At 43.9% G+C, this 279,275-nt stretch overlaps 2 protein-coding genes across 3 annotated transcripts; both read right to left on the minus strand.

Moving 5' to 3' along the window:
• Window positions 1-12,090: 12,090 nt before the first annotated feature.
• Window positions 12,091-128,353, minus strand: LPGAT1 (lysophosphatidylglycerol acyltransferase 1). 2 transcript variants are annotated; one of them, XM_083175867.1, is made up of 9 exons: window positions 128,044-128,353; window positions 111,044-111,309; window positions 46,866-46,984; window positions 45,079-45,174; window positions 42,038-42,311; window positions 30,026-30,152; window positions 27,862-27,968; window positions 25,466-25,568; window positions 12,091-18,863 (listed from the first exon to the last, which is right to left on the minus strand). In XM_083175867.1, exons 2-9 carry the CDS (start codon window positions 111,279-111,281, stop codon window positions 18,824-18,826), a joined length of 1,104 nt encoding a protein of 367 aa, XP_083031993.1. In that variant the 5' UTR covers window positions 111,282-111,309; window positions 128,044-128,353; the 3' UTR covers window positions 12,091-18,823. The 2 variants fall into 2 exon arrangements, with proteins under 2 accessions (XP_083031993.1, XP_083031992.1); XM_083175866.1 differs by having other exon boundaries at window positions 12,091-25,568; window positions 128,044-128,348.
• Window positions 128,354-202,488: 74,135 nt separating this feature from the next.
• INTS7 (integrator complex subunit 7) lies at window positions 202,489-266,458 on the minus strand. The gene is made up of 20 exons (XM_083175868.1): window positions 266,277-266,458; window positions 262,101-262,230; window positions 261,175-261,321; window positions 259,965-260,102; window positions 258,484-258,530; window positions 256,904-257,103; window positions 253,827-253,949; window positions 253,240-253,357; window positions 249,879-250,013; window positions 245,816-245,913; window positions 242,382-242,621; window positions 239,674-239,811; window positions 237,288-237,494; window positions 235,766-235,960; window positions 235,449-235,552; window positions 234,675-234,743; window positions 233,466-233,598; window positions 225,962-226,060; window positions 215,134-215,319; window positions 202,489-202,879 (listed from the first exon to the last, which is right to left on the minus strand). The coding sequence occupies exons 1-20, from the start codon at window positions 266,374-266,376 to the stop codon at window positions 202,619-202,621; spliced, it is 2,868 nt and encodes a 955-aa protein (XP_083031994.1). The 5' UTR covers window positions 266,377-266,458; the 3' UTR covers window positions 202,489-202,618.
• Between the last annotated feature and the right edge of the window lie 12,817 nt (window positions 266,459-279,275).

Below are 279,275 nucleotides of genomic sequence, written 5' to 3' on the forward strand. Positions count from 1 at the left end.
AGCAGGGCGCTGCCTGGCTGTATTCAGAGCACTGCAGGTCCCAGCTTTTTGAAATACCCCTTTCACAGCAATAAATGCTGGGCTGGCCCCTTTTGGGTACTTGTGTATTTTGGCGGCGCCCCCGATTTCCATTGCGCAATGTTTTAATCGCATCGCATGCCATGCACCCGATGCAACGCGATTTTTGCCCCCTATACGATGAAAGATTGTATAAGCACCCTAAAGGGTGCTTTTACGCACCGTAATGGGTGCTTGCAATGTTAAATGCACCCCCACGCCACCCCCCCCCCCCCACTATAAACGTGAACCTGAAGCGTGGCGAGCGCTGCAAGCCCGCGAGGGGCGGCGGTACGCGTCCTCCGACCTTTTCATACACCCACTATCCACATCGGCGTGGAGTTGAGAATAGAAAGTGTGGCGAGCGCAGCGAGCCACCGAGCCCGAAGCGTGGCGAGCGCAGCGAGCCCCGCGAGGGGACGTGGATACCTTCACAGGTATCGGAGTCCCCTCGCGGCCTTCACAGGTATCCACGTCCGCTCGCCTCGCTGCGCTCGCCACACTTTCTATTCTCAACTCCACGCCGACGTGGATAGTGGGGGTATGAAAAGGTCAGAGGACGCGTACCGCCGCCCCTCGCGGGCTCGCCACGCTTCGGGTTCACGTTTATAGTGGGGGGGTGCATTTAACATTGTAAGCACCTATTAGGGTGCTTATACAATGTTTAATCGCATCGCATTGTATGCCATATACAATGTCATACAATTTAAAAATTGTATGGCATTGCGCAATATCGCGTCGCATCGCATACCATCGTATGCCTTATGGTATGCGATGCGATGGGCGCCGCCAAACTACACAAGTGCCCCCTTTTGCACCAGCATAGTCACCTGCATTTTCTGATGCGAGGGGGAGAGAAACACTCCCCCCTCCCCTTTAACCAACTGGCTAGATCTTCAGAACCAACTGACCCATTTACATTAAACCAGTATCATATTGAAGAACTTTTGCGTGGTCTTCAAATGATTTTGGTCTCGTGAAACTGGGCCGTTTGGTTCCAGAGAAATCTGCCCTCAAAGAACATGAACAGCCATGAAATTACATTACAAAATAATAATTGATTTACCCACAATATCTCTGGAACCAATTAACCCATATGGACCAGCCTGGTATCAGATTGAAGGCCCAGTGATTTGGGTTTGGCGGAGGGCAACCTCGAGCTTCTGTAATGCCAGAGGGGGAACTGGCAGCCAATGGAACCGGGTGGGGTCGGAAATAGCAGGTCCCATGTTATCCTATGGGGATCCTATATGTTCCAGCTTTGCCCGGCGGTATCTCCGGTTTCCGGGGGGCTAGCGACGCGGGGCTGAGTTCGTTGGAAAGCCCTGGCCCTCATCTACAAAGTGGGCCTGGAGCTCCATCAGGCCCATTGTTAATCTGGCCCTGAGCGGTCTACAGATATTTACAGGTAATCCTTCCAAATAAATGTTTTTGGGGAATATGCCAAATATATTTAATAATAAATGGGCCACTGTGTCTCGCTCCATAGCCTCAACAAAGGAAATAATTGGGAGTAGAAAGGCTGAGCCTGTAGAGGAAGACAAAATTCATACAGCACTTGGAGTGCAAATAAAAGAGTATGTGTGATGTGTATTCAGGAGGGGGACTGTCCGGGGAACCTGGAAGTGCTAAGGTTACTATATGTGCTAAAAAGTCAACGGATTAGATGAATTGTTAAATATATTGAGTTAGGTGCAAATATTTGTGAAAAGACAAGGCTAATTATTTATAATGGAAGTCGTAATAAAATATAGAGTGTATAATTATATTCTTCAATTACTTTGTAGGTTGACCATAATATATAGTAAAGTTGAGATCGCATACACCGAGCCGATTCGGGCTGATTTCAACTAATTGAGCCGTCAAATCGGGTCAGTTTGAGGTCCCCTCAGGTCTGATGCACATTGGACTGGAGTCGCTGGTCAGACCTACTGGCTGTACAACCACCCGACCTCGGACCTCCATCCCGGCGGCGGGCCGGGCGGGGAACAGGGTCGCAAGTCATCACAACATATTGACATGGATGGTATGCGTCCATGCCGCCCGGGAAAGTCCACGGTGGCTCGCGGTTTATTGGATGGCTGTACACTGCTGCGAGACATCACCGCAGTGTATGGCCACCTTCAAACAGATTCTTCTGGCCAGATTATTGGACTAAAAGACAAATGTAGGGCACACACCAGAACGATCATGGTCGTAAGCAAATCGTAAGACGATTATATGATGGTCGCACAATCGGTGTGGAGCACACAATCTGCACACAGCAGTAGGGATCGTTGACAAATCCTGACTGCAGAAACGCGCATTGGATCTAAAACATACCCAATTTACATACAAGCAGTTGAGATTGTATCAAAATTCTGGTGTAAACCCAGCAAAAAGCAGCAGATCTGACTATGAGGCTCCAACCTGAATGATCAATGAAGTTTTTGTCCTATCCCTGCAGCTATTTATTAATTGGCTGCAAACTACAATACTAGTTAAATGACCAGATACATTGTTGACGCAAATACAATCAGTGCCTTATCCAGTCTTTGCATTTCAAAGACAAAGAAGAAACACAACATAAAGAATAGTAATGATAATACTTGATTGTGTATCAGACAATCTCAAAGAAGGAGATAAAAACAAACATTATTTCTAGTAGGCAAGTTCTTCTTTATGTCACTTTGACTGGAAGGTTAATTAGAGGGTTTCAATTCTTCTATGGCTCTTGCATGTCTGTGTATGCTCAGTCCATGAAGCCTTGCGTCTGTAGCCAGATTCCTCACAGCAGCACTGAGAATTGTTATTTACACTGGCCCAGGTAACCAGGCTGCACCATTGTCATAATTTACTAAAGAAATTACGGATGATCGGCAGTCACAATACAGATTCCGGCATCATGATGGAGGGAATCCTCCCTGCAGCCTTACGTTAACACCCCCCCCCACACACACACACACACACACACACACACACACACACACAATCCGACAGTCTTAACACTAACCCCCCCCCCCTCCTATGTGACCCTAAGTACCCCTCTTTCTTGGCCCAACACTTGCACTCTCCAGCAGGTGTTGGCTGTCCATGAGACTTGCACACTCTTCCTGTATTGTTAATGGAAGTAAGAGGAACTCTTTGACTGTAAAAGGAAATATACCTATTTTAAGACCCGCATATCCCTTTATCATAGCATATAAACTGCCAGCCTGCATCATGGTGTCTCTGGTCTGGCTGTCCCCAATGCTGTGGCCACACGGGCTGCCGGGACCTGGTGGGGTGCTAGCATCAGCTTGTTGGGAGGGACAGCACGGTGGAGAGAGCGGGAGCCATGCTGCATACTATCAGTTCCGAGATAGTAGAAATAGACTGCTGCACTAAAGTGCTGAAAAATGACAATCTATTGAGGTGATGTATGGGCACTTTCAAGATACAATTTTATGATGGGAAAAATCTGCCGATCATATGTATCATATTCATATGTATAAGAATAGGAAAACTTTTGTTATTGGTGCTTGGTAGGAAAGTCCTATTCCCAATCAGCAGGATATATACTGGCCATAACACAGCATGACAAGGCACTTTGCTTCATGCTGTGACCACCCTGGTGTCATCACCTTGCAGTGTACAGAACTCTATAGGTGCGTATAAGCGGCCACATAGCCCTTCTTTCGATCTAGCAGATCGAAGCAGATAAAGACTTGCCTCACAGTGTATTTGTGCATTTGATCCAGATTCTCGGAGGGCCATCAATCAGGATCAAATCTGGATTGAATGCGGCTGTACATGTGCGATTCAAGGTCACTTTTTATTCGATTTGGACTATATAGTCCAAATTGAATAGAAAGTGATCCTAAATTGTACAATGTACACAGCATATGTGGTAGATTTACTAAGATCGTAGATCTATTGAATATGGGATGTTGCCCATATCAACCAATCAGATTCTACTTATTTATTTAGCACATTCTAGAAGAGAATATAATCTGATTGGTTGCTATGGCAACATCCCATCTTCTCCCAACTTTTAAATTTACCCCTATGATGCACATTGTATCAATGTAGCATGGGGCAGCACGGACAGTGTAAGTTTCTGCTTTGGGGGGGGGGGAATTATTCCCACCTTACCCTGGTTTATAGAATTTACATTGCTCGTCTTTGCGCTGATGTATTTCTTTATACATGCACAAACAATCCTGTAGATGGCAGCATTGCCAAATACTATTGCCGTAATGTACATGTATTCTCCAGGTTTGTCACAGCCAAGTTAATGGGTGGAATTAAGAATTTTTGCACGGTAAATCAGGTATGTATTTCTAAACATGTATTTTAACCACATTTCTTATCCATATAAAATGCACAAATATTCATACTAAAGCATATAGCTAGAATAAAACCGGTTTGTGGGCACAAGTCCCCGGCCCTAAAGAGAAATCCTCCAAAGACACAATCCATCAACCAGCAGGGGTGCCACCCGACATCGCGAGGCCTTATACCAGGGCTCGACAAATTTCTTTAAAAACTAGGAGCCAGGATGAAAATGTAGGAGCCAGATATACTAATAACAGGGACAGTGCATTACATGTACACATGCCATAATGGCCATTACATATACCACATGTCGTAATGTCCATTACACAATATGCCACACACTTTAATGCCTAATATGTATAATACCACATGCAGTAATTACATATTATGCCACATAAGTTCCGCTTACCTACATGCTCTTTGATATGGCTTTCATGCTTGATGCCAGGGGTTAACATGCTCTGCCAGGGGTAAATTCTTGTTGCTATGGGTGCCACTATAGGAGCTCCCCAGCCTTGCCATCCCCAGGGCAGGCCTCAGTAGTGTCAGAGATAATGCCCCCAGTAATGTCATGCTGCCAGCAGTGATATAGACAAAAATGGCCCCAGCAGTACCATGGATATAATGCCCCCAGCAGTGCCATGCATATAATCCAAATAATACTCACTGCCCTGGCAGGCCTCTTCTGCTACTGCCTCCTTACTTATCTGAGGGGAGAAGCAGAGATCAAGCTTCTCCCTCCAATGGATGACCCCGGCTGCCATTACAAATATGGTGCCAACTCATTGAGCCGGCTGTGCATCCCCCATGCCCAAGACTGCTCGGATGGGGCACCCTACGGCCAGCCAGAGCCAATGCCTGACTAGCCCCTATTAAGCCGCTCTCAGCAGAGGTGTTCAGCGGCATGTCAGTGCAGCGGGGGGGGGGGCACTTGGAAGAGCTGACAGTCGCTGACACACCACTGTTTCCCCTCTCCCTCCACTGAGAGCGGCTGTCAGCAATTCCTCCGTTGCACTGAAACATCAGTGACCTCATCGGCGTGACAGCGGTCCGGGGAAGGCACATTAGTAACTTAAGAAACGGGCAGGATGCGGCGAACACAACAAGGCTTGTGTGCGGGCCCTGCGGGGGTGGCCGGGCTGCTGCCTGCTGGGGCTTTTGCGGAGGAGGCCGGGCTGCTGTGGTGGGCTGTGTGCGGGGAGGCCGGGCTGCGACGACCAGAATCTGCTTCCTCCATAAAAAAAATCTAGCGCCCCAGGATTTGTCGAGCCCTGCCTTATACTAAAATGTGGAAGTGACGTTGCCAGACGAACAAGACAACACAAACCACAAAGCATCCCGCTTACAATACTCCAAAAAGCACAGAGACAAGCCTCAAAACTTCTGGAACAAAGTCATTTGGAGTGACGAGACCAAACTTTGGCCACAACCATAAATGTTACATTTGGAGAGGAGTTAACAAGGCCTATGATTAAAGGTACACCATTCCTACTGTGAAACACAGGAGGTGGATCACTGATGTTTTGGGGATGTGTGAGCTACAAAGGCACTGGAAACTTGCTCAAAATTGATGGATGAATGCAGCATGTGATCAGAAAATACTGGAGGAAAATTTGCACTCATCAGCCCGGAAGCTGCGCATGGGATGTAAGTGGACGTTCTAACATGACAATGATCCAAAACACAAGGCCAAGTCTACCTGTCATTGGCTACAGCAGAATAAAGTGAAGGTTCTGGAGTGGCCATCTCAGTCTCCTGACCTCAATATCATTCAGCCACTCTGGGGAGATCTCAGTCGTGCAGTTCATGATGTATAAAAGGCCAGGCTTATGGGTCAAACTCATATTTTCGCCAAAAGATTTGTATAAAATGTATCATAAATTACTAATTTTCCATATGCATTAATATAATATAATTAGTATTGAAAATATTTTCTCCAAAAGATTTGAATAAAATGTGAGTTTGACCCATAAACCTGGCCTTTTATACATCATGTATCTATTGGTCCCGAGTTAGTGCTTTAAAATAATTCTGTATCACGTCCATAATTTGTGTTACAATATAAAACAGGGGTGTCAAACTCAAATTCATCGGGGGTTTGGTCACCCTCAAAGGGCCGGTTGTATCTGTAGGACTATGTGTCCACTCTTTATTATCATAAATTATTGTCACTGCATACAATTATTGTATACTCAGCAGTAGCATTTCCCTCCTGCTATTGCTGTGAACTGCAGTGCATTAGGGCACACGCTGCCTGCACAGGGGTCAGCACTCAGTCTTAGGGCATATGTCCTGCTTATTATCATGGGACACAGCAATTAATGATGGGCTGCAATGTGCCAGTGCACACACACACACACACACACACACATACATAGGCAGAGAGTTTGACACTTACCCGCTCTGATGCGTCCACTCCAGTCTGAGCTGCTCCACCACCAAGGACACAGCTGCGCTCTTACACAGACACATTTCCCCTCCCTCCTGTGAGTAGCGCTCCTCGCACTATCTATCCAGGAGTGGGGGGGCAGCGTGCTTAAGGTCACTGTGCAGTGCACACTCAGCAGTAAGTGACCTGGAGCGCACAGCAGCACCAGTCACCACGACGGACCTGCTCTTTCCTCTCTCTGGCTCCTATACAGCAGGTGGGAGCGGAGGAGGGGTTGACGACCGGCGGCACTGCACTAGAGGGCAGACGTTCTCTGGCTTGTAGGCTGCCGCGCATGCGCTGAAGAGACGGCTTTCTTGTTGAAAAAAAAACAACCCGAGAATAAAAGGTGAAGGCTGGCGGCGGCTGCGCGGGCCACATGAAGAGGTCTGGCGGGCCGGATTTGGCCCGCGGGCCTTGTGTTTGACACCCCTGATATAAAAGCTTTGAAATGGGTCTAGGAATACGTCTGTTCATTAAATTATAATGACATTGATTTAGGTTCTCATGGTCTTATGCAGAGGCCATTTTTTCTAAAATACACTTTTTTGCATTTGAATTCACTATTATACGTTCAGGTGAAAAGTCCTTTATTAATGCCGCAATAAAGTGATAATTTTCACATAAAAATTGTGATTCATAAAACATTGTCCCCTTACTTATAAGAAAACCTCACTTTTATAGAAAATATGTTGTTACTTACCTTAGCATCAGCTTCCAAATGAAGGATATAATTGTTTGAAAGAGTCTTGTTTTCTCATCAATTAGAACTGGACAAGACAACCAGGAAACAACCTGTCCAAGTAGAGTCAGCCTTTTGCCTCAAGGGAATGAATGATCTACAGCAGGCTTGTCCAACCCGCGGCCCGCATGTGGCCCAGGTCGGGTAGTAATGCGGCCCAGTGCATTTTAAGAAATTCTAAGTATAATATAGGGCAGGGTTCGCCAACCCGTTGCTCGCGAGCGACAGGTAGCTCGCCGGGTGTTTTCAAGTAGCTCGGCATGTTTAAGTGACCTCCTGCCGCGTAGACTGAGGTTCCTTGCTTGGCGGCAGGAGGTCAGGAAGTGATTTAACGCCGCGTTTGTAGCCCTGACTTTGCGGCAGTGACCTCCTGCAGCGTAGCGGTTGGCGGCAGGAGGTCTCAGAGTGCCGCGTGACCTCCTGACGTCCCCAGCGTATGAATTTGCGCAATTTCTATAGACGCCACAGCCTCTGCTCAAGAGTCAGTCCTGCGCCACAGCCTCTGCTCTGCGTTAGGTAAAAATTTCGTTTTCACTGCTTGAGGTACACACCTTGATGATTATTAATTAATGAGCATCAAGGTGTGGGGCATATGTTTAATGGGCATCATTTGAGTGGCATATGTTTAATGACTCATTAAACATATGCTACACACATGATGCCCATTAAACATATGCCCCACACCTTGATGCTCATTAATAATCATCAAGGTGTGTGGGTCATATGCCACACACATGATGCCCATTATAAAAATGGCCCACACCTTGATGCTCATTAATAATGAGCTTCACGCTGTGGGGCATTTGTATAATGGGCATCATGTGTGTGGCATCATGTGTGTGACATATGCCCCACACACCTTGATGATTATTAATTAATGAGCATCAAGGTGTGGGGCATATGTTTAATGGGCATCATTTGTGTGGCATATGTTTAATGAGCATCAATGTGTGGGGCATATGTATAAAGGAGCTTCACGCTGTGGGGCATTTGTATAATGGAGCTTCACATTGTGGGGCATATGTATAATGGAGCATCACGGTGTGGCATATGTATAATGGTGCATCACGGTGTGGGACATAGATAATGGTGCATGACAGTGTGTGTGGTATATGTATAATGGAGCTTAATGTGGGGCATATGTATAATGGAGCATCACGGTGGGGCATATGTATAATGGTGCATCACGGTGTGGGGCATTTGTATAATGGAGTATCATGCTGTGGGGCATATGTATAATGGGCATCATGGGTGTGGCATATGTATAATGAGCATCCAGGTGTGGGGTATATGTATAATGGAGCATCACGGTGCAGGGCATATTTATAATGGGCATCACAGTATGCGGCATAGGTATAATGGGCATCACAGACTGCACTATTGGGGTCATGTGTATCTGGCACTGTACTATTGGGGGCATATGTGTATCACACCACCATTTTCCATGGCCGCACCCCATGTGGCTACAGCTCTTAGAGAGCTGACCATGCCCTCATATTGGATGATCAGGTATCGTTACTGTTATTTTATTTTATGTGCGGCCCAAACCAAATTTTCAACTTCTAATGTGGCCCAGGGAAGGTGAAAGGTTGGACACCCCTGATCTACAGTATATACAGTACTTAATCCACACATACCAATAAAGAAATTGGGTAGGAAATATTTCTTTGGGTAGGAATAACCAAACCAGCCAGAGACTCAGGGCTCTGACTGTTGTTATTCAAGGTTAATTTGGAATGTGTGGCTACCTGGCAGCATGGTGGCTAGAATTTAAATCTCTCCTTACTATGGTCAGGAGTTCAGTTCCAGACCAAGAACTTATGCACTAAGTTTATATGTTTTCTCCCTTGTGTGGGTTTCCAACAAGTTCTCTGGTTTCCTTCCACACTCCAAAAACTCCCTATAGGCTATTTGGATTCTGTCAAAAAATATAGAGTCGACTTTGCCGTATTCAATGCCACTCACCGCAGCTGGCGAGAGGGTTAAACAGTGAGGATCAGCGATCCTCGCTGTTTAACCCCCTCGCCGGCTGCTCACCCTAATTAACGTTTCGGGGCAATCCTTGGTGTCACAAGATGGCAAGGATTCCCCAAACAGCGAGATCCGAAGCTAATCCGCTGCATTTAGCCGCGGGTTTCGCTGCTTCTGCGACTGCATACGCTGATTCCCCCTCGCTCAAAAACCGGAGCGAGGGGGAATAGGCGTATGAGGGGGAGGTCAGTTGAATACTGACAGTGCGAGCGGTGACAGCGAGCAAGAAGCCCTGCTCACAGTCACCGCTCGCCCACAGCATTGAATATACCTTTCTGAGTGAATGACAAATATTCTCTGCACAGAGCTGTGTAAGATGGTTGCACTACAGAAATAAATGATAATTTAAAAGTCAGCCTTAAAAATGCTAATAGGAAGAAGTTAAATTTATGAGAGCCACAAGCTACCCCAGTACTGCAAAACAAGTGCAAGCTTACAGCATTCATTTATACGGTGAGATAGGCTAGAAAAATGAGCATTAGAATATGGCAGCTATAGACAATGCCACCTTTTATCCAGTTACCGGTGATACAGTTCTCATTAAGGGGCCCATTTATCATTCAATATTTGTGGCTAAATCCCAGAGTTAGCCGCAAATATAAAGTATGACCTGAATGTATCAGGAGGGGCTGCAGCAGGAACCTCCGATCCCTCCTGCACCACTGCCAGCCGCACCCCATAGGTTACTATGGGGAAAGCAAAGCTGCCCAATGTATCATTGGGCAGCATCTCTTCACTGGGCTACCACCATTCTGAGACGGTAGCCCATTGTAGACTATGGGCTATGGTCACACATGCAGACCCCCCCCCCCCCAAGATTGGATCGCATATTACAGTGTCTTGTAGGACGTGCAGGCAACCTAATGTCCATAAATGCATTACATCTGAATCTGTTGCTAGGGCAGTGTTATCGAATGTAAATCACCGGTTGTATTGATCGGTATCACAATAAAAATATGTATAGTAGAAAAGAATAGGTCAACCCCAAATGGTCGACAGGTAAAAAGGTAGATTGCTTAAGATCAAGCTCAACAGGTTCAAAAGATCAACATGACTATGGTCGAAAAGCTTTTGTTTGTTTTTTGAAGGGTTTCATCATTTTCCATCCAAGTTAAACTACTACTGGGACCAGTAACCTGTGCTAAGCACAGCGCAAGGCTCCTTCCTTGAAGCGAAGCGAGCAGAGAAAGCCAAAAAGTGGTACATATTTCCACTTATTTCTCAAATATGGTGAAACATACAAAAAAAACTTGTGTCAACTATTTTCATGTCAACCTTTCTCCGGTCAACCTTTTTTGAATGTAGACTAGTTGGGGTTTAACCAAAACGGACCCTAGCTGATCTGCAATGCCACAGGGGCCCAATTGAAATAGGCTACAGCACACATGCTTGCCAAACTTCCAGTAGGGAGATGTGGGAGGCATGGTACCATAAATTGTATAATCATAGCCCAATTCCCAGCAACTCAATACCATGAGCGTGAAGGCATTGCTTCCTCACATCACTGTTCTCGTGGCTCTGTGTGGAATTTTTATATGATCACCATGCTTACGTGGGTTTCCTCTAAGTTACACAATTCAAAAATATACCGGGGGCACAGTTGGACAGCTTACAGGGGAAACACCCAGTGAGGCTCCAGACTGTGACCTTGAATTATATTATCATACATAGGTTACCTTATACTGCACAGGACTAGGGCATATTTTCTACAGTATATTCCTGTATCAAGGAGTCTATACCTCTAATGGTTAAGCAATCCAATATACAGGCTGATCACACCCCTACACTTGGGCCCTGCCCACTTCATTCCCCCAGTGGGCTCTTTATGCCCCAGACACCGATTGGTAGGTTAACTGACTCCATACAAAATAATTGACCCTAGCGTGTAAGTGTGTTTATGTACATAGGCAGCCTACATGAGTCAAGTGGTTTTGATAAGTCTGAGCAGCTTGAGGTGAATGCAATAAAAAACCAATATAGCCATCAAGTTGCTTAAAGCTGCCCATACACCTGAGCGATGGGCATACGATCTGAACAATTTAGATGGGTCATGCGATGGATCATGCACGGTCCCGTGGGTCATGAGGTTGGCCCTCAGATCAGACATGCTGCTTTTAAAGCACATAAGTTCGCTCGTTTGACCGCACTTACGACCTGCATTCGACCAGGTCTTATGCAGGTCATCCTCATGCAGACCTTAAATACAGAATACTGTGCCACAAAAGTTGGGTAAGTCTAGTCTACTCTCTAGGTAGTCTGGGAGATATCCCAGAAATTCAGATATCCCAAAAATGAACGGAGAGTAGGTAAGCATGGAGTACACTCTTTTTTGAGCTCTGAAACAAGAATTATCCCAGCAAAATAATTCTTACCCTAAAACTCCACATTGTAATAGAAAAAGTACCATAATATTCCATTCCATTATCCACATAACATGTTTTTAGGAGGGTATGCATTCCAAGAACATCTAAAAATGCAGGAAGCTTAGGTTAGTTAGGTAAAATTTCAGTAAATGAAGACACAAAGTAAACATTAATTACGAGTCCTGAGAAGTAAAAATTTATTGTTTTCTATCAGATCAGAATGAAGATATGGTCATACTCGCTCTCACATCTGACATTTCCTAAAGCCAAAAATGTAACCCCCTTTAAAAATACATATTTTTGTACCAGGAATAATAAACATTTGAAATACAAACTGGTGTTATCTAGCAGGAATTAAAAACAACGGCTTTGTGTACAGATCTACAGAGGGCTGGTCAGCACAGAATATTTGTTTACATACAAGGCTTTGTCAGACTGGCCTCAGATACACACCAAATCACATTTAGAATTTGTAAAAGAACAATGTGACACAAAATAACAAAGAAATGTTTGAACTTTGGTTTACATTTAAATCATAAGATCCAATCACATACCTCCCAACCATTTATAAGTGCAAAATTAGACCTAAAGCCCCACCCTAAAACCACTCAAACACACCTATTTCTGAGGCCACTCCCATTCTCTGGTACGATTAGAGCTATGTAGTCTCAAATATTGCCATGATGCTTTATAAGGAAGGAACCATACATTTATTGGATTCCAACTTCAAACATTTATTCCGTTTAGGGCCACTAGTCACAACAACAGATCCACTTCAAGTCTATGCAATGAATTCAAGAGATCTGTCATTTTGTGGGTAATTAATATAAACAAATCGGCCACAGAATGTTCTCATAAGTTAGTTCCCATTAACCTGGTCTTTTAGAATTGTTTACATGAGACATTACCTATACACAGTTTGCACATAATTGTAGATCATTAAATATATTACAGGTCATTAATGTACATAGTGTCTGCTGAGTGCATGTGAACAAATGAATCAAAGAACATGAGCATTTCATGGCTTTGACATCGCACAACTAAAATTCAGCCTGTGGCTCACCAGGCATTACTGGGATACTCCGTTTAGGCAAGGTAGTCAAAGTATTTTGCTAATATTCTGCTTAAATATGTTACATTTGAAACATTTATTCATATATGGGAGAATCCAGCTGACCAGTATCAAAATCGTTATTTAATCCGAGCTTTCATATCCTCCTCTCAACTATTTACTAAAAATAAGAGAAAACAATAGATTAGGAAAATCAATTTATCATCAAACTAGTGGTGGAGATCATCTTAATTATTTTCAGAGGAACACAAAATATAACCAACACAACCCATGGTATGTTGAAATCCTGTTAATGACATTTGGAAAGGACAATATTCTCTCATCATCTAAAAAGTTGTGGAATGGAATTTGGACGACTGTTTGGTATATGTCATAGGTCACAGATAATGTACAGGGGGTCCCATAATGATGGGACACATGTTATTTTAATGTACAAGAGCGTGGGCACCCACCCATCTTTAAAATGTATTGTAGTTTAAAGTGAATTTGGAAGTTAATGTTGGTCCCCTTTCCAGGACAGTGATCCTACAGATGAGTGAACCTCAACCACATGCAGACTAGTCCGTCTGTAGACCAACACAAGCTTACATGGAAATGTTCTCTTTGAGGTAGAGACCATTTAGGAGATGTGACAAACACAGATTATGATGGCCAATTTTGTATCTTTAGACTGGTCATAAAATAAGGGACATATCGTAGGGATAGATCCAGTGGCACATCAATAGAGGGGGAAGCCTATGTGCACTCTCTATCCGGGCCACCTCATCTCTAGCTGGGAGTGCAAAAGACTCTCTAGGCAATAGGATCACTACAAGTCCATAGCACTATCCCAGAGTCTAGTGCACATGAGTAGGTCCATGTGAAAATGGTACAGCGGCCATTTTTTCCAGTGATTACCTACTGTGCATGTGTGAAACCCAAGAAAATGACAGCGCTACCAACTCTGGTTTTCAGAGGGTATTTCCCAATAAAAAAAAAAAAAAAAGTACTGTGTGGGCCCTCTTGGACCATAGTTTACGCCACAAGATAATTAATTCTAAAGCAGCCCTGCTAATCTTCCAAAGGACGAAACTTGTTCTAATCCGTGGACCTTCAATCAGGGAAGGGTCCATGGTCTTACAGTATACAGGAGGCCTGACTAACCTGTGGCTCTCCTTAATTGCAAAACTATGACAGGGCATGCTGGGAGTTTCACAAAAGGTCTGGTATAGAGGATATACCATGAATTGACCAAGTAGGGCTACATTACATACCCTGTACTGTTTGCAATGTCTTTCAATAATTCTGAAAACAGATTACATTAGAACATACCAATCAGATTATTTCTATCTTTTTCTAGGATGCAATAGGTAACATCACCCCTTTTCATTTTTGGAACCTTTCGTAAATTTACCTCTGAGGGGGGGAGGGAGGGTATCCAAATAGGTCTGAAAATGTTGTGATCGTGAAAAACAGGCCTTTTTTTTTAGGTTTTCACGAATAGTTTAAAAATCAGACTATCCAATTGTTACGGCTGAAAACCCTGCCTTTTTCACGCAAAAATACATAGAGCACTGTATTTCCGTGGCCGCGATTGCTGTAACAAAAGCTTGCAGGTCACAGATTTGGCTTCACCTCCTTGAGGCAGGTAAACCAAGTCCCCTAATAAACACTGGCATCAGAGCAAACCAGATAGCCCCAGTGATACAATTACCAATGCTAAATAATTATTATATTACCAATAAGCAGCAATTGTGAAGTTAGGAAAGAAGTGTTTATCCATCAGATCAGGCAGCAAGAGGAACATCTTTGTCTCTGCTGTGGAAATATAAATGATGTGGATCGGTGGCACAGAGAGAGGGTGGGGGCTAATGCTGTCAGAGTAAATTATCAGAGAATCAACTTTTTGATCTGTATAACAGTGGACCAAAAGTTGTGGGAGGAGCTTTAAGTGTCCAAAGTGGATTGGGCAGGTAATGCTTTACATTTGATCAAGAGAAGCATTTTAACACTGACTATATTAGTTCACAACTAAATGTTTAAAATGGAGGTCCAATCTACATGCAAGCAATGACTAAAGTTTAAAAAATATCTTCCTAAAACAGGGAGAAATTATAAATCTGTTAATATAGCTGTATAGCAGCTTAACTTGGGTTTTCCACAATTTCTTCATCATACGGGTGGGCGTTTTCCTGCTCTTAATGTGCTTTCAACCATGGACATCTGCTGAATGTACAATCAATCATGTAGGAGCTGACGAACATTTCACCTCATCAGAACTCATAACATCAACACTGACTCTTTTCAGGTGTAGTCTTCAAAAAGAGTATCTAGCCAACTATAATCCTCCTAGACAAGGATTCCAGCCAATATACTAGCATGGAGTAAAAAGACTAAATGTGAGAGATAGAGAAGGAGTACTCATTTTGTAAATTGGGTCCATATTGTTTGTTTTAGTGGAAAGCAACCAAAAACTTTTAAAACTGGAAAAAAAAAAATTCAACAGTTGGACTTCGAAATGTATATATTTTTGGGTTTTATATAATACAACTAACATTTCAGTGTTTAAAAAAAAAAGAAAAACTTAAAAAGGACATACAAAGGTAATCCAATTGTGACCAGCCCTTTACAAAATGTATAGTCACTAAAGTTTACATTCAGTCACTCATCACACATTACATGCAGGTACAAAAACAAATAACGCTTAAAAAGTCAACAAAATGGTTGCAGTAAATTTGTTAAACATATGCATTTAATGTCAATTCAAAAAGAAACCCAACATAAACGCTGCTAAAAATCTTCACAAACCAAAATCTTAATAAAATATAAAAATTAAGTTGATACGATAAGACACTCCACTCCCAGATGAAAAATGTGCGTGAATCAAGGTTATGTCACATACAGTTCTGCATGGAAAAACTAAACAGTATCAATGGCTTTGTTGAGGTCTAGACCTTTAACGTAGTAAGACACACAATGTTGGGAGGGGGAAGGGAATTTGTTTGTTGTTCAGTATAACAGGATCTTAATTTGGCCTAAGGTTAATTACTCACAGCAGCCATTTTGCGGGCTTCATGAAATTAACATTCACATGAAGCCATCGGCATCACTGGGACCACTGACGAGCTTAGTAGAGGCAGACATTTTGTTGGTGGGATTAAGAAATATTCACATCTGATCATTAGGAAAAAGTGATACCAAGAAGTTGAAAGTTCTATTCAAACCTCTACTCATATAAGTATTGGTTCAATCTACCAGATGCCCCTGCTCTGTGCAGATTAAAAGGAACATTGTAAAAAACAACAAAAAAAAAAAAAAACCTAACACTTTATTCTGGTACATTACCATTACATTTACATTTTATTGTTAAATTTGGACACGTATGCAGCTTTGGTCCCCTGTGTTTCAATGTCGTACACCGAATAGTGCTTTATTTAGAAGCATACTTCAACACTAAAATATTAAAAACAAATAGCAATAAATAGTTCAGTTTTGAAATATGGAAGAAGTTATCCTACAATATTCTTAATCAGTGCAAACAGCATGAAAAAAAAAATACAATTGTGTGCAATGTTTACAAGAACCATACAAAATTATATTACACAAACTGTGATGGCCATGAGAGACACTTTAGTGCATAACTCCTATATTTCTGTACAGTATACGGTTTTATTTATCGCCTAAAAGCTAAGAAATTAGCTTACAGTATTTTGAGACAAATGGTACCTGGTAGATAGACAGTAAAAAGGTAGACAGTCAACAGGACATTATGTCAATAAGGTTGAAAAGGATGACAGGTTTAAAATGACAACATTAAAATGGTTGGCACATGGTGTTGCATGGTTTTTCGTATTAGGCAATAGACAGAGGGCTAAAATAAAAAAAAAGTTGTGTTAACCATTTGCATGTCAGGATTTTAAACCTCTCATCCTTTTAATCCAGGGCAGGCCAAACCAGTCCTCAAGATCTACCAACAGTTAATGTTTTCTAGACCACCAGGCTGGTACACTGGTGTAGTCATTAATACTGGTCACCTTTTCAAATCTGTGCTGGATTCATTCCTACTGGACGCAATCTACATATCTTGACAACATGAACGACTGGTAGATTTTAAAGATCAGTGTGGCCACACTGGTTTTAACCCCATAGATATGTCCACCATTTGGTATGAACCCTATTACTATCAATCAATCCACACCCTGGGCAAATGGGCAAATGCAAAGATTTATTTTTATTCCAAAATAGTGCTTCAGATTTCTGGGGGGAGGGAAATATATATATATATATATATATATATATATATATATATATAAATAAAATTTCTGCAGGTAAAACATATTCTTATGCTGCTGAAGATGTAGTTACCAAGTTTTACTAGAACTGTCTACAATTCATGATTCATGACAAAACACACAATTGCAAATTAACCCCAGTCACTTCAAGAGTGAAGGCTGGACCTCTCTTCTTGATCTCCAGGTCTTGTTGTAGTCGATAGTTTAATAAATCAAAATTCAAGGTGGGAGGGAAAAAAAATGATTATCCAGCTAATTTCTGACCAATTTGTGTGTATTCAATTAAGACAGATTTTTCAAAATTGGATGATTTTCACCATAGGGTTTAAAGATTTGATATTTAAAAAGCAAAAACCAGCACATTTGTGTTCGAACATGTATTTTCCAATTCTAAATGCTGGGATTTGGCTCTAACCCCCTACCCACAACATTATTTTGCTTTAAATCCTACAGTGTTTTTTTATTTTAAAAACAGACACTTCATTAAACTAAGCCCCATGCGTTTATCAGTTTTGATTCTATCAACTGATCAAAGGGGGTATTGAATCCTGGACAATATTTCTAACCAACGTAAATATTGTCCCTTTTTGACAAGAAAATGTTGAATTTACATTAGGCCTATTCAAAATCAGGTCCGTTGTTCCGATGGTCGGAAAAGATTTAGACAGTCGGAAAGCCCATGGATAGACGAAAATGGACAATAGCAAAAAACTGCAGTGCACTGCCCAATCCAGCACCCGTTTTCAACAATGCAGATTCTACTTTTTAAAACTTTGAATCTGCATAGGCGAGTGCCGGATGAAAACTGAGTTGAATACTGATATTTCGGCCTTTCAAAAATATCGGCCAGGATTGAATGCCACCCTTAATCATTTTATCTTATAGTGCACTTTTCATCTATATAGCCTCAGCAAACATTTTATGGTATGAAGCAATATTTAAGACCATGAAGGTCTATAAGAACTAATGAACTCACTGGAAATAAGGCATAAAAGAGCCTCATTCCTCAGTGATATCAATAGCACCTAGTAGAAAGATAGTCTGAATATTCACAAAATGGCTGCCTTTACTTTGTGTAGTCCTGCAGAGCAGTAAATTAGGTTTTTATTAACTAATCTCAATGTTGATTTCTAAACACCTTTTACAACATTTTTAAACAAAATGATTTAAATGACGGGGAATTCTAAAGCCACAGAATCTGCAATACACTTTAGCATGGTTAGAATTAGGTTTAATTTTCCAAAAGTGCACTAGTAAAAGGGTAAATAAATACTTGCTATAGGTAGAAGTACAAATGTATAGTACCATTTTATTAAACAATTTTCATAACCTCAGAAAAACATAGTCCATCTTGAAATACCTTTCAAATTAGTTATATATTTGCATGTATTAAAAAGGTTGTTAAGGGATCAATCCATTCTCTTTGCAGAACAGTAGATTAACTCTATCTCAAAATTATATTTTAACCATCAACATTTACTTCGTCTTAATACTCAAATGAAGAGAACAGATTATGTAAACCTCTCATATCCTTCAAAGTGTTCTTCTTAATAGCAGCATATGTTAATGACAAAGACTCAATGTTTCTTCTACACTAAGGAGTCTGGGAAAAAAAAGAGAAAGAGAAACTGAATTGTAATACTGAATACATTCTAAGAGGCTGCATTTAGAATGTACTGTTTAGTGCAATGCTGTAAAATCTATTAGAAGTCTATTTTCAGAATGCCCAGATTATTGGCAGGTTCAAATCTGCTTGATGTCCTCGATGTGCTGCTGTGAACCACCTCCAATTTTTACACCCTACAGAGGTGCGTATTATACTTTCATTGTTAGAGCATATCATAACATGCAACTATAATAACTCTGCCACATTCAGTGGAACACCATGCAGAATTGAATCAATTAATGAGACTATGACCCATGGGGGTAGAATGATCAAATGTTTGTTTTTTGTTTGTTTTTTAAAGCCGCTGATCAAAGGCAGCTTTAAACCAACAGTTTGAAAATGTCAAGATTCAATGCTAAAACAGCCTGGTTTAGAATGGATTTCTACTGCAGATTTAATCTAGCCCATAGTATTTGATAATACAGCCATATATTTTATGTTTGAAGATTTTTAATAATTTTCTATTTCACGCAACCCGTTATAATGGGCACATAGCATTATCATACCTCCCAACTTCTGTGTTGGGGAAATAGGGACACTCGCGTGCGGCTTCCAAAAAGGGGGTGGGGCGTATGCAAATGAGGGTGTGGCTTATGCTAATTAGACGCAACCTCATTTTCATAAGAGAATAGACGCTGTGCGCATGCGCACAGCGTCTATTCTATTAGATTGGTCGGTCTCCCAACTGCCACCCCCGCAGCGGCACAGGACCCGAAAATCGGGACTGTCCCGCTGTAATCGTGACAGTTGGGAGGTATGCATTATCACCTCATTGGTTGCAATTTTGTTTCCCTACTGTATATTGGGGATTCCCATCTTCACCCACAAGGAAGCTTAATGTTAATTAATTGCGTAACCCAGTCCTAACCCACATATGCATCCGTATGTAATAGCCTCGACGGCCGTATGGAATGCCGGCTGAACTCTGAGGTTTTCTTTTAAAGGGGCAATAATTTACAAGGCATGGTTTTGCAGAATAAGTTACTGCCCTTTTAAAAAACCTCAGAGTTCAGCCAGCATCCGGCACAGCCGCCGAACTTGGAGGTTATTACATTTGGCCGATGGTTTCTCCAATAATTTTTAACTTTTAAACATGAATATTGTAACAAAGGGGTTCTGCTGTCTTATGGTTGAACTGTAGCACTTGTGCGTTCTGATTTAATTAGAAGGGAAAAGGGGAGGAGGAGGGTTAGGGTCCGCACACAGATTGAGTATACCCTTTGTTGTTTGATTATATAGGGTGTAAAAGAGGAAGAGGCTGCCGTATTTATCAGAATAATATGGCGGGGGTGCTATCCAGGCAATTTCGCACAGAACTGGTTTGGGAAAAGAGAAAAGGATTTGCACGGTGGATGCACACCAAAGTGCGTTCTGATTTATCCTGAACCCACCTGCCTGTGCAAATCAGTGTTAAGCTTTCACCAACTTGAAAAGTATTAAGATAAATTTAAGTGATGCCAGCTCTTGTTCATGATATTAACCACAAGTGCACCCTTGCTGCCACTTCACCTGGATGAACAAGTATCTGACTTTAGCTGGATACACACTTTAAGATCATCTTTCCAATCTGACTGGTTGGATGAAAATCTGGGAGCAAATGACACTTGACCGTATGCTCACAAGCATGGAAACCAGGCAAAAATGGTCATTCAGACAAATTGGTTAAAGCCGTTTGATTTAACAGATTTATGCAAATGTTTTTGTCCATCATTTTCCAGCTATTGGAAGCAAATGGTTGATTGTCATTTGTTCCCAGACATTTCCAGATATTTGTTACAACCAGACAGATTGGAAAGATAATCTTATAGTATGTATAAGCCAATAGTGTGCATATAGCTTTAGAATGTAGACCAGTGGTTCCCAACCCTGGTCCTCAAGTAACCCCAACAGTGCACGTTTTGCAGGTCTCCACACAGAATCACAGGTGAGATAATTAGCTCCACCTGTGGATCTTTTAAAATGTGCCTGAATAATGAGTGCACCTGCCGGGTGACCTGGAAAACGTGCACTGTTGGGGGTACTTGAGGACCAGGGTTGGGAACCACTGATGTAGACTGTTAATGGGATAATTAAAATAATCTTTAAACTACATTTTTCTTACATTTACAGAATAATATGATCAAATTTTGATTGTGCCCAACTTGCTGAAATCACAGTGTGCCTGCAGGGTAATAAAGGAGTCCAAGCGGAATAGACATTTCTTAAAGTAATAACTTACATTTAGGTTGAATGTATGTAGCAAAATCTGCTTAATTTAATTACCCTTTAAACCTAGTGGCTGACAATTCTGAAGATGTGGAGGCTGTAAAAACCGATGCATAGTAAATTTAAACTAAACCGTTAATTTGAATTATGTATAAAAATGATGTATAGATTGTAACGTAAAAATGTGACATGCATCACAGACTGAAGGAAAGTAGTAAAAATATAGGTGTGTTTCTAAATTTTATCCACACAAATCCTATAATTCTAAATGTTATGTTAGAAACAAACCTGTAAATCATACACAATGTTTATAGCTGAAAACCAGCACTGATAAGTGTAGTATTTCATCCAAAAGGCAGCAGAAACAAATTCTATATATAATATAAATAATAAATTCCCTTTAACAATAATCTTATAGAAAAAAACCTGCTAACTACAAAATCATCGAGTTAAAATGCCAGATCCTTGTTTTCAGCACAAACTTAAAGCATGCCACACACTGACTGATTTACTAACTTGCAATTGTTTGAAATGATTGCTGATCAGATGTAAGCCTCATGTTTAATTAATTTGTTATAGCCACAATTTTGATCATACAGCAAGCAGCAACACAGATTGTTTTAATTTTGATTGTACAATAGAACAAGTGCTGCCTCACTGCAAAGTACAATTGTTTTCAACTCAAAATCCACCAAGATCTGCCCAAATTGATTCAAACAAACTTAACTGCTAACCAAATTGCTATGTATGTGGCAATCTGTCACATTCACAGTTAATTCACAGGCAAGTTGTAAAAGCCTCACACGTGGACCACCACAATTCTTAAGACCCACATACACTACTGTGTTTTGGGCCAATTTCACCTGTTTCCGATGGAACGGGGGGAGAATTCAGCCCAAATTTGGCGTGTGCGATGTCCCCTCAGGTCCGATCAGACCTGAGTCGGAGGTCCTTCCAGTGGCGGGGAACAGGGGTTGCATGTGATCCATCACATGTGAAAGGACTGCATGCAATGTTTTGCATGCGACCCTGCTGCTCAGGAAGGTTCCGGGCTGATCGCGGGGGATCGGCTGGCCATACACAGCAGTAGAGTATGGCCAGCTTAGAGGCAAGCAGGCTATAGTACACATATAATAAAAAATATGGGCCAAATGTGTCAAATAAATATACATATTTTGACTGGTGATGATGCATATGAATGCAATAGTCTCACGTGTCACAGTTTAGTTCCAATTTACCCCAAAATTTCAAGTCACCATATAACAGATACAGGTCTTTTGTTAAGAGGGTGAGGGCCAGATGTATCAAGCTCTAAAACGTGATAAAGTGGAGAGTGATAAACAACCAGCACCTTGCTACCGTATTACAGGCTGGATTTGAAAAATGACAGGTTGGAGCTGATTGGCTGGTTGTTATCACTCTCAACTGTATCATGGTTTAAAGCTGGATACATCTAGCCCTGGATGCAACGTATCTAAATAGGATACATAACATGGGATCACCAATTGATTACATTTCATAACAGTTTGCCAAATCCCCATAATATGATCTGACAGAGCTGTAACAAAATCGTTCCATCCAAATAACACATGCCGTATGTATATATAAAACTTCCCTTTTGTAGATCCACATTAGACAAACCAGTTTTGTTTTAGCTACAAAACTGTTTACTTTATCACTCGCTAGCAGTATAGTGCTGTCAATCTTCATTGCGGCCATTCTTACCCAGGGTCTAGCAATGTAACATCAGAGGGTCATAGGTACAATTACCATCAGGTTTGTTTAATCATTTTATACATAGACCCTTTTTCATTTTACCAAAACAAAAGAAATGTACAGAAATGTCCTGATGCATGAGAGTTGGACAGGATAGTGAATGCATAAAACTAGAAAATGGTATAGAATACAAGTTTTATACAAAACAATATATATATTTTTTATTTTAAAGGACAACCCAGAATTTTTTTTTCCTTGTTATGAAAATCTAGGTGGGTTTAAACCTACACCCATACTGCTTGCTATTACAATTCAAGAAATTGCATGATCATGTTAAATTGCATTATAAAGGCAGATGTTAGCTTTTTTTTTAATGTAAAGTCTGATAACATGTAAAAGAAACAACCACATTCAATGGAAAATGAGAAAACTTGTTATAACCATTTCTAGGTTAATATACTTTTGAGGACTATCGAGATCTGGCCATAGCCCATTTTCTTAATACAGGGAGTTCAAAAAGTCCATCGACAGTGAACGCCATCTTGGCTTCAGAACACCTTTGCAGATGTGGAAGGCCAGAGAACAACAAAACACTTGAAGTAGATTTACTTTACTTAAAATCTCATTTATTTCAGGTACATGGGTGTTGAAGAACAATTATGTTCGTATTACTTAGCACACATTCCCTGAGAGGAGACTTGCTTAACACAAAGTTACTGCGGAGGAACTTTTTGAACTCCTTACATATTTTCCGAGCTGAATCCGGATATCACTTTGAAAACCACTGTTCTAGAAGATGCCAATCAAAATCTAATCACAAAGGAGAACTCTAAAACAAAAATGATTGTAGACGCTCTCCTTCGGTCATTAAGACCATGATCTTGCAATAATGGAATCTTCACTTCTACCCATCCTGTATAGGAGTATTCTCTGCAGAACAGACACATTCTAGGCAGAAGGATAACAAGCAATTTGTAAAATTTCCTGTGCCGTCTGCTTTTTGTCAGAGTATCTACAAATTATTCTAAAAACTGTTTTTTTTTTTTGGTTTTTGTTTTTGCCTTGACCCAGATATATTGTTCTGTTTCAGCAAGAAAATTAAGTTAGCACTAAATTAAAGGTAGCAGGTACACAGCAATGTATTCAAAATGGCTTCCTCCCCACCATTTCATCTTATAATCACAATGAAATGTAACCGGTTACCATGGTTATAAATACACTGACATACAATGATGGCCTCTCGGGCAGTGAATGGGTAAAAAGATTTTGGCACCAATTTTTTTTTTCTTTCTTCTCTGCTTTCACTGATGAAAACAGCCTCTGAAATACAAATTATCCTCTACATGGTATTACTATAACGGATCAGCAGAGTAAAAGACATCTGTATATTGTGCTATGAAAACTGGACTTCGTAATGCCCTTAAACACCAGAGATCAGCACCCGTTTGCTGTGCTCCTGTGACGGATTCAAGGGATTGAATGAAAGAATATTGGACACATATGGTCAGAGTCCCTTCTGGATTGGCAATACAACAGTATCCCTCTGGCCACATCCCATTGCTTGTCAAATATATGTAGTGCCATAGAGAATTACACTAATATAACAAGACATTTCAGCTGAGGAACCTCCCTGATAAAATATCAGATGTGGGATCTAAAAGCTTTAGCACTTATTTGGAACAAATACAGTCCACAGAATAATAACGGTTGGAAAAAAAAGTGCAAATATAGAAGAAAAAAAAACAAAAAGAAAAAAAACACTACACTGATAAAATTCACATACAAAATGGTGCGTAGTCGTACTAACAAAAAAAAAAAAAAAACATTTGTTAACTTTACAGGTAAATAGACATCCTCAGAGGTGAGGAGACTTGTACAAGTAAACCAGGTGCATTGTGGTAAACATAAAACAAGAATGACCCATCTCGATCTTCGTTATGTTGGATACATGATTTTGTAATGCCATGAAGGACACCGAACAGGACAGAACAGACACCTAATTCCTATGTAATCTCACCAGAATCTTTGTGACAACCCTTTCCATGGGCGTTGCAGTTAATTTAAAAAAACAACTATCAACACATTTCACAGTCTTGTTTTGTGGGCGGTAACATGGGCAAACTCCCAATCACACAAATAAAAAATAAAAAAGAAGAAGAAAAAAAGATCTGCAGATCGCTGCGACCTACAATTATGAGATTGCAGAGGTGTATTCCATTAGCTTGTTTGTATTATTAGGAAACGTTGACGCGTCCAGTCATGAATAAACCCTTCATCTTTGAAAAAAAAGATCGAGAAGGACTCATGCCCATTTGCTAAAAAACCATTAGCAGGTCACCGACACTGATCCATAATATCACGTGAATTTAAAACAGCCCCAATTAGAGCTTAAAATGCAAAAAAAAAAAAAATCATAATAAAATAAAATTATATAGATTTATAAAAAAAAAAAAAAAAATTCAACTAGTTTCTTGACTGTGATGTTATTCACATTCACACAGATAACATGATGCTCTTCCACAAGAGCTTGAAATTGCCTACATTTTAATCCTCCGGTCCCCTTGAGCTTTTAAAATAGGCATTGATAAAAATAGTGAAGAACGCAGTACCACATGTACCCTGACAAAAACGCCAGCAACTGTACAAGGACGAGCCAGATGTTGTCGAGGGTCATCGCCCTTGGCGTGGCTTTCTTCTGTCCGTGCGGGGGAGGAAAAGCACCTGGAGATAGAGGCAAAATACAGAAGCGTTATATAGTGAAAGCAGTAATTGTTAGCAGAACTAAAATACATGAAATTGCGGTCTATCAATTCACAAATACCTGCTGAAAAGACTGAAAGATATTGCTATAAAATGTAGGCGCAATCAAATAATTATTTACAGTAGATATCCCAGTGATAAATAATATACCGCAGCTCCTAAAGAATACCACTGACATTTTCTAGAACCAAAAAAAAACAAAAAGAAACACATGTGGTAAATTTAATGGGAATTATATCAAAGATGGGATGTTGCCCATAGGAACCAATCAGATTCTATTATCGTCTAGAAGGTGCTAAATAAACAAAACATAGAAACTGATTTGCTATGGGCAGCATTTCATCTTCGATGGCACTCCCACCTTAGTAAATTTACCCCAATATCTTTCAAGAGAGCAAAAATGATCAACGTAATAGACCAGGGGTGGCCAACCGGTCAGAGGTAAAGAGCCGAAAATATCGGTAGTCAAGCCAAAGAGCCGACATCATGCGCGAGCCGAAGGCGCATGCGCCAAAAAAAGGGGCGTAGCCTATTTTGACCCCTTGGGTGGGTGTGATACAAATATGCCTCCAATAGTGCAGTGCCATATATACATATGCCCCCAATAGTGCCAGATACACATATGCCCCCAACGGTGCCAGGTATGCACCACACAGTGCCGGGTATGCCCCCACAGTGCCAAAAAGCTGGTATGCCCCCACAGTGCCACAAACTGCTATGCCCCCACAGTGCAAATTTCCCAGCAGCAGCACTCACCGTTGTTGCTGCTGCTGCCAGGCGGGGAGAGGACAGTCTGCAGTCCTCCTGTCATGTCACCGATGGGAGGAGAGCACAGCACACCGCACGTCTCCTTCCCCCTCACTTCCCTGTGACTGGGCCGCCCACCAATCAAAGCTCACTGGCCGGCTCCTGATTGGCTGCTGTCCCACGAGCTCTGATTGGCGGACGGCCCAGTCACAAGGATGCACAGTAAGGGGTAGGAGAGATGCGCAATGCGTGCTCTCCTCCCCTCAGAAGGAGAAGGGATTCAGGGAACCGGCAGCAGGGGGGACTGGGACAGACGGTGGGCGGTAGGCAGCAGTGGGAGCAGGAGCCGCACTTTACAAGGGGAAGAGCCGCATGAGGCTCAAGAGCCACAGGTTGGCCACCACTGTAATAGACCATTAATACCTTAAAGTATTATTGTATATGAAGTGGATAAATTGTGCTCTTTTTAAAAGATAATTAGTTTATTTTATAATTAGACAATATTTCCCCATCAAACTTATAGGAAGCAGTAACATCAGCGGAAACAATTCACTTGGTATTAAATGAAACAAAAGCAGCACATTGGCGTAATAGGTAACTTTACTGCCTCACAGCAATGGGGTCACACATTTGTATTTACTCTTGTTGCTGTGTGAATTTCCTCCTGCACTACAAAAACACACTGCACTGGTAGGTTAACTGGCTTCTGCCAAAACATTAGCCCTTGTGTGTTTACATGATAGGGAATGTAGAATTTGAAGCACCACAGGGGCAGGAAGGGATGTAAATCACTGAAACATGCTCGGTGAAGTTTATAGAATGGAATGCCCATGACCATAGTAGCCACTAATTGCCTCAGCCACGCCCATTGTACTACAGTACATGACGGACTGCAGCACTTTACAGCACACATCGCAGTGTACCCCAGTATGCACACCTTTATGACTGACATGAATAGCACATCTTTATTTACAGGTTTTATTTTCTTGATGCCACTACTTAGGACATGGGCTATAACACCTGACTGGGGATTAGTCATATAACAGTACATGTTAAAAAATTAACAATCTGCAAACTAAAAACTGAATAAAACATCAATGCATAACTTAAGAAAGAAAAGGCTAAATCAGTCATTCTCACTGGGGGTAGGAGTGTAGAGTATACAGTCATTGATTAATTAATTAAAAGGAGCTCAATATATTCAAGTGTACTAATAAGGTCCACAATTGTTTGGGTTTAACATTTTATTCCAGGAATGGAGAACCTTTCAGCTCACCAGCTGTTGCTGAACTACAAATCCCAGCATGCACGGCTACAGTTTTGCTATTTGGCCATGCCTAAACTGTAGCAAAGCATTCTGGGATGTGTAGTTCAACAACAGCTAGAGGGTCGAAGGTTCCCCATTCCTGTTTTATTTGATTAAAACTAGAATTGCTCTAACTCACTGGGAATGGTTTGCTGAACTGTTAACCTAGGACCTCATAAGTTAGTGTATATACAGTAGTACCTGTTTCATAGAAGTGTGACAATAGCTCCTCTTTTTCCACAAAGCGCTGATATAACCAATCTGTTAATGCTTCTGTTTCCATGGGAACATCTTTGATGGGATAAATTCTGATTGAAAAGAAAAAATAAAGTATTCTATCATTTCTCTGGGCAATGTGGCATAAGTATTGGCCAATTACGAATCAACAAGTTTGGTGAAATGTAAGACCATAAAAAGTCATTAGTCAGAATACATTGTTAAATACTCTAAGTCAGGGGTTCCAAATCTTTTTCTAATCACGGCACCCTAGAGTATCAGAATTTTTCCAAGGCACCCCTAGGCCCCAAAAAATATATATCAAATGAACTAGATTGTGTTTATATGTGCTTCTTAGGTTCAGTTATGTGGTAAAGGGCAGGATTTGGTTCTGATTGGACACATTTTATGATTGGCAGCCACCAGCACTGGTTTTGTCCAGAAATAATTGATCATAAATATTTTGAATTGGTCCTGGACCACCAACCCGAGGCACCCCTGCAAGTGTCCCGAGGCACCCCAGGGAGCCCAGGCGCACAGTTTGGGAACCACTGCTCTAAGTACATAAAACAGATTATTTTAGATGTAAAAAAAATTCACCTCAATGACCAACAAATACATTTTTCAATAATAATTATTAGTAACATAAATTAATACATGAATACGACCATTTTGTAATTTTCAAGATGGTGGCCATGTATGTTTCAAGGCAAATGGAAACATTGTTTTTTTGATGGCTTATACAATAACATTTACAGAAATGTATTGTATTACTACTCTCCACAAAAATCCAACAAAATTACAGAGTGCACCTGACTAAGCCACTTTTTTTGGTTAAAAAGAATCCTCTATGTGCACCCTTCTTACTGAAGTGAGGCTAGTCCAGTATTGGAGTATCCACACAGCTGTGAGAGGTGGACTGCGCTTTAATCATTTGATTTTTTTTCTGGTCTTGCTGAAAATTCTGGGTGCCACACAGAGGGGACACCAGAGCTGGAAGAGATCATTTTGATATCAACTTCAGAGACACACTATTTGGGCAACTCCTTTATTGGTTTAGGACAGGGATGGGGAACCTTGTTCATGTGGTTGAACTACACATCCCAGCATGCACTGCTACAGTTTTGCTATTTGGCTATACTAAAAAAAAAACAACAGTTGCAGGGCATGCTGGGATGTGTAGTTCAACAACAGCTGGAGGGCCGAAGGTTCCTCATCCCTGGTTTAGGATATAGTAAGAAAGGGGGTGGTGCCCCTGTAGTGTGTGCTGATCCACAGACTCTGGGCGCATGTGGCTTTGAACTTTTGTATTTTTTAAATAGCCGTATAAAAAGGAAATGAGTAAAAATATATTAATCCAGTGTCTACACATACTCTATGTAGTGTTCATTCTGGCACCCGCTATCTTTAAAAACCCATGCAGTTCCTCTTCCCTGCCTGGAGTGTCGCTGTCTGCTGTAGTGCTTTTAGCACAGTGTGGTCTGTCTATCAGCACTGATATGCAAACCAGACCTGTGCTAGAAACACCACAGCAGACAGCGACACCCCAGGCAGGGAAAGAGGAACTGCATGGGTTTTTAAAAATGGCGGGTGCTAGAACGAACACTACGCTATGGGAGGGGTCCTTAACCTATTTTGCTCTGGGACCCCATCAGACAATAAAAATAATTACAGGACCCCAGCAAGTTACTGCAGAAGGTCATCACATGTGTAGTCATCATTCAGCATTGTGGAGGCGCAAAATGATGGGAGGAGTATAAAATAACAGACAATTCAACAGATTTTCAGACTCGTATCACTGACTGATATTAGAGAAGTCATTAGCCTGATAGTCAGCAACATGGAGTTGCAACCTCATGCTGAAAAGGCCGGGACCCACGCTATGGCAGTTAGGGAAACATTTTTTTTAGGCTACCTTGGATGCAACTCGTTTTTTAATTGGGAAGGTAGTCATGACCTACAAAACAAATACAAAATTTCATAAGAAAAACAATGGTGTTCTGTGTTTTAATGTATTGTTTGATAGCTATAGATAGGTACACATTCCCGTACATGTAGAGAAAATTTATTTTTATTAGCAATTTTTTAATGCATTTGAGCTGCTGATTCATGTTCATTTTTATAGCACAAAAACAGGAACCATTTTTACCTATAGTATACATGTGTGACAGTAGGTGGCCGATAGCCCAGAATCCAGGTTTGTATGTCCATAGGATCTGCATTGGGGTATCCAATTGTGGTGTCTATTATCCATTGTAAGCCTTTGGGTTTCCGACCTTAAAAAAAAAAAAAAAAAGCTTTCAAAATAACGAAAACATCAAAAAGATTAATTTATTGATTAAGTCAAATAAAATCAGTTAAGACATTCAGTGTATTTTATATCCTGTATCTCATAAGCTCTAGGAAATTATCATGATCTTGTACCCAGTGCTAAAACTGATGCATCCATTCTATATTTTTGATATATGCAACAACTCCATGCATAAAAGTATGCAGATATGACCAAGTTGTTATTGAGACCAAACCCCAACATGGGGAGGAAATGTGATCTAAGTGACTGACTGTAGGAGTGGTTGATGGGGTTGTTTGGAATATGTCAGAATACATGGACATCAGACTTTACAGAAAATGGTGCGCAAAGTAAACATCCAGTGAGCAGAGAGACTGTGGGTGAAGACACCTTTTTAAAAAGTCAGAGAAGAATAGCCAGACTGGTTTAGACAAGATGGCCACAGGAAATAACTATGTATTAGAACAGAGCTTCCCAACCTAGGGTACGCGGTGGACTGTTTGGGGGTACGTGAAAGTAATATTTGCAATGGCAGAAAAAGCCTCCGGTTGCCGTGGAGACAAAACTCTTAGAGGTCACTTACAGTTCTGGACAATTGGGCTCCACCTGCAGCGCCATCATTAGCAGTCGCCTTGACCGTCACTGCCAGCTTGAACTACAAGCCGAGGTAACCACTACCAGCTACAGAGCACGTGGCTCAAATATCCATCAGCGATATACAGCACAACACACCAGTTGACTGATCCATTGTCGAAGTGTGGAACGAAATTCCATTCACATTGAGTTCTAAGGAGGATGCCAGGCTGCCCAGTGCTTGTTAGAAGCAAGTCCTTTATAAAGTAAATCTCCTAACACTTTTGGGACACTAGCATGTTTTTATCTTAATTGCTGAATTTATTGATTATTTAGCTAAACCAAGAAAAGACCATCTTTTACTGTTTTTGTTATCAGTATGGGCTGTGACTGGGCCATTCCTATACTTTTATTTCTTTTTCCGAAGCCATTCGCTGACCTAGATGGGTGCTCTGTACAGTGGTGTAATTACAATTTGAGCTCCCCCTCCCACTAAAATATGTGCACCTACCCCCTTACTGCTGCATCTGCCGCCTGGTCCATTCTCTTGTCTGCGGTCCCACGCGTGCAAAATGGCCGCCGCCTTACAGCAGACCATTATTCAGGATGCAGGAGGAGGTTGCCGTGAGGGGGGAGGCCATTTTGCAAAAGACATTCCAACTGGAGCCGGAGGAGCGCCTGGACTGCACACAACAGGAAGCTCTGCTGGGCCCGGCGGCAGCAACAGGTAATTGGTGGTGGTGGCCCCATTAACAATAGCATCTGCAGACCTCGCGGCGCCCAAACTTACCTAGCGCCTCCAAGCCACTGCAGGGTCTGGGGAGCTATTGTTACGCCATTGGCTCTGTATGGTTATTCTCTCTTTATTTCAGGCTTTGCATCACAATATCCTGCACTATCAATAAGAGTATAGAAACCTTTTCTATCCACTGACCATGTGCAACTACTGGAATGCAGAAGATTTCATTTTTCTTTGTTATAGCAAATAATCTGGCATGCCAAAATCGTTAGTAAACACAAAAAAATAAGTCACTAATTCAGTGGCATTTATCTGAGCATTCCAGAAATATAAAAAGTGGCCAATATTTAGTTAAGAAAACAAACAAAAAAGGAAGAGAAAAGGAAGAAAAAAAAGGTACTCTTTACCTAGAAGGTCGTGGGCATCGTTAGTAAAAAATCGCGGGCATCACATGCACTAAAAAATCGCATGCGATGCGACCGACGCGATGCCCGCGATTTCCCATAGGGAACAATGTTATATGTCCCAATTGACCCGATTTTCATGTTCAATGTCTCAATTGACCCGATTTTTCCATAGGAAACAATGTTAAATGGCCCACAGAGGCCAAATAGGCACCATGAAGTGTGAAATGGACCCCACAATTGTTAACGCCACCCCACGATCAACGTGAACCCGAAGCGTGGCGAGCGCAGAGAGCCCGCGAGGGGCGGCGGTACGCGTCCTACGACCTTTTCATACCCCCACTATCCACATCGGCGTAAAGTTGAGAATAGAAAGTGTGGTGAGCGCAGCGAGCCACCGAGGGGACGCGGACAGCTGTGAAGCCCGCGAGGGGACGCGTATACCTGTGAAGGTGTCCGCGTCCCCTTGCGGGGCTCGCTGCGCTCGCCACGCTTCGGGCTCGCCACACTTTCTATTCTCAACTCCACGCCGACGTGGATAGTGGGGGTATGAAAAGGTCGTAGGACGCGTACCGCTGCGCTCGCCACGCTTCGGGTTGACGTTGATCGTGGGGTGGCGTTAACAATTGTGGGGGCCATTTCACACTTCAGGGTGCCTATTTGGTCTCTGTGGCCCATTTAACATTGTTTCCTATGGAAAAATCAGGTCAATTGAGACATTGAACAGGAAAATCGGGTCAATTGGGACATTTAACATTGTTCCCTATGGGAAATCGCGGGCATCGCGTCGCACCCGATTTTTTAGTGCATGCGATGCCTGCGATGGGCGCCCTTCTAGGTAAAGAGTACCGAAAAAAAAAAATGTATAACATTTTCAGAGAAGAGGAAAAGACACCCCAAAAGGGCACAGGGGCATCCAATACAAAACAAAGCCATAACATACAACCAGAAACCCAACACACTAGAATAAACAATCTCTCAAAGGTGCAGCATCCACTAAACTGTGCAGACCTGCATAGTCTACCTGGCCATATTATTGGCCTAATATTAGCGTGTTTTATTAACATTCTACAAATGTCTGGTTTTCATTCCCTTCCCAACTACCTGTGCCGTGTCCCTGAGTTAGGCAAACGTCTGGGTGCAAGGAGAATCCCAATGTTTTTTTCTGGAATCTCTTCAAAGCTAATTTTGAGCTATTTAAGTACTGAACAAGTAACCTAAATCTAAAATGTTTATCCCTGATCATAAATATTTAATTGATGAGGGACAGCAGGATGCAGTTTGATTCTGGCACTGCAACTCTTCAGTAAATTAGCAGACAATGGAAACCCAAATGTTTACGTTAAAGCAACATTTAATCCCCATTCAGGATTTCTCATCACCAGGCTACATCCGCTTTACAAGCAAAAGATGAAGCAGCGCTGATATGCTTATACAGATACGTGAGATTGCCTGTATAATACACACATTTATTAAACACACAATGTATTAAAATTATAATAAACAGTTATAAAATAAATGGAAGTTTAAAATGAGACTCTCCTGCTTGTAGACCATTCAAATTGATTATTGGCTGGTTAAATGTCCCTTACAAGTTCACTGTTTTGAAGCAATTTAGAAAATGTCTTGGTGAATAAAGGTGAAAGGGTAAAAAGCATGTGTGATAAAGGGGGAATTACAGGTGTATATGGTGGGGAGGGGGGGGGGGGGGGGGGGGAGTACATGTTTAGCAGCTTGGCCCTCCTTTCGGTCAAGCAGATAGACTTGCCTGCACATTCTACTTCTGCTTTCATCCGAATTAGTCACAATTGCACCAAGTGTACACAGCATTAGTATCATGTGATCTCCTCCAGGCTCTGTATTGGTTACTTAGCATACCTATATCAACAACCTAGAAGAACCAGAGAGCAAATCAGATGCAAGATGATTGCAGGCCCTCTAAACTATGTATCCTGTATGTTGGCGGCTGCCCAGATAAGTATATTAACCCAGTTGGCACTGGAATTCTTATAAATACTGTTTAGTGAGAATATAGGCATTGTACTATATAGCTGCTGAAATCAGACCCCAGCTAGACTTTGGTGGCCGGGCCACAGCCTCTACATTAGCCGACGGTCATCGGAACAAAAGTCTAGTACAGTTGATTTTTCGCTCTTCTATGAAGGATAGAACTCCGTATTGGCAGACCTGCAACACTCCTGTGAAGTGCTCACTTTGAAAGAACATGAAAAAAAAAAACATTGCTTTTTCCAACATATTACCAGTGAGAAATGTATTTTACAGGGACTTGTTAATGGCTGGGGTAATTTACATCAATAAATATATAGCTAGCAACTACCTCACCTCACTTGAGCTCCTATCATTTTAAAACTGTAAATGCAATAGTTTATTTAATATGTCAGCATGAAAAATTCCCAGGAGTCGGGCAATTCCCTGGGCCCTTAATATTTAATGCAAGTGCCTAATTTCTGCATGAGCGACTGCAATACTCATCTGACCAGCTGCAGAGCTCCAGGTTCTTGTGTTACCACTGGATAGTGCTACATACGTATCATTTGCAGGTGATCCTGTACCTAGATCTTGCCACGCTCATTACGGAATTCATTTTTCTAGTTTTCACTTGTGCAATGAATTCTCATGTAAATTTACTGCATAGGAAAACAAAGCAGCTAATTTAGTTTTTATGCAAAAAATCTCATGAGAACAAATCTGTTAGGGGGAGGAAGAGACTGGTTTGCAATGGGTGCGCAATAAAAGTTTCTTGCAGAATAAAACCGGACTACTGCTAAAGACCATTGTAACACTACTGTGTGCATGCAATGTCACCAGTGATAGAATTATGGGTACTTGTGTACTAGCACGGCGCCCACCATAATTAGTCGCCCGATTTTTTATCGCATGCCATACACCCGATGGCATGCGATGCGATTTTGACCCATATACGATATTAAATTGTATAAGCACCCTAATGGGTGCTTACAATGCTTAAATGCACCCCCACGCCACCCCCAAGTATAAACATGAACCTGAAGCGTGGCGAGCGCAGCGAGCCCGCGAGGGGCGGCGGTACGCGTCCTACGACCTTTTCATACCCCCACTATCCACGTCGGCATGGAGTTGATTTTATAAAGTGTGGCGAGCGCAGCGTGCCCCGCGATGGGATGCGGATAGCTGTGAAGCCCGAGAGGGGACGAGTAGATCTGTGCAGGTATCCGCGTCCGCTCACCACGCTTCGGGCTCGGTGGCTCGATGCGCTCGCCACACTTTATAAAATCAACTCCACGCCGACGTGGATAGTGGGGGTATGAAAAGGTCGTAGGACGTGTACCGCTGCGCTCGCCACGCTTCGGGTTCACGTTTATATTTGGGGGTGGCGTGGGGGTGCATTTAAGCATTGTAAGCACCCATTAGGGTGCTTTTACAATTTTTAATCGGATCCCATCGCATTGTATGCCATATACAATGGCATACAATTTTAAAATTGTATGCCATTGTAGAACATCGGCCGATATCGCGTCGCATCGCATGCGATATGGTCTGCGATGCGATGGGCGCCGTGCTAGTACACAAGTACCGAATTATGTGTCTGCCTTTATGGTTAGGCTAGTTGTAATCGGCAGCCTCTCTTGTGGTATTTCACACATTTGCTGGAGCTACAACAACGACCAACGTCGGCACTAACTGGCAGTATCACCATACATACAACATTTGGAAATAAAACAAAAAATGTTCTTTAGGTGTAGTTTGTATATATTAATACTAATTATCTACTACGCGAGAGTAGGCCGGCTTGGGGACAACGGTTAGGGAAATCTGACCGCAAAGTGAGGACCATAAATTATTGGTGAAACTAGCTAGATGCATTCTGGACTGAGCAATTACTATAAATCTATTTAATATACTGTCTGGACACAGCTCACTAAATATAAACATTCATTAATGCAATTTATTGATTTTTTTTTAATTGAACACAAATATGCTCTTGTTTACAGTCATAGGATCTCTGCTTCTCTCGCCGTTCCGGTTTTTCTTATTTGAAGCGGTCTGCCACTTATTACAAAATGATTTGCCTTGATTATAGAGGACACTTAGGGCCTTATTCTAATGCGCTTGCTTCCCCACCCATTCTCATAGGGGAGCAATGATTTGCTAATGCGCATTTCTGGGCATCTACATACGCTGGGTGCGAGAGGGCACGGTGAACTGCTCATGGGTTCATGAAATCATGGGTTCAATTCCCACCATGGCCCTAACTGTGCGGCGTTTGTATATTCTCCCCATGCTTGCGTGGGTTTTCTCCAGGTACTCCGGTTCCCTCCCACCAAAATATGCTGGTAGGTTAATACAGCATAATACAGCACAATTACTACCCTCAGACTTGCAGATTTTTGGAAATCCACAACTCTGGTGCAAGACTGCGAACTAAGCAACGAGCACCACTCGCACTTAAAAAAAAGGATTTGACCCCAGTGTCTACTGGATTGTAATAAAAAATATCGACTATAGCAATCGGTCATAGACCATACATTCAAATCAGCTGACTTTCTAGGGGGTTAAATACTTTTGCATGTCACTACATAACAATTGTTCCAACTGCCACCACTACAGATGGGGCTGTCGTGTTGTGTTCTAATCAAAACCAGACAATCAGTTCAATAATGATATCAACACCTCTTGAGCGGGTGCTTACAAACATGGCAGTATCATCCTATTTGATAGAATACATAAGATAAAAAGAGTAAAATGACTTACAATAGGACAGTATTCAATTATCGCGCCAAAATATTATTGGGTGTGAAAAATGGATGTTTATGCATAATTTTACTATCCAATTTGAACGTACAAAAAGGAAGAAAAAAATAACCAAAACTACACTGTTTCAGTGCAACCTGCTCAAGTCTGAGCAAAAAAATCCCTGATAAAGTCACCGCATGCACCAGCTTATACAGGCTAATTGAACAGCCCCACGGTGAGTCAACCCCCCCCCACCCACCCCCACCCATCATTGATCCAGGGTAACTGAATACAGGCTTTACGCATTAGTCTATTGTTTTTTCCCCACAGATAAACTAAACCCATAGGAAAAAAAAAAACTATGATAAAGGTCTCAGCATAGGATACGGACCATATGGTCGAAAGTAATTCGATTCGTATGGTCAAAAGTGTCTAGGTCAACCCCAAAACGTTGACATGTACAAAGTCGATACAAACAAATGGTTGACATGAGTTTTTCACTTTTTTTGTGTCAATATTTATACCGAAGCACGTGGACTACCAATTGGTGGACCATTTCACTTGCCATGCTTCGGGCCCGGTGCCTTGCTTCACATACTTTACAATCCATGTGGATTACTACTGGAAATGGTAAAGTATAAAATAAAATGTAAAAAACTCATGTCTGGAATATTACCATGTCGACATTCTATTAGTGTCGACCTATAGACCATTTAAACAAAAGTAGTTGACCTAATGCATAGACATTAACCCATAGTCCAGATTGATAAGAAGCAAGTAAAGCGCAACGGAATATGCTGCGCTATATAAGAAACTGTGGTACTTGTTTCCTAGCACGGCGCCCATCGCATCGCAGACCATAAGGCATACGATGGTATGCGATGCGATGTTACGCGATGGCAGGCGATGTTATACAAATATGCGATTTAAAATTGTATAAGAACCCTAATGAGTTTTTCAATGTTAAAAGTGCTCCCTATAAGATAATTAACCGTGATGGGTCCTTAGTATGTTAAAAGCACCCCCAACGGCACCCCCACTATCAATGCCAACCCGAAGGGTGGCGAGCGCAGCGAGACCGCGAGGGGCGGCGGTACGCGTCCTCCGACCTTTTCCTACCCCCACTATCCACGTCGGCGTGGAGTTGATTTTATATAGTGTGGCGAGCGCAGCGAGCTACCGAGCCAGAAGCGTGGCGAGCCCAGCGAGGGGACGCGGAATACATGTAAAGTAATACGTGTGCGATCGCCACACTATATAAAATCAACTCCACGTCGACGTGGATAGTGGGGGTATGAAAAGGTCGGAGGACGCGTACCGCTGCTCTCGCCACACTTCGGGTTGGCGTTCATAGTGGGGCTGCATTTAACATTGTAAGCCCCCACTAGGGTGCTTATACAATTAAAAATCATATAGGAGGCTTATACAATTTAAAATCGCATTGGTGTGCATCGGGTGTATGGCATGCGATGCGATTATATGTCGTACGACTTAATTTCGTGGGCGCCGTGCTAGGAGACAAGTACCGAAACTGTAAATAAATGGACCCATATGTTGAGGCTGAATGTATAGAGTACACAATAAGACATTGTTCACAGGTAAGGAGATGGCAGAACCTCATAATTCTCCATTCTTTTCTTTAAAAAAATTTAAACTCAAAACTTTATTAGTTTGGGAACTGGGAAAGGAGTGTCCAGTCACTGTGTTAATGCAGCAACCTATTACTGCATGGCAACAGTGTAAGGATATAAATTCCTAGCCAAGCCTAAGCAGCTGTGTGTGATCATATGATAATCTTATAAAGACCTGCTGTGAGGCGGCGAGTATTGCACCGGTGTTCTAGAGGGCGTTCTGCAAATGACCTCATCGTCCTTTAACACAGCATGGGAGAAATCTAGGAGAGATGGACACGTCTGGGTACACACTAGTTGTTTTAAAGATTTTTAACATTTCAATACAATAAATGAATAAGCAACACATTACACATGCCTTATTGACAGCACTAGTCCCGGCTTAGTTTCTGTAGCCATGTTTTGGGCTGAACCAATATATAGGCAAAATATCCAATCCACCAAGCCTAAATGGATGCATGTATAGAGTACAACAAACAAATCAAATTTTATAGCAATTAACGGTTGAAAAAAAAAAAAAAACTGGGTGCAAATATATCTTTATATACAGATGTAGCCACGCTCCTAGTCGCCGGAATACCAGCGCTGCTCCGGTTTGTCACGTAAACTTTACACGCGTGGTATGGAAGCAGTAAGCTGCTATATCGGCACTCAATGCGTTGCTATGAACCGCAGGAGCAAATTAGATGAGCGAGCATTGCAACGGGATTGCACCAATCAAAACGGGAGTCGCATGTGGCAATTGGTGCGGGATGGATGACTGTGGGTACATCTGTATTCACAGCCTTCCTGCTTCCAATAGGGAGGAGAAATACTGTGCAATATGGAAAAGGGAGGAGAGACCAGAATTGGCCTATATGGTGCACAAAAAAAAATGGTATTATAAATATAACTTTCTTTTTAATTTAAAAATTAGTATTACAAAAAAACAAAAATATAGATATACAATGTGCCATATTTAATGCGGCTGGCGAGGGGATTTAACGGCGAGGATCGCTGAAAACAACCGATCCTCGCTGTTTAACCCCTGAACCAACTGCTTAACCTATTCTATGCACCAGGGGATTCCCCCAAACAGCGAGGCTCGCGGCTAATGCAGGGAGCCCACTGCATTTAACCGGGAGCCTCGCAGTTTTAGCGGCCGCACACGCAGTTTCCCCTTCGCCACAAAAACCTAGCGACGTGGAAATGGAATGTGCAGGGGAGGGTCAGTTGAATACTGACCCTGCGAGCTGTGACAGCGAGCAGTCAGCACTGCTCGCTGTCACAGCTTGCAAAAATCATTGAATACACCCCAGAGTGGGCAAGCAGAATGAAAATGTTACTGAAATGATCTGTGCACGTTAAATCCACTCAAATATCTCTATAGCAAATGCAGCAGATTTCTACAGGAGAAAATACTGTACACCCACACAATAAAACAAAGCATATGCAGGGAGCACAAAGGTGTTACACCTAACATTATACATAGCTTCAGAACAAAACATGTGTTAATATAATTTCAGGAGCTGACACTATATCAAGTGTCACTAATGCCATATAAACAACTGATAATACTGACATTATTAAGAAGGGGTGTGGATTTGTGCACAGACAATGTCTAGGTAGATAGTCAATAGATTGACACCAAAAAGTCGACATGCTCTAGGTCAACATCGAGGGTTTCATTGAAGTCAACACATGAAAAGGTCGACATGAGGGTATTACTTATTTTTATGTTGGTGTCAATGTGAACACCTGAGCACGTGGTGGCTCACTTCTTTTCGGGTCCGATGCCTCGCTTACACATCAACTATTGCCATTTCCGCCTTTTGTTTGTGTTGACAGTTTGTCAATGTCAGATAGATAGATTTCAGTCAGGCACCCATATACACCTGCGGATGTAACCATATATCTGCAAGATATATCTATATCTGCCATGCTGCACAGCTGATGTGATATATCTGTGCGCAACGGGCTTCACTGATATATCGGAGGTACGCAACATCTGATGGCACAAGGGTATATATGGTTTGTCCCTGTATGTACAAAAGTGTGTATACAGCCTTAGGTGTCTGATGAACTTATTTAATCTCCGTCAAACCAATCAGGATTTATTGCTTATATCTGAACAGGAATCATCAGAGTTTAAAAATGACTGCATATGAAGCATGAATCTCCAGCTCCTCACAAAGCAGCAATGTACCCAGATCTGAAGCCAAAGCAATAGAGGGGGACCGAGTTGTCCAAGCCTGTCATTGTCTTATTGCCTGCAATTACAGCTAACAGATCAGCCACGCAGTTAATGCCACACAACGCCTGCGCTCACACAGAGCAGCCACTGTCTGTAGGAGATCCAGGGCCTCGGTTTCCCCAGGTAGCAACTATTTGTCACCCAGCAACCAGGTTGAGCGTTTTAAAACAATTCCGCAAACTATGACAGAAGTAGAAAACAATCAAAGATCACATTTTACAAATGATTGCCTGCAACACAACACCACAGGGGAAGAACAGATTTATGAGTGCTGCAAAGCCGAAAGGTGATGGCCTGGGGGCGGGACACATCAAAGAGAACATTTTATAACAATGTGGTTCATCTATTGCTATAACTGCTGTTAACGGTTTCTAAATAACAAACATTTATGCAAAAATATCACCAATGTGGTCTCAGGCAATTATTACACTTCGTGGACATTGCAGATAGGCATTACAGTGCAACCCTCATTCTACCACCAGGGGGAGCTGCCTTTTTCACAGCAAATGGAAGGATTCCTTGCCTTCCCTATACATGGGTTCGCCCTTTTTAGCAGCAATTTTTATTTTTATAAACTAGAAGCATTGTCCTTATATCCTGTGGGGACGTACATCCATTTTTTTTGTCAGTTATGGGAAAAAATGCCCACCTTCAGTTGTCCACCTTAACTTGTAGATACTTTTGTAAAATTCATTTATATCTTAATTTCCTTTGTGCTATTATACAAGGCAGCTCTGTGGTGCTTTGTGCTTTGTGTCGCAGCTTGGCATAATTAATATTTAAGATGAAAGAAAAAAGTGTCTAGGAAGGGCCAAGCCAATAAGAATTCACCCTCAGACACCAGAAATTAAGAGGTAAAAAAGGAGGTAATGAAGATGTAATGATGGGTGCTCATTTCTTAACGACTTCATGAAAAGAAGACAAAAATCCGTGGCTGGCGTTGACCTTTGTCACACATCCCCTTCAATGAAGGTACTGCTGAACACTATTTTGCATTTCTCTGATAGGCAAACATCCGCCTCAACATGGCTACTGATCAATGTAAAAGAAGAACCCACTGCAACGCTATATATAATAAAAATGATTCCTGATAAAAAGAGGTCATAAGGCTGCAATGCAATAACAGTTGGACCAATCTCTGACCACTCCCACCAGTGTCAGTGATCACAGGAGCAATTGAGGTGTAAAGCAGCCCATACACGCTGCTTTGTGGGCGTGCTGTACTAGCACGGATCACATTGCATTGCATGTGCATCCGTTGTGCATGCAATGCGATGCAATGTGATGAAACCCAAGTAAAAAAAGTATGTGCTTGCAATGCAATGTGATACGTGCTAGTACAGTACGGAAAGCACGCCCACAAAGCAGCGTGTATGGGCTGCTTTAACAGAGACCGACAATTCTTGAAGGGAAATGGAGAAGCGATGACAAAGTGTTGGTGGGGAGGGGGCGCGAGGAAGAGTGGTGGAGACCGAGAAAATAAATAAACACAAGGATACACTGACCATTACAGCTAGTTTACTATTATGGTCTACACACTTGGTGCTCCACTCTTACCCACTAGAGCTGCATCCCCTCCAGCCGGCGTCCCATTTTCTTGCTGCGCCAACAAGGTCTTCAAGATAACTTCTGTGGCTCCCAGTCTCGGAAGGGTAACATGCGTAAGAAACGGCAAGTTATTTTTCTTGGCATATAACTGGCTTGTTTCCCTTCGTTTCCTAAGGAAACCACCCTCTGGAAATAAAATAATCCACTTTCGATCTCGACTCCTGTAGTATTTTTCTAGGTGGTCCTTCAGAAGAATCAGCTGCTGGTCACGATAAGCTTTGCCCTGCGGTACAAAAGAAAGTATAGATTTGGCACACTTTCTATTATTATTTTGTTAAACCATGAATATTCAGCCGTTAATGTAATGCAAACCAATTCAACAAATAAAATGCAAAGGAACCCCAAAGCACACTGGGTAAAGTCATACTGGAAGTTTAAAAATAACTCTAGTTATAATCTATAATGCAAACATATTTCCCCATCCATATCATTGTAAAAATTATTGAAAACCTACTTATTTTCCAAGATAACTTTTAAGGGGGGTCTGGATTCCAAAAGAGTCAGGTATGGAAAATGTTTGTGCGCACCTATTTCAGAAGGCTTTTGTTACTGGACTCCAAAGCTGCTATATGTAAACTAATTGTCCCATTTATCACGCTCAATAGTACAGATTTCATGCTACCAATCTATCTGTGAGTATAAGCAGAGAGAACAGTTGGTGCTTCTACAAAAGCAGTGCAGAGCTAGGAAGAGTCATATACCTGCCACACATTAACGGAGGATCGGACAAGTGCAGATGTTGCCCATAGCACTCCTTATGGGGCCTACACATGGGGAGATGTGCTGGGAGAGCATTCTGAGCGATACTAGAAGGCCCAGCATTGCTCAGCACAGCAGAGCGATATGCCACGGAGTAATTTGTCAGGGTCCTGACCCCGGGCATTACCAAGATTTATCCAGCATACTCGACCGGCGATAGCAATGCGCGAGGCTGTGCATCGCTATCATTATGCCCCTACACACAGAGCGATGTAGGGACATTTTCTAAGTGATCTAGTGAGATCGCTTAGAAAATGCCCAGAAATCGCTACGTGTGTGTAGGCCCCATTGGTGGGCATTTTATACATTCACATATGCCCTCTCTGGTAGCTATGGATAAAAAGGGATACGGTCGTATTATCGACCACACTTACGTCAACAGTCATTAGGTCAACAACGTTGGGTCGACATGCAGGAAGTTCGACAGGGGACAAGGTCGACATAGCGTTATGTCAACAGGTCGCAAGGTCGACATGGGTGTTTTCACTGTTTATTGAGCCGACATGTGCCGACAGGCGGTATTTCATGCCCTACCATCCACTAGGACGTGGCGGGAGAATAAAATAGTGCCCGAAGCATTGCGCTGCGGTTGACTTCAAACAGTGTCCATGTTGACTGTGTTGACATTCGGGTAAAAAAAAGTGGAAAAAAAACATGTTGACCTCACGACCTGTCGACATAACACATGTCGACCTAGTCCCCTGTTGACCTAGACACCTGTCGACCTTCATCCATGTCGACCGCCCTGCATGTCGACCCAACGGTGTCAACCTAATGACTGTTGACCTAAGTGTGGTCGATAATACGATCCACACCCGGATAAAAAGCATGCACAGATGCTACCTGCTCAAATGTCTTTAAGGAAACCATTGTTTAATTCCAAAATAAGATCAAAGTATACTATGTACTACTACCACCACCACTTGACCTTGAAACACATTTGCTGCATCCAGAGTCCTGCTCACTTGGTAATGGTGTATCACCCTCCTTTCCTTAAAAAAAAACATGTAATCTGCAAAAAGCATTTATGGAGACGCAGCAGAACTAGCATCCACAGTCGTGTTTGACAAAAATAGAAAAAGGTAAAAAAAAAATCCCATTTTATATTGTCCCAGTTATTACAGATATAACATTTAATACAAAGTTGTTCTTTACCCTTAAAATAGAAATGTGATCAGCAGTAATTAGTACGCATAGCTGTGCTCACGTTTGTATCTAGCATTCAGCCTCGTATTTGGAGCAGCATTGATAACCCTAATGTCCTTCATGGTCAGGAAATATAGTCATTTAGCAAACCCCCCCCCCAGTTTCAGGCCAGATCGTTTCCCAAATATGGTGCAAAAATAAATGGTGTGGAATTTTTTTGCTAGTTTGTCCCATTTGCAAATCCTTATTAGGCAGAGTTTATAATTTATCAATTAATCAGAGATAACTACATGTTGCTCTACCGCTGGGAACACACTTACAGATTCGCACGGCGGTTAACTAAATCGGTGGTGCCACGGAAGAACAATATAGTGTATACACACTGACCGGCTCACGAAAATCGGTCAAACCGCCAAGTGCTCCGCCCCACCCTGCACTTCGCTCCGTACATGCAGTCGTTGACTACATTTTCAGATTGAGCAGGTACAGATGACAGGAGGGGGGTGGCAACGATGTGTAGGAGCGCGCATTGTTAATGATATTGAGCACACACATGGACAGATGTTCACTATGTATCATTAGATATTTCGGTGTTGTGCATACCATTAACGATATATCGCGCATTGTGCACGCAGCTTATGATGTAGTTAGTTCTGAGAACTTGCAAGGCAATGTCACAACAGCAATACGTGGAAAATTCCGTGAGTAATGTGTAGAGGTGAATGATTAGCAGAATGGTTGTAAATAGGATTCTCCTCTTTTTTGAATAGGTGTGTACTTAAATGGCTGTTAATTGAACATCTTACAAACATTACAAAGTATGAGAGGTTGCAAACAGACCAAGATCCACCAGGTTGCACCATAAGGGAGGGCTAATGTGACCCAGAGAAAGATAAAACTCTAAGCACCTCACAATTTCCATTTACATGAAGGGAGTTTGTATTAAACACTGGCACAGGGATAGAGAGAGCTTTTCATAAACTTCTAACCCCAATCCCAAGCAACAAATGTGTTTTATGAAGCAGAGCCGTATGCATAATTTCATATTAGTTAAAAATACAGTTGCACAATGAATTGGGACTCACCTGTCGGATGAAAAAGTCTCCGTGTACAAGGGACACTATACCAAAATTTGTATATTTGAATATATGGTCCATTAACCACATCATTTGCCGAACCACCTACAAGAAAAGGGTAACAAACTTTACAAACATGTTCACTTTACATCTGCATTATAAACATGAAAATTTAGGACACAACTTCAGAAATCTGATAGCTTTTGATACAAATTAATTTCTGGAGTCTCCTGTTATACTGGCCCACAGCACCTGACATTTATATGTGTAGTCTTACAGACTCCATGGCCTACACGGACTCTGCAACATTAGGAACCTTATGGCTTATACTTCTGCTTATAAGAGCTATATATTGTGCGGTCTTTCAGCAGATTGTGGAGTGTGTATGGACTGCACGATATATCAATCTGTCACATCTGTCATTGGCTGAGTACACAGGTCATTTAGTGTGTACCCAGCTCAAGAGCCCCTTTACCATTTATATTGTGTAATTGTATGTTGTTCCTTTTATGATGTGATTCCTGCAGAACACAGCTGTAAAAAAAACAGTACTTTAGGAAAAGTATACAGTAATATATTTAGGTTCAGGGTAATTCCACAAACACCTGACATTTATATGTGTAGTCCTATAGACTCTATGGCCTACACTGGAAGGGAAGATCACCAAGTAACGGCTTTCATACTTCGGCCGGGTCATGCGAGCCAACTTCTTAGAAACCACAATAATGCTCGTAAGCGGGTCAAGAAAAAAGGGGACATCAACGTACACTAACATGCAAATGAAGGACTTGAAAGAAACAAGAGACAGAATGGCATGGCGAACATTGATCCATCGGGTGTCCAAAGGTCAATCTCAACTAAACAGATAATCATCATCAACTCCACAAACCTATCATCACAATTGGTACCACAGTAATCAGTTGTTACCAGTCTTAAGGTGGAAAACGGGCCCTGCTACTGTAGCTTTGAAAAAAATGATAAAATATCAGTTTTGAAATGTTAATATGTTTTAAGTAACCAGAACATCACCAAGTTAAAGACCAAATCACTGCACACATATCCATACTCATTCTACTTAATTGCAATAAAGTGCAGTGGCACATGCATACAGTTGAGGTGGACATGTTGTGGACTGGATCACAATACAGAACATTTACTTACAAGGCCAATATAGCTCTTAAACAAAGTGCCTTAGCGACTTTATGAATCGTTAGGCTGCATTTCCACAAATATTTGTACAATCAACATAATGGCGGCTGCCTCCAGTGCATGTGGATGACAAGTCCTTTTTAAGAAACATGTAAATTAAAATGAGGAAATTGCAAATAATACCGAAAACAAAAAGGTTTTGGTTCTTTTTTTAAAAGGGGGTAATGCAATTGTTTACCATAGCCAACACATACCCAATCTTAAAGTGACGGGGGATAGTGGAGCGCAATTCATTTGGCTTTTGTTTTGGAACTAAACCTAACATAAGCACTGGGTGTGATTTGAAAAGTGCCTTTTAAGCATGGCCAGCTGTTAGAGCTATTCAGTTGTTGCGTCATACAAGTTCGGTCAGATGTCAACCGGTGGCTGCCAGCAATTGAATTCCCCAGTAAATGTAAAAAGACCACAGACCCACTGTGTGCAGCGGCTACAGAAATCCGAAACACACTTTTGGCACTTCATTAAATTAGCTCAGGTAAACTGAAGTGTTCCGTGCTGGGGAGCAAGAGCGGCAACGTGTTCCCATTTAGCACCTCTGCAGCCTGCTATACCCAATACGTGTCCAGAGGGAGAGAGATACATCATACCGTGCTTTTGTCCTGTAAGCACATCATTAATGTGCAGACATCTCCAGTTGCTTGATGATTCACCAACATTACAGCTTCATCTTCTGTGATCGTTCGAACGTTGTCGCCCCATTCAACAACTGCAATCACAAGAAAATCCCACCATTAGGGCCTTTTAGAGCTCTTACATATTAACTTGTAATAATAATAATAATTAACAGCATTGCCTGCTATGATTAACCCAGAATTTCACAAACTCTGTAGCCATAACAGCCCAGGTTTTAAAAGACATTGATTCTTGACTCCAGATACTGTAGTTCATTCACTTGCACCCAAACATGGCTATCCTTACAACCTGGAGTGTAAAGGCGGGGTTTGGGAAACTTTGGTTAATCACTGAAAGAACAGGAAAGATGAGCAAACTAACTTAACTCAGATCCAGATATATGAATTAATATACAATACTAGCAAGACATGTAATTTCTGCGTATTCAAGGCACCAAGGTCTCCTATGGGAGGCACCAGTGGGTCAGGCGTTTACATGCAAATCTGTGGCTATAATGTACATATTTTCCCCCATTGCATGACACCCTTATCAGCTTGAATTGTTAATGTTGGGCGTTGCTTAATATAAAATGAATGAACCATTTGAATGCAACACAAACAAACAGACACACACGATTGCTGTAGCAACTAGTTATTTAAGAGCATAGCTATTTTGGAACAACTTTCTTTTTAGCAAACACTCCATCCTTCCTCTGCCTTCATGTGAGCAGTAAATCATTGACTGGCTGTCTCACGCTCCAATCAGGTTACACATTCTTGGAAAGAGATATCATCGCAACGCTTCCATGCGTGATCATTTTTTGGAGTTGCAACTAAGTAACTGCTTTACAGATACAGTAAGAAATACCATTAAAAATTGAAATCTCCACGGCATCTAAAAGATTTAGGATTTAACATTTGAAACAAAAACTAGCGTATATGGGTTGCACCCATGAAAGCATAGCAGTTGAGTGTCTGCAGGAGAAAGCCATACTGTGGGGGTGACCAGTATTTATGAGACTGAAGCCCACAGGTTTCCCTAGAACCAATGACAGTACAGTCAATAGTTCTTGTGATACTTGCTGCAGAAACATTTTAATAATGTATCAAATTTATGTATCAAAATACAAATTTTGTAAAGCTTGAAAGAAAACCTCCAATTAGCTACTTGCTCAGGGGTATGTAGTACACCAATGCAACCCAAGCACTTGCTAAAACCAGGCGCAAATTTGAATGATTTTACTTGTTTCTTTGGCACACTGCCAGTAGGAATTAATAGCATGTGGTTTGGAGAGTGCAATCTCAAAATGCTGCCAACCCTATACTGCATGGAGCGTCTAGGCCAGTCCTCTGGAAACATGCACATACCTATATATTAAAACACACACATTTATTCTCTTGTATGACATCTAATAAGAGGCATGTTTTACGATGCCAAAATATAATGAACTAGTTAAAAGCCCATAAAAATGACAGACACCAGAGCCAAATTATAAAAGGAGGTGGATGCTACTGACATAGGAGCTGCTGGGTATCTGCTGTGTGTGTGCGCGCCGCGGTCTGCATTAAGGTGGCGATACACCAGTACTATATGGCACTTTTCTACACGATTTCCACGCATCGGGCAGATAAATTGTGTGAAAAGTATCAAATCATAGGTCATTTATTTACGATTCTAATCCGATGCGGGATTCAGTGCGATTCAGATCCGCAGATGGTCACTGCTGAAGCATGGATACATTGTGGTGTATTCAATGCGGCTGGAAAGGGGGTAAAATGGCGGGGATCGCCAAAAACAAATGATCCTTACTGTTTATCCTATTCAACGCACCGGGGAAATCAGATTCCCCCAAACAGCGAGGCTCAAGGCTAACGCAAGGAGTCCACTGCATTTGGACGCGAGCCTCGCTGTTTTAGCGGCCGCACACGCCATTTCCCATGGGGGGAAAACGTTGCGAGCTGTGACACTGAGTAGGCAGCCTTGCTCGCTGTCACCGCTCGCAGAAAATACATTGAATACACCCCATCGTATCCCAGGACAGTGAATGTGTTCACCTGCAAAATGACTACATACATATGATCTAGCTGCCGTGAGTTGCTGAGGTATCGCATGCAAGGCTGCCCATGATATCTCAGCTTAATAATGGGGCCTTAAGACTATTAGAAAGAGATGCTGTATATCTATAATGGGTGGGTTATACCGATGCTGCACTGTGTATACCAGTACTGGCCCATGTAAGCTCGCATCCAAGATTTCACCTGCACCATCACCGCAGGTGGTAAGGAGCAGCATTAGCTATAAGACAGACAGACAGATAGAAAACATGACTATCATGATTTAAAAGCTACACTGCAGCTGCCTGACACTTGCCAATACAATCAAGTCTAGACCTGCATCATCTCTAGGGTAATCCAAAGTATTTTTAGGTTACAATAGGCATTAAGGATTTGTAGCACACTGTTAAAGTAGCAATACATATGAATGTGAACACATAACACTTGGAAGTACACCTGTCCTATAACAGAGTGGGGGCAGCCACATTGATAGCTGACTCAAACTTAAGGCCATCAAGTGGAACTACTAGAATCAATGAGGTAAAAGGGCAAGATGCCTCATGCCTCGCCAACGCCACTAGTTCCCAATAAGTTAGCTCAGGCTAAAATTTGCTAATGTACACCAAAGGGATGTCTTCATAATAAGCAAATCATGTCTCCTACTTCCATGCATGGAACAAGCAAGAAATGGCCATTATTCAAAATGTACCCAGGAGGAGACTACAGGTAATTGTGCTAACCATTCGTACTGCCCACACCTAGTAGTAACTCATATGCATGGGGGTTACATTAAGGAGGAGTCTCTAGAGCCTAATTGAGTGGAAAGCAATGGAATAAGTGGCTGAACAATGTACAGTAACTGCAGCTATAGTGGTAATCAGATACAGTGCTGTATACAGCACAGACCTGCACTTAACATTAATAGGAGGAAATGATCTGTCGCAACCAGATGCTTGAGGCATGCATTTCTTAACATCAGTCTAATTAGCATCACAATATAGATATCAGATCTACTTATGCTTGACAAATTTAAATACCTGTTATACAAGGAAGGTGATTGAAGGAACGCAAAGAAATATTTAATAACAGTAATAAATAGCGTGACTGTCTGCAAAAAAAAGAATAGCCTGTTGGATCCTGTCATTCGTGTTCGTCAAATGTGGTACATTAGCAGCAACACCATGCAAGTTAAATCAGAGCATGGGGCCAAAGCTATGGGGTAGATGCAGTCTCTGATGCAACACACAGATCTAGCTTCTGCAGATACGGTCACTAGGAATTTAAACATGGGTCAGCTAGACAGGGTCATTAGGTCGACATGGGGTTTTTCCCCTTTTTTTTTGAGCCGACATGTGCCGACAGGTGGTATTTCAAGCCCACTAGGGCATGGTGGGAGAATAAAATAGTGTACCGAGCCCGAAGCATGAAAAGCGCAGCGTGCCATGCAAGGGGACACTGTGCTATGTTCCAGTGTCCACGTAGATTGTGTCAACATTCGGGACAAAAAAAGTGAAAAACTCCATGTCAACCAAATGACGCTGTCAACCTTCAGTCATGTCAACCTTCCTGCATGTAACCTTCAGTCATGTCGACCTAGTGTTGACCTAATGATTGGCTGGAACCTCTCTGCACACTGATTTACTTTATGGTGTGAGAGGACATGTTCCTATGGGTCATTAGGTCATCCAAATTAAGGTAGACATACATTGGGTCGACCACTGAAAGTAATCAGGCCTTCAGTCGACACATGGAAAAAGTTGACATGCCTAGGATCGACATGGTAAAAATGTCAACACAAGCATTAGGTCGACAGTCAAGAGGTCGACATGGGGTATTCACTTTTTTTATATTAAATGTCGACATGGACACATGGATTCTCTCTCCACGCCCTAGTGGATGGTAGAGCATGAAATACCACCTGTCGGCTCAACAAAAAAAAAACCCTTGAAAACCCCATGTCGACCTTTTGACTGTCGAACGTCCTAATGTCGACCTTAGGCAAGTCAACCTTTTTTATGTTTCGACCTAAGACCTTCAATGGCCCACCCAAAGACCGTATACCGTTACTACATAGAGGGCACTCCTGCTGGTAAGATGATATGTGGGCACTATAATGGTATAATTTAGTACAATGCAGGGGGTAACTTGATGACAAAGTTTCGGACAATATTGGTACAGCAATAATGTCCATAAACTGCTTCATATTCACTTAACATTTGATACCAATTTGGTGGCAGTAAGCAGGACAGATGCAGTCACCTGGGAAGGAATACCACTCAGTTACATAAAAGGGGTGTATTCAATGCGGACGGCGAGGGAGTTAAATGGCATGGATCGCAGAAAACAAGCGATCCTCGCATCTTAACCCCCGCGTCGGCCAGTTACCGTATTCAACTGTCCTCTGATAGCGAGGATTCCCCCAAACAGCGAGGTTCGTGGCTGATGCAGGGAGCCCACTAGATTTAGCCGCGAGTGTCGCTGTTTTAGCGGCCGCATATGCAGATTCCCCCTCGCTCCAAAAATGGAGTGAGGGGGGGAGGGGGGGGGGGAGAATCAGCATATGCAGGGGGCCAGTTAAATTGAATACTGCCCAACGTGTCATTTCTACTTATAGAGATCTCCATAATAGAGGACCTCACATATGGGCTTCATATTTTGGGGTTTGTTTTCTTTTTTAAAGGTCAAAATTTGACATCTAACTTAGAATTAAAGTTGGCTTCACTAGACATTCCAGGCCTTACATTAAAGCCAGGCCAGGGCAGTGGGCTATTATTAATGCTAGCGTAAGCCCTAGTCACTCTTGGCCTTGAAGCCGTCTTTATTATGCCTGTCTCCAGAACCAGTGCCTCCTGTAGCACGTGCAGCTGTTCCTCTCTTGCTCACTCTCTTGTCACAGGCAGCTTTGTGAGGACATACAAGGTTCCGTAAGAGGATATGGAACATGTAGGGGTCAAAAGGATAAATTCATGCAGAAACTAGAATGGATACTGCACAAATCGTGGTCCTGTGACTGCAGCACTGTAGGATACAAGGGGAAAATATAGCCATTGAGAACTTGAAGAGGCAGGGCTATACATATGTGGGATTTAACTATAGGGGCCAATCTTATCTATGAATGTGAACTTTTTTTATTTGCCACATACATACATACATACATACATACATACATACATACATACATATTGCAGCTGGGTGTGAACAAAAAAAAATACCAACATTTAAGATTATTTTTTTTTTAATTTAAATCGGATTATAGAAATGATCGAACAAACAAACAAATGATCAAACAAAAAATAAGTTATTTTAAAATACTGTAACTTTCGAGTGTCACCATGAATGACACAGAAAACTTCACACAACTCACAAACTGTAAAAGGAAAGAAACCGCTAATGATGTTGCAGCTGTTAGCAATTGCTCTCGCCCTACCACGATAATTTTCATTACCAGCTACAGATACTGAACCAATGTGCACTTTTCCGTCGTGGTCAAACAAGTGTTCATTAAACAGGGCTCTTTTTGCTTGGAACCTGACATGTTGGCAGAAGGGTATTTGAATGTGGATTAATTCTTTGGCAAATTTAAGATAATCAAATCTATTTTTTTTTTTTCTGCAGCTGAAGAACCACTACAGTAACGCGAGTCCATTAACGGGGAATTAAATCAATTAGTTCAAAAATAAAATAAAACTATTATGTGATTTAAAATCAGCACACCCCTCATTGCAGTGTATTATTGTTCACACCGATTGCAAAAAGTATTTGTTTTGTATACATATATATGACGACATTTCTATAGAATTACACAGGCATACATACAGTACATTGTGGGCAATTCAATTACTATTTGTTCAGCAATTCAACATTTCTGCCCACAGTATACTTTAGTTGGGTTTGGCAGCCCAAAACACAACTGAATCACCCCCATAGATCGGCACAGCCGCACATATACACACAAATAATGAAATAAAGGGGATGCGGTCATTTGGTCTACTGCATTATGGTAGAAAGTCATTAGATCGAATCCATTAGGTCGACATGCTAAAAGGTCGACATGACTCTAGGTCGACATGGGAAAAGGTCGACATGATTCTAGTTCGAAAGGTCATTAGTTCGACAGGTCATTAGTTCGACAAGGTCATTAGTTCGACATTGTCTATGTCGACATTCACAAGGTCGACATGGAGTTTTTCACTGTTTTTTGAGCCAACATGTGCAGACAGGCGGTATTTCATGCCCTACCATCCACTAGGGCGTGGTGGGAGAATAAAATAGTGTGCCGAGCGTAGCGAGGCACCGTGCCCGACGCATAGCGAGCGCAGCGAGCGATGCGAGGGGATGCAGTGCACTTTAAACTGTGTCCATGTCGACTGTGTTGACATTCAGGTAAAAAAACAGTGAAAAACCCCATGTCGACCTTGTGAATGTCGACATAGACAATGTCGAACTAATGACCTTGTCGAACTAATGACCTGTCGAACTAATGACCTTTCGACCTAGAATCATGTCGACCTTTTCCCATGTCGACCTAGAATCATGTCGACCTAATGGATTCGACCTAATGACTTTCTACCATAATGCAATAGACCAAATGATCCCAACCCAAATAAAGAACTATTAAACAAATATACTTATACACACACACTTAAATGTGACAAGTTTCTTTATTGAAAAACACTAATGCAATATTATACACTTCACTCAAACAAATGGTATGGTTTCATTTTGTACGAATGTTTTGTAGATCATCATTATATACTGTAAGTATACACATTGCGCTGTGTAGAAAGCATCCTTAAGGCCCCCATACACTTTTCCGATTTGGGAATGCTGCATGCACAAGAAAGAACTGGAAAAGAAAACCAAATACAAGGACAATGCAAAAGATTAATTTACCATACAGCACGTTTGACAAGTAAAAATTTAGAAAGTGCACAGTGCTGTGTATCTGCAACACAAAGGGATGGATCAGACATAAATACACAGTACAAACCAGACTTTGCATTGTTTACATTGTCAGCTACACGGGCAATTACAGATTACTTAAGCTACTTATACACTTGCATTGAAAGCATTATGTATACAACACTTTGAATAACACTGACCATCAGATGTCCTGATCAAAAGTACAGATTCTTGCATACACCCCTTTACGATCTACTTTCCATCCATGGAACTCCTCTATCTAATCTATATTCTGGAAATACAGTTGGGCCGATTCAAGTGTGTGCGCACACACACACCCCCCCCAGGCCATTTATTGTATGTATGTATGTATGTATGTATGTATGGAGATTCATCCAACAACCCTGTTCCCATGCCATCATAATACCACACACACACACACACACACACACACACACACACACACACACACACACACTAGTGATCCCAATTTATAATATCATACCCTCCAACATGACCCATTCCATTAGGTACAAAATGCTCTGTTCCTGGACTTCGTTGCCAGTGGCAGTTACAGAGGTGGGGCTCTAGCACAGTCCAAAATTCAAAGAGGGGGGTCACATCAACTGCCAGTGAGTCTAGGACAGTGATGTTTGGGTTGGCCGTAGTTGTGGCTCCCCTATTTGAATTTTGGACTGTGCTGCAGCCCCACCTCTGCAACTGCCACTGGCAGGGAAGTCCAGAAACAGAACTTTTTGTACCTAATGGAATGGGTCATGTTGGAGGGTATGTAATATGCCATATACAGCAGTGTCCATAATTCATAATATATTATATAGAACATGCCAGAAAGTTATAATGTACCTCATAACCCTTCCCCAACTCATATGGCACACACCTGTGCCCCAAATTTATTACATGCCACATAGTATGAGCTATGCCTTACAATGCCCCCAATACATATTTATTGTACACATCTGTTCCCCAATATATGTCAGCGCCCATTAACCAACCACCCTTCCCCTCCATACACACTCACTGTAACCATGCCAGGTCTCACTGACCCACACCTACAAACCCTGCCAGCACTTAAGAAACCCTCCACACACACACACACACACACCCTCACCCCCTCAGCACTTAATAAATCCAAACCAAACACACACACTCAGTAAATCCACCACTTCAATAAGCCCACATTGCCAGTACTGCATAAATCCACACACATCCTGCCAGCACACAATAAATCCACCCTTCACCCAGCAGACATCCTCTCAGTACATAAAGCCACCCTGTCAGCACTCATTAGACCGCATCAAATCCACTCTCACCCTTGCCAACACACAATAAATCCACACACACACACACACACACACACACACACACACACACACACACACACAAACAAACTCCTTTCTGGCATAGAACAAAAGTCTGGGTTTGGGTGCCCAAACTACAACGTTTAAACAAAAAAATGGCACACGCTTTGGGAGGCTGCAAGAAAAAAAGTGTGTAATGCGGGTAAGGGGTAACAACTGAATAGATCCGATAGAACCCCATTAACATGCAAGGCCAGCAGGGAGCATTCAACATTTTAATAATTCCCAGAAAACAGACAATGCTGCTGGAGAAGCATCGGACAGAACTGTCAAAACCACGTCCACACTTCCTTTTGTCCCATATTGTACCAATGGCTTCATGTTATATAAACTACATTAAGAACCTACCATTTGCATGTCTTGCCCAAAATCAAGATTCAAGCAACCATTTTTTCTACTCTTCAACTGTGTATTGTTGGTGGTCCTGTGCTCACTGTAACATCAGTGCCCTATTCTTGATGAATAAAATGTTAACATGGTATGGACTTCTACTGCTGAACCCCATGCACCTCCTAGCAAGGCGAGACATGCACTCAGAGATGCTCTTCTGCATACCACTGTACGCATATACCGGCCAATTCAGATGTGGTTGGATTTGCGATCACTGCCGCTTCATTAGAAGCAAAGGGATCACATTGTATGGTAACTTAGCAGGAGGTGTCTATACAAACAGAAGCCTGCTGCTTCAGTAGTGATTCAGCTTACGGCACCCATGATGCTGAGAAAGCTGTCTGTAGCAGAGATCAGAAAATCTCCATCCCACCCGGAGATCCTTAATCATTTCTCAGCCCCTAAATGGCAGCAACAAGCATCCGTTTAATGAGTCGACCATTGCCACTTCGGCTCTATCGTTGACCTTCACATGGCCTGTCTTTCATCCTTGGCTGCCTGCCTGTCTGCCTACATACATATCTACAGTGTCTAGGTAGAGAGTCAATAAGTGGACACAGCCAAAAGGGTACTTGTTTCCTAGCACGACGCCTGTCGGGTCCCATTGCATACCTTAACTTAAGGTATGCGATGGGACCCGACCAACACGATTTTCGGGCTTTAAAGACGTTTTTAACGCACTTTGAAAATCGGTCGCATCGCATGCCATTATAATGGCATGCAATGCGACCGACGCGATTTTTACATTGGACCCAATGTTCAATGCCCCCCAGACCCACCACGCTTCGGGTTGATGTTGATCGTGGCGTTAACAATGGGGGGCATACAATGAAAAATGGGGTCTGGGGGGCATTTAACATTGGTTCCAATGTAAAAATAGAGTCGGTCGGGTCAATCACATCGCATGCGATTTGGTTGCATGCGATGGACCCGATTTTTGCGACCCGATTTCATACATTTGAAATCGGTGGCGCCGTGCTAGGAAATAAGTACCACCAAAAGGTTGACAGGATATTTTTTTTTTCACAGGTTTTTTTAGTCCATGTTAACATGGATCCTCAATTAGTTTAGCGCTTCGCTCGCCATGCTTCAGTCTTTTGCCTCGCGCTCATCCTATCACTCCGCTCGGCTCAACCATTCCCAACTGTATCCCCATGGATGGTAAAGTATGAAAAAGTCCTAAAAATTGGATTAAATTGTGAAAAATCATGTCGACCTTTTGTCAATGATGACTTCGTGCACGCCTACCTTTTGTCAACGTAAACCTATTGACTGTCTACCTAGACACTGTAGAACTTTTAACCGCTTCCCGCTGAGCTGTCACTGCTGACAGGAGACTGCATTGCCTGTTGATGAACGGTTTGTTTGAAGCTGGAACTAACTCTCTCTGCCATACGGATCACATTCATTTACATGGCTAAAATCTAACAGTGCTGAATGTTTCGCTGTAATATGTCAGGAGAGATTGTAGTGAGTATTTGACACTGCAGTGCATTCAAGATCTATTCAGAAAGCTCAGATCCCCACTCTGTTGACCATCGCGGCATAGAGAAACAATAAATTGGCAGCACTGTACTTGTGGTCGCTTCCAGGCAAGTGGACTTTGGACTCCTCTCCAGATGTCAGTTAAATGAAGTGAAAACACATGTAATCTGAGCAGAGCTTACACAAACATGTTCATGAAAAGTAAAACCATGTTCCACATGCCTTAAAAATTGGTTTACTGGAGACTCCACGTGTAGAAGCGCACTTCAGAACATTTAGTAGTAGGCTATATTTATGTGTTCTAGATCAATTTGCCCAATCCTTTCCCAGAGTGCACTTATTAGTACGTCTCTTTCCTTGAAGATGCATTCTTATCTGTCATGCTGTTCGAATAAGACACACAAGACCACTACACTCACAAAGTATATGTGGCATGTGTATATTCTGTGTGTGACTGCATTGTATCTGCATACAAAGTACTACGATACAGTGTTTTCTCACTGTAATGTATACAGATTCCGCTGCTGCCACACACAGAACATACACATTGAGCAGATCATTATGATCTGTGTAGTTTGCTTGTGCTTCTTATTTGGGAGACAAGAAAATGCTTGGGCTGGCTGAGTCATACTGGAGCTGGGGGCTCTCGGGGGCCCGGTGTGCTGCATCTCATAGCATACGGAGGCTAGACCAGGAAGGATGCATCTGCACTTTATCACTTTTCTTTGAAAGTGTAGTCTGCCCTCACCACCATCCATTGTGCATGTAGGTCCAGCATTCTGCAATTAACTAAACAATGGAACTGCAGGCGCTCAGAGACATTGTCCATTGCAAGTGTAGAATAATAGAATACATCAGTGGTTCTCAAATTGTGGGTCCTGACCCCAAAGTGGGTCCTGGCCTCCTCAGCATGGGGTCGCGACTCCATGTTGCTGACCAACAGACTGATGACTTTTCTAATCTCAGTCAGTGATTCAAGAAATCTGAAAAATCTGTTGAATTGTCTGTTATTATAGACTCCTCCCATCACTCTGTGCCTCCACAATGCTGCCACATATCTGCTGTCTGCTGATTACACATGTGATGTGATGTAGGGATGGTCATCGTTGCCATCGATGGCAATTCTGCAACTGGCCATCAATAGTGCTAAACTATGCAATGGCTGAGCATTGATATTTTTACATATCGATGGTCATCCAGTGTGTTTGATTGATTGGCCTGTGGGCCAATCAAAGCATGGGGGCGGGGCTTCGCGGGTGTCGGAGCTATGCTCCGTGTCCCGGCACTTTGAGAATTTTTTTTTTTAGCAAAACATTGTTTTGCTGTTCCATAGATTGAAGGAAACCATCTGGTTCTCCACCATTGATGGTAAAAGTATTCAACATCGGCCGTGAACCATTGAGGATTTCAAAATCATCGATGGTCGATGGCCATCCCTAATGTGATGACCTTCTGCAGTACCTTGCTGGGGTCCCATAATTATTTTTATTGTCTGATGGGATCCCAGAGCAAAATAGTTTGAGGACCCCTGGAATACATCAAATACCTCCCAACGGTAGCAGTTCTGTGTAGGGTGAAGTCGCTAAATATTCTTCTGAAACAATCTAATCTCCATTGCTATACTGCCCTCAAGTGCTTGTCATATTCTAATCTACAGACTATAGTACTGACATTAACTTGTAACAAGTCATTGTGACTGATTGAAGAAAGCTAAAATGAAAGTGCTAACAAACAAAAAACACTAAAATATAGTACAACACTACCCTTACCATATAGTTTACACAGTAACATACTGGTAACGGTGCTTATTGACCGTTACAGCTGGCACAGAAGAAACAAAAATGATGCAAATAAGATGAAAACAGCGCAGAGGCAAACAAATTATGATTGTCAGGGGAGGGGGGGGGTTGGGACTTTGACAACCAATAAAGTCTACGGAAAGCCATCCTCCTTGTTGTTCATCTGCTGGTAATACCAGCAGATGAGCATCAGCGGCCTGTGATGATGCAGGAGCGCCCATCACTCATCACCGAACCGTACACACTGGGTGGTTTTTGAGCTGAAATGATAGCAGGGGTGTGAAGTGGGGTGGCTGGGTAGGGCTGTTTGTGATAGGGAGCAGGGAGTGGCTGGGGTAGAGGGTGTGTGTTGGATAGCAGGGGGGCATGCAATGGTATACGATTGCAAATTAAAACGGAAGACTTCTCTCAATGAGGGTAATACTCTTACTGGCTGTGGAACTATAGAAACTGTTTTAAATACCCAATGATTCCCTCAGCTTTATCATTTAATTTAAAATAAGTCCAATGCCCGATAAGAGTTTGCTTTGACATGACCATAAATAAAGCACAAGGTCAAACACTTAATGTAGCTGGAGTTGACCTTAGTGGGGAAGGTTTTTCCCATGGTCAACTTTATGTGGTCCTTTGTACAGGAGTATAAAATCTTTTCGTACTCATGTCTGAAGGAAAAATGACAAATGTGATCTATAAAGAAATGTATGTAGCGTATTTCTGATTTACAAACATCACCGTTACTAGAAACAATTTGCCAGTGCGAAGCAGGGGCGGGTGGCTAGTATTAGATATATCGGCTGTGTTGCATAGCCGACATAATATCTGTGAACCATGCCATTCACAGATAAATCGATGGTACACACTGGCCAATGGTCTATCAATTGAACGGCCGATATACTGGCTACTGCGCACACACCTTTAATGGAGTAATTAATTCTAACCGTATGCATTTTAATCAGGTAAAAGCGCAGCGAAAGCACGCTTTTGAATGGTGGAACAGTATTGAATAATCAAAGCACCATTAATGTTTTAGACCAGTGGTCGCCAACCTGTCGCTCGCGAGCTACCGGTAGCTTGCCTGGGCGAAACGGGTGGCTCGACCACTGCTGCCTGCCCAGTCTGCCCGCCCGCTGTTGCCGCTGGCTTGCGGCGCTATAGCCGCCACCTCGCGCCGCTATAGCCGTCGCCTTGCCCCGCTACAGCCGCCGTCACCTCCCCCCGCTGTAGTCCTTGTACGGGGACCAGAGGAGACAGCAGGCGCTAGAAGTCATATTTGACCTCTAGCGTCTGACAGGGAGCACCGCGCTAAACGCTCCCGGCACTTCCGGGTAACGCTGCAGCGCTGTGTTCCCTGTCAGATGCAAATATGACTTCTAGCATGGTGTGGGGGAAGAACGGATGGACTCCATAAGCCAGCAGGGGGATGATGGAGCTGAGCTCCGAACGCGGCAGCAGCAATGACTAATTTATTATTCAGGAATTTATTATAGTGAAACTGCCCACTATGCCCATTTGAAGACGGGCATAGTGGAGGGGGCAAACAGTGACCCCCTTGTCAATGAGCATTAACCCCTGGCAACAAAAATGAACCCCTGACAGCAAGCAGGTAATTTACATTTTTTTAGTAGAAGCCTTACTGTGGGACATTGTGTGCAATGTGTGTAATGGGCATCATTTGTGTGGCACATGTTTAATGAGCATCAAGGTGTGGGGCATATGTATAAAGGAGCTTCAGGTTGTGGGTCATAGGCATAATCGGCATCACGGTGTGTGGCATATGTATAATGGAGTATCACGGTGTGGCATATGTATAATGGTGCATCACGGTGTGTGGCATATGTATAATGGTGCATCACGGTGTGGGGCATATGTATAATGGGCATCGTGTGTGTGTGGCATATGCATAATGGAGCATCACGATGTGGGGCATTTGTATAATGGAGCATCACGGTGCGGGGCATATTTATAATGGGTATCACGGACTGCACTATTGTGGTCATGTGTATCTGGCACTGCACTATTGAGGGCATATGTGTATCACACCCCCATTTTCCATGGCCGCACCCCATGTGGCTACAGCTCTTAGAGAGCTGACTATGCCCCCATAGCAGAAAAAATGGGGGATGTAGCCTCGCAGGAGTTCCACGGTAGTAGCTGATCCTTCTAATTTTTGGCGCGTGCCTTCGGCACGCGCAGATGACTTCTCCTCTGCCTCCAGTGTTGGGAGGTATGTTTTGGGGCATTGCAGTGTGTGTCATAATGTGTCAGGGGCATTACAGTTTGTGGCATTATGTGTAAAGGGCATTTTTTGGGATATTATGCAGATTTTTTAATTTTTTTTTACTTTAGTAGCTCTTCGGGCGGTTTATTTTGTCGCGAGTAGCTCCCGACCCAAAAAAGGTTGGAGACCACTGTTTTAGACCATAGAAACAGAATCCCCAAATTGAAGCAGTGGTTTTTTAAACACCACGAAATTGCCAGCAAAACTACTGAAAGAGTTTACTAAAACACCAAAACAATAAATTATGACAAGCAACAATTGATTGACAGGAATATAACCCAATTGGTTTATGGAGGATTACAATTTCTCTCACCAGACATGACTGGTCATTAAACAGACCAAACAAACAAATAAAAAAATACACAAAATGATAGACCAATAGGAAAAAACATCCTCAAATTCAGAAACATCAAAGAAACAACAATTTATAAAAAGGAAAAGCTCATCACAATTAGGAAATACTTTGATGTACTAAGATTGAGATAAACTACGGACTGCTCAAAAAATGGCACTGATTGGTTAATAGTTTAGCACGCTCTACTTCCGCTCTTTTTTTTTTTTTTACTTTAGTACATCTGGCCCTTTATATGCTTTTTATACTTTCCATTAACATTCTCCGTCCCCACTTGGACACCTCACAAAGCTTCTGTTTCGATGTCGTCAGGTGAATGTTGTTTCTGTAAAAGCACCGTTAGATGAATGTGAATAGAATACTTCTAATCCACTGTGGTCTGCTTCTATTATATGGATTGAAAGGTGCCTTCTATAACAAATAGGTGTATGAGGACACATGTGTACTTGTGCTACTCAAACAATGTACTTAAGTCGCATATCAATTTAATCAATTTAGTAAAGCAGATGTGTTGCTTTCAGTTAATTTATGCAAATAAGAAATTTTTCAGCCCAAAAAAAAAAAGTACTTTCCGCAGGCGAGCCCCCAGGAACAGAGGAACAGGAGTGGCTGTTTGGTGCAACTGAAGCCCGCAGTGTAGGACGACACTTCTGTAAATAAATAGGAACAGAACATCTCCTATTCTATTTAAAGTGGTCTGTTCCATTATGTCAACAGAACACGCCATGGAAGATTGTCATTTAGAAACCACTGGGTATTGGCAGCAGTTTCAGTTAACGGTTCACCAAATCCGTGGCTTAACAAATATTAGCCCATAGTTTATTACGTAATAAGTACAGTATATCTAGTATGAGGGTGTGAACCCGCTTTTTTTACACTACGTATATGACATAGTAGCTTCATCACCATTTAGCATTCATATAAATTATTTTTCACAACCAAGATTTGTCACACCACCAGAACAATATAGTGTAGTTTTGCAGCTTCTCCAAAAACACAAAACATGGAATAGATCTAGGTTATGTGAACAAATTATGTAAGATTGGTTGACCACAGCAACCATCCGCTACGCTCAGGAGGAAAGGTTACTATTGCACATTCCCATTAGGAAGTGCAGTAAGGAGAGGTGCTAGTGAGCATAGCTTGTATATATAATGAATTGCTTGGTTTATTTGTCTGTCCGGTCCAGTTGGATTCTGTACATGTATTAGGGGGGTTAGGATCTCTGGTGGCCCTCATGGAGGAATGCGCCAGCCAGAACAGAGACCCAGTTCTGAGCCTGCTACTAGATGGATCTGAAAAAGACAACTTCACAGGAGTAGAAACATTGCATCACAAAAGATATATCAGGGGTTTAGTGCCAGAGCCCATACCTATTCAATTAGCCTGCGACTAGCCGTGAGGTTGTATTTAAGGCCGATGTCTGCCTGCATCATGCAGATGCATGAACGGAAATCCATGTTGCTTAGTGCTTCCAGGGTAAGTAACAGGCAGTAATGGCATAGAGCACCTGGGCAAGGAGATAAAGCCCGCAGTTTACTGAACATCCATTATTGTCTTTATGGGGGGGGGGGCTGAATAGTTTTTGTGCGCCCATAAGTAAATGAGCGCCTGACAGGAGCTATAGAATTTTTTGTAAGTGTTTGCGCATTATTTCTGATGGCTGCATCTTGAGGTCGGCAACAGAAATCCATGAAAAGGCCGGTATTTGGGTGCCAGCTGTGTTATTTCAGCGGCCCACCCAATACTTATGCACTTAATTTATACATTCAAAGCAACTAAATCTGTATAGAGTGCAATAGGAGCCACACATACTATACGGCCTGGCACTCACAAAACAATTGAATATCACCCTTCTGGTGCCCACTACTTAAATGTTCATTAAAACAATTAGCTGATCCCATATACAGTATATAGTCTGATTTACCCCGCAGATAATGGATAGCACAGTAATATACTGCAGATTGTGCATTTTACCATGCAGAAAAAAACATGGGCCAAATTAAGAGGGGAGACCAGAGCAGTCATCCCAGGTTCCCCATACATAGCAGCGGCTGCTGAGGAGGTACTTTGTGTAGTCAGTCTGGTGGGATATTGACATTGCACAAGATTATGATTTCAAGCTGATGTAGTTTGCTACTCAAGAAAGCGCGCACGTGTGTGTGTAGTGTTCACTCTAGAAATTTTTTAGGGCAGGGTGCTGACCACAGGAAGGGCACATTTTTCAATCGCGAGGGCACATTTTAATTTAAAAGGTGTGACACCTGAGCGTCACACCATCGCTATGTTTATGTTATATAACCATTTTGTGACACCTGAGCGTCACACCATCAGTACATTTATGCTATATAACCATCTTGTGACACCTGAGCGTCACACCATCAGCACATTTATGCTATATAATCCATCCTGTGACACCTGAGCGTCACACCATCAGCACATTTATGCTATATAATCCATCCTGTGACACCTGAGTGTCACACCATCAGCACATTTATGCTATATAACCCATCTTGTGACACCTGAGCGTCACACCATCAGCACATTTATGCTATATAACCCATCTTGTGACACCTGTGCGTCACACCATCAGCACATTTATGCTATATAACCACCTTGTGACACCTGAGCGTCACACCATCAGCACATTTATGCTATATAACCATCTTGTGACACCTGTGCGTCACACCATCAGCACATTTATGCTATATAACCATCCTGTGACACCGGAGCATCACACCATCAGCACATTTATGCTATATAATCCATCTTGTGACACCTGTGCGTCACACCATCAGCACATTTATGCTATATAACCACCTTGTGACACCTGAGCGTCACACCATCAGCACATTTATGCTATATAACCATCTTGTGACACCTGTGCGTCACACCATCAGCACATTTATGCTATATAACCATCCTGTGACACCGGAGCGTCACACCATCAGCACATTTATGCTATATAATCCATCTTGTGACACCTGAGCGTCACACCATCAGCACATTTATGCTATATAATCCATCTTGTGACACCTGAGTGTCACACCATCAGCACAGACACCCTATAACCGCCGGTGCCCGCAATGCCCCCCCCCCCCTCCCCCTGGGGAGATGCCAGCCACGTGAGCGCTAATCGGCAGTGAAATTGAGAGGGCAGGCAAGACTATACAGTGCAGATCTGCACTATATAGTCTAAATTGTCCCTCTAGCATGCCGTGCGATGCGAGTCCTGATACGATCTGATCGTATCGGGACTCGCATAGCATGGCATATCTCCTCCGTGTGTATACACCATTACACTACTTTGAAAGGTGTACAATCTGTCATAGATTTTTGCGATTTGTTTGCTTTCCAAGTTTCTCCTGCATTTAAAATGTATTTATAATTCATTAACAGAGGCTATGTAATCATTCCCCTCAGTCCTCCCTGTAGTCCTGCTTACAATATATACTTAAAAAATATGCACATGCACAGACCTCCGTATACAGAGAGGAGGAGGACATGCAAACTCCACACAGTGTTCTGCTGCGTAATTGATGACAGCCGGGCAGACTATGTGCGCTGCCCGGCTGTACTGCTGTAGTCGGGGGGGCCACACGGACGTGCTCTTGGCAGCAATGCCACTTGCATAAGCAGCGGACGTGGCTGGCATCTCCCCCCCAACCAGTGGCTCTGCCCGGACGTCCGAACACCCGCCCGCCCGTAGTTAGCTGACAGCTGGGCAGACTGTATGTGCACTGCGCTGCCCGGCTGTAGTATCCGGCAGGTCAATCTGTATTTTCATATCTCCCTCTGGACCGCCAGGCAGCCAATCACCTCCTGATTGGCTGCCGGCGGTCCAGCAGGAGATCTGTGAAAATACAGATTCACCTGCCGGATACTACAGCCGGGCAGCGCAGCGCACATACAGTCTGCCCAGCTGTCAGCTACCTACGGGCGGGCGGGTGTTCGGACAGAGCCACTGGTTGGGGGGGGGGGCGGGGGAGATGCCAGCCATGTCCACTGCTTATGCAAGTGGCATTGCTGCCAAGAGCACGTCCGTGTGGCCCCGCCTCCTCTGTCTATGTGCAGTCAGGGGAGGTGATTCCGCACGGACCTGTTCTATGCAGCGTGCGGAAGGAGGTGGGGCAAGATGAGAGGCAGCCGAGGCCAACGAATATGATGGGGGCTGGGCTGCGGGGGGGGTTGTCCACTCCACACATTGCCGCGCTGGAAGCTTACACTATGAGGAGACCTCTAGTGCGGCAGCAACTGCTATTAACTTGTGCAGGGCGCAGGGCGGGCAGAAACGGGCAGGGCGGGAAACCGGCGGCTTTAAAAGGGGCAGGGCGCAGCGCCCTGTGAAATAAGCCTAGCGGGAACACTATGTGTGTGTGTTTGTGGTTGGCATCAAGTCTTGTAGTAGGGGCCCCCACAAACCTTAAATCGGGCCCTGACCAAAACCGATTGGATTCCACAGTTTACACAGAATGGGGATGCGGTCATTTGGTCTACAGCATGATGGTCGACAGTCATTAGGTCGACACCATTAGATTGACATGGGAAAAGGTCGACATGGCTCTAGGTCAAAAGGTCATTAGTTTGACAGGTTGTTAGTTCGACAGTCAAAAGGTTGACATGGGGTTTTTCACTGTTTTTTTGAGCCGGCAGGCGGTATTTCATGCACTACTATCCACTAGGGCAGGGGTTCCCATTTTTTTTTTTTAATTACGGCACCATAGGTATAGAAAAATAAATATAGAATTAAGTAGATTATGTTTATATGTGATTATTTGGTTCAATTATGTGGTAAAGGGCAGGAGTAGTCAGATTGTACACATTTTATGATTGGCAGCCACCAGCACTGGTTTTGTCCATAAATAATTGATAATAAATCATTTGAATTGGTCCTGGACCACCAACCCGTAGCACCCCTGCAAGTGTCAGTTTGTGAACCACAGCACTAGGGTGTGGTGGGAGAATAAAATAGTGTGCCGAGCCCGACGCATTGCGAGTGCAGCACCGTGCACTTTAAACTGTGTTCATGTCGACATTTAAGTAAAAAAAAAAAAAAAAACGTCGACATTTTGACTGTCGACCTAGACATTGTCGAACTACTGACCTGTCGAACTAATGACCTTTCAACCTAGAACCATGTCGACCTAGACCCATGTCGACCTAATGGTGTAGACCAAATGATCCCAACCCTCAGAATCAGTAGGTTTCCTCGTGATAACCCCTGGTTTACCTAGCGAAGAAAAGGCTAATTGAATGAATAGCTTTTTACATTGCAAACAATTTTATATAGTCTTTGTGTGCACAGACTTATTCATTGCATATATGATTGACACATTAGCAGCCTTAAAGAATACAAAATATAAAAATCAGTATGGTTGGTATACAGCTATGCCTGTCTGACATCTCTAGCAGATTGTTTCACAGTATGGGATGGGATTTGATATAGGAACAATTCATGCTGACAGGACGGCCTTATCAGCTATTTTCTATACTCTCCCAAAGGCAATATACAATTGCAAACAAGACCAGACATTACACAGCAAAGCTTCTCTCTACAGAGGTGCTGCAGAGAGTGGAATCCATAGAATGTATCCAGCAACCACTGTGACTGGATCATACAGAAAGGGATCTCTTCTTTCCACCAGTGACCAGGTGACATAACATATCAAAGCAATAGGGACAAGGTGTCACACACAAACACTATATCCATAGTCCCTAAATTGGCCCAGAGAGGGGTCATCATTGGGACTATTTAGGGGCATACAAAATTAGCCGCAGGGTTTACCGCGCAGCTATTTACCACGCCTGACTTCAGTAGTGTTCCCGCTAGGCTGTTTTAGCGGGGCGCTGCGCCCTGCCCGATTTTTAAAGGGCAAAATGCGCCCTGCCCCTTTAGCAGCGCCCCGCTAAATCAGCCTGCAGTCTGTCCCGCCGGAGTGCCCGGGCCGTCGCATCGCTGAAGGGGGCTTGCCCGGCCATGGCTACGTCCCGGCAGCTCAGTGACGTAGTCATGGCCGGGCAAGCCCCCTTCAGCGATGCGACGGCCCGGGCACTCCGGCGGGACAGACTGTAGGCTGCTTTAGCGGGGCGCTGCTAGAGGGGCAGGGCGCATTTTGCCCTTTAAAAAGGAACACTATTCAGTCCACTAGAAATAAGGACCATCGAGGATCACCGGACAGGGAGAACCCATGGATTCCACAAACTGTGCAGATTCCGTAAGTTTCTGTGCGTTAACCCCTGGTTTATTTAATGTAATAGCTTTGCCCTGCGTGGCATACTATACACCTTATACCCCTTTCACACCGCAGCTATAACATGGTATATTGCCGATTTTTAAGCGTATCAACCCGGTTCTAGGTGCAGTGTGAAAGCTTAATAGTCAAAATACCGGGTCAATAAACCCAGTAATTCAAACTGGGTTAAAAGAAGGACCCTACACTGTTCAAAGCCAATCCAATTTGCAGTGTGAAAGCCTCAGACCCGGTATTTTGAACACATGACTGCCACAGAAGGTGATAGGCTGCCTCCCTGCCTGATGTCACTATCCTGAATCAGGAAACAAGAGAACTAGCATTGGAAGTAGAGGAGAAGCATTGCTGGTATATTTCTACACTACAGAGCATACAGTTATGGCAACATGGACTGATGAGGGGAGGGAAATGCTTGGAATAAGAGGGGAGGCAGACATTGCCAGGCAAATCACTGGCACTGTAAAGCATTCTCTAATGTATAAAAACATTTGTGATTGGTCCAGTACATAAAACATCAACAAACAGGTTTATTTTTAGCTATAATACAAACATGTCAGCCATAAAAGTCCAATAGAAACTACATTACACTGTTTTCTATGGGTGAACCAGGTTCATTGTGAAAAGCATCAACCCATTAATAACCCAGTAATAAACTGGCTCCACCATGCGATGTGAAAGGGGTTTAGCTTGCTCAGACCCATTTCAGAAAGGTTTTCAAATACCGGTTAGAGCAGGGTTTAAATCAGTATTATTAGGGTATTTCTTGGTCAACTTACTTTATGGAAATATCAAGAAAATACATGAGAATGTTTGTATGCAACAGATACAGATTCTGCGACTATACTTACATCCCATCATTACAAAATGTGCCTGGTACTCTGGCAAAAAGGAAAGGAAACTGCTCGTTCAGATATTTTATAGCTACTTCCCCCAATTAAGTGCTGCAATGACCACAAAAATAACTACTTCATAGAGTCCAAGAAGCACAACAAACCTGCATGTTCTGAGGTCAGACACTATACATAATCCAACCGTTTCTTCAGAACCTTCGCGAGTCAGTGACCACATAAAATAAAAATATATTTAATTTCAATTATATAAATGAATTGCTGCTTTTGCTGTATGATAATTCTTGACATTTGCAATTAAATTTAATAGGATGATAGCCATCTGATACATACATACTATTGAATTCTGCTAGATTGGGTGAGAAGGGGCATAACCCAAGTCAATGATAGAAATACTTCCTAATACACGGCCTTTTAGCAGAATATAAACTGGAATCAGTGGCTCATTACTAATGCAGGTGTTCTACATTGGGCCTCTCCGTTCTTGCGCGTGCTGGCTCACATATGGATAAAAAGGAGACTAGGTTAATTAAACTGTAATGAGAGCGAGACCTTTGTAGTAGTGAAAATATATGTAAGCCATGCTGATCACATAGGACATAGAGGGGTGGGATCCTTTGAGCTCTCAGCACTTCAAAGACAAGATAATGATCACAGGAGACCTCAGGACAAAGAAGCCACAGCCACATTGCTGGCTAGCCGCATATAAATAGATTACACAGCTAGACCACATGTACAGTTCGTTAAGCTGCAGAATAAATGAGCCTATGCAATGGCTACCAAAGTCAGGCATAATATTTTTTTGACAACCTACTGTACGTTCCCTAGTGTTTCCTGTGGCACCAATAAGTGTTTGGTGGGGGTTCCATTGCCATTAGCGTTTGCATCCTACAAAGAATACTAGTACTATTATCATCAGATATTTATACTTCCGTGGTTGCGGCGAATGTTATCATTGGCTCATTTTCAAAGGCTTGTGTTTTCATCATGAGGTCGTATGTGATGATTAAGTACGGGAAAAAAACAGAATTGTTTGTGTAATGCCAGAACACTTTGGAAGGGACATCACAAACACTGGCTGGAGGGGGTCAGAGTTTATGTCAACTGTCATTGCAGTCCAACATGATGACAATTTTTATCACTCTGTATTTATTCTTTAGAAGAGACGCTGGGGGAGATTTAATTGTTGTCTATGCCCACAGCCTGTAGTAGATGGCGCTTAAAGGAGCAATTCAATTGTTGGTCCATTCAAGCAGCCAGAGCAACGGGGAGACACATTTAGCTCGCAGCCCCCTGTGCTGGGGAGCTGAAATGTGCAAAAAAAAAAAAAAGTTACCCATTTGGGCAACCCGGCACTATGGTTAGCTTTACTCATTTAACGTGGCTAAACCTGGCTTGTCTGTGCGTTATAAGAGCAAATGGATGTGTACCTGTTTTTCGGGGGTTGGAATTAACTGGGATAAATCCGTAATATTTCCTCTGCTCCCCCCTATAACCCAACCCCCTTTGTATAATTATCCACTGCGATGGTGCACACAGTTTAATTATTTGGGTAGTCAAATTTCTCACTCCCCCTCTAGGTGACTCTTAACTTAACCCCACAAATTATGATGCTACGCCATAAGGCCCGTGTCTGGCAATCCCTCCCTTTATCGGTTACCGGAAGGGTGAACCTTATAAAAATGATTATTGAACCTAAATTCCTTTATATTCTCCAAAACGCCCGTTTATATCCTCGCCTCTCACTTTCAGCTAATTCTCCGGCATATCAGTTATTTTATCTGGGGCTGCAGACATGCGCAAATCTCCACTAAAACCTTATGTAGATCCCGATCAGACGGTGGCTTGGCGATGCCCAACCTACTCTTGTATTATTTAGCTGCCTAATTGACTCAGCTGGTGAATGGGTTGCACCTGGTGATTGTGGAGACTTGCCTGTTGCTCTCTTAAGCAGAGTGGGACTTCCCTTTTCACAATTGCAATTCCTACTGGCTCGCACGCCTGATCGCACTCCCCCCTCTGCTACAACAGGCCGTAGAGTATGGTTGGCGGTGGAGGTGATACTGGGAAACCCTAAGCTTGATACTTGCTCGCCCATTAGGAGAAATAAAAATTCCCCTGAACCTTATAAATTAAAAGATGGCTCAGATTGGGCGACCTTTGGAGTCTCTGCAATTGGCCAGCTCTATCAAGATGGGATATTTCACTCCTTTGAACATTTAGTGACTATTTATGCTGTCACCCGCTAATACTTTTATAAACATTTACAGCTCAGACATGCAGTGAGTGCACAGTGGGGGGGCAACGCTCCACAGATCTGCCAGTTCCCTGTTCATGCGATTGTCCGTATGGCGCCAGCACAAAAATGAATCTCGGCTCTGTACTCCTCTCCTTCTCCGGAACTGATAAGTTAAGTACTTTACGTACTAAATGGGTGGTTGACCTGGGGCCCATTGAGGATGAGGATTTCATTTCTATGGTTGCCTCCCCGAGGAGTGACACAGCATATGCCAGGTTCCAGCAAATCCAGTTATATATTCTGCACCGAGTTTACTGTACTCAGAGTAGACTACTGCGGATAGGCAGTTACAGACGCGTGTCCTAAGGGTTTGGAGTCTGGGGCTGGTTTCTGGCATTTGCTTTGGCTATGTCCACACATATACTCTTTTTGGGAGGCAGTTACTCTTAGTATCAAAGATACGAGAGTTCAGGTCCCCCTTATTACTCCCCGTATTTGTATTTTTGGTCTTGATCTGGAGGAGCTCTTACCTACTCCTGTCCGGCTATATGTTAACAACCTTCTCACTCTAGCCCATGTCTGTATTGCTAGAACCTGGATGAGCCCAGACCCTCCCTCTCATGCTATGTGGATCTCGCTTGTTAATGTCACCCTCTCCCATGTACTGTAAACGTGGATGTGAAAATAAATATGACAAGGTCTGGGGCCTATGGCAAAACTCGTCACTGTACATCCAAGACCAGTCCCCCTCATTTGTTTTACTGTCCTGATTTTATGTGCCTTGCATGAGCTACCGTCGCCTTCCTGCAATGCCTCCCACTATTCATTCCAAAGACCTTTCTTAAGCTGGGTACACATATATACAATCGTCGGGCCGTTCTTCCAATCTGGGGGCAAACGGCCGTTCGATTGTATAGGTGTGTACGCTGTCCCAATTGCTGCTGTGCGACCGATAAACGGCCAAAAACGCTCTTGGCCGTCCACGGTCGGTCGGTCGAAGGTTCTTTGCTGCTTAATATTTCATCCGACAGGACGGCTCCATATCGGAACAAAAGTGAAGTGTGTACGCACCTTCGATCGATATGCTTGACAGTTTGACAAAGCACGGTGGTATGCTGCATTATGAGAGACCCTGTAACCCTTTGCCTGCTGTTTTAACTAATGTGTGTATAATGCCTCACTGCCCAACACTTTAGACGCATCACTTTAAGACATTAATCAATGTTGAAGTTTTAATAGTGTGAAGCTGGTGCCCTGAAAAGAGCTTCCAGCCCACTCTATTAAAACTTCAACATTGATTAATGTCTTAAAGTGATGCGTCTAAAGTGTTGAGCAGTGAGGCATTATACACACATTAGTTAAAACAGCAGGCAAAGGGTTACAGGGTCTCTCATATACTTCTTCTTGCGATTGTTTGGACGGGAGTACATCGGACGTCGCAAGTAAAATTGTACATATGTGTACGCGCAGAACGGTCGTATGTTTTGGACGGCCGAACGTGTATTCGGTCGATCGAACGGTCGCAAGAAAAAGGAAATTGTACATATGTGTACCCAGCTTAAGTATAGATCACTCAGTTATGTTCGAATAACACACGTCAAATATTTAGACAATGTACCATTGGTCTTATCTTTTTGAATTGTATTTATTTATTTTTTTACCTTGCTTTTATATGTATACAAAAATTCATTAAAAAAAAATGGATGTGTCCCCCTCACTTTAGATAGATCAGGCATGATAAACAACTAAGTCTTCCCCACCCTATTTATACTCCACTTTAAGTGTAGAGTTAATTATAATTGATATGATTGTCTGCATTCCTAGTGCTTAAAGTGTGCACCTGCGGGTTAATGTTTTTTTTTTTTTTTTTTTTTAAGCATAACATAGGCACACCCAGTATTAATGTGGCTATAAGACAATTAATCTATTATGGATAGTTTCCAATTATCCACCATCATTGATCATGCATGTGTTGTGGCTCATCAGGGATTTTGTTTTGACTGCCTCCAGCAATCCCCAAAAGCAGCCACATTTGCTAAAAAGTGGCGGAGAACATACAGGTGTTACTAAACTAGAGTGTTTTTGTGTGAAAAGTGTTATTGGGCGAGATAGATAGATAGATAGATAAAAACATTAGTGAAACGTGGGGGAAAAAAACAGAAGAAAAAAAACTGATGTTTTTTGCTCCTGATGTTTTATTGGGGTTATTGCAGGGCTCGACAAATACCGGGCACCAGGTCGCCACGGCGACCAGACTCTGCTTCCTGGCAACCAGATTTTTTGCAGGGAGGGAGGAAGCAAAATCTAGTCGTTGGCTGCCCGACCACCTGTCTCCCCATCCTGTCAGACCAGCTGCAGCGCCCCACCCCCCCTCATCATGTTCGCAGCAGCGGCAGCAGAACACATTTTTAAAATACACTTGGTCCTGACTCTTGCAGCAGCCAAAAGAAGTCCCCAGCGCCGCCGCTGCCTCATCCAAACACTGCAGGGCGGCCTGAGGCCGAGACCTCCGACCTTCCGTCCTAACAGATGCCGGGCACAAGTCCCCGCAGAGCCGCTGCGCCTCCTGACTCTCCCACTGTGTGGATCAACGAGGGAGACAGCTACTACCCACTAATCAAACAGGGGTCTTTCCCCCAGAGCCGCACCTCTACTGGCAGCCGCACCTCTGCTCTCAGGAGCACCGTGCGCTGAGCCCCCACTGCTTCTTGCTGCTTGACAAGCCCGGGTTCCAGCATGCTACCCCTGGGCAAATGCCCATTCCACATTCTACAAAACACCGGCATGCCCATTACATATCATACCACACGCTGTAACGCTTAGTACATATTACGTCACATAAGTGCAGCTTACCTACTTGCTCATTTGCTACGGTTTGCATGCTTGATGCTAGGGGTAACTTGCCCTTTATGGCATGTGGTATAACATGTAATGGGTGTATGACATGTGTAATTGGCATTGCATTGTAAAAAAAAATGTCCACGCCTTCGGCGCACACTGCCCCTATTTTTTAGTTGGTCTAGCTCCTACTTTTTCATGCTGGCTCCTAGATTTAATTTTTTTTTAGTGTGTAAGTGTGTAAAAACAAACAAACAAAAAAAACCAAACACACAACCTTATCTTACAGTGCAAGTCCTGTTTTGAATGGAACCCATTTCCGGCACACAGACAGCAGTGTTAGGCCGGTTTCACACACTCCAGCTCCTGCCGGACGGTGAAATCCCACACGGCCAGGGAGCTGTGCCACACACATTAGTTGTGAATGGACACTATTGTGTCCATTCACACGGGACGGCCCGGCCGCACGGTTGCAGCCGGATCCCGCCTCTGGAAGGGACGGCTGCTGGGCTGTGGCCATCCCCTCCATCATAATCTACTGTGTGCTGCACGGCTTCCTGGCCGTACTGGTTTTCGCCGTCCGGCAGGAGCCGGAGTGTGTGAAACCAGCCTTAACCATTGTGCCACTGTGCAGCCCAACACAAACAGATATCAATACTCCGCATTAAGAAATAAAGCACTATGCAGATTCACCTAGGAGCAGCCTCAAGTGACCATTTTTCCTAAACTCATAGCTCATCTCATAGCCTCAGCCAACAGCGAATGACGCTGGTGTTCCTCTGCACACTTCTACGCAGCATTTCAAAGTGGTTTATTTAAAATGTCTGATCAAAGGAGATGATAATGTAGCTTTAATGCTACACAAATTTAATGGAAAGTCAAAATAATTAGCCTCGGTTTTTCTGCACTGCATTGTAAGTAGATGGGATTTATTACAAGTGTAGATGAATAATGGGGCAGGTGCAGTGGCGATTTCCAACATACAATAGGATGGAAAAACTGCGCTACAGGACCAACATTCTGTGCAGAATTAACAGCGCTCTATCATGGAAGCACCACTTGTTTTGTTATTTTACAATGCTCAATCTGCAATACTTAAATGAAAAAAAAAAAAAAAAAAAAAAAAACACTAAATGCAATCTAATACATGGGACACATTAAGTTACGCTTGTCAGATCTAAGCTTAAAACCAAGCGCCGATGAAAAGGATTTCTCCCGTTACCACAGCAAAACAAAGTTTATAGTGAAAAGACGTACGCAGCAGCCGATTCTTCTGAAGGGGCGAGTGTTCTGAGCGAGGCTACATCCCTCAGAATGCTTAGCAAGATGGCTCAGTACACAGCAATGTGCGCTGAGCGATCTGTCTGGGCCAGTGTTCTCCGGTGAGAACACTGTCCCTGACTGATTAATGCTGCTGGCCAGGTGATAGAGACATGGACATGGCACATCGCCAGGCGATACAGACATGCAGGGCCGAGCATCAACCTACACATGCAGCGATGTAGGGGCATTTTCTAAGCGATCTACTCAGATCGTCCCTAAATCACTACGTGTGTAGGCCCCATTAGAAGTGCTCCGATCTTAAATGTTACATATAATAGTGTCTCGCTCAGGCAAGTGAGAGTGTGTGTGTGTGTGGAGAAATATAGATATAGAGGCGAGGGATACAAATACCTATACCATCATCTGTCGCATAATCATACCTAGTATCAGCGCTACGGCAGGTGCAGTTTGTCTATCTGCCTATGGACTCCCCTGCCTGTGGCTGCGTGCCTAAGCACTTACTGCTCTGTTCAGGCTCGCATGCAGTAGGTGCAGGGTATATTTCTACTCACATTCTCACCCAGTGTTGCTCCCAAACTGGGTGAGTTTTATTACACAACGTACAGTCCAAGACCACCAAAATCCCAGATCCGACCCATTATTTGGTACACTGTTCCAATCTGGGTCAGATCCGGGTTTTCCCCCCTCATTTACACCGTGGTGCCGACCCGGAATGTTCCCTGGCCGGCACCGTTAACACTGCACACGTGTGGTGATTACATCATCTGAAAGTGCCGAGACCCCTTTAACACTGACGCGGACCCTGGTCCACAAAGCAAAAACCTGGGTTTTTGCCTTGGTGTAAAAGGGATACTACAAATACCTGGAAACAGGGCTACCAGCAATTCTGCTGCTTTGAGGTCATAGGGAAATGAAAGCAAAGGGGGCACAGATGCCATGTTCACACTACCGTATATGGCCGATGTGTATAGCATAAAATAGCTTGCTGAATAGAAACAGTCTCACTTTATACAGTTGGATGAATGAAAAAAAAAATTGTACAAATAAATATTTTATGGTTAGCCAGAATGTGATTACAGAGATAGTGAATTAGTAAGAGAAGACTATGGTTATAGTATTCACACTCCCTGGAAGTGACACACCCACCCACAAGTGTACAGTGAAGTTTTCCACTTCAACTCATGTAATGATGTTTGCACAAGGCCGTTTTTGAAAAGAGAACGGATGGCTGTATGTTAAAGAAGTAGAATATTTCTCTGCATCATTTACTGGGTTAGATCAACAAGTGACTTATTGGAAAGTTATCAGCAGGCTGCAAATTACTATTGTCAGGACAGGAAGCACTGGGTTACAGGAATACAGTTAAATATATATTTTACGTTATTTGTTGTATAAATAAACTTTATTTTTCTCAAATTAAAACTTTAACTAACAAGGAGTCAGATGCCAAAATCAATTACTTTAGCTAAATTAATAACTTCAAGAACCTTTAACCCTTTGAGTGCCTAGGGAATTTGTAAAAATAGGTGTGATATTGCCAAGCAAACAATTTTATTCATCATAATGATGGGACCGGGCGAGAGCAACGGAGGCACAATTGTCCGGGAGGCAGCGAGAGAGCTGCTCTCATTACTCCCTGCCTCAATCCGACATGTTTTCATGTCTGATTGAGATTGCCGGAAACATGCAGGTGGATTATTGGCTATCCCGTCAATCCACCTGATTTTCGGCAGGTCGGAACATTCAGACATGCCGGAAAAAAACAGCCAGCACTGAATAGTTCGGAACCCCTTACAACCTATTCATTAGGAAAACTCCCGTCTTTTCGCCAAGACGGCAGTTCCGATATCAACTTAATCCCTTCAGTGGTGTTTTTTTTTTTTTTTTAAAGGCAGCGCTCCTCACTGGGTGAGTTTTTTAGGGGGAGTGCTACCTAAAAAAAAAAAAAAAAAAAAAAAAAACCACACCACTGTGTCCACCTGGGCCAGACAGCGCTGCTGAACACTATGCCAGCCGCTGACCGGCCCTGCACCTGGCATGTCAGTAGCCGGCGCTTGATACTTGAATAGAAAAGCTGGGGGGGGAAGCAACGCAAGGCGGGGGGGAGGAGCCGGGCAGCGCTGAAGCAGCCTGAGTTCAGCGATTAGCTCAGCAGCGCTGCCCGGCTCTAAACAGTGGCAATCCCGAGAATTTTCCTGGCTTGCCAGACTGGGCAGTGAAGCACAGTCCGTAAAATTCTCCGGATTACCACTGAAGGGGTTAACATACCCCAAAGTGTGAAAAGTTGAGGTCAAAGTGCAGAGACTTGTAAGGATTTTGGACAGCATTACACATTTGTATAAATGCATGCTTCATAAGGATGTCCTGACAAATTCTATGGAGGCAACTCAATTCAGGCAAATATGCAACAAGTTCAGCAACACAGAATACATTGCTACTAGAGAAGGACACCATGCTCATTTGCTTGCTTACTATGGGCCTTATTCTAGTTCACTCTTAGAGGCAAATTCCTTCTTAAATGGACAAAACCATGTGCACTGCAGGGGGGCAGATGTTAAATGTGCAGATAGAATTAGATTTGGGTGAGTTAATTTGTTTCTGTGCAGGGACTGCTTTATTTTTACACTGCAATATAGATCTCACTTTAAAGTAAAACCCCACCCAAATCTAACTCTCTCTGCACAAGTAATATCTGCCCCACCTGCAGTGCACATGGTTTTGTCCAGCTAAGAAGGAATTTGCCTCATAGGGCAGTATTCAATGAGATTATTCTCTGTGCATGGCGAGAGTTTTTTTTCTCTCGCCATGCACATGCCGTGTTTTTGCGGAGATTCTACATGTTTGGAGATTCTCCGTCACAGCACTTTAGATAGTATTTAATGTGACTGAGACTCGCCGCCCCTCACGGCGAGTCTCAGCCAATCCAGCGTATGAGGTGACGCCGCAGGGAGCCTGAGGACGGCGGCAAGCAGGGAGATGGAAGTCTCCCTGCCTGCCCCAGAACGTATGTGGGGGGGAGGTGGGCTCCCCGGGAGCCCGGCAGCCCCACGGGAGAGCCAACAGGGGACCGGGTATTCACTGCACCCGATCGTGCATATGTAATGATCGGGAGCAGTGAATATATGAATATCTAATGAGCGGCTCTCGGCTCCTGGCCCCCTGCTGGCTGCTATGTGCAAAAAAAAAAAAAATATATATATATATTTTTTTTTTTTTTTTTTTTTTTATTAAATATATATTCATGTGCTTACAGCACATGAATAAAAATAGCATGCCCCTTCTCAGAATAAAATTCCTGATTTTTTTTACACCTTATGTTAAAAGTTCACATTCCACTTCACCATGAAGAGATGACGAGCGATACACGGAGAGGCACAGAGAAATTTACCTAGAAATGTATTCTCCGTCTTCTCATTGAATGCACTCATGGTGAGTGACGGCGAGAGACGGAGAATCTCCATGCAAAATCCTATTGACAAGACACGGCGATTGGCGGCGAGTATCAGATGGAGAACCATCCATTATTCACTGTTCGTCGACGGCGAAAATATCACATTGAATAGGGTTGTTTACTTTTTGAGACCAAAATTCTCCGTCCAACGCGAGAAAAGCACAAACTCGCCATAAAACACGGCAAATTTTTCTCATTGAATACTGCCTTAAGAGTGAAGTAGAATAAGGCGATAGATAGAATGGACAACTCCAATCTGCGCCCAGACGAGACCCGTTTTTTTAGAGATGAAGAAAGGGAAAAGAATCAGGGTGCGCTTCCATAAATTAACACATTTAAAAAGTAACAATCTTATTTAATGATTTAGTGATCAAATGAACTGTTGATTGTACTTCCAATCGTCAAAGAAATACAATTTCATCGACGATTGGAAGTCCAATCAACAGTTCATTTGATCACGAACATTGTGCCAGAATACATTTTTATTGTGTACTTCATTATTACTCATTGAGCATCTTTTATCATTAAATAAGATTGTTACTTTTTAAATGTGTTAATTTATGTCTGGAAGCGCACCCTGATTCTTTTCCCTTTCTATCTATATATACATATATACACACTGCGGAATATGTATTCAGTACATAAAACTGTTAATAAATAAATAAGAACTGAATTGCCCCATGTGCAGTGAGTGTAACAGCCTGCGATGTGCAAGCATTGGTGGGATTCATACCAGTCTGGCAGATGTTTTATAGTGGCAGTTATTTAAATGATTGACAGAGAACCATCGGCCAGACTCACAGGAAAACCATCCGTGCCTTAGGAGTACTGGCACTGCGCAGCAATTTGATGTAAAACAGACAAGTGCATGTAACCAATAGGATGCTTACTTGGTTAACTGTAATAAAGCATCAGCAAGCCAATAAAGTGTCACTTTCCCTGCACCAACAAAGAACAGATCTATTAAGGTTGGAACAGATGCTTAATAAAAAAAATAAACTTGATGCTAAATACTTGAAAAAGGAGCACACATGACAGGGCATGGTATTTTGTTGCCCGTGCCAAATATTTAGCCCCCTCACTAAGAATCAGCAGACCAAGAACCTGATTCAGAGTTGATGGCAAATGCAAAATCTCTTTCTCAAATGTACAAAACCATGTTGCACTGCAGGTGAGGCAAACGTAACATGCAGGGCACTGGACGCCCAGGTTACCTGTTCACACTGCACAGCAACCCGGGTAAAACCCGGGATTAACCCTTCTTTTAAACTCAGTCGGAATGCCTGGTTGCTAGACCCAGGAAATTTAAAAAAGCCCTTTCAGATCGTACAGAGACCTGGGTCAATCCAGCAACAACTAGTGATCGACTCAGGTTATTTTCACGATGTGAAATGGGTATAATGAAGGCACATGCTGTATTTTTGCTAATATTTCTACATGACAAAATAATAGCTGCAAGTGTACTCGCAAACCACACAGTCGTAATTAGTGCATTTTGGTTGTCCAGGTATTACTAGTCTATGAAGTGACTGGGATGAAGAAGCAGTTTTGAGTTTGTGCAGCTTAAAGCAGCAATGCATTGAGGATATAATGAAAGAGCAAAAAAACAGAGACAAGAAATTGCTGCCTTATGAGTAGTCAGGAAGTGTACTTAACATCCTAACGGCAATCAACACAGAACTGCACCTTAAAGTCAATGAATAACAGCACTTGTATAAATACTGTAGTAAATGGAGGTAGATGACCGTGTGTGCTTTTATTTAAAAAAATAAATTAAAAAAATAGCACTGGAGAATTTTCAGAACTATGACTACAGGACTGTTGCTTGAAATTCAAGATTGGGTGGGGCATATGGAAACATGAATCTGTTCTATGACCAAAGTCACAGCTTTGAAACTTGCTCAAAAGGGTCAGCTGCAGTTTCCGAACTCCCACACAAAAGCAAGGGCACGGCAAACACCTAGTAATCTACTGTAACTTGTAACATATACACAGCGCTGCAGGACACTTTACGACCGGGGGCAAACATGGTAATAAAGCAAGACTGAATACTAATGGACAGCGACAAGAATATGAACTCGAGACAAGTGATACAGATCACATTCTGGTTTAGCCAGATCACAACATGAGAAAATCCTTATGGGCCCCACACACAGCACAATTTTCAGGCATTTTCTGAGCGATTTTAACAAAATCACTCAGAAAATCCCTGAAAACGCATGTAAATCGCTGTGTGTGTAGACCACACAGCAATTTAAATGCGCAGCCCCGCCGTTCTGAATCTGCCCAAGATTCAAAACGGCCATTTCGGATGATGCAGTGCAGTCGCTCAGAAGCTCCTGCTCATCTCCCGCATGTGTGGTGCGGGATGAGCAGGGCCCTCTGAGCGACTGTCACTGAAGTCTCCGGAGAACACCGCTGAGAAGACCCACTGCCACCGCCGAGAGTCCAGGCTGACGACGCTGCTGAAAAGCCCTGCTGATGACGTCGCCGAGAAGACCCGCTGCAAGACAAAAGATGTGAAGCTGGACCTCGGACTTGGTAAGTATTTTTTTCTGCCGGTCCCCACTGTGCCACCAATGTTTAAAAAAGTTTGCATGGTGTGGGGGCTGGTGGGGACCACTAGCCACCAGTGATTTAAAACTTTTTTTTTTTGGGGGGGGGGGGGGGGGGCAGACACTGGGGGTGGGGAAAGAACATTTTTTATGTGGTGGATGTCTATCCCATATAACATTATTTTTGTGATTAAGTGTGGTTTTTTACGTCACTTTCTGTGTCAGTTGTGACGGGATGCGGTCATCTATTAGAATGAACTTAGGTCTACAGTCATTAGGTCTACCCCACTAGGTCGACTGGCAGGAAGGTCGACCTGACTTAAGGTCGACATGGGCCAAGGTCGACATGACTTAAGGTCGAATTTGCATAAAGGTCGACATGAGGAAGGTCGACTGGTCATAAGGTCGACATGGGTTTTTCACTGTTTTTTGAGCCGACATGTGCCGACAGGCGGTATTTCATGCCCTACCATCCACTAGGGCGTGGTGGGAGAATAAAATAGTGTGCCGAGCGCAGCGAGGCACCGTGCCCGAAGCATTGCGAGCGAAGCGAGCGATGCGAGGGTCCGATTCTCATTGCCAACTGTGTCCATGTCGACTGTCGACATTCGGATAAAAAAAACAGTGAAAAACCCATGTCGACCTTATGACCAGTCGACCTTCCTCATGTCGACCTTTATGCAAATTCGACCTTAAGTCATGTCGACCTTGGCCCATGTCGACCTTAAGTCAGGTCAACCTTCCTGCCAGTCGACCTAGTGGGGTAGACCTAATGACTGTAGACCTAAATGCAGTCTGACGAATGATCCCATTCCGTTGGGACAGAGTTGAAATCTCCCGTGCTGAATCTCCCAATATGAATCTCTGGCACAAATCTCTGCGTAAGTGGAGCTATATGATCTAGTCCCATAATATTGGTTCGCGATTACGTTTTCACAACTTTTCTACTGGTATTTCTGATAAAAGAAAAAGCAATACATCACGTGAAAGCTATTTTACATCAAATTACTATCCTACTGTAGGTTGGCTTTGCAAAGTGTCACCAGCTTAATTAATTAAGAATCAATGTGAAAGATGAATGCCATGAAAGCTGGATGTTGCATTCATAACAGGAAATCCAATATTTGGTGTCCGCATCAAAGTTACATACCATATATACTCGAGTATAAGCCTACTTTTTCAGAACATTTTTTATGCTGAGAAAGTCCCCCCTCGGCTTACACTCGAGTGAGGGTCCCACTTGAGTCAATAAGTTTTCCCAGTTTTTTTTGTTGTAAAATTAGATGCCTTGGCTTATATTTGGGTCAACTTATCCTCGAGTATATACAGTATGTATTATATTAATCAGCAAAAAAAAAAAAAACTGGTGTTTTATAAGAGAAACAAAATAAAAAATCAATGGGGGGAGATTCAATTGTTGTTAGCCCCAGCTGCCCATATATTAGTGCTCATTCTAGCACCATCTTTGAAAACCCATGCAGTTCCTGTTTCCTGCCTGGGGTGTCGCTGTCTGCTGTGGTGTTTCTAGCAGAGTGTGGTCTGTATATCAGCAGTGATAAGCAAACCAGACCTGTGCTAGAAACACCACATCACTGCTGATATATAGGGCCTTATTCTAGTTCACTCTTTATGACAAAATCCTTCTTAGATGGATAAAACCATGTGCACTGCAGGTGGGGCAGATGTAAAATGTGCAGAGAGAATTACATTTGGGTGAGTTATTTTGTTTCTGTGCAGGGTAAATACTGGCTGCTTTATTTTTACACTGCAATAAAGATCTCACTTTGGAGTAAAGCCCCACCCAAAGCTAATTCTCTCTGCACAAGTAACATCTGCCCCACCTGCAGAGCACATGGTTTTGTCCATCTAAGAAGGATTTTGTCAGAAAGAGTGAACTAGAATAAGGCCCATAGAGACCACACTGTGCTAGAAGCACCACAGCAGACAGTGACTCCCCAGGCAGGGAAGAGGAACTGTATGGGTTTTCAAAGACGGAGCGGCTGCTAGAATGAACACTATAAATGATGGCAAAGCAATTACATTTTTTTTGTTGCTTTACGTGGCTAAATCAGACACTAATTAGCACAATACAAAAACTGAATTAGAGTGTAAGCTCTCACGAGCGGGACCCTCTTTCTTTCTCTTACTACCATTTTTGATGCTACCTGATGCTTATTTCAGTGTCCTCTGCTGATGCAGCTATGGTTATAAACCCTGCACTTGTCCTCTATTTAATTAAACTGTAAAGGTGCCCACTAGTCCAACTGTGAGCGGCGCTGGCACTTTTAACTGATAATTTGAGGATTCTCCTTGGCAATTTTCACACCTGCTTTGAGGAATTCCCTTGGCACTCAAAGGGTTAATTGTCATCTGACATATGTGGACCGAGTGACTATGCCGGCACCAGCTTTTGTATGTGCATTTTGACCATGCAGGTCTTAGACATGTTAAGCGGCACATTTAAAAAGTCGTCGTCCTTTATTTATATGGCGCCACAAGGGTTCCGCGGCACCCAGTTACAGAGTACACATAATCAAACAGGAAGGGAAAAAAAAAAAAAACAGTAACTTACAGTTGAAGATAATACAAGACGAATACAGGGTCAATGATTATAGGAACATCAGCCAATTGCTGCAACAGAAGTATCCAGGTGGCAGCAAACAGCATGTTTTGGTGCAGTCGAAGACTGCTGAAGTAAGAAAGGATAAGCACATGAGTTAAGAGGTCCCTGCTCGTGAGAGCTTACATTCTAAAGAGGAGGGGCAGACAGACAGGGGTGACACCAGAGGGGTAGACAGGGCGAGGAACAGAAAGTTAGGAGGACAGTTTGCTGGGTTTGGTGAAGATGTGTGTCTTAAGAGCCCGTTGGAAGTTCTGCATAGAAGTGGATAGTCTGAGGGGGAACGGTAGAGACTACAGGCCTATACCTGTACACCATACAGTTCCTAGGACAACGTTGTTGGCATGAGATGAAAAATCCAGTTTGTGGTAGTCTAGTTTTATTTTTAAGTCCAGGCACTCTAGAGAACTAGTTATTTGTATTCGCTGTAATAGCAAGTGCCCAAATACTACTCAGGGGATGCATGTGAAAAAAAAAGAAGTTTTTAGAAAAATACGCTGAGAATTTCATGCGATATAGAGTAACATATGTGCATAAAACAATGCACATATGTCATAATTGCAAATAAACATTTTCCCCATCCAGCAGAGATCTGGTGATCCTCTGGGATGGATTTTAATGCGGAGCAGAACAGCTCCATCTGTGTTTAGGAGCTGTAGGCCTGGAGGAATTTTAGACCCAAAAAAAGTGGGTACTTGTGTAATAGCACGGCGCCCGTTACGTGGTACGTCTCCGACAGTTGGAGCGCCTCCCCGCCGGCACCCGCATGATCCCCTCTCCGCCGGCGTCTGTCAGTGCAGGGGATCTGGCGGTTACCGTCGGTGTAGGAGAGGTGCTCACTAGGCTTGCCATGGATGCCGGGGACAGAGCTGGGCTGCCACAGGATCAATACGCTAAGTACCTATGCTAAGCAGCCACTTAAAACGTAGCGTAGCCGGGCGCCATGCCATTATACATGTACCAAAAAGTCCTTTGCCTTCCTTACAATTGCCTGAGGACCAAAGTTCTCCTTAAGCAGCATTGATCACGGATTCAGTATGAAATCCCGGAGGTCGGGATCCCGGCGTTCAAAATCCCGACGCCGGAATCCCGACCGCCGAAATCCCGACAAGGGGGGGGGGGGGACGTGGATCGCCACCCCTTGCGGGCTCGCTGCGCTCGCCACGCAGCGGGCCCGGTGCCTCGCTGCACTCGGCAGGCTAATTTATTCTCCCTGAAGGGGTGTTGTGGACACCCACGGAGGGAGAAACTGTCGGGATTTCGGCGGTCAGGATTCTGAACGCCGGGATCCCGACCACCGGGATTTAAACTGCATCCCTTGATCACGTAAGATCAGTACAATAGTACATTTCACATTGCTAAAATACCCCGGTTAGACACGGCTTGCTGACGTAATGATCTTATATAGCGCAGCAGATTCTGTTGCGCTTTACAATAGTAGACAGTGATAAATCAAACTGGGTAACAGACAGACTTGGAGGTAGGAGAGCCCTGCTGCAAGCTTACAATCTTAGGCTGCATCCTTAGGTACAGCAGTGAGATCTTGCAAATAACATAAGGTGTCTACCTCTTAAAGAAAGTAGACCATCATTATTTGTTCAGCAGATCTTACTGGCCCTCTTAAAACAGGAGATGGTTAATCAAATGACATTTCTAGAGGCAGATTCATTTTCTTGCCTCATTAAAAAAAAAAAGTCTCTATGTTGGTCTTTATTGTAAAATCGTTTTTGTTCCCAAAGAGTTCTAGACCAATGTTTTCAAAATAAAATGCGATCATGGAAACAAAGGGGACGATTCAATTCAGCACTCTGTGAACAGTGCCAGGAGGGAGCTCCCAGAGCTACTGAAATCCGTGCGCTGGTGTGCCAGAGAATGGCGGGTGTTTCGTTGCAAGAACCGGCATTCTCTGACTGAGGTACCCCTGCAAAAAATGGAAGTACGGAAGCCTTTTTAGAAAATGTATCAATATAACAATAAAAAAAATAAAAAAAAAAGGGGCCATTTAATAATTCCCCCTTGCGTCACTGACTAATGCCGGGCTGGGCAACACCGGCCCTCCAGTTGTTGATGAACTACACATCCCAGCATGCCTTGCATCAGTTTCAGCATGGCCACATAGCAAAACTAATGCAAAGCATCCTCGGATGTTTAGTTCATTAGCATCTGGAAGGCCGGTGTTGCCCAGCCCTGGACTAATGGGTGCCTGAATGAGAAATACAATTGTGGCTTCATTTAGATGTGAGTGGCGCAGGCGGCACATTTCCGATCTCAACCTCCTTGTATGGTAAGTAGAAGTGTGCAAAGAAGGACCCCTTTGGGTGCCTCAGTGTCGTACCCAGTACTGTAGTTGGGTTTAGCAGCTTTGCACAGCTAAGCTCAATGCTTTTGGGCGTGGCAAGTGCAAAAAATAAAACAAACATTTGCATATTACTGTCCAATGTGATGGGTGACATGCAAATACGAGCGCCCATAAAAATATTGTATTCCTCATTGGGCAGCACGGATGGTGTAATGGTTAGCATTACTGCCTCACAGCATTGAAGTCATGGGTTTGATTCCCACCATAGCCCTAACTGCGCAGAGTTTGTATATTCTCCCCGTGCTTGCGTGGGTTTCCTCCGGGTACTCCAGTTTTCTCCCACAATCCAAAAATATACTGGTAGGTTAATTGGCTCCCAACAAAAAATAACCCTAGAATGTCTGTGTGTGCGCGTGTACATGTGGTAGGGAATATAGATTGTAAGCTCCACTGGGGCAGGGACTGATGTGAATGTTCAACTATACTTTGTAAAGCGCTGCGGAATATGTGTGCGCTATATAAATAACTTAATAAATATATTAGACAATACAATGTAGGGCACCAGTGAACCAAAGTATGCGTGTGATAAATCAAGCTGCGGTTCTGAAATAACCAGTATGCCTGAGGACTGCTAGCCACACAGCAGCAACAATATATCCCACATCTTTTCCAAAGTTTCCTAGGAATACAGTCACTAGGTCTACAAGCATTAGGGCGACATGACTGAAGGTTGACATGGGTTAGGTTGACAGGGTAATTAGGTCGACACAAGCATCAGGTGGAATTTCCAAATGTCGACATGGGGGTTTTTCACCTTTTGTCGACAGGCGGTATTTCATGCCACCATCCACTAGGGCGTGGTGGGAGAATATAACAGTGCGCCGAGCGTAGCAAGGCACCGTGCTCGAAACATGACAAGCGCAGCGAGCCATACGAGGGGGCGTGGTGCTAGGTTTCATTGTCCATGTGGACTGTATCGACATTTACGACAAAAAAAGATAAAAATCATGTCGACATTTTGACTGTCGACCTTCCCTAGGTTGACCTAATGCTTATGTCCACCTAATGACTAGGGAAGCCAATCCCGGGGCCTTTTTTCAATCCCGGGATTCGGGATTGAAAAATGCTCAATCCCGGGATTCCCGGGATCCCGGGATTGGCTTCCCTAAAAAAAAAAAATGCCCCGCATGGTTACTTACAGTCACAGGGCGGCCAGGAGCCCGGTGGGTGGCTGGTCATGCTGACTAGGTGGGTGGGCGGGGTTATCGGGAGCCGGGCAGGATGGGTAAGCGAGTTCTCCAGGAGGTGGGTGGGCGGGGTTTCGGAGAGCCGTGCAGGATGCGGCCAGGACAATGTAGGTATTAGGCTGTCTGTGCACCTTTGTGGCGTGCGCAGCGTGACCTAAGACCTCGTCACGCTGCGCAGGGTCGCAGTGCCGCGTACATGGGAAGCCGGGCAGTGTCTGAGCGATGCTTAGACGCTACCCGGCATTAGACTGCGCATGCGCAGTCTAGTCCCGAAATCCCGGGATTGGAAACGCCAATCCCGGGATTGAAATCCCGGTGTTTTGGGGGCCAAATCCCGGGATCCCGCCGATCCCGATCCCGGGATTGGCCACCCTATTAATGACCCTGTCGACCTTCAATCATGTTGACCTAATGCTTGTCGACCTAGTTGCTGTCTATCCTACGATCCATACCCGTGTCCTAATAGAATCTGTTATAGTTCACAAATCTGAGACTGCAGTCACTTGAGCTGCAGTTACCACTGGCCTAGCACCTGCATATACAGGACACAACACTGCACCTCGCATTTCCATGTGTAAATCCTTCTCTGCCTGCTCCGCAGAAGAAACCTCTAACAAAACACATATAAATATGTAAATAATCTCATAATTTGGTACCACAAAATTTGAGATTTAACAAACTGTTATTGTACTGGGAAAAAACCACAAGCTTGCTGCTGCTTTTCACAATAGACCTTCCTGTTTCTTAAAACAGGATGTAAAAAAGTGCAAAAAGTTCCATGTTACACATAATGCAGAAGTAATAAAAACGGTTAATGTACATAAGCGCCTAAAATATGTACAAGTTTTTAGTCGCCTTTGGCTTATTTTGCACTGGCTTTTGTTATCTCTGCAAACGCAAAGCAATAAAAAGGCATCCAGCAATTCTGGGCATCTAACCAACATATCTAATGATGCTGCATCATAGATATACATTGAAGAGTTCCTTAGTATTCCAGCAGTCTGGACGTCTCAGAGATCCTGGCGGCTCTCTCACGGTCTGCAATAAGTAGACCTGTCAAGATCTTCATTTACCAAAACAAAAAACCACACACACACACACACACACACACACACACACACACACCACAGAAGGGGCGGCCAGGTAAAAGACTTTTAGAAATGACTGATTTACAATACTATGCATTGTTGTGATGCAGTTTTAATGGTTGTTTCATAATTAACAAGACGCCTATTGTAATATTCAGATCTGATCGCAGTACAAATTTATTCTCAAAAAGAGCAAAACCATGTGCACTGCAGGTGGGGCAGATGTAACACGTGCAGATTTACATTTGGGTGGGGTGTGTTTAAACTGAATTCTAAATTGCAGTGTAAAAATAATGCAGACAGTTTTTACCCTGCACAGAAACAAAATTACTCACACAATTTAACTCTCTCTAGGCAGCAACTCGGTTAGTCCCCCCTGTTAGTGGGGGATAGATAGAGAACAGAAAATAGAGTGTGCCAGTAATGAACTGTAGTAATTACAGACAAATCACTGTACAACAGTTTAATACAATTTAAAAAAAAATTACAATAAAAACATTTTCATCCATATGAATTCAGTAATTAAGTTCGATATAGCAAGGGAAAAAACCAACGCATTTCATCAAAACTACTTCCTCAGGGGTAACTTTCCATAGGTAACTCAACAATGAATATCAATGTTAGCTCCACGTATGAATCTTTCTGACCGGATGTAAAAGATGTATAGATGGATCCCTTGAAGATCCTAAAACTGATGCATAACCGACATCAATTTCCTTAAGTTTCCCTTTAAAACACGGCTGGGCAACACCGGCCCTCCAGATGTTAATGAACTACACATCCCAGGATGCTTTGCATTAGTTTTGCTATGTGCCCATGCTGAAACTGATGCAAGGCATGCTGGGATGTGTAGTTCATCAACATCTGGAGTACCGGTGTTGCCCAGCCCTGCTTTAAAAGCATGTCCTGAGAGGATTTTTTTTTTTCCCCAAATGGATTCCTCAAAGGATAGAATCTCAGCAGACAAATGACAAGGACCTGCAGTTGGTTGTCATTTGTCTGCTGAGATTCTATCCTGGATACCCGGCACTCCTTTTCTTCGCTTAAGGTGCCCATACACGTACCAATTACCCGGTACTTTTTGTGCTAAAATAGCATCGCATCCCATGCACAACATATGCACAACGATGCTATTTTAGCACAAAAAGTACCGGGTAATTGGTACGTGTATGGGCACCTTTACTTGTAAATTGCTCAGGTGCCGTCCTTGGACTAGTAGTCCTGCATATATTACAGGATGAAGATGGCACTCATCAGACTTCACAATGTTGAAAGGACAAACTTTTATTCCACTTTTAACTAAGTCTGATGAGTGCCATCTTCATCCGGTAATATAATATAATGGTACTTGTTTCCTAGCACGGCCACAATCGTGGGGATCGTGTACCTTTAAATTAAGGTACACGATCCCCACGATGGACCCGATTTCCTTTGAAATCAGGTCCATTTTGCCGGCAAAGGTACAAAATCGGGGGCATCGCGTCGGTCGGGACCATTAACATTGGTCCCGACCATTAACATTGGTCCCGACGCGACCGACGCCCCCGATTTTGCCATAGGCTTCAATGTTAAAATATTTTTTAACATTGAAATCGTGAGCATCGCGTCGGTCTTGTGCCATTATAATGGCACAAGATGAGATGGACTTGATTAAGTCCATCTCACATTGAAAAAAATGTGAAAAATGTGAAATGGGCCAATATGACCCATTTCACATTATATATGGCCCCGTCGTCACCCCACGATAGATGCCAACCCAAAGCGTGGCGAGCGCAGCGAGCCCGCGAGGGGCGGCGTTGCGCGTCCTCCGACCTTTTCATTCCCCTACTATCCACGTCGGCATGGAGTTGAGAATATATAGTGTGGCGAGCGCAGCGAGCCACCGAGCCCGGCGAGGGGACGCGTATACCTGTGAAGTTATACGCGTCCGCTCGCCACGCTTCGGGCTCGGTGGCTCGCTGCGCTCGCCACACTATATATTCTCAACTCCACGCCGACGTGGATAGTAGGGGAATGAAAAGGTCGGAGGACGCGCACCGCCGCCCCTCGCGGGCTCGCTGCGCTCGCCACGCTTCGGATTGGCATCTATCGTGGGGTGGGATTTACAATGTTAAATTTGGGGGTCTAGAGAATATTTTACATTGAATCAAAAAATCGGGTCGGTCGCATCGCATGCGATGCGATCAACGCGATTTTTCCGACACGACCACCCCGATGTAAATCTGTGTGGCCGTGCTAGGAAACAAGTACCAATATAATATATCCAGAGGAAAAACCCAGCACTACTGTGCCAACATGACAATGGTATGGTGCCCACCCAGGGGGTATGTTGGCCCCCAATGTATACAAAAGCAAAGAGGGCGTCACTCCGGGACTGTGAAAAATCCAAACTTTTTATGGCGTTTCGGGAATACTCCCGTCATGCCGTTGACATGTACCCATAAAAAAGTTTGGATGTTTCAGTCCCAGAGTGACGCCCTCTTCTTTGCTTTTGTGTGAGATATATATATATATATATATATATATATATAAAACTGCTACAACTAATCAAAACCACCCCTGCTTACATGGTCAGGGTTGTAAATTATAAGTCAGGGTATTACAATAATTGCTCCTTAAAAACACCCACATTTTAATGCGCCGAAAGACTGTTTTGGGAGCACTATAAAATAAATACAAAAAATAAAATAAATAAAAACGGCCCTGATGTTTAGCCAACAAACTTTTGTTCTGCAGATAACCAAGGTTGTACCTCGCTGGAGAACGTAAAGACTGGCTGTTATGGTAGGGTACAAATCAGGTCATATGGCACACTGAGTCAGTATCTTTGACGGGTATGGGTCACTGGGTCGACCAATGTTAGGTCAACCACTGAAAGTCAACATGGTTGGAAGCCATGTCAACCTTCAGTGGTTGACCCAATGCATGTTGACCCAATGACCGCATAGTCTGACTTTAACCATCCACTACAGTCATGGGCAGTTACATTATTGAACTATAGCTAAGGAACACCATTTTGTCGTAGTCATTGATTTCATCAAATGTAAAATATTTCTTATTGCTTTTAATGAGACGATGGTCATTGGCTGCTGAGAGTGCTTACTTTCCTTCCAATGGATGAACGCAGATACAAAAGAGACCGTGGAACAGGTTGTAGTCCTATTAATAATTTAGTCTACAACACGGATGCTTCAATGTATAGGCAACAGCTGCACTATAAAAAGATATTTAAATTTACATTTAGATGCGATGGGAAAAGCATCAGTACACTTTGTAAGCACTACACGTCCACAATGTCACAGCTCTAGAGATGGTTTTGTTTCTACACAACACAGGGAAAAACTATTTATGGGAAGTGCAGCTGCAAGTCCACAAGTTTCAAGGGCAGGAACTGAAAGCAAGGACTGGACAACCCGAAAGCAAGGTACAAATTCTGCCACTTCTCTTTCAGTACATTCCCTATAAGCTCTCATTCACATGACAAGTGGACAGATTCAGACCCCAACGCTAGGATGTGAATTCCCAGCCCACGCGATTTACGGATGACCGCGCATTACCATGGGAGCATCCGCGCGACATCCGCCCTAAGGCAAAGCGTGAAGGCTAGACTTCGTTAGCTGCTCGCAGGGTGTTTGACAGCCTGCAGGCTTTTGGCTTTTTAGAATTAGAATAGTATAATTTCTAATTATTATATTAGCATATTACATATAAACCGTTTACATAAATAGAAATGATAGGATCCTAATTATTTAGAATTATAACATGTATAGATATTGGGTGTTGGACCTATATTGCCACTATTTTTTCAATGACAAGTTTAACCCCTGCAATCTGGCGATTTGTGAATTTAGCTGAGCCAGAACTGTTCGGAGTAGGTGCTAGAATTACAATTTACAAATAAAGAACGATCGGAAAGTAAGGAACTGGCAACTTTTCTGGATCAGAGGCTGCTGAACACAATATGCCAACTACAAAGATTATTTTCAGCACAAAATTAGGAGACTAACATAATGCTGTCATGTAGAATGATTTTAGTACGTTGTTTACAGTATTAGATAATATATAGACATACACACAGTCTATACCATATTGTGCTAAAAGACAATACCTTGAAATATGAATATTGCTTCAATGTTTTGGGACATATAAATATGATGATCTATATATTCGTGCAGATATGAGTCTTCCAAAACATTTACAGTGCGGAAATGAGCTCAAATAAGGGTGTTTTTCAAATGTTATGTATATGCCAAATGTTCTGACAATGTACCAGTGTTCATCTTTGTGAATTCAATTTTTTTCATTTCTATTTCTTTTTAATTTTACATTTGTGTATACAAAAATGTATCAATAAAAATTACTTGATTTAAAAAAAAAAATAAGGGTGTTTTTGTATAAATAAACAACATTGTGTCACCACAAAAGTGCACATTGGGCGATGTTTACCCCATTTGTAAATGATCTGACTAGAAATGGAGCACTGATCGCACAGTGTGTATAACCCCAGACGTTAGCGTGAGACTTATTTAGCGCGGGATTGTGCTTATTAGGCACGTCGCTCAGCCTTCCTGCACCCGTCGTCCCATGTGTACGCCACTTTATTAGGTGTAATAAAATCCTGGCATGCCTGTGTTTAGCCAACAGAAACAGGCATAGTCATGTAAATAAACCTTTTGCAACAAAATAATCACAAAAACCTTAAATAAAATTCCCGACCGGATTAAGTGTATAATGAGAAGGGGAAGGGATATGATCAGTAATGTGTGGGTGTGGCCATAGTCATACAAACCTGTACAAGAGCGTGCTCCATTTTTATCAATTTTGATACTTATGATGGGCCGATTATATGGGGGCCTGGAGCTATAGCTCCATTGTTAATCTGGCCATGACAACATCTGACTGATGCTGCTTTCCCACTGCAGACCAGTTTAAAGTACTGGTAATCTTAAATAGTATTTAAAACGGTATTAGCATTCCCACTGCAGCAGATTACCGTTTTAAATACCATTTAAGTACCATTCCCATTGCAGTGAACCGTGTATAATGTAGAGTGCCTAACCCCCCCCCCTTCCCCCAGTGTAAAGAGTGCCTAATCCCCCCTCCCAGTGTAAATAGTGCCTAACCCCCCCCCCCCCCCGTACCTGCCCTGTGCCCCCACCTCCCCTCCCCTTGTACTTACCTGTGGGCAGTGGGGAGGCAGCGGGAGTCATTGCAGGGTCCATGCGGGGTACAGGCAGTCCCAGTGCCTGATGAGACCTAGTAGTTCTCACTTTCCGCATATGTAATGAGTGCATGTGCATACTAATGAGCCGCTCATTACATATGCACATATGTAATTAGCGGCTCATTAGTATGCACGTGCACACATTACACATGCACAAAGTGCGAACTACTAGGTTTCATCAGGCACTGGGACTGCCTGGAGGCTAAATAACGTTTAAGAGGCATTCCCACTGCCTCTTAAACGTTATTTAACCATGTAGGACTCTGCTTTGAAAATGGGTTGAAATACCGTTTAACTTTAAACGGTATTTCAACTCTGGCGCTTTCCCACTGCTGCCTTATGCTGCTTTCCCACTGCCTACCCGGGTAAAGACTAGTTTTTTTTAAATGGGTCTTTACCCGGGTAAGAGCCACAAAGACCCTTTCCCACTGCAGCTTTTAAATGGTAAATTACCGTTTAAAAGCATTAAATGTCCCATTCACACTTACCCATGTAAACCACAAAGCAACACGTTTAAACTCTCTAGTAAACCTTGCCTGTCATTAAAAACATCACATGCACCAATCATGTTCTTAACCTTTATTATTATTTCTAAATACCATTTAAAACCCTTTCCCATTGCCAAAAAAACGGCTCTTACACGGGTAAAACACTGCTTTTTACCCGGTTAACAAATACCGGTATTTGTTACCCGGGTAAAGCAACCTGGAGCTTTCCCACTGCAGCTCTAACCGTTTAAAAAGGCTAAAAAAACGGCATTTTACCGTGTAAAGCCTGCAGTGGGAAAGGGGCATAAAACGGTATTTTGCCCTCAAAAATCGGCAACATACCGTTTTAAGGCTGCAGTGGGAAAGGGGCATTACTGACTATCGTAAGTACATAACTTCTCCTTTTTAGTTGTAGGGTTCAGTTCCTTAATAAATCTTTAGGTGACACTACCACAAAGGTCTTTGGACACCTGCTGCACTGGGTGAGAGCATTGTCAGGCAAACACTTCTTTTCGTACATTTTGAATAATGGACCTGTGGTTCTTGAAAGAACAGGCCCTTGTGACGGGCCTGGCCACATAAGCAACTAAAGCAAGTTGCTATTAGAATGATTGGGGTTTCTATGCAAGTTAAGGTAAGTGCACTGTTAAGGTGCCCATACACTAGGGTGATTCACATGAGATTTGGGCTCTTTTCCTGCAAATGCGGCAATCAAATGGCATGAACACCGATCATATTGCATGTGATTGACAGCAGGTCTGATGTGATGCGTGGTCTCATGCGCATCGTACCAGAGCCTGTTGGATCACATCCGAGTCAGGCAGGCTTGGCAGGGATCGCATGGGATATATCTGAAAAAAGTTTTTTTTCCTGTAGATTATACCAATAACAAAAGTTACACAGAACTTAGGGTCTAAATAAAAAAATTAAAAAAAGCCTATACATTAACTATCAAACCTGATTCCAATCCACTTTTTGTGCACCATGTACACTTTTTTCACATAAAATCGACACAGAATTGCACAAGTTGATTGTATGTGCTCCATAACCTTGTACCTGTACAAAACATGCTGCAATGAAACGGGAGCAAATACATTTATTTTTCTGCATGCAGCATAAATACTGGCTGCTTTTACATGTAGCCCACAAATGCTAGACAGCTTTATTTTTACACATCAATTTAGATGCAGATTTTGATACTCCCCTCTCACAGCTAAGAAAGAAATTCAATGATTTTGTTGGAACCCAAATGTAATGGGCACCTTTGGAGCAATTCAATTGACTCCCACCATGGGCGTGAATGCCGCACATGCACATCCATTCATGCCGGATTTAGCCACGCAAAGCGGCTAAACCTGTCCAATACTCTATACTTTGTATTTTCCCATTGCCTAGCAGAAACACAGATTTGTAGCAAATAGACCTGCTGGTGTTTGGCTTTTAAAAACAGATTCAAATATATAGCTACAACGGTACTTGTGTAGTTTCACGGCGCCCAATATAATCGGATGCGATATCGGCCGATATATCGGATGCAATTTTTTTTTTACCTGTTCATAACCCCACTATCCACTACGCATGGAGTTGATTTTATATAGGGTGGCGAGCGCAGCGAGCCACCGAGCCCAAAGCGCAGCGAGCCCCGCGAGGGGACACTGATTACTGCGCTCGCCACACTATAAAATCAACTCCATGCGTAGTGGATAGTGGGGTTATGAACAGGTAAAAAAATTGCTTTGGTTTGCATCCGATATCACATCCGATATATCGTACAAGTACCGCTACAACATACTTGCCAAGGGATTTTAGACCCGGCTTGTGACCCCATTTAAAGGTGCCCATAAACGGTACAATTATTGTATACAATATCACATCTCATCTCATCGCACAGGTTTTGCAATGCGATGAGATGAGATCTAGTACAAAAAGTATGTGCAGCACATACTTTTTGTACTAGAACTCATCTCATCGCATTGCAAAACCTGTGCGATGCAATGAGATATTGTGTACAATAATTGTACCGTGTCTGGGCACCTTTACACCGCCCGGCATTATGAGGTCACCGGTGTTGGGGCCTGAGAGCATCTCCCAGCAACGACTTTTCCACTTCAGTGAATGGGCCCCATCGACCCGGGTTACCCATTTACACTGCACAGCCAGCCAGGTTGAACTTGTATTCAACCCGGCTTGCTACCTGGGTTACAATGCCAGGTCTCACGACCTGGGTCATTTCAAATGGGAGCATTTACACCACGTGCAAGGTATTTGCACGCTCCTGTACAAAAACTTGTGTTATTTAGGCTGGTGTAAAAGGGGTATAACAAATCCAAAGTTCTTAAATTGATTGGTTTTATTGAAAGATTTCAATTAAATCCTAAGCCTAAGACAAAATGTAGTTAGAATACGCAAGTGTGTCAGAGAAACGCACAAACACACACAAAAAAAAAAAAAAAGGATCTAAGCATTAGCACTGGATAGGTCACAAGGTCTTAAATTGTAAACCTGAAGATTAAACCATAAGGCAGTGGTTCTCAATCTGGGAGTCCTGACCACATCTGCATGGGGTCGTGACTCCACGTTGCTGACCATCAGGCTGATGACTTCTCTAATCTCTCAGCCAGTGATCCAAGGAGTTTGAGTTGAATTGTCTGTTACTTCAGACTCCTTGCATCATGTTGTGCCTCCACAATACTGCCATGTATGGGCGGTCTGCTGACCAGACGTGTGTGACCATTCTGTGGTAACTTGCTGCGGTCCTGTAATAATTTTTATTGTCTGACGTGGTCCTAGAGCAAAATAGTTTGAGAACCACAGCCATAAGGCGTTTCTCTGTGTATTGCCTGTTTAATGTGTTTGTGTTTACTCTTTAAGGTTGTGAGCATTCTTTGAGGATTTCCCCCCCCCCCCTGTCCTATGAGAATGTTGAAAAGCTCATGTCGGCTTTTTGATTGTCGACCTTTATAACGTCAACCCTATGACCCATACCCATTTAAACCAGCCAACCCTGCCCATGAATATATTGATAAAACCCTCAAGTACATGAACCCTTCTCATATTCACAGCATTCACCAGGGCTGGACAGGAAAAAGTTGATTGATCGGCAGGATAACATTATCAGTCTCCCAGAGGACCAATGACAAGTGATACAACAAACACTACGCGGCTTATTAACTGTGGTTAAACAGAGTACAGGGACCACAAAACAAGCAGCGATCCACATCCATTATGATCTTAAATAAACCATATAAAAGCAGTATAATGGTAATATTACAGTGTAGGAATATGCATCACATTACGCATAATGCTAGTTCTAGGAATGTTTTCACCTGGCACGGTTCAAGTTCATTCATTTAATAGGAGAGTTTTATCTATAAATGACACAGTGCTCAATAAGGACTAAAGCTGGGTACACACCTATAGATTGATCTGTCTGGTGTGAACAAACATCTGGTAATGTATGAAAGCATCTGAAAACCAAACGCTGCAAAATGGACAGAAAATTATTTGGACAAATCTGTTCGATCAAATTGATTTTAACCAATTTGTCTGAAGGTACATACTGCACATTTAAAACATGTGTGACTTGAACATTAGATTATAAAACTCCATTAAAAAATACAATGAAAATAACAGTCACATCCCACCCTGGTGACCGCTTCATTTAAAAATATACTAATTCGTTACGGTCATATAACATTTATAGATCTCACCTGGTCTCACGTCTAAAGCAATGGGAGATCGCAGGAAGATATGCAGTTGATTTATCCTGCTGATCACGCTCTATATAAAATCTGGTGTAGACACATATAGTGGATCACCAAGCAGAAATACAAGCACACCTAAATGGAGCTACATTGCTGCCTACATTGTAGGTGCCCACACATAACATGGGCACCCATTGGAGCAATTTCCTCCCCACCACCATAGTGAGCAAGTGGCACATGTGGGCACTGATGAATGGCTAAACACCACTTGGGTGACCAAAGTGCCGACATATTGCACATTCAGCATGCCACCTCAGGAAGATGAGGAGCTAAAGTGTGCCCCAACAGAGCACGAATTGATCAGTCAGGTGCCACCTAGATTTTGATTTATTAAAATTGTTGTTTTCTGGCTGATCATAATATGAACTAAAAGGCAAAGTACAGATAACAAAGGGAAATGGAAGTAGAATATGAAAACATGCAATAATGGAGCAAAACAAAGACTATAAAATTCCCCAATATCCCTGCCCAGTAGCGGATAATCTTCTGGCTTTAGTAAAGGATATTGTTATAGACACTTATGCTGGGTACACACAGGCTGACATACTGCTGGTCCGGTGGCCAGTTTGTAAAATCAAAAGGTCTAAACCAGCGGTTCACAAACTGTGGGTCCTGATCCCAGTGTGTCCTGACCTTCTTAGTAAGGGGTCGTGAGACTCCATGTTGCTGATGACTTTTCGAATCTCAGTCAGTTATTCAAGGAGTCAGAAAAATCTGTTGAGTAGTCTGTTATTTTAGACTCCTCCCATCATTTTGTGCCTCCACAATGCTGCCATGAATGTGCTGTCTGCTGACTACACATGTGATGTGAGGATCTTCTGCAGTAACTTGATGGGGTCCTGTAATTATTTTTATTGTCCGATGGGGTCCCAGAGCAAAATAGTTTGAGGACCTCTGGTCAGCGGTGATTGACATTGCGACTGGGCAGATGCATGTAAATGCCCATCCAGTGGCACTTTAATTGTGCCGCCATATGGATGGACATGCTGCATTTATTACCACGCTGTGCTGGTGAGAAGAAATGTGCAAAGTGACCCGTCTGTCAGCACTGGTTCGGGGTGGAAATAAACAATTTAATTCCAACCTTAGGGACGGATGCTAACCATGTAGTATAGCCATTTACAAAGCATACCTTGTGTGAGTTTGCTATGCTCATGGTCAGAAAGAAGAACAAACTCATACTCCATATGCAATTGCAGAACTGCTCACAGCTTAAGGTGGCCATACACAGGTCCGACTTGTCGGGGTCACAACTTGTGACTCACAAGTCAAACCCGTTTTCCCCTTGAACTTCCCCGGGAGGTCTACCTCCAACTTGGCACTTGATATGCCATTCTTTCTATGCAAAAAAATCGCATGTGACATGTAAAAAGTCCTGGGGAGCTGCCGGGGGGGTTCAAGGGAAATCCAAAAAGCACTAACGAGTTGCCGCTGATGGTTAGATTCGGATTCATCTTATGTTCTGCACAGAAGATCTCCGGGCTCCGATCCATGCACACTGGAACGCGCATCGGAACAGACCCGATGTCAAACATGTCTGACTTTGGCCGTTTTCACTCGATATATCGGCCATATCTGTTGGAAACGGCCTAAACTGAACCGGTGTATGGGCACTATAAAACTTGTGCCCATCTGTGCCTGGAGAGGCAGGGAAATTCTAACGTGGGCCAAGCGCAGTAAGGCCATGTTCACACAGACATTTACACCCTCTGCAAGTTGTATGTTTTGCATCAGGCAGCGCAGAGGAGTACACATCTTCAGTTTTTACTTTGCAAGAGAGTGGGGGAGAAAAGGGGTCATTGCAATTTTATTTTATTTTTTTAAACATCTTTTATTGTGCATTGCATTATAGTTTCATAACAATCGTAACAAAAGATATTTTCAAGATATTATGAAAGTTTCCAATAGTTGCATTTGAGAAACAATTATCTTGGTATTTGACATAACTTGAATATTTTTTTTTTAAATTCAATGATTTTTATTGAAATTTTACATTGTATAACAAGGTTCCCATTACAAACAGAGGACATTGTAGACACAGACAGTAGGTTTCTCGAATCATAAGGCAATGACCTGGAATATGCATATATCAAGGTAGGCAAGGACAGTGACAGTGATTCAAATCAGTATATAGTCAATATCAAGTATCTATCAGTAAAACAAGGGTATTGTATGCGAACACAGCAATTTAGGACATTCCAGTGCAGGACATAATAACCACTAGTGCCCAAAGGCGCCGTTTGGGCACCAAGCAATTTAAAAACGTCCCACTGCAGAATGGCAGAATTCGAACATTGCATATGTGTAAGATTGCTAAGACACCACTATCGCTGTCCAGGGTAGGATATGATGTCGGAGTGAAGTGTACAGTTCAGTAACATATGTCTGGTCTATCCGGAGAAACAGAAAATATAACTAAATAAACCCACCCAAACGACCCAAAACAAACCTCCCTTATAACCCCCCACCCTGTACTACCCAACCCCAACCTAGGTGTACCTGGATCCCTTAACCGCGCCCCCCCCCCCTAACTAACTATAATAGCTACGCTAACTAAACCCCCCCCCTCCCTTCCCCACACACCCCTAGTTACAGGATATTAAGCGGATATTTAACCGGGGCATAAGAGCAAAGTATTGTAACTAGTACAAGGCTAGCTTTTGCAAATATAAGTGGCTCCTAATAAATTAAATTAGTTCAACATCAGGATATGGCGACTGGTTATAAAGAGACAGCCTATATGACACTTTAAATAAATATTCAGCAGGATCATGTAAATATAACATACTGGCATCTCTTGCATCGGATCTAATATATAAAAAAAAAAAAAAATAGTGACGGATAGCAAAAATATAGAACATCAGAAGAGAGCTTATATAATAGTAAACTGTACGAATGGTTAGCAGAAGAGCTAATACGAATGAATATGAACAAAGTCCACATTACAGTTTATAGGGATTCATTAGTCTGGCCAGTTTTTAGTTCCTTGAGGGTATAATACCATCGACCGGCATGGATTGTCTTTCTCGTGGGGGTTATTTGAGGATTGTCTGGGATTCGAAAAAGTCAGAGACCAGGAGCATCGTGCAGTCTTTATTAAAACAAAAGAAGGATGAAAGCGTAATTTCCCATCGGCACCGTCCCCAGGAGCTGTGCACCAGTTGGTCACAATGTTATATGGAGCCAGATAAGGGTACAAGTTCAGTGGTATTTTCAGAGGTGTCTCAGGATAATCCAGAAGAGTGTTAGAAGTAGGAATATCACCCACAGCCTCCAACTCACAGCCATGGGAAACATGTGGCAGAGGGACACCCCTTTGTACATCGTCTAAGTAGCGAGAGAGTCTGGCTGCAGAAGCATATACAGCCTGAATTATTTGTGCAGAGAAGTGTTCCATATTGGCACTGTTGTGTGATCTAGGGAGTCCACAAATATATTATTAGGATATTGAGGGGTTCCCCTGGAGATCGTGCAGTTAAGGGGAGGTTTAACAGTCACTCCGTGTCCCACCGCCACTCACCACCAGCAGTATTCAGGCAGCCTTTTACACTGCTCAGCACTCCGATGGACAGGGCAAGATGGCGCCGGTTCTCCCAGTGCGGTACGCGGCAGCGTGTCCCGGCCGAGACCGCTTCCCGCTATCCCCGCAAAATTTGCTGGGAGTTTCTCCAGCCCGCACCTCCTCCCATCTGTCCAAACACCTCAAGCAGGGCGCCGTTCAGGAGGATACTTGCGTGCAAAAGGATAATTAAAAGGATATTGAGCAGAAGCTCCGGGGGATTGCTGCCTTCCTCTAGGCTGTCCAAGCCACGCCGACATAACTTGAATATTGCTTGTACACTTTACATCCAAATAAAGTTATATACAAATTTACCTAGATCCTCTTTTCAGTGATTATTTATGAGAAACCTTTACTGAGTATATAAAGATTGGTCATTGTAATTTTAAGTGGCTGTTTTTTGTTGGTTTTCATTTTTTAATAATTGCAAATTGATGCCTATTTTTCCAACAACTCCGCATTAGTCATTTAATATACTGCTTTTCCAATAAGCGATACGTTTTATTTTTTTATTTTTACACCTCTGCCGATCACAAAATGTCAAAAGCACAAAAAGAACATTCCCCAGTATAAGGCTGCTCTTCTCAGGTTCTATTTCCCCCGGAGACTGATCACGCAGGATGTTCTGCACCACGGGGCATGAACGGCAGGGAAATACTCCTAATAGATCCTGGGTTTTCCCTCAGTGTATTGTACGGAGTTCTACACAGCAGCAAGGCAAATGTCTGACTGACAAGCAGCACTGATTAATATATGAGGCAACTCCTTATCTGGGGAATTAAATATGCTTATGCACAAGGGGTTTCATTATTGAGAAAAAAAAAACAATTTAGGAAGAAGGTACAGATAATACACCAGAGGGACAACTTGCGCTGAAGTCTCCGAGGGTAAGATTTACATTTCCCTTTACATAGTCAGAACATATGAATTACCGGTATACAGATTAAGTGGCTCTAGGGAATCAGGTCTGCTTTCCACATGGACCATCCGTTACAGAACCTGTATATTTTACGCGTTTCCTTCCCACCTGTACACGGGGGAGGCCGGTCATTTCCAGGCTGATACAATAAACAAGAAAAAAAAACATGGTATATCAATTGCCTAATTAACTAAGAACTGGAGATATTACAGAGATACAAGAAACTAGAAGAGTTGGATAGAAGTGTCAATCATTTGGCAACAGATAGAGGCTTACATGATGCATGTCCAGTTACATTTGGAAAGGCAGAACGGTAAGTGCCACCGTACGTACAGACGCACTCTTACAGCATATTCACCCTTTACAGGCTATAAGTCTTGCCAGTTCTGAATGGTGAATGCGGTCGTTCGGTTGACACACCAAAGGTCGACATGCATTGGGCCTACCATCCCCGAGGGCGTGGATGAAGAAAAGAATAGCGTGCAGAGCGTGGCAGGGCACCGAGCCCGAAGCATTGCACTAACACAGCGTCCATGACGACATTCTGGACTAAATAAAAAAAAAAAAAACACTTAAAAGAATCCCTGGTCGATGAACTTAATGCTTGTTTTGACCTTACATCCATGTCGACCTATTATAGGTGTCAACCTAAGCCATGTCAACCTTCAGTGGTTGACCCAATGACCCATACCCCCGAATAACTAGTGCAATGATACGGAATGGGATAAAGACAACTTATGCCAGTATTCAATGGCCGGGGGTCGCGGGCGGCAGCGAATCCTGTGTAGGATTCGCTGCACTTTCGCCGTGATTCTCCCTGCTGGGAGATTACCCGGCGATAATTACCTTCTGCAGCGAATGGCACTCGGCTCTCTCCCCTGCTGCTGCGGCCAGGGGATTGAGTGGAGACACGGCGAGGGAGCGCGCTGATGCTGCCAGGAGCCCCACACAGCCTGAGGACGGGGACGGGTCCAGCAGCAGCAGACCTCCGGCTCCAGCAGTCCCAGCGCTGACATCTGCTATCAGCCAAAGGTCTGCTGCTGCTGGACCCGTCCTCAGCCTGGCAGCGCTCCCTGCGACATCAGAGCGCTCCCCCGCCAGGACACCAGTCCTCACATCCCCCTGCCGGGACTCCTGACTCGGGCATTGACTGTGAGCGGCAGCTCAGGGGAGCAGTGCACTGATGTTGGAGAGGGAGGGGGGGGGGGGGAGAGTTAACCTGAAGGAAACTACGCACACGTCGCCAGACTCCTACAGTCCTGCTGCATGCCCTCCCAGGCAGCCTCTGCTGGTAATCGGGTATCTTGCTGTGGAGTTTGTCAGCGCTCAGAACGGTGAGTGGCCGGCACCAGATGAGGGCAGTTTGTGCCCTGTTCTGTGATCTGATGCTAGTGATATGCTCTGGGTGTATATGCTGCTTCTCCCCCTGTATCCCCCCTGCTGCTGTCAGTGGCAGCCTGATGGTTCCAGGTTGTGGCACTGGCACTGCCAGGCAGAGGGCACACACTGATCCCCCCTGCCCGCCAGCGCTACTAAACCCTGCGCTGCCACCCTGCTGCATGCCACCAACCAGCGGGCAGGGATCCCTGCTGCCCTTATGTGAAATCAGCTGGGCCCCCCTGCAATATGTAATGTAATCAGCAGCACAGCATAAGTAATGTCACCAGCAGCCCCCCCCCCCCCCCCCCCTGCATATGGTACGTTTAAAAAAAAAATATTTTAAAATTAAAGATATATTTATGTGATCCTTGTCCAGTAAAAAAAATAGCAAGACTCTTCAAATAAAATTAAATAACTGATTTTTTTTACACCAAAAAAATAATTAAAAAAGCCTTTATGTTGAAAGATCACATTCCAGTTCTCCAAAAAAAGATGCCGAATGCAAATTGGAGAATCATGGCGAAAATCACTGGAGAAAGCAGTTCTCCACTTCAGCACTGAATACACTCTCGGTGAATTCCACTGAAAACCACCGGCGAAACGCGGTGAATCACAAACGGAGAATCGCCAGTCATTCCCTCTTCATTTGCAGAGAATTGTGTCCATTGAATAGGGCGAATTGTTTTTCCGGTGAGAAAATTCTCCAGAAAACAGGCGAATTGCCAGATTCGCTGAAAAAAAATGGCGAATCAGAGGCATTGAATACTGGCCTTAATCTGGTACAAATACAGGTAGAGTCTCCTGTATCCGGAGATCTCTTATCTTATTTATTATTTTTTCCCCTGCCCCTTTTTTCATAATTACCAAGTTCCCCGATGTCCACGGCGGCTTTCAGGAGTTTCTTCAGCGGTCCCATGAGTACACTGCAGAGAAGAAGATCCTGAAGGCCGCTGTGGACACCAGGGGAAGCCGTGGGACCATCGGGGGGGGGGGGGGGGGAGACCAGTTAAGTATGTATACAAAAAAAAAAAAAAAACTCACCAAAACCGTAATAGCTTATCCATTTATTATATTTGTAATTTGCACAACTAATGGAGGCAGAAAGTAGTTACAGATACATTAACACCTATCTGGTTTGAAGCACACTATGCGTATTGTCCTATACATCTGCATGTTGAAAGCCACCCTCACAGGTAATAAATGTGCTGAATTACTGAAAACTATTAAGAATTGTTCTATTAAAAACATAGGCTGGCTCCCTGCTATGTTTAAACACAGGATCAGATAACCAATATAATGTACAAGCCTGTGATCTTCTGAAGGTGACAGTGGCAGGGTGCAAGGAAAAAGTCAGACATGACCTTTGTGCACACCAGTTTCACTCACATAGAACAAAAGAAACACCAGCCAATGAGATAAATGCTTGGTCTTCCTGGTAAATCAGAGCAATTATTGGAAAAGGAGTTCTGGAGTTTTAATATTCTGTATAAATCAGTTGGGATCTAACAATGTATACAGTCCACCCTAAGCTTTCTCCGATGCAACCACAGTATAGTAAATAAACGCAGTCATATAGTATACAAATAAAATAAATATTTCATAGCACAAACACGAAAAAAATAGAAATGCAACAACAAAGAAGTGAAGACGGTGCGCACCATGGGGGTCATTCTGGTTGATTGTGAGATAAAATGATGTTTGTGCGCCCGTTGGCCAGAACTATTTAATAGCAGCTGGAGGGGAAGGGGGTAAACAATTGTATAGCACCCTAACATTCTTGAAGGATTCTACAGTAGCTATAATGACCTTGTACTAATTTATGTACACACACACACACACACACACACACACATACATACATACACACACACACACGTGTATTCATTTATATTAAAATGATAGCAGGATGCCGTCGCTCAGTATCTTAAATGAGTTTTCTGCCTGGGTGCCCTCCAGGACAAATGTATACATATAGGCAGAAGATGGCGACAATCCCAGGACTTCATGTGGTACAAATGTTATTTATGCTTTCATCTTTTGCATATATTATAATTATACACACACACACACACACACACACACACACTTAGATCACTCTGTAGTGTAGTTCCCCGCACACACCTGGCTGATTATTATCCTGTCCGTCCTTCGCAGCAATAGGAGCTGAATGCTGAAGCTCCCACTGCATAGAACAGAGAAGAGACAGACCAGTCATGGTTTTTTATATTTAGAACACCGATTTTTTTTTTTTTTGTCTTTACTAGAGCAATAAAGCGACATTACCTGTATGCTTGTTACCTCAGAATACTTTTTGCTGAAGTGAATAAAAAAAGTGCTCGGAGGTCTGAGGTGATTTCTGAAGGCGTATAGATTAGAAAACGATGCAAAAAACATTCCACTATTGCTCCGAATAACAGACCTGCAATGCTTCTGCCTCCTCAGACTGAGACTTCGCACAGCTATCTTAGCACTTTTCAGATTAATAAACACATGAACAGCACATTAAAAATAGGTCAAATAAGAGACAGTGGTGCAGTTGCCACCGTTATCTTCTGCCATCTGAAACGTGAAGGCCGGCCTGAGGCCTGGCACTGCACAAATCAACAGAAATCCAGGAGTTTCACGTTATTGTCCAAAAATAATAAAAAGAAATAATAAAAACAATAATCCGTTTTGGCAGCTGGGTCACGATTTGATGCCCAGTGTGCGCACATGAATCTTATTACTGTATAACACGACTTACACCTCTGTCAAATAGTACATCAGAAAGGCCTGTTGAATCTCAGACACAATGTAAAACAAACGAGCACCACTGGTAATTGCGGTAATTGGTTGTGGCATTTGTTTCCAGTTGCTCTTTTCCCCAGCCTAGCACTCCTAAACCCAAGGTGTTAATTCACATATCCTCCAGAGGCAAGCATGGCTTTCACTAGCTCGCTATAATCTCTAATTACTACTTGTTCTGCTTATGTACTTGGGTTTTATTAAATGAACGTGGACTGCCTTTCCTCACACTTCTGCTGGGCCTGGAGGAGACTTCATGTAACTCACACAGTCCGATTCACTTATTGGTCAGCGACAATATGTGCAAAGAACTGATTGTTAGGAATGTCCCTAATCATTTCCAAACCAGCGAGTTATAGGACATTGCCCACTAAGCAACATGCAGTGTACACATCTCTATGCTTGAAAATACCAAACTCACAATTTCCCACAATGATATGAAAGCACCAGCTAGTGGATGTATGACCACAAATATTTATTTTTAAATTGCCTAACGAATGACTATTATCTTTTGAAGGAGTTCTAGTCATTAAGACAACTAAGTACAGTATGGGGGAGAGAGAGGGGGGGGGGGGGGTTTAATTCATTTTAGAGAATAATTTAGAGTTTTGGCAAGCTAAGAAAGAGCCTATGGGATGGGAGTTCTTTTTCAGATGGGATGTTGCTATGGGCAACCAATGCAGAGTCAAGGCCCCCATACACTAGTGAAATTTGGTCCGATTTTACCCGATTCCGACAGATCAGGCCAATAAAATCGGACCGAATCTCATGTTTTGACATCCCGTCTGACGAGATGTGCGGTCCCGTGTGCATCGGATTGGAGTTGGACGGGCTGCACATAAGATAAATCTTAAGCCGGGCAGCGAATAGTAGAGGGTGGGGATGCAGAAAAGCAGTGAGCAGACGCAGGAGGGGGGGGGGGGGGGGGGGGGAATTTATCACATGCAAAACTTGGCACATCAAGTGCCAAATGGTGTGAGAGCTGCCTGGGCAAATCAGGTCTGACTTGTCCAAAGGACAAGTCGGCCTAATGTATGGAGGCCTTAAGTTTGCTTACAACAGACCTGGCCAAAAGGTAGAGCCTGATCTACCAGTAGATCTCGGGGCATCCGCTGGTAGATCACGGCCAAATAAACAAAATACACGTGAACCTGAACATCTGAGGTCTCAGAACGCCAGCTCCCAGTAGTACTGCGTGCCCCGGATGTCAGGACGTTACCGGAGTGCTGTGAAGAGCCCTCTGCAGCTGCTATATATCAGTCTGGCCCCACACCCACAGATTGTAATGACAGGCTTACCGCTCTGTACCAGCACAGAGGCTCCTCACAGTGCCACGTACATCCTGAGTGACTCCTGGACATAGTATGTGGGGTGTAATGGTCTGATATGGGTGGTACAGCTGCTGCTGGAGTACAGCCGTCTCTTGCTAAGTTAATATGCTACCAGAGTACGTGGTTCTGTGCTTGTGTCCTGGTTATCAGATGATGGCTGACTAATAGGTCCTATAACAATCTCTTCCACAGAAGGCATAGTACAATGTACTATCTGGCATGTTGTCTTTAATAAACTCCCCCGTCATTTATTTATGTTGTTTTTTCAATAAAACAATTGCTTGTATTCTTGTGCAGTGTATATAGTATACTACAAGTTTACTGAATTGGAATGATTTTGCAAATGCTCGCAGACCTCAGGGTGGATGCATTAGCATGGGAATGCCCATGAAATGCTGGGCGTTCCCATGGGCGCCGCCGCCCCTGCCCACACTGCTAGGTACGAACGGGACGGCAAACAAGAAGTTTGTTGCGCCCACTCGCACCAATCGGCTGCATGTGCGCATAACGGTATCTGCGCATGCGCAGTCGCTCACCATCGCTCTCCCGCACGAACATGCAGGGGAGCACGGAGATTACAATAAGGGCCTATGTGTGTAAGAGCGGTCGGCAAAACAAAACCTGTTGTGTGAAGCATTTGACGCATAGCGCCTGTGAGCCTGGCTCAGCGGTGGATGCTATGTATGCCCAGTTCCTGATTATTATGTAAGCAGTCACAATCTCTACTGGCAGCAATGCCGTGTGCAACTGACCACCGTAGTACAGTTAGGGCTACGCGTCCGGCACTTTCATGCATGCGGAATAGCAAAGCAAAAATTCTCAACTGAGAAAATATCAGTATATGGTCCACCTCTGAATCAGTCCCATTGACCATGGTAGATCTCTGCTAATTACGTGAACTTAAAGTAGACCCCGGGTCACAAAAGTCCGGCCACCCCTGGCTTACAACAAGGCAGAAGTAGTCATTTACTGATCGCTACCTGGTAATTGAACCCTATGGTTGCTCAGAATGTGCGTCACAAGTAAGCCACTGGAGCCGTTGCAACAACTGCATACAAATTAGCAGTCACAGGGTCAGACACTCCCCTAGAATGGTTGCGATAAACATGCGCTTGTGAAACCACATTCGCCCCACAAATGGTCACTACCAGTCACACACTTTGCTTATAAATACTCACTGTGCTCTGTCACAAACCAACTGGTGAGTACGCGCAGTGTGACGGGCGCAAGCCATGTACAGGGGTAATGCCCAACTGGACAAACATCGGCATTCGGTGTACCTCTGAATCAGGCCCTAGGTCACTTGCTCAAAAAAGGAAAGTCAAATACGTATAATGTGCCACCTCTCTACAAAACTTTAAACAGGCCCACAAGACCCACTTCTTCACGAAACCCAGCCCATCCACCATCCAAACCATCAGGTTTATACTTCTTTCTACCCCTTCTGTGTCACACCCGTTTATCAGTCCCTCCCTTTTAGAATGTAAGCTCTGACGAGCAGGGCCTCCCTCCTCATGATTCGCCCCCGTGAAAACTCGCTGGGACGAGCGAAAATCATTCAGCGAGTGATTTTCATATTATTGCTCATCGTACATGCTGGGCAAAAATGCCCCCCAGTGTGTATGAGGCTTTAGACAATTTTATTTACTCCATTGGTACCTATGCCTAGGTCTCTGCCATCCTAATAATTACTTCATTGTCCCGTCCCGAGGCAATAATCTTTATTTACCATGTACTTGTCCTAAATTGTCTTGTACTAGAAGTACCATATAAATAAACTATAATAATCAGCCAATTACTGTAGCACAACGATGGTAAGTTTTCCCTATCGCCTCTATGCAAACTTGCAAAGTCAGCAACCACAATGTGCCGTCAGGTAACGGCAATCCGCACATATGCCAGAGAACCCAATTCCACCTGTTATCTTCAAGACCACAAAATGGATATTTTAAAACTTTCTTCTTAATCAATTGTTAAATTGGCGAATGGTATTGACAAAATTGCCATGAACATGCACAAAAGTGACTTTTCCCAACAATGTACCACATTTTAGAATTCAATCACATTTTCCTGACACATGTTGTAAGTGGAGACTGGTCGGCGAACAAACAGTTTTAAATGAGATAATCCAAAGGCAAATATTAGAACACAAATTAGAAATACATGTTTGCAGCTTGGTATTGGCGAGATTTTCCAATGCTCAGATTCGGCCTTCTCAAAATTTGCGAACAAACAGAAAGTGCAAATAAGCAAGAGGGAAATTCATAAAAGTAAATCAAAGGAAAGTCACACATTCCCAGAAACCACAGCTGGCGGCCCGTACTGGGCTGCTTTCACCAACTGCTCAAAAAGCTCATTCAACGACGTCCATGCAGTAACCTAATCCACTATTACATAGGGAACATCAGCACTTAAAACATAAATCAAAATACCTGCAAAAAAAATAAAAAATAAAACAGAAGCACAATCTGCACAGCAACAAGTATGAATATATCTTCCCACAGACAAATGGCACAGAAAAAAACATAGCAGCCAAGCAGTGTGACCTCCGCAGTATAACCACTTCATAATATCAGAACCCGTATCTCAGCTCTTCTCCCCGAGCTGCACAGCTACACCAGATTTCAGGAATAATCAATGGCTTTGCAAACACAGAGCATGCATGTGAAAATAAATATAGATCGGATATCTCAAACTACGGACAGGACTATGGGTCAGCTGATCGCGGCCAGTCACTTTACTGATCATGATGAATGAACTAACATGCAATTGTTCACACATGAAGTAGGTATATATCCAGGGCTATTTTTGTGCAGGCTCCAGCAGGAACTGTGGCCCTTATTCTAGTTCACTGTTTCTGACAAAATATTCCTCAGATGGACAAAACCATGTGCACTGCAGGTGAGGCAGGTGTTACTTGTGCAGAGATAATTAGATTTGGGTGGGGATTTACACCTGCCTCACCTGCAGTGCACATGGTTTTGTCCATCTGAGGAATATTTTGTCAGAAACAGTGAACTAGAATAAGGGCCTCAGTTCCTGCTGGAGCCTGCACAAAAATAGCCCTGTATATATCCAACTTGCGAAAACTAAATGAAAAGAACAACTAAAATACAAATATTATTAAGACATTAACATTCTGCTGTGAACAAGGAGAGCACATGTTATTGCACTCTACACTGTAGAACTGTAGGAAAGGAAGTCAGCAGTGCACAGGAAAAGAACTTCCCCCATGTATTAGTCATCGCTATCATTTGAAGAACTTGCATTTTGCTTGACAAAACAGTTGCATTTGGTCATTTCGATTTCATATGGTCATAAACATCCTTAAAACAGAAGGCTTACCTGTGTACCCCGCAGTCCAGCCCCACGATGCTACCATAGCCAGGAGCCATTTAAACATGACTCCTTCAATACACCAGAAAAGTTTTCTGTCTACAAGTCTGAGAGGTTGCAGAGCTATTAAATATAATACATAGGATGGAATAGCAACCATATTATTGATGAACATGAAGGCGAACCGTACGACAATTTTCAAAATAAGAAATCCCATCTTCCTGATCCGATCCAGGGTGACTGCCATCTTTGCCCACGCAGAGCCAAATCAGAGCCTGGAAGCAATAAAAATAACAGGGATATGAGTGAATCAGGTAGCATTATAATGACCAGCAGTATCTGACAATAGTGAACAAAGATTTATTTAAAAAAAAAATAAAAAAAAAATATATATATATATATCGCAGAATTAATGGCTGCACAAAATAAAGACATGTAATGGGTTACAGAATGCATATGGAGAAGCACAGCTATAGATAAGGTTCTGTGTTGACATGCAAATCTTGATTAGAATTACTGTGTGTCACACAGACTCGCAGTGTCCCTGCCAAAACAGCCTCTTTGCTAATAAGGATGAGCGTCTACTATCGCAAAGCTGTGACATCCATCCTCTAACACTCCTCCCTCACTCACAGACAGCCCTGAGAAATACACTACACAATGAAAACATTGGCCAGCTCCATTTCTGTCACACTGACAAGGTCGCACGGCAAATCACGGTGATAAACTAAGTCACCCTACAAGCCAATCCTGTGTGTGCACACGTATACAAGGACAGCCCAGAATTACACATGCACACAACTTAAGATGGCAAAAAAATAGAATGAATATACAAGGTTTTATCTCAATTACATACTGCTGGCAATGTATAGGCAAGGAAGACTGGGATACATTCCTTATATTGCTACGGAAGATATAAACCTCCGCAAATGAAGTAATCATAAATGGGTTAAAATTCACGAAAGCTGTATTTTAATTAAAACACAAAGTTGTTTTGTTTTTGTTTTTTGTTTTTTTCAAGTCACAAAAAGTATACAGAGCCTTAAAGGATATTTCACACAAAGTCATAAACAAAACTATATCAATATAGGGTCAGTAATCAATCCTGGCCAATATTTCTGATGGTCTGAATTATTGTCCAGGACCTATTCAATTCTAAGCGTTTTGTCGGACGGTACTCAATTGTCCAGATTAAACTATTTTAAAAGTCAAATTATACCCCGTTCTCACTGCCGCAAAAACCCGAGTATTTGCCAGGGCGAGTAGTAATTTCCCGTGTCGAGTCTCTGTGTGAAAGGGTCTTTGTGAAATTCCTGGGTGTTATGCCCTGGGAATTACACACAGGTTTTTTGCAGGGTTTTTCCTGGGTAATACACGGGTGTATGGCAGTGTAAACAGGTTAGACCCGAGTTTTTCTCACAAAATGCAAAAAAGCAAGTTCATTGAATTGCTCAAAGCTGCTTTAAACAGCCAATAAAAGATACTTTTTAAACATCCAATCAAAGCTGCTCTTAGATGCCACACACTTGATAGCAGGCATACCAGGGGAAGCAGTGTGAACTGGGCAGACACAGGAATTTCCCTGGTCTAAGGTGCTGTATGATACCCCTTTTACACCAAAATCCCTGGTCGGACCCTGGTCTTTGAACACGGAAGTTTCCAGGGTCGGACCCTGCTTCATATCCCATTTACACAGCACTTCAACCTGGGTCAGACCTGGGTCTGCACCATTTACACTGAACCTGGGTCAGCCCTGCTTTTCCCTATGGATGACATTAAAAATGTCAATTTTAGGACTGATAAACTGCCAGCCAACCTTCCCTCAATGATTTAAATAAAAATGAAAAGACATGAAAAGTTAGCATTGAAAAATGTTGGTTGGTTTATTTAGCAAAATATTTTTTCAAAAAGTTATAATCAGTGATGAAGCGCACATAGCGGTATAAAAGTGCAGCATCACCCATGTGCTCCCCCCAGTCCTCTGCCCCTGCAGCAGCAGACAGTTGGTCGACATACTGCAAGGTCCACATGGGACAAGGTCAACAGGTCATTAGGTCGACACAAGCATTAGGTCGGCATAGGATTTTTCACTGTTTAATGAGCCGACATATTCCGACAGGCGGTATTTCATGCCCTAACATCCACTAGGGCAGTGATGGCTAACCTTGACACTCCAGCTGTTATTGAACTACACATCCCAGCATGCCCTGCTACAGTTTTACTATTTGGCCTTTCTAAAACTGATGCAGGGCATGCTGGGATGTGTAGTTCAACAACAGCTGGAGTGTCAAGGTTAGCCATCACTGCACTGGGGCATTGTGGGAGAATACAATAGTGTGCCGAGTGCATGGACACTTAAAACTGTGTCCATGTCGACTATGTCGACATTCGGGTAAAAAAAAAAAACCAGTGAAAAACCCAATGTTGACCTTTTGACTGTCAACCTAGACCATGTAGACCTAATGCTTGTGTCGACCTAATGACCTGTCGATCTTATCCCATGTCGACCTAGACACCTTTCGACCTTGCAGTATGTCGACCTTATGACTAGCGACAATCTTTAGGTCGACCATACAATCCATACCCCTCCCCCCAGCCTCCCCAAAACAAACATAAATTATTTCTGTAGGTAGAGTATATATCCCTTAAAAAATGGAGTCACTGGAGTGGGAGGCACATCACGCACCCTCCTCCTTTAAGCTCTTGGTCCCACTACTGCCTGACAGCGCTGCATCCTAGAGCCAGATAGGGTTGTGGCAGGTCCACCTGTGGAAGGCCAGGTAGCAGCCTGTGTGCACTGTCCGCACGGGTTGCTGTCTTCTGCTGCTGCAATGCACTGTTTAATGCATGGTACTGACTTACCGAAAGGCGTCCCATGCTTCTGGTATCCTTTCAGCACTAGCCAGATGTCCCGACCTGGGTTGGGACCATTTACACCGCTCACGACCCAGGTCCGACCAGTGTTCAACCCTGGTCAGGACCTGGGTAGGAGACCAGTGTCAATGGACCTGGGTTGGTCCCATTTACACCAACACTGACCTGGGTCCGACCTGGGTTTTTCGTTGGTGTAAAAGGGGTATGAGTGGGGTCTGTAGAGCGGAAAGGCTCTGTGCCCCGCCAAAAACCCGGGTTTTTGAAGGGGCGGCAATGAGAACGCAGCATTAGTGTCCGGTAATACCAGCAAATGAGCAGCGGGGCCAGCCATGAAGGAACCCATACACACTGGGCGGCTTTTGAGCTGAAAGCAGGTCAAACAACAAAATAGCTGCTTTAAGTGCACAGTCATCCAGTGTATATGGGCCTATAGCCAGAGGGGAAGCGGTCATCTATTAGAATTAACTTAGGTCTACAGTCATTAGGTCGACCCCACTAGGTCGACTGGCAGGAAGGTCGACCTGACTTAAGGTCGACATGGGCCAAGGTCGACATGACTTAAGGTCGAATTTGCATAAAGGTCGACATGAGGAAGGTCGACTGGCCATAAGGTCGACATGGGGTTTTTCACTTTTTTTTGAGCCGACATGTGCCGACAGGCGGTGTTTCATGCCCTACCATCCACTAGGGCGTGGAGGAGGTTATTAAAGCTGTGGCGAGCGAAGCGAGCCACCGCGCCCGAAGCATTGCGAGCGAAGCGAGTGTCCGATTCACATTGCCAACTGTGTCCGTGTCGACTGTGTCGACATTCAGATAAAAAAACAGTGAAAAACCCATGTCGACCTTATGACCAGTCGACCTTCCTCATGTCGACCTTTATGCAAATTCAACCTTAAGTCATGTCGACCTTGGCCCATGTCGACCTTAAATCAGGTCGACCTTCCTGCCAGTCGACCTAGTGGGGTCGACCTAATGACTGTAGACCTAAGTTCATTCTGATAGATGTACCGATTCCAGCCAGAGGCACCCACTAAAGACTTTCCTCCATGCCTTCCCGGAAACCAGCTAAGATTATAATATTGAATTGGCCTCTTAACCTCCCTATACTATTCTATTCTATTTTCCTTTTACACAGTTCACACAAGACTTGCAGGTGTTCTTTTACATAACTCAAACAAACTACAGACCTACATTGCTCAGGGAATGGATCATCGAGTGCAGTGGTTCCCAACCCTGGTCCTCAAGTACCCCCAACAGTGCAAATTTTTCAGGTCTCCACACAGATTCACAAGTGACATAATCCACCTAAGGATCTTTTAAAATGTGTCTGAATAATGAGTGCACCTGCTGGGTGACCTGGAAAACGTGCACTGTTGGGGGTACTTGAGGACCAGGGTTGGGAACCACTGATCTAGTCCACTAAGAACGTTTTACCCTTTAAAAAAAAAAAAATTGATCAATACGGATTACGTGGCAATTAACTTTATATCAAACTCTGATTGCCTTTCAATTCACAACATATAAAGACATCACAATTATTTTAAAATAAGGCACTCATATTCTGTAAATACCAAGTCTTTTTACTGCAGAGGCAAGGTAACACTCTCTGGAGGGAATTCAGTTTTCGGCAGCATACATTCGGGCACTGGAAAGTAAAACTTGCGATGTTGGCACTGTTATCTTTGGAGTACGAGGGAGAACTTGATATGTCTTTATATGTTGTGAATTGAATTCTCCCCTAGAAGGGGATATAAAGTTAATTGCCACGTAATCCGTATTGATCAAGCTACTGTATATTGAAAGGGTAAAACGTTCTTAGTGGACTTAGACCCTGGTCCTCAAGTACCCCCAACAGTGCACATTTTTAGGTCACCCAGCTGGTGCATTCATTATTCAGACATATTTTTAAAGATCCACAATGGAATATGGTCATGCAATAAATAATATAAAAAAACAAGTCACTAAATAAAAAGAATATTATAAGAGTAAAAAGTTAAAAACTAAAAACAAATACAGAAGATCCAATGAAAAAGTTTTCACAAAACCAGTCACAGGGATCATGGTGGCAGATGTATTAACCTTTTGAGTTCCAACGTAGCTGTCAGGGATCTTCAAAATATCCACCAGCATGGACCACAGGGTGCAATATTTAACTAAACTTCAATAAAGTAACTCGGCTGTATTTGTATTTATTTATACAGGTCGGGCATCCCGTATCCGGGCATCCCGTATCCGAATTATTCCAAAAACCGTGTTTTTTTGGAATAATTAAAAAAAAAAATTTGTTTCCCCCCCCCCCCCCCTAACCCTCTTTTAATACTTACCAAGTCCTCCGGCGTCCACGGCAGGCCTTCAGCATCCTCTCCGGCGTCTCCAGCGGTCCCAGGAGTGCTTTGCGCAAGTGCGCGCGCCGGTGACGTCACCGGCGCGCCTGGGAACTTGCGCAAAGCACTCCTGGGACCGCTGGAGACGCCGGAGACGGTGCTGGTGGCCTGCTGTGGACGCCGGAGGACTCCATGGACGCCGTGGGACCAACGGGGACCCACCAGGGGCAGGTAAGTATGACAAAAAAAAAAAAAAATATTCCAAAAAACGGAATATTCCCTTATCCGGAATGCTCGTGGTCCCGAGCATTTCGGATAAGGGATACTCAACCTGTAGTAAAAAAGAACAGTCGCTGTGAGCGATGCTGGCATTTTTAGCAGATATTTTGAATATTGCTCACAGCAACGTTGGCACTCAAAGGGTACAGCCTCAGAATTTAGAAGGTGATAAAGCACCAGCCAATCAGCTGTGTTTGAAAAATTACAGTTAAGAGTTGTTTGGCTGTTGCATTATCACCGCTTTATCACTTTACAAGGCTTAATACATTTGCTTCACGGATTCTATGTTAACAATGTAAGTAGAACACACTGCCCAATCGGCATTCTAAATAAAAAAAATGGTACTGGTGTACTAGCACGGCACCCACGATATTAGGTCGCGACATATAATAGCATGGCATACACCCGATGCACTGCAATGCGATTTTAAATTGTATAAGCCCCCTATATGATGTTTAATTGTATAAGCACCCTAATGGGGGCTTACAATGTTAAATACACCCCCACTATGAACGTCAACCCGAAGCGTGGCGAGCGCAGCGAGGGGCGGAGGTACACGTCCTACGACCTTTTCATACCCCCACTATCCACGTCGGCGTGGAGTTGATTTTATATAGTGTGGCGAGCTCAGCGAGGGGACGCGTATTACTTAACATGTATTCCGCGTCTGCTCGCCACGCTTCGGGCTCGGTGGCTCGCCACACTATATAAAATCAACTCAACGCCAACGTGGATATTGGGGATATGAAAAGGTCGTAGGACGCGTACCGCTGTGCTCGCCACACTTCGGGTTGGCGTTGATAGTGGGGATGCTTTTAACATAGTAAGCACCCAACACGTTTAATTAACTTATTGGGGCCACTTTTAACATTGAAAAACCCTTTAGGGTGCTTATACAATTTTAAATCGCATACCATTGTATATGCGATAGAATGGCATACAATTCAAAGGTATACAATTTAAAATTGTATAACATCGGCTGCCATCGCATGCCTTATGGTCTGCGATGGGCGCCGTGCTAGTACACAAGTACCAAAATATTACTACAGTTTCTACAATAATACAACATAATTCTACATATACATGTATTGAATGTGACAATATATACCCATTCATACACATGTATATTAGATATACACACACACGTCATAATAAAAGACAGGTAACATAATTGACATTGTACACTTATAAACCACATTCAAGTGGCTACAAGTTATACAACACACTCTTTGCAAGGTTCACCAACACCTGCGTAACCATAACATGCTTATCCATCATAATGACCTGTAATGGTTACCTTATCCAGGAATTTTTTTATTTTTTTTTTTACACATTTTTAATTTGAATTTACTTAACAAATGTGAGCGACGATGGCATTTTTAGCAGATGTTTTGAACATCGCTCAGAGATGTTGGCACACAAAGGGTTAATGTAGACACAATCTTCAACTGAGTACACCTAAAGATTTATCCGTCTGGCGGAAACAAAAATCCTGGCAGACAGGGAGCAAATAATCATTTGGTCCCAACCCCTGGAAAATTGTTTGGATAAATTTGTTAAATCAAACGGCTTTAAACAATTTGTCTATATATTGCCCGTTTTCCAACCTTCCAGCACAAAATGGTTGATTGTTATTTGCTATCATACATTACCAGGTTTTGTTCCCACCCACCAGGCAGATTGGACAGATACATCTTTAGGGTTGTAGCCAGCTTTAGTAAATTATAGTACTATTGTACCCCCAAAAAGCCTGAAACAAGACATTTTCTATCACAGTTAATGAGATTATCAGTGTAGATAATGAGATTATGTTATAAGATTATAAACATGCTTAAAGTTGGTAGTGAAGAATTAGTGTTTTAATTTCTGTACAAGTCTGTCACCGTGTCCCTGATCCCTTTATTGAAACAATGTTGAATTTAGGAGCCAGCCAGTCAAATGTAGGAGTCACAATGCTCTTTTAACCCCTGTGCTGAAAAGAGTTTCTTCACACTACTGTGCGGAAGCTATTCTGAAAGTTTTTTAGCTGGTTACAAACCCAAAAAAAGAAATCAATAGCTAGAGTTCTGTCACCATGAAAACGGGGTTTGTGTGACCCCGAGATGTTGGTACCGGAGATTATTTTCTACCACTTGCCTACATTAAATTTTTACAAATTGAAAAGTTTCTGGAATGCCGCGGCTATAACCAGGCTTGTTACCTATTTATTGCGGAGGGCACCGGAGCAGTTGTGACAGTGAGTTTGGGCACTACAATTAAAGGGCGCACAGTTTGAGCATCCAAATCACTTTTTTTTCTGCACATTGCCTGCAGTACTCACATATAAAAGGAACAATTAAATTGCTCAATTGGGTCCCATCTAGAAGTTAGGTCTCACTGCTTGGCGATTGCATGTAAGCACCAGATAATAAATGCAAAAGCGGCCCACTGCTTGAAAGAGGGGGATTGTCCTCATTCAAATTAGGGTGCTAGTAGGAGGGAAAATATGGCACATCTAGTGCCCTCCCCATCTATGGAAAACTATGCTTTCAGTAGAGCAGGGAGATATGCGGATGGATGTAACAAAGGCGCTTATTCTAGTTCACTCTTAGAAGCAAATACCTTCTTAGATGGACAAAACCATGTGCACTGCAGGTGGGGCAGATGTAACATGTGCAGAGAGTTAGATTTGGGTGAGTTATTTTGTTTCTGTGCAGGGAAAATACTGACTGCTTTATTTCTACACTGCAATATAGATCTCACTTTGAAGTAAAACCCCACCCAAATCTAATTCTCTCTGCACATGTTACATCTGCCCCACCTGCAGGGCACACGGTTTTGTCCATCTAAGAAGGATTTTGTCAGAGTGAACCAAAATAACCCCCAAAGTCACAGTTCGATGAACTACAGTAACTGACTTTTTTAAAGGAGCACCCATTTGCCTTGTAAAATGATTGTCAATGGTCTGATTATCACCAAATCATTAAAAAAAAAAATATGAATAAAAGTTCTCCTCCATACCCGGAAATCTTATTTATGTAAAGCACGGTGAGATATTGGCTAATGGAAAATTTTGACTAGTTTCACCAGAGATTTTGGGTAGATACATCAAGTGATTTTGTCTAATTAATGAGAGTCTATGATCTAGTCAAATTGCCTTGCCTGCAATGTCTATCTATGTTGGCAGATACTGACTTGGCGTCGGTATCAAGCAGAAGAAAAAAAAAAACTGGGCGATTTTGACTAACCGTCCAACAAATTTTGTCCATCTAGTCAAAACTTCACCGTGTGTACACGCCTTAAGGAGTTGCCGTCTACTGATCACACTGATATCAAAACAATAACTTCTAAGTGCGGTGAAATTAAAAGAGGGTGCTCGCTTTTTTCAAACAAAACGGCTGGGGTGAGGGGACTTTCAAACTAGCATCATCAGCCTGGAAGCCACTCTGCCTAAGGGGGGTATGCAATGTCATTTGAGCTCCCGCAGCCATCTCCCGACAGGGGAGATGGCTGCGGGGCCCTATTCAATGCTGTCTTCCCCGACATTGAACAGGGGTTCTGCACAGAACGAGCCCGACATCACAAGCTCATAGATGGGAGTTCTGAATATTGTCCATTGCTTTCCACACAGCCTAATTCTCTTACGTTAGATGATTTTGATATTCCTCCCAGGACCATGGGTGAAATTGAATAGGATGAGAGATTCAGAAAGTGAGAGATTTGGTAAGAAATCTCCAGTTTTATTAAAGCGGCAATCATTTATACTGCAAAACCCGTTTGAATTTTAAGTAAAAATGATTGCCGCTTTAAAAATACTGGAGATTTCTTACTAAATCTCTTATCCTATTAAATTTCTTCCTATGTTCCTTGTACTGAGATATTAGCTAGAAGTGCACCCCATCCTGATAGACTTGCATCTGTCGTAAGTACAAGAAATTCTGGACTCAGACTGAAGAATCTTGTTCGTAAGCCGCTTGTCCATCATTTTAAGGATTTGTTTGCCTTGCCACTCAGGTATATCAACACCTGACCATTGCTTTTGCTTCTTACATGTGGTAAAAGATGCCACTGTAAGCTTCACATTTTCCACTGCACCCAGGGAATTATGTAAATGCATGACTCCATCATTCCCAGAAGCTGAAGGGCCGACATCAGATGATACTTCTCTTGTTGCAAGAGAGACTGGACCAACTGGTGAATTCTCAAGCACCTCTAGTCTGACAGTGTGTTTACAAACATCTTTGTGAACCCCTCAAAATTTTATTTTCTGAGGTTTTAATTCTTGATTATTGTAAAGGCCACGTTGTACTGAGCCTCTTCCACTGACTTCACTGCACCAGTAAATCATCCAAGTGAGTCCAGATCAGAATCCGCTGTTTCCTCAATTCTACGATCAAAATCTTTGTATATACTCTTGGAGACGTACTGAGCCCAAATGGCCAGCAAGTAAATTGAAGATGAAGATCTTTCAATGAGAACCTTAGGAACTTTCTGTCTTCTTGACTTATTGTGATATGGTATTGTGCCTCTTACGTCTATGGAGGCAATAAAATCTTTTTCCCTTATACACCGGTGATTATAGAGTTTATCGTTTCCATTCGAAACTTTGACTGCTTTATGAATGCATTTAAATCTTTCAGGTCCAGGATAGTTTTGAAACTCCCTGTACTCTTCTCCACGACAAATACAGTAATTTTGAATAAAACCCTCTTCTGTGCTGAAGTTCTGGAACCAAGTCTACTGCATTTCTGTCTAGTAACTGTTGCACCTTCAGAAAAAGGGCTAGTTTTTCCACCATTCTCCTTGGAATACGAGACTCCACAAATCTGTCCCACAAAGGTAGTTTCAGAAATTCTATCCTGTAGCATCTCTCTATAATGTTGATTGCCCATTTGTCTCTGATCGTCTCCTTCCAAACATTTGCAAATTGTAAAAGTCTGGTGCCCACCTTTACTCGTTGCCAATAGTCAGTCTTGATCCCCTTCTAAAGGACTGTCTGGTAATATTCGCATTTCCTCTCCTAAAATAAGGACGCCCAGGTCAATAGCTCTTAGCTTCCTTACACAGGTTATAGAAGGTAGGTATGGGGAACAGATTTCTTCTATCCTGCGGAAAGCGGACAGATTTTCCACCTGAAATTCTTTGAATCATTGAGTCTAACACATTTGACATTAGATTTTGACTAGTCATAATCGCATTCAGATCACAGGTTTTTTACCTTGCAATCGCGATGCGTGCTCCCGGGACAGCACAAACGGAAACCCAGATAGACAGGGCTGCAATGACTATATAGTGCAAATCAAATGTAGATTGCATAAATTGTATGTAAATAGTACAAAGTTTGCAAAGATTGCATAGCAATTGAATCTTAAGTCAAATAGCAAGGGAATCTCACCGTATGTACACACCATCAGACCCAAAAAAGAAATTACCCTTAAATGAAAGCATCACAAGTGTATTCTTAGAACTTGGATCCACATGCCACGGTTTCAGCCAAAGTGCTCTTCTCGCTGTAACATCAGTCACCATAGCTTTATCTGAGAAGGACACCGCATTGAGACGGCTCACACAGATAATACTCAATAGATGTTTTCATTATCCCTAAACTCCTGCGATGCTTGAATTTAGGGACATAGTTGAAGCCAGATGCAACTTAGTTAAAGAATTTTCTATCTTTCTCTCCATTGCGTCCTTGAAGGCTGCCCCATCTTCCAATGGTATCGTGGTTCTGAAAGCGAATTCAGCAACAGCAGCATCTACCTTCGGCACCAGACACCAATTGAGGAATTCATTGTCCTTAAATGGATACATCTTGACGTATCTGGCTCAGCCTCCAAATCTCTTGTCAATATTGGCCCACTCTTTAGAAATCACTTCCCGCACCATTTTATGTACTGGAAAAGTTCTTCCTTTTCTGGACCTATATTCAAATAACGGATCTTCAGAAGCAGAGGGCCCTTCCTTGTTCTTCATCAATTTATATATTTATTTTTTAAGCAAACTTTCTACCAAGTTGAGATTAAAAGACCTCACATCTTCTTCCACTTCCCCCCAATTCTACATCAGAGGGGTCTTCAATGTACTCAACTTCTTCTGAGGAACCTTCACCCTCATATCGACCCGCTTGATTAGGATTTTGTGACTTCAGTATCTCTTCTTTTGAAACAAATGATTGCTTCATCCAGCTGGCATGGATCCAGACAGGGGTTACGTAATTATTCTCACCATCCCCCAGCCCCCTTAACCCTCCCTCTTGCAGCATAACCTTCCCCGCTAATGCCTAGCGATAAACCCCACAACCTACACCTAACACCTCCCCATAGCCTAAACATCCCCTCCCCCTCTCCCAGCCCGACTACAACCTGCCCGGCAATCTTACGTTCGGCATCGTGGCAGTCAGGATTCTGGTGCTGGGATCCTATTTGGTCTTTTGGCGGTTATCCGGATACCGGCATCCGTATTCTGAACTCCAGAATCCAGACCTCCTGGATGCATCCGGTCAGCAACAATACTCAGGTATGCTGCATTATATATGCAATGCTTAGAAAGAAGCAGCATAATGTGTGTCAAGAAAATATTCCCTAACACCATTACACCACTGGTTGGGAAAAATTCTGACTAACATATGAATGTCACAGCAAAAAATTGCCTGGCCAGGCAACGTTTCCCCAGACTTCAGGTACCCAGCTTCAGGACTGGAAGCTGGTGGGATCATCTGGAAGCTGGTGGGATCATCTGCTGTTGTAGCCCATTCATTTCAAGGTGTTCTGAGATAAACTGCTGTATGCTGCTGCTGGAACAACATGTTTTTGGAGAAACCTTAAAGATTTTTCTCCCACAAAGCTAATGCTCATTGGATAGATTTCATTTAGCGCTCCATCCTATGTAAACTATTATGATACTCAAATATCCCAGTCTGGCATCAACAATCGTCCACAGTCATAGTCACTTTGGGTGGTGGTGGTGGGGGTTTCAATCCCCTGACAGGCTCGTTGTGTCATTCCAGAACGGCACATTGCTAGTACTCCCTCACAGATATGTAAGGTAAATCTTGGGACGCTGGCACTACTGTAAATATCCAATGCAGGTGCGCAGGAAGTCATCGCAACACTTTGAAACAGATTCTCTCTTAGTGTACTCAATAACACAAATATAGATAGTACAAGGTCTAAGTGCAACACAGTGTAAGATGCAACACATAAAACACAACGCAACACAGCTACTGAAGCAGAAATGCAAGCAGAATATAGTGTTCATTCTAGCACCCTGCATCTTCCAAAACTCATGCAGTTCCTCTTCACTGCCTGGGGTGTCCCTCTCTTCTGTCTTGCTACTTGCAGTGTGGTCTGTATTTTATAACTGATGCGCTGGGCAGACTTGTGCTAGAACCACCACAGCAGAGAGACACTCATGGCAGGGAAGAGGTACTGTACAGGTTTTGAAATATGCAGGATGCTAGAATAAACACTATGAATATACAATGTACACGGAATCCTGTACTAATTAAGTCACTTATAGACATGAAAAAACAAAGAAGGTGTGCAGAGAAGGTGTCCATGAGCAGAGAGTCCACGGAGAAGGTGTAAAGTGTAGCTGCTGTGCAAGAGAACAGAAGGGACAAGAGTACTACTTATCGGATATATATGAATGCCCGTCTGTGTGTGTGTTACAGTACTGTAGAGCAGTGGTTCTAAACCTGAGTCCTCAAGGGCCCCCAACAGTCTGCGGGTACACAGCTGCACTCATTATTCACTATCACATTTTAAAACGATCACCAGTGGAGCTAATTATTTCACCTGTGATTCTGTGTGGAGACCTGGAAAACATGCACTGTTAGGGCTCCTTGAGGACCGATGTTGATAACCACTGCTGTAGTGGAAAGGACCTGACGCAGTGCAGTCCATCATTCCCTTGTCTACAACACGCTTCCCTGCATGATGCCCCGGGCCCCACCGCCGAGTCAACCCGTTTCTTCAGTAGAGTAGACTAGCAGTCTGTGCTGCTGCGGCGCGGAGATTCTTTGCCTGGTTATAGGCTCCTGTTACGGTATACCCGACTCTAGTCTAGGGAAATATTTGCACACTGTCACTATATCATCTTGAATTAGTTGCCTGGATGTCACATTATCAATGGCTATACCACACACAGCCTGGCAGCCATTGATGATGATTATGACCATGTATGACTGTGTGGTACAAACTTTGCTTTACTAGCAGGAAATATCAATTTCTGGGAGTACAGTGTGTTTTACAATTGTGATTTCCTTCCTTTCAAATCAAGGGGGCAACGTCGGCGTATCTAAATATATTTGGGGGTAAAAAAGTTCCCTGACCCCTGAGCTAAAAGGTAAGCGCATGGGACAGATGGTGGACACGTAGTGAGCCAGTGTAAGGGGAACTAAGGGCCTGATTCAGACCTGTCCACTCGGCTGCGTATATTTGCACCCTAGTGAACAGGTTAAGTGACCCCCCACCCCCACCAAATCCTCTTGCTAGCATGCATGGGGATGTGTACATGAACCAGGGAATGATTTCTGCAGCATTTGGTCTAAAAAGTCAATACTTACCTATCAGATGGCCGCTGCAGTACGAGTTTGAGGCTGGCACGGTCATCATGTAATGTCAGATGCCCGCCCGCATTGACACGTTTGCATTTCCAGGGAAAATACCCAGCGTTTTATGGGGACACCCTTAAAACGATGGGCGTTTCGCCTGCTACAGTCCCCTGCCCTCCCATTACTGTACGAACACCTCAGCAAGTGTGATACTCACCAAAGGCATTCGCACAGGGGTTTACACGTGCACATATTCGTGCGTTTGCAGACACACACACACCCCCGGGCAGAATTCAGCCCGTATGAGCAGGTCTGAACCAGCCCTTAATAGGAGAAAGCAGGAGAGGGAAAGATGGAGGATGCAAGAGGGTGAGGTAAACTAGGAGGTGACAAGGTTAAGCGGTGGACTGGTATGCTTTAATGAGCGGGAATAGTCTCATAATACAAGTGAGAATGAGGCTCTCTCGGCTACGGCACTGGGCATCTGAGCTGAAAGTCGCTCAAACTTGCTGTTTTGGGCGGCTTTCAGCCCAGTGTGTATGGGCCTTCACATTTATCAAGTACAACTTTGCACAATGAGACTGTTGATTACTTTAATATATGGCACTTGTACAAGTATTTCTGTGTGCAACTGAGTCTGCTTTTGTACAAAGCGCTACAATGTGGCAGCAGCAGCTTTATTCCAATTCAAGTTCTGTTCTGCATAGCATAGCATAGCATACAGACTCAGTCACCCACAACATACAAGTGTTCTACATCAAATAATTTAGTCATCGTTGTGATTAAAACACATTTAAAAAAAAAAAAAATGTTAGCAGAGCTGCACAAGACCTGCTCACTCACCCCAGGCATCTATCCCTGCATGGCATATACCCCTTTTCCATCGCAAACTGATGCTTTTACATTAAACCCAAGGTGACCGGGTTTAACCCGGGTCAAAATGCTGGGTTGGTCAACCCAGGTTATAAGCTGTGGTGCTTTCACACCGCACCTCCACCCGGGTCCATACGTCACCAACCCGGCAATAACTTTGGTATGAGGTGCTATGTGAAAGGGGAACTATTGAGGATAATGTGGGGTACACACCAAGACGATCCGCTCACGATGCACATCGTGAGCGGGTCGTCAGTGTTTCTTCCGACCCGCTCACGATGACGCGGGGGGGCACACGGTAAACATCGTGAGCGGGTCCGATCCGATGGTGACCCGCGCCCGGGAGTATGGTTGTTTCCAGATCCTACCTGCTGCAGGTAGGATCTGAATTACGACCGACCGACAGGACCGCGCATCGGATCGGTATCGGACCACACCAGGACAGAAAAGGGCCCAAATCACACCACAATCTACATCCAATCGGTCGGAATTGGATCTAGATTGATGGGATCGGACTCTTGTCATCCTGGTGTGTACCCAGCATTAATGTATGCCCGCACACATCTGTACAGGAGTGAGATGTAGTGACCAGAGAGAAGCAAAGGGTGGGGGGTGGGTGTACTGACCAACCCGAGAGTGGGAAGGAGTGTGTAGAGATGAGATGCAGAGAGCAGTGGATCTTATAAGTGGAATGGGGGAGGAGTTTGACAATCCATAGGGGAATCGACACCAGTGCAGGACACACATTATAAAATTACTGAATAACAATGGGATACAATCTTGTATGCAGTGTGTTTTATCTGATGGCATTCAAAAGGGTACACATTACCACCATCTAATTTTTCCGTTTCATTTTTGTTTCACATTTTTAGAAGTGATTTCACAAACAGAAAGGAATGACAATTTCAGAAATTAATAAAAATAAGAATCTGAAGACTTGCTCAGAGTATGGAAGTAGCTTTAGTAGGACTTCTTTTTTTTGGGGGGGGGGGGGGGCACACCTGGCACCTGACAGGCAACATTCAATTCTTATGCTGATGGACACAAATGCCACAGTCATTTCTGCTCACTCCATCCTGAAGTGGCAAGCAGAAATACGGCAAAAGTCTGGCTTCTTGGGCGCCCTATCACAGCGAGCCCAATACTTTCCAAGGGTTTAGCGGATTTGAGTGCAAACCCGGTGCTACGGCCTTCACACCCATCAGCAAAACAATTCAATGTCGATCACCCAGAGACACTGAGTTCACCCCTATGAATCTTGTAACTTTAGATGAGCACTGGCACCTTCTATATAGGAAAATAACAACAACAAAAAAAAAAGCACTGAATGTGTGTGTATATTATATATATTACATAGCTTGTAGAATTATAACAAAGTATATGTAGTTACTAAAAATTGCATATATATATATATATATATATATATATATATATATACACACACACACACACACACACATACACAGTCATGCATATATGGTTAATACAGATATTATAGAATTAGATGGAGAAGACAGTCCCACATATGTATATTACATAGATTATGATATTATTATATAGACATAGCAGGCCTGTATATAAGATACAGGTATTTCATAGATTACATAATGAGGCAGGGATGGCATTACTGTTATTACACATATTATTAGATGTATGAGTATAGCATATACTGTATAGCTACTATCATAGATTAAATAAAACTGAAAGGCATGTCTATATGGCTATTACATACATTATTATAAAGGTATGACACAACCCTGTATAGAAATAACAGTATACATTGTGTCCATCCAGATAACACATCACAATCAGATATAGTGTATAGATAGATAATACAATGAGTTGGTGATGGCAATGCCCTGTAAGACGTTATAGAGGAGGGAGGGATGACACAGTCAGACAGACACACATGACACAAGCATGTACACAGGATGCACACACTTAACACGTGATGCACAGTATCATAGACAGACAGACAGACTGGCTGACTGACTGACGGGTGGACACGGGACCAGCAACACTGCGCCTGCGCATAGCTCGATGCAAGTAACGGCTCTGGCCAGCCCCGCCTCGGCCCTCACCGCCCATCCCCGGCCAGCCCAGAGCATCCCCCGACCTCGGCTCACCTGAGGGGCCCCCGGTGTGTGCCCGTGTCGGTTGGAGGAGCTGGCGGTAGGAGAGCCGTCCTCCTCCACCTCCTCCTCCCAGCAGCACTGCTGACTGACTGAGATCCCCCCACAGCGCTATTCGCACTACCACAGGCCGGGTCGCCGATTGGAGGAAGCGGCCGGGGGATCGACCAATCGCTACTGCTCCGTACTCCCCGCCTCTGGTGTCACAGAGGGAAGGGCGGGGCAATGGCGGCGGCCGGTCGGCCGCAGAGGGTGGTGGTGTAGGTCTCGCCGCTGGCCAGGGTTCGGGCCCGTTGCCACAGGTTGGATGTATGGAAGCGATGTGGTCTCTTGGCGTATGGGGTCCGGTCGCTGGAGACGCAGCCGGGGCTCCGTCACGGAGGCATCTTAAGTGGAAGGGGCTGAGATTCAGTGAGTGGGATAGGTATTGATGCTGGAATCCAGTGGGTGCTGTAATCTTCCACCGCTTATTACTGGGATCCAGTGCGGTGCAGACCATGATCTTGAAAATAAATATCAGGTGTTTAACATGGAAAGGGATCTGGTGGGTTAGCACAGCAGAGAACGTAGATTATATAGATGTGAAGAAGGATCTAGTGAGTAAGCCTGGTGCAAAAAGGATTGGTTAAGAAGTTTGAAATTAATCTATTGGGGAGCTGGTGGAGAGGGAACTAATGAGTTAACTTGATTAGGCGAGGTGGAGAGTGAGTTTCTGTAGTTTTAGCGTAAATAATGTTGAACTAGTGGGTAGAAGGCAGAAGAATTTTACTATATTCGTGTAGCAAAAACCACACATGAATTGAGTGGGTTAAGCAGTGGCGTAACAATAGCCCCGCTGTAGCTGGGAGGTACTGTGTAAGTGCGGGCGCCGTGGGCTGCGGATCTATTGCCACCGCCCCACAGACCCGCATATTTACTTTTATTCGATGTGGTGGTCTTGGCTCCCCACCTGGCTTCATTCTGATGCTATGGAGACGGACCATCATAAAATGTCCGCCCCCTTATAGCAGACAGTTCTCTGAAATGGTCTGCTGTATGGGGGTGGACATTTTGTTATGTCAGTTTTTCATTACATCAGAATGAAGCCAGGAGGGGAGCCGGCACCACCGCAGCAAATACAGCTAAATCTGCGGGGGGGGGGCTTAATTATTGGCGGCGGGGCACATAAATTATAGTTACGCCACTGGGGTTAAGCTTGGCCATACACCTTTATTGTCCGATCTTGCTGGCTGGAACAAATATGGTTGTGACGAGTTCCCTTACACTGTAAGGACCTGGGGAGGAGAGGGGGGCGGGAAGGGGAGGAGCAAGGTCATAACAAGGGACCCTCGTCGGCTCACTTCGGGCACGGTGCTTGCTCCTACTCTACCCGCGCCCTCTCCTCCCCAGGTCCTTAAGGCAAAGGGGAACTAGCCGCCACCAAACAAATATCTGGTAACTTATGGAAGTAAATGACAGTTGATCATTTGTTTCGAAATGCTGGAAAACTGACAAAAACAATCATTCAGATATTGGCAGATTTTTGTTCCAACCAGTCAGATCGGACAATAAAAATGTAGGCGTATGGCCAGCTAGTTTAAAGATCTAGTGGTTTGGAGAAGGTGGAGAGAAGAATCTAGAGGGTTAATTTAGTACAGTTAGTTTAGTACACAGGTTCTCAAAGTCAGTCTTTAGGACCCACACAGTGCATATTATGCAGGTCTCCTCACAGAATCACAAGTGAACTAATAAGCTCCACCTGTGGATCTTTTAAAATGTCAGTCAGTAATTAGTGCACCTGTTGGGAAAATATGAACTGGTTTAGTAAAAAGTAGTGGAGAGGGATCTCGTGGGTTTTCTTGGGCAGAAGGTAGTTTAGCCGGCAGCTATGTTATAAACTTAGGCCTAGGGGTGCCATGGAAAACATGATACTCTAGGGCGCCATGCTTAAAAAAGTTTGGGAACCACTGCACTAGATGATATGCATGAAAATGTTGTTATTGTGAATATCGTCTAGTGCAGTGGTAGCCAACTCCAGTCCTTGAGAGCTACCAACAGTTCACATTTTCCAGCTCACCTCGCAGGTGCACAGCTGTACTCATTACTGACTGACACATTTTAAAAGATCCACAGGTGGAGCTAAATACTTCACTTGTGATTCTGAGGAGAACTGGAAAACGTTAACTGTTGGTAGCTCTCGAGGACTGGAGTTGGCTACCCCTGGTCTAGTGTGTACGCTCCTTAAAGCTAACGGGAAGTAAGGAATCCAGTAGATTACTAAATTAGTAATGAGATTTGATCAAGTGATTAATCTGCTTGCTAAGGATGTAGGGTAGCGTTAATTCCTGTACTTACTAAAAGAGGTTTTAAAAATTATCCCTCAGAAGGGCCCTCCTGATAATACCTCATTTAGAGTGTATGCGTATATCATTAACGTTGCATGGTCCCACGCATTAACCCCCATCCATTCAGCTGAAATGCAGGTCAATTTGGGGTGTGTAGCCATTGGCTTTCATGAGGATTTTTCGTGGGTGATGTTACTGAATGATATCGTCGATATCGATAGCACAGAAGGTTTAATCAGAATCGTTCAGATACTAATTAAGTCACCTGTGCTTAAGCCTGGATATCTACAAAACCTGCACTGTTGGTGTGCCTTGAGGACTGTGGTTGGGAATGCCTGCATTAAGGGGTAAATCATGCACACACACAGACATTCACAGTTTAGGGCCATGGTGGGAATCACACCCATGACCTCAGTGCTGTGAGGCACTAATGCTAACCATTATACCATCTGTACTACCACATTATCTTCTAGAAGGTGCTAGGTATATAAGAAGTAGAATCTGATTGGTTGCTATAGTCAGCTTCTCTGCTCCGATACCTGTATCTGAAGGCCCAGCATCTTGGTCAACATAGTGACAACTGATAACCGCATAGGAACTGCTGGGGCCAATAAGACTGTCTGTGATGCCAACAGTTTCTGAAATGCTCTCCAGCCCCCAAACCACTGCCGTCAATTTTCCAATGCCGCACACGCGCAGATATATTGTCAATTGTCATTGTCTCCTGGTCTGAACCAGGCACCTAGTAATCAGAACCATCTTCTAAGTTTAACAGTAGACAGTTGTCACATTACAGAGTGCTGTAACCTTTATGGCTTTTTTCAGCCAATTATAAATAAAGAATTAAGATAACTCATTATTGCCTCACTGACAGCCAAACATTTGTGACAGGAAAAATGTAATCATTCACTTACATGGTTATTCAGTTCATTAAAAATAATTTATATTAAACTGCCTATTGTGAACTACATTATTTTTTCATTTTATTCTGTATTTGTTTTACACTATTTTGTCACACTAATGTGTACCGATAATATTCCAGCTGCAGACAGGTGTGGATTGTATAGTCGACCCGACTTAGGTCGACAGTCATTAAGTCAACACCGTTGGGTCCACAGGGTTCTAGGTTGACATGGGTGAAGGTCGACATGGGTTTTTTGCCTGTTTTTTTACCCGAATATCGACACAGTCAACATGGACACAGTTGGATGTCATCGCTGCGCTCGGCACACTATTTTATTCTCCCACCATGCCTAGTGGATGGTAGGGAATGAAATACTGCATGTCGGCTCAAACAAAACCGTGAAAAAACCCATGTCGACCTGTCGACCTAACCCATGTTGATCTAACGCATTTGTCAAATTAAAACCATGTCGACCTAGACACCTGTCGACCTTGTTGCCTGTCAACCCAACGGTGTAGACCTAATGACTGTCAACCTAAGTTGGGTCGACAAAACAACCGTATCCCCTGCAGACACCGTGACGCAGAAGCATTATCCCCAGCACAGCTCCATTGCACATTCTAAGTAATCATTGTTGGTTAAACCATTGACTTAGTTATAGTGTGTACACATGGTCCGATTTCCTTTCCGATGTTGATGATATAGTCAACATCGCAGATCGCAAGGGTTTTAACCCTTGCGATCCCGATCCGATGCACGTTCACTTATCGCAAGCCAGAAAGTCTTGGCTGCCTTGACTATATAGTGCAGATCTGCACTATATAGTCAAGATTGTATGCAAATCGGATATGCCTTGCGATCCGATCTGATCGGATCGTGGATCGCATCTTAAGGCACATCTGACCGTGTGTACACACCTTAAGGCATGAAGGGGGCGTGCCTGCATGAGTTGGGGCGTGACCTCATCGGCTGAACCCCAGCTTCTGTCCGAGAAATGCAGGCTGCCACCAGAGAGTACTAGGCTGCAGGTCCGACTCCAACACAGGGAGAGAAACTAGTTCTGCATTTAATGTTACACAGTATATGGAATGCTTTCACACTGTACAGAATGGTATATTCTAAAGTTAATGCTGCCAAGGAAACACTTCTAGCAGTAGTTGTACAAACACTTATTGCTTAAAAACATCCATGGGTACAAATAAGAAATATAATCTGTCTTTAAAATATCAGAACATACTATACAGCAATGGATAATCTATTATAATAAACTTGGTTGAACTAGATGGACGCAAGTCTTTTTTTCAGCCTTACCTTCTATGTAACTATGTAGTGAGTAGTGGTCAGATGAAAACGTGTTAAAACCGGTTCACTTTTTGAGCTAGGATTTGTAATAGCCAAAAATCAACGTGTTTTTTTTTGTTTTTGTTTTTATCTAGCAAACATTTTTTCCTAAAGCAGACTAGATTTTAGTTACAGAAATACCATGCTGCTAAATTTCAAAGGCAGTGGCAAGTTGTAATTATATATCCTTTTTTCCCCAACTGCAATCCAGGAAGTTGGCATGTGTAATTACCCTATACATGTTTTTACATTAAACAAATCGCAGACACCTCTAAGCTTGTGAAACTGAAAATAAAGTAAAAATAACGTTCCATTTACAGCACAATTTTGAGTTTTGAGCCTGAAATTGGTGAAATTGCTTTTGAATCTTTTAAAAGCATCTACGTTATTTATGAATTGCTGTAATCCCACCCATAACATTGATGAAGAGAAGAAAAACTATATTAACTACTACATGTATTTCACAGTTCCAGCCTATTGGCCTCAGTTTGGGTCAAGGGATTTTAAAACCATACTACAGTACAAACTGTGATTCAATCCTTACATACAGCTGCATGCAGGAGGTGGTGTTAAGAAATAAAGGATGGGTCCCTCATTTAATCCTGCCCTGAGCGTACACATATCCAGATATGTACGATTTGTATACACACATAGTTTTTTGTGTGTATTTGCAGTTACCTTATAGTTGGTGCAAAAGATAAGGTACATCTCAATTAGGGATGCCAATCCCGGGGCATTTTTTCAATCCCGGGAATCGGGATTGAAAAATGCTCAATCCCGGGATTGGCATCTCTAAATCAGTTTAGGCCAAAAAACACGCTACAATAAAACAAGAAGCCCAGTTCACCCCCTGCTTCAGCCGCCCCGCACATTCATTTACTTACACCGGCGGCCAGGAGCAGGGCAGACAGGAGCGGGAGGCGGCGGTAGCAGCAGAGCCGACGGCTGACACTGCCAGGTCCGGTCCAGCGGGCGGGCAGCAGAGCGCGGCCGACGCTGCCAGGTCCAGCGGGCGGGCAGCAGAGCGGGCGGCCGACGCTGCCAGGTCCGGTCCAGGTCAGAGATGATTCTGGAGCAGGTATGGGCAGTCCGACCTGCGCAGCGTGATGGTCAGAGGTCACGCTGCGCAGGTCGGACTGCCCATACCAGCTCCAGACTGCAGTCTGGGGATCAGGAACTCCTGGGTAGCGTCTGAGCACTCGCTCAGACGCTGCCCGGCATTAGATATGCGCATGCGCATATAATCCCGGGATTCAAATCCCAGCGTTTTTTAGGCCAAATCCCGGGATCCCGCCGATCCCGGGATTGGCCACCCTAATCTCAATGCAAGCATATGCACATATTAGTGCTGGTCTCAACAAAGGCAGAGGATATGCACAAATATATAGTTAACAATATCATTGTGTGTACAAAAGATAATGATGTGCACTCCTGTGGGTTGTTATCGACCCCCTTCTTTTCAAATTTTACCTATGTCGTTTATGAATAAGTGCCTATTGTTCAGTGTGTATGAACAATAAAGCTACATATTTAATAAAATAAGATGGTAAAGCAAACAATTTATCATTTGAAATCATTCAGTGTGGAATCACTATATTGTTCATTCTGTAGCTCCGGGGAGGTCAAGGGAAATTGTTAACAAAATCATTCAAAATGCCTGCAAAAAATTCCAGCGTCGCTCACATTTGTTATAAATATTGAAATAAAAATGTTATGTAAAAAAAAGATTATATTTCTTATATACAGTAAGGTCATTATGATGAATAAAAAGGTTTGCTTTGGAATTTTCACACCTATTGTGACAAATTCACTTGGCATTCAAAGGGTTACCTAAAGGCACCCTAGTTGATCATATTCCCAGAGGTAGGGTATCACTCTCCACCCCTTCAACTCTACATGGATGGCATACTGTAGGTACTTCTGGTACTGGCAATGGTATAGCCAGAATTTTGTGTGCCCTACAGACACATTTTGAAGTGCTTCTACAGACACAACTGCTTCCACAGAGATTGTTTATTTCATGCCCCATAATATTACCCTAGTTTATTTTATGCAACATACTGTAATCCTGCCCTAGTTCATTTTATGCCCCATAAAAGTGCTTTAGTTTACTATATATAGCAAATTGCACCCAGTTCATTTTATGTCACAGTGTATCCCCCTCAGTTCTCAATATGCCACATTATAGTGCTGCCAGTATGCATTATGCCACATAAATTGGGAAGTATGTGTTTGGGGTCCTGAGCACTGAGTTTGAGAACCTGAGGGAAAGACCATACCAATTTGTTAAACACCCCAATGTTAAAAGAAATGCAGCAAACTGTAGTTTTTGGAGGATTTATCAGATTTTTTAGCTGGATTTATAAATTAATAAACAGGCCCCTGAGCAGGGCCGGCTCTACCATTAGGCAGCTGCCTGGGGCGCCAGGATATGGGTGGCGCCACCAAGTCTGTCTATCCAAAAATCAAGGATGTCGATGAGGATCCTTGTACTTAATGCAGGTTGCTGCTGTGGAACTTCTAAGATCTCACCTCCATACTTCCCCTTGAGGGATACTTCCCTACTTTTCTGCCCCCTCCTCCTTGTACTCTATGTGGGTGACAAAGGGAGACCTCCAGGGAAAGCAGGGGATTTGCCCACCTTCCCCCATTTTTGGGAGACTCCCTGCCATTCCGGAATGTTAGGCAAGTATGACTTAATGTGTTGGAAAGTGGGTATTGGTGACAGTATGTGTGTGTGGGGGGGGTCAATAGGTTGAAGTTTTGCCTAGGGTTCTGAGAAGCCTTATGCTGCCCATACATATGTGAGATATCGCATACAATCCTTCGATTTCGATCACATCTGGCCGATAAATCGAATGATTGTATGCATTTTTAAGGGGACATTCGAAGCGATGCGCGGGCATCCCGGTCTCAAGATCTTATGTGCTGCACATAATATCTATGGAATCGCAGGAGCGATGCTCGAATGCGATCCGCAGGTGGGGGCGGAGGGAACCCATTTTTATCAGCGTGGGTATGGGGAGAGGGGGCCGGAGGGACCGCTGGCGGCGTGGGAGACGGCGGGCAGAGGGCGGTGTTATGTAGCACTAGAAGCGCTAGCGGGTGGCGGGGTTCTGTCAGCGGTGGCGGCAGAAGTGTTTAAAACACTGGGGAGCCCTCTGATTGGCTGAGCTATATCTGCAAATCAGAGAGCTTCCCAATGTTTAAATAATTCTGCCGCAACCACTGACTGACCCCCGCTGCAGCGCTTCTTGCACATAACGCCGCCCTCTGCCCGCCCTCTTCCACCACCCGATGTGCCATCTCAAGATGGCATGCGACATCGGGTGCTGCAAAGTGGACACTTTTGTGACACAAGATGTGATCGGGTTCGATGGACATCGCACTGCGATGTCGCATCGAATCCGATCGCACATATGTATGGGCAGCATTACATCGGGCCTGTCCCTGAGAGTGAAGTTTTGAAAATGAACTGAGACAGGCTGCAGCTTCTTGTATTCATTCTGTCCATTGTAAACCTACATTTTGTTTTCACCCTGTGAAGTGTGTTAATTTTGCATGAGGTAAATCTCTACTTCCTCTTACTTAACAATTAAAACTGAATACCCAATACATTGATATGTAAGACACATGTAAAGGTATTAAACTTGCAGGTGTGGAACTGATAGCTGCACAGACAGTAGTGATGCCTTGTATTTCAATGGCAGATAAGAGATGTGATCAGTAATCTAGAATTACTTACAGGAGGTACAGCACAGTGATACTAGTCATGCTGAGTTTTTCCAGGAACTAGATAGTGTTTCATGGCTTATTTTCAGGTCTTAGATTTAAACACTAAGGAGGACAGTAAGTAAGTATTTATAAAGCACACTTTCTCCAACAGGACGCAAGGCGCTTTACAGACACCAAAACAATGGAGCCTATTCTGATTCCGTCGGTCCTGGTGTTTAGTGTCTGCGCAGGCGCATGTGCAGACACAGGGTGCGTGCACCCACGGCAAACTTTCAGTTTGCCGGGTGCACGCACCCTAGATGGCATGCGGGGGCACTGGGCTGACCCATTATCATGCGGGGGGGCGGGCAACTGACATCACCGCATGTCAGCTGCCTGCCCTGTCCTTGCACAGGGCGCCCGCAGTTTACAGTGGCTATATTATACCCCTTTCAGACATACTACCCGGGATTTTAGACCCGGTTCAAACCCGGGTTTTTAAAAATCCCGGGTCCATTGCAGGTGCGCAGGACCCGGGATTTTAGAGGACTAAAATCCCGGGTAGAGCCTTTCAGACATACCCTAGTCCCGGGATTGTGCGCGTGTACGTGAAAAATCCCGGAATTTTGCCGTATGTCTGAAAGGGGTATTAGTCACTCTGAACTGCGTGCACAGGAGAAATCATTTCATGGTCGGCGATTATGATGATTATGTAAATCGTCCGTTCACAGCCGTGCGGGGGGAGGGGGGGCGTCTGATGGACTTGCAAGGCTGTGAATTTCGCAACCTTACGAGTCAATCAGAATAAGGCCCTATGTACAGACATCAAAACAATATACACAACACATAGGATTCACATAGCACAGTAGGCACAATGTAGTGATGGTGCAGGCATTTATGATAACTTCCACGAATATTCCACCCTAACAAGAGCCATCTTAGTGAGGCAGCCATCTTTGGTCATGTCCATGTATTTTATATACCAGATGAGGCAGCCATATTGGGTGCACTACGAAGGTTACACTGTGAGAGGTGAGCCATATAAGGACCCAATGCAGATATGGGAAAGCAGGTGCTTGTGTAGTAGTATGATATACAGTGCATGGAAACATGTACGTGAAGCACATCCTGCCCGCAGTGGTACCATCTGAGGCAACCACCTGGGGTGCTCTGCGTAGGTAACTGGTAGCAGGTGAGCAACCTGTGAAGGTGTACGTTACAGGAATAGCACGCTGTGAGGTAGAAATACACTGGGGAGGGGACGACAAGATAAAACACCTTTGCAGAAGACCACGAAAGGGGGATAATTTGGGAATCATTATTTTGATAAAGTCATGGGAGCAGTACGTGTGGGGGTGAGAGAGGGGGGAGCATATGTAGGAAGTGTTGCTACATAGGCTGCCCCTGGTGCTCCCCCCACCCCGCAGCTCCCTACTCACCATGAGGGTAAGGCCTGGGGAAAGTCCTGGTGTTCTCATACATAGGGAAGTTGGGCCTGGTCCAGGTGTTCTCATGGTAATGGTGAGGATCGGCCATATCATGATTTTGAGGTTTGTGGTTGGAAGGCAGTCCTTCTGTAGTAATGGGGGTTTGTTGTTTGTCTTCTGTTTTCCTTTGGTTTAATGCAGGTATAATGCTGCGATTGATTTTAAGCTGACCATTTATAACAAGACCCTACATACACTAGTATCCAAACCTATGCTGATTATATAAGGTTACAAAAACGTGTCCATCCTAAATACTACCCCACCGAATAAACCTCCCCCTCCAGAAAAAGGTGTTAATTAACTCTAACAAATGTAAGGTCAGTAACACTACCCCCGTATGTCATAGTGCAGGGGCAGATTTATAATGGGTGCAGTTCATATGGACCCCTGAGTCCAGGGAGGCCCCCTTGGCACACGCTGCACCTATTGCTTTAATACTTAACCTTCCCACGGAAAAGGGGCACCACACAATGTTTTGGGAGATCTGCACAAGTGCACTAGTGTTCAGACTCTATAGCTTTGCAATATTAAAATAACCACACAACACCTATTGTTTTAATATTTTTATTAGCTGCACCTTCACCTGGGGGTGGTGACCTTTACGCTCTTTTGCATGGTCGCTGCCTTCCTAGGGCTTCCTCTGGCATCTTCTACTGAAATCTTCACCTAGGGTTGAGGCCTTTAAGCTCTTTTGTATTGGCCCAGCTCTTCTCAGCTCATCCTCTGCCACCAGTCTGCTTGTCCCCTATGTCACACTGGCTAATATAGTCAGCCCATGGGGACGGGGTGAGAACACGACAATCCGTGATTGGCTCGGCAAGGACATTTTGAAAAAGAAAAAATTCCACCGCTGCCTCGCCCCACCATAAGTTGATCCTAGCCCACCACAAACATAGATGGGGTACCAGGACCAACACTGCTGGTGATGATGACACAGACCGGCCATGTTTTGGGCCAAGTGTTCTGGACACATATGCGTTGTTCGGACCATTCCAAAGAAAATTTACATTAGCAATTTGCCAGTTTGGGCTTTTCTAAGCTGTGTTAAAAAAACTATAAAATTATAACTGATCAGGGAAAATAGCAGAGAAATAATAAATTTCCAAATATATGTTCTATTGGGATGCAGTTAATATCCCGGCGGTCGGGATCCCGCCGAAATACCGACACATTCTCCCTCCGTGGGTGTCCACGACACCCCTGGAGGGAGAATAAATTAGTGTGCCGAGCGTAGCGAGGCACCGGGCCCGCTGCGTGGCGAACGCAGCGAGCCCGCAAGGGGGGGCGATCCACGTCCCCCCCTTGTCGGCATTTCGGCTGTCGGGATTCCGGCGTCGGGATTCTGAACGCCGGGATCCCGACCGCCGGGATTCAGTACTGAATCCGTTCTATTAAATATATAAGAATCATTCATGGACTACATAGAGCAGGCATTCCCAACCACAGTCCTCAAGGCACACCAACAGTGCAGGATTTAGTGATATCCAGGCTTCAGCAGGGCCGTAACTAGGGGGGGGGGGGGCTGGGGGGTCACGCGCACCGGGCGCTGGAGGGGGGGGGGGAGCTGTCAGGTATGGGGCCAGCCAGCCTCGGTCCGGTGACAGGCAGCGGGGTTCCGGGTAGCCGCTGTAGCGGCAGCTTGACTCCGTCCGTCTCTACTCTCTCCTACTAGTGCGGCGGCGGGAAGCGCTGGTGATGACTTTGAAAAGACTTGCCGGACGCTGATTGGCTGAATTCAGTTACTGTTGCGAGCAACCTTACAGATGCGTGCACATTGCACATCTTTTGATGGTCGGTGACTATCGAAAGATGTGGGTGGATCTCCCTGGCCTGCGCGTGGATGTTACTGTGTGTCCTGCATGCAAATTGCACTTGGGAATGGGTGGTGGCAGCCAACCTTTTGCAAGGCGGGGTTTGGTGGACTCGCAAGGCTGCGAATTCTCATTTAAAAAGATCCAAAGGCGGAGCTAATTATTTCACTTGCAATTCTGTGAGACCTGCAAAACATGTACTGTGTGGGTTCCTGTGGACCGAGTTTGAGAACCTGTAAGATAAACCATTGCTGCAGGTTTCTGGTCACTTCCATTTTTCCGTTGCCATGCGCTGGTTACTTGTAAGAAAGCCACGCTAGCATTTGGCACCTTGACTAAAAGTTTCCAGCTGTCCCCTGATATATGAAAGCACAATGGAATTGCTTCACTATATAGGATACTGTTAATAAATAAATGTAGTGGGTATATCAGGAATAGCTGCTGCCTTCCCATCTTTCCAATCACATATCATTAGAAGGTGTATAGAGTCATCGCAGGAGCCCCCACTGGTAATTACCAATTACGCATGTATGGGTAGTGCAGAAGCTCAGTTTGGTCTGACCAATTACATGAGCGTTTACTTGTTGGAGGGTTGGTGGTGTTCTGCCGAAGCATTACGTGACAATATTGAGAAATAACCCTGATACATAATTTCTTTGATATGCGATTATAAGAAACAATGTTTACCAGTGCCAACACGATCTTAAGGTGCCCATACACCACGTTACAATTTTTGTATACAATATTGTATACAATATCGCATCTCATCGTATCTCGGTTTTGCGATGAGATGAGATCTAGTACAAAAAGTATGTGCTGCACATACTTTTTGTACTAGAACTCAAAACCGAGATGCAATGAGACACGATATTGTATACAATAATTGTAACGTGTATGGGCACCTTTAGGCATAAGCAGGCCCCTTAAAGGTTATGACGGGCAACCTAAAGTTTCAGTTACTAGCTGACTTTCACCTGATAACTCAGCAGTCGCCCTTCAAAGCAGTTTCTAGTTCATATGAGGAATGTAGTGTAGTAATCTGATATACCACTGAACCTGCTCTGCCAGTTAAATGATTGTCTGCTATCCCAGACCTTATGGATGGGTTCTTCTGCGCAGTTACAGTAACATAAACCTCTCTCCGATGCAATGTACAGTAGTAGATGTGATGTGGGACAGGCGACATACTGTAATTAATGTTTGGATGCAACTGCATTTACAGTTGTGATTATTCTAGGCTTTGGAACAGCTAATGTCAGCGAAAGAAGTTCCACCCTGAAAAGATGATAAACACAAACCGCAGCCCTCTCAAGCTTATTCGTAACTGCAAAAACATATGCAGAATGTACACAAGAACGAGGAACATTGATTGCTACGCTAGGGTTGCCCTACGGTCGCACAGATTGGCTGCAACAGTAGCGAGGCTGGCGCCATGTTTCTTTATGTATATGATTGCAGGTGACACCAGATATGTGCCCCATAAATGCCTATATCATGCTTGCATTATTGTTGCCACTCTTCGATACCACCCCCCACAGCCCACCATAGGCACCTAAGCATAGGCAAACTAGGCAAATGTCTAGGGCATTTGGAATGTCTAGGGGCAGGCCAAGCCTAGGACATAAAATTATTGTGTGACCACTCCTCCTCCCAGCACGAACACATCCCTTTTTTGGCCTGCACACCTTCAGCATGCACTGTGCCCATTTAATATATGGGAAGAGATGGCACCAATGCTGTTGCTGAGAAGGGTACCAAAAAAATTATTGCTATGTGGGCGTGGGTTTTGCTGACTGTTGCTGTGATCTTTGCTGCTGAGTGCTGGGTGCTGGGTCAGAGATGGAACTAGTAGTGACGTTAGGGGGCAGCTATCTTGCCTAGGGCATGAAATTGGTTAGGGCTGGCTCTGCCACCCCCAAATGCCATCCTGACAATCAGTCTATGATAATAATCTCTTGCTGGCGATTCCCTCCGCAGCGGTGACACTGCGAAGGGGGAACAGAGCATACAGAAATGCGGTTAAAACCCAGATAACGGGGTTTATACCGCATTTCTGTTTTAGAGAATCTCCCCCTGTGACGGGTAAGGTCCTGCTAGAGGGAGAGTCAGCCACAGAAGTGATATTTGACGGCTTTCAATTAATTGATTTAAACTTGCAGGGGAGGAGAGGAGCCCCCTTGGGAGTAGGAGCCAAGTTGCAGATGACTCCATTGCCTCCCAGAGTTACGCTTCTGTGTAGGGGCTCTCACCGGATGCTGATCCCCTTCCCTTTTACACTACTGTTCAGGATCTGTACTATAGCACAGGCAGTGGAGCCAGATTTAGGGGTCAGGGAACCAATGTCTTAGTTAGCCTGACCTGGAGCCTCTAAAAGTGTTTTTGTTTTGCTTTGTCTTTTACAGAAAAAAGTAGAGAATGTTTCCACTGCTAATCACGGCTACTCCTGGTATTTAATGGCCGCCCCTGTGCACCAAAATTGGTTTCCGGTGGGAAGGCAGAGGGGTTCAGTTACCATGGCAGCTCAGCTCTATTTACCATACCTCCCAACTTTGAGGAGGGACAAATAGGGACACACACACCACAGCCACGCCTAAAATATTGTGGTGTGGAATAGCAAAAAGGGGGAGTGGCCTATACTCGCAACGCTCCCATGAAGCCATGCCCCGTTATCGCCGATGTGGGTGCATGAATAGACGCTGTGCATTTGTGCTCAGCATCTATTCACGGGTGACAGGGAGACTCCCAACTTCCTCCCCACTGCAGGACACTGTCGGCCTTGGGTGGGATGCGGACACATCCCCCCAAAAAACGGGATGTTCCCACAGAAAGCGGGACAGTTGGTAGGTATGTATTTACTGCTCCTCACCTGGCACCGACAAGCTCCACCCATAGGATTTCTGCAGTCAGTGTAGGACAGCCTTTTTTCTTTCCCCTACCCCCTTGAATAGCGGAGGAGTAGTGTGTGGTCAGGAATCAGGTCCCTCTGTGTCTGGCCGCTGGCTGTGTACTGTCTCCGGTAGCGGAGGAGTAGTGTGCGTTCAGGAATCGGGTCCCTCTGTATCTGGCCACTGGTTGTGTACTGTCTCCGGTAGCGGAGGAGTAGTGTGCGTTCAGGAATCGGGTCCCTCTGTATCTGGCCACTGGTTGTGTACTGTCTCCGGTAGCGGAGGAGTAGTGTGCGGTCAGGAATCGGGTCCCTCTGTGTCTAGCCGCTTGCCAGGGCCGGCGCTACCCACTCAGCAGCTCCTGCAAAGCAGGGAGGCACCATGCTGAAAAGGCGCCCCCTTCCTCCCTGCTCTGCTAAAGCTGCCTCAACCCTCACTGTCACTGCCTCCTGCACGCTGCTTGCGGGCAGGCGGCAGTATAAAGATTTGCTCCCTGCACCGTGAATGCACACAGCCTGCATGCCACCCACAGTGCCTGTCTGACAGCGGGCAGCAGTATGGAGAAGCTGAGCAGCTCCCTGCACCGCGCACACACTGTCCTCCTCCTGCGATCTGCCCCCTCTTCCTCATGGACACTTGCGCTGAGGCATGTAGCACTGTCTGTGAATGACTGGGTGACATGTCATGTCCGGATCCGCCCCCTACCCATTGCTCCCTGCGCCTGTCAGCTTAAATCAAATGACGAACAGGCAGCAGCGCCGCCTCCCCTTCTTTCCCTCTTCTCAGTGTGCTGTGCCAGTGCCACTGCCAGTCCTCAACACTCCGCCCCCTCTATCTCCTCCCCTCTTCTTCCATCTGCTCCTTCTCTCCCCTCCTTTCCCCCTCAGTCACGAGAGGGGTGTAATGGCATCCTCAGCGTCCTGCCTACGCAGATAAAAGAGGAGAGACTGCACATACTTTTTGTACTGCTTTTGGATCACATCACACACACATTGCATGCATGATGCGATCTAGCCCATAATGTATGCGATTCTCGCAGCGTGTATGGGCACCTTTAGTGCCTGCAACATTTTGCGGACACAGCACTGAGATGGTGTATTGTACATGTACATGCACCTGAGATCCTCCATAGGATCGCATGTTGCATACGCTCCCACAATCGGGCTGCAGCTTGTTGCAATGGCAATGTGAAAAGGCGCAAAATGTATGGTTTGCAGGAGGGCGCCGGACACCCTAGCACCGGCCCTGCCGCTTGCTGTGTTCTGTCTACGTTAGCGGAGGAGTAGTGTGCGGTCAGGAATCGGGTCCCTCTGTGTCTGGCCGCTGACTGTGTACTGTTTTCGGGGTTCCCACTAATGCCTGTAGGATTAATGCTGCTGCTTCCTCCACCCATGTCAGCACGGGGCAGATGGACACTGATGCTTGGGACAGCACGGGTAGCCCCTAGTGGATTGCTGGTCGGACAAAAGCATGAGGAGACGCTGATGATGCTTCCAAATCAATCCAGAAGTGACGCAACATGGTTCATGCTAACGGCAATTGGAGACGTCTTACGCCATCTGGAGACTTCTTCCTTTTCTTCCGCCATTACCAATATTATTTTCAAGTACCCCCAACTGGTCTGCATTGTACCCCCAACTTGTCTGCAGTGTACCTCAGGTTGGGAACCACTGGTTTAGGAGACAGCTTTATGTTTACACTGCAATGTAGATTTCTGTTTGAACATAGCCCACCCAAATCTAACTCTCTCTGCACGTTACATCTGCCCCACCTGCAGTGCAACATGGTTTAGCCCATTTCTGAGCATTACGGTAAGTGCTGCTCTAACTGCAGCTGCTGGGACCGGATACTACAGAATTGTTCAGCAGCGATTTATTGATACTACATTGCCAGTAGTTATCATACACCCATGGAAAATGTTAAGCACCCACCATCGCCGACGGAGTAGCTTCAGGCTGGACTGATACACCATGGATGAAGACTCATGCACAATAATGAGAATGGAGACTGTTTCAAAAGAAACAAATCACATGCAATTTATTTTTTACACATTTAGAAATACTTTTAAATTAGGCGGCCTCCTTGTGGAGAACGCCGACAGGAGCAGGAGCAGAACAAGACAAATAGTACCAGACAATGACCGCTGCCGGTGTTCTCCACCTAGGATTACCCCAATCCTACACTCCAGAAAAAATGGGTGATCTCACTGGCGCTGCACCTCTGCCCAGGTTTGCAATTCACCCTTAAGGTAAATATATTCTCAATATCCTCCTACGTCCTATGTTCATATAAGGGTGTCTTTGTGTTGGAAACACAATGTCAATTCTTACACTCAATATCCAACCTTATAGACTAAAATCATCAGCAGGCACATATATTTCACTACTGACCTTATAGCAATGCCCTATTTGCATATAAAGGTATCTTTAGTGCTCCTCTGTGTCTGACAATTCTCACATTCACTGGTTAACCCCTTGTAGCCAACACTCACCTAGGGACAAAGCCATATATGCATGGAAAGGTTTCTTTTCCTCGTGCCTTTTACATGTAGTCCCCGGTAAGAAGCAGTGGAGGATAGGTCCTCAAAAAAGTTTTTATTACAGTATACCAAAACAGAATATAAAATTACTGGTGTGTGGAGACTATACCGCGGACCCTCAATCCTGATGAAGTAACACAGATAGTCGCTGTAGGTGTACTTTCAGCATACCTTAACACCTTATCCAGCATTAAAAACCTCCAAGACCAACGCATTTCGGGCTTTAAAAGGTGTCCTTGAAAAAGGGCTAGTTTTAAAGCCTGAAATGCGTCGGGGCTTGTTCAATGGCTACCCAGCCTATAGGGGAGTTAGTTTCATTATAGTTTTTAAGAGGGGCTAGGAGGCATGCGGTATCATAACTAACCAAGTCCCGGAGGTTTAAACCGCTAAAGGCTCTAGGTCAGGCCTGGCCAACCTGTGGCTCTCCAGATGTTGTCAAACTACAAATCCCATCATGCCTTGCCACAGTGTTGCTATAAGGGAGTGTTAAAACTGTGGCAAGGCATTCTGGGATTTGTAGTTTGACAACATCTGGAGAGCCACAGGTTGGCCTGTCCTGCTCTAGGTAATGACATTCTAGAACGGGCCATAGCTGGGGGCCTGGACGACCACACATATTTTGTCAAGATAGACGTGCCAAGTTGTAGGGATTTCTTAGGTAATGTGTAAGGGATGGTGCGGAACAAGTACATCAATTTAGGGAGTAAGGACATTTTAAAAGCTGCCATACGTCCCATCCAGGAGATATCATAGGTCAACCAAGATTTAGATAAACTAGTCAGTGTTGTGAGGAGGGGGGTGAGGTTAACATTAAAGACATTAGTTGTATTTGAAGGAATATGAATATCTAGGTACTTTATCGATTCTGTTTGCCAATTGTATTTGTAGATTGATTTTAGATGGGATAGGGATCCAGTGAGGTTAATCGGGAGGGCGTCTGTTTTGGTGGTGTTCAATTTGTAATAAGAAGCTGCGCTATACAGTATGAGGTAATGTAGTATGGAGGAAGGGAAGCGTTCTAACAGGGTTTGGTCACGAAGAGTAATACATCGTCAGCGATGAGACTTAACTTATGGCAATGTGGACCTATCTGCAGACCAGGGAAGTTAGTATTGTTGCGTATGGTAATGGCTAGAGGTTCTATTGAGAGAACAAAGATTAAGGGAGATAGAGGACACCCCTGTCTAGTGCCATTTGTAATGTCAAATGAGTCAGATAGAAAGCCGTTGCAGAACACCCGTGCCGTGGGGGAACTATAGAGCGTCAGGATCGATTTGAGAATCCGATCTCTGAAGCCAAAGCATGTGAGCACTTCCTGCATATATTGGCAATTCAGCCTATCAAACGCTTTTTCAGCGTCAAGGGATAGGAGAAGAAGGTCCTGCTCTCTAGAAAGGGAATCAATTAGGTTGAATACTCTCCTTGTATTATAGGAGGCCTGTCTTCCCGGAACAAAACCCGTCTGGTACAACGGGAGGAATTGATTGACACGGAGGGCCATTCGTTTGGCAAACAGTTTAATATCACAATTTAATAATGCTATAGGGCGGTAATTTTGGCAAAAGGCCGGATCCTTTCCTGGTTTGGGGATGGTTACTATACAGGCTTCTAGTAGTTCGGGGGGGGGGGTGAGAGCCCAGGTAGGATAGCTCATTGAAGAGGTTTGTTAGAAGTGGGATTAATAGGTCTCTGAATGTAATATAGAAATCAGTGGAGAAATGTGGGGCCTATTTTCAATGGGAGGCCTGGAGCTGCAGCTCCATCTGGCACATTGTTAATCCAGCCCTGATCACTGTTACAGACTATCCACTTGGCTGGAATTGTATTCAGCAGACTGTTTGTCAATGACTATCTTGTAATTTTCTTGTTATCAAGTTTCCTAGTACTTGACCTTGGATGCTTCTTGTTATATTCAATGTGAAGTACCGTATGTCTCTATTAGACATCTCTGTCAGATCTGACATTTGTAAGATAGTACATAAATATATATTTTGTAACGTCAGTTTTAGAGCATTATCCATCGTATACTGTAGGTGCTTTTTTTTTTTTTACAATAATTTAAGCAAAGGGCATCTTAGGTAACAAATGCATATTTTTTTAACTAGAAAAAAAAAGGTACTTATGTAGTACCCGGGCACCCAGTATGCTCTATTCTCCGTAGGGAAAAATCGCATTGCATCAAATCGCACGGTGTGTATGGTGCCGTGCGATCCGATGTTGCTATAGTTAAAATGAAGTGTAGTTCTGCCGAGGAAAGCATCGCATCGCACAGCACCTTACACACCGTGCGATCCGATTTTTTATTGTACAGGCACCCATGCTATGAGATAAAATGGGTGGTTCATTTTTAAAGCACCCATGCCATTTGTTCGCGTCACCCCTACTATCCACGGCACCCCGAAGCCTGGCAAACGCAGCTAGCCCTGCGAGGGGATGTGGAACATGTCCTCCCGACCTTTTCATACCCCCACCACGTCGGCGTGGAGTTGATTTCATAAAGTGTGTCGAGCGCAGCAAGCCACCGAGCCCGAAGCGTGGCGACCGCAGCGGGGGGCTGCGGATTACTTTACATGTATTCCGCGTCCGCTCGCCATGCTTCGGGCTCGGTGGCTCGCTGCGCTCGCCACACTATATAAAATCAACTCCACACCGACGTGGATAGTGGGGGTATGAAAAGGTCCGGAGGACACGCTCCATGTCCGCTCGCCACACTTTGGGGTGGCGTGGATAGTGGGGGTGACGCGAACAAATGGCATGGGTGCTTTCAAAATTAAGCACCCATTATATCTCATAACATGGGTGCCTTAACAATTAAAAATTGCATCGGATTGCACAGTGTGTATGGTGCCGCGCGATCCGATGCGATGCTTTCCTCGGGCAGGACTGCACTTCAATTTTACTATAGGAACATATAGGGATACACACCGTGCGATCCGATTTCCTCTACGGTGCCATACGTAGGATAATTGGGCGACCGGCTACTACATAAGTACCAAAAAATAAGAGTAGAATTATACTCACCGATAATTCCTTTTTCTTCCTAGAGATCCCATGGCAGCCATAACACTGGGATGTTCCCTTTCCCCATAGAATTAGACAGGATAATTTTCTCTAGGACCGCCCACCTTGGGTATAATAGCCTCCTCCTCCTCTATGTCTTTTCATGTCTCTGAAATATAGGTCCTGGAGAAAAAACACATCACACAGGGAGGGAAAAACCAATGGCTGCCATGGGATCTCTAGGAAGAAAAAGGAATTATCGGTGAGTATAATTCGACTCTTTCTTCTACGATCCCCATGGCAGCCATAACACTGGGACATACCCAAGTAAACACACGGGAGGGCTAAATGCTGCATGAATTTTTAATATCTCTATCGAAGTCAATCGCCCAAAAGAGCTTCTTGTAACACATGCATCCCAAAGTGGGCAGTAGAAACGTTAAGTGAATAATGGTTTGAAAAGGTATGGATAGATGACCATGTCGCTGCTTTACAAATCTCAGCTGTTGACGCCTTCGCCTTATTTGCCCAGGAAGTAGACACTGCCCGGGTAGAGTGTGCCTGTACAATGGAAGGTGGCACCTTGCCCTCTTTCTTATAAGCAAATAAGATGGTCTCTCTAATCCAACGAGATATTGTCTGTTTCACCGGAGCTTTGCCCTTTTTTATTCCTTCTGGAATTACAAACAGGTGTTTTGTCAACCTAAAGGCCTTAGTTCTTTCTAGGTATAGAGTTATCACTCTAACTAGATCCAATGTGTGCCAGACCTCCTCATCTCTATTTTTTGGCTGAGGGTAGAAATCAGGCAAAGTTATCTCCTGGTTCAGGTGAAAGGCTGACACCACCTTAGGAATAAAGTCTGGATGCGTCCGTAATACTACCCTATCAGGGAATATTACCAAATATGGTTCTTCCATCCATAGAGCTTGAAGCTCACTGACCCGTCGGTCTGAGGTCACAGCTACCAGAAACACAACTTTCCAGGTTAGAAACCTTAGCGGACAATCTTCCAGGGGCTCAAATGGATCTTTTGTTAACACTGTCAACAGTAGATTTAGGTCCCAGGGGGCCACAATCGATTTAATTGGCGGTCTGATTCTTTTCATCGCTCTGCCAAATCTTTTGACAGTTCTCTCTTCTGCTAGAGGTCTGTCTAATAACACACTTAAAGCTGAAATCTGTGCTTTAATCGTCGCTGTGGCTAATCCCATTTGGAACCCTTCAAATAAGAACTGTAACACCTGATCAGTAGGAATGTTCATAAAGTCACCTTTAAACTGTCCCCAGCTGATAAATCTATACCAGTTTTTATAATAAGCCTCTGAAGAAACCTTCTTCCTAGCTCGCAGCATCATCTCAGTCACTTGCAGTGATAAATTGTGTCTCTTCAAAATCTGCCGCTCAATTTCCATGCCTCGAGTTGTAAAGTCGCCGGCTCTGGATGTAGCATTGGCCCCTGACTCAGGAGGTCTGGTCTGTTTGGTAACTGCCAAGGTCCCTGTACCGCCATCCTTAAGACATTCGAAAACCAGGCTCTTCTCGGCCAATGAGGAAGTATTATCAGTACTAGTACTTGGTCTTCCCTGATCTTTTTCAGTACCTTGGTTATCATTGGGCATGGAGGGAACAGTACCCCAACTTGAACTCCCATCTGATTGAGAACGTGTCTAATGTTCTTGCCTGCGGATGATAATACTTTGCATAGAATTCGCTCACCTTCCTGTTCGAATAGGTGGCCATCAGATCCACTTCTGGAGTCCCAAAGAGCTTTGTTATCTGGAGAAAAACTTCGCTGTTTAGTTCCCATTCTCCTGGTAGAATAGTCCTGCGACTTAAATAGTCTGCTATCACGTTTTTCTTGCCTGGTATGTATACCGCAGAGATTGACTTCAGGTTCTCTTCTGACCACAGCATGATTTTTTTCTGACATTTTCATCAATTTCAGACTCCTGGTCCCCCTTGATGGTTTATGTGAGCCACTACAGTCACATTGTCGGACATAATTCTTAAGTGCGAATCTTGGGCCTTAACTGACACATAGCCTCCCAGACTGCTTGTAGCTCTCTGATATTTGAAGAGTTTCTTGTTTCTTCCCTGGACCATTTTCCTTGGACCAAAATTTTTCCGAGATGACCTCCCCAACCGGATAGACTGGCGTCCGTCGTCAGAACCAGAAACTGTGGGTTCTCTAAACTTGAGCTCTTGTTTCCCAAGTCCTGACTCCACCATTTCAGAGACTGTTTCACTTGAGCCGATAACTTTATCATATGATAGTCTTTTAGGCCTTTTTTCAGCAATGGCAGTAAGAACCACTGAAGTTGTCTCGAGTTCCACTGAGCCCAAGGTATTACTTTTATGCAGGAGACCATCATTCCTAATAACTGTACTCCTTTTTTCAGAGGAATCTTCCTCTCTTGCAAGATTTCTCGTATTAATTTCTTCATTTTCATGCATCTTTCGAGTGATAGAGCCACCGAGTACTTTTTGGTATCTATCCTGACCCCCAAAAAGAGAATATTTTTGGTTGGTAATAACTGACTTTTGTCCTTGTTTATTACCCATCCGTGGTTTTGCAAGGTCTTCATTGTCAGACTCAGACTTTGCTTCACCTCTTCCGCTGAGTTCCCAGCTACTAATAAGTCGTCCAAGTACGGCCATATTTGGACTTTCAGTTTTCTTAACTCCGCCACCAGCGTGATCAGTACTTTGGTGAAGACTCTTGGGGAAGTTCTCAACCCGAATGGGAGACAGGTGAATTGAAAATGCTGACCGGCTACGTAAAACCTCAGGAACCTTCTGTGTTCTATGCAGATCGGGATATGGTAATACGCGTCTTTGAGGTCGATTGATGCTAGATATTCGTCTTATCTTATTCCAGCTACTATGGATGTCAGACATTCCATACGAAATTTTATCTTCTTGATAAAGCAATTCAGGTCTCTGAGATCCAAGATCGTCCTGAATCCTCCGCTGTTCTTTTCCACTAAAAACAGATTGGAGTAGAACCCCTTTCTGTGGTGAATTTCGGGAACTATTTCGATCACTTTCTGCTCCAGAAGTTGATTTATCTTTATGTATAAAGCTGATCTTTTTTCTTTCTCTGTAGGTATTTTGGACATCAGAAACCTGTTTCGCCACAGAGTCTCCAAGAACTCGATATGATAACCCTGTTGGATTATCTTTAGTACCCATATGTCGGTTATGGTATCTTCCCATTGATGCTTGAATTGGAGAAGTCTGGCTCCTATCACTGTCGCTTGCATATAGTCATGATCTTCCTCCTTTGTCGGACTGGAAACGCCCACGAAAGGGCTGACGAAAAGCTTGCCGCGAAGTATTAGCTCCGCCTCTCCTATAGTAGGGCCTACCAGGCCTGTAACTTCTGGAATCTCTATTAGACTGTTTAGCCGTACTTGGATATGGGAAACGATTTCTTCTGTCTTGTGGGAGACGTACAGATTTCCCTCCTGACAACTTCTGTATCATTGTATCCAGGTTTGAACCGAATAGGAACTTTCCTTCAAACTGTAACGTAGTCAGCTTGTTCTTAGAGTTTGCGTCAGCGCTCCAGGGTTTCAGCCACAAGGCTCTCCTTGCTGTTACGCCTGCGGCCTTAGTTTTTGCCGCAAAGGCAACCGAATCCAGCGAGGCTTCGCATAAGTAATCTATAGACTTTTGCATAATGTCTAGATTTTTCAACAAATAGTGTTTGGAAATTCTTTCCTCTATGTCTGTTTGCAGGTTAGATGCCCACAATCTCAGCGCTCTAGACACAGACGCTACAGCCACAGTAGATTTAAGTGATCCAGCAGATGCTGTATGAACCTTCCTTAACCCGTTCTCAATCTTCCTGTCCATCGAGTCTTTAAACGCCGCTGCGTCCTCTACCGGGATCGTAGATTTTGAGGTAAGTTCTGCTACGGCAGCATCTACCTTGGGAATAGCACACCATCCCAGAAATTCATCATCCTTATATGGATACATTTTCTCAATTCGGTTTCCAAGCGTCAACTTCTTATCCATATTTGTCCACTCTTTGGCAATAGTCTCCCTAACCATCTTGTGAACTGGAAAAGTTCTCCCCTTCTTCTCTCTATCCTCAAATAAGGTTTTTTTTACCTCCGACGTTCCCGGTTCTTCCTTATAATTCATTGCCTTATAGATATTTTTCAGCACACTTTCAACTAGCTCCAGATTAAAAGATCTCACATCTTCTAATTCCCCTTTATCTGTGGAATCCTTTCTGGCACCTTCTATCTCTTCAGCTGACCCTTCCTCCTGGCTAAACTCTGCTTGGGCTCTGGATCTTTTCTGAGTCTGTGACTGTGCAAACTCCTGTTTCGACACAAAGGATTCTCTCATCCAATCCATAAGTTCTCTAAGAATGTCTGATTTCTTCTCCTTCTTTTCTATTCTATCCTGGCCTGCCTCACAGTCTCCACATAAGGACTTTTTCTGGGCAGATGCAAAAGATTTATCACAGGACATACAGTTGGTCTGTATAAACTTCTTCTTGGCTGTTCTTTTCTTTGGTATAGTAGATAACTCCACATTCTGCTCTGCAGACACACTACAAAAGATAAGCACTAAGTACTATTCTGTATTTGCACTATAAATAAAACACAAACTAATGCTCAAAAAGCAAAGGGCTTACCTCTGAGGGGCATTATCCGGTTTATGGGGAGAAGGCACATCCATGAGGCAAACTGCAGTCACCAAACCAACACTGGAAGCACAGTGTAAAGCACGCTGTTGCATAGCGTCTTTAAATAGGGCGCCATAACCCCTTGTTCCCTGGATAGTCCTATTCAGGATGGCCGAGTGGAACCAACATGCTTCCCCTTGTTTCCGCGGGGAAGCATTTACCGCCCGTCCTCCGGCGTCTCATGCGGAAGTGACGCACGCGCGCACTTCCGCCCCTTCTGCCTAGACTGTTTGGAGCGTGCAGATGCGGCTTCCAGCCCGGTCTGCATCTACTCCACGTGGAGCCATACACACAGCCCAGCTACTGCTCCGTGCTTCCCCAGGATATTTCAGGTACTCACATAACGGGCTCCGACGTAGGACTCCAGGCATTCACTTATATATCACAGTGCCGATATTTCTAGGCAGGGATTTATGCACTAACATAGCTAGAGCTAGTTAGGCATCCTTTTCTCCCCGGGGAGCCACCCCTTCAGCTCCATGCTGCTTGAGGTAACCCTGATTGAAATAAATAAAACAGCCTACTCTGTCCTAACTCTTACGGAGACAGGAAAAAAGACATAGAGGAGGAGGAGGAGGCTATTATACCCAAGGTGGGCGGTCCTAGAGAAAATGATCCTGTCTAATTCTATGGGGGAAGGGAACATCCCAGTGTTATGGCTGCCATGGGGATCGTAGAAGAAAATTCATGACATGACCTGGCTCAGGCTGCAAGCAGCTCCACCCACTCTCCAGACTCCAGGTCTGGAGAGTGGTTGAAGGCATTGCATCAGGTTGAAGATGCAATGCCACTGTGAATAGAGCAGCTGTGCTTGTGTGTGACGTGAATGGAGATGAGGAGCAGCTAATACTGGATCATCACTGGTACCCTGTCACCTGTCTGAGGCTAATGAAGCAGGACTGATGGAGACCAGATCATCTTGCCGGTGGCTCATCCGGTTCACTGGCTGTAGTCTGATACTCATATAATAATAGAAACATATTGCTGTACTGGCTGGATGGTTTCAAAGCTTGTCACTAAACTCTCTCCATTAAGATCTTTCCTCTTACCAGATAGCGCACCTCCTAACTGTCCCGCTTATCGCAGGAACGTCCTGGTTTTTTTTGGGATCTCCCCGTGTCCCGCCTCGGGCCAGCAGTGTCCCGCGGTGGAGGGGCAATTGGGAGTCCCCCCTGTCATCCGTGAAAAGACGCTGTGCACAGCATCTATCGCTGCAGCCAGAGGGGCTGGGGGAATGGCTGCGTTGAAAACAGGGCATGGCCTCGCAGCAGTGCCACAAGTACAGGCCATGCCCCCTTTTCGCTAGGCCATGACCCAAAAATACACTGTCCCTCCGCGCAGGGATAAAATGTTGGGAGGTATGAGATACTACATTTGTCTTCGTTAGCAAACATAAATCCCAATAGATTGTAAGTTTGCCAGCAGGGCCCTCATACCTTTGACTGTCTATAAATACCCAGTTTGTTTTATCATTGTCTCCTGTTGTAAAGCGCAACGGAATATGCAGCGCTATATAAGAAGCTGTTAATAAATAAATATGAATTACTGCTGGAACAAAACAGGCCTTACAGCTTAATGGGGTGTGGACTGAAAGGTCTTCAGTGTCTAGGTTAAAATGCAGTAGGGCAACATCGAGAAACGGTTCTCATGCAATAGGTCGACTCAGAGAAAAGGTCGGCAGAGGCACAGGGTCGACACAAGAAAGGGTCGACATGGAAAACATCGAGACCCCCCAATTAGTGTAGTGCATATGCTCACCATGCTTTACCATTCCTAATTGTAGTCTACATGGATGGTAAAGTATGAAAACATCCCCAAAAAAGTAACAAAACCTCATGTCGACATTTTCATGTGTCGACCTTTTACAGGTCAGCCTTTTGTCAGTATTGACTTATTGCATGATGGATTGGTGGCCTTGGAAAAATGTATAGAAATTACCTCACTTGGGCGGCACAAAATCAAATGTAGACGGAACCAACACCAGAACAGGCAGGATAAATACATTCCTACCTGTGTGGAAGCCGTTGGTTTCAGTATGCTTTGCAGTCTAGTGGTCCCAGACCTTTAAGCTGCTGTGACAAACCACAAACCTCCACATTTCAAATAATACTCCCCTCAACACACTGCAGCACTCTGAGACTGAGCACAGACCCCCAAACATCCATCAAGCAGACAAAAAACTCATTACCATAATTCCCTGAATTTCACAAACACCCCTCCCCAGTGGGGCCCAGAAACACCCCATAAATTGTCACACCCCTAGATAGCACTCACTCCTGTCCCTTTAACAGGGACGTTACAATGGTTATAGATGAGCGCATGTGCACTGCGGCCAAGATGTATGAAAAATCACAGATGTGCACTGCCCCCCCCCCCCCCGGATCTGCATATGGCTCTATCAGTCCAGGGGTGCAGCCCAGTGTGCAGTATCAGTCCAGTGGTGCGCTAAGTGTGCCGCATCAGTCCAGGGTTGCTGCTAAGTGTGCCAAATCAGTCCAGAGGTGATGCTAAGTGTGCGGTATCAGTCAAGGGGTGATGCTAAGTGTGCTGTATCAATCCAGGCCCAGGAGTGATGCTAAGTGTGCCATATCAGTCCAGAGGTGATGCTAAGTGTGCGGTATCAGTCAAGGGGTGATGCTAAGTGTGCCGTATCAGTCCAGGCCCAGGCATGATGCTAAGTGTGCCATATCAGTCCAGAGGTGTGGCTAAGTGTGCGGTATCAGTCAAGGGGTGATGCTACGTGTGCTGTATGAGTCTAGGCCCAGTGGTGTGTCACGGTTTTTGACTCGGACGGGTGAATGCCAGACCGGGAATTGGCTTGACCTGACTCAGGGGTGCGGAGTCTAACCGTACCGGTGGTTTTCGCCAGTGACCCCTCCAAGCGGGATTTGGGCTTTGCTGCACTCGGTACGCCGGTCGCGGTCCCCTGGTCAGGTTTCCCACATGGTGCTGGTAAACACTGGGCGTAAGGCAGGGTAAGCTCTGGAATACTCATGGTCAGACTTGCCGAGTCAGGAACTTGTAGACAGATACAGGTACTATAGGAATAGGCTTGAGCAAGAGTCCAAGTACTAGCTGGGTCATACACTGGGAGTCACAGGATGCAGTACACAGGGAGCGGGCAGGAGAATGGTCATACACAGGATGTCACAAATGCAGTACACAGGGAGCAGGCAGGAGAATGGTCACAGAACAAGCCAAGGTCATACACTGGATGTCATAGATGTAGTACACAGGGAGCAGGCAGGAGAATAGTCAGGAGAATAGCCGGAATCATACAATGGTAACACTGGATATCAGACCAAGCACTGGGACCGCTGGAGCAGGTTAGTGAACCTATACTCTGGCAGCTTCTGTCTGCCAGAGACTGCCTTTTTATAGGAAGCACAATTAGCTGGATACTCACAGGTGCTTTAATCAACGAGGGCTGAGCATGGTCAGTTTACACAGAACTTCCTTGCAGGAGAGATTCACCAGGTGTTGTAACTAATTAGCAGAGCTCAGATCACACAGACTTTCCTGCAGCATGGAGGGGACCAGAAGCTGTAATCAGCATGTAATGTTCAACTATACAGAGCTGTCAACAGCATGAGACAAAGCCAGCAGGTTTTTACAAGCAGGTAACACTGAAATACTTGCATATTGTGACAGGGTGATGCTTAGTGTGCCATATTAGTCCAGAGGTGATGCTAAGTGTGCCTTATCAGTCCAGGGGTGATGCTAAGTGTGCTGTATCAGTCCAGGCCCAGGGGTGATGCTAACTTAGGGGTTTATTCTGGTTGGTGCGGCTGGGCCGTACGCGCACGTTCCGGGGTTTTTAATGATCTGCGCATGCGTACCATCTCCAATGCGCAGGCGCGAACACTCCACAACGCTTACGGACGGGTCTCTCCGTGCGAAAAAACCTGTACGCGAGAGTACGGGCATTGGGGGCGGCATAGGGGCGTGTTGAGGGGAGCGGCTGAAATAATGAGGGAAAATGGGCGTAAACATGGACGTACACGGGGGTGTGTATCAAAAATGAACGGTGCTACTACCGCTCGATCGGCTAAAGCACCGTTCATTTCGGACACAAAACAGGCGGCCGCCAACCGCCACCTCAGACCACCCCTACAGATACCGCATGACAGCGGACGCCTGGGTTTGCTAATTTACGCTGATTACTACTCAAACACATACACCTGAATGTAATAAGTAGAGACAGGATTATATGCAACATAAAAAGCTTGAAATATGCATGCAAATATGCATGAAAAATACTTAAAATATGCACGAAAAGTGTTAAAATATGCTACATTAGATAATAAAAAAAAGTAATTTTGAACTTATTTATTTAAAAATCAGCATACAATTAGTTGCAAATAAACCTAAAAAATAGGCCCACAGCATCTGCAGATGTCTAGTGCTGTACACGGGATTTGTTTTCTTCCTGGCTGCTACAGCAGACTGCAGCGTCCAGAGCTCTTCTTGCATCAACTACACGGACCATCCAGCGCTGATGGATCAAATGTCAGCATAGCTGTGAGGGCGGCGCAGTGAAAGGCTTCCTCCCTGCGCCGCATACTCCCTGTGACACAGCATTTCCTCCGCGCCATGTGATGTCACAACCCTTCCGCCCGCCTCCTCTGCTGCAGAAGTCTGTCTCTTGGTGTAAAGTCCCAGGCCAGTGGCAGGCAAAGGTTCAGGAGCTTCGTAATGGCATCCGCCCTGACTGACTTTTATCAACATGGATTGTACATCCAAGGTTCCCCACACTGCGCACATATTGCCCCAGCCTGCACACTCTACCACTACCTGGCCAGCAGCAGCAGGGAAAACCAGTGCTGTAATTCACAGGTGGGACGAGGACGGGCCTAAAATATGCACCATCACTAGATTTTAGGTAAAATATGCAATAACCAGTGAGAATGGGCAAAATATGCAAATGCATATGCAAATATGCAAATGCATATAATCCTGTCTCTAGTAATAAGCAATGCTGCAGTCTATTAAGTCCAAACCATTATTTCACTACCTGCAAGCCACACACAGCACTGAAACACCTTGGAAGCTTATCTTTCTATACTTCTCGACATTTAAAGGATTGTTTAATTTAAGGTAAGAATCTTTGTAAGACCTGCTTATATATGCTAAGGTAGGTATTTGTTAAACAGTTATACACATTCACTACGTGCTTTCATAGACTTTACAAAGTAGCACACTCAATCTACACAAGTCGACATGTGTCAATGTGTTCACTCTAATACAAACATAGGTTTCAATAACATAAACCACATCTAACACCTACAAAGGATGTTTCAGCAATGTTTTAAGCCCATGCCCACTATTTTGCACACAATTAGAATAATTAATTAATTGTCTTCATTATAGTTGAAAGGCAAGATTTGCAGGTCCATATATGTGAAGGGTATGCCAGCGTGCACGGACGTACGCTCACTCTCATAAACGGTGACATACGCTGAGTTTTCCATTGAAAACAATAGAGACCCATCCGTGCACGGTGGCGTACGCTCAGATTGCCGCAAGAAGTCGGTGGGAAGACGGACGAGAGACGGTCGTAAACGGTGGCGTACGCTCTGTTGTACGCCAGTTGTCGGAGTCTAAGGGCTGATCCGTCCGTGTACGTTGGCGTACGCTCAATTGTACGCCACTCCCCTTCGACGTTGTTTCTGGCCGTACGTATGCGGCTGATTTGTGGGTGGACTTAACCTCAACGGCCGCGTACGGAGAGCGTACGTTAATATGGAACGTATGCACGTTTGGCCACACCGATCAGAATAACCCCCTTAGTGTGCCATATTAGTCCAGGGGTGATGCTAAGTGTGCCGTATCAGTCCAAGGGTGATGCTAAGTGTGCTGTATCAGTCCAGGCCCAGGGGTGATGCTAACTTAGTGTGCCATATCAGTCCAGGGGTGATGCTAAGTGTGCCGTATCAGTCCAGGGGTGATGCTAAGTGTGCCGTATCAGTCCAGGGGTGATGCTAAGTGTGCCGTATCAGTCCAGGGGTGATGCTAAGTGTGCCGTATCAGTCCAGGGGTGATGCTAAGTGTGCCGTATCAGTCCAGGGGTGATGCTAAGTGTGCCGTATCACTCCAGGGGTGATGCTAAGTGTGCCGTATCACTCCAGGGGTGATGCTTAGTGTGCCGTATCACTCCAGGGGTGATGCTAAGTGTGCCGTATCACTCCAGGGGTGATGCTAAGTGTGCCGTATCACTCCAGGGGTGATGCTAAGTGTGCCGTATCACTCCAGGGGTGATGCTAAGTGTGCCGTATCACTCCAGGGGTGATGCTAAGTGTGCCGTATCACTCCAGGGGTGATGCTAAGTGTGCCGTATCACTCCAGGGGTGATGCTAAGTGTGCCGTATCACTCCAGGGGTGATGCTAAGTGTGCCGTATCACTCCAGGGGTGATGCTAAGTGTGCCGTATCACTCCAGGGGTGATGCTAAGTGTGCCGTATCACTCCAGGGGTGATGCTAAGTGTGCCGTATCACTCCAGGGGTGATGCTAAGTGTGCCGTTTCACTCCAGGGGTGATGCTAAGTGTGCCGTTTCACTCCAGGGGTGATGCTAAGTGTGCCGTATCACTCCAGTGTTTGTGCTGCCCACTTCTGTCATCCAGTGACCTTGGTGCAACCTTTATGGCCTAAAAACATTATTGCGAACTGTGAGGTGTTCAGACAAGACTGGAAATGAGTGGAAAATAATTAGGTCAATAATACTGTAAGGTTGTATTAAGGTTAACAATACTGTAAGAACAAAAAAACTATTATGTGATTTTACCTGTTTTTTTTATTTTTTTAATACAGATCCAAACCAAAACCCGCAATGGTGGTTTGGCAAAACCAATCCTGGTCTAAAACACAGAGATCCGAAACCAAAACCCGAAAAAATTAGTGAGTGTACAACCCTACTAACAGCATCCGTGGACAGCTCAGTGTTTTTGTGTCATTAGAGATGTGTGCTCCTGGGGCTCAGGATTACAATAAAACCGGCTGCAGAATGGAACTGTATGAGTGTATGCAGCATCTGATAATGTTTTGTTTCATGTCACTAAAGACATCACGGACATTCCCACATGCCACGCCCAATTTTTCGAGGCCACACCCGACACCATACCCAGAAAGTTCAACTCTGTTGCACTGCACATAAGACAATTGGATATCAATGTGTACTGGTGAGGGAGCCAATGAGGGAGTGACCTTAGTCCATGGGAGGAAGGGGATGTGAGAGGCAGATGTATGACTCGGTGACCAGTGAACTTGAGAAGGTTTGGTGTATGAACGTAGAGCAGCAGAAGTCCTTGTATAGTCCTTATTCAGGATCTTGTCCTTGCTGTTCCTCTGGAAGAGCTTGGAGAAGGCACTTTGTGGCCAATCTCTTTGCCAACCTCTTCACTAATTCTAACAAATGTTGTGTGCTGTAATACACAGTGCAATAGTCTTAGCCAGTCACTGATGTCTGGCTGCTCATCACACAGAATGTCTGATTAAGATTTGTACCAAATCCCGATTTTCTGCATTTGAGCGATTATTGGCTGACATAAGTCTGAGCCAGGGCCGGTGTAAGGCTTTTCAGCACCCTAGGCAAAACTTCAACCTACTGCCCCCCCCCCCCCCCCCATGCTGCCACTAATAACCACTTTCCAACCTCTTTAGGCGTACTTACCTAACATTCTGGAATGGCTGGGAGGATTCCAAAAACCGGGTGGTACCCCCAGCCCCATGGGGAGGTGGGCAAGTCCTCTGCTTTCCATGGAGGCCCCCAGAACCCTCCCCTTTACCACCCACAACAGAGTACAAGGAAGAGGGGGCAGCTAAGTAGGGAAGTATGCCTCAAGGGAAAGTATGGAGGTGAGGTCTTAGAAGTTCCACAGACCAACAAGGATCCTCATAGATATCCTTGAATTTTTTGATAGGCAGACTTGATGGCGCCCTCCAGATCCTGGCGCCCTAGGCAGCTGCCTAAAGCTGCCTAATGGTAGAGCCGGCCCTGGTCTGAGCACATATGCCGCGATGGTCTTGCGACAGCCGTCCCTGACAGTTAGGGACCATTTTGAGGATTGTGAATGGGAGTGGCTGCAGCTTACAACTTTATAATAGGGACCAGAATCAAATTATGCGATTTGTCTCAAACTTTTGCGTCCAGCAGTTGGTGCTATTTCCTCAGAAGCACAGCACAATGACGTGTTTGCCCTGATGAACTCTCCTACGGTACATGTCCATGACACAGACCTTGATGCCATTACTGCAGGGACACCCCATGATGAAGTGTTTGCCTTGATGAATGAACACTCCTATATAGTACATGTCCATGTCACAGACCTTGCTACAAAGAAATGATGCAATATTTGATTTGATTATTTGAATTGACCTTATTTGTCTCTCTAATAGTTATCGGCCTGGTGCAGTGACATTAAAATATTATTACATTGAACAAGAAACACAATTTATTCATGAATATTACAACAATGTAAGATACATTTCCAAAAACCTAGAGTGAAGTGAGGAGCAATCAGCATCAGCTAACAAGTAAGTGATGGGGTATAAAGCACAGACCATCCACCTACATAATATAATGCTGTCCTGCTAATGAATGTTTCATGTTATAAGTGAGCTGAATAAAATATTAAAAGCACTAGACTGAGAAAGTAAAAGCCTTCTTATACATGTTTGCAAATCAATTCCATAGAAGGTCACCGATAAATTTATTCTTGAAAGTGCAACTAAAATAAAATAAAACCAGTATGACATATGCACATGTGTACTGAGCAGCAGTGGCCACGCCCCTGTGAAAAAATAAATAAATGAGAGGGAGAGAGAGGGCAGGCTGCTGCTGCATCTGTCTCTCTCCCCAGCTCAGCACACGGCACTGAGCAGCGTGTGCAGAGCTTGGGAGAGAGGCTGTGCTGCGGCAGAAGACTTTCATCTCTCTCCCCAGTCCCCACTGCCTGGCTCCCTGCAATGGGGGGAGGGGCAAGTGGGACCGAAGACACTCCAGCAGATCCGGGCCAGGTTAAAAAGTACCCTCTCCACGCCCCATCTTGATGCCACTGATTGTAGGAGGGAGGCTGTCACTGTCCACGATGCCGGCACCACCCACTGCCGCTGCTGCTCCCCGCCACGGTCCTGGTACCTGTACAATTCAGGTGACAGGCACCAGGACCGGCGCATAGTCAGTATCATCCTCGGTACTGCGCATGCGCTTACCCCCAGCTTCTATGGGCTGCTTCAGCTGCAGCCCATAGAAGCCAAATCAAGGCACCGCCGCCTGTACAATGAAGGTGATAGGCCCCAGAACTGGTGCATGCATGGTATCCGCCTCAGTATCGCGTATGCGCATACCCCACCAAAGAGGCAGCCCCAGAGGGAGGCAATACCTCCTAATGGCCTTTGGTGACTGGCAGGTCTGACTACCAATAGGACGTACAACCGGAATACTGACAAAAGTTGATAGGAACTAGCGCTAGTGGAAAAGCAGCTGAGTATTATCCCCTGGAGGCCATCCAATCCTCCAAACAATGGAAACAATATGCAAATACAAAAGGTGGGACAACCAGCGCTTGATAGAAACTTGATCGTGAGCTGGAGATCAGAGCACAGCTGACGTTGCTGGTGGATTAATAACCACACTTACTTTCTAGTTCTGTCTCGAGTTCACGTAACAGTTTCTTTAAGCAGGAAAATATGCTATCCTGGACACTTACTTATTAGTTCAATCACGAGTACACAAAAAGGTATCTTTGTTTCTTCCAAACATCAACATCAATCAATGGAAATAAGCAGATCAGGTACAACTTACTTTTTATTTCAGACTCGCATTCACATAATGGTATCTTTAAAATCAGGATCCAGTCTCCAGGGATTGGTCACAAAGATTTATTCAAAGATATAACATGATAAAAACACACACGGAAGGGGATCCAGGACACTGCTGCGGGATGGAAGGTTCTTTGTCTCAGGCGCTGCAGACGCATAGGACAGAGCCGCAGACGGTTCCCGTTCACCTTGTCTGACGCGCTGGAATAAGGTGAGCCAGCAAGCAGTACTGACGTCAACGCGTTTCGGATTCCTCCTTCTTCAAGACGTACTGCTGTCTATCTCAGTATTTGATTTATACTGAATGGCAAAGTCACATGATCGTGTTTCCACCTATCATGGTTCATACCTACAATCTATGGGACCCGGCTCTTTTATACTATGCAACATATTACCGCATAATAACGGGAAATACATACATAAATACATGGCATTACATATCAAACATTTAAAATAAGTATATAAAAGTACAAAAAATTACAAAAGTACAAAAGTACAAAAATGTAATAAAACATCGATAAAAATGTATAAAAACATCGGTGTCATAAAAACATCGATACAAAAAATCACATATATCGTAATAATATATAGAGCCGGGTATCAGGGAGGGACAAACAAACACAGAAACAAGATATTAGTAACAGATATACAACAGAACACCCTAGAAGAATACATCATGTTAGATAAACCATTTATATTCGAAATCTACATTAAGACCTCTCGGAACTAGTGTTTTGAGTTCGAATATAGTCTTCATTTCCAGTTTTGCTAAATCCTGTTCTGTGTTCTTAGTCCTCCAATTTTTATTACATATTTTAATGCCACAAAAATATTTTAAAAATTTAACATCACATGCATGTTCTTTTTTAAAATGTAAAGATACATTATGGAGTTCATTTCCTTTCTTAATATTGCGAATGTGTTCCCCTAATTTGAGCATTCTGCCCGTTCTGCCCACATATTGGGTACCACACACACATTCCAACAAATATATGACATTTTTTGTCCCGCAAGTAATGAAATCTTTTATAGTGTATTCATGTCCCGTGACAGAAGATTTGTATTGGGTGATCTTATTTTCTGTCTGACAAGCTTTACACATAGAGCATTGACCACATCTATAAAAGCCTTTTGATGTTATACGTGAAGGTCTTTTATCTACTGGTAAGGCACTTCTTACCAGCATGCTCCGCAAATTGTCTGCCCGTCTGTATACAAATTTAGGGCTAGGACCCAGATGTTTGTTTAACAGAGGGTCTTTGGTAAGGATATTCCAATGATTGGAAATAATTTTCTCTATTACTTTGTGTTGCGAAGTAAACTTAGTGATAAAGGCTATTTCTTGCTCTTCTTTATTCACCTTTTTTAGATTGTCCTGTAACAAGTCATTCCTAGAACAGGTCTGGTATTGTTCTAAAGCTTTATTAACCACTGATGGACTGTATCCTTTATCCAAGAAATTATTCTTCATACTACAAGCTTGCGAATTGTATACCTCCAAATCTGTACAATTCCATCTTAAACGCTGGAATTGACTTTTGGGGATACTTTTGGTCCAATTTTTATGGTGATTGCTGTCACATCCTATATAGGAGTTGCAGTCAGTAGGCTTTACAAAGTGTTTTGCCTTTATGACCTCATTCTCAACATAAATTGTAAGGTCCAGAAAATTTATCTCTTTGTCACTGATGGTATATGTCAGTTCAATATTATATGGATTATTATTGAGGTGTTGACAAAAATCTTGTAGGGATTAGTCATCACCCCTCCAGACGAATAAAATATCGTCTATATAGCGGGTCCATAGGGCCAAGCTGGCAACCCAGGGATGACCCGTCCACACCTGTTCATCCTCCCAATGCGCCATGAACAGGTTGGCATATCCTGGTGCCAGCTTGGCACCCATTGCTGAACCCGCTACCTGCAAGAAAAAGTCTCCCTCGTACCAGAAGAAGTTGTTTGTTAAAACCAAGAGGGAATAGAGTTGGTTTTAACAAACAACTTCTTCTGGTACGAGGGAGACTTTTTCTTGCAGGTAGCGGGTTCAGCAATGGGTGCCAAGCTGGCACCAGGATATGCCAACCTGTTCATGGCGCATTGGGAGGATGAACAGGTGTGGACGGGTCATCCCTGGGTTGCCAGCTTGGCCCTATGGACCCGCTATATAGACGATATTTTATTCGTCTGGAGGGGTGATGACGAATCCCTACAAGATTTTTGTCAACACCTTAATAATAATCCATATAATATTGAACTGACATATACCATCAGTGACAAAGAGATAAATTTTCTGGACCTTACAATTTATGTTGAGAATGAGGTCATAAAGACAAAAAACTTTGTAAAGCCTACTGACTGCAACTCCTATATAGGATGTGACAGCAATCACCATAAAAATTGGACCAAAAGTATCCCCAAAAGTCAATTCCAGCGTTTAAGATGGAATTGTACAGATTTGGAGGTATACAATTCGCAAGCTTGTAGTATGAAGAATAATTTCTTGGATAAAGGATACAGTCCATCAGTGGTTAATAAAGCTTTAGAACAATACCAGACCTGTTCTAGGAATGACTTGTTACAGGACAATCTAAAAAAGGTGAATAAAGAAGAGCAAGAAATAGCCTTTATCACTAAGTTTACTTCGCAACACAAAGTAATAGAGAAAATTATTTCCAATCATTGGAATATCCTTACCAAAGACCCTCTGTTAAACAAACATCTGGGTCCTAGCCCTAAATTTGTATACAGACGGGCAGACAATTTGCGGAGCATGCTGGTAAGAAGTGCCTTACCAGTAGATAAAAGACCTTCACGTATAACATCAAAAGGCTTTTATAGATGTGGTCAATGCTCTATGTGTAAAGCTTGTCAGACAGAAAATAAGATCACCCAATACAAATCTTCTGTCACGGGACATGAATACACTATAAAAGATTTCATTACTTGCGGGACAAAAAATGTCATATATTTGTTGGAATGTGTGTGTGGTACCCAATATGTGGGCAGAACGGGCAGAATGCTCAAAGAAAGATTAGGGGAACACATTCGCAATATTAAGAAAGGAAATGAACTCCATAATGTATCTTTACATTTTAAAAAAGAACATGCATGTGATGTTAAATTTTTAAAATATTTTTGTGGCATTAAAATATGTAATAAAAATTGGAGGACTAAGAACACAGAACAGGATTTAGCAAAACTGGAAATGAAGACTATATTCGAACTCAAAACACTAGTTCCGAGAGGTCTTAATGTAGATTTCGAATATAAATGGTTTATCTAACATGATGTATTCTTCTAGGGTGTTCTGTTGTATATCTGTTACTAATATCTTGTTTCTGTGTTTGTTTGTCCCTCCCTGATACCCGGCTCTATATATTATTACGATATATGTGATTTTTTTGTATCGATGTTTTTATGACACCGATGTTTTTATACATTTTTATCGATGTTTTATTACATTTTTGTACTTTTGTACTTTTGTAATTTTTTGTACTTTTATATACTTATTTTAAATGTTTGATATGTAATGCCATGTATTTATGTATGTATTTCCCGTTATTATGCGGTAATATGTTGCATAGTATAAAAGAGCCGGGTCCCATAGATTGTAGGTATGAACCATGATAGGTGGAAACACGATCATGTGACTTTGCCATTCAGTATAAATCAAATACTGAGATAGACAGCAGTACGTCTTGAAGAAGGAGGAATCCGAAACGCGTTGACGTCAGTACTGCTTGCTGGCTCACCTTATTCCAGCGCGTCAGACAAGGTGAACGGGAACCGTCTGCGGCTCTGTCCTATGCGTCTGCAGCGCCTGAGACAAAGAACCTTCCCTCCCGCAGCAGTGTCCTGGATCCCCTTCCGTGTGTGTTTTTATCATGTTATATCTTTGAATAAATCTTTGTGACCAATCCCTGGAGACTGGATCCTGATTTTAAAGATACCATTATGTGAACGCGAGTCTGAAATAAAAAGTAAGTTGTACCCGATCTGCTTATTTCCATTGATTGATGTTGATGTTTGGAAGAAACAAAGATACCTTTTTGTGTACTCGTGATTGAACTAATAAGTAAGTGTCCAGGATAGCATATTTTCCTGCTTAAAGAAACTGTTACGTGAACTCGAGACAGAACTATAAAGTAAGTGTGGTTATTAATCCACCAGCAACGTCAGCTGTGCTCTGATCTCCAGCTCACGATCAAGTTTCTATCAAGCGCTGGTTGTCCCACCTTTTGTATTTACCAATAGGACGTCACTCCTAGTCACAGAGAAGCCAACGCGGTCTCGCAGACTGCATCTGGCTTCACTTCTGTGACGATTTTACCTGGGGTATGCATTCCATAGGTAAAAACCACCACTGGCATTGAATGAGCCTTCCTTGGACAGTAGCGCAACTCTTGTTTAATCCAATGGCCATATTTCTGTTAAAGTCTGTCTTGCATGCCAAGGGTATATTTACTAAAGTGTGGGTTTTCAGAAGTGGAGATACCAGTATCAAGCAATCAGATTCTGGGTATTATCCTATGGAAGGTATTTTTACAAATAAAAAAAACACGCAAAGTTGCATCCCCTGATGCATGGGATGTCACAAGCGGGGGATGTCACTAGCAAGCGGTGGGAGCGCACATCTCTAGCATTCTAGTGCATACACACTGGGCGGTTTTAAGAATTTGTTGTAATGAATGGTCGTTATCGGTTTAAGAGTTTCTATTCTCTAACTTGCACATTAGTAAAGTACTGCATTTCAAATTCCCCTGCACAATTGTAGAGCTTATTGGTGATAATGATCAGGCTATTTATTTATAAACATTTATTAGTATATTGTCTACATATGTGTAGTGATTTACAGAAATCATTAATCATCTATGTCAGTAGCTGCCTGACAATCTACATTCTTGATCATATGGATGGATACTCAGAGGCCAATGAACCTTGCGGCGTGAGTGTGGGAGAAAGCTGAGATCACCTGGAGAAACACAGACAGAAACGGTCACAGATAGAACTAGGGGTGGAAATGGAGCCATGGCCACAGTGACCCCCATCATGCTGCGCAGCCTTACTGACTAACCGCCGTTTCACAGCTGTCAAAGTGAATTATGTCTGTAAATCCATGCTTAAAATGCTAAATGATGAATTCATTTAATGCCAGAAGTGTTCTGTACTAATTAATAGGATCTGATTAGCATTTTTGGCTCATGTAAGGTCATTGAATTGTGGCAGTAAGACAGATCATTAAAAACCTTAAAAAGGCCTGATAGAGCGAGGGTAGAGACATGCTGCAGGTACCCCCCCCAGTAGCCCTCTTCGCCATTGTAAGTCCCCGAGTGGCCAAGGAAGCCTGTACAACATTCATCTTCACTGGTGAATGAGACAATGGTTCCTGAAGAGGTTATGGACATGTCGCAGGTACCCATCAGTAGCCTTCTTCAGCCTTTACACTTTGAGCCTCAGAGTGGCCGCAGAAACCTGAGGGAAGTTGAGCTTGCGGCTTTGACATTAGCCTATCACAGCACTTGTTAAATAACTATATTAAATACTGAATATCTCTGGCACACCCTGGTAGCCCACTTCAACTTTATATGTAAGCCTAGGAGTGGGTCCAGAATCTCATGGAGAGATGAGCTTGTTGCTTCCAATAGGAGCCTGCCACTGCCCTTAGCTGGGCTCCTCGAACTGTGGCCACAGTTAAAATACTCAAATGTAACACTGAATACGAGGGGCGGAGATAAAATACCACCCTCCCACTACATTTTTCAAATACAGCCTGTAACATGGCATTTAGGAGCTGTTTGGCAAGACCCTTAAGGCCCCATACACTACCGCGATTTGGGCCAATTTCACCCTTTACCGAGGGGTGCGTGTGATGTCCCCTCAGGACGGACCGGCATGCAGTTATCTCCTCCGACTCACCACCCGGTGGCAGGGAATAGGGGTAGCATGCAATCCATCACATGTGAAAGGACCGTATGTGCTGTATCGTGGAAGGTCCCGGCCCGGCTCGAGGGGGGTTGGCTGGCCATACACTGCTGTGGGTGTGTGCAGTAGTGTATAGCCAGTTTTAGTCAGGCTTTTGTAACCGTCATGATACCATTTTAACACTTGATGACTCATTGTATGTTTTATGATATATTCCAGTGATGACACTGGTAAAGTAGACATTTGAGGCCCTAAGTAACCCCCCAAAAATATGGTTTGGTTATTTTCATTTTTAGTACATAAAGCATTGTAACTCATTTACCAAAACATTGTAATCCGTTCTAATTCGATATTTGGATACTCGCATCTACTGGAAAATTGTCATGGTTATTAAAACCGTTATTTTAATAACCCAGTGGATAATGTAGTAGTTACACTGTATATGTTACCTTCTACACCATGCAACAGGTTACCCCTGGCAACTATAGCTTGATACAGAGCAGAGCTTCTCCATTCACTGAGATGACAATGTGAATGGTTGTAAAACAGATTAGCATATGACTAGATGCTCCTGAATCCATTGTAAAGTGTTTTACAGGTTTAACCTATTCACTGGATTTATAAGAAATAAGGCTTTACACTTTATATGCTGTATGTCTAATGCAGACGCACAGCTATTTAAACGTGCGATTCAGACGCATCAGCGTATGAGACTCTCAATAAGAGTTATCCAATGAATATCTTTATAACCTTTGGATCACCATTAATTCACTGATTATAGCAGTCAACATACCAATCGATCACCATTAAAGCTGGTGCTGCGACTGAGACGCTGCTAATAGTTATAAAGAAATAATACACGTAGACACTGGTTATATAAAGATCACAGCTCTGACCCCGTGTCTTATTATATTGAAGTCTGTAGTAGACACAGGGGGTTACAATGTAACAAACAATATAATATAATTTAATATATATATATATATATATATATATATATATATATATATATATATATATATATATATATATATATATATATATATATATACACACAACTCCACTTCTGCCGGCACTCCGTTACAATAGTGGTGCAGCTTGCTTCAGGTGCCCGAATGTGATGCATATACCTCCAATCCTGGTCACAGGAATAAACGGCACTCTGAAGACTGGTTAAATAATAAACATGTATTTTCAAAACATGGCAGGAGAATGTTTCGGGGTATGAGCCCCGTCCCCAGCTCCGACCTACAACAAACAAACAGGGTACAATACATACATTTATACTCACAAGTCGCTTTGCCTGGCCCAGGAGCCGCCGCACACGCCGTCTCACCCGCCGGAAGTCGTCATCACAAGCATCCGGCGTGACCAGCAAGCTGCGTTGCTTAGCAACCGCTAGCCTGCGTGTCACCACCAGGAAGCCCAGTGACACGCATAACACGGCAAGGAGCACGAACGTGTGTGACTGCTAACCCCAGGCCAGCCTGCAACTAGATACTACCGGGACACAGAGGAACGGCACCAGATCCTATCTGCGAGTGTGGTACGGGGTCTAAGAGGCTGTCACAAGAGAGAGTGTGGCGCTCATCTCGATCTCACCTCTAATCCCGTTTCCATCTGGCTCACAGCGTTGAGTCTGGGCACTCTATCATCCGCACGTCCCTGTAGAAAATAAAAGACATACAAAAAAAAGGAGAATTACATACAAAAAAATCAAGTGTGAGGCAAGATGCCATAAGCACAGCGATAAGAGATATCACAGATAAAACAATGACGAGAACATGGATATTAGATAAATATCATGGACAAATATAATTAGAGAGACTAAGAATAGACAGCTCACTTCTACATACTACATGAGACTATTCCAATTTAATTTATCATTGAGTCCATCTGGCCTGATGGTACCCAATTTGAATATCCATTTGGATTCAAGAATCAATAATTTCTTAGCCCTGTCTCCACCCCTCATGGTTTCTTTAACATGATCAATAATAAAATATTGCAGAGAGGAGATAGGATGATTTTTGCTTTTGAAATGGCGTGCTACAGGGCGATCTATCAGCCTGCCTAAATTGGACAGGCTAATGTCGGACCTGGGTCACTGGGCTTCCTGGTGGTGACACGCAGGCTAGCGGTTGCTTAGCAACGCAGCTTCCTGGTCACGCCGGATGCTTGTGATGACGACTTCCGGCGGGTGAGCCGGCGTGTGCGGCGGTTCCTGGGCCAGGCAAAGCGACTTGTGAGTATAAATGTATGTATTGTACCCTGTTTGTTTGCTGTAGGTCGGAGCTGAGGACGGGGCTCATACCCCGAAACGTTCTCCTGCCATGTTTTGAAAATACATGTTTATTATTTAACCAGTCTTCAGAGTGCCGTTTATTCCTGTGACCAGGATTGGAGGTATATGCATCACATTCGGGCACCTGAAGCAAGCTGCACCACTATTGTAACGAAGTGCCGGCAGAAGTGGAGTTGTATATTTGTGCCGCACGATTAACCCCCCGCTGTACCGCTTGCAAGGCACCCACAACCCTTTTTGGACTGTTCTAATCCAAGATTTGTCCTACCATACAGAATACTTATTCAAGTCTAAAGTTTTGACTGATTGTTTATTCCTACTATGGAGATTCCTGTAGGAAATACTACAGATGATGCGGCAGGATGCTGTGTATTATCAGTACCACCGTGTGAGACATTTGTATTCACAGCAACAGAGATACAAAATATTCTGTTTGATGAGAATGATACACCTGATTGTCCTGACTTATCAATTGAAGAAATATACCACCAATTATTCCGTCTACGTCGACGAGAGACTGATTTTCTCCTGCATGGGACTTCTTTGTCGAAATATTTTAGAGCTAAAAAAATTTCCGAGGGGCTTTCGGGTTAGAAATACCCCTACCATCGGGCGCCATAACCCCGACTTCGTTAGAAAATGGGTGGGCATTTTAAATCATTGTGCCCTTGATTTAATGGTCCTTGTGATCGAGGAATCAGGCCGCAAATTACAGCTAACCAAAAGCAAGATTAGCTCCTTTGTTACTGAACATAACATCATGCTAAATGATCAGGCTAATGCATCTTGGCTAGAGAAATTGGAAACCCAATGTGAAGCCTATAAAGCCGACTTGTTGAAATTTAAACGCAACAAAAAACGCACAGTCGATGGTGACTATGAAGAAAATCGCGTTTACAGTTGGCTAGCGGGAGTAAACCAACGCCAAGGCAATGCTGATAACAAACGTCGCCCATGGCAACCTAGAACCTCTAGAGGGCGCTCACAACGTGAGGCTGCTGTGGCCAATCACGATAGTGATTTCATCATATCAGATTCTGATGATACTACTGGTTCACAGAGTGGCCCTTTAGGTCAGGCTACAGCAGAAACAGCCAGCAGAAGCTGAGGCCGCCCACCCGCCGGGGCAAGCAAAATCAAAGAAATACGGCGAAACCCCCCGCGAATCAAGAAACATCCATAATCAATCTATCTGCTCGGACTCTGACCTCCAATGAGATCCGAGTCCTTAACAAAGGCCTCTCATTTGTACCAACTAATAGCCATGATCCATTCCTCTGGAAAAGAGACCAGCACAAATTGATGCGAAAGTTACGTCTTAAGGAACATTTTCAACATCATCCTGAGACTAGCTGATCCACTGAGTGGCTTTCTGCAAACAGCATCTAAATCAGTCTTTGATCCTGTATCTTCGAATGCCTCAATCAGAACTTTTGGACGTTTGTTAGACCAATCCGTGTCCAAATATGTTGCTGCCCCTGCCAAAATTAATAAAAATTTGTCCCATGCTGAAACAGCGGCTCTCTGTAGTCTGTCGAAGTATGACGACATAGTGATCCGTCCCGCCGACAAAGGCGGGGCGATCGGCGTCCAGAATTTGACAGATTACAGGAAAGAATTATACAGTCAGCTATCAGACACCCACTTCCATGTACCAGCGAGAATTACAATCTCTACTGTCACAAGCTGTGAAAGATGGTAAAATTTCTTCCAAAGTATTTAAGGCAGTATATAACGAATGGCCACTAGTACCAGTGTTATATTCGCTGCCTAAAATACATAAAAATGCCAATGCCCCCCCAGGACGACCCATCATTGCAGCGCGCAATTCACTATATCAACCTGTGGCGCAGTTACATGATGCAATGTTACAACCCCTATTGCCTCTCAAGAGATCTTTTTTGAAGGACACCACAAGCTTTTTACAACTACTTGGTAATATCACAGAGGTGCCGACCGGCACTCTGTTGGTATGCCTTGATGTGTGTAGCCTCTACACCTCCATCCCACATGGGGGAGGACTAGAGGCGATGCACCTGTTTGTCAGTCAACATCTGGACTCCTCTTTGCTTGAGCATGAACTATTTCTACATTTATTGGAACTTACGCTTAAGCGCAATTTCTTTTTATTTGATGGAGCGTATTACCTCCAATTACAAGGATGCGCTATGGGGTCCGCAGTGGCCCCGTCATATGCGAACATGTTCATGTTCGGGCAAGAGGAGACACTTTTCCTCAATAGACCAGAAATCAGCCGTCATCTGCTAGTTTACACCCGTTACATAGATGACATTTTCATTCTATGGACGGGTGGTCAGGAATTGCTCTCTCATCTGTTGTCTGAGATTAACACAGGGACATCCACTATCAAATATACAGCTTCTGTGAGCTCGGAGAGCTGTCATTTCCTTGACGTTGCGGTCAGCATCAAGGATAACAGGATCCTCACAGATGTCTTCTTCAAAGATGTGGATCGTAATACATTCTTGATGGCCTCCAGCCATCACCTTCCAGCCCTGAAACGCGGGTTACCGCTGTCGCAGATGATGAAAATCTCACGAATTATGAGCGATGCCACTCGCATCGAATCTCGGCTGAATGATCTTATTGAGAAATTTGTATGTAGAGGGTATGATCGTGCCACACTAGAAACACAGAAAGCTAAGGTCCTGAACATGCCTAGGGCTCAATTATTTACCCCCAAGTTACGCAACCCATCAGCTGTGTTACCATGGTCCAGTGAATTCTCTGTGAGTAGTCCCATAATTAGACATGCCACCAATGCATTATGGCCAATTGTAAAAACTGATCCGGATTTACAAGTCTTCCGGACCACCAGGCCATTGGCGGCTTTCAAAAGGGGAGCGAATCTCAGGGACCGATTGGTAAAGACCGATATTACTGCAATGGGGATCCCTAGACCTGTTAATACTTATTTTAAACCTCCAGGATGCTATAGTTGTTTCTCATGTGCAACCTGCAAACACATGGTATCTTGCAGACAATTTAAGCACCCCCACTCTAACAAAATGTTTGACATTAGATTCGTCCTCACATGTAGATCCTCTTTTGTGGTATACGCGATTGTCTGTCCATGTGGTCTTTACTACATTGGACAGACCACGCGACCATTCCGTGATCGAATGGCGTTGCACAGGTCCGACATTAGCCTGTCCAATTTAGGCAGGCTGATAGATCGCCCTGTAGCACGCCATTTCAAAAGCAAAAATCATCCTATCTCCTCTCTGCAATATTTTATTATTGATCATGTTAAAGAAACCATGAGGGGTGGAGACAGGGCTAAGAAATTATTGATTCTTGAATCCAAATGGATATTCAAATTGGGTACCATCAGGCCAGATGGACTCAATGATAAATTAAATTGGAATAGTCTCATGTAGTATGTAGAAGTGAGCTGTCTATTCTTAGTCTCTCTAATTATATTTGTCCATGATATTTATCTAATATCCATGTTCTCGTCATTGTTTTATCTGTGATATCTCTTATCGCTGTGCTTATGGCATCTTGCCTCACACTTGATTTTTTTGTATGTAATTCTCCTTTTTTTTGTATGTCTTTTATTTTCTACAGGGACGTGCGGATGATAGAGTGCCCAGACTCAACGCTGTGAGCCAGATGGAAACGGGATTAGAGGTGAGATCGAGATGAGCGCCACACTCTCTCCTGTGACAGCCTCTTAGACCCCGTACCACACTCGCAGGTAGGATCTGGTGCCGTTCCTCTGTGTCCCGGTAGTATCTAGTTGCAGGCTGGCCTGGGGTTAGCAGTCACACACGTCCGTGCTCCTTGCCGTGTTATGCGTGTCACTGGGCTTCCTGGTGGTGACACGCAGGCTAGCGGTTGCTTAGCAACGCAGCTTGCTGGTCACGCCGGATGCTTGTGATGACGACTTCCGGCGGGTGAGACGGCGTGTGCGGCGGCTCCTGGGCCAGGCAAAGCGGCTTGTGAGTATAAATGTATGTATTGTACCCTGTTTGTTTGCTGTAGGTTGGAGCTGAGGACGGGGCTCATACCCCGAAACGTTCTCCTGCCATGTTTTGAAAATACATGTTTATTATTTAACCAGTCTTCAGAGTGCCGTTTATTCCTGTGACCAGGATTGCAGGTGTGTGTGTGTATATATATATATATATATATATATATATATATATATATATATATATAATCGTCCAGACTCGGTGGCACTCCCCAATGATACGAGATACACACAGGTATGTAGATAACGTTTCGAGGCACTTTATTGCCTCGTCATCAGATCAAAAGATACAATACATATAACGATATTTATACTCACAAACCGTCACCCATGTTCACTCCCGGCACGGGAGCATCCGCCGGCGTCTCCCGCCCTCCACGTCACTGAGCGTCGCACGACGCTAAGCGTCATCACATCACTCCGCTCAGGCACAAGCTTCAGACGTGGCCAGATGTTCCGGCGACTCTGTTGCCGTGGAGACCTAATAACAAAAACAGAAACACCAAAAGTACATGAATACAAGTGCCAAAAATAACAAAATCATTACAAGTGAAAACAATTAAAAACAATTGGCTCAATCATGGCAGACTGAGAATACTCATGTATGAAATATATTCAGAATCACATAATAATACATTAAAGGTTGCACTATGAATAAAGCAATGGATATAGACTGTATTAGACAACAGTTTTCTTATATAACTGGCTCCCACTTATAAAAAGCTATGGAGGCCCAAATACTCATTGAGTCCTCTGGGAGATAAAGTATCCAGCCTGTAGATCCAGCCCAATTCACATCGCATCAACCTGAGTGATCTATCACCCCCTCAAATTGATGCGGGGATGTGATCAATCAGGATGAAGCGCAATGATGCTACACTGTGTCGTGCTTATTGAAAGTGGCGTGACACTGGTTGGTCGATAGAACCGCTCTCAATTGCATTTTTGATAATCCGACATGACAATCCGTGTTACAGTGGCCCTCCTATTAAGCTTGTACTGGAGTTATTGCAATTACTATTGACCCACAATTATTTCATTTATGACGGTGAATTCTACCTGCAGGTATCAGGCTGTGCGATGGGGTCCAATGTGGCCCCATCGTACGCTAATGCCTATATGCTGCAGGTGGAAAAAGAGATCTTTTTCAATGTACCTGGTGTATGTGATAACATCAAAGCATACGCCAGGTACATTGATGATTTATTCATCATTTGGTCTGGGCCGGCACAGGCCCTTGAGGAACATCTCTGTTTACATAATGCATCAATCAGTCCTATTAAGTTTACCTATAGTATTGATCCCGTGGTTGTCAATTTTCTTGTTGTAAAGGTTATTATAACAGATGGGGTCATCTCAACTGACCTCCACCTTAAAACAACAGATCGGAATACCATACTTCATGCTAACAGTTTCCATCCTAAGCCTCTGAAGTATGGGCTCCCTTACTCGCAGTTTTGGCGGGTGAGACGGATTTGCAGTACTGATGCAGACAAACAAATGAGTGTAATGGTGTCCAAGTTTTTGGACCATGGGTATGATAGGGGTTCAGTGCTTGCTGCCAGGGACAAAGCCATGTCTAAATCTAGGAGTGACCTTTTGAAGGTTCAGCCTGAAAAAACAGCAACTGGGCGGCTACCTTGGGTGAACCATTTTAATTCACAGAGTGGTAGCATTAACAAGACAGCTAAAAAATGGTGGCCAATTATTACAGCCGACCCCAGATTAGGTCTCAGTGAGACTAGACTTATGCCCTGTTACCAACGAGGTAAGAACATTTTCGACTGGGTTGTACGTACTGACAACACTGGTGTGGGAACCAGTCATGCACAGACTGATAGGTTCTTGGGGCGTAAGAATGGCTGTTTCAAATGCCTGGGTTGTATAACATGCAGGTCTATGACAGCATCTCCCTCGTTTAACCACCCTAGGTCTGGTAAAAAATATTTCATCAAGCACAGGCTGATGTGCACCACAAAGTATGTGGTGTATTTATTAACATGCCCCTGTGGCTACAGCTATGTGGGAAAGACGAACCGAACAGTAAGGGAACGTATGGCCACACACCGTAATTCTATCAAAAATGCAATTGAGAGCGGTTCTAGTGACCAACCAGTGTCACGCCACTTTCAAAAAGCACGACACAGTGTAGCATCATTGCGCTTCATCCTGATTGATCACATCCCCGCATCAATTCGAGGTGGTGATAGATCACTCAGGTTGATGCAATGTGAATCGGGCTGGATCTACAGGCTGGATACTTTATCTCTCAGAGGACTCAATGAGTATTTGGGCCTCCATAGCTTTTTATAAGTGGGAGCCAGTTATATAAGAAAACTGTTGTCTAATACAGTCTATATCCATTGCTTTATTCATAGTGCAACCTTTAATGTATTATTATGTGATTCTGAATATATTTCATACATGAGTATAATCAGTCTGCCATGATTGAGCCAATTTGTTACTGTTTTTGTTATTAGGTCTCCACGGCAACGGAGTCGCCGGGACCTCTGGCCGCGTCTGAAGCTTGTGCCTGAGCGGAGTGACGTGATGACGCTTAGCTTCGTGCGACGCTCAGTGATGTGGAGGGTGGGAGACGCCGGCGGATGCTCCCGCACCGGGAGTGAACACGGGTGACGGTTTGTGAGTATAAATATCGTTATATGTATTGTATCTTTTGATCTGATGACGAGGCAATAAAGTGCCTCGAAACGTTATCCACATACCTGTGTGTATCTCGTATTATTGGGGAGTGCCACCGAGTCTGGACGATTGTATTGGGGACCACCACTGGTCTTCTGGCTGAGCACCCTTTAAAGTATTTTTCTTCAGTGGATGTGCTGCTTCATCTGGGACATTATATATATATATATATATATATACTATAGACTAATGCAGTACAGTTTATACATGGAAAAGAAACATTACTACAATGGGTATTAATGCAGGTACAGCTAACATACAAGAACTTGCAAATTTAAGAAATAACATTTACCGTCAAAGGCAGCAGAGACCACAATCGGATAAGAATCCCCCCAAGATCTTGAGACTGTGTTCTGATCAGATCACATGTGTGTTCAGCGATCCCGGGTTTAGGCTTTTAAAGCAAGGGGGTGTGGGGTCAAACTGGATGACCATTGGGTAAAGGAAAGGGGCTTGGGCATCTCTTCATTGGCTCTCAGCTTCATGGGGACTTCTTCCTGTTCATGAGAGTATCGTCCGAGCCATGCGGTCCTTTGTCTTGAGGATAAGGGGAAAACCAGTTTCTACTGGGATTATAGTTCACTGTTCCTTTGTTTGGTGTCTTCACATGTTGAATCGGGAGATAACACAGTCTGACTATCTCTAAGGTCGTGTATGGTGAATGTATTACAATCACCATACTGACCTTGGGTCTGTGACTATCACCATTAATTCACTGATTATATCAGTCAGCTGTTCAGCTAACAAGGTTAAAGAAATCAAGTATGGATGGTCAGATTCCAATACTTGGGGAGTTACATAGAAACATCATCAAAGGGGACATGTAATTACAATTTAACAATTAATGCTTCACGTCCGTTCTTGGTCGCTATACTTAAGCTAAAGAGACGCAAATGGCGTAGTTAATAGCGAGAAAGGCGGTCATAATACATTAATGGCGTAGAGATGCAATTTCGACTTCTACATGGTATTTTGTACATTTATTGTAAATGGACATTGGGATTTAAATGGCAGCCTTCATCACAATAACATCTACAATATAAATGTTATAATTTCATTAGACAAGGGGTCATAAGGGGCGATTTCAGCCCCATTTCTAAGTGATCTGACTAGATCGCTTAGAAATGGGGCATGGATTGCTCCATGTGTATGCCCTGCAGCGATTGCGATGCGCGGTTCCACGCATCGCTATCGCCTGCACGGAAAGCCATGGCTTGAACTGGCTTTGCTGCTAGATCGCGGGGCTTTGCCTATTAAAAATAGGCAAAGCCCTGCTCAGCATGATCGCTCAGCACACAGCATCGCGGAGTGTATCATAGGTGCATGGAGATGGGTGCTGAGCGATCATGTTTAAGCACCTAGCTCGGCAAAACAGCCCAGCACTGACAATCCTTAGCACCGACCAAGAAAAATAAATATTCCACAAAAGCTTTCAGTAAGATCTATTTACACTCAATAACTGAGCAATAGACCACTGGCCGGAGTCCAGCACTTAGGGCCTAATTCTGGTTGGTTTGCAAAACTCCTTTAATGGACAAAACATGTGCACTGCAGGTGGGGCAGATGTAACTTGTGCAGAGAGAGTTATATTTGGGTGTTATTTTGTTTCCGTGCAGGGTAAATACTGGCTGCTTTATTTTTACACTGCAATATAGATATCAGTTTGAAGTACACACCCCACCCAAATCTAACTCTCTCTGCACATGTTACATCTGCCCCACCTGCAGCGCACATGGGTCTGTCATTTTAAAGAAGTTTGCTTTTGCAAACCAACCAGAATCAGGCCCTTAGTTTGTATTATAAAAGTGCTGCTAATTAACCACATGTATGGATTTCAGCACGGAACTGAGTCTATGATAAGATGCTGCTCTGGCTCTAAGTACTAGATCAGTTTCCAGTTCCTGGTGCAACCTGATCACCCCAAGCTTACATGTACAGCAGCTTCTCACTCCATTGTGATAATGCTCTTCCATCCATTAGCAAGCTGTAGCCCGGTAAGCTCTGAGCTGTCCAGACTATTCTAACTTTGGGGGTTATTCAGACCTGATCACACAGATGTGAATTTCAGGCTGGTCCATAGTCTGCGCATGCATATGGCTCATAGCATGCATACACGAGGCCACCCTGAAATAAAAACCTGCCACTCTCTTTATTGCTGACCTAATGCAAGTTGATTGAAATTAAGCTGGCACTTGGGAGTAGTAACCAGACGTTTTCTGAGAGTGTCAGGGCACACGCAGGATGCCCAGGTGTTTGAAGGGAAGTCGTGTGAAATCAGCTCCGCCTACATCAAGTCTGTTCATATCGCAGCCACCAAGTAAGTCCTGGGCTATACACAGACCGCACACAGTGGAAAAATAATTTGATGGTGAGCGATTGTGAATGGATTGCAGCTAATCGCAGGGCTGCAAAATTTTCGCAGGCTTACATGGGTTGTCGATACCCGCCGACAGCCGTGATCCAGGCCCGTTTGCGGTCAGATCGACCGCATAACGACAGACGGGTTCAATGTCCCGCCTGCCGATGGGCGTGAAGGGGGCGTGGCCACAAAAACAACTGTGGATTGTCAATCTGCGGCCCAGGTAACGACAATCCGGAATGGGCCCGTTCTGCCATGATCCCGCATCAATGCCGTCAATAATGACAGCATTGAATAGGGAGCCGCCGCTATTTCCCATGTTGGAAATAGCGGTGGCAGATTGTGACTTGCAAGGGCGGCATATACCTGATCCCAGGGATCTGCAAATTAGCAGAGAGCATTGATCTAAATAATTATCTCTGTTTTAGGTGTATTTTACTGACAAATAATGGTGGGAAGAGCCCAAGTCACTGAGACCCTATGGACAGGGCCGGATTAACAATGGGCCTGATGGAGCTATAGCTCCAGGCCCACTCTCCAAATAGGCCCACTTTGAAGCTGAGGGTCAAGGCTTTCAACCATCCCGGCTGCGCATCGCTAGCCCCCAGGAACCGGAGATACCGCCAGGCAAAGCTGGAATGTTTTCCCCATAGGATAACAAGGGACCAGTGTTCCCTCTAAGCTGTGCGCCCGTGCGCGCGCACATAACTCGATGAGCGTGCGCACAGACATTACAACAGAGCGCACAAAGCAGCAGTGGTCCCTTTTTGCAGTTGTGGACTCAATTAATGTGTGTTTCACCCATTAACTACATTGTGTGCTGTGTTTTGAATGTTTAAATGTTTAATATCAGTTTAAAGTAAAGTTAACACAAATGCTGAACGACATTTTCCAGTTATATATAAGTGACGCACAAAAGTTGCACAGCCAAAATCTTTTGCCGCACACAGCCTTCGTAAAAATAGAGGGAACATTGCAAGGGACCCGCTAATTTCCAACCCCCACCCGGTTCCAAAGGCTGCCAGTTCTCCCTCTGGCATCACAGAAGCTCGAGGTTGATCTCAGTCTAACCCAAATCACTGGGCCTTCAATCTGGTACCAGGCTGGTCCATATGGGTTCATTGGTTCTAGAGATATTGCGGGTAAATCAATTTTTTTCATTTCTGAAATGTAATTTCATGGCTGTCCATGTTGGTTGAGCCCAGTTTCACGGTACCAACATCATTCGAAGCCCACATGTAAATGGATCAGTTAGTTCCGAAGATATAGATGGTCGTTTAAAGGGGGGTTTCGCTCCTACTCTCACCAGAAAATACAGGGACTAGGCTGGTGGAAAAAGGGGCCAGCCTGAGAATGTGTCTGCATGATCCTGGGATCATATTCCTGGGTGTGTATTTTGGCTCAATCCGTGTGACAAAATGTGAATTTTGCCTTAATCTGTGTGGTATAATGTGAATTTTGACTCAATACGTGTGCCATAGTGTGACTTTTGGCTCATTCCATGTGACATAATGTGTAAGAGGCAAGTACAGTATAAGGGAGTTGTGTTGCATGATTTGTATAAGGGGTATATGGTGACCACATAAAAGGTGCTGAAATGTTGTCTACCAAGTTTCGGCTTTCAGTATTTTTTCTATGACTGGAGTGCCGCCTCACCCCGCAAGTATTTTAGGACATCGGCATCCTGCGGGTGCACCTTTGGAGGGCACCAGTTAATATATCTCCCTGCATTTTTCTTGTGCCTGCCCCCTGCCTTTTCCAGGTATATATAATTAGTTGAAAGTATTTACACAAATAGAGACACACCCAGGAACAGACCACACAAACACAACACTGGTCACACCCCCCACATTATTAGGTGCTGGCCAGAACCCCTATTATTGTACATAATAGGCCCTTGCTAATTTTTTAGCTCCAGGCCCATTTAGACCTTAATCTGGCAGTGCCTATGGAGCAGTGGCATAACTATAGAGGGTGCATGGAATGGAGCTGCTGTGATGTCCCGGGGCCCCAAGGCACTGCAGGTAATAACCTGCACCCTTTTCATTTTTATTTTTAAATATTGCAGCGTGGGCAGAGTGGCATCACTGGTGAGCATGAGAGTCTGGTGCCAGGGAGTAGGAAATCCCAAGCGTCGGGGAGCAGGAGAGCCCAGCACCAGTGAATGGAGATCAGTAGAGCCAAATGGCCGGAGAGGAAGAGACCAACGCTGATGAGTGCACTGGAAGACCCGTCTCCCTCTCCTTTCCTCTATCCCTCTCACCTCTCCTCCCCTCACTCCCACTCTCTCTTAAGCTCCCCCCACCCTGTCTATTTCCTATTTTTTGCTTGCTCACCATCTCCAATTCTCTCTCCTCTCTCCCCTGCTATCTTCCCCATGTCCCCTCTTTTTCTCTCAACACTCTCTCACTTCCCCTCCATCTCACCTCTATTTATCTCTCTGTCCCAAGTCTTCCTCTTTCTTCTCTATCTCTCTCCTCCCCTCCTCTTTCCTCACACTTCTTATCTCTCTGACCGTAACCCTTTCTCCCACCTCAATCCACCTGGTACTGTTTTTCTCCATCACCCAGACACCCCCTCTCTCCCCCCTTTTTTTTTGTTTAAGCAAAATTGCTTAGCAGAATAGCTGAGTACAAATCTCTGCATGTGTATGTGCTCCCCATGGGAGATCTGGACACCAGGAAATCGCCTACCCTAAATCGCTTAGCAAAATTGCTTAGCACACATCTCTACGTGTGTGCGCCCCTTTAGACTAATGTCATTTGTTGTAACATTGTCGCTGTCATCATTCTAAACAGTTCAACTTCCTAAAGACATTTTCCTTTTGTCATGTATCTATACTACCCTGTATTTCATACCTTTTTGTATCTTTATATCATAAACTTCCATAGATTATCATTATCAGTGACAGAGGGAATGACAGTACATTCTACAGCTGGGTTTAAAGGTAAAAGTACAGGTGACATTCTAGGTTAATATGCTTACAAAGAGATGACAGACATTACACTAGTACTGTAGTACTGATAACAGTGACTTACTGTATATGGAGATGTCAGCATGAGGATGCCCTTAATTCACATCATTTCTGTCAGTCAGGCGGCCATCTTGGACTAAACTATAGAACACAATAAGCAATTAGCTTTATTCAGCCTAATAATAATGACTGATTGTTGCTAGGGTCTACTACATGTATTGCACCCAAATACACTGAAGGTTGAAGCATGAAAATATGTCAACATGGCTAAGGTCAACAAGGTTGGAAGGTCGACACAAGCATTAGGTCGACAGTAAAAAGGTCAACATGAGGGTTTCACGTTTGTTTTGTTCCGAATGTCAACATGGACACCGTCAAAATGTACCACGTCCCCTCGCTCGGCACACTATTCTATTCTCCCTCCATGCCCTAGTGCAGTGGTGGCCAACCCGTGGCTCTTGAGCCTCATGCGGCTCTCCCTCTTGTAAAGTGCGGCTCCTGCTCCCACTGCTGTCCGCCGCCCACCATCCGTCCCAGTCCCCCCTGCTGCCGGTTCCCTGAATACCTTCTCCTTCTGAGGGGAGGAGAGCGCGCATCGCGCATCTCTCCTTCCCCTTACTGTGCATCCTTGTGACTGGACCGTCCGCCAATCAGAGCTCGTGGGCCAGCAGCCAATCAGGAGCCGGACAGCAAGCTTTGATTGGTGGACGGCCCAGTCACAGGGAAGTGAAGGGGAAGGAGACGCGCGGTGTGCTGTGCTCTCCTCCCATCAGTGACATGACAGGAGGACTGCAGGGGGACACCAGACTGTCCTCTCCCCCCCCCCCCCCCCGGCAGCAGCAGCAACAATCGTGAGTGCTGCTGCTGGGGGAAATTTTCACTGTGGGGGCATAGCAGTTTGTGGCACTGTGGGGGCATAGCAGTTTGTGGCACTGTGGGGGCATACCAGATTTCTGGCACCGTAGGGGCATACCCGGCACTGTGTTGTACATACCTGGCACCTTGGGGGGCATATGTGTATCTGGCACAATTGGGGCCATATGTATATATGGCACTGCACTATTGGAGGCATATTTGTATTACACCCACCCAAGGGGTCAAAATAGACTATGGCCCTTTTTTTGGCGCATGTGCCTTCGGCGCGCGCATGATGTCAGCTCTTTAGCTTGACTACCGATATTTTTCGGCTCTTTTCCTCTAACCGGTTGGCCACCCCTGCCCTAGTGGATGGGCATTTGGTTTACCTCAAATTTTGTAGCACATCCAAATGGTGGATGGAGAAAAGTAGTAGCCAATAAAGCTGGATACACACTAGAAGATTTTTTTTCCAATCTGACTGATTGGATTTAAATACTGGTCATTTCTGGGATGACAATTCGCTCCAAACATGGAAAACAGTAAAAAAAACAAAAAACTATTAATTCAGAGAAACTGGTTAAAGCCTTTTTTGCAAATAACTTGTAATTTGTTGCCAGACATTACCAGATTATCTATCAACCAGATTGGTAAGAAGTTCACAAAATATAGTCAACTAATGTAGCCTATAGTTATATTTAACATGGAAAGATAATCTTATAGTGTGTATCCATTTTAAGGGTAATTTTCATCTATTAAAAAAAAATCCCAAAATCCAGTATTTTGTATAGTTTAATAACGCACATGGAATTGCAGGCAAAAATGGCGGCATGCATGTGTGGATTAGAAGTGATCAGGGGTGATTGGGATGGTAAACCAGCCTGGGAAATTCCTGAAAGCAGTCCTCATGGAAGTGGGGGTTTTCGAAGGTGTGGGGTTCTTATGAAGAACATTATCACGCTGGTTTGTAGCAATTCAGGTCGTTGAATTGTGCACAATGGCCCTTATTCTAGTTCATTTGTAAAGGCAAATTCCTTCTCAAATGAACAAAACCATGTGCACTGCAGGTGGGGCAGATGTAACATGTGCAGAGAGAATTAGATTTGGGTGGGGATTTACTACAAAGTAAGATCTATATTGCAGTGTAAAAATAAAGAAGTCAGTATTTTCCCTGCACAGAAACTAAACAACTCACCCAAATCTAATTCTATCTGCACATGTTACATCAGCACCCCCTGCAGTACACATGGTTTTGTTCATTTGAGAAGGAATTTGCCTTTGGGAGTGAACCAGAATAACTCCCAATGTGTCATAATAGTGTTCAACATGCACACTATCTCCATTGGTGGAAATCAACAAGAAGCGCGCCCTTCTGGTCCAAAATCACGATCACCCTTACCTTCCTTGCTGAAGGAGTTATTGTGAATTTCTTTGAAGGTGGGGACGATACGTGTTTCCATGTCATGGATGCTTGCTTCATCTCCTGTGGCACATGCTGCACCCACGTTTTAATATCCTGCAGGAACTGCACTCCCTACTCATTGCACCACGTCAAGTGCATGCAAGACAATCCCATCCTATTGTTTTTGTGAGCTTCTGGGAGTAGCTTCAGTACCCAGCGTTGCCAATAAATGAGGTTGTGTACAGTAACCACTGATGTTCAGGTTATCAGGAAGATCACTAACTTGAATGCAGATAGATCTATTAGGGTTGGTCCTTCACCAGAACTTCTAAACAAAGAGATATACTTCCCTTGACAATATAACAAGTTGCATCAAATTAATGGTTGTACGCCTTGAAACCTTGGGCCTTATTCTAGTTCAATCTTATAGGCAAATTACTTTTCAGATGGACAAAACCATGTGCACTGCAAGGTGCAGATGTAACAGGTGCAGATAGAATTCGATTTGGGGGAGTTATTTTGTTTCGGTGCATGGATACTAACTGACTGCTTTATTTTTACACTGCAATATAGATCTCACTTTGAAGAAAAACCCCACCCAAATCTAATTCTCTCTGCACATGTTACATCTGCCCCACCTGCTGCGCACATGGTTTTGTCCATTTGAGAAGGAATTTGCCTCTAAGAAAGAACTAGAATAAGGCCCCTTGTTCCTTTTTCATATGTTGAAATTCATATAAACCGTACATGCGACAAAGATGTGAGACTATCATAGCATATAACAATTTAATTCACAATATGAAAAAGGAACAAGGTTTCACAATGCACAACCATTCATATAATGCAACTTGTTACATTGTGTTAAGGGAAGTACACTGTATCTCTGGTTAGAAGCACTGGTGAAGGACTCACACATTATATATATATATATTTTATTTATTTATTTATTTTTTCATACATACAAACACACACATACTCTATTTTTTTGGGATGCTGATGAACACCCTAGGGTTGGTCCATCCTAGCGGCTGGGGCTATTTACACCATTTTTTTTATTAACTAACTTGAATGTGTCTGTCCTCCTGAATCAGACCTTTAACCACTTGAGTGGTATGCCCAGAAATTTTCCAGGCTCAGCTGCGCTGCGGTCGTGACCCACAGCCAGCTCTTTGGTGGGTTTTGCTGGGGCAGGACGCATTCCCAACAGTCAGGATCCCGACTGTCAAAACGCAGACAGCCGGGTGCCCGACGGCCACCCGGTATTTTCCGTCATGGGGGTCCATGACCCCCATAGAGGGAGAATAGAATAGGTGGCTCGCATAGCGAGGCACCGTGCCCGCAGCGTGGCGAGCGCAGTGAGCCTGCAAGGGGCTGTTTTGCACTCGCCATGCTGTCTGAGTCTGGCCAGTCGGGATCCTGAAGTCGGGCTAATGACTGTCGGGATCCCAACTGTCGGAACCCCATACCACACCCAGACAAACCTGCCCTGGTAGGTTTCTCCTGCCCCAGCAAAACCCACCACTCAAGGGGTTAATGTGGCACCAATCTAATCACACTACGCACCTCAATGTTTGGCCATATGTGCCCCAGCCCCACCATCTTGATGTTAGGACAGTATAACTGATATGATGGCTGTGAGGAGAAGCAGTGGTCTACCTGCTGTAGCCAGACAGGAAATCAGATATTTACACAACGGAGAGGTCTTGTTATCTGTGTCACTCATATATTATATTCATTTCAGAATGTTAAGTTATTATCAATATTTTCATATATATTTTTCTTCCTGCCTCCCTCTTTCTCTAAGGTGCGATGAAACGACAAGGCCCATAATGACCAGTCAGCTGCTCTGACTTACACAGAAGACCACATATACTGTGATTACACAATTACTCCAGTCTGACCAGGAATAAACTGTCCAGCATTATCAGTGGGTTACAGATGATTAGCTCCCAGGTCATTTCCTTCTGGCACATCTAAATCACTGCTTGTTACAGGTGCGACAAAACATTGGGTCATAACAGCAAACACAGACACATTTGTGGACATGGCCTTTGCTACACAACTGGCAGTTAATGATTATAGAAACAAACAAATAATACTGGAGCACTTTTAAAGAGAAAATACAATGGAGGCAGCCATGAGAAAAAAATTAATCCATTCACTAGAATTCTGTGACAACACTGAGACACAATGATGATAAACATTCTTCACCACATAACTGTCCCTTATAAACACTATTGACAAATTTAGAGAAAAAAAAAGAAGTTTAATTAAGTAGATTAACCATACCTCCCAACTTCTGCCGAGCTCGATGCGGGACGCAGCTGCTGCGCGCCGGAGGTGCCTAATTTTGGGGGCGTGGCCTGTACTAGCGGCTCTCCCACGAGGCCACGCCCCCATATTGCCGCTATGGGGGCATGACCCAGAGGCTCTGTGAGCGGGACACTGCCGCCCGCGGGTGGGACAGCGGGACAGGCCCTGATAATCAGGACTGTCCCGCTGAAATCGGGACTGTTGGGAGGTATGGATTAACTATGGGCCTAAGGGTGCTGTGAAAAAAAATCTGATACTCTATGGCAGTGGTCCTCAACCTCAGTCCTCAAGGACCCCCAACAGTGCATGTTTTCCAGGTCTCCACACACAATCAATGGTGAAATAATTAGCTCCACCTGTAAAGTGTGTCAGTGACTAATGAGTGCACCTGCCAGGTGACCTGGAAAACGTGCACTGTTGGGGGTCCTTGAGGACTGAGGTTGTGAACCACTGCTGTAGGTGCAGGCATGTCCAAACTATGGCCCTCCAGCTGTTGTGAAACTACACATTCCAGCATGCCTTGCAATAGTTTTAGCATTCCCTAATAGCAAAACTGTGGCAAGGCATGATGAGAATTGCAGTTTCACAACAGCTGGAGGGACATAGTTTGGACACGCTTGCCCCAGACCCTGGTGCCTGTGCACTGCCACTTTGCACCTATTATAGACTGTATGTGTTCACCGCTTATTTTTTTTTTTTCAGAATAGTTTTTATTAAATCAGTACAAATGTAAACAGGTGGAACCTCACATGAGGTCTCATCAGGTAATGACACAGTCAAACAGGCAATGTTAGGTACAAGTAAGTCAAAGTAACACAAGCAAATAAAGTACTGATGTGTTTACTAAGGGATCTATAAAAAACATAGAAAAAAACAGAAGACACATAGGACAGACACACAGGAAGACAGGCAGGAGGGGGGTGGGGGGGGGGGGGGGGGAGAAGGGGAAACCAGGGCAGTATGTCATATTGTATCTTAATTAGTGGATAATATCTGAGCAAGATCTACTTGGAATGAGATTCCTAGCGGAAGATTTTTTCTCTCTCTATAAGTGCACCACTTAAGCCATTTAAGATAGTATAGAGTTGGCGGATGAGGAATATTTGCAATCAGTTGTTTCAAATAGATAGTGCTTATGTATTTTACCTAGGATAAGATGTCAGTAGCGCACACAGGGGGGGTTTCTGAGTACCCAGAAACCCCTCCAGGAATCTAAGGGCACTAGTCTGAAAGCTGAGGGTCCCCTCTTTCTATGGGTACAAGAATTTTAAAAATCGGCCCTGGGGAACCAGAGATATCTGACTTCAAATGAGTGGTCCCCATCCAAGCCTGTTAATTGCTCTTCCCAGTCAAATATTTCAGGTTCTGTCTGACTTAGAGTTTTTTTGAGGGTATATTCCAAAAGCTGGGACTCTCCCCCTTTGAGGAACACTAGTAGCTTGTCTCTACTGTTCCCAGAACCAGAGATATCAGCCTTCCAGCAGCTGGTTACGGCTCCAGCTCCACACACCTGGTATATAGTTTTATTCTCGTTGGCGGATTGCTCTGCCTCCTGAACTCTGATCACCTAGTCCCCAGTACCATTTGGTAGGTGGGATTCTCTCGTTTTTAATTCCATTAATTTAGTTCCGGGAACTGGAGATATCTGCAGTCAAGCAAGCTGTCCTCCCACCAGAAAATGCTGAATAATAAGTCAACTCCACTCTACACCCCTCCTCTGCGTATTAAACATCCTCTACCACCCTGGAAGTTATGCATCAGGACCCCTTCATTCAGCCCAATGCCCCCTTCTCCCACCATCTGTGCAGTAAAGGGGAAATTAGAGGAAATTACTGATCCAGGCCCTACATGCTGAGCGGTTGATTTAATACCCCCTACAACCCGCGGGACATCAAAGCTTCCGCTCATAGCACCCCCTACCCCTACCGCTGGAGGATTGGTAGGGGCCCCAATACAGTGCTATGCCCAGGTGTCTACACTGCTGTTAAATATATATATATATATATATATATATATATATATATATATATATATATAGTTTGCAGAAGAAGAAGCGGCACTCGGAGGTCTTTTTTCAAAGTGTATTTGCAAAAAAGAAGTGACTGACGTTTCGGAGCTTGCACTCCTTTTTCAAAGTGTACAGGTGAGCCTCACCTGTACACTTTGAAAAAGGAGGGCAAGCTCCGAAACGTCAGTCACTTCTTTTTTCAAATACACTTTGAAAAAAGACCTCCGAGTGCCGCTTCTTCTTCTGCAAACTACCAAATCTTTGTTGAGGGCACCGGGGCAGTTGCTGAGTTGGAGGAGAGTGCCAGGCCACAACCATCCACTATATATATATATATATATATATATATATATATATATATATATATATATATATATATATATATATATATATATATATATATATAATTTATATACATTTGGTCTATCTATAATACTTTAACTGACTCGGCATATACTGGGTCACCTAAGTGTCCATCTCCGTGCTTTACTCTGCCCCTCTGGAAACCCCCTTCTGAAAATCCTGCGTTTGCCCCTGGATGTATATCGGGAGTCTCCAGGGATTTCCAGTACTGACCAATCGCTGCTTTAGTGGCTATTAAAATCTGACCTATCAAATAGCTATCGTGTTCTGGGATGGAAGGAGAGAAATGGAACAAGGCCAGTACAGGATCCATGGGTAAATGGGTACCTAAAATTTCTTTGAAAAGGGCAAACCGCTCCTCCCACAGCAGCTGTAATATTGGACATTCCCAGAAGATATGCAGGAGAGATCCAACGTATCCACACCCCCTCCAGCAAAGGTTGGAGACTGACGGCCAAATTGTATGTAGCCGACGGGGGGTGAGATAGGCTCTATGGTACAGCTTATAAAACATTTCCGAATGGCTTAAACACTTAGAAATCTTAAAGCAGGAGAGGGTGATGCAATCCCAGTCCTCCCTGGTGAGAGATCTACCCAAATCTATCTCCCATCTGGCATGTGCTGTTAATTTATCCGGCTGTAGTCTATTAACCAGTTCAGTGTACCATCTCGAGATACCCCCTTTATTATTCTTCGAAGTCAAAACCACAACCAATCTTTTTGGAAAGGAAAGTGACACTACCGATCTACCTACACATGAGGTCAACCAGTGCCTCAGCTGCAGATACTTATAGAAATCATGTCTTGGAATGTTAAATTTCTCTGAAATTTCTGTAAAGGACATGAGATTCCCAACTGGACAGATGTCCCTGAGTGTGGATATACCGTTTGTTGCCCAGTTATCTAGTTTCAGGTTAGGAATGAGAGCTGCTATCGTTAGGACATTCAGGTCCGGACTGGGCAGGGAAGCCCCGGAATCCCCGGCCAATAAGTCATGCCAAAGTTTCAGGGTGTCCCTGATTGCCACGCCCGGTCCCACCCACGAGGGAATCTTCCTCCTAGGTAACCAAAATAGCTCTAACAGGCGAACATAAGGACTGTTCTATAGTCACCCAGGGCCTCACCTGTCCAGTCGCAAACCAGTCCCTTGCTTGATTCAACAGACAGGCTGAGAAATACCACCACAGGCTTGGGTAGGCCACTCCACCCAGCCGTTTGGAGAGAATAAGTACTCGCTTAGCTATGCGAGGCCTAGATCCTTTCCAAATGTACTTTGCAAATAGTTTATTGAATTCTGAAAAAAACGATTTAGGAGGGATTCTAGGTATGGCCCTAAATAAATACAATATCTTCGGGAGCAGCACCATCTTTGCTGCTGCGATACGGCCCAGCCATGAAATTTCATGGAGACCCCGCTCCCCTATCAATTTTTTCATTGCTCCCAAGAGAGGCTTGTAGTTGCACTTAAAGATATCGGGGGTTCTAGCGATATGAATACCTAAATATTTAATTGAGGACAGTTGCCAAGCATAACGGTATTGATCTTTCAGCCGCCTAACTAGCTCTGGAGGGATGTTAATGGGGAGAGCTTTCGTCTTGGTGGTGTTTAATTTGTAATAAGATACCTTGGAGTACGAAGTCAGAACTTTATGAAGCTCGCGTAGAGAGGCCTCTGGATTAAGTAAGCACAACAAAACATCGTCCGCGAATAAACTAATTTTATGGTTCATCCCTCCCAATTTAGGGCCCTCTATGTGGGCGGCGCTTCTGATTTTCTCCGCTAAAGGTTCCATTGCTAAGGCGAATATGAGTGGAGAGAGGGGACATCCCTGCCTGGTGCCATTTGTTATGCTAAACGGGTTGGATAAACAGCCATTATTGAACACCCTCGCAGATGGAAAAGAGTAAAGTGCAAAAATGGAGTCCATAATTCTACCCAAATTTGAGCAGTACAGAATGAAGGTAGCCCCAGTGTAATCTGTCGAATGCTTTTTCAGCATCCAGGGACAGAATTAACAGGGAGGTCTTTTCAAATTTGCAGCTCTCTACAATATTAAAAACTCTCCGAGTGTTGTCCGGGGCTTGCCTGCCCGGGACAAAGCCAACCTGATCAGCTGCTATAAGTGAAGGTAAAAGGGGGCCTAATCTATTAGCTATGAGCTTGGCGTATAATTTGAGGTCGGTGTTCAATAAGACTATCGGTCTAAAATTTTGAACTGTTGTAGAGGGCTTGCCTGGTTTGGGGATAGTGACAATCCGAGCCTCTAACATCTCTTTAGGAAAGTTACCCGTCTCGGAGGCCTTATTAAACACGTTAAGGAGAATGGGCGCTAGAATAGATTTAAAATGTTTATAAAAATTGGAGGGGTCTTATCTCTAGGCAGAGAGTCAATGGCTGCCTCTACCTCCGCTAGACTCCACGGGGAGCATAAAGCATCAACTATGCCGGGCTCCAAGCTCGGAAGGGAGACATCAGCCAAAAAGTTTTCAATCTCAGAGACCGTGGGCTGGGGGGTCTCATCGTCGAGTTTCAGGTTATAGAGCCCAGAGTAATACTCAGCAAAGGTATTGGCTATTTCAAATGGGTCAGATATTTTTAACCCTGCCGCGTTGTAAACACCATGAAATCTCGCTTTGGCTTGACGTCCCCAAAGGTTTTCTAGCCAAGAGGCGTCCTGCTTTGTTTCCTAACACATAAAATCTCTGGTTTAATTTAAAAAGATTCTTCGAGACTGTTCTAAGAGCTAAAGCATTCAGTTTTTCTCGGGCACTAAGGAGAGAATTGAGGGTCTGCTTATTTCCCGGATTGGATTTATGTTCCGCCTCTAACTTTATCACGTCTGACTCACACTGCTTAGCTTCTGCCATTTGTGTTCTGTTAATTCTAGAAGCAACTTGGATGGCTGAGCCTCTAATTACTGCTTTTAATGTGCACCAATGGTTAAAGATAGTAGTATCCCTTGGTTCATTGGTGGCCAGAAAATTCAGCAAAGAAGTCTTGAGAGCCTCACAGGCTCCTGGGTTTGACAAGGTGTGGGCACCCAACCGCCAAGAGCCCGGGGGCACTCTGCGGGAGTTCGCCTCATATTTAACCAGTAGAGGGGAGTGATCGGACCACGTCATTGGCAAGATGTGGGCCTTGCTAATAGACTGTAAAGTCCATTTGTCAGTTAGGACTAAATCTATCCTAGAGTATGTGCGATGGGGGTTAGAATAAAAGGTATAGTCTCGCACCGATGGGTTTTTGGCTCTCCAAGCATCAAATAGACCATATTCACCTAATAGATTACGGAACCCTAATGGTTGGGAAGGAGGGGGTGTGGTCTGGGGGCGACCACCAATAGGTTTAGATTTATCCATCATAGCATCCAGCACCATATTAAAATCACCCATTATGATGACCGCTCCTCTAGAGTGTTTCTTAACTAGAGCACACAATTTCCTGCAGAACTTAAGTTGTCCTGAGTTAGGGGCATAGCATGAGACCCACGTTACTTCGGAATCTTCTAACTTGCCAATCAACACTAAGTATCTGCCTTCCGGATCTGCAACCTGGGATTCAACAGTGAAGGTGATTTTGGAGGATATCAATATAGCCACCCCAACTTTTTTTAAGAGGTCCATTCGCCATATAGCACTGGGGGAACCTATTGTCAAAGAGTTTGAGCGTAGCCGCTTTAGTAAAGTGCGTCTCTTGTAAAGCTACAATGTCGGCTTTCATTTTAAAGAAGGAAGATAAGGCTAACCTCCGTTTCTGGGGGGAGTTCAGCCCTATAGCATTTAGGGAGATAAGATTTACCATGGGGCAGTCCGGAAGGCAGTTAGAGACCCAGCCTGTACAGATTGACAAGGAAGAAAGGGGAGGGGGGAGAAACAAGAGGGAAGACACCAAACACAAGGGTAGGGGACACAAAGACACACAAGAACGGCTCTAAACAGAGTCGAAGTGAGACGCCAAAAATAAGGCGCCACACCAGGCTCCTGGGTTTGACAAGGTGTGGGCACCCAACCGCCAAGAGCCCGGGGGCACTCTGCGGGAGTTCGCCTCATATTTAACCAGTAGAGGGGAGTGATCGGACCACGTCATTGGCAAGATGTGGGCCTTGCTAATAGACTGTAAAGTCCATTTGTCAGTTAGGACTAAATCTATCCTAGAGTATGTGCGATGGGGGTTAGAATAAAAGGTATAGTCTCGCACCGATGGGTTTTTGGCTCTCCAAGCATCAAATAGACCATATTCACCTAATAGATTACGGAACCCTAATGGTTGGGAAGGAGGGGGTGTGGTCTGGGGGCGACCACCAATAGGTTTAGATTTATCCATCATAGCATCCAGCACCATATTAAAATCACCCATTATGATGACCGCTCCTCTAGAGTGTTTCTTAACTAGAGCACACAATTTCCTGCAGAACTTAAGTTGTCCTGAGTTAGGGGCATAGCATGAGACCCACGTTACTTCGGAATCTTCTAACTTGCCAATCAACACTAAGTATCTGCCTTCCGGATCTGCAACCTGGGATTCAACAGTGAAGGTGATTTTGGAGGATATCAATATAGCCACCCCAACTTTTTTAAGAGGTCCATTCGCCATATAGCACTGGGGGAACCTATTGTCAAAGAGTTTGGGCGTAGCCGCTTTAGTAAAGTGCGTCTCTTGTAAAGCTACAATGTCGGCTTTCATTTTAAAGAAGGAAGATAAGGCTAACCTCCGTTTCTGGGGGGAGTTCAGCCCTTTAGCATTTAGGGAGATAAGATTTACCATGGGGCAGTCCGGAAGGCAGTTAGAGACCCAGCCTGTACAGATTGACAAGGAAGAAAGGGGAGGGGGGAGAAACAAGAGGGAAGACACCAAACACAAGGGTAGGGGACACAAAGACACACAAGAACGGCTCTAAACAGAGTCGAAGTGAGACGCCAAAAATAAGGCGCCACACCAGGCTCCTGGGTTTGACAAGGTGTGGGCACCCAACCGCCAAGAGCCCGGGGGCACTCTGCGGGAGTTCGCCTCATATTTAACCAGTAGAGGGGAGTGATCGGACCACGTCATTGGCAAGATGTGGGCCTTGCTAATAGACTGTAAAGTCCATTTGTCAGTTAGGACTAAATCTATCCTAGAGTATGTGCGATGGGGGTTAGAATAAAAGGTATAGTCTCGCACCGATGGGTTTTTGGCTCTCCAAGCATCAAATAGACCATATTCACCTAATAGATTACGGAACCCTAATGGTTGGGAAGGAGGGGGTGTGGTCTGGGGGCGACCACCAATAGGTTTAGATTTATCCATCATAGCATCCAGCACCATATTAAAATCACCCATTATGATGACCGCTCCTCTAGAGTGTTTCTTAACTAGAGCACACAATTTCCTGCAGAACTTAAGTTGTCCTGAGTTAGGGGCATAGCATGAGACCCACGTTACTTCGGAATCTTCTAACTTGCCAATCAACACTAAGTATCTGCCTTCCGGATCTGCAACCTGGGATTCAACAGTGAAGGTGATTTTGGAGGATATCAATATAGCCACCCCAACTTTTTTAAGAGGTCCATTCGCCATATAGCACTGGGGGAACCTATTGTCAAAGAGTTTGGGCGTAGCCGCTTTAGTAAAGTGCGTCTCTTGTAAAGCTACAATGTCGGCTTTCATTTTAAAGAAGGAAGTTAAGGCTAACCTCCGTTTCTGGGGGGAGTTCAGCCCTTTAGCATTTAGGGAGATAAGATTTACCATGGGGCAGTCCGGAAGGCAGTTAGAGACCCAGCCTGTACAGATTGACAAGGAAGAAAGGGGAGGGGGGAGAAACAAGAGGGAAGACACCAAACACAAGGGTAGGGGACACAAAGACACACAAGAACGGCTCTAAACAGAGTCGAAGTGAGACGCCAAAAATAAGGCGCCACACCAGGCATCCTAAAGGGGGGTAGTGGCAGCCTACCCCACAGTGTCAATATAACAGCGTAGCAAAGGTCATATATTTCTATCAATAACAACATAAAGAAAAGAGACAATCAAGAGAATTATTCAGGCGAGTATAAAATGGCCTAACTGTCATAGTTAAGGGATTCAATAAAAGGCACTGCAGACATAATAACACTTATCGAAAGCAGTACTTAAAAAGTTCTACAGAAATGTCACATATTGTCTGTGCTAGGGAAGATCCCCCAATCCAAACCCAATCTGGTTCCATAGTTCAGAACTATCACCCTCCCCCATAGGAATAACCAACAAAGGCAGGCAAAAAGAAGTAAACAAAGAGCAACATAGTTAACGCCTAAACATCAGGTTAGAACTTGGATAATAGGCCAGATCCGCTAAAGGGAAGCTGGTAGTACGTAAAGCACAATAAACTATAAACTCCTCACTTCTCCACCACCGACCAGTCCTGCTGAAGACGGTGTTCAGGAGAGGAGGAAGACGAAGGCTCCAGCAATTTCCACTTTTGAAGTAGTCTCATCCCTTCTTCAACCTCAGATATAGCAATAGTGGAACCGTCTCTTGAGATGAGCAGCTTTGTGGGGAATCCCCATCTGTACAAAATATTAGCTTTACGGAGCACGCTGGTTATTGGGTGAAAAGACCGTCTCTTATTCAACATGTCTCTAGATAGATCCCCAAAGAGTTGTAAGGACCCCAGGGCTTCAGCAGTGTCCGAAGAAGGTCTAGCTGCTTTTAACAAGGCTTCTTTAATATGGAAGAAGTGTAATCGCATCAAAACGTCTCTAGGAGCACCCTCAGGAGCACTTCTGGGTTTGGGTATCCTATGGATCCGGTCAAGGAGGAGGTCAGAGCTAGCAGCCGAAGGAAGGAGTTTCCTGAAAATATCCATGGAGAAGTCATGAAGGCTGCTGTTGGACACGTCCTCAGGGACCCCTCATATCTTCAGGTTGTTACTGCGGCATCTGTCCTCCAGGTCGCTGATTTTATCGCGAAGGGCCGCTACTTCATCCTCCAGGGCCGCATGAGCGTCTATAAGCGTGTTGTGAGAACCAACCACCACCCCCATTTTGGTCTCTAGGTTGTTTGTGCGGTCGCCCAGATCATCGATTGATCTTTGGCATGCTTGGAATGAAACACAGAATTCCGCCGTCATGTCTTCCTTAAACTGGTAGAGTAACTGGTAGAGTAACGGTCAGGGCAGCTGTGTCTTCAATTCCCGGGGTTGCCAGGGGATCTGCATGGGAGGGGCGGGGGGATTCACCGGTACTCAGAGACTGAGGGCTGGGTGTAGTCGCATCGGTGGGTGAGGGCCCCTGGCCCCCCATTCGACGCGGTGAAGGTTTAAAGAAATGCACCTGAGAGACCGCCTTTGACACTTTACTCCTCTTCGACGGCATAGCTGTATAACAGTGGGACTCAGATATACTACGTATTGAACAACTCAGGAGAGCGCACTGCAAAAGTAGGAGATGATACTTTAATATCCATGTAAGTCCTTTGATGAGGGCGAGTATATATCTGAAGATCTCGCCTTATTTAAGTGGACACTGTGGGGTGGAGCAGATTAGGGGACTAGCATAGTGGGTCTTTCCCCGAAGCCATGCTCACAAATTTTGGTGACTGCAGCAGGAGATCGGGCAGGGGCCTGTGGTGTAAGCAAGCAGACTGTAGCCAGGCCAGGTAGCAGTAATGCAGGGCAAACACTGGACTCAGAGAGGATAAGGATGGCCACTTCTCCCAGAGCACCCACAGGTATACATAAGGAGCTGATGCCCCAACCAATATGGCCGCCGCAATTTGTTCCTTATTTTTTTTTTTTTTTTATAATAGGGGCCAATTCACTAAATATAGTGTGGGACAGGGGGGAGCGACCACCCCGCTGATGGTGCAGGGGAGCACCCGGAGTAGCGGCAGAGCTCAGCTCCGGCGCCTCCGGAATCCAATATGGCCGCCGCCGGAGGTGAAGGAGGCCCTGGCAGCTCCTACCTTGATCCCCGGGCAAGTACAGGCTTCCGTTGGGGTTCGGTGGCACCGGGGGCCTCTCCGGAGGGTCCCAGCGATCACGGCGCCGCCGCGGGTTTCAGTGCGGGGACTCGGCGACGGGCTGGGCGCTAAATCGAGGCCCCGGCTTCTGCAGGTACTAGGCCGCAGTCACCCGCGAGCGGGTCTCCCGACTCCACAGCTTTTCCCCAGCAAGTTCCCCAAGGCTTAGGGGGGGCCCTCCACACCAGGTCCGGCTGACAGTGATGGGTGGAAGGTGATAGGGGCTGATTTTAAGGCACCTCGACCGGAGCGCCAGCAAAACGCAGCCTCACTCTCTTAGTCAGGCCACGCCCCTTTCACCGCTTATTTTTAAGCAGTTATATCTTCTCACATAGAGGGAACATTAGATTCAAATAAGGGTGCTGGGATTCAAAAAGTTTGGAAACCCCTGCCATAATGGAACAGAGTTATTGTGCGCAGGTTTCTATATTCATCTCCTATGGTACAGGGGAGGTGCGGAGAAGCTATGCGCAGGCTGTTTGTGAATACATCCACACCAAAAGGATTACCCCTTTTGACCACTTTTGGATTGATTCAGGAGTTTGGACACACTTTGAAAAATAATGAAGAATTCAAAATTGGGAAACTACCCTTTTGTGTTCCCTTTTACTGTATCAAAAAAAGTAATGAATTTTGATAGGATTCTTGGTGATTACATATATTAACATAGACTGATGATATGTATGCATTACTATTAATTTGTCTCTCACTGCATTGCCAGGTAATTTGGGAATGTGGACACAGTACAAGCCAGACACAAAGTACAAGGGTTTGGCAGTATTTATTTTGAGTTACTAATCCATTTAACACTATATGCCCAATTTTGCTGGTAAATCTGTAGACAATGGGCGGTATTCAATGAGGCTGATTCGACAGGTTTTTGTGGCGATTTTGTGCTGTAAGGTGAATTTCTGACTAAAACGGTGAATCACCCTATTCAATGACCAGATGGCGAATACATTTCAAGGTTTTTTTCACCATGATTCACCGAGTAGCAATCGCTATCTTTTTATGGTGAAGTGGAAGGTGAACTTTTAAAATAAAGTGTTTTGTTTTTTACAAATGGTGTCAAAAAATCTGGAAATGTATAGCTGTAAGCACATGAATATATATTTATTTTAAAAAAATATATATATATTTTTTTTTACACAGACCAGCCAGCAGGGGGCCGGGGCCGAGCCGCTCATTAGATATTCATATATTCACTTCACCCGATCATTACATATGCATGATCGGGTGTAGTGAATATACCCGGTCCCCTGCTGGCACCCCCGGGGGGCAGCCTGTGCTGCCTGGCTCCCGGGGAGCCCACCTCCCCCTCACAAACGTTCTGGGGCAGGCAGGGAGACTTCCATCTCCCTGCCTGCCACCGTCCTCAGGCTCCCTGCGGCATCCGCCGCAGGAGCTCAAATTCACCGGTCAGGGGCAGCGAGGCCCTGACTCGTTGAATACCGGAGCCGGCGAGGCTCCAGAATGCAGCGAGTAGTGGCGAATGTGCAGCGAATCCTAAACAGGATTCGCTGCACGTCGCCAGTATTCACATTGAATACCGCCCAATGTGGTATAATCCTCACTTTTAAGGGGAAGTTTAATAAGATGGGAGTTCTATGTCACATGGGATGTTGCTATGGGCAACCAAACAGATACTATCTATTATCTTCTAGAAGGTGCTAAATAAGTAGATTCTGATTGGTTGCCCATAGCAACATCCCATGAGAAAAAGAATGTCCATGGTAGCTAATTTTCCTCTTAAAATCCCTTATACTGATCCCAGAGTTACGGCTTCCTTATATTAAGTGAAAGTCAACATTCAGAATATCAACAGCATAATGCAGATATGAACATTTTGGCATATTCAGCATATGAACACAGGTGCACATAATGGACATGCAGCATGTCAACAAGCAACTTTAATCTTAATATGTCGTTTGTTGAAATTTTTTCCAATGTCGACATTGTAACGTTTCACATTATGTGGTTAACTTTATGAAAGCCAACATGGTGACTGCTCACCCAGAGTAACCGTATGACTGGATAACCACGAAGCTGATTTGGTTCATCCTCAAGGAGTGAGATGGCGTTCTTGGCCTCCAGTATTAATGGTCCTGATTAAACACTGCCAATTTCATTAGTGACACACTTCTGTTTGGTTCTTACACGCTGACTGAAGGAAGGAGGTAATGGATTGTCTAGCGAAGTCCAGCCAGTGTAATGGTTAGCATTACTGCCTCACAGCACTGAGGTCATATATTCCATTCCTGCCATGGCTCTAAATGTGTGAAGTTGTATACTCTCCCAGTGTTTGCGTGGGTTTTTTCTGGGTAGTCTGGTTTTGTCCCACAAGCCAAATATATATGCACTGGTAGGTCTACTGGCTCCCAACAAAAATTGACCCTAGTATGAAAGTGTGTGTGTGTGTGTGTGTGTGTGTATAGAGAAGATGGATGGGTAATCCGATTCTATGTTTCAATCAGAATGTTGTTGGCTTTGTGTCAGATTGTTCTTAAGCTGTGTACACATGGGGCGATTTTAATCACATATAGCTGGCAATATAGTCGTTAAGCATAGGCGAATCTAGGGGGTGGTCCGGGGGTGCACAGGACCACCCATTAGCCCATTTTGTAGCTGAGGGATGTGGCTTTCCAACGAGCCCAGCCCCGTGTCTCTAGCCCCCTGGGAACCGGAGATACTGCCAGGCAAAGCTGGAACGTTTTCCCATAGGATAACATGGGACCCGCTAATTCCGACCTCCACCCAGTTCAACGGCTGCCAGTTCCCCCTTCGGCATCACTGAAGCTCGAGGTTGATCTCAGTCGAACCCAAATTGCTGGGCCTTCAATCTGATATCAGGCTGGATCCATATGGGTTAATTTGTTCCAGGGATATTGTGGTTAAACCATTTTTTTTTTATTATTATTTCTTAAATGTAATTTCATGACTGTTTATGTTCTTTGAGGGCAGATTTCTCTGGAACCAAATAGCCCAGTTTCACGGGACCAAAATCATTTGAAACCAACTCAAAAGTTCTTCAATGTGATACTGGTCTCATGTAAATGGGTCAGTTGGTTCCGAAGATATAGCTGGTTGGTTAAAGGGGGTTAGGGAGAGGGGAGTGGTTGTCTCTCCCCCTCACACCAGAAAATGCAGGGACTAGGCGGGTGTATAAGGGGTCAGCCTGGGAATGTCTCTGCATGATCCAGGGACCATATTCCCGGGTAAATTCTGTTGTGAAAGGGGTATTATTTCAAACAGCCGTGACCTACAGTGCTCTGAATACAGCCGGGCAGCCCCCTGCTCTCTGCCCAGCTGTCAATGACTTACCCCTGCAGCTTCCGCTCCAATTCTTCTCCCCGCTTTCACCTCAGCCCGCCCCCCCCCCCCCTTTAATCATGTGGTGCCGGCGCCCGGCGTGCTCCCCTGACGTCACGCACAACAACAGCGCGCACAATACTTCAAATGTCCACTCGGCTAGATGGGACACCAGGAGGGGAGTTGGAGCGTGCTCTGCGCTGCGCTGCGCTCTGCTCCTCTCCACATAGAAGCAGCTGCACCGCTCTCCATCTCTCCCTGCAGCAGCAGTGAAGGCTCATATAAAAATTTACAGTAAGTGGCACTTTTGGGGGCATTGCTTAAGGGACGCTACAAGTGGCGGTATGTGGGGGCATTACGCATAATGTGTGGCTTAATGTGTAAGGGGCATTACGGTGTGAAGCATCATGTGTAAGCGGCATTATGTGTGCAGCATCATGTGTAAGGGGCACTATGTGTGCAGCATCATGTGTAAGGGGCATTATGTGTGCAGCATCATGTGTAATGGGTACTATGGTGCGGGGCATCATGTGTAATGGGTACTATGGTGTGCGGCATTATGTGTAATGGGTACTATGGTGCACGGCATCATGTGTAATGGGTACTTTGGTGTGCGGCATCATGTGTAATGGGGACTATGGTGCCATCAAGCAAGAACCCCCTAGCAATGAGCACGTAGGTAAGCAGCACTTATGTGGCAAATATGTAATGAGCATTACGGTTTGTTATATAGTATGTAATGGGCATCAGGATGTGTGGCACAATGTGTAATGGGCATTATGGTGTGTGGCCTTATGTGTAATTGGCATTACGGCGTGTGGCTTTATGTGTAATGGGTATTACGGAGTTTGCTAAAATGTGTAATGGGCATTACTGTGTATGGTCTAAAGTGTAATACCACGCCCCTTTCTGTGACACCACGCCTCCTTCCCATGAGGCCACGCCCCCTTTTTGACGCGCGGCTACGCCACGCAAAGGTGCCCTTGCTATTATGTCTGGATCTGGGACCACCCATTACCATAATTCTAGATTCGCCTATGTCGTTAAGCTAATTCCCCTGCAGCTCCACCATCTCTGGTCGCTGATGAAAACGGGACACTGAGCAATATATTGCACCGTGTGTACACAGCTTTAAAGCGATTGGATCATCAAAGGGATGGGACTGCTTAGGATACATCAGTATGACAGGACAGTCATTGGGGATGCACCACTTATGTAACACAAAGCATCAGGAAAAAAAAAAAAACATACAAGGCTCTATGTTCCAATACGGAATACAGAAATTTTTCTCAGACCTCTATGGCTGCCCTGGATCATTGACATAATTTCTTACATTGTGTTAACTGGAGACTCCGCTCTGTATGGTCAGTGTGACACTGGCGATGGAGAACAGTTAAATTGAAAAAATTACAACGCACAACATTGTTATATATTACAAAGAGATTTTATATAAAAGCAGTTTGCCAAAAGATAGAGACAACAACCCCCCCACTTAGAACATGGAAACCAGATGGATTTGTGCTAAAGGTAGAAAAAAAAAATCCTGACCATGTTAAAATCTTGAGTACGCATTTCGTTGTTGCTGGGGGGGCTGCTGCTGCAGTCGTACTTGTTGACTGTATGGGTCTTCCAAAGACTTGACGAAAATGGTGGTCTTTGGGCCAGTTTTCCACAGTATGCCGTTGGAGTCTACAACGGAAGATTCTACATTGATTTGGTGCGTTCCAAGGACGGCAAGGTTCAACAGGAACTGAGTACTGAAGTAATCATTGTGAGGTTCCACTCTCTGTTCCATCTCACTCTTCACAGCCTCCTGCACACAAAGCACAACGAATTTGATTAAACACCCCCAAAATATAACTGCTCTAACTATAGGGTGCAGACATCAACAATTATCACTGTGTAAAAGGTGCCCATACACTTATCAGATTTGGGCCGATTTCGACAGATCGGGCCGAGAAATCAGCTGAAATTGGATGTGATTGACATCCCATCCATGCGCATTGGGTCGGACCGTACAGATTGAACCTGCTGCAGGTTTAAGCTATCGGAGTGAACCCATCAGTGGCACATCTCGGGTCTGATTAGCGCCCAGAATGTGTTGTGTCTGATCAGTAGGTGTGTGCCAGCAGTGTAGCATGGGGGTGTCATCACAGCGGGGCAGGCAGTCCGCAGTGTCTGGGAAGTGCTGAGCGGACCTTGCGATTGGCTGAGAGAGAGAGCACTCACGTTCGATCAACGGCTGGCCTATCTTTTCAATTTATTTTATTCTGCCACCGCTGTCCGCAGGTCAACTCAACACTTTAATTCTCCTGCCCTCGCAGTTCCCCGGGAATTTACACGAGACAAATGGCATGCCATTTATCCTATGTTAAAAATGGCACAGCAAGTTACAAATAGTTAGTGAGCTCTCCTGAGGAGCTGCCAAAGGAGCTCAGGGTTCATTAGGTCTGACTTGTACTTCTGACAAGTTATGTATGGGGGTCTTAGTCAGAGATAATATGGTTAAACACGTCATCATGGATGAAATAGTTTTTTTTATGTGTAAAAAACATCTCTGCAAGAAAAAGAAGACTAAACATGCAATGGACACAAAAATAAGCATGGCAAATAGAGAGAGGGAAAAGCGATTTAGAAAAAACAAAAACATTTTAATGTTACATTAATAAAAAAATAAAGTTTAATCAATCCTACATCATAATTAACAATATAAGAACAGCTTACTAATCAGTCAGGAACAATAAAACATTATCTCCCTGAACTGGTTACTGCTAGTTTAGAGTGATTAAATGAATCAGTATTGCTTAGTTTATTAATATAAGCATAACACACCTTTAGATAATGGTTTCACAATGTAACTTTAACCCTTTCAGGTCCAACGTCTAGTCAGGCTCAACAGCTCTAGCGCTAATACAGGTTGAGTATCCCTTATCCGAATTATCCCGAAAACCAACCAGAAAGTGAAAAAAAAAAAATATATATTTTCTGCTAAAAACTTACTGGAGACATCTGTAACAGCACTACTGAGGACATGATATGTAACTGGCACTAAATATGTGCAAGAAAATTATTGTTTGGCATTCAAATTCAGTGCCTGAGATAGTACAAAAACTTTGTTTCATGTTTTGAAACCTTGTTTTTTGAACAAATAAAATATATGTGTGTATTTCATGTGTTTGATGTATTTGTACAACATAAATGTAAGATACTTCAAAATACAGTATTGAGATATTAAAATATTCTGAAATACGGAATAATCCGTTATACAAAATTCTCCTAGTCCCGAGCATTTTGGATAAGGGATACTCAACCTGTAGCAGATCCAGTGGTGAGACACTTTAAAATAAGAACATTACATCGTTCAAAATTCAATGTAGACCATTGTAGAAAAAACAAAAACAATTAGTTTAAACCAGACTGTTTGAATTGCCCCTGCGTTCGCCAATTGTGCATGCACTCACCGATGCCAGCCACAATGTCTGGTCCCATCTGGGAACACATCAGCATTACTATGCCTTTGAGGGCTGAGATTGGGACACACGGCTATACACTGTAGTACTCCCTCAGAGACTGATGTTTTTCTGCCTGTGTAATCTCATACTATACCTGCCTCATTGTTATCTTTCATTATCTACTCACTACGGAACACACTTCTCCACACAGTTCAAGAGACCCCGAATCCTTCAAAAACAGACTCAAGACTTTCCTGTTTACTCAATCATCTCCCTATTTTTCTTTAATTATACTTAATGAAAAGCTTTTCTGTACTTCATTGTTCCTGTACTATACTACATTAATTCTGTTAACGCCTTGAGTCCTATTGGAGGAAGGGAGCTATATAAATAAAATAATTATTTTTATCCTTCTATGCCACACTCTACCCTGATGGTTTCCTTTCTGAAATCATTTGTCAAATATTAATAAAGGATATTTAAATAGATCTGTACTGTCCAACCCACTGCCATCAGTCTCTCTTCCCTCCTGTCCTGAAAGTGCCAGGTTTGCGGTGTCACCTTAGTACGCTCAACCATCCTTGGCAGTGACAGGTATTGGTTATAACTCAGTCTATATTACTTTTAATTCTTTAAAACAGTTTTACTAAGCATCAGGATGAGAATCTGTGAAGTCTGCACAAAGGAATTACCAATGCATACAGCTCCCAGCGTCTCAGGCACCATAAGCCCTGTGTCTATTTCAGACCACGCTCTAACAAGGTCTTGCTCTCAGGCTTCTACCAAAGGAATTCATCTGTGACCTTTTAAATATATGAATGTGAAATTAAGCTTCTCGGCAACACTGCACTTGTAGTCTGAGGACTTATTCTGATTAAGAATGGTCTGTCTATGCAACTTTTAAGACAGACCTACAAAAGTCTGTAATTGTTAAAAAGCAGGCCCATAGCTCATCTGCCTGGGGAGCAGCACCCATTATCTACACGCCATAGGAGGCACACACATGTTCATAAGCATGCATCACATGACCTGAGGAACATTGTGGTAATGGGCAACGCTGGTTGTGGCACAAACCAATATGGCTAGAAATGAATGGTGCAATTTAGACCTGATTATTATTATCCATAAACTGCACACGCGTACGGCCCATATTGCACAAGGCCGTCCTGTGATGAAGGCCTGCAACTTTTTTTGATCACTGGCTGTTCGCATAAAGATGAACAGGAAGTAGGCACCCGGGGGTGGTAACCGGCTGTTTCATTAGGGTGTGGCGGAATTAATGCCGTCATGAAAACGCAGATGTGCCAAGCATTGTAGGGGGGAGGTGACATCAGCAACAGGCCGGTTATGCCTGTATTCACTGCAGCCACCGAGTCAGTCTCTGGCTACTAAGCCTGCGATGACTGGTGCCCAGTGTCAAAAGCATTAGCTGTTGAGCGGTTTACGAATGGTTCTGAACATATTTGCATGGCTGCGAATATATTTGCAGCCATACACATTTATTTGCGCAGCAATAACATTAATTTGCAAGGTGGGATTTCACTCTGGCGGTGCGGTGTCTACCTGAATGCTGGCCGCTGCAAAATGTGTGTCCGTGCGATCAGGACTGAATTACCCCCGAAAAGAGAAAGAAGGAGGAAGTGTGCAGAAAAGACTGGTACTATAAATAATGGAATGCAACATTTCATTATTGCTGCATTTACAGTCTAGAAGAGATACACTATCTATCTATATATCTCTATATATAATCAGAAATATACTGCTTCTATGCCTTTGTTGGGCTATCTCTGCATCAATAAACCAAAGCGATGTAGTGTGTCCAAAAACTGTATATCAATGGCCATAACCTCAATACTGCTCCTATTAGTAGAATGCAGAGGGTCCTCAACCCACCCCCACCTGGACACTGTTACTTCTCTGTGGCAGAGAATGTAAAGCAAACTCAAGGAACTTGGACCAAACTACTATAGATGGTGGTTCCTGGGGAAAATGTAACGTGTCCTTGGGATTTGTAATATTAAAAGAAAAAATGTTTCTGATTATTTTCTTCACTTTCAAAGTGCGCTGAGTGTGCGCCAGACTTCTGTGTCCATAGACGGATCTGGCACAGTGGTCAGGATTCACCTGGTGCCACCACATGTTCTTTACACTTCCCTGTAACTTTAGTCAACACAAGAAGAGAGCTCACAGCAATAGCGTTACAGGCTGCCCAGTACAACCGCTATACATTGCTATCCCTGCAAAGTACTGTATACAAATAAAAGTAGTAACATTTATTTACAGCTTTGATAACTGCATTTTATTTCTTAATTCTCCAAAGGACATTTTCTAACTCCTATTTATGGAATGTGCCCCGGAGTTTGTTTATAGAATAAGTAGAGAGGACAACTGGGTCATTAGGAATACGCCTTGCTGCAGGCTTTCCATATGTTTTTATCAAACTCCTCCAAGGCTATGCTAAGTATGTGCTCCCCAGCTCTCCTTCTCACACAAGACGCAGACACTACCAATATGCTGGAATCTGTAACACATGAGCACACAACAAGAACCCGTCCCTAAGTCAATACACACAGAAACCCGTCAGTTCCTTTTACCTAGTAAAGTGAACATCTGGCATTATTAGCCACACCATCAATTTACAAATTGCTTACCAAAGCTTACCAAACCCCAGACTCTAGAATGATGTATACGTGTAGGATTGTATGCAGCAATTTCCTTTACACTATCCTATTCATTGTCTGAGTAAAGATGGCTGCTGCAGTACAGACACAATGAACCACACCTACCAGCATGCTCTGGGACAGGAAGTAGTAACTTCAGACTGTAAGGAAAGGGAATACTGCATGCAAGAGTAAATTAAAGAAATGGGTTTGTTTTAAAATGGAAAGCTTAGCTGGCAATGTATAGGGAATGGCAGCAATCAGTAGTACAGTATCAGACCACCCAACATTGTCCTACGGTAGTACAAATCAGGACAAGACATGCATGTGGTGCAGACAAAAGCAACATGGGACACTCCAATCAGAGGTGTGCCAGATGCTTCTGAAACACCAGGCTGGGTTCCCATCCCTCATTTATAAAAGGACTATATATTGTAAGCTTGCGAGCAGGGCCCTCCTACCTCTATGTCTGTTTGTTTGTTTCTACCCAGTTTGTTTAATCACTGTTGTTTCCAATTATAAAGTGCAACGGAATATGATGTGCTATAAAAGACACTGTAAATAAAGGATTCTTGTATTGTCCATGGCAAACTGTAAAATGCCAACATTCTCAACAACCAGGACAAGGGTCCTAAATGAAGTACAGGGGGTCAATCCCTTCAAATTGAAACTGTTCCACCAAAATCAGGCAGTTGGAATATATGATTTTCATCACCACTGAAAAGAACGGGGCCACAGTGATCATATGTTAACATAAACAGTGTTGTATTGCCCATTGATGGAATATATACATACCATATATACTCGAGTATAAGCCTACTTCTCAGAACATTTTTTATGCTGAAAAAGCCACCTCTCGGCTTATACTCGAGTGAGGGTCCCACTTGAGTCAATACGTTTTCCCCGTTTTTTTGTTGTGAAATTAGGTGCCTCGTCTTATATTCGGGTCGACTTATACTCGAGTATATACGGTATATGTTTTTAGGTTGGTCTCTAATGCTGGCCACACATCAGACCAACTTTCCTCCAACCATCCAACTAGTTGCTTGGATGGAATAAAAATATGGTATTGGATGAGAGCAAATGTAATATTTATTTCAGAAATTTGCTCCCAAAGACTGGAACAGGACAAAAACTGTCGCTCAGACACGGTACTGTAGTTGAACATGTTTGATTAAATCAATTTGACTGAATGTTTTTGTCCATTTTCCTAGGTTTGTGAGCACATTTCTGATTATCCTTTGCTCCCATCCAGTACCATATTTTTATTCCATCCAAGCAACTAGTTGGATGGTTGGAGGAAAGGTGGCCTGATGTGTGGCCAGCATTACACTTCATTGTAATTTGTGTGTCTGCCTTTTCAGCCTTTTTTCCCCACAGTTGGAATGTTTTCATGATCCTAGTCCTCTTCTCGCATTGAAAACGGGGCTGCTTTCGATGATTTTATTTTGCCTGCTTAATGAAAGCAAAACAAAATCCCTGATAAGCGGGTGGCTTTCTGGGACTAATTGTATAGCCCCATTTATAAACCACTCTATGTATAACAGCCAGTCAGTATCCACCTCCTGCCCCCTCACTGTGTATAGCGACCAGTCAGTATTCCCCTCCTACCCCCTCTCTGTATGAAGCGGCCAGGCAGTTCCCCCTCTTTGTATATAATGGTCAGCTATTATACCTGCCCCCTATCTCTATATAGTGGCCAGGTAGTAACTACCTACAGCCCCCTCTCAGTACATAGTGGCCTGGCAGTACCCACTCCTGCCCCCCGCAGTGTGCAGTGGCCAGTCAGCTCAAGATATGTACATGGGCAGGCTAGATTGGCCGCAGATAAGATCTAATTGGACTCTCTGTGTTTCTATGTTACGTTATAAAGAAGAATAAAAAAAAAATATATATATATATATATATATATATATATATATATATATATATATATATATATATATATATATATAAATAATCAAAGACTGACATATAATTAAGATAATATAAACAGTGAGAGGGAGAAAGTGCCAGGGAAGAGTATCAGGTACCGGGTGCCAGGGGACGAGGGTGTCAGGTACACTACAAGGGATGATCAACTGTCATTTACTCTGGCAATAGTAAGTAGATCATTCTGTAGTTGAACCTTACCCATTTTTATTGGCTTACTTGTGAGTCCATCACAGGCACATGGCACTGCGCACAGTCACACAGCAGCTCACAGCCTCATCACATTCTTTTTTTATTACAGGAACCTTTGACACCTCAGCAGACTGACAGGGCCATGTGTCAGAACATCACCTGATTTTATCACCCATATGACCAATAAATGGCCATAAGTAAAGATCTCACATCACAAGTGACGTGTCTAACCGGATACACAAAGCACAATATTCCAACCTGTCCACATACATTACTCTGCTGCCATATAGGAGAGTCTATGGGGGAGATGTATAAAGCACTGGACAGTGATACAGGGAAGAGGTCACCCGAGGCAACCACAACCAATCTGCTTATAATGGTCATTTCATAGATCGTGCTTGATGACAGTAACAGAATGGTTGCTTTGAGCAACTTCTCCAGTTATCGTTCTCAAACCTTAAAGCTGCCCACACACTGTGTGATGCACATCATGAGTTTTGGACTATATCGCATCGAATCTAGTTCAAAACGCTTGCGATATCCTACATCAGCCTGCGATATCCTACATCAGCCTGCGCTATCCTACATCAATTACCTGGGAAAAGGGGAGGGGGGGGGGGGGGTTTGTCTTTGCACCAGTGTCACTGACAATTACACAGAGAAAAGTGTATGTCTGAATATGTAGTTCCACAATACGAAGATGTATAATTAGATACTAACGTATCTGTCAATTATGTGTGTGGAGGTGCTCCCTAGAGAGTGATATGATGCAACAAAGAAGAAAAGAAGAACTCTCTCTTTTTTAGGGGCACAACTTGGTTTGTTAAGTATAATTAAAAATTAGCTTTTATTAGGTTATCAATTAAAATATTGGGAGCCAACCATAAGGACAAGTACAATTTTACATACAAACATAAAATATATATTGTCTGTCTGAGAGACTATGGGGCAGATGTATTAAGCCTGGTGAAGAGATAAACTGGAGATAAAGTGGAAGGAGATAACGCACCAGCCAATCAGATCCCAGCTGTCATATTTTAAACACAGCTGATTGGCTGGTACGTTAACTCTTCCAAGTTATCTCCACTTTATCTCCAGTTTATCTCTTCTCCAGGCTTAATACATCTGCCCCTATATCTCCCGGACAGGAGAAAAGAAAAATTTCAAATTTCTATATGATAGTCACAGTTACTGTCTGTGTTGTAGCTTTGGTGCTTCAAAAAAACTATTTACCATGAAGACAATACAATTTTACATACATACATAAAACATATATCGCCTGTAAGAGAAATGATCTCTACTGGACAGGACAGAAAAGAAGTATAACAGTCACTATTACTGTAAACGTGTGCTTAGTAGCTGTTGTGCTATTATATCATTTAGCTACATATACATGATTACAAGCTAGCGAAAATATACCTTATAAGGGAATATCTGATATGCTTCTAATGTGGTATTATCCCACTTATTATTGTTACATCAAATTACTGAGATACTGTAAATAGTAACACAGAAACAAAGAGTTTAGAACAATGTTGCAATACTGTTGTCAGCACAGTGTCCCATTACTATGCAGTCTCGTGGTTGCTGGTATTACACTGTAATGCTGCAAATGACAATTGCACATAGATCAGGAGTTTGTGATGGTGTTACAATACAATTTATCAGTCTAATATCTCACCGATACACTGTCCTTTGGTTGCTAGTATTTAGTCACCACAACTGTCGCATTTATTTCAGATAACTAGACAATACCAACAGGACAAAATGTTTCAGAGTATATAAAGGACTGCTATTATGTATAATCACAAACACCTGACAGTAGAGGGAAAAGTATCCCTGATACCAGGAAACCAGATTTCTGTTATGAGTAGAAGAGGCTGGATGTCTAGTAAATTCAACAACCTATCAATATACAATCTTCTACTATACAAAGCGGGCTTTCTGTTATCACATTAAGTATCTCTAAAAATGATATACAATAAATATAATAAACATCAGTGCCGTATGTGGCTATTAATCATTAGGCCACTTTCCTTATTAAGGATACTGGAACGTAACTCCTTAGAGCTTTGATGGATCAAAACAAGGGGTGCCTTCCTGTGCTACAGTGTATACATATGTAGTAAATTAGCCAATTTAGGCTCAGTAATTGGCATGAGAAAAGTTGTCAGATAAAGAAACAGGGAGGAAAATCTCCTTTAAATCCGCTGCTACTGCTGCTGCTTGCAGGGAGATGCACCTGTGCCTTTATTGCAAGTGAGCGAGTGCATGCGGGTTTATTATGCCCAACTGAAGGGGTCAGAGGGCTTCTGCTGTTGGGGCTCAGTGTGAAAACCCCCTGGTTAACACTGGGTCATTGCAGGGAAGTTATACACACATGAGTCCCAATGAGAGAGCCCAGAAAAACTGTAGATATAGTGGGTGAGATTTAATAGGATGAGATTCAGAAACCAGTTTGATTTTGAAGTGTAAATGATTGCCGCTTTAAAAAAACCTGGAGATTTCTTACCAAATCTCTCACTTTCTGAATCTCTCATCCTATTAAATCTCACCCAGTATATCAGGGGTAATACCTCTACCTAGTCACGGGTGCTGCTTTCTACCCATATACCTCAGGCATTGGTGGGAAATTTCCTGGGAGGGAGAACCAGGAAAAGTGAAACTATGATGAGCCTCACTCAAAGTGTGAAAAATAGAAAAAACATAGAAAAAGATATAGATTGCTTACACAGGTAATTAACCTTAAGTACTGGGTATAAGTTACTATAAGTGCGATAACTGTCTTACACTGTAGACATAAATAGGCATACATCAGTTTTGTTAAGTGAAATCCACAGTAAGGAATTATTTCCCAATCACCATATCGATTTATACAAAAGAGAGCTGAGGTCAGATAATGGTTCTATACTACAATGCTGCCTTTCCAATAGCAGATTTGCATTTTGCTAAGTAGCACTCACTGACAAATTAGGCTCCGTTGATTACAGCGTATATGACACAGTTCAAAATTTCAAGACAGTGCTTATTAGCTATAGTCTAATACAAAGAAAACATAATGATGCTTCTACACATTTAAACTTATGTACCATAGACATGTAGGCACTGTGTCAATTGTAATATTAGTGAGCCCAGAGGCAGCCAGTATACTTAGCTTAGTCTCTGCAGCCTGCCAGAGGACTGTCTGATGTGCTCAAAAGGCTCCCGGTCCACTCCTGTATAAGGCAGGTGTCGGGGGGACAGCTAGCTTCCAATTAGCGGCTGTCCGGTAGAGATTTCCCCTGTGAATGTTGTTAGTGAGCCGGGATCTGTGTGCGGTTACCTTGCAGCTCTGGGAGACGCGCACGTGGGCTGGGGGTTAGCCCGTCTCCGTCCCGTTCCGGGGGGGGGGAAGCAATTGCCGGTTCCTTAGTAAGTGTGTGGAGCGCAGCTGATGTGTGCCGCTCAAGGCGGTGGCTGGGTGAAAGGGTTCAGACGGCCGTTTCGCTATTGCTTTGTCAGTGTTACCAGCAACCACGAGACTGCATAGTAATGGGACACTGTGCTGGCAACAGTATTGCAACATTGTTCTAAACTCTTTGTTTCTGTGTTACTATTTACAGTATCTCGGTAATTTGATGTAACAATAATAAGTGGGATAATACCACATTAGAAGCATATCAGATATTCCCTTATAAAGGTATATTTTCGCTAGCTTGTAATCATGTATATGTAGCTAAATGATATAATAGCACAACAGCTACTAAGCACACGTTTACAGTAATAGTGACTGTTATACTTTTTTTCTGTCCTGTCCAGTAGAGATAATTTCTCTTACAGGCGATATATGTTTTATGTATGTATGTAAAATTGTATTGTCTTCATGGTAAATAGTTTTTTTGAAGCACCAAAGCTACAACACAGACCGTAACTGTGACTATCATATAGAAATTTGAAATTTTTATTTTCTCCTGTCCGGGAGATATAGTCTCTCAGACAGACAATATATGTTTTATGTTTGTATGTAAAATTGTACTTGTCCTTATGGTTGGCTCCCAATATTTTAATTGATAACCTAATAAAAGCTAATTTTTAATTATACTTAACAAACCAAGTTGTGCCCCTAAAAAAGAGAGAGTTCTTCTTCTTTTCTTCTTTGTTGATATCCTACATCAGCCTGCGATATCCTAAATCAGCCTGCGATATCCTAAATCAGCCTGCGATATCCTAAATCAGATATCTCCTATGGGAGATTAGGATAGGTATCACATATTCTTTACCTATATTATGGTATTAACTGTCACTTTAGTTTTACTTAAACCAGGATACCATGCATGATTTTAATACTAATCCACTAATATGGGCTACTCTCCATTGTTCTTATTAGTGGAGACCAAATCATGTTTTAGTACGGAGGACTGCTAGAGCGGAAACATTTTTGTGCATCAGGATTGTATGTTTCTTATACATAACAGGTTGTATTTTATAACTTATGTTATGTCATATAGGGGTCTCCTATCAAAATAGGTGGCATAGAGATTTATTATTTTAAATATCGCTACTATGTGACCGTGGATCAGGTAAAAATGTAAAATAATTATTATGTAGGAGACATAGAACATTCTTGGTTTACGTTAGATGATGTAGGAGTTATATTCATATTTTTAAATGAGTGGAATAAAGACATGAAAAGTGAATCATTTTATGTGCAATGAAAGAAAAATAAAATACAATTAAAGTAAGAAATATTGCTCCGGTGTGATAATTATTATTGTGAGAATAGTATTTATTTATATAGTCTTGTATTGGTTTGATTATTATGTGATGATAATTTTTTTTTTTTTTTAAGGGAGAGCATAGTTCTCCATACAATCAGTGAGAATTGCATAATGAATGGTTAATAAGGAAAATGTCATATGTGAAAAATACATGATATCCTACATCAGCCTGCGATATCCTACATCAGCCTGCGATATCCTACATCAGCCTGCGATTTGAACTAGATGTGATGCGATCTAGTCCAAAAAGTACAGGCTGCACAGACCTTTTGTACTATGTGATGTCGCGCATCGCATGTCGAAAACGCTCCGTGTGTGGGCACCTTAAGACATTAATTGTGAACATGTCAAGGTATAAGCCTAACACCTGTAGTAATGTTGTATGAAATTATCATTAATGGGTAAGTAAACATAACATTATTCATTTATTACTATCTATAGGTCTCTCTCTAGCATGGCCAGGCTTTCCATAGAAAGCAAGGAAGTAAAACATACTTGACTCGCTCAGCACTTATCTAAGATAACACGACACAAAAGAACAGCTGGACTTTAACCATAGAAATGATTTAGCAGAAGGGAAAAAAAGAAAGTTTATTTTATTTTCACAGCCGGAAGTAAAAATGAACCCGGTAACCCGCATCAGGCCTCAAAGTCAGATGTGAAAGACAATGGCCATGTTGCATACACATTGGGTGTGTTTGCCAGCGATGATGAGGAAAATCTTTGTATGCACTGAGCGGTTTTTAGCCCACTGAGCAATTTTCGCCCGTGTAAATCGTTTTTTCTCAGGGGTAGACGGTTTCCCATAGCAGGACGCTATGGAAAGCCGTCCACCCAGTCGCTCATCTGCTGATAATACCAGCAGATGAGCGGCCAGGATTGCGATTACGCAGGAGTGCCCATCAGCGCTCACCGCTCATTTCTGCCCAGTACGCACTGGGCGGCTTTCGAGTTGAAATGGCAAAACGAAGTTGCTTTCAGCTCAAAATCACCCAGTGTGTATGGGCCTTAATGTTAGTATAAGGGCAGAAAGTAACACAAGGAATGCACAGCTGGATTACAGGGCTGACTTACTTTATACTCTTGTCCTGCTTTACTCTGCAAAGTGGAAGAGACATTGAGACAGACTGACTGGATTTTACGGAACAGTCCTGGTTTTGAACCGTGCTGTACAACCCCTTCCACCTTCAGCGTCATCTGCTGGTTGCTCTGTACAGCTATGGGCTCCGTGGGGTTGCGTGGGGATGGAGAAAGGGCAAGCTAAGGCAGGAGAAAGAATCAGAAGTTTAGTATTAGTAGTAATTTCATGTAGTCAGTTAACGGTTATGCTAACTACAATATTATTGCACCCTCTCTTTAGTTCAGTACTATGCGTATCTAATCAGAGCACATTATTATTATAGTTTATTTATATGGCACCACCAAGATTCAGCAGTGCCTAACAGAATACATAAATAAAAAATAAAAATACATAAAAACAAGAAAACAAGGACTTACAAGGCAATTTAGGACAAGTACATGGTAAATAAAGAACATTGCATCAGGGGACAGGACAGTGAAATAATTATTAGAGTGGCAGAGACATAGGGTTAGGTGCAGTTAAAAGGAGCAAGGTGTAAAGAATTATATATATTCTAAGAGAGGAAATACGAGAAAGCCCTGCTTATGACAGGCTTGTGGGCTGATTACGCTTCTCTCTGCTGTATGAATGTATCCGGTTATCTAAAAGACAGCAAACCGATATGCAGGGCAATGTATGAATGGTCAGCAGTGTTGCCTTATGTCCCACAATAGGGCTGTCCTGGGTGCAGCAGGTGCCAACTCCGGGCTACGCAGGAAATCTTGTGTTAGTAGCGAGATCTCGCACATGCGCACTGGAGCCAGACAAACAGGGAGACCTAGTGTCGGCAATAGAAAAGGCACTGTGTGCGCTGAAGAGACAGATGATGTTAATATATCTCGCCAACGTAACTACCTGGTTTGGCTCTGTAATGAGGCAAAGCCGGAAGTGCTGTAGCGGCCCGATACATGCCACTACAATACATCTACCCTTGGTCCTCAAGACACCCGAACAATCCAGCTATAAAGGATTCCCATACTTGTGCACAGATTAAGCTTGGTTATTCTTAAACCTACAGTGTTAGGGTGCCTGGAGGACAGAGTTTAGACTGCTCTAAGTAGAAGAGACATCAGTAGTGCACTTTGTGCAATCACAGGAATAATGCTTCATCCAACAACATTACTACCACTTACTGTACAGGATGCCCTAAAAAAACAACTATCGCACTGATAGCATTAATCCTGTTCAGTGGGCGAAATATTAGTAATGCTGCTTCAAGGAAGTGTAAAGAAAGATAAAGAATTTTAAACAGGATAAAAAGATTTGTAAATAAGTGAGAGCAGAGAGGCACAGCACAGGCTGAACCTAATAAACGGCCATGTGAAACGCACCTCTCTGTACGTAACCAGCATGAGGCATCAGTGTAACACGGACTAGTACAAGACCTTCTCTCAAGTATGTGACCTGACAGGAAGTGCCCTCAGGGACTGCACTGCCAGGAAACTAGCTGGTGGCCATGTTTCTGTGGAGTCAAGACTTTTTAATTTCAAACACTGCAAACCCAGCTGATGAAAAGCGATGACCAGCTAGGAACCCGATTTCATGTTTTGCTCTGTTTGGTTTATAAAGCTGGTGAAAAGAAGGCATCAAAAGACTTCATCTAAAAATCAGCAGTCATCTCTCTCTCTCACTTTATATATCTACACTTGTGCTGGTATGCCACACAAAAGGTCAGCAAACACAGTCCAAACAAACCGGGCGTGGCCAGGGCAAGGCGGGAGTGAGGGAGAGTAGGGAGAGCTCCCTGGACTGAATATCCGTTACCGTGCAGACATCCGGCTAACTAAACAAAAAAGTACCTGGCCCATGAGCTCCAGAGGCCGTGGGGCACTACCGCTGGAGAAAACGCTGTCCTGCAGTGAGAGGGGCGGTGATCCGTCTGGACGTGGGGCGGCTGTGGCTATCCGCCGGTTGGTTGGAGTGTGGTGACGCGGCCTGCTATCTGAGGCGACGCGTCATCAGGAGAGGACACCGACGCTGCTGCTTGGCGTCCACGTGGGAAGCCGGAGGAGATCAGAGCCAGAGCCGCAGCTACAGAGTGAGACTGCTCCGATATCAAGAGCGGTGGCTAATTCTCTCCGCATTTACCACGAGTTGCTGCTTGCGGACCCCCGGAGGAGTGAAAGGGAGTTGGGCTGCCTTGCTGGACATAAGGAGGTGAGAGGGGAGGCAGTGCGCCGGGTACCTGGGCACACATTGGCAACGCGGTTGTTGCGGGTTCGCCTGCTGACTGGCTTTTTGGACAGTTCTGTGGAATGGGGATTGAGCTGGGGTGCTGTTACTATTTGGAACTAATATTGGTCCCCCTCATTCTCTTGTTACAGACCCCCCAGAACCCCCAGTAAACATGCTCTTTGTATGCTGACCCAAACCCATCTAAAGCTGCTCCAATTGGGAAAATCATCCTGGCACAAAGTTCAATAAAGCCAGAGATATCCACATCCCAAGGCTGTCTGCTCAGTTCTTCCCAAGTCAGTATTAAAAACCACTGCCTCTCCCCTTCTGAAATACTGAACAGAGACTTTATTTCGCGATTTTACTGCTATAACCTCCCAGGCAGAATACTCAAGGGATAACTTGGTATATTGGAAAGTGTCAAGTATTTGTCCTCCCCGTCCCCTGTTAGAGACTCATAAACATACTCTCAACAATGGGGAAAACCGGCAATACTGCTGCTGCAGCTCGTCTCGAAAGATACGCCCGAGTACAGGCCACTAATAACGGGCAGACGCCAGCCTCTACCCCCCAGTCCACTCCCCAGAGTACCCCCACTAAGGGCATAAATCCACAGGCCCCTGACATTACGCTTAATGAACTTTTACAAGCTATTAATGGTAGTGAGCAAAGGCTCACAGAAAAAATTGACACAATCCAGCAGGATATTGGCCTGATGAAAACTGATATTAAGGAGGTCAAAGAACGGATTAAAGAGGCAGAAACACGTGTATCCTATGTAGAGGACAGTAATAACGTTTTGCTGGGGAAGGTCAATAATTTGACGGAGCAAATGCGTGAAGTAAAGGCAAAAATTACTGATATGGAAGGGAGACTCCGTAGGAACAACGTGAGACTGGTTGGTCTCCCTGAAAAGGAAGAGGGAACTGAAGTTATTCTCTATTTGGAGAAATGGATAAAGGAGAAAGTTGGTGGAGAATCCTTCTCTAGTCACTTCTCTATCGAAAGAGCACATAGGGTGCCATCTCGCCCTTCCCCTCCGGGTGCCCCTCCGCGCACGATCATAATTAAATTTTTACATTTTCAAGACCGAGATAATCTACTCCGCTTAGCAAGGCTAAAGGGTCCATTGGAGCATAATGGAGTGAGAGTGTCTCTTTTCCCTGACTTTGCAATCGAGATCCAGAAAGAGCGTGCAAAATTCATGGAAATAAAGAGAAAACTCCGGGAGAAGGGGGTTAAATACTCCATGGTCTACCCGGCAAAACTTAGAATAGTGACTGACAACGGGACTGTCTTCTTTCAAACAACAAATGAAGCCGCAGCCTGGATGGATAAATGGATGCCGGGCACTAGTCAGATGTCTAAATAGCACTGCATAATGATTTATTTACATCGATATATCTTTTCAAGGTCCAGGGAACTCGCCGCCTTTTGGTGAGCTAGAGGAGTAAGAGCCCTGGGGCTTGAAGAGGTGGGGGGGGGGGTAGGGGTACAAGTATGCCAGGGGGGGGTAGGTATACAGGGTGGAAGGAGGGGGGGAGGGATGGGGGGGTGTTTGTGATATATGTATTTTGCTTTCTATGCCCAGTATTCAAATGTGCCTCTCTAGCTTGCTCAAAGGTGAATTATTATTGCAAATGTATTTCTACTAATCTATGTGGGAAAATTCTTTGTTTTAAAGTACCATAAAGTATTGGGAGGTAAAGCCCTGTCAGGAGCAACTGGTATCGTTGTAAATTTTGCTTATGTGGGACTGCTTTCTTATTGGCTGACTGATGGAAGTGGTGGTTTAAGTATCAGATAATTATGTAATATGGTGACCAAGTGGGGAATAACGAAGATAAAAGGTGAACTTAAGATAATATGGGAAGTGGAATATAATATTTATGTGATTAAATGGTAGTAATTTTGTCCTGGAATATTAGGGGCATGAACAACGGGGTTAAGAGATCACTTGTGATGAGACAAGTGAAACAATATAATGCTGATATAACCTGCCTAGTTGAAACTCATTTAATGGGCAACAAGGTGTTAAGCCTTAAAAAACCATGGGTAGGCTGGATATTCCACGCCCCGTTCACTACAACCTCAAGAGGTATTTCAATTATGGTTAAAAAGTCTCTCCCGTTTGTATGCATTCGTAAGAAGATAGATCCGTTGGGCCGATATATCTTCTTGGAATGCATGGTCTGTTCGAACCATATATTGCTGATGGCGATCTACATACCACCACCATTCACATATGAGATACTGAAGAAGGCGGTGGAATTCTCGGCTTTTACCCCGGATACCCCGATAATCTGTATTGGAGATTACAATAATATCCTAGATGTCCATATGGATAGGTGGAGTAAATCGCCATCGGCAGGACGTAGGAACAACAGAGGGCTTGACGAATTCGCTCAAAACCTTGGGTGGGTAGACCCATGGAGGGAGAAAAACCCCGATGCTGTGCAATTCTCTTGCTACTCCGCCTCTTTCCAATCCTTTTCTAGAATCGATTTTGCATTAATATCCAAAGATCTAATGCCCAATATTGTTAAAACAGATTATAAGAGTAGGGGTATCTCCGACCACTCCCCGGTCTTTTTAGAGTTGTCAGATGACCGTAGAAGAGAGAATTTTTTTTGGAAATTTGATGCAAGATGGCTTGATAAAATAGAGCAGAACACCAATTTTCAGGACCAGTGGAAAGAGTATTGGGAAATAAACAAGGGCACTGCGACGGCGGATATAGTATGGGATTGCTTCAAGGCTTTTATGAGGGGTGGACTTAAAAAGAGCATTGGTGATCTAAAGAGAGCCAGTAGGGCCAAAGCCACAGCGCTAGAAGTAGAGTGTGTAGCGAGGGAGAGGCAATATATTGCTGATAATGACCTAGAAAGTAAAAAAAATTGGTTGGTAGCCCAAGAGAAGTGGATTGAGTGTATAAAAGAAGAGAATGCTAAAATGATGATGAATAATTCACATAGTAGGTATGCAACGGCCGAGAAATCCGGCAAATTCTTAGCAAATATCGCCCGGGCGGAGAGCTCTCCAAACACCATAGTGAAAATAATAGACAGAAACGGGGTGGTGGCGTGTGAAACCAAAGAAATTATGAATTCTTTTAGGGATTATTTTATGGATTTGTATAATTCTAGGGCAAGGTTTACTCAGGTAGAAACAGGGGAGTACCTGAATAATATAGGCCTGAATAGATTGTCGCAGGAGGATAGGCAGGAGCTGGAAGCCCCCCTTAGTATAACTGAAATTAAAGAGGCGATTGGTTCATTACCAAGCGGTAAATCTCCGGGATTGGATGGTATTCCCCCGGAGATTTATAAGAGGTATACTGAATTTATGGCCCCCTTGTTGTTGGAGCTTTTCAACGCCAGCTATGGCGCGGGAAGGCTCCCACGGTCAATGCTAGAAGCTAAAATAGTGATCATATTAAAAGCTGAAAAAGATCCAATGCTATTGGATTCCTATAGGCCAATATCCTTGATCGCTACAGAAGCAAAAATCCTCGCTAAAGTGCTCTCCTCTAGGCTCTATAAATACATAGGGAAAATAGTGCACGGGGATCAAACCGGCTTCATGCCGGGTAAATCAACGGCAGTGAATCTGCGGAAACTCTTCGTGCACCTACAGGCCTCTCAGGATGAGCGTCCACTCCCGGTGGTGATGTCACTCGACGCGGTCAAGGCTTTTGACTCGGTCGAGTGGCATTACCTCTGGGAGGTTATGCGTGCAATGGGAATGGGACCGGAGTTTATAGGGTGGACAAAACTTCTATACTCGGATCCGGGTGCCAGAATGGCTGTTAATGGTCACGTGTCCCAGGCCTTTCCCCTCTACAGAGGGACTAGGCAGGGGTGCCCCCTGTCACCAGCTCTTTTCGCATTGGCGATTGAGCCCTTAGCCTGTATCTTACGGCACCACCCGGGAATAGAAGGGTTCAGGATGGGTGACCTTGAGGATGTTGTAGCGCTATATGCGGATGACCTTTTAATCTTTTTATCGGATGGGGGTTCGGCCGCGCCATTGGTAATGGAGGAGATTGGTAGATTTGGGGACCACTCCGGATTTAGGGTAAATTGGAGCAAATCCAACATTTTTGCAATTAAAGAAAGAGACTCAGGTAATCCCCTAGTCGATACCCCTTTGAAATGGGTACACACCTTCAAATACTTGGGAGTGTGGATCTCAAGAACCCCTGGGGAATATAAAGAATTAAACCTAGACCCTTTAGTGACCTACCTGGCCAACAAAATTAAGGCGTGGGCAAAACTCCCATTGACAGTTTCGGGGAGAGTAAATCTTATAAAGATGATAGTGCTCCCGAAATTTCTTTATGTATTACAACACTCCCCTCAATATGTAGCGGATAGTTTCTTTAGGAAAATAAATAATATGCTTATAACTAGAGACAGGATTATATGCAATATAAAAAGCTTGAAATATGCATGCAAATATGCATGAAAAATACTTAAAATATGCATGAAAAGTGTTAAAATATGCTACATTAAATATTTAAAAATCAGCATCCTATTAGTTGCAAATAAACCTCAAAAATAGGCCCACAGCACCTGCAGATGTTTAGTGCCGTACACAGGATTTTTTTTCTTCCAGGCTGCTACAGCATACTGCAGCATCCTAAGCTCTTCTGTTATCAACTACACAGACCCTCATCTCCAGCGCAGATGGATCAAATGTCAGCATAGCATGTGAAAGAGGCGCAGTGGAAGGCTCTCACAATCCTTCCGCCCACCTCCTCTGCTGCAGAAGTCTCTCTCTTGGCGCAAATTCCCAAGCCAGGGGCCGGCAAAGGTTCAGGAGCTTTGTGGCATAACCCGCCCCGACTGACTTTTATTAAAATAGATTGGCAGCCTAGAGCAATGTCCCCCACACTGCGCACATATTGGCCCGGCCTGCACACTCTACCACTACCTGGCCAGCAGGAGGGCAAATCAGTGCTGTGATTCGTGGGTGGAAAGGTGGTGGGTCCTAAAATATGCACCATCACTAGATTTTAGGTAAAATATGCAATAACAAGTGAGAATGGGCAAAATATGCGAATGCATATGCAAATATGCAAATGCATATAATCCTGTCTCTACTTATAACATTCATTTGGAATAATTCCCGCTCTAAAATACGATTACAATATTTAACTAAAAAGAGAAATAAAGGGGGGTTAGCTTTGCCCAATTTCAAATTATACTACATGGCCAGCCAGTTGGCACTATTGGAAGATTGGATTAGTCCAGAGGTGAAAAATAGGGGGATAGTGAAATTAGTTTCCCAGTCGGAAAGAGGGATCTCGCCGATGCACAAATTACTCAGGGGCCAAATAAGTAAAAAAGATCCTCCCATTGTGGTACAAGCAATTAAAATATGGCGCGAGGCCAATAAGCTGATGGGCTTTTGCTCGCTAGATGTTGAACACCCCCTGAACGACCCGATGGTCCTCAAGGGGATTGAGTTCCTTCAAGTGGCAAAAGTTTGGGAACCATTTGGGCTGACGGCCCTCTCTCAGGTATACGAGGGGGAGATACTTAAGTCATTTAATCAGATCCAGGCAGCATTTGCTATACCCACTAAACATTTTTTTAGGTACCTCCAATTGAGAAATTCTCTTGCGGCTTACTTTAGGGGGGGGCCCCCGATATTTGGGATATCACCATTTAAAAAGGTGCTTAGGTCAGACAAAAAACACAAATTAATTTCAGTCATTTATGATCAGTTAGTATCAGTGGAAAGGGGTGGGATACAAGATCTACAAGACACACGTGAGAAATGGGAAAAAGACATAGGACCTATAGAGTCAGATGACTGGTTGAGAGCAATGGCGGCGATCCCGGCTGCTACAAACTCTATTAGAGTACAGCAGGTGCAGATGTATGTACTACATAGGGCATATCTTTCCACAACAAGATTACTAAAGTTTGGAGCCAGAACATCTGATCAATGTCCGAAGTGTCAATCATCACCAGGCTCATTCTTTCACCTGATATGGGAATGCCCCAAGGTTCGCATATTTTGGGAAAAAGTAATACAAACCCTGGTGGAACTAGGTATAAACAGAGTGTACTTAACGGATAGCTGCTGTCTGTTGAACATCAATAAGGACATGTCTCAAACGAAGGAGGATAAGGCCTTTATAAATAATGTATGTGCCCTGGCCAAGGTAATGATAGCGAGGACTTGGTTGGCTGATACAGGACCAGATTGTGAAGGGTGGAAAGCACTGGTGGAATACACAATAAACATGAGAAATGTATTTATATTTATAGGAACTCACTGAGTAAATTTATTAAAATTTGGAGTCGGTGGATAGACCGATAGAATAAAATAATAAAGTAATAAACACTAGTAATTAGAGGGAGGATTTGTTAGGTGTACACTAATAAAAAAACCTTTTTTTTTTTTTTTTTTTTTCTCTTCCTTCTTTTTTCCTCCCCTATATTGGGGAATCACTTTTTTCACAAAGATAAAAATAGTCCACAAATATAAGATATAAAAATATATTGTTATAATCACCAAATTATTACACTTTTTGTAACTTTCAACCAGAAACCGAGTAAAAATAGATGGCCAATAGGGGCAATATAACTATAGGAGGCATGTCCAAAGGAGAAAAAGATGCACCAGGGCATAGTTTAGCATCCCATATAGATACACTGATTTTAGGTGTTAGAGATATAATTAGTCTGAGCTAGGGTTTAGAGAAAAGATGAGATGAGAATAAGAAAAGAGGTACCTATTTACTAAAAACCATCACGAGTAAGAGATAGAGGCACCAGAGGTAGTGAAAATAGAGAGCTAGAGGATAGGAAGTAGAAGAAACGGGGCATATATATGTATGTAAGGGATGTTTGTTTGTGTTTCCTTCTTTTTATTGTCTTTGGGATGTAATAAATTGATTGTATGTATTGTATGATATTGACCACTGGGAATAGGGGTAGGCGACTCCTAAGATTGTATATATTGTATATATTTGTAAAACATACTTGCCCCAGATTTTGGACAACTGCTTTTATTACGAATTGATGTGTGTTTGTCTTTTATATGCTTAAAATCTCAATAAAGAATAATTTAAAAAAAAAAAAACACAGTCCAAACAAAGGCGGCACTCAGGCAAAAGTACAGGTAAGAAAGCTGTATTAGCGCCAGGCGCTTTCCGGGTACAACCTCGTCCTCAGGGAACAATATACAGACAAGTAGTATAAAATACTGGATTCATGTGGATAATGCTCACACTATTGTATAGCTTAGTGACAGAATGAAATTGAAGCATGTATTATCTCAATGTAACATCAGAAAGAAAAACAAAGAAAAAAAAACCCAAACGGACGCTTTGCACTCAGCATGTGTTAGTACTGCTGAGCAACAACAGGCATCCATGCAATTGAAACCATGGGCAAACACTAGTTAAAATTACAATTATATTTGTAATCAGAAGTAATATTCATTGGTAAACATAGTTTTGAGAAATTCAGGTTTTGTTGTGAGAGTTGTACAATCCCAGCACAACAGCGCCACCATGTACAAGCATGGCTGTAAAGAGCATTGCACCAGATAAAGGGTACATTTTAATATCATATTCCGTTATACCTAAATTTATCCCTATTTAACAAATCAAGGCTTTGTAACTACTGCACTCGGACAACCCAATGAGGACTTGTTTAATAACAATGCATTTAGGGGTAGTTATCTTAAATCACAATCATTACATCTCAATCAGCACAGGTAAAGGAGTCTCATCGGGCCTACACACAAAGCGATTCCTGGGCATTCTCTCTGGGGTGTTCCCTGAGAACACTGGCCATGACAGATTGCTTAGCGGCATATGGCTGTGTGCTGAGCAATCTGCCATCACTCAGAACACCCATCTCCCTGTATCGCCCTATTAGGGGCAGGTTTAATTATGAGCTGCCATCCCAACAGCTTTGGACAAGTTCTCAATCTATGGATGTGAGAGCAGAACCAGCCTACCATAATATCCCCTTATCCAGCAGCATGAGTGTCATTGAAACTTCACCTTAATTCTGACATCATTTAAATTCAATTTCTATCCAGTTTTAAAGTGTTTCCAGGATATAAAAAAAACTAAAGATAAATGCTGAAAATGATTTTCAGTCTTCCAATGACTGTTACATTGTACATGACCGTACTGCAACATTTGCTTACCACTAACCCTATGTAAACTTGGGCCTGTCACAGAAAATGCCGCTTGTATAACAGGATTATCAGTAATATCCCGCATTAAAGCGGATAGAAAGGGGATCAATTTTATCTAACTTAAAAAGTTGAGGTTCTCCGCCAGCAGTAGATAATGGGGTGGTAAAAAAGTTATTTACAAATGTAACGCTTCTGCTAACTAACCCAGAGTACTCTATTCTATTCATTGCGTGGGCTGGAGAGGCTTTTGATCAAAATCATTATTTTCCATCTTCATGTGGTTATAGCTGGAAGAATTGCTTTTTATCTCTCCTGGAAAATATGCAGCTCGCCTCTATGCATTAACATATATATAGAACGTTGTAAGGCCTCATCTCTGCACAGCGTTTCAGGCACGGGCTCTGTACAGCGCACAGAGAGCACTTGCCAAGCACTTACCTTGATACTTGTAGATTGCAGTTTCTGGAAAAAATATCTCTGAAAGGAGAGAGGCACCTTCAGGAGGCTGATGACAGCGTTACACAGGCAAGAGGTGTGCTGCAAAACAGAGGTGTCACACTATGATATACCACCAAGGGACAAGGATTAAATACATATAGCTGAAAAATAGGTGACATTTTCACATATATATGAGCCCTCAAGGTAAAAACACATCGCTCAGTGTTGTCGGGACTCTCCACCAGCATTCTGATAACCACCAATACCTGCCAAGTCAATTTTTTTAGGGGCAGCTTCTCTTGCCCTATAGCAGGGCTGGGCATTTGCGGCCCTCCAGATGTTGATGAACTACACATCCCAGGATGCTTTGCATTAGTTTTGCTATGTGGCCATGCGGAAACAGATTCAAGGCATGCTGGTATGTGTAGTTCATCAACATCTGGAGGGCCGCAATTGCCCAGCCCTGCCCTATAGGGTTCCAGCAGGGTATGGATCATTAGGTCACCAGCATTATGGTCGACAAGCAGTAGGTTTACACCATTAGGTCGACATGACTTTAGGTCGACATGGGTAAGGCCAACATGCTTATTTTATTTTTTTTTCACACTGGAATGTCAACACAGTCAACATAAACGCTAAAACGTAGCACCGTGCCCCCTCGCCATGCTTAGCACACTATTTTATTCTCCCACCACGCCCTAGTGGAAGGTAGTGCATGAAATACCGCCTGTCGACACATGTCGTATCGACATGGACACCGAAATGTAGCACTGCGTACGCTCGCCATGCTTCAGGCACGGTGCCTTACTGCGCTTGACCCAATGACCCGGTCTGTCTTATGACCCTGTTGAGCTAACCCACGTCGACCTTCCTGCATGTCGACTTTAAGCCATGTCGACCTAAAGGCATCAGCCTAATGCTTGTCGACCATCATGCTGGTGACCCAATGACTGTATCCCTTCTAGCACAGGTCAAAAAGCTGGAACTGCAGTCAGTGGAGGTGCTGCAACATTCCTGGCCCTGCTCCTGTTTATAGCTGCATTTGCGCAGAACATGGGGGTTAAGTGATTTGTCAAGCAAAGATTTGCTAGTATCTGCAATACTGACTACAGGAATAAAAACAGCAATGTATGTAGTATAAAACCCAGTTGCTCCTTGACTAAAAAAAAAAAACACACAACACACCCCCCCTTTCCTTACTTATTCTCTGCCACTAGAGTAATTTCCCCACGGCATTTCTTTAGGTGAGCGAAAATATATTATTTATAGTTTTATGCCTATTCCTGCTTGTGCACAGATGGTACAATCAAGCTGACTGAGGTACAAATGAAGTCACCTGTGCCTAAGCCTGGACTGATGGTGTGCCACGAATACTGAGGTTGAGGACCGCTGCTGTATAGGAAGAGTAGATGTATTCTGGTGTGTACATTCTTCTGTTCCTATCATCATAATTTTTAAGTGTCTTCAACCTAGCAACCCCAGGCTTTGCCTGCAATCCTGGTCCTAAGTAAGCCATCTATAGGAACCAGGCCAAGTCCCCAGTACAGATCTGCTGCAGCATCTTAACCAAATACTCAGAAGTGCGGTGAAGGAGTCTGGTGGTGTCAGGAACTACTCTACAACAACTGATGCACAGTTGCCTCTTATTGGGCCAGATGCAATAAGCTCAAAAAGTGATAAAATGGAGAGTGATAAACAACCAACCAATCAGCTCCTGCCTGCCATGTCACAGACTGTGTTTGAAAAAGGTCAGGCAGGAGCTGATTGGGTGGCTGCTTATCACTCTCCATTTTATCACTTTTGAAGCTTAGTGCATCTGGCTTACAGTCAACAAGTGTCTGGTGGGTAGATGTATGAAGCAGTGATAAGGGAGGAGAAGTGAGCCAGAGGAGAAGGGACCCACAGCAACCAATCAGCACTGAAGTAACATCTAAAATTTACCTAATATAAAATTACATAAAATACAGAGCAGCTGATTGGTTGCTATAGGTCACTTCTCCTCCCTTATCACTGCATCCTACAACTCCCCCTCAGTCATGCAGGTGGACAGTAACAGCAAGTTCCTGACAATGTAATAAACCACAATATGAATTGTTGAAACCACTGACTGAAGTAGCATTGAAGTCATGGTGGCAGGGTAAGCTAAGGTTGGGGGAGATCTATCAAACCTTGGAGACCGATCACGCACCAATAGACTGCTGTCATTTTTCAAACACAGCATGCAATATGACAGAAGCCAATTGGTCAGTACTTTATCTTTCTACTTTTTACACTTTTTGTCTGATCTCCCCCTACAGATGAAGTATTTTATGTTGTGAATTGGTAATTCATGGGCAGATGTATTAAGTCAGGTGAAGTGATAAAGTGGCTGGTGCATTAGCACCTGGCTTAATACATCCACCCCTCTGTAGCAGTCAGAGAGATTTAGTGGAATAAAATTGCTGTGCCACTAAAGAGAAACAAACCATCTCCTGACATAACTAAAGACAAGACCTATATAAAAAGGACAAAAACTTCTCTCCCCTCTCACATTCGGTTTATAACCACCGAATATTGCTGAAAAATAAAGGTTAATAACTTGAGTGAAGATAAAAGAAAAAAACGAACACACACTATATAAAAGTATAAGTTTTAAAGAAAACCAACTCCTTTCGTTGGTGTGCATCCACCATGCAAAACCTTCTCTCTTTCAAGTAAAGTGGCTGGTGCATTAGCACCTTCCACTTTATCACGTCACCCGGCTTAATACATCCCCCCTCAGTGATCTCTTTGTGACAGGGTTATTCCTGGTCAACCACATTCTTCAGTAGAAAAAGCATTTGAGGTATTTGGGGTACACAAGATCACTATCCACTGGCCCGGCCAATTCTAGTTCTGTGTAGTTCGGAACATTCTCCCAGACTGTGCTCGCTGCTCGCTTCACCCTTCAGGATTGGACCACACCACCCAGTAGCTAGCCACTAACGGTGCCCATAATTGATGCCTACTGTTGGCAGCTTCAGGTGATCGATGCTGATGGCCGAGCAGCGCCATCAGGAGCGGAAGGTTACTGGTGGGAAGTGAAAACCAAAAGGCAGAGAGGCAATGTTATCCCAACCATCAGTGAAGAGAAGTGGGTATATATGGTTTTAATTGGTGGTGAGCTCAATACACAGACGAGACACCAGTGTGTTGCTACAAGTATGACTACACCCCTTTCACTACATTTAAAGGAGACTAGACTATTACAATCTAGTCTGCAAACAGGTCTGTATACCGACAGGTGCAGGCCAGGGTCCGTAAAAACATGTTTAGAATGTAGAATGTTTTTAATTACAGTCAGGCTGGTACAAATAATACAGTACAAATCCCTATGCGCCACGATATTCTATCTATACCCTCCTGGGGCAAGCGTACTGGGTATTGTCCTTGAGGGATTCCTAGGTTCTACACTAAAGCGGCTCCTCCTAGACTTCTTATATCATTAGGAATAATTATGAACCAGCAGTCAGGTCTGTTATCAGAACAAGGCTGCCTGGAACAAAACAAGAAAACATTTTACACATTTCCTCTATGACGGATTACAGCGATTCCTTTTGAGGACTTTTACATTTTTCTGATGATTCATCCAAAAATGTTCCATTTCCATTTTTTGGGTAAATCATGAAATTACCAAAGTAATGGTACTAGGTGCTAATGATATTCATAGGATTCGGCCCTAAATGGATTTATAAAAGTACATTAATTTTTCATTCTCTAACACACGCCACTAAATTATGTTTACCAACATCAGCAATAGCCACAGAGTGCTCAGAACCTGTCCAGCCTGTGTACAAACTGACAAACTGGGTTTACTACAAGACCCAACTTCCTGTGATATCATAAGCGACGTCCACCTGTGCTAGGAAGAGACGCACAGTATTAATTATTCTCTTCGCACAGACACAGAGAAGATGCTTAATCATTTGTACAGCCAAATAATATTTAGTACGCAACGTCCATGTATAACTACATAGTTCTAAGGGGCATATATATTATTAAATGCACTTAGGAATCTTTATCATCACAAATCACAGAAATAAGGAATAATAATTTTGCAGAAAAGGACAGCCACTGGAATTAAAGCTGGGTGCGCGTTAGCGGATTATCGTTATCAACTTGTGCATATCGACTAGTGTGTACGCACTTTATCGTTAACGATGCACACTCCGGCAGGTCATTATTGACCCACTCTGTCATCTGAACACTCATCATTAACGACAGCATGTTCCTGGATGTGGCCACTAAACAATACCGTTAACATTATCTTTTGAGGGGTATGCACTATATCAGTAATGGAGAACCTTCGCACTCCAGCTGTTGTTGAACTACACATGTAGCATGCCCTGCAACAATTTTGATATTTAGCCATGCTTAAAAACTGTTTAACTTAGTGATTGTTGAGACCCCTTCATTGGATGGCATTAATATCAGTGTCCTATAGGCCACACATAGTAACGGGACAATAATAGAAACTTTCAAATATATCAAGGGCTTTAACAAAGGTACAGGTGGGAGATATTCTTCACAGGAAGAGGAGCAGCAGAACACGAGGACATGCACTGAAACTAGAGGGAGGAAGATTCAGGGGAAATGTGAGGAAGAATTACTTCACAGAAAGGGTAGTGGATAAGTGGAATAGCCTCCCATCAGAGGTGGTAGACGCAAATACAGTAGAGCAATTTAAACATGCTTATAGGCATATTGATATCCTTACAAAGAAATAGGGGTCAAATATGGTTTGAGGTAACAGGTTTAAAAAAGGGGCAGACTAGATGGGCCAAGTGGTTCTTATCTGCTGTCAAATTCTAATACACCTATAATATCAAAGTGAGAGACTGCACCTTTCCAGCATGTGGTTTTATCATGATTGATTCTATGTTTACATCTCATGGTATGTTTTAATTCCTCCTGAAATAATTAGCGCTTTGCTTTTCTGTTTTTTTGGGGGGGTTTGTTCATGTGGTAACTAACCCACACTGGTTACTAATACATACGAGCAGTGTTAAACTAAGACCCATTATGTATGTTTCAAATAAAAACTGTTCATGCACTATGAAGTGTCCCACGTTTATGTTTAACAGATTAAATTACCATTGGGATTACGGAGATCATGGAAGAGAAGAGCTGCGGTCATCAAAAAGACAAGGAGTATAGGGTGACTTATAACTTTGTTTGGTACTTATGTATTATCTGGGCGCCCGTTTTTTTATCGGGTCGGAATGCGATGCGATGGACCCGATTTTTACATTGGATCCAATGTTAAATGGTCCCTGAGACCCGATTTTACATTGGGTCCAATGTTAAATGCCCTCCAGACCCCATTTTTTATTGTATACCCACCCTGTTCATACCCCCACTATCCAACTGGGCATGGAGTTGACTGTATATAGTGTGGCGAGCGCAGCGAGCCACCGATCCCAAAGCATGGCTAGCCCCTGGAGGGGACGCGGAATACATGTTAAGTAATCCGCGTCCGCTCGCCACGCTTCGGGCTCGGTGGCTCGCTACACTATATAAAATCAACTCCATGCCCACTTGGATAGTGGGGGTATGAACAGGATGGGTATACAATAAAAAATGGGGTCTGGGGGGCATTTAACATCGGACCCAATGTTAAATCGGGTCTCAGGGACCATTTAACATTGGATCCTATGTAAAAATCGGGTTGATGGCATCGCATGCAACCAAATCGCATGCGATTCAGTTGAACTCATTTACAATCTCATAGGCTACGCAGCCTATGTCCTTTTTACAAAGATGAAATGGGGTGGAGCGGCACAAACTGCAAAAACATTGTACGCTAGAAGGAGGGCACATAGGTTATCCTATGAGATTGTAAAGGGGTCTTTGATGATCGCCTGAAGCCTAGAGGCTCCCTCCTACCCATACTTTAAACTTAGAACCTACCACTATCAGAACTACCAGTATTGACTAAACTTTCGCACCATCCCCCCCCCCCCCCCTTTTTCTTCTGAGAAGAAAGGACAGGCTACTTTCTAACCATTCAACACAGACCCTATTGTTCATTGCACATCAGCTTAGGGAGACAGTAGATCCCTTACCAAGGGACCTACGGAGTACAAAAGGAACACTACAAAGGGTTGCCTGAACCCCTGTCGGGGATCTCCTGGGCTGACACGGCTTTGAACAAAATTCCCTCAAGCAGGGGACCCCTGAAGAGGTGTACATCAAAACACCAATTTAAGAACCCCACTTCTCACCCACATTAACTTCATATAATTATAACCAATAAAAAAATTCTTTTACATATCATCCTTTCTCTCATACTTTTTTCTAAACACAAGCCAGCAATACACCACACAAACACAGGCAGCGCTTTAGCCCACCCATAAAATAGACGTTCTTGATATACCTAAGGGATTGGGAAACCCTATCTGGCTAGAGCAGCGCCAATCTAAGGTAGGAAAAACCAAGGGAGTGTGGTATAACTTAATATAAACTAATTACATAAGTACCCTGTGTTTACTCCTATCTGGGAATGAGGGGCAGATGTATTAAGCTCAGTGAAGTGATAATGGGGCTGGAACTTTATCAGCGGCCAATCAGCTCCTAACTGTGAAGTTACAGACTTGGTTTGAAAAATGACAGCTAGGAGCCAATTGGCTCGTGATAAAGACACTATCACTTCACCGAGCTTAATAAATCTACCCCTATTTTTATTTTATGGACTGTGTATTGGCAAATTAAGTATTTAGATTCTATATACATGATAGAAAATAATCCATTTTATTCCAATAAAAATCAATATTTTCCTCAATAATTATGGTGTTTAGTCCAGATTTATGTACAATATTGACTTCATTAGCACAATGAATTCATTTGAATGTTAACATTGCATAACGTGCTGATGAAACAAGATCAATAGATGGTGGGGTATAATAAGGAGGAAACTCATTCAAACTGTGGTTAGGATAAACCAGAGACAACAGATGTATAACAGATATTGGACTGTATCAGTAGTTGCCAAACTCGGGGATATCGGTACGAATCAGTGAGAAGTGTGCCACAACCACCAATCAGCTACCATGTAGAATTCTATACAATGTACTGGTTGTAATGGTACACTTCCCCACTCTTCTCACTGCTGCATTATTCTACCCCACGGTCCTCAGGACCCCATACAGATCACATTTTCCATGTTACTGTGTATCACCAACTGTCACTTTTTATATAGTCTACAGGTGACCTGAAAAACATGAACTGTGTGAGGTCCTGAGGACAGAGTTTGGGAAGTGCTGGTCTATACTACAATCATGGAAAGTAATGGGTTGGTAATCTATGTCCACATGGCAAAGCCAACACTACCAAGTGTGCCTGAGGAAGTCCATTCAGCCAGTGGAGGAAGAGACTATTAACCCTTTCTAAGCACTCCTCCAAGATTCCATGAAATGCTTTTGTCCACAGGGCAATGTTGGGGTTTACCATACATCACATTACATAACCATTCATTCTTTCTCCTTACCAGGTAAGAAACTGGAGGGTTCTTCCTGCCCAATAGCTCCACTTCCTCCAGAACTTGATTGAAGACAGACATCATTCTGCGCTCATACTCACTGTCTGCAGATATGGATCCGCTGAAACTGCATTCCTGAAAACTGAAGATTAAATAAAAAAACTAAATATAGACCATACACAGATGCGCAGCCTCCATTAAGCAGGTTCACAATTCATTTCAGATATGAGGTGTATGATCATTGCATAGTACGGATGGTGTAATGTTAGCATTACTGCCTCACAGCGCTGAGGTCATGGGTTGATTCCCACCATGGCCCTAACTGTGCAGAGTTTGTATATTCTCCCTGTGCTTACGTGGGTTTCCTCTGGGTACTCCCGTTTCCTCCCAAAATATACTAGAAGGTTAATTGGCTCCCGGGGCAGACTAGATAGACCAAGTGGTTATTCTCTGCTAATAAATTCTATGTTTTTATTGCAGCTCTGTGGCTGCAGCTCTAAGCCACGCCCCCTCATTCATTTTCTTTTTCTCCTTATAAGATATGTTGGTTTCTGCGCACTAATTCATGCACATAGCAACTATGTAACCTAAGAATGGAATGGATTTATCTGAAATGCTAGGCAATTCTTGCCACTTTCTAGGTAGCATAAATGTAGCACCGTTTGTACATCTAAAGTGTCCTGCAATTTGTTGACACCTTCAAAGTATCTGCATTCCTGCAGACTATAACATTATTTAGGTATTTAGTGCCAGATGTGTCAAGCTTTAAAGAGCGATTAAATGGAGCGTAATAAAGAGCCAGCGAGCTCCTAACCGCTCCTAAATTCCACAGCACCATAAATATAACAGTGGCATCACACAGGAACATTTGGGTGCTCGTACTAGTTATTAACCATCCAAATTTTGTCGGGACAGATCTGAGGCCAGCATTGCATTCTCCCAATATGAGCAGCAGCGGGCAGGTGAGTGGGTGTTGCATGCCCATGCCACTGGTACACATGCAGCAATAAAAGAGTAACTGGATGGCATAAGATGCAGCCTAGTGCTGCATGCATCCTCCATGACTTGGTCATGCCCCTGTCTTGGGTTCACGCACTCACAATGTTTCTATAACTCAGAAATGACCCATATTAAGACAATACATACAGTAATGGCCACGCTATATACTTGTGATGCAATACAAGGAAATAATTGAAGAACATAAGACTTAATCTGTACCTGCAGGAGTCTGGATCCAATATGAGAGCTTCAATTGTGTGAGATATTAAAAGGCAACTCTGCTGTTGTCTGGTAGAAGTTGACAATTAAGGTAAGTAACCATAGTATGGAATACATGAATACACACATTCTACATACATATTACATAGAGATACATACATGTGCTTAATGCATCCCTACATCATGGCTAATAAGTCACAAGTATTGTACAAATCATTAACAAAAACATTAGAAAAGTAACGACCAGATGGTTCCCCAGATAATGGTGATAAGGTCCCTGAGCCTGAACTTCTAGATCCATAACCAAATTACCTAGAACAGGGAATCCTTAAATACCAATTGTGCAAATACGGAATGGATGCAGTCATCGGGTGGCTGGCATTTCAACAATCCGGACCAGTCATAGGGTCACATTCGGAGATATATGTAAACCGGATGGTGAGGTGACTGTGCATGTGCAGGATGTGTCTGACTTTCCAACAAACTGTCAGGGATGGGCGGAGTGGTCCAGCTTTCCCGAAAACGGGAGTGTGCCACACCCTGTTTTCTGGGAGTGGGGTGACCAGGGTCTGCGTCTTCAAGCACCGAGGTCTATGATGTTACCGTAAGTGGCTGGATGCTGCAGTGGAACACAGAAGCATTGCATTGCTACTATATTGGAATCAGGCCCACTGACCTGTATTGACAGTAATGTTATACTCCAATGCAGTTACTTGGGGTTACTAACTGTAAGATTGTGAACAAAACCAACTATAATATAAAACTTTTGGATACAACTCGATGTTTCTCAACGTTGCAGAGTCGGCATCAAAAGACGACTGATACAGATCACCATAACGTGTGGCAAGGTTCCTGAACTCCTCCATGGACTGTTTCATCTGTGTAACAGACATGTTGTCAAGATTAGTTAGCAATTGGTCAGAACATTCACTACTTAAATAACTATTGTACAAATACTAGAAGGATTCAAATAAAATAATATAAATAAATGGCATCACTGGGTTTACCACTAGCACTTATCAGCCAAATATAAAATCCTCAGATAAATAAAAGCCAAGTTCTTGATGCATATAATAAAACAGGCACGTCACCTGGGTGGAAATGCGGCCACAGCGCTGGAGATCATTGCCAGAGGTCATGGCCATTGTGGAGGCGATGGCTGGAGGGGGGCTGGTCTTCAGACTGTTACAGGTACAGATGAGCTGAGAGAATGCTTGCAGGAGATCAATTCTCAGCTTCACAAACTCGCACTGGAAGCTGAGAGGGTTCATCGGGGTGCTGGCAGCCTGCAAGAGAGCAATTACATATAGCCATGAGAGGGTTCACCGGGGTGCTGGCAGCCTGCAAGAGAGCAGCTACATATAGCCATGAGAGGGTTCATCTGGGTGCTGGCAGCCTGCAAGAGAGCAGATACATATAGCCATGAGAGGGTTCATCGGGGTGCTGGCAGCCTGCAAGAGAGTAGTTATATAGAACCATGAGAGGGTTCATCGGGGTGCTGACAGCCTGGAAGAGAGCAGTTATATAGAACCATGAGAGGGTTCATCGGGGTGCTGACAGCCTGGAAGAGAGCAGTTATATAGAACCATGAGAGAGTTCATTGGGGTGCTGGCAGCCTGGAAGAGAGCAGTTACATATAGCCATGAGAGGGTTCATCGGGGTGCTGGCAGCCTGCAAGAGAGCAGCTACATATAGCCATGAGAAGGTTCATCGGGGTGCTGGCAGCCTGGAAGAGAGCAGTTACATATAGCCATGAGAGGGTTCATCGGGGTGCTGGCAGCCTGGAAGAGAGCAGCTGCATATATCCATAAACTCTCTGATAACAAGAAAATACCAGTACCACTTGCTGCAGTGAATGCTTATGTGTTAAGGAGTTCGGTTTATGTTAGATGGGCAAATTATCAACTTCGTCAAGGATGTTAGGTGTGGTATGGGGGTTAGATAGTCAGGATTCCGACGGTCAGTATACAAACATTAGAATCCCGACTGCCGGTGCTCCGACAGAAAAAAGAGCAAAGAAGCCCCTTGTAGGTTCTATTCTCCCTCTATGGGGTCATAGACCCCCACGAGGGAGAATAGCCCTTATAAATTATAAACATTTTGTTCCCAAGGCTTGGGTAAGCTGATAGAATGTGTTAGTATTAGGCATGTTGTTAGGGACCCATTTGGTGAAGTTCACCTAGACATGGTGGATGGCCTCACACTTTTGGCCGATTTAGAGCTTAAATCCTCACTTATACTCCACGTCTATTGTAACAGTTTATCAAAACGCTAAATATTTGTGTTTGTAGGGTTGGTGACGACCCTAAAAGCAGCCCATTAGGAACGTGTCCATCTATACTAAAATTAACAACATATACAGGGGGACAGGGGGGTGTAAACATGAAGACCTTATTGTCCTGTTTGTTAAATCAATCTTCGGGACAAAAAAGTCATTAGACAAAATCCTGGCTATGATAAAAAAAAAAAAATTAAAACATGCAAACAACAAATCGCAATCAATCAAAACAACAACCACTGCCAATAAGCCCAAATTCTAAGTTAAAGATCAGGAACCAATGAGAAATATATATCCTCTTAGCACTTAATGAGCACAGCAGAAATAATATTGACCGTTAGTGAAGCGATTCCTTTGTGGTAGGCTTTCAGGGAGTCAGCGATGGACGTCAGGGCAGAGCCTTTATCATCTTCCTGCAGCAGGGTCAGGCACTGCTCAGCCAGGGAGAACTCCTTCAGACTGTTCAGCCAGAAGTAGAAATGCTCAGAGGCCACTTGTGTGAGCAGACTCTGGTATAACTCACGTGCCATATCATGGTTTCCCTGGAGCACAAAGACATTTTATTCAGAGCATCCCAATCAATAGTGTGTATCATATACATCTATCTATGTAGTCAAGTCCATTTCATAATAATAATAATAATAATAATAAAACATTTTTTGTGCCTTTTACAGCACAAAATACAAAACAAACTTAACAAGGGACATTAGTGAAATGCTTGGGCGAACAGGAAAGTCTTGAGTCTATTTTTGAATGTTTACATTGTGGAAGCTTCTCGAACTGTGCGGGGGAAGAGAGTTCAAGAGTCGGAGCCACATCGCGGAAAGCACGACCCCCAGAATTCAGGGAAATGCTGGGTACTGTTAATAGTCCTTCATCAACCGATCATAGTAATCGAGTGGGACAATAAGGGATCAGAAGCTGCTTCAGGTACCTCGGGCCCTGGTCATGTAGGGCTTTGAAAGTCAGTAAGCCAATCTTGAAGATTATTCGATATTTTAGAGGCAGCCAGTGGAGGGAGTACAGAATGGGTGTTATGTGGCTGGGACGGGGCGGATTGGTTAATAGCCTGGCAGCTGTATTTTGTACCATCTGTAAGCAATGCAATTCTTTTGCTGGGAGACTAAGGTAGAGGGCATTGCAGTAGTCAAGGCACTATGATACAAATGCATGAATGACTTTAGGCAGGTCTTCTGAGGGAATTAAGTGCTTGATTCTGGCTATATTCCTTAGATCAGTGGTTCTCAAACTGTGGGTCCAGGGCCCAAAGTGGGTCCCAAACTCAGCATGGAGTTGTGACTTCATGTTGCTGACCATCAGCTGAGGGTGTGGTACTTATAACACACAGACAGTCGGGATTCCAACAGTCATTACTCCAACGTCGGAATCCCGACTGCACAGCGGGGTGAGCACAATGAAGCCCCTTGCGGGCACGGTGGCGAGCTGCGCTCGCCACCTATTTTCTTATCCCTCTATGGGGGTCATGGACCCCCACGAGGGAGCAGTCAGGATTCCGACGTTGGAGTAATGACTGACGGAATCCCGACTGTCGGGGAGCCGTCCGGCACCCATCAGCTGATGACTTCTCTACTCTCAGTCTGTGATTCAAGGAGTCTGAAATATCTGTTGAATTTTCTGTTATTTTAGACTCCTCCCATCATGTATGTGCTGTCTGCTGACTACACAGGTCATGTGACCTTCTGCAGTAACTTGCTGGGGTCCCGTAATTATTGTTATTGCCTGATGGGTCCCAGAGCCAAATAGTTTGAGGACCCCTGCCTTGATAGATGATAGAATGAGGATTTAATTGTGGCTAATACCTAAAGTTTAAGTGTTGATGTTTAACCAATGTATCGCTATGACACAATATAGGGGGGAATTAAGTTATTTTGGGAGCGGTAATCATTAATGGGCAATTGGATATTTTGGGCCGCCCATTAATTAATGCACTTATCAACCCAAATAGATGGGCTTTAGCTGTCTTTACTGGTATCAATTCCTGGTTTGGGTACCTAAAACCACAGACTTTTTTCACATTTATTATCTCCAACTCAGGAGGCTGTAGAAAGAAATGCATCTCCATGCAGCACTTGCAAACAACAATTTCATTTGCTCTGTAGTCGGTGGCCCTCTAGTGGCAGCTGCAGAAAAAAAAAGGTACTTGTTTCCTAGCACGGCGCCCACTAAGCTAATTGCTTAGTGGGCTATTCTGCGTAGGGAAATCGCATCGCATGGGCCATTTTACTGCCGTGCGATGCGATTTTTAATGTAATTTATTCACTGCAATATCGCATTCGATTTTATAGGGTGTGTGATGCCATTACATTAGCTATACAATAATATGATTGTATGTCATACAAAGAGGTTTTAGGCACCCCCCCACTATCCACGCGGCGGAACGCGTCCTCCGACTTTTTCATACCCCCACTATCCACGTCGGTGAGGAGTTGATTCTATATAGTGTAGCGAGCCCGAAGCGTGGCGAGCAAAGCGAGCCAAGCGAGGGGATGTGGAATACATGTAAAGTAATCCGCATCCGCTCGCCACACTATATAAAATCAACTTCAAAAATTGATTTTGACCAATACATTTTTTCAAAATACTCCCAGATCTATTTCAGCTTTTAGTCGAGCCATCTACTATGGACACACAAGTGTTCTGGACAGCAGCCAGTGTAACAGGACAGACAGGTAGCTATGACTATATATCTACGCCTCTTACCATACGAGATGCTTGTCTAGCGATCCTGTACACAGTCCATCCATTAGAGACATTCTCAAGCTGCTGTTTTATGACAGTCTTCACTTCAGGGGACAGGGCTTTCTGACTTGCCACAAATATAACAGTAGCAAGAGCCACCTGAGAAAACACAGCCAAGAGCTGCAGTCAATACATAGAGACCGCTGGACCAGGAATGAGCAATTGTGTCAGAAAATACAAAGCAGTACAATTAAGTGGCAGGCGAAATACAGCAATAAATAAAAGTGGTGGAGCATCCAACCATGGCCCTCATTCAGATTGGTTCACTCCCCTGCGCATTTCACGGGTGTTCTCATGGTAATACGGCCATGACGTGTGTGAGGGAGACGGGCAGCTGATGTCTGCTGCCCACCCTCTTCCCGTACAAGGGTGCCGCAAACCGAAGTCACCAGAGAGTGGCTTAGATTTGCAAGCGCTGTAGGAATCATTCGATGGTCGCGACCATCGAATGATTTCGACCCTGCACGTAAGCGACGAATGGATGTTAATGCAAAACATCCATTCGCATTCTTGTGGGTAAACTTGACGTGCGAGGGGGGGGGGGGGGCGGGCTGACGTTCATGCAGGCGATGTTTGGTTGCCTTGCAAAGCTGAAAAATATGCAGCTTTGCTAGACAACCAGAATGATGGCCCATAGGTGTTCTGCATTTACAAAAAGAAACAAAGCATTTGAGACATTACCCCAATTTATACAAGCAACTGCTAGGACTTAAAAGGAGTGTTTGAAAGTACATACAAATTAACAAACAATAAAAAAATATAAACAGACTTTATTTTCCCCTTAATAAAACTGTGGTTATAGGAGAAATGTGTTAGCTTAAATATCTTAAAAGTGGACTGCAAAAGCTACACAGTTACTGGTGGGGAGTAATAACAAAAGGCCAGCAATGCACTATACACTAATAAGGCGGCATTGCTACTGTAGTTCACACTATTTGCTGATGCTTGGAAGGTTTCCATTCTAGGAATATAGGCCCTTCTTTTGGTTGACTCGCAGAAGAAAATTCGGTACTTGTGTAGTTTCACGGCGCCAGGCGTCTGAGTCCCCTTGCGGGGCTCGCTACGCTCGCCACGCTATTTAAAATCAACTCCATGCCAACATGGATAGTGGAGGTATTAACTATCCATGTTGGCATGGAGTTAAGTTACTTTTTTGGACATATTTAGTGGCGAGCGTGAAAACTACACAGGTACCGAAAATTCCTACTCCATTGGACAAAACCATGTGCACTGCAGGGGAGGTAGATGTAACATGTGCAGAGAGAGTTAGATTTGGGTGGGGTTTTACTTCAAAGTGAGATCTTTATTGCAGTGTAAAAATAAAGCAGTCAGTATTTTCCCTGCACAGAAACAAAATAACTCACCCAAATGTAATTCTTTATGCACATGTTACATCTGCCCCCCTGCAGTGCACATGGTTTTGTCCATTTGAGAAGGAATTTTGCTCTAAGAGTGAACTAGAATAAGGGCCATAATCTGAGAACACAACTCTCCTTATCACGACATTATAGAGATCTGGCTTACATGAATTAGATTCCATTTTTCCGTGCCGGATGCATATCTCAATATAGCAAATATAACAAAGGATCTTTTGCAGTATACACAGCTAGTATGCTGCACTAATGTCAGACACATGCTGCAGAGGTAGAACCATTTACCCACAGAGAAGGTGAGGATTTGCCAACAATGTACCTCATCTTGCCCCACTCGCTGCAAGATCTCCCCCCGACTCATGGGTTTTTGTACATAGTCCCATTCAGCCGTGAACAAAAAAAGTATGAAGCTACATCAAGTGAAGCATTTAGCCACACTGGCCTGCACAGACTACACTCAGGAGTGGCCAAATCAGTCCTCGAGATCTACCAGCAGTCCATGTTTTCCAGGCTACCTGTGGATCTGTAGAATGTGTCGCTTAGGAATAATAACTACTGCAGCCAGGTGTGCGGGGGATAGCCCTGGGTTTCAGCACAGGCCTGGGATGTCCTCAAGTAGAGGGACCCCACTCCCCAAGAAATCCTTGTCCGGGCTGGCTAGTTAGGGTGGTTAATGCTTTGGCCATGGGACCCCGTTAAGTGTGTTCCCTGGCTATGGAATTACACCCCCTGCTAGTGGAACCTGGTGATGGTACCAAATATTTGGGTGGTCCCCACCAAATTTTGTCCCTGGTATTTTGGGAAACAATTAGCCAAGTGCTAATTTCTGCCAAAATCTGTATCCTGCTAAACCGCAAATGTGTGAACAGAAGACGATTTATCCTGCCAAACAGTTCCTGTTGGACTGCATCCTGCTAACACGCAATGTGCGGCCCAAGCCTTAGCGTGGGAAACATGTCATCTGTCCCTGAATTCTATGGACCAATATGTTTTGCTTATTAATTCCACAAAGAATAAGATTCTTATTAAAGCTTCTACTGGCAATTCATTTGATGGTTGTTTTTGTATGTAAGTGATTATTAAATGTTTTATATAAATCATGGACTTCTTTTACTCTTGGAGTAGCTGCCCCAAGCAAAGAGCAATAATCTGATTCGGCCATTCCACGGATCAGATTCCGATACAGGATTTTCTTCATGTTTTTGCTTTATCACAGGTCTTCAAAGGTAAAACCAAATGCCGGCGCCGGCTGAAATATACGGTTGTTGGAAGAGCCAGGAATGTGGGGTGACTTACCAGAAGCTCCTGCTGTTTGTCTGTGGCTGATCTCCCAATAACCTTGTACAGCTCTACCAGGTCGCCCAGCATTCCATCCCCCAGCACCGGCAGCTGCATGGCAACAGAGGCCAGACAGTGGCACAGATACACCCTGGCAGAGTCCTGGGCGCTGTGCAGCTGTGTCAGCAGGGACTCCACCACAGACTGGCTCAGATAAGGACGGCACTTCGCCAGCTTCACCATACAGGACAGAGCAGTCTAAGGAAACAAAACCCTAAATTAGTCACGTGCTCCGTGCATTATTTCTGTATGTGAATAACCAAGTAACAGCCAACAGGTGTGTAAGTGCTGCCGGCTAATATCCTAACATACGGGATAACAGAACAGACACGCATGTACTGACCTTAATATGAACTCTCATGTACTAAAGAATGCAGTTTGATAAATTATATGGGTTAGTGCAAAGAAGAAGGAACAAATCTTGCACAGTTCAAAGCAAGAGGATGGTTTCAGGAGCTAGAGGTCTGACTGCACACTGAAAATCTTATCTTAGTAATGAGAAAGATTAGGATCCCCAGAAAGCTTTTTCAAATGATCAGTTATGGGGGTGCAGTTCCCAACAGTCAAGGGTTACCATAATATACAGAAAGAGAAAAAAGGGACAGTACTTGTTTCCTAGCACGGCGTCCATCGCATAGCATACCATAAGCCTTACAATGGTATGCGATGTGACGCGATGGGCACATGATGCTATACAATTTAAAATTGTATACCATTGTATATGGCATACAATGCGATGCAATGCGACTTTAAATTGTATAAGCACCCTAATGGGTGCTTTTAATGTTAAATGGCTCCCCTGTAAGATTATTAATTGTATAATCACCATAATGGGTGCTTACAATGTTAAAAGCACCCCCACTATCAATGCCAATCCGAAGCGTGGCGAGCGCAGCGAGCCCGCGAGGGGCGGCGGTACGCGTCCTCCAACCTTTTCATACCCCCACGTAGGCATGGAGTTGATTTTAGATAGTGTGGCGAGCGCAGCGAGCCACCAAGCCCCGCGAGGGGACGCAGAATACATGTAAAGTAATACACGTCCTCTTGCCACGCTTCGGGCTCGCTGCGCTCGCCACACTATATAAAATCAACTCCACGCAGACGTGGATAGTGGGGGTATGAAAAGGTCAGAGGACGCGTACCGCTGCGCTCGCCACGCTTCGGGTTGACGGCGATAGTGCGGGTGGTGTGGGGGTGCATTTAACATTGTAAACACCCATTAGGGTGCTTATACAATTTAAAATCGTATAAGGGGGCCATTTAACATTGAAAAAACCCATTAGGGTGCTTATACAATTTAATATTGCATGCGGGCATATGGCATGCGATGCAATACAATGCATACAATGCCATACGACTGAATATCTGGGGCGCCGTGCTAGGAAACAAGTACCAAAGGGACTGTTAACGGGAGCGCACAAACAAAATTTAAAACTTAACTTTTCCTTTTTAATATATTAAGACCCACTTATAATGCATTTTTGGGAGATAACCGTGAAATTATAAGGATCACATACATAGACATACACATATATACACAGAGTGCGTTTTATTGTGAAATAAAGAGAGAAAAAGTATTAAAATAATACACATGTCAATTTGAAGATGTCCTTATTAATTCAGCATAGATTAGTGTCAGTATGGGATTATGATTTATTCACCATATTATGGCTACATAGCCTTTACCACCTTCTACTGGTTATATGTTAACAATTTGATATATCAGTGTGTTAGGAAAAACACAGTGGGGGAAATTTACTAAGATGTGTATTCCACTTCACATGTGATGTTGCTATGGGCAACCAATCAGAATCTGCTTCTTATTTATTTAGCACCCTCTAGAAGAGAGTAGACAGGATCTGATTGGTTGCCCATAGCAACATGTGAAGTAGAATACACATTTTAGTAAATTTCCCCCAGTGTCTGAACACTTGTTCAATTCATAGAGCTTTATTGCCCTCTGCTGGTACTCAATGAGTATAGGCTGATTTTTAGATCAGTATTTGCTGCTCTCCACTGTGTAGTTTAAATTATATTCTAATAGGTCACTATCATTTTCCCTTACTATTGGGATATATATATATAAATATGGACACCAGTATTTCAGTGGTGCATATTATTAAGAGGGGCAGTTTCCATGTGGCTAAATTGTCTTCATCATTTACTGCTGATTATAGAATACCAATTTAATACATCCATGTATAAGGAGAACCACGGTATGGAGCTTTATTGCCCTCTGCTGGACAAATGATCGACTGTGGGTCTCATACTATATACAGTACTGTATGTATCAATACATTGGTATTTGCTGCCCTCTACCTCTTAGAGCAAGGTGGCTCACTATGGTAATCAAAATTTCCTATTCATTAGGATATATATGTGGAGGTAGTATTTAGTAACATATTATCATACATCACTAAAAACTGACACATAATAATTAGCTGATAGACATTCAGTTGCCATTAGCCGACACGTGTTTCACTATTGACACAGCTTTTTCAAGGCTTTGAAATACTGATGTCCATATTTATATATCCCAATAATAAGGGAAAATGATGGTGACCTATTAGGATATAATTTAAACTACACAGTGGAGAGCAGTAAATACGGATATAAAAATCAGTCCATACTGTACTTATTGAGTACCAGCAGAAGGCAATAAAGCTCTATGAATTTAGTGTTCAGAAGTAGAATACACATCTACATACAATTTCCCCCACTGTTTTTCCGAACACACTGATATATCAAATTGGTAACATATAACCAGTAGAAGGTGGTAAAGGCTATTTAGCCGTAATATGGTGATTAAATCATAATCCCATACTTTAAGGACATCTTCAAATTGACATTTGTATTATTTTAATACACTACTTTTCTCTCTTTATTTCACAATAAAACATACTCTGTGTATATGTGTATGCCTATATGTGATTTTTATCCTTATAATTTATAGAAAAATACATTATAATGGAGCCTTAATATATTAAAAATGAAAAAGTTAAGTTTTCAATTTTGTTTGTGCGCCCCGTTAACAGTCCCTTTTTTCTCTTTCTGTATATTACAGTTCAAAGCAACACATTTTACTTTCTAAACATACAGATAAACCTATTAGGGACTCCATAAACATGGTAACCATTAGCATGCCAATAACGAGGATGGCCTTTCTAAGCAAACACTTATTGTATGCTTTGACTAATGGGGCTTAATAGGGACATGTCAACTTAAACAAAACCAAGCTAGAGACCCACTAGTGCCATCTCACATGTTGCTAATAGGGGACAAAGAACTATGTTGTTGCCCATGGCAACCAATTAGATTTGGTTATTGTCACAGAGTTCTCTGTGCGCTTTCATATCACCCTAGAACTGCTGATTTCAATGGGCCCATCTTACCTTTAATGTTCGCTGGGCTCCGGCACTGCTATCCTGACTGCATAGGACAAGAAGAGATTCCAGACCGTACACTGCGTCCTTTTCCAGAGAGAGGTGATCTGACGTCAATGACAGCAGGTTATTACAAGCTCTTACACAGCACATACAAGTATCTCAATGCCTTTAGTGGACACCTTACTGCTAGTGGTTCAGCACATACCACAATGTGCAAAAAAGGTATACTGCCATTTTATACTAGGGAACCAACACAGTAATAGTTTAGTATGATGATATACACACCCGCAGTGTTTAAAATGGATTGTGCACTTACCGGTGGCCGATCGCGAAAAATGCAACCGTAGTCTAAAGGCCAGCGGTAGACGGCATCAGGGTAGTGACGCAGTGTTATCAGGGCGTTGACTCAGCCTTGCAAGGTGGGTGACGGCGGCTACGTGATGTCACAGGCAGCCGCTGAACCCCAAAACATGGCCATCTGGCGCCTGGCTTCACAATGGGGCTACCGGTAAGATGCGAGCGCTACGCCATACAATGAAGCACTACAAAACTACAAATGAAGCTGAATCAGCTTTTGCTGTGGTGAATTAACGCAACTAATGGTCAACCCAATTAGCTCCGGCACTTATCAGGGATTTTGCTTTATGTGTCTCAGTCCCCGATACACAACCCTAGACCTGTTTTTCATCTAAGAACACACGGGTCCGGGAACTTATCAGGGATACCATGTGTTATTGCACAATAAAGAGTAATTAGCGCACGGCAAAAAAGGGCTATAATTGGATAGCCCGATAGTACTATTGGGCTAAAAAGACCACATGCAACAGGATATCTTTCATTATGTTATATTGAACACAGTAGAAGATATTTCACAGAGGTCATTTCATATATAGAGGTGCATTGGACATTACAGTTTTCCTGCACGATACTATTGGGTCCTCACATCAGTCTCTATTTATGGCTTCAAGCAGCATCCATTTGTTTACACACAATGTCACATGCAGCCTCATCAAATCGGGGGGTGGTCACTGTCCACTACAAAATCGGCAAGAGTAAAAGACCATACCCCCTCCCTACCATTGAATCCTTTTGTCTGAATCAGTTTGGGGGGCACTGGACCATAAAGTTACAGGTGGGGACTGGAGCTGGCACAAACATTACATTTTAGATTTAATCCTGATCTCTTCCCCTCTGCAACAACAGCATCACAGGACTACTTAAAAAGAACCCAGTTAGGAGAAGAAGTAATCCAGTAAAACTGTTAAAACAATAAAATAATATCAGCAGGGAAAACACAAAGAACCAAACCCCACATGACTAAGCATGAAGAAGGTAAGCCAGGCCACTAAAGCGAGCTGTGGAAGTCCCTTGTGCAGAAAAAGACCCTGTAGCAGCAGTTTCAGCTGTAGTGGCAGGCCTACCCAGGCCCACCCAGAGTTTAAGTCAGCATATCAAGACCTGCACGGTCAATCCGAAGACACTAGTATTACCATCACCTATTGATCCTTGATCCACTTTTGTACCCAAGGCAACAATGGGACTGGGGGAAACCAATATGCCATTCGGAAAACCCACATAGCCATCATTGACAGTCCCTGGACCTTGCACAAAACAATCAAACCTTCAATTTGTGACGAGAGGCCATAAGGTTTACCTGTGGAAGGCCCCACTTTCCAACCAACTGTTGGAAGACCTCTGGATGGATTGATCACTACCCCTGGTTAAACGTAGTTCTGCTTAGAAAGTCTGCATGAACACCGCCAAGAGTGCCGGAACAAAAGTCTCTGTCCAGGAAAGCATCCGGACCACTTCCTCCATTGCTCCCACACTCTTGGTGCCTCCTTGATGAATTGCAAATGCCACTGCCTTAGCATTGTCCTTAGCATTGTAGCAGAATCCACACTGGCTAACTGGCCTGACCCTCAATATAGCCATAAAGATGGCTCAGTCATCTGGGAAAAGCGGTCTCTGTGACCAAAGGCCTCAGAGCTGAAGATCTAATGTACACTCATCCCAGGAGACTCAAATCTGTGTTCAAAATTAGCCAATCCAAAGTGACCAAGGATGGCCCCTGGAGCAGATCGGAAACCATCCACCAATGGAGAGAACGAGGAATGCTGGTGGACAGAACAAAAAGCAGAGATGGAGAGGAATGCTGTGCACCTAGTCCAACATTGTCAACTAAATATATCACACCCATACAGGAGAGATTAGCCACTACAGAGGAGAGAAGCTGCACCAAGGTGATCTCAGCCTGAAGTTTTGGAGGATTCTGCTTCAGTGTCCTATGCAGCAAAACCGCCTATACCACAGCTGCAGGTGTGCTGGGACAATCCAGGAACAGGCCCCCCATCCCACTCAGAATACATAGTGCTACTCCCACCCCTCTATGGGGAAAGCGCTGTTTGCGCATCAGCATGGGCTGAGTGTGGTGCGTACTTCCGTTAAGAGACAGCTTAAAAGGAAGAAAACCAAGAAATGTACAAAACTCCACTGGCACTTAAAGTACATTTGCATTCTGGGGTTCCAGGGGAGAGGAGTTTTGGATAGAACCGAATAGAATCAACTTTATTGGCTTGGCCATGTATGCTTGCGCACACTAGAAATTTTTTGTGGATTACAGTGCGGCCTCAAGCGGGGAAGAAGGGGGGGGGGGGGGAGACATTACATACATTGCATTAGGACATTACATGCAGGGAACACATACCCGCCCAGCTACACAGCACCTAGGCAGCCATCAGCAGCGCCACTGGTCGCCACAACAGCCAGGTAGGTAACAATTAAGGGGTGCCGGTCGGGGTCCCGACATTCATTTACCCGAAGTCGGTATCCCAACTGATAAAATACTGATGCACGGGTTCCCTCTGAGGCCTCCTCCTTGTACTCAGATTGAGTGGGGGGAGGGGGGCGGACTCCCTCGGATCTCGGCCAGGGCCTTCCTCTGCACACCAAACAGGGCATGCTGGGTGTCCTTCACACCACCGTCTTTCACCTTTAGTAAGGTTAGGGGAACAGCCTGATGCAAAGAGCTGTAGAGTAGGCGAGCAGCCTGATGCAAGCAGGGCATGCTGGGTGACCTTCACGTGCGGAGTCCCTGCTGCACCCAACCCGGGAGGGGTCTGCCACACCGGGGGCCGTACGCCTCCCTCTCCTCTATTCGCCGTCCTCGCCTCCAGGCCGGGGGAGCTGCCGAGCCATGGAGGGGGCCGTCTGCTTCCCTCCCCCTCCACCGTCTTCACCTCCATCCTCTTCCCTCCTCTGGCCACCCTCTCCGGCCGCGCGATGGAAGCGCCCCTTCACTGTGCCGTGGATGGGAGCTCCGGGGATGGGACCCGGGAGCTCCACATGCGTGCGACTACCCCAGCCCTACCGGAAGTTTATGGATTAAAGGTACAGTTTAAGTACCAGCTCCAGTCCCAGTCTACAAACCCCTGGTCCAGAGTTCTCCAGCCAAGACAGGCAAAAACAATATTTCAGGCCCTGCACGCCTCTCTGGCATCTATGAAATTCTGATGATCGGATTGGCTACAGGATGTTTTAATACTACCAATATACACACAAACAAAGCATGACGAAACACAAAACTCTAATACTCTGTTAATAGTTTGGAAAAGAATCAGGGCAGGTAACCTTCACGGGACCATCACAGTTATCAGAGGACCAGTCAAATCACAGTAAGGCTGAGATGTTATATTTGTATTTTTAGCGTTTGCTTTTGGGTGCAAATAGTCTATAAAGTCAGAAAAAGACTATAAATGCTGTTGTTCTCCTGACAGATTAACACAGAAAATATGTTTCCATGCAGTGCAAATGGAGTTCTTGTTCCCTAGAGGTTCACAGCCTGTACTAAGACAAAGTTGTTTGGTGGTTTAACATGTACAGTCTCTAAGCAGGAAAACTCTAGTGAGAATGATCCTAAATAATTACTAAAAACTTTCAAACTGGTTTCATCAAGCAAATTAGGATATATAGTATAGAAAAACAAAGGAGATGCATCAATGCAGTGCATGGAAAATGGTTTAATGACACAACACAATCTTACAATATGCAATTAGAGATCTAAACTCACCTATATCCTGACAAGTCGACACAATATTAGTGAGGACTGTTACACCATGAGCAGCTATGCCGCGGTTACTATGGTAACTGCACTCCTGTGCCAGCTTAACCAGATCTGTATACCTGGCTGTACCCGATTTGGTCCCTGTAAATAAATATTTAAAAAAAACTTTTAAACAAAAGATTTTAGGATTTTGTTTTCAAATTCATCATAATTATTTTTCCATTTTCACTCTCTCCCCAGACCCTGGTGCCTGTGCACTGCCACTTTGCACCTATTATAGACTGTGTGTGTTCACTGCTTATTTTGAAGCAGTTATATCTTCTCACATAGAGGGAACATTAAATTCAAATAAGAAAGGATGAAAGTTGTCAAAAATATATGGAACTTAAGAGTTACATTGGAATGATTTGATAAAACCAATGTAACAATGTTTTGATTACTGTAGGGTTACTAGGTTTGGTTTTCTTAACTGCTCCTTTTCAAAAACTGCAGGGGGAATACAGATGTGTCTACATACATCTAGCCTCAGTGCGCCATGTAGCACAAGATGCCTGGCATGAGAGGGCAACCAGGTCCTGCACTACTCTAATATTGGGCGCATCTTAGTCGCAACAAGGACACACTTGTAGACTGTGCCGAATAATTTGATGCACGATGTAGTGTATTGTGTGTGTGACAGTCTCTATACTGAGAAGAACAGAACTTAAATTGGAAAAAACTGCAGTAACAGCTGCTACATTGTAGCAATCCCTGTACAGATGCAGAGACTCAGTCGCACACAGATATAAAAGTGTAATTTACAGATTTAATCGGTGTCTGCTGGCTCTCCCAACGAAAATCCTGAGATCTATCCTTTTTATGCAGCGCTACTTGCTTCAATTGGACTTAAAGGCTTGAGGAACCTCTCCTGTACCATCTGGGGCTACTTGGATGTCATTACCCTGTGTCCCTCTTAATTTGCGGTCCGACATTACCAGCGGCTGTTCCCTCCTTAGGACGCCCCGGACTGCACTGTCAATCACCCATGAGCTGGGCTTAGCGGGTGAGATCCACTGATTACTTTTGGACAGAGCTGCGAGACTGGTTGATTAGCCTGCGGGCATTGTTTGCTGATACAGATCGGATCCTTCTGAGCGCTCCCTTGTCACTCGGCTTCGGCGGGGGCGAGGTGCAGCCGCGGCCATCTTGGAAACTCCTTGATCACCCGCTCTGTGCAAGGTGCATGGCAAACTCGGTGCATGATGGATACCTCCTATATCCTCAGCTGTATTCAGGCATCGACCCAGAGGCTCCTTCTCAAATTGGAGATGATACACCTAGATACTCTTTCCACCGCAGTTAACTCTGGTGTGGGAGATGGAGGGAACACAGACGCTACGCATGCCTGCTATACTGCAGAATACTCTGTGCATCCTGAAGACATGCTGAGGAAACTTCCCTCTGATGTATGTAGCTGTGTGATGGGGGGAAACAAGAAGGGCAACTCTATCTCTGATGGCGAAGACGGGGCTATAGCCCTAACTCCTGAACACCCACCGGCTACGCAGATAGAAACTCCTTCTGCTCTCCATACTCCTGCACATGGGAAGGATGAAAATAAAACAGCTCTCCTTGATTATTGTACCCTTGTCTCTCATACAAATGATACAGCTTTGTATGTGAATATACCTGTCCTCTTACACGTCATTGATATGCCCCAAGCTGGTGATGGGTCTATCCTGCTTACTTATAACAATCCTGTTATGCCTATAACACGTGCATGCGATGGAAACCGATTTCCTTCTGAAACTTTCTCTGGATTGATGGATCGCTGTCCCTTCATGTTGCAGTACTGTGGGATCGCCAGGATGCTCATAATATGGCTGTCATTGCCCCTGCTGGATACCCTGAAACCTCCACTATCTACACGCAGTGAATCTACTGATGAGTTCTCTGGACTTAGTGGGGATGGGACTAGCACCATACTTATCCCATACCAGGACATTTGTGCTTGGCCTGACTAAAGATGTGCTTCCCTTCCCTAATGAAGAGGCCATGTCCAAATGTGATCACTTCATATTATTAACCGTGTTACATGCTATCTAATCCTATTCTGCTTGTGTCTGATTTTGATGTTTATATTGAAGCTATATATCCTGCTAAGTTTTTTGACCATAATCGTATTATACGTGGCAGCTCAGCTGTATAAGCTCCTGGTGGGAGAGCCAGTGCATGCTCCGTTCAAGGTCATTAGTTTTTTTGTCCCTATATTTTTTTTTTGGGGGGGGGGGGGGGACGGGACGTAGATAGTTAGTAGGGGGGGAGCATTGGGTAGTAGTTAAGGGATCCAAGTATACCTGAGTTGGGGTTTAGGTCATACAGGGAGGGGGGTTAATTGGTGGGGGGGGGGTGCTCTAGGGGTTTTTATTTTAGTTCTTGGTTGACATGTCAATATTGCTATCCTATGTTGATTGCAGTGGATACATAGATCTAGTTTACACTATGTGATAGAGGGGTTTGTCCATTTGGCTATCATAAGACCGCTATATGTATATTCCTGCGCTCCTTTTGTGCCAGCTACCCGAATGGCGCCTTCGGGTATTTTTGTAGGTAAAATCTATATGGGAATTATTCCCTATATCCTGTAATAGATATTTGTCTCCTTTTTTGTATGATTGCACTATACCTGTACCTGATATATACCACCTGTATATTGCCGTGTCTATCTGTTTGTCTGTCTTGTGTGTGAAAAATCAATAAAAATTATTGGATTTAAAAAAATTTACAGATTTAATCAGCACATTTTCGGCAAAAAAAAAAAGAAAAAAGGCGCCTAACGCTAGAAGATTCTCACACAACCTGAACGTCCAAGGGTGCTGTTTGGTGTGATCGCAGCAAAGATTTATGAGGACATATCTGTATGTACAAAGTCTTGCAGAGAGATAAAGTGGAGACGTCCAATCAATCGGGTCCCGGACGGCTCCCAGACAGTCAGGATTCCGACGGCGGAATCCCGACTGCTCCCTCGTGGGGGTCCACGACCCCCATAGAGAGAGAATAAAATAGGTGGCGCACCGTGGCCGCAGCGTGGTGAGCGCAGCGAGCCCACAAGGGGCTTCATTGCGCTCCCCCCGCTGTGCAGTCGGGATTCCGACGTCGGAGTAATGACTGTCGGAATCCCGACTGTCGGTGTGTTATACCACACCCCAATCAATCAGCTTCTGTCAGCAGGTATTGAAATGACAAAAGCGGATTGGTTGCCACAGGTATCTCTCTTTTAGGATGATTAAATCTCCCTGTAGATATGTCAAGGGCCCATATACTGTAACCACACTGAATCATTGCAAAACTGCTGAGTGAAGATTTTGCGCTCCGGCAGAGACTGTACCTGGGATTGCATGGAAGTATTGTTTTATGCAGATGCTCCCAGACAGTGTTGCGAGGACCGAGACCATTCCCAGTTTTAGACTGTCATACGGTGTTTGGAGAGCGCATTCACATAAAGCCTGAAGGAGAAGAGAAACCAGAGATCCTATATGAAAAATATATTATACACTAAAAGGCAATACCGACACCGACATCCGACCTACCGCTAGGAGCCCAAAACGCTGACATTACTAAGGATGCCAGTGCCAGAATACAGACGTCAATGAGGATGCTGACAGAAGTATGAAGGAGGGTTATGCCAAGGGGGAAGGCAAGTCTGCTTACTAGAACCCTGTTGGGATTCTGATGGGGATGTCAGTGTTGGTATTCTGAACACCAGCAATCCCGTGGCCAGTCATCTGTATATATTACAGTATTTGTAAAACCATAGGGGCATCCTCAATAAGGCGCAGGGATTACTGCCAGGGACCAGCTCCCTGGGTACACACAAACCATAACACCCGTGCCTAGTTACAACATAATCAGCATTTTCCTCCCACTTTAATACAACACAAATCGATAAACATAAGACGTGGGTCAGTCACTCACCTGGATGTTGTCTCTGCTCCACGTATGAGGGGTCCTGTTGGCCAGAAACTTCAGGTCCTGAATAGAGAGTCTTTTTACTGCTTTCCTCGGGTCGTTCTTCAGGTACTGAAGCAAGAGCTGGATCTGAGAGCAGGGACATACGTAGTCAGAACAACCAGAGGATGGCACAATAAAGCCGTCAAATAAGCCAGAGAAAATCTAATCTAAACCCATCCTTCTGGCCAAGTGATTCCCTGGTGCAGCATCTCCAACTGTGACTTTGGGCGGAGTGTGGCGGCAGTGTGGGATGCTGGCTGAACTCGGATGTTTTTTTTTTTAAATCCAATCACTTATAAAGCATGGTTTTGCCTTGTAAGTGATCACCCCATTTAAAAAAAAATCATAGGCATCGCAGGTAAAAAATTCCGTCGGTCGCATCGCATGCGACCAAAAAATCGCATGCGATGCGACCGATGCGATTACCGCGATTTTACATAGGGAACAATGTTAAATGGGTCAATTGACCCGATTTAACATAGGGAACAATGTTAAATGGCCCACAGACCCCAAATAGCCACCCTGGGCTCCCCCAATTGTTAACGCCACCCCACGATCAACGTGAACCCGAAGCGTGGTGAGCGCATCGAGCCCGCGAGGGGCGGCGGTACGCGTCCTCCGACCTTTTCATACCCCCACTATCCACGTCGGCGTGGAGTTGAGAATAGAAAGTGTGGCGAGCGCAGCGAGCCACCAAGCCCGAAGCGTGGCGAGCGCAGCGAGCTTCGCGAGGGGACGCGGATACCTGTGAAGCCGCGAGGGGACGCGGATACCTGTGAAGGTATCCGCGTCCCCTCGCCATGCTTCGGGCACTTTCTATTCTGAACTCCACGCCGACGTGGATAGTGGGGGTATGAAACGGTCGGAGGACGCGTACTGCCAGGGTGGCATTGTTCCCTATATAAAATCGGGTCAATTGACCCATTTAACATTGTTCCCTATGTGAAATCACGGTAATCACGTTGGTCGCATCGCATGTGATTTTTTTGGTCGCATGCGATGCGACCGACGCGATTTACATTTTAAAACGCATTTCTATGTAAAATCGCGGCCATTGCATCGGTCGCATCGCATGCCATTATAATGGCATGCGATGTACATGCGATGCCCGCGATGGGCGCCCTTCTAGGTCAAGAGTACCCAAAAAACATCTGTGTTCGGCTGGCATCCCGCACTGCTGCCAAACTCAGGGGGCATTACATAATCTCTTTGTATCATTAATATTTGGCCCCATTACTATAAGAAAGAAACTTTATTAACAACCTATTATTGTGGTAGAATATCCCTATAAGGCTAGCAGAGTCACAGTGGTTACAAGAATACATCGAAGCAAGAAATTACTTTAGGTGTGTACACACGGTGCGATTTTGCTTGCGATTCGATTGGGATCAACGGCAAGCAAAATGCATTCAATTTGGACTACAGTATATAGTACAGATCTGTATTCTATAGTCTTGCCTGCACAACTGTTTGCTTTACACTAAACAGGAGCGCGCATCGAGATCGAATGAGGCTGAAAACAGTTTGATGTCCATTTGGATTTGATTTTGACTAGATAGTCAAAATCTAACACAAATCTCACTGTGCGTACACATATTGAGTATTCTAAGAAATCACCCCACCATGATATATTACTAAAGGTTTCTTTGCCTATTTAGAACTTGTGTTCACCCTCAGTAGAAATGATAGACTTCCAAAATAATTCCAATAAGGCTCTTACATAAAACAGAAACCTACATGGATTGGTCAGGGCCTTTCTGTAGAACATCTTATTTGTAGAAAGGGGTTCAGAACCTTTCAGCAGGGATGGAATTTATATATGTAAATCAGCTTTATGCCACATAGCCCTGTCTGCAGAGTAGCCACATCTACATCATAGGTCTTCAACCTGTGGCCCTTCAGATGTTGAGAAACTACATGTCCCAGCATGCCCTGACAGTTTTGGAGAAATGTGGCAATGCAAAGTTGGAACATGTAGTTTCACAACATCTGGAGGGCCACAGGTTGAAGATCCATGATCTACAGCTTGCTTGCAATTGGTCTCCTCCCCTCAACGTATCAGCAACCAATCAGAAACCTCTTTTTAATGCCAATGGAATCATGACTATTTTATTAACTGCTGGAGCAGCTTTGCAAGTTTGACATTTTCTTTATCTCCTACTTTTATGAATGCAGATTTCTCAAGCTTTTCATGAACGAAAAACCCTTAAATAAATGTACTGTAGTCTATAAATGAATTGCATTTCTATTACAAATATGATCAAAACAAAAGGGAGGGCGTAAATAATAATAGTTATGAATTGGCTGGTTAGTCGTATGCAATAGGTTGGGAGACAGCATCATGGCAAATCAACCTATAAAGCATATATGGTGGAGTTGCGAGCAATAGGGTAACAATCACTAACATACATTATTCTGTGCCAGAAAGTGAAAGCGTCCCCGCTGTGTGGTCATTTTACATATCCTACCTGCTGCAGGTAGGATCTGTAAAAGATCCATTCAACTGGATACAGACTCAGATGGGATTAGGATCAGATTGGATGCAGATCATCTGCTGATGATCTGCATCCAATCTGATCCCAATCCGATCTGAGTCTGTATCCAGTTGAATGGATCTTTTGGAGATCCTATCTGCAGCAGGTAGGATTTGTAAAATGACCAAACGACAGCAGGGATGCGCATCGGATTGGAATCCGAAATCTAAACATGCAAAAACATGCCCTATCTACATCGGTCGGAATTGGATCCAGATTCATGGGATTGAGCCCTAATCCTTCTGGTGTGTACCCTACATAAGAGAGACTATTGGAATTTACTGCACACAATTAAATTGAAACGGAATATAAAAATATTAAAATATAATAAAAAAAGGAATTTGCCCAAAACGGAGTATTAATAGTAGCATTTAGTGATAATATTATTATTTCTATTTACAGGTCTTTCAATAGTCTTCTGCTATATAAATGGTCCTCACCGATACAAATAACGTAGAGAAGTCCTAGTAGGATCAGCATGTACATGACCTGGTAAGACTGCCGTACCTGCTTGGGAATGTCCACTAAGGAGGAGGCGGCCAGCAAGGTGAAGGTGTGCAGTGTGACTATGAGCATCTTTGTAGAGGGGTACGAAGTGACAAGCTGCTGGAGAAGCTGCCGGCTGTTGGAGGCTAAGATGGCATCATGGTGCATGTGCTGGAGGATAGGAATAAGCTTCAGCTTCAAATCAATTGGTGTGGCCAGGCCTGGGGCAAAGCAGAGAGACAACATGAGATAGAACACCATTACAATCCCACAGACATCTGCTTTACAGATAGCTCCTTTATTGATATTCCTATAATAAGGAATGACAATCACTAATATCCACTCTCAATAGTCCCAAACTGATGTAGACATCAGATTATTAAAGAGGTTTCATCCAAAAACTACTAGACACAAGTCACGGTATAGCCATCAGTTATAGGCTTCTATGAGAATTATAATAAGACTGCTGTAACAAAGCATTATACATTATATATTTAATAGCATTACAATTATCAAATGCACATGATGATGATGGTTACAGTGTCCCCACCTGAGAAAATGATCAGTCTATCTCACTTATCGCTGAAGTCGCTACTTACAGGGCCCTGCACTCTGCAGATCCACCACGCACAGGAACCTCTGTCCAAGGCCATGCACACTCCATAGCCCTACTCCATCACACACAATGCACTTACAAGCATTTATAAGACTTAAGGCCCGATTCAGACCTGATCACGTAAACGCCTCCCTGCACATGTGAAATCTTGCCGATGTGCACGGATGTGAATACGTTCGCAACCATGCACATAGGGAGGGAAAGACTTACTCGGCGCTGCAATGGCTGTGGGCAGGGGGCCGCTGCAGATGTCAGATGCCCTCCACACCCAACAGCCTGGTGCCGCTTGGATGTAGAGGGACAATCCCAGAAAAAGCCAGCATTGCACTCCCAAATGCCTGGCGCCTGTCAATCATCTAGCGCACAGCCAGCAATGGCTTTTTAGCACCCACGATGTATCGCATCAGATTTCCCTTGACCTCCCCCAGCAGCTCTTTCACATGTGCATGCGATTTATTGCAAGTAAAAAATGGCACATCAAGTACCAAGTAAGAAGGAGCCTTCCTGTGGAGTACCGGGGAAGCTCAAAGGAGAACAGGTCTGACTGGTCCCTTAGACAAGTCGGACGTGTGTATGGGGGGGGCCTTTATATATATAACTCATAAGGTGGCCATACACACGCATATTTATCTGCAGATCTGTCTGGTTGGAACAAAAACATGGTTATGGATGAGAGCAAATGACAGTTGACCATTTTCTTGGAAATGCTGGAAAACTGACAAACTGTCACTCATCCATAACCATGTTTTTGTTCCAACCAGCCAGATCTGAAGATAAATCTTACTAGTGTATTGGCACCTTTACTCACAGTGCTGAGGACCAATCTGACTGGTCCACCTGTCAAGACAAACTACAGCTTTCCCTAATCCATCACATTAGTCAGTGACTGTAGTATTAAAGCAATGTAATCACAATAAAAAAATGAACCATATTAAAAAATATCATATTGAGCCAGATAAACTAGTTCGGTATAAATTCAACACACCTTGTATCATTTCTCCAATTTTGTTGCAAATTCCAGCAGCGAAATCTCTAAAGAAGGCGGCAAACATTACACAACGTTAATGGCAGACTTACCAAACACAATATACATTATACAACATTATAAGTGTAATTGTTCTATCATCCTGATTTATCATCATTAACTCTCATTAGTCCACCTTGTACTTGCACCGACGAGCTGGAATATAGCCATTTTGTCATTAAAAATTATTTATAAGCCATTGTTGCTTATGAAATAATATTTCCCGTAACAATCTACACATTTTATTAATGGAAAACCACATTCCAAACTGTACATGTAGGTCTCCGATAGTAAAGATATATTAGAAGGCCATATACCCTGGATGCAGTGATGTTGGAAAAACTGACTTCCAAGCGGGAGAACAATAATAAATTGAGGGGGTCTTAAAATAATATTTATTATCACTGTTTAATGACACCAGGTATCAAGGTATTGGTCACAGAATATGATCAAGCATTAATAAAGAGTCAGAGGCATTCCCTTTCCCATTCCCAAGCCAGACGATGTACCATACAGATGCATAACCTCCAACATGACCCATTGCATTCGGTACACAATGCTCTGCTCCTGGACATGTAGGATTGCATCACCTGTGTGAAACTAGGTAATTGACGAGAAGGGTGTTTCAACACAGGTGATGACAATCCTACATTAACCGGGACATCCAGGAACAGAGCATTGTGTACCCAATGAAATGTTAGAGGGTATACAGATGGTCAATATGTAAGAGCTCCTTACTGAGCTGTGCTGCCCTGAGGAATCAGATTTTGGGGATTGGGTCCATAACTATTTAATGCGCAAGGAAATGGACACCTCTTCTGGAAAAGGAATTATAGCCCTTTACCAAAAGAGCAAGCAATGACATATGAGGATCTAGTTCCCATAACACCATTTATTAAAGTGATAGTTTGTGTAAAAACAAACAAAAGAAAACAACAACAGGACACCTTAGACCAGGGGTGGGCAATAAGCGGAACTCCAGATGCCTGCAAGTGGGGCAGATGTAACATGCGCAGAGAGAGTTAGATTTGGGTAAGTTACATTGTTTCTGTGCAGGGTAAATACTGGCTGCTTTGTTTTCACACTGCAATTTAGATTTCCTTTTAAACACACCCCAGCCAAATCTAACTGTTTCTGCACATGTTACAGCTGCTCCACCAGCCGTGCACATGGTTTGCCCATTTTGAGTACAAAGTCTGAATAAGGTCTTATGGGTAGAGAGTCACAAAGCCAAAAAGAGAAATAAAAAAATATGCTCTCTTGTGCAGATGGAATCACAAGTTCTTGGGACGAAAGGAACCTAGGGACAATTTAGACAGAAACCCCATCATTAAGGAGAAAGGAGGGGGGGGGGGGAAGTAAATACCCAATAATTTACCTGTTGCTCTTTGCACTATATTTATTGTTATTGCCATTAATATTTGCTTTGTGTCATAGCTTACTTGGACTGTGCAGAGAAGCGAGCTGCAGCAAATATAGCGGCTTCAACCTCCACGTTGTCATGAGAATCCAGACACTGACGTATACTATGATGGGCATTTTTCCGGTCAGGAATTATGGATGCCATGCTGCCTAGCGTTCTGTAACATTAAAAAAAAAACATGTGATCACCTATAATTTGATTTAGCAAATTGTCAATAATATTCCAAAAGAAATAAAATACAAATTTAGAATATATGTTCCTTTATTCATATTCTACATCCTTATTATAGGTTAAACACAGAACTATTTTAATCTAGTTTTCTACCACTTGAAACAATTATACCTGGTGAACAAAGAGATAGGCTGGGTCATTCAATAATACTGCAAGATCCAGTAATCAAATTGTAATTAACTCTTCTAAGGAGTCAGGTCTATTGTGGGTAATGCCAGCAATGTGCCAGTTCAGTGGTGTAGTAACACCAGTAACAGAACAATATGCTACAAAATTGCAGCTTTTGGTTTGCAGACACAGACTGTGGGCATAGCTGGTATTTGAATGGGTTCCTAACAGAGGTTTTAAGATGATACAACATAAAGTGGGTTAGCGAGTTTCCAGTATTTTTTCTGTGCCAAGGACTTTAATAATAATTTGAGCAGAGACAATTTAAAAAACAATAATACCATATATGAGGACAATAATAGCTTTGTTTAACTATAAATTACTTTTACGGCTATATGTTGATAGCACTAGAGATGAGCGTGTTCGGACTTACTCGGTTAATTTCGCCTAACTAGCTCAAGTTTGCATTTATTTTATTGGTCATCTAAAACGCTTCAAAGCAGATAGTGAATAAGTTGCTGTTTTGGGATCTGAGTAAATGCAAACTCGTACAACTTTAGATAGAATGCCCCATTTTACAAGAAAGGCGTTGTACCTACTTGCAGCAATGTTACCCATGTGAGAGCAGCACATACACCGGCACTCAGAAAACAAAACAGGGATCTCTTCAGTATCTCTGTCCGAAAAAAACAAGGGGGAAATGTATCAAACCTGCTAAATAGTGACGAAAAGGACAAGTAGAGGAGCAACCAATTAGCTTCTTCCCATAATTTTAAGGAATGTTCTTGATAAATTCTACCGAGTAGCAAGGGGCAGCTACTCTACTTTTAAGCAGGCTTGATACATTGCCCCCAAAGCAGAGACATACAGAAGATACAACAATCACCTACCGCAGGGTAATAGCGCGAGCTACTGGGTCATTGCTATGAATGACAGAGAAGATCCTCTTCACAAACTCATCCACATTCAGGATCTTCTCTAGATGTTTCTCACTCTGCTGTGTCACTTTCAGAACGCACAGACGGAGAAAATTATTGCTGAAACAGAAACATTCTCCTCAGGACAAGTCAGATGGAAAAACAGTACAGTGGGTAAATTAGGCTATTAATGATCAAGAAATACTGAAGACATGTTCTATAAAAGAACAAAAAAACATTAATGACAAGGTAAGTAAAATGTTAGATGTAACCAATACATGAACAGATCTCAACTGAACCATGCAGGCCGCCTAGAAAGAAGCAGGAACTTCTTCTTCTCCTACAGGCACATTTGACAGCTGCCTTGGGCACAACCAAACCATACTTCACGTTTTACTCTTGACCACTCAGAGATGAATGGTCCACATGGACAGCTGGGATCACAGCATGAATTCTGTGTGTTCACTTATAGATAAGTGTGAAACTGCTCTGAAAAATCAATAATTCAGAATATTGGGAATCAACGTTCAAAAGTAACACATGTTTGCAACAATACTACACAGCAAAAGCAAATAGTAAGAATGCCATTAGCTTATCAAATAAGGTGTGTGCGTGTATGTATGTGTATATCTTTAGATTGTAAGCTCTAACGAGCAGGGCCCTCACTCCTCATGTGCTTCTCTAAGAATACGGTATATACGATTGTTAAAATAGCGTCAGTGTCCCCTACTGCAACTGTTTTTTTATTTACCATGTACTTGTCCTAATTTGTATTTGTACTGTCAATCACTGTTTTCTTGTATTTTTGGTCATCTATGTATTGCCAGGCGCTGCGGAACCCTTGTGGCACCATATAAAGAAACGATAATAATATATAATAAATATGACATTCCACCTACCCAACTCTAAACACATCCGCCAGTTTGAGAAATGCAGAATTAATGAGAATTGGAAATGGATATTTTTTAAACAGTCTTGGAAAACGGACGACGGCTTCACACTGCTCCCCGAGTTTACCAGATCTTAACCCTATAGGACACCAGAAGAAGAGAGGATTGTGCTGTAAATGTTTGCCAGACAGTAATATAGGTCACCTAATAATGAGCACTGAATAACTGCACTAAAAGAGGCCTGAAACTTGTTTTACTACATTAGCATTTTAACACCTTCAAATGAACATATCCTTGCATAAATTACATCTGTATATTGCTCATGAGAGAACTCAAATTTGGACATTTAGAAAACTGTCCCCATTACAAAATGTATTAGATGATCTTACCAGAATCGCCCCAAGAGCCACCCTTTCCCTTACATGGAGGATTACATGACTAGCATCTTCCTCCCGGGTTCTGTCAGCCATATACTGTAGCTGTTCCAATATCAGATCAGACTGGGACTACTTTGTACCCTAATGCTTGTCCGGTTTTACTTGCCTATACTGCAACTTTATATTACAGGTTACATTGCGATTTGTCCTTTATTCTGAATATTCTCATTACTCTATGGGTGACTACATTTGAAACTATTGAATTGTATCAATAGCTCTTCACTCATGTCTGGATGTGTTAGAAATGTTTGCTCTATACCAGTGGTTTGGGAACAGGGGGTAAATGACCCCAAATGGGGTAAGAATTAAATTCCTGGGGGTAATGGACGGTCGTGCTGCCGAAACACAGCCGGGCATCCATTTGTATCTACTCGAGTATAAGTCGACCCGAATATAAGACGAGGCACCTAATTTTACAACAAAAAAACTGGGAAAACTTATTGACTCAAGTGGGACCCTCACTCAAGTATAAGCCGAGGGGGGCTTTTTCAGCATAAAAAATATTCTGAAAAAGTAGGCTTATACTTGAGTATATATGGTATATGCATGCCCGGCTGTGTCTCTGTAGCACGACCGTCCATTACCCCTAGAAATTTCATTGCCAGCATGCCTGGCTGTGTGTGTTACAGTACCGTAGTGTACAAGGACCTGGCGCAGTGCGGTGCATCCTGCCCTTGTATATAACACGCTCCACTGCATGATGCTCCAGGCCCCGCCTCTAAGTCCGCCCGGTTCTTCAGTAGAGACTACTAGTTGCTGAGCCATCTTGGCAGCTCGCAATCTGTACTGCCACTGAGGTGCCAAGTTTCCTTTCCTGGCTATAGGCTCCTGCTATGGTAGGCATTCCCAACCACGGTCCTCAAGGCACACCAACAGTGCAGGTTTTAGTGATATCCAGGCTTCAGCACAGATGGTTTAATCAGACTCACTAAGGTACTAATTAAGTCACTTGTGCTCAAGCCTGGATATCACTAAAACATGCACTGTTAGTGTGCCTTGAGGAATGTGGTTGGGAATGGCTGTGCTAAGGTATACACATTTCTAGTCTAGACTGTCACTAAATAATTTTGAAACACTGACACTAATAGTTGTCTGGACGTCACATTATCAATGTCTATACCTCACACAGCCTGGCAGCCATTGATGATGATGATTACCATGTATGGCTGTGTATGGTACAAATCAAGGGGTAATGTTGGCATATGTAAATATATTTGGGGGTAAAAGGTAAAAAGTTCCCTGACCCCTGCTCTATGCTGCCGATTATTATATTATTCCACAACGCCTCAATAAACAGTTTTATATAAAAAAAAAAAAGTATTAGAAGAAAAATATGGACATATCCAATATGCCTAACTCCGCGCTATGCTTCTCAGCGGCCATTACAGAAGATGTGGTGAATCATAAATAATATGTAGTTCACCTTATGAGGGACACTGGGTAAGCTGTAGTTTACAGAGCAGTGACAGCAGCTTGGGCACTTTTACAATGACCTCCTTATGGACAGGGACCATCTCACTGCTAGGTCCTAGGCAAAGGAGCCATCCCTATCCAGCATTTGCTTTTCAGAAGGGCTTCCCTCACTGAGGCAAGCCTGCCAGAAAACAGACATGGCATAAGTCTACACACCAAATGCTGCTCTGAACTTTGTACCTGGTTTGCAGTTCACAATCTGTTTGTGTTCTGTAGATGTCTCCCCTTATTTTTCCAATCTCATCTCAAAAGTCGATGGGTTGTTTTTTAGATTTTCAAACCGTAAACTCTAGCAGCAAGATGTTGATTTTGTGTATGTGAGCTGCACTTACTGATAGGATGTTCCACTTTGAACCAGCCTTGGTGAGGTGGTCAGACTAATCCATGCTGACCATTTGCTGCTCTTCACCTCACCCAGGGGTCAAGCAGATGCTTTGGGAATTGATCTGTCCCTACCAGTAGAATACAGTCCCCATACCCTCCAACTGTACCGATTTAGCCAGTACAGAACCATTTTTTAATGGTCTGTACCGGCTAAAAATAAATGCACCGATTACCTACGATTCCAGCAGCCTCTCCACCAGTTTGCGGTGGCTGCGCTGGTCGGATCGGGCCCCGTGGTGGTGTAAAGAGGAAATTCTTGGCAGCACCCGTTCCCAGTGGTGCCTTGCATCTCCTGGCAGCCAGCGCGCTTGGAGCCTCGTCATTAGGACCTGCTGTCTATGTCTATGATGCGGAATAGGACGCCCGGCGCATGCGCCGTTGATATAAATCATCCGGAAGCAAGAAGCTGTGCAATGAAGTGCAGCAGCAGGGATGCGCCGGTGGCGGGATTCGGAGCCGCCGGATGAAGTGCAGCAGTGTCAGGCTCAACTGAGCACAAACTGGGTTACACAAGTTATTTATACATTAAAAATTCATGTTAACCTTTTGTGTCCAATGTCTAGTACACATTTGGAAAGTGGATGTGACCATGCCCCGTTTGCCCATGGCCATGCCCCTTTCCCAATGTGTACAGATTTCTGACATTGGAAATGTTGGAGGTTATGCAGTCCCTAATGTGTGCCGCTATTGCAGTAATGTCGAATCATGAAGAATGCATCACCCATTTGGTATCTGAACTAGCTGCACCACCAACAATGCAGGATAGGCATTAATAACCACAAGAACAAAAAAGATACATTAGTATTACCAGTTATTTACATAACTGGCAATAATACCAGTTATAATAGAATACATAGCACCCAAGTATCAATAGAATTTAAGATTGGGGAAAGGGGACTGGGGTGGAGAACCCGCGCACAAGTAGCATTTACTCAATATTGTGTACAAGATGTATCAAGTAATTTCTGTTAAATTAGTGTTGAATCCACAATAAATTAAATCAATAGAATCTAGTCAGAGTACCCATAATGGTTAGTCATTAAAACATGTAGGGATAAATTTACTAAATCTTCTAAAAATGAAGGAAGAAACGCTGTAAATAGCAACAAATCAGAGGGACTATGTAAAAACCGGACCGGACTAGACTCCGGACCGCCGGACAGGACATCAAAATCTGCAGTCCGGAGCTTATAGGGTCCGGTCCGGGGGGTGTCCTGTTGGGGGGTGTCTTGTCCAGGGGGGTCCCTGTGATAGCTATCATCAGGGACATGGGGAAGGGGAGATTACAGCCTCCCCCTGTGGTCCGGACCGTCCGGTTTTTCCTACATGCCCGGACCATACAGGGAGACTTTATTCTACCCCTCCTCCTCTACCTGGTGACAGGTGTCACAGGCAGCCCCCCAGGTCAGGACACCCCGGACAGGACACCCCCCGGACCGGACGCTACAAGCTCCAAAATGCAGAGTTTGATGTCTGGTCCGGCGGTCCGGGGGTTTTGTCCTGGTCCGGTTTTTACCCATACCCCAAATCAGATGCTGTCTATAGATCCTGTCACTATTACATCCTCGAAAATGATAGACAGAAGCTGATAGTTTGCTAAGGGCATCACCTTCGTTTTAGAAGCTGTAATATAAATGTATCATGGACAGCCTGGTAGACAGATTATCATCCCTGTCCACACTCCAAACATATAGCTGTGCTCAATGCTTCCTAATTACTATAATATATATGGTGCGCATTGGGCCTCCTGTGCCCATACCTGGGTGCCCCCATCAGATTAGGGGTACTAATTACCATGTAGATTAATTATAGGTTATGCTGATGGCAGGGCGAGTGTTGGGGTCACCTATAACATCCCCGCACTGTCCAACACTCTCCGCAGCTCCTATACCTTTATCTAACTCCATGAGGGCCGAGTTGGCATCCAGCTCCTGCTCCCCATGCCCAGCGTCCGCTAGGAATGACCTGCTGCCAACCCCAGCCGCCGCCATGCCGATCTCTGCGCGGCGCACTCGCAGGGTACCAGGCAGCTAGTAGCTGTTGTTTCCCTTCCTGGAAATGATCTCTGATGACGTTCCCCCATGTGACCCACTGTCCTCATCAGTGGGCGGAGTCACTCACCAGAGCAGTTTCAGTTTCAACAGCTACTACTACTACTACTAGCTGCCTGCTGCAGCCTGTGTCTGTGGTACCCTGCGAGTGCGCCGCGCAGAGATCGTCATGGCGGCGGCCGGAGTTGGCAGCAGGTCATCCATTCCTAGCAGACACTGGGCATGGGGAGCAGGAGCTGGATGCAAACTCGGCCCTCATGGAGTTAGATAAAAGTATAGGAGCTGCAGAGAGTGTTGGACAGTGCGGGGATGTTATAGGTGACCCCAACACTCGCCCTGCCATCAGCATAACCTATAATTAATCCACATGGTAATTAGTACCCCTAATGTGAGCGGGGCACCCAGGTATGGGCACAGGAGGCCCAATGCTCACCCAGATACATACAGCAATTAGGAAGCATTGAGCACAGCTATATGTTTGGAGTGTGGACAGGGATGATAATCTGTCTACCAGGCTGTCCATGATACATTTATATTACAGCTTCTAAAATGAAGGTGAAGTTGCCCTTAAAAAACTATCAGCTTCTGTCTATCATTTTCTAGAATGTAATTGTAACATGATCTATAGACAGCATCTGACTTGTTGTTATTTGCAACATTTCCTCTCATTTCTAGAAGCTTTAGTAAATTTATCCCTACATGTTCGATATAATCTTGGGTTGCCACCAAGTAGGTTGACAAGCATTAGGTTGACACCACTAGGTCGACTTGACTTTAGGTCGACGGGGTCATTAGGTCGACATGGAGATGGTTGACAGTTAAAAGCTCAACGGGTTTTTTTACTGTTTTTTTCTAGCTGACAGGCAGTATTTCATGCCCTACCATCGCCTAGGGCGTGGTAGGAGAATAAAATAGTGTGCCAAGCTTAGCGAGGCACCGTGCCTGAAGCATGACATGCGCAGCAAGCCATGCGAGGTGACGACGTTGTACGTTTTGCTGTCCATGTCGATATGACATGTGCCGACACTACGGACTGTTGTCTACTGGTAGGGACAGATTTATTCCCAAAGCATCCGCATAGGAGATTAAGATTCCCTCTTGACCCCTGGGTGAGGTGAAGAGCAGCAAATGGTCAGTATGGATTAGTCTGACCACCTCACCAAGGCTGGTTCAAAGTGGAACATCCTACCAGTAAGTGCGGCTCACATACAAAAAATCAACATCTTTCTGCTAGAGTTTATGGTTTGAAAATCTAAAAAAACAAGCCATAGACATACTGCCCTTTTGAGATGAGATTGGAAAAATAAGGGAAGATGGCTACAGGACACAAAGACAAACAGATTGTTAACTGCAAACCAGATACAACGTTCAGAGCAGCATTTGGTGTGTAGACTTATGCCATGTCTGTTTTCTGGCAGGCTTGCCTCAGTGAGGAAAGCCCTTCTGAAAATCAAGTGCTGGATAGGGATGGCTCCTTTTCCTAGGACCTAGCAGTGAGATGGTCCCTGTCCATAAGGAGGTCATTGCGGGGGCGCAACTACTGCTGGTAAAGCCGGTGCAGTGCAATGGGCCCATGCAGTTAATGGGGCCCGCTGCCGCCATCAGGGAAATACTGCCAGGCCACTCAGATGCTTACCGTGGTGACAGCAGCTCCGTCCCTGCCTCTGCCTGGCCAGTGGCTCCTGGGTTCAATAAGTGGGAGCTGGGGACCATGCGCTGTGACGCAGTTGAGACCCGGCGCCGGCTTGGATGTACTGGCAGCAGCAGAGCCTCCGCCACAAAGCAGGAGACTGTGTGCCAAGGCACAGGAGAAGTCTGGCTCAGTATACTGTACAATGTGATTGCGCAGGCTACAACAGAGCCGGCACCAGAGAGCGGGAGACTATGCCTCTGGCACAGGAGATGAGCAGGAGCTGGGGACTGTGTGCAGGGAACCGAAGAAGTCCCCAGAGCCGGACTGGCCATCTGGCACGTCTGGCAAATGCCAGAGGGGCCGATTCGGTGGCCCAGTCCGTCGCTGCCCAGCGGTATCAAAGCCGGCTCACCCCGCTGTCAGTGCTGGGTGAGCCGGCTATGCTGCAGACAGACCAGCGCTGGATCCTGGATTGGTAAGTATATTGATGTAAAAGTGATGTGTGTGACATAAAGTTATACTTTTCTGTGTGTGTGTGTGTTTTCTATTAACATTCTTTTTATAGGTGGACTACAATTCCCAGCGGGCACAGTATAGCCCCGCATGCTGGGACTTGTGGTTCTCCAAGTCCCAGCATGTGGGGGAGTTCTGCTGGCACTTGTAGTTCTCCTGCATAAAGCAATGTTAGGTATGTGAGAATTAACCCTATCAGGCCGGCGTCCACTGGCCATGGATGCCGGGTGACAGCCTCAGGCTTCAGCCCTGGACTGGTGAAGCCTGGGGGGGGAGAACCCCTGTATTGGGGGGTCCCCACTCCTCCAGGTACCCCATCCAAGGCTGACCAGCCACAGTGCTCATGTTTCGGCTGGGGGACCTTATATAAAAAGTGTCCCCCGGTGCTGGTTTCAAAATACCCCCAGATTTTTTTGTACCCCGTATTTTTGGAACCAGGTCCAACTCAATGAGCCCGGGGCCGGTTATGCTCAGGAGGGGGGACCCCACGCCATTTAAAAAATAAAAAAACACTTTAACACATTTTTTAACACATGACCAGGGTTCTGGCCAATCAGAACCTGGGCTAAATGTTTGTCAATTTGTAGACACATTGGGCCTTATTCTGGTTGGTGCGGCCGGGCCGTACGCGTACGTCCCGGGATTTTTTATGATCTGCGCATGCGTACATTCGCTAATGCGCAGGCGCGAACACTCCACAACGCTTACGGACGGGTCTCTACGTGCGAAAAAACCTATACGCGAGTGTACGGGCATTGGGGGCGGCATAGGGGCGTGATGAGGGGAGCGGCCGAAATAATGAGGGAAAATGGGCGTAAATATGGGCGTACACGGGGGTGTGCACCAAAAATGAGCGGTGCTACTACCGCACGATCGACTAAAGCACCGTTCATTTCGGACACAAAACAGGCGGCCGCCAACCGCCATCTCAAACCACCCCTACAGATACCGCATGCCAGCGTGCGCCTGGGTTTGCTAATTTACGCTGATTACTACTCAAACACATACACCTGAATGTAATAAGCAATGCTGCAGTCTATTGAGTCCAAACCATGATTTCACTACCTGCAAGCCACACACAGCACTCAAACACATTGGAAGCTTATCTTTCTATACTTCTCTACATTTAAAGGTTTGTTTAATTTAAGGTAAGAATCTTTTTAAGTCCTGCTTATATATGCTAAGGTAGGTATTTGCTAAACAGTTATACACATTCACTACGTGCTTTCATAGACTTTACACAGTAGCACACTCAATCTACACAAGTCGACATGTGTCAACGTGTTCACTCTAATACAAACATAGGTTTTGTATTTATGATACAATAACATAAACCACATCTAACACCTACAAAGGATGTTTCAGCAATGTTTGAAGCCCATGCCCACTATTTTGCACACAATCTTTGTATAGTACCCAAAATACAGAACTGTACCACTATCTGATCTGCTATGAATTGGATTTGGCTACACTCTGGATGTAAGATGCCACCAATCACATTATTGCACTCACATCTCTCTAACAAAGGATTCCTACATCTGCTTATGACACTGTAAAATCATATATATTTAAAAACTTATACATGTTTGTTCACAAGCAATTTTCTCATGTTTGGCCGATTCACACATCTTTTTTTAGGGAGGACACATATGCATTCCTACACAAATGTACCTTTTGACCCTTGTTTGTCTGCCTCACCCACTCCATGAGGAAAGCATTGTTCTGGACCTGCTTTTACCTACTACTGTAGGAGCTACCTCACCTGCACACAAACTGCTTTCTCACCTATTAAGTTGCTCTGCACATGTGCCAGTGGCGTAAGTTTGTCCCAGTTGCCCGGAGGCAAGTAGAATATTGGTGCCCCCCCCCCCCCACACACACACACACACGTTATTGAAAATATATATAGCCTGTTATGAAATATATATTGTATACTGTATGTATATACAGAAAGAGAGGGAGAACACATATATTTCAGAACTCAGCCACAGAAGAGATTTTGATGGCTTTCAATAAATGGATTTAAACTGGCAGTGGTGGAGAGGTGCCCCCTTGAGGGCAGGAGCCCGGCGGCAGATGACTCCATTGCCTCCCAGAGTTCTGCCTCTGACATGTGCTGACACAAACTAATTAGCAGGGAAAAGTTGGATAGGAACATGGGAATGGCCACGGAGAGGGTTACACATGGGAAACTTCGACCACACTTCAACAAATGTTCAAAAATACCCTGGTCAGTAAGTACACATAAATCTAGTATTTGTTTCACACAAGAAATTACACATACAACAATTTTGTTTTAATTGGTAAAATAGATTTATTTGCTGTTCAGCATCACAGCTTAGTAGACACTTTCATGTCATAAATCAAATAAACAAATAAAATAGACACAAAAATAAAAAAACAGCCAGAACAAGAGGTTGCATATCTCCAAACATGTGTTACCCTGCAAATGCAATGGTGAAAGAAATGGGGACACCAGAATACGTACTGCAACAACCAGGGTGAATACTAAGCAAGATACACACCACCAAAAATTTATCCTGCATTTGTAGAGGTCAAAATAAGAACTTTAATGCCCATGGCACGAAAATGGATCGATGGCCAACTTAGGAAGTGGATGTCCAGTGCAATTTAAACATTTGGGGTCCAACCACAGAGGAAGTGAACCAGGTCTCATTATTTGGGCCCTTTTTTCCCCCTTTTAGATGGGGCCTTGGGGACAGGGGCCTTTGGGTCAGATGGCTTGCGGCGTCTTCCCCTAGTGGACACAGGAGGGTCAGCAGAGGTGGAAGGTTGGGGAGCAGCTTGGGGTGGGCCAGCAGATGGGGGATTGTCCCTTAGGGACCTGGCGGTGGTCAGCAGCTCCGCAAGAATGTCATTCAGGCGGCTGAGGTGTTGGCCAATGCTTTGCATGCCAGCCGCCAGAGTGTCATTCATGCGGTTGAAGGCCTCACACTGCTGCCTGTTTGTGGCCTTCCAATCCTCCAAAAATTCCCCAATCTGCTGCTGACGGAGCGCAGCATCCACCCCTTGCTGCTCGATCCTCTCCAGCATCACCATCATGCTCTCATCCCATGTCTCCTGTGGCTGGGGCTGGGGGTGTCTTCTTGGTGGAGGCTGGACCACTTGCTCCACCTGTGGCTCTGCAGAGGAAGATGCTGCCGGTACATCCTGGGTTTCTGCTTCTGCTAGGATAATAATTGAAAACAATGTCACCATCACATACGCACTAAAAAATATCTTTCAAAATACAATGCATTACTGTGACTTACCATCAAAAGCAGCATCAAAGACCTCCGCCGGGAGCTCACTGTCCATATTGGAGATCCCCCTGACCTCGGGCACATCAATGACGTCCAAGGCGTCCTGCTCCAGGGGGGTATACTCCAAAGTATCGGGCATAGGACCTCTCCCGGTGGACATGCTGTGGTTGTACCGGTCAGTCATCTTCCTCTTCAGTGTACTTTTGAAGTCTGTCCACCTACAAGTTTAAAAATACAAATATCACCATGAGATATGTGCACCACTGTGCTAGTGAACATCATGACTACGTGACATTTCCTAGTGTGGGTGATCTTATGTTTTTTAGCCATATGTGTCCCACACACACATTAATGTCTCCATTAGGAGGCATTTCAGTGTCTCATCTCATTCATTAGGCCACTAAATGCACATACATAGATCACTATGCAGAAATGACATCATCCATGGCCAAATTAGGCACCTCCACCTGTTGTGAAACTACACATTCCACCATAGCTTGACAGTGTGGTTATTATGGAGTCATTTAACTATGGGATGGCATACTGTGATGTGTAGTTTCTCACCAGCTACATGTGCACAGTTTGCTCATTCTTGTTTCAGTTGCATCATATGGAACATGTAAAGGTGGCCATACACGTTACAATTATTGTATACAATATTGCATCTCATAGCATATCGGTTTTGCGATGAGATCAGATTAGATGAGATCTAGTACAAAAAGTATGTGCTGCACATACTTTTTGTACTCATCGCTAAACCGATATGCTATGAGATGCGATATTGTATACAATATTGTATACAATAATTGTAACGTGTATGGGCACCTTTACAACAACTCTTTCCAAAACACACTTTCTCTTGTCCCATCACATACTTCACATACTTCACATGAGCAGAACTGTGCCCATAACCTCACATCACACCTATGGTGCATGTTTCATATATCAATGTGGGTTATTAGACATGGTTGTGTTCACATGTGACATTGAAGTGTAGCACTATCTACAAACACACCTTTCTATTATTCTCAAAACATACATGTAACATATGTACACACATATGACATTATCAGGGGGACAAACACACTTGCCTTTTCTTCACCGATAGCCAATCTCTGACCACTGGTGACACCTGGTTCACTTCCTCTGTTATCTTGTCCCAAAGGTTTCTCCTTGCACTGGCACCCGGCTTCCTGATTGGCAATTCTATCCATTCACGTGCTCTGGGCACTAAAATTCTTAATTCTGCCTCTACAAATGCAGGGTTTCTCTTTTTGGTGGTGGTATCCTGCTCAGTCCTCACCCTAGATGTTGCAGCTCGTTTTCTGGTGGCCCCAGTTCTCTCACCATGCACCTGCTGGGTCACACCTGTTTGGAGAGATGCAACCTCTTGTTCTGGCTGGTTGCTTGGCCCTTGTGGAGCTGGTGGAGGTTGAACAGGGCCTGTTAGTGAGGGGCCCGCTTGGTCTTGCAGGCTACTTCTCTCTTGAGCCCTCCTTCTCCGCTCCTGTTCCCTCTTCTGTAAAGCTTCAAGCAGGGATTCTGCTTGTGCTCTCTGTAGAGCGTCCTCAGCTGCGGAATCGTCTGAGTTAGACATGTTTGCAGCAATTCTGGCCTGCATCTGACTGAATATTTATATGTTAATCTCCCGCCATGAACAAGGGGGCGTATATTTTTCCCCGCAATGTACTTGCTAATTTACGCCGATATTTCCCGCCGATAATTGCCGCTTAAATTACGCAGGTCTCCACGCACCTGATCAATCACCTGTATATGCACATACACAGGTTGTGGAGCATTGTGTGCTACATCGTGAAATGTGTGCACCTGTCATTCCAAAGATGAGTGTTGTCAGCTGGTATCTGTTGGAGTTCGTGTATGCTTTGTGAGTCACATTTCAAAACATCACGTTATAATGCTTTCCTTACATATGTAATGAGTCTGAAATTGTCATACACCAACATGTTGCATTGTGCCCCTTTTAGCAGCGTATTTATTAGTAGACGGTTGCGTGTATTCTTTTACGCACACTGTATATACAGTACGTCTCTCCATGGAAATCGGTGTATTGCGCCCCTTTTAGCAGCGTATTTATTAGTAGACGGTTGCGTGTATTCTTTTATGCACACTGTATATACAGTTCCTCTCTATACATTGAATGCATGCTGTTGGTTATGGTGTGTGTATATCGGAACGGTCCGCGTAAGTTTCTATTCGCATCCAGTTTGTTCATGTAAGAAGGATTAATAAAGTTAATACTAAACAAACAATTTTTTACACCAATCAGCAAGCACCAAAAGTGATATATGTACCTGCAATTAATAACTGCGCCATTGCCACTATGACTTCAACCAGGGCTAGGGCGTTTTCTACCCAGGAGCTATTGGCCTTGGTTGAGGTCATGGACCGGCGCCTGGGGCCCAGGGGCCCTTATGTGTCGAATATTGACAAGCGGCGGGCATATAATGCTGCCCGCCGGCTAATCTTCGCCCGGACCGGCGTTGACAGAAGCCTGGGCCAACTTGAGCGGCGCTGGTCTGACCTGCGCCGGCGGCAGCCAGTGTTGCTATCTTCACTTCGCCGCCATATTGCCCGATGTAAGTTTTTATTTACTAGTATGACTGCGTTTTTTTGCAATGTTTTCTGTACTTTTTATAAATATGTTCCTGAGTATGGGGGTGTATATGGGTGTATATGGGGTGTATATGGGGTGTATAGGGGGTGTATATGGGTGTATAGGGGGTGTATAGGGGGTGTATATGGGTGTATATGGGTGTATAGGGGGTGTATATGGGTGTATAGGGGGTGTATAGGGGGTGTATATGGGTGTATATGGGGTGTATATGGGGTGTATAGGGGGGGTTTAAGTAGTTGCTCAGTTTTTGGGTGTAGCATATCAATTAGTTTGCATGATAAATGTCTGAAATATAACAGCAATGATAATTTGGAAGGTTATGAGCATGACTAATGTGAATTTTTCTTTCCCCCTTTTTTATGAAACCCAATCTTCGATTTCTATGCCATCAACATGAACATTTCAGCACGGGCAAGAGCCCGCATAGAAGCCCGGGAGCAGGCAGCCCGGGACCAGGCAGCCCAGGAGCAGGCAGCCCAGGAGCAGCCGGAAGAGGAGGAGGAAGAGGAGGAGGAAGAGGAGACAATGGGTCAAGCTGGGGCCCACCAAATTTCCCCATCCCCTTCCCCCACCCCCTCCCCAACCCCCACCCCCTCCCCAACTCCCACCCACACCCCTACCCCCACCCCCTCCCCACCCCATTTCCAACCCCCCTACACCTCTCCACCACCCACCCCCAAACCTCTCCAATCCCCACTCACACCCACTACCAGCATCCAAAGTCCAATCCCATCCCCCTTGCTCCTGACCCCCCCAACCACCGCACACCCAACCAGCGGCGACCAGGATGGCTCAAGTAGCCGTAAGTAAATAATGTGTCTAATGTTTACCTACACATTTCTACACATAAACAATCACAACAACCACATATGTGTATCCAACATCAACATTAGTTGCAACATATCACTGCAGGGCGACCATGAGGTGTGGCCTGTCCTTCTCCAGGAACAAGGGTCCCCTTGGTGGTTTTTTGGAGTATGGCCATGCCTCACCCCTTGAATAATTGACATAACAGTACATCCAATGAGATATCCGACATTAGTGGTGTTGTAGTTATGTGGCTCCAGGTGTAACTCCACTTCCCAGCATGATGTGCAACATAAATTTATAGATTGTTTTGTTAATAGTGTGTGAGGCCATGCGGATGCATGCTTTACAAACATAGCTTTAGGCCTATAATTTGTACAGCAATGTCCTAAATTTAAAATAGTAAGGAGTGCTTAAGCCGCAACAATGTCATAACCCTTAAATAGCACAGCCTAATTGTGAGGTTAGAGGAGAGTCCCCCAAAAACAAACTACCAATTGGGATACAGCATACATTCATCCAAGAAGGAGTAATTTAATTAATGTTATTTACTATGTACAGTATGTGTGTGTTAACATATTATTTTTTAGCACTGTGTTTACAGCAGACCCATCTTCAATGTAGTTTAAAAATGTATGTGGCCTTCACACATAACTCACAACTTTTTATTATGTACAAATACAACAAACATTTGTGTATGTTATATATTAATTTTTTTTTTTATCCCTTCACTACAGACACTGAACAGCACCAGGAGGAGGTGGCACAGCTCATGAGGGAAATATTCCTGACCCTCCTATATTTATCTATTCTTTTTTCCCAACTGGAGGCCCGCATTTAATTTATTTTTATCCCCCCCCCCTTATTATGTTTGTTAAAAATAAAAGTTTATATTCTGTTATAAATTGCCTGTGTTTTTAATAATAAATATGTTAGAGGGCTTGTAAGGGTAGGTACATACAGATGTGTAATGTAAGTTATATTTGTAATTTGAGGTGAGGGGTAATGATTGATGTGTGAATGTGTGTGTTTTTGAGTAAAATAACACATAGTGAAAATGCATGAATGTTTAATGTTGTTCGATTAAAACATCACACATAACATCAGGGTAGGTATACATGTTACACATTTTGGACAAACTAATTATGGACATAATTTAGTACATATACAGAAACACCAACATAACTTGATTTAAAAGTAACAGCAATATGGGGACACATAGATAGTGATTAAAATGCCACATTAGAACATAACAAATATACATGTAATGAGGGTTAAAATGTTGTTTTATTAGGGTCTTTATTAAGGTAGACAATTGAGTTAATAGAAAACAATAATTGAATAACAAATAGAATAATTAATTAATTGTCTGTATTCTAGTTGAAAGGCAAGATTGGCAGGTCCATATATGTGAAGGGTATGCCAGCGTACACGGACGTACGCTCACTCTCACGAGCGGTGACATAAGCTGAGTTTTCCATTGAAAACAATAGGGACCCGTCCGTGCAAGCTGGCGTACGCTCAGATTTCCGCAAGAAGTCGGCGGGAAGACGGACGAGAGACGTCCGTAAACGGTGGCGTACGCTCAGTTGTACGCCAGTTGTCGGAGTGTAAGGGCTGGCCCGTCCGTGTACGTTGGCGTACGCTCAATTGTACGCCACTCCCCTTTGACGTTGTTTCTGGCCGTACGTATGCGGCTGACTTGTGGGTGGACTTAACCCCAACGGCCGCGTACGGATAGCGTACGTTAATAGCGAACGTACGCACGTTTGGCCGCTACGATCAGAATAACCTCCATTTTCCCGTATTGGCATCTCATTAAATATGCGAATTGTATACTTTTCAATGGGAAAACATCTGGATGCGAGTTCCGGCGCAACTAAAAATCGCACTTTCAGAAAGTGCGATTTCTAGGCAAAAAAGTTTTTTGCATCTCATTAAATATGCGAATCCGGGAAAAAGTGCGATTTCGGCTGTTTTTGGTGAAAAAAAATCATAAAAATCACATTTTTGCATCTCATTAAATATCACCCCATGTTCCAACATGCATTGCCACATTTTTCCTATAGGAGAATTTAAAAACTGTCAGGGCATGCTGGGACATGTAGATCCACAACTGGAAGGCCGCAGGTTAAAGACCCATGCTGTAGATGGAAGATGTGGCTGCTCTGCAGACAGGGCTATGTGGCATAAAGCTGATTTACATATATAAATTCCGTTCCTGCTGAAAGGTTCTGAACCCCTTTCTACAAATAAGATGTTCTACAGGCAGTAATCCCTGCATCTTATGCTGCTTTCAGACCGCATAACTGGCTTTGACCCTGTATTTGGAAACGTTTCCAAAAACGGGTCTGCCAGATAAAACCCCTTTCAGACCGCAGCACTTAAACGGTATATTACCGTTTAAGTGCCGATTTTTTGACACTGGCAGACCCGTTTTTGGAAACTTTCCAAATACAGGGTTAAAGCCAGTGCAGCCTTCAGCACTCCCCTCCGTGCAGCTCCCCCCCCCCCTCGCGTGTCGACCGAGCGCATGTCGACGCCCCCCCGTGCATGTCGACGCCCCCCGCGCATGTCGACGCCCCCCGCGCGTGTCGACGCCCCCCCACCCCCCCCGCATGTCGGCGCCCCCCCCCCGTGTCGACTTACCCCGTGCCGGTACCTCCGTTGTGGACTGCAGCTCAGTATGCTCGGAAAGCACTTATGAAAAAAGTGTCTTCCAGAAAATGGCTGCCCCATAGGAAACCCAGTTTAAAAAAACTGTCTTCCGTATGGGGGCAGCCATTTTCTGAAAGACACTTTTTTCATAAGTGCTTTCCGAGCATACTGAGCTGCAGTGCCGGGAACCACAACGGAGATACCGGCACGGGGTAAGTCGACACGGGGGGGCCGTCGACACGCGCGGGGGGGGTCGACACGCGGGGGGGCGTCGACACGCGCGGGGGGCGTCGACACGCGCGCAGGGGGTGTCGACACGCGCGGGGGGGGGCTCCAGTGCTGTGAATACTTAATGAGCGCTCATTAAGTATTCACTGTGCTGAATTTAGGACCCAGCTCATTGGCTGGGTCCTAAATACCGTTTCTGAGCCGATTTTTTGGCTAAAATACCGGTTCAGAAACGGGTAGGACCCTGCATTTTAACCGGTTAGAAAAAACTGCATTTTCTAACCGGTTAAGTGGGACTGGACCTTTCAGACCGCACACATTACCGTTTTAAAACGGTAAAAAAACGGCAATTTACCGTTTTAAAAGTGCGGTCTGAAAGGGGCATCATTTAGGATGCCCCTATGGTTTTACAAATACTGTAATATTTAGAACACACTGGAGTTAATGTGCCCCCTATTGGCTGCATGCATACATACAGATGACTGGCAGCGGGGATGCTGGCGATCAGAATACCAACGCTGACATCCCCATTGGAATCCCAACAGGGTTCTAGTAAGCAGACTTGCCTTCCCCCCTGGCCTAACCCGCCTTCATACTTCTGTTCGGCATCCTCATTGATGTCTGTATTCTGGCACTGGCATCCTTAGTAATATCAGCGTTACGGGCTTCTGGCGGTAGGTCGGATGTCGGTATTGCCTTTTAGTGTATAATATATTTTTCATATAGGATCTCTGGTTTCTCTTCTCCTTCAGGCTTTATGTGAATGCGCTCTCCAAACACCGTATGACAGTCTAAAACTGGGAATGGTCTCGGTCCTCGCAACACTGTCTGGGAGCATCTGCATAAAACAATACTTCCATGCAATCCCAGGTACAGTCTGTGCCGGAGCGCAAAATCTTCACTCAGCAGTTTTGCAATGATTCAGTGTGGTTACAGTATATGGGCCCTGGGCCTTGACATATCTACAGGGAGATGTATTCAGCCTTAAAGAGAGAAAAAGTTACCTGTGGCAACCAATCATCCCTGCCAGGGGTGTCCCTGCAGTGCAGGAGTGGTCAGGGGTGTCCGTGCGGCAGTGGTACCTGCGGCGCCGTCATGTGTA

The sequence above is a fragment of the Crinia signifera genome, chromosome 3 (genome assembly GCF_055691185.1).
Source record: "Crinia signifera chromosome 3, ASM5569118v1, whole genome shotgun sequence".
NCBI classification, from domain to species: domain Eukaryota; kingdom Metazoa; phylum Chordata; class Amphibia; order Anura; family Myobatrachidae; genus Crinia; species Crinia signifera.

What these genes read in the sequence shown, in the direction of transcription:
- LPGAT1 (XM_083175866.1), bottom strand. Translation starts at nt 111,281, where the DNA reads ATGGCAGTCACCCTGGATCGGATCAGGAAGATGGGATTTCTTATTTTG. An exon ending in AGGGGATGCAGCTCTAGTGG is followed by an intron (nt 30,153 to 42,037) that starts GTAAGAGTGGAG and finishes TTTTTTTTTAAG; the next exon opens with GTCGGAAACCCAAAGGCTTA. An exon ending in GTCACACATGTATACTATAG is followed by an intron (nt 27,969 to 30,025) that starts GTAAAAATGGTT and finishes CTTTTCAATCAG; the next exon opens with AATTTATCCCATCAAAGATG.
- INTS7 (XM_083175868.1), bottom strand. Translation starts at nt 266,376, where the DNA reads ATGGCGGCGGCTGGGGTTGGCAGCAGGTCATTCCTAGCGGACGCTGGG. An exon ending in CGCTTCTCTGCACAGTCCAA is followed by an intron (nt 258,531 to 259,964) that starts GTAAGCTATGAC and finishes CGCCTTCTTTAG; the next exon opens with AGATTTCGCTGCTGGAATTT. An exon ending in AAGCAGGACAAGAGTATAAA is followed by an intron (nt 202,880 to 215,133) that starts GTAAGTCAGCCC and finishes CTTTGTGTGCAG; the next exon opens with GAGGCTGTGAAGAGTGAGAT.